Source organism: Cheilinus undulatus, linkage group 4 (genome assembly GCF_018320785.1).
Source record: "Cheilinus undulatus linkage group 4, ASM1832078v1, whole genome shotgun sequence".
Taxonomy (NCBI): domain Eukaryota; kingdom Metazoa; phylum Chordata; class Actinopteri; order Labriformes; family Labridae; genus Cheilinus; species Cheilinus undulatus.
In genome coordinates, this window is record NC_054868.1 from 35,494,570 (window position 1) to 35,779,037 (window position 284,468).

Here is a 284,468-nt window from a genome sequence, read left to right on the forward strand (position 1 = left end):
GACCAGGACATGTCATCTTGCTTTGTTGCTCATAATGTCAGGAAAATAAGCCATAGACAGGCCTGTGACAAATGAGGGTAAAGTGAACACTTTTCTAGTGACTCACTGTAAACCTTTGGCAAGGAAAAAGAGGAAATGATTTCATCAACAAGTAAATTCTTTTCTTTAACCTGTCTGAAAACAATGTGCAAAGTGATTATAAGCATCTAAAAGGAGAACTGTGTGATTAAGTATTGCACTTTCATAAAGTTTAGGAACTCACAAGAGACCGATCTGAACCAAAAACAATGCAGCAAATGCAACAAATCCTGATTATTGGTCCCCGCACCAAAAATTCTAGGGATGCACCAATACCACCTATTTTCAGACCAAGTACAAGTACTAACATGTGATTACACACCAATACTACCAATATAAAGACTGTAAGGTACAACTCATAGCTTTCAGGTGACGTCACACATTTGGAGAACTGCCTCCTGGCGTTTTATACTGCTGTACACTACAGAGGAGCTGACATCTTGGTTAGGGGTACGTGCGATTAGCCGCCTATGCAGTTAAAATTTGATTTGTTTGTAGTTTTTATTCATTCAAGGCCTACAATCCTGGTCAAATGCTGCATCTAAAATGTAACGCAGCTTCCCACCTCTAGTAGCCACTATAGCTGTCTATAATGACCGTCTGTTACAACAGTGCTCTTTAATCTGATATAAACAACCGCTAACTGATTTAGCACCAATGGCATCTCATACAAACAGCCTGGTTTAGGATTATTTTGATCTAAAAAATGAGGATTAAGTTTTCCAGAGGCTGGGTCAGGTAATACTCACACATAACCGAACTATCGTGTGACAATATTCAGCTCAGGAATGTGAATATTACCTTGCAAAGAGGATCGAAGGCCAGTGATACTAACACTGCTTACTTTAGCCACTTTCTGAGAACAAGCATTGCAACATTACACTATAACATTTATCGCTGACGTTGATTTAGGGAATACATTTATTCGGCTTTAGACTAGTCGGCTAGAAATGATTATGTTTTGTGTTTAATTGGATGGGAATTATACACCTAAGAACACCACTAATCTCGGTCATCTGCATGTTTAAGCCAGTTAGTTTTTCTTGAAACAAAGCTGTTGTTTAACTGGGTTTTTGCTAAGTGATGAGGCGATATAACCTGGCATGCCAGATGGATGTGTGAAACACATCCATCTGGAAAACCTCTCATACACAGTGTTTGGGAAAGAGCAGAGGCTTTGAAAAAAACTCAGAGGGTGACTGGATAAACATTCTGTCTGTCACATCTTTACAGGCCAATCAGAGCAACAAAACACGTGACGTAGCCGCTACCGAGGAGTAAACTCCATAATAGAAGAACTGCATAACGCGAACCATGGCAAATGCAGACATGTCAGTACATGACTTTTGTCGTTTTTGAAAATAAAACAACTCAATGCTGTTCTCTGTTCTTATTTTAATGAAGAAATGTCAGCAATTTCTGATAAAACTGGTGCTTTAGCAGCATCCACGATAATGTCTTCCACCATATCTGCACCGGCCTCTTGTTGCTGCTTCCATACGTCATGGTTATGTCACGCCCAAAAGTACTGCCTCTCATTGCTGACTGGTCCTGTCACTTTCTAACCGGGCCAAAAAGGGTTCAGACTGGAGCTTTGCAAGATGGATTCACCAGTGATAAACACAGAAACGGGCATATCCATCTGCTTTGCAAAGTTAGAGGAGAAAGGCCCCAGTTCTACTTCTGCAGAATGCTATCAGAGAAAGCAAACCCAGAAGGGAGAAAATAGCAGAGTAGCTGTCTCTGGCAGAAAGTAAATACACCCTAAAACTTTGGGAATAAAAACAGATTAAGCTTTTGTTTAGGGTAAGGGTTAAGGTGATGGTTAGGATACCAAAAGTTAAAAGTCAAAAACTTGACCTACAAAACATAAATAACATTTAATGAAGCTGAAGTAAACAGCCTGCTCACAGGGGAGTAAAGCTTGTTTTTCATGAAAACATTCTAGCACAGCTAATTTAGCTAACGTAGCTCTGTTAGCTGCGTAAGCTATGCAGATAATGTAGCTACACAGCTCATGTAGCTAAAGCTAAAGCTTCATTATCTACTTAAGTTTGTTAGCTTTAGCTATGTTTGCTCAAGCCCATGTTGCCAAAGCTAACTTAGCTACATTGGCTATGTAGTAACGTTAATTAGGTAGCTAGAGTAGCAAGCTACCATGTGTTTAACTACTTCTAAAACACGTCTATACATAATTTAACCCCAGATTAGACCTCTGACCTTTTTCTCTTTTATGTATGAGATGTCATTTAGTCACGTTAGCGATATGGTTGTTTCATGAATGTAACTGCCAGACTTTGTTTATGAATTAAGTTCATTTTAAAACAAAATCTAATGTACCAGAAAATGATGGCCGTTCTGACAGAACATGTACAGTCTGCAGCCAGATTTTGACTTTGCCTGGCTTTGACTCCTCTGGGTTTAGTGATTTTAATAAAGTCCTTAGTGATGTACAGGGCTCTGAAGAAACAAATCAAATTGATGAAATTAATATCTGTTTTTTTGTATTTGTCAGAGGATGTAAACATGCACTGTTTTAAAAAGATGGAGAATAAAATGCCAGTTTTGCCACAACACATAGTGTTCAGTGGTAGTTGCCACTGTTTTACGTTTTTCTTTTTGTCCTCCAGGCCTCAGTGTGGTCACCTTACTGAAAGCTATTAACTGTAGTTCTTAAAATTATGCTGAAAGTTGTTTCATTTTTACAAGACTTTCCTTATCCCTATTCTTGACAATTTGCGAATGCATAGTTTGCAGTTTGCTCTACTGTTGTCTTCTTTTATGTTCAGACATCCTCAAACTGCAGACATTACTTCCACTTGCCTACTAACTCAAATATTAAGAGGCTAACATCACAATGTCAAATTATATTGAGTACAGCATCAGCAATTTTTATCAGTACAAGTACTTAGGCTCGGTACCCAATACCCAATACTGGTGCAAGTATTAGTGCATCCCTAAAACATTCTGAATCATATCACTTCCCTATAAAGTATTTTCTTTAGACAGCATGTCTTGTAAACTCATGTTCCCAAAATGTTCAATCTCCATGCCTCCTGCTTGTAATGCAGGTTTCTGTGCTGTAAAACATTGTCCAAGCCAGGGTCTTCTTTCTGAGTGTTATATTCTTACACTTGACCAAGCCCCCTCAGAGCCACAGCAGACATTTAACAGCTTTTTTCAAAGGCTTAGTCATACATACTATCAACAATAAATGTTAATCGTTGGATCTTCACTCTTAGTTTTCTGCAGCACAGAGGAAGTATCATCACTGTCAGTATTGCTACTCATACTTCTTGAGTTTTTAAACCCTAGAAAAAAATTCTGAAATTGCACCAAATTAATACTGTAATTCTGAGCAGATACCTAAGATCTGCCCCTTTATCTTTGATGTCTGCAAATGTTAATGGTGACACATTTAAGTTGAGTGTCATTGCTTGTAAAAACCAGCAGAGGGAGCCAGAGAACGTTTTAAGAACAGAAAGGTGGCCTGAGAGCATCTCAGCCATACGATTACTGCTATAAGGAATGGCACTGTTTAGTTTGGTATAATATGAAAGACACATGATATATAAATACTGTGACATCTGTTTACACCTGGGAACCATGTTCCAACCTTCCTTTGTTCAGCACAAGCTGTTTAGATAAAGTTACTTTAAATTTAAAGAGATCAAACCCTGCCTGACATGGTCCCTCTTCCTGCATTAATGGCACATTGGAGAAAACGCTCACTGGAATGAGGACAGACACAAATGGCACCAGTTTTATGTAGAAATGCATTATGGGTCATACTCCAGCCTTACTGGTAGTATGAAACAGCTGATACTGCATCCTGTTCTGAGGCGGACAAATCTAAAGATACTATAACCATGGAAAAGTCCGAGTTTGTGTTGACATGAGGATACAGAGGATGGTAAAAGAGGCTAAATGCATCGCTGCCATGCTGTGGCTAGAAGACTGTAAAGGTCTGTGTGTTACTGTGAGCTCTGTCCTCGCTCTCTCTCCACTCTGCCTGGAGCTCGTGCAGCATGTTTCTTTTCTGGGTGGAAGCAGTAAGAGTTGAACGTCGCCCAGTGTGTATTAGTGCAGGGCAGGCTGGGTGAAAACCGTTTATATTCAAGCCTCGACTGGATGCATTCGCACAATAAAGCTCCAGCCTCGAGACTCTTAACCTTGTACTTCTGGTGGAAATTGTATATGTTTTAAAATGCGCGCCCGCCCACCAGCTACCGGTGCTGAAGGTAGTCTGGAGTAAATGTCAAGCATAATGGAGATGCAGACAGTTAAATACAGCGCTGTCACCTGGCTGCAGGCCCTTCAACAGAGAGATCTGTGCAGCAAAACCAACCATGTTCAGGTGAAAGCAAAAAGACGGGGACAGAGAGAGATCTGACAGTTTGTCTAGTTATTTAAGCCTGTAGGGCCCTTCATCTGATAGACAGTGCCATGATTAGTCCAAATACAAACCTCCTGATTGGGTTTTCAGTCTTAGCCAACATTACGGAGATACTGACTCTAATACTGAATGATTTGATGTTTGTCCTTATTGGAGTTTGCACACTGAGCCTCAGCGCTGTCCGTCATGGCAGCCTTCTGTTGTTTCTGTTGGTGCTGCAGACATATTCATCCACATACCCATCGTAGGGTGGGCTCAAAAACAGCTGGGGCTTTGTGATTGACCGGAACCAAGATGGTGTCTCTCCAAAAAGAGATGTTAGCAGAGACTATCTGCTTTGACATGGAGGATTTTGGAGAAGCCGGGTCTCTTCTTCAAAGCCTGAAAGAAAAAAGGAAACAAAGGGATTTAAGACTTACTTTATCTGAGGATACCACTGTGAGATAGTCCAGACACTCTTTCTTGATTTCCTCCATTATTAGAAACTATACAGTGACAGCAAGCTATGAAAAAACTGTAAAGCTGTGTGATCCCGACCAATCATCCTTTGCTGTCATCATGGCTCTGTCCAAAATTGTACACAAGTTCACTGGTCATAAGGGATGTTTATTAACGACGGTCAATCATAGCTACAACAGAAGCACAATGAAGAAGAAACCATTGCTGACTCATCTCTGTGTATCAAGAAGAGGAAAATAAAGAGTGGCTATCCCTCAAATACAACTAGGTACAAATGTGGTAACATGTCAAGACTGCAGACCGCAGATCTGGCCACTACTGTGAGATGTTGCCTCTGTCAGAATGAAAGTGATGTAATTTTCCAGTACAAAGTCTTTGTGTTTTAGATTTTTTTTTTTTTTTAGATGAACTTTTTTAGATGAAAAAAATCGCCATATTGCAAAACTTACAGACTATTTTGGGATTAAATGACGTATAGACCCATTTAAGAAGTAGTTACACTTGCTTTGTAGCTACCTTAGTTTTAGCTTAAGCAATGAGAGCAAATGTAACTGTTGCTAACGTAGCTTCAGCCAAAGTTAATGTGGCTAATGTGGCTTCAGTAGCTTCAGCTATGTTAGCTACATAGCTTTGTTACCTACATAGCTGCATAGCTAAGGCAAGGTAAGGAAACTTTTATTAGACCTGTAGGTAGATTTGATTTACAGTGAGTATGTCAGGCTCATTTCACACACAATCAACATCACAGGACAGGACAAAACATGATAAAGTTATTATTACAGTGCTCAAAACCATAAAAAGCATAACCCAAATGACAGAAGATTAAATTGGGTTACCCCCTTTTATGTGATGTTAATTGAGTGTGAAAGAAGGTGGACTTATTCACTGTAAACCAACTGCAAACCTACCTATGGGTAAAAATAAAGTTACCTTACCTAACCTATGTCAGCTATGTAGTTACGTAGATAGTGTAGCTACTTAGCCAACAAAGCTTGAGCTAATGTTGCTAGATTAGCTTTAGGTTAAGCTATGTTGCATCATTACCTGCATAGCTTACATATTTGACACCACTGTAGCCTTGTTAACTTTAGCTTCAGTTACGTTAGCTGTGCTAGTGTGTTTTCAAGGACAACAGGTTTTTTTTCCCATAAGCAGGCTTTCTACTCGGCTTTATTAAATGTTCTGTAATTAGATTTTTGAGGTCAGGTTTTTGACTTTTAACTTTTGTTATTCTAACCATTACCCTTACCCTGAAGTCAGAAGTTCAGAAGTTTAACTTGATTTTATTTTCAAAGTTTTAGTGTGTATTTCTGTCCTGGCAAAGGCGGTGTCTCACAGTAGTGGTCTGTAAGAGAGGGTGTCTTAGAGCTGCAGTCTGCAACCAACCTCTTGAGAAAATTAGCTCCTGAGTTAGCAATGCTAGGAATGATGTATGTACGCAGAAGAGAGAAAGACTTGATGTGGGGGATTGAATGATGCTACTCTGGTTAATGATGACAAAGAGATGAGGGCAAATGCCATCCTTGTGGTAGGCTTCAGAATCCACGCTGCGACATCAGGGCAGGGTGTCAAACTATCCAGCAGATGCCACAAAAATTCAGACATGGCCGTCTTGTCAAATCGTGGTTGCATTGTTGATTTTGTCACTCTGCATCTGCGTTTGTTGCTCCCAACGTTCATGTTCTGGCCCGTCTTTTGACAATAGGCTGCAACGATGAAGTTGGGTCAAAAATTTGGCAAAATTCATGTAGCCTGATACACACTGAAGAAAACATGTCAGGGCTGACCACGAAGTGAGTGGTTGGCATGACAGAAATGCAGATAATACTGAAATATGACATGCCAGTTCTACATGGACACAATAAAGTCTATACAAATATTTGGATGGTAAAGGCTGAATGACAGCAACATTAGATGTTATAGAATCCAGCCATTATATCACAGAGCCTGAGCAACACATATCCATCAACACTGACTACATGAACAAACTACAAGGTGTTACAGAAAAAAACAATACAAGAACACTCCTTGCAACCAAGGTGGAGGTTTTGGAGCAACAGCATGCATATTCTAGGTATGCCTGAGAAAGAAGAGGGCTTGGACCCCAGCGCTTACATGGAGGAATGTATCGTGAACATTTTGAATATTCCAACTCACTGGAATGGCTCACTGGAAAAGGAGCCAAAGACCTGGTTTCTGTCCCAAAATATGACTCTTCTCTATGACTCTATGACATGATTAAACACAAGAGGGGAGTTTTGGCTTCCTTTTCACAGCACATTTAAAGAGAGAAGGGATAAAAATAAAACATAGCTGTTTGAAAAAGTTACCTAACTGCTGTGAGCAATACCACCATCTTGAAGGTATCATCCAGGAAGCACACACAGTAAACTGACTCATAAAAACAAAACATAAATACATCCTGGGGTTTTTACAGCCTCCTGGTGAGTGTGTGGTCACCTAGCTGAATGACCCGAGCCTCTCACAGAGAGTTAGCTGCAGCGCATCCACAACCAGCCAACAGTGGGTCTTGTTGGATTTAGTCATGGTTTAAACTGTGTGCAGTTGGGTTAAAAATAGATGCTTCCTATCCTCCAAACAACTATTGGCTGAGCTGTTAGTCATGTGCAAACAGTGGTGGAAAAACTCCAAGAACATTATAGCTGCAAATAGAAACTAGATTCACAAGAGAGCAACAAACAGTAAGCAGATTTACATTAACAGATCTAAATCCTCTGGTAGCTATAACCCTGACAAAAATCAACACTGAATTGATGAAGTGGTTCTGTAGGTAATTGAGTAGTTGAGTGGTAAGAATCACGCATTAATGAAGATCTGTAAATGTTTTCATATCTTTTGAAAACCTGGATGTGCAAAACCAGATGTTGGTCTGCTGATTTAAAGATGGACATTCCCGCAAAATTTGTCATTTAAAGAGAAGCCATTGATTCAGGTGAGTTTCTTCCTCTCTGGACACAGAGTACCAAACGACACCACACAACCTGAGAGGTCTGGATGGTTCATCCTGTATTAGAAGATCTCTGATGTAGTTTGGGCCTAAACCATTCAGTGCTTTATAAGCTAACCAGTGTATCTTAAAGTCTATTCTCAGAGGACAGGGAGCCAGAGTAAAGACCTTAAAACAGGAGTGATAAGATCCACTCTCTTGGTCTTAATGAGGGACTGAGCAGCAGCGTTTTGAATCAGCTGTAGCTTTCTGATTGACTCCCTAGGCAGACAGCAAAGATATGATAACAGTAGTCAAAAATGCATGGACAAGTTTTTCAAGGTCCTGCTGGAACATCAGTCCTAGAGTTGTGTGTCATCTGTATAGTTATGGTAATTTATTATGTTGTTTCTATAATTGCAGCAAGTGAAAGCATCTAGATGTTAAACAGAAGAGGCCTAGGATTGAACCTTGGGGGACATTGGATACAATTTTTGCCTGCTCACATTTAAATTCACCTACTGACACAAAATATTCTGTCCTTTAAGTAGGATGCAAAACAATCTGCCAGAAGCATAGCTGTCCAATCCTAAAGAAAAGAGCTAGACTCACTGCAATCATTTGATTGGTTAAAGAATCTTTACTCCCCATATGGCAAAGGGACAGTCTCGTCTATTACTATTTTATTGCAAAATGGATATACAGGTTTACTTGGCAGAGAAGGTTCTTCTTTAAAGATGCGTCCTCAGTTAGTCAAGCAGCATGCTTTGACTTTCCAGGCTTCCATAGCTTGAAACCCTCATATGCATAGATACATTTATGATAATATGTAACGAGTACAATAAAATTTGTTCAAAAGCAATTAATCCAAATGAATCTGATCATGAATCGTCTGAATCTGAATCTGAATATGAGGGTGCAACAAGATGTATGCTATAAAGAGGTTGCTGGGGTGAAGGAGGTGAAGCTTTGCCAGCAGTAGCAGTGTGGTGCATCAGCATTAATGCAAGCAGGAATTAGAAAATAATATGACATATTTAAATGGATCGCTGTGTTGAGAGAAAGTGATGTGATTGGCTTTGGGAGCTGGGAGTGAATAATTGGGATCAGCTGGCCGTCAGCTGGGCGTCCCATATGAACAAACGCTGAGCTTCATAATTCAAACGCACAATGTTTTGGACCAAGCTGAACAGCTTGGTCCAAAACATGGTCCAAAACTCTCTCTCTCTTGGTCATAAACATGCTTTAATGCAAATGACAGCAGACGACTCCTGTTTGAAAGTCAGTGTTTTGTTTTTGGCATATAAAAGTCAAAACGTCATCAAATGACGGTGCTTAGCCAAATGATCCTGATCTTTGCAAGAGACTAAATTCCCATCACTACCAGCAAGGCTGGATGGACACCGACTATGAAAATGCAAGCAAGAGTTGGGTTTACTGTTAATCTGCTCTGCTGCATTTCTTAATCGAAAAGCCCTGCTTGCTACAGTATTATGTTTGTTAATATCCTGGCATGATGCGTGTCAATTTCTGAGGGGTTTCTATGTTTGGTGTGATGTTACATGTTTTCACCTGCAGCTTGTTCACCATCTCATCAAATAGTTTTCGAGCTTCAGGGCTGTTGGGGTCCTCAAAGTAGTCCTCGATACCAATTTGAACCACGATGGACTTTAAGTTGCGGCAAACACCTGCAAGTGTAAGAAGGGTGAGGTAGGTAGCATAAAAAAATGAGTGTTCTGAAAACAAAAATTTAAATTTTCAATAAAGACAATTGTGTTATTTTTCTGAATATTGCATTCTTTAAAAGCAGAAGCAATTACACACCCCCTAATATAACCTTAACCTAATTACATCACACTATAACCCTTAACTGTAACACAAATTATTATTTTTCCTTGTCATGCACCTTTAACTTTAATGCGACTGGTTTAGAGTATTGAATCATAGTGAGACAATTATTGTAAAATATGCATTGTTGCTTATTCACAGTACATCATGTTATAGCAGAAGCATGAATAAACTCACTGTTAAAGTGGAGCAGGGCTTTAGGAGTAACAGGTGTGGAGGTGAGCACCAGCATCTCCAGTCCCTTCAGTCCCTCTCTGCAAACCTCTGCTGCCACCTCCTGGTTGATCTCACTCACATGATCCAACTCCAACACCTGCAGACGCATGCAGTTCCTCGCTTGAGGGGTGAGGGGGGATCAGGGGGGTGAGTGAAAATTAGAAGGACAGGGAAGGACACTTTTGTGAGAGTCAAAATAATTACAAAGGAGGTCACTGTAGAACAGTAAGACTCATTTATATCTGTGTTGTCCCAGTTTCTGTTCTAATATAACAATTATTCCACCTGCTTCACCATTTTAGTTTGTGTTTGGATTTTGAAAACAGGTCAAATAATTCTTTAAAAACATGAATAATGACCATGTGATTAAAGTAAAAATCACTCATAACTTTAAAAAGGTTCCTTTACCTAGTGAGGCCAGCCCCTGAATACCACATCCAGCCCCACCCACTCCCAGAGCTCGGAGGTGCGGCCAACATCTTCCAATCGTCTGCAGGCATCTGTTACTGAAACGTGCAGGCTGTTGGCTAAAGGATACAAATATCAACAACATCACTCAGTAAACCACAATCCTGATTCCACAACAAATGTTATAGAGTCATAGACGTACATACAATATTTCTTTGTTTATTACCATGGATGTAGTGGCGCCACTTGTAGAGAGATGATGTCTCGACAACCTGCACCGAGGGCCCAGATCACCTCCTGGCCAACAGGATCCGTGGCACTCCTGAAACACAATATGATCATTTTTATATCAAGTTCAAATGACACTGCATACACCATAAATCTAGGTTTCTAATACCTAAGTAGGGCAGAGAGGGAAAAAGAAGAGAATCATTTGTTTTTATGTGTTCTGCTCTACCTGTAGGTCACAGCCTGCAGAGCCCGGCAGTAGCAGCTGGCCAACCAGAGAGAGCGATCAGTCAGCAGGTTAGGGCAGTGAGAAATCTTCAAGATCAGCAGGTTACTTCCTGTGGCCTTTAACAACGCCTCCAGACCTTCCTCCAGACAGCCACTTAGACAGAAAAGTGAGGAAAGATCAGCAGACACGGTCAGACCGAGGCAGAGCAGAGGAAGTAATTCTCCTTTCCTTTAGAAGTGCACCGTTACCTCAACTCAACTAAGCTTTATTCATAGAGCAGCTTTATGCAAACGTGAAGACCACTGGCCTCACAAAGATTAAAACAGCATCAAAAGAATCCCTATGAAAAGAAAAAAATTGAATACATTTGTAAGACTCTAAAATACATGACCAAAGTGGTTTATCTACAATACTGAGAAAAGCACTACACTTCCCACAATTCCAGAGTATCACAGCGACATTTCTGATTGGTGGAGCCTGCTGTGAACCCTCAATTTAGGCAATTAGGGTCACTAATGTGGTCTGTGGTGATGAAAGCTGGCACCACATACCTCACTTCCCTCCTGATCAGCAAGTAGAAAAATGTCGGTTGTTGGTTTTAACCTGTAGAGGGCAGTCACTATGCATATGTTGAATTTAAATACTGTGTGCTCAAATGTAAATATCTGGACCCTACCTGATCAAAAGCTCAACAAAATCCACAAATACATGACATATCAGCTGAAAAAAAGTGGTCAGAGGGTTTAGTTCATCTTTAAGTCGAGTCATACTGAAAAAAAGATGTCTTATGGTCTCTGTGTTAGAAAAAAACAAAGTGTTCTGGTGGTTCAGAAATGTAGGCTGGAGCAGCATGTCTGTACATTTGCAGCATAATTTAGCAGCCTTGAGCTTTGATGTACTGTTGCTTTACAAAAGAAATCCTTTTTTTAACTCTTAGTCTTCTTGTTGCAATGTAAAAGGAAAAGAACACTGTCATAAAGCGTGCTGATTATGATCAAACAGTGCTTAGTAGCTTAGTTTAATTACCTGCAAAGCATTGTGATTATAAAGCAAAATGACACTCTAAGTACAGTGAGTGCGGTAATGTTTTTGTGAATGTGTCTGCGTGTAAAGTGTGCAGCTGTCACTGTCTGTGCGTGCACGTCTCACCGTGTGCTTTTAAGGTAGTCCTCCTTTGATTCCTTCTTGCCTCGCTGTCTGGGTTTGAGGTTTTGTAGAATGAGTGAGTGCGTCTGAGTGCACCACTGAGACAATATGCTCAGGAACTAAAGGGAAACAAAAAATGTCAGTGAACTCTATAATAATACAGAGCAGATAGCAGAAGATGATATGCAAGATGTAAATGTTCAACCTTGGAAGAGATGCGAGCGTTCTCCAGCAACACTCTGGTCCACACAGCAGGGTGACGGGCCACAAACTTCCAGTCCCGGCAGACCTCAGCAGCTTTCAGCAGAGTTTTAGTGTCCAGGTATGTAAAGATACAGAAGAGGGCTGCTCGCATCTTCAAGATCTCTGGACTGATCACCTCGTTAGATTTGGACAGGCTCTTTTCATGACGGCACGGCTTGTTGTAAACTCCATCAGACCGACCTGTGAGAGGAAAGAAACAGCCTTTAACCCTCTTTAATGCCTCTGTTGAGCAGGAATTCCACATGAGTGATACTTTTTATTTCCTTCTCAATTAAGTTTTACTTAGAAAAGTTGTCACATCTTATTTTTGCCATCGCTTTATCTTTTTGTATTTTAGAAAAAAAAAAAAACATCCTCCATGTCTCTTTCTTCCTTTAGTCTGCTGCAATGGTCAACTAACTTGCATGCATTAAACAGAATTCAGCAGCTTCTCTTAACAAAAATATTAAAAAAAGAATATAAAGTACCCTCTTTAAAGTCCTAAAACTGGATGGGTGTTTCAGAGATCTTAAGATCTGCTCACTACTTTAAGCTTTCATCTCAACAGATTAGATCTGTTACTTTAAATTCATCATACTGCAATTATTCCAAGGTCCTCAGGCAGGAATTTGTGTCTATTCAAAGAGCATGGTGTAAGCTTAAAGAGAGATGCATGTGTGAATATTTATTAGACTGTATTTGGTATTTATCCAGTCCCTTTTCCATGAGTTTGTTCTGGTTTTTATTTTCTTTTTTCATGTAAATCTTTCTAACTGTTTAAATGAAAAAGTGGGGTGGTATCAGGTGAGACAAAATTGTGCATATGCATAGTTTATTTTGTGCTGACAAAACATTTTGTTATTCTGACTTAATTTTTATATTGGTGAGTGAATGTTGGGTGAATTGATTTGAGAAAATATAAAGATGCCAGGACTAAGATAGGCTAAAGACTGCTTACATTCAGAACCACTAACAATATTATTATTGAGCAAAAGACAATGAGAACTTCTAAATGAGAAATTATTTTTCATGTATTTCATTATAATTAAAACAATTACACAATACACGAGACAATAAATAGATACATAAAACAATCTTTAAAAAAGTGCAAAGTAGGCAAAATAGCATGGCTAATTATGTCTGTCAATTGTCCATGTCTATGTGTGAGGTCCTATAGAGGACGAGCAGAGACAAAGGCCTAGGGAGTTATTGTTCAGGACTGCAGGAGGGAAAAAGCAACATATGGTGGAGTTTTTATTGAACAGAGTTGCCAATTAGAAACAAGAAGTGAGCAATGGAGGTGGGAAGAGCAGCAGGCTTTTACATACAAGTTGTCAAATTTTATCATTCCTTTCATCCTGCCATATTTATTTGCTTTTTAAAGAACAAATTAAAGACAAAAAAGGGGTTAAGAGGTAAAGATAGAACAAGAGAGATTTAAACATTCTTAAATTTATTCTATTTGATTTCATTTCATCTGTTTCTTCTATCCATTTACGCCAGTTCCTTTTTCATTGATTGATATCTTTATTTCGATCATGTAAATGAAAACTTAAAAACAGTCAAAAAATAAAAATAAGTGAACATCAAGAAATCAAAACAACAGTAACTTGCATCTGCAAATTCTTAAGCATCTCAGTTTACATGAGCAAAAAGGAGTAGGAAGAAGTATAAACTTATCTAATCCTACCCCTTTAAACTTTAATATACTTTCTAATTGAAATCATAACACTGTCTCAAATTTACCAACAATTTTGAAACCTTTAATGTGAATAAACAATGTATTACTCATACAGAAAACATACTATAACTGTTTTTACATTTTTTATATCGCCTTTACAAATTAATGTACCATATCCAGCATTATTTTAATCCAAATAACAAGCAAGCACCTCGTGGTAATTATTTATCAACATACCTCTGGAGAATAATTTCTTTATGTCTCTTTTTAAACAGAATTATGCTCAAAATGTTTTTTATTTCTATACTCAGTCTGTTCCACAGTTTTACTCCACAAAAGGTGATACAGAAACTTTTCTTTGTTGTGCGAACACTGCAAACCTTTAAATTTGATTTCCCTCTTAAATTATAACCTCCCTCTCTTTCATGAAACATTCTCTGAATATTTTTGGTAACAGATAATTCCTTACTTTATATAACACTTGAGCTGTTTTATGCTCCAACAAGTCAAAAAATTTTTAGAGTTTTGGATTTAAAAAATAACTCATTGGTGTGTGCCCCATAATCAATATTGTGAATAATTCTCATTGCTCTTTTCTGCAGTATGTAAAGTGACTGAAGTGCAGCTTTGTATGTGTTTCCCCATTCCTCTGTACAGTATTCTAAATAAGGCAGAATCAGTGAGTTATACAGAATGTAGAGTGATTTTTGATCTAGAACATGCTTTGCTTTAGCCAGGTCTGAAATGCTGCTAGACAGTTTGGATTTGACATGTTTAATGTAAGGTTTCCAGCAAATTTTGTCATCTATTATCACTCTCAGGAATTTATTTTCATTTACTCTTTCAATGTTTACACCATCTATTTGTACCTGTATTTGGCTGTGTGTTTGACAGTTTTCAAATAACATGGTTTTGGTTTTTGTTCAGATTTAGTAATAATTTCTTTTTGTCAAATCATATTTTTATTTTACTTAATTCTGAAGTGATGACATCCAAAAGTTGCTGCAAATTCTCACCAGAAAGAAAAAACTGTGTCATCAGCAAATAATATACATGTAACTAAACTAGACACTTTACAAATATTATTAATATATAGGACAAATAGTTTTGGTCCCAACGCTGAACCCTGAGGGACACCACACACAATATCCAGACATTTTGCTGAACAGTCTCCCATCTTCTACTGCTGCCTGTTTCCTAAATAACTTTTCACCCAATTCAAAACTACCCGCCTGATCCCGTACTGTTCTAATTTGTAAATCAGTACATCGTGGTTAATGGTATCAAACGCTTTCTTTAGTTCAATGAATACTCCTGCTGCATATTGCTTTTTATCTACGGAGTCTATAATAGTTTCTATGAGTTCTTTTAAAGCGAGTGATGCTGAGTGGTTTGATCTGTATCCATATTGACTGTTGCTGAGTAAGTTGTGTTTTTCTCTGAAACTGTCTAATCTGTTGTTTAAAAGTTTTTCTAGAATTTTTGAGAATGGAGGAAGAAGAAAAATAGGCCTGTAATTTGTGAAGTGGTGACGATCCCCGGTTTTGTACAGCGGTGTTACTTTTGCTAGTTTTATTTATGTGGAAATTGCCCGATTTGGAATGATAGATTGAAAATGTGAGTGATTTCTCCTCTCAGTTTCTCAGATTTTAGTTGTGTCAATTGAACAGAAATGGAAAGAACTGAAGACATAAAACAACTGAAGGCATCTTCTTTGGTTATCATTTTGAGTGAGAGCCCCCTGGTGGCCAAATTTACATAGTATGCATTTAAAGCTCATGGGGGGGAATCTTGGATTGTGTTGATTTTGGCGCCCCCTGTGGACAAAGCGTATACCTCTTATCTCTTAGCTGAAATTGTTCTTTACATGTTCCTCAACCTCATCCTGCTGTCTTGTAAGAGTCAACATTTCATTCTATGAATATTTAAAAACAAGCCGTTTTGGTACCGTGCTACCGTGCTATTACTTGTGTTTTCTGACTCCTACTCCTACAAAACAATCAAACAACAAATCAGTATTATTTCAGACTGGCTGCTGGCTGGCTTTCATATCAGGTCCAAGTTTGCTGCATATTGGCTGCGTCTCTCAGCTCTTATAACCCTGTCTTTCTACTAAAGTTTTACTTCAATACACCTTCCTACAAGTGACTTGATTCAGACTAAGCCATACCATGCCGGGAAAAATTCAGAATAAAAACATTCTGTATAAATAAAGGAAGTTTCCCAGATGAAATGCTAAACCCTTTTTTTTCTTTTTTTTTTTTCAAAAGCTCAAACCGGAAATGTACTTGTGCTGCAATTAGCTTACTCTTATTCTACCAGAGTGGAGATGCAAAGCTTCACTAATAACTGAAGGTTAGGGAACAACTTTATTAAACAGACGTGCTTTGGCTTATGGCCTTCATTAGGGTCACCGAGAAACAGATTCTAAGTGGACGTGCATATCTGCTAAAACAAGGTTAATATGAGTCTCTACCAATTTCCAGTCTATTCTGGCTGAGAAGTGTCCACAGCGCACAGAAAAAATAGGCAAGCCCTCTATTCTCTAGATTCTCTGCTTGTGAGAGGTGTCTCTTTTGCGGCTTAAGCAGACTTAATTTTCAGTCTGTTTCATTACCACTGAAAAAAACACCTGTTTGGAGCTTTGGGCAGGGTTAACTTGATCTCACATGCCATTACATAATTTCTTTCCCTATGCCACTCTTCTTATTCTTAATATAGCAATCTGTTGGCTAATATTTTCCCTGCAATACAAGTTTGTCATATATTTCAGAGAGAGATTTGTCTTACATGATTCATCTCATGTTTGGCGTTGGGAAAAAGTCTGTTTGAAGCCATCTGGGCTATGAACCAGAACTTACCCTCTCACTCTCTCTTCCTCTTTTCTTTCTCTCTCTTTTTGACACACACCACCTACGCTCAACACCACCAAATGAACTAAAAAGAAAAGCTGTGTGTTACATGCTGAGAAAAAACTGCGTGCTTGTACATCCATACCATCTGATGCGAGCTGGCAGAGACTCTCTCCCAATAAGGACAATTACGTCAAAGCAGCAGCATGCCAGTAACATGTTGAGTGTTACGTGAGACAAATCTTTGAGTTAATGGGGCAGTCAGAGCAGTTTGTACACATTTGTCACACGGCTCTGGCCCAGTTTTACTCCCTAACTGACGGCTTCAGTCCACCTGTTTTATAGTAAAGAGCCGACAGCAGGTGGAGGAAGATGGAGGGCAGCATCAGTGTGAGTTTGAGGATCTTGGCAGAGTGGGGAGTGAGCAGAGAGATGTACAATCTGTGGTGGATCTGGAGGAATGTGGAGGCATGATTGACTGTCTGAGCTGGCTCTCTTGTAGATACAGAGCTCAGCATGAGACGAAGAAATGAGATGGTAGGAAGACAACTCTGAAATACAAATATGTCTACTGCAAACAGAAATATCACATACTAAGCTCAAGACCCACCAAAACCTCTTGAAGGGGAGATCTGGTCCAGATTTTTAAAAAAAAGTTGCATTCCTTTAATGTATTTATTTAAAACTGATACAATTTGCACCTGACATGGGACAAAAAATGTTAAAAAAACACTTTGGTATCTCTATTACCCATGATAGCATGTTAACTTATGCTGTTTTCTAAAAATCTCAAGATATGCACTCATCATTATGGGGAAATAAGTTTTCTTATACCGAGATAAGAAGATAAACAATCTGGAGAAAGCGTCCAAAATTGAACTATTGTCAAGGAAAAATTCAAGTTGTAACTAAAGCCTATGAAGAAACTATCACAGCTGGTGCAACACCTCACAATAGTGCATAAAATTAACCTTGCAAAGCAGGTGAATTCAGTCAGTCACTCAGTTTCCTTGTTTCTCACTGGTGAATCCATCTTGCAAAGCTCCCATCTGAACCGTTTGGGCCCGGTTAGAAACTGACAGGACCAATCAGCGTCGAGGGGCAGTACTTTAGGGCGCGGCAGAGTCGTGACGTATGCAAGCAGTGAGCAGAGGCTGGTGCAATTATGGCGGAAGAGATTAGTGTGGACGCTGCTAAAGTGCTAGTTTTATCAGAACTTGATGGCATTTCTTCGTTAAAAGAAGAACAAAGAACAGCAGTGAGTTGTTTTCTATTCAAAAACGACAAAAGTCGTGTACTGACATGTCTAGAGTCGCCATGGTTTGCATCATGCAGCTATCTATGTAGTTAATTCGGCGGGAGCAGCGCACCTCAGTTAGGGGCTATGACGTCATGTGTTTTGTTGATCTTATTGGCCTGTAAAGATGCGACAGACAGAACGTTCAACCAATCACCCTCCAAGTTTCTTTTTTTCAAAGGCTGTGCCCTTTCCCAAACGCCGTCTACGGGTTGACACACTATCTAACACGCCAGATGAATTTGTGAAACAATTCCATCTGGCAAGTCAGGTTAGCATTAAATCTGTTTTAAGCTACACCTCACATTCAAACTAGGCCCCATCTGAATGTAAGCTTAGCTGGTGCAACCCAAAGCAGAATTTCATTGTCCAGTGGAGGCCTAGTATAAGCCAATCAGATATATCGGTATCAGGAGTTTTCCAGTACTGTGAAACTTTTATGTCCCCTACAGTTATTTAAGAGAACGTAGACATAGCATGATGTATGGCCCCCACTCTTTACACACCCAGGCAAACCAGCAGTAGAAGCCAAATCTGGGAATGAACACCACAGTTAATTCAACTTCTGACTTAAAACACAGGTTTGTTGGCAGTGGCTGGTGAATGGGTGAGCACACTGCAGCAGCTGAGATTTAAAGCCTTGGACATACAGCATGACTGGATCAAATCAGGAAGCAGCACTTCACTGAAACAGCCAATCAGTCAATTTACCTCGGAAGTCAGACGTCGGAACTGGGAATGGTTTTGTGCTGTTTATGATTTTGCCATGTGTTCCAAGCACAAAAATAAAAACATTCTCAAGTTACTCTTGTTTCCTGAAAGTAGTGAAATATTCAGGCAAAAAACGAAAACGTTTCTAAATACTTCCAGAGAAATGGCAGCAGGCTTTTCAATCTAAAGGCTATTTGTGACAAAATGAGGAATTTTTTGTATGTTAAAAGAGCTCAGTTAGACTCTTGTCTCCCTTCAACTGGCTAGACAACACTAGACACTAGAACAGGGATCACCAACTATTTTACACAAGGGCCAGATTTATTCTTAGCAGACATTGTGGGGGTCAGATTTTCAACAAGATCTATTTACATGATTTCAGTTTCCTTTGAAATATACCTTATTTTTAGCCGTTAGCAGTGAACTCAGTCCCTCTTTCCTATTCTGCAACCAGCCACAAAGGGGCGATTTGGGTTATTTTAGCCACATATTTCAGGGCTGTTACATTATCACTTATATTGATAGCTACCATGCCATGTAAATCAGATAAACAGTGGTAAAAATCCATTGTTGTCAAGTGTACATATCATACTCAGTGCATAGAGAAATTTTCTGATGATAACTGCAGCATAGAGATCCATTTAGAGCTGTAAAGTACTAACTTTCTTTTTCTCACATTCATTCTTAAAGCTGTCCCCTACTTCCTGATTCCCATGGAGCCTTCGGGACCCTAACCCTGATTGCAAACACATCCAGCAGAGGAGGAGACAGCTGCATATTTTGCAAAAAACATACTGTACAAGGACTTATGAAACGGGGCCAGAACACTGCGCAACATGTTTTCTTTTAAATGATGCATATTCTGAAACTTCCATGGTGTAATCTTTACACAGTGCAGACAGAAACCAAAGACACACCAGGTTCAGGACCTATATACAAAATGAAACAAGGATAAATCATGAGACGGAGAGGAAATAGAAATATGAAAAATGTTAAACAGAATGAAATATATTCTGCTCTTTTGTTTATTAGAATTAGTGTGAAACTGCTGAGAGTGAAGTAATGTGGCCCCCCTTGTTTTAGTTTCTCTTATATTAGGCTTTAAAATCCCATTTCAAGAGTGTTGACTGACATTTTTAAAGCTGACAATGCTGCTCACTGGCCTTTAAACTCATGAAGTTCAAATCTATTTATACAAGCCAAGATTAAATCAGGCTTGTCCTGAAAGGCTTTAAAGCACACTACACTATTCTAAGTTCAGACACATCTTTTTTTCATGAGGGAAACCTCCCAAACACATCCGTGTCTGTGTTTGTGTTCCTGACTGAGTAAGTTTAGAGTTTCAGTCATTATTCATGAAGCGCTGGGATTGTTGTGTCTACATGCTGCTGCTACTCTCAGTGTTTACCATACATATACACTAAAAGATAGTTTATATGGCCCAGGAACATCAAAATTCACTCTGACCCAGATCCCACCAGTCCATACCCCAGTGGAATGAATTACAATGAATTCCTGGCTCTCATGAGTCTGAAAATGTAGTGAGAGTAGATGCATAAAGCTCACCTGTGCTTGGGCGATATCCTGCCCTGCCCTGCTGAGGATACGGAGCTGCAGACTGCTGCACCTCAGCCACGGCTCTCCTCTCCTGTTCCCACATCTCCACCTCGGACTCGGTGGTCCTGGAGCCCACGTCCGACACGTCTCCTTCCTCTCCCTCTGTGCTGTTCCTGTAAGGTCGCCGCTGCCAGTTCTGGATGGCCTGTTTACGAAGACCCCAATTCCTTGACCCACCGCCGCCGCACCCAGGAGAGCGCTCGTACCCGCCCTCACCCAGCCGGCACTGCATGTGGTAGTACTGAGCCTCAGGACACTCCTCCATGGGATGCATCTCCACGCTGTCACTGTCGTATCCTCCAGAGCCCTGCGACACTGACTTGATCCTCCCAGATGCTCTGTGAAAAAGAAAAGAAATCGGACGTAAAGATGACTGTTTGGGTTTGTTTGAAGAGAATCAAATAGTGCACAAATACATCTCATTAAAGTTCCTTTGAGCTTATGGCTTGGTTTTTCCTCTGATATGCATTGACAGCTGTGAGGCCTTCTTTAGAAATCATGTCCAATCAGTTTAATTTATGAGGACTCCAATCAAGATGTAGAAACATTTCAGGAAAGATCCGGAGAAATGGGAAAAACCTGAGCAAAATTTCAAGTGTTTGTGCACAGGTTTGGAATACTTATTTCAGGTTTTCATTTTTAATCAAGTTGCAATTCTTTTTGAAAATTTTGTCATGATGGGGTACTGAGTGTAGATTATTGAGAGAAGAAAAGTTTTTTCTTTGACTGTAGCTTCAGGCTGCAACAAAAAATTGAGCAAGGTCTGACTACTTTCTGAATGCAGTGGAACTATTCACAATGAAATCTTGCTGACATCAAAGCATTTTTGAGCCTCATTTTGTATCTAGACAAAGACAAAAAATCTGTTAGTAAGAACAAATTTGTCCTCCACAATTGGACTCCATGTATCTGATTAAGTATTGTCCTCAAGATGTATGATATAATGGCAGGTATGGGTTATTGTTCCAGCTTGTTGAATAATAGATAACTTCAGAGTTACAAGTAAAATGTTTTAAAAGTTCCTGGTAAGTCTGTACTCATGTACTTTATTTTAAAGATAAAGGCACATATGGAAGAAAATCAATGTCATACATAGTTGATATAAATGTGCTGTTGTTGTCAGGGCAGTCTTGTAAATGAGATTCTTGATCTCAATGTGGCGTTCCTGGATAAATACATTTTAATGAATAAATAAATAATATTACAACACTACAACAAAGAAAGATTTTTCATTGTCACTTTTTCCAATACTAGTATGGTTCCAACATGGCAAATCTAATTTGAAAACCTCAGAGAAGACAAAGCTACAGAGGGGCTGTTTCTGCTTGTATTTGGTCTTATTACATGCTAATATATGCTAACCAGCTCTTACAGCCCATTAATTGTCACTTAGCCTCATGATATTGATATTGATCTGCTGGTATTGATTAGCAATACCCATGCTCCTAATCCTCCAGAAACCTTTTTCTTTGCTCTGCTTATTTGTTTTAACGAAGGCTTCAGTGAAGTACGCATCTTTAGAGGTCCACTAAAGACAACCACAGTATGCCTATTTAGACTGACTTTAGCAGAAGCACTTTACAAACCAATATAACCACAAACATGAACTGTTTGTATGACCCACAACAAACTGCTGCATCTCAGAGGGTTTACAGCAGAACAAGGGCAGCTTTTGTACATCTGCTGTACTTAAAAATAACCCCCCATCCTGTACATGTAATGAGCAGATCCAAATATCAGCCTCTGGAAAAGTAGGCCATTTCTCTTTCCTGTTTTCCATTTCTTCCTAATCAGCTCTCCTTCTTCTTTCTCTCAGCGTAAAATGAAGAGTGGAAGCTTTAGCATTCATCATGTGAGGAACAGAAAGAGTCAGCGTTAGTGCTGTTTGTAGTATTTGTCATTGCTTAGCAGGTTATAGTATCCTTTATGTTAAACAGAAACAGGCCTGTGGTTTAGCAGTGTTGTGATATTGCTGTAAAGCAGCAGCCTGCTGTTTAATATAGTCAGCATTAAAATCTTAACAAGAGGTAATGATAGAAGTTGATCCAGAAGGGCGGATAATGATGAGCTGTTTTGTTGATTCAGGAGTTCCCTGATGTGCAGATTGCAGTTGTTTATCTGCTTATTTACATATTTCACACACAGGAATATCAACACAAGGCAAATACAGGAAAGATAAAAGCAGGTCTGTGGGTATGATATGAAGCTATAAAAGCTAGAATCAGAGCTTTCATATAAAGTGCAGATTGTAGTTTGATTAAAAAATAGAATTAAACTAATGGGACTTTGCTTTTCTTTGTCTCTTTTTTCATGCTGCTCATGTGATTGTATAAAGACACCTGCAGAGATGCTTTTCCACAGCTGTCTTTATACAATCACATGCTGCTCATGTGATTGTATAAAGACACCTGTGGAAAAGCTTCTCTGCAGCCGGCCCTGGTAGGTTTACAAAGGCTGAGAGTAAAGTGAATGCAGTTCAATACAGGAAAACCAATCTGATTCAGTCATCAAGAGAACTACGACTTGGGAGAAGATTTATTTTCCACCAAGATAATTACCAGAAGCACACAGAGAAGGCGACACAGAAATGGTTTAAAGATGACAAGGTGAATGATCTAGAGTGGCCGAGTCAAAGCCCAGACCTCAGTCCAATATAGAATCTGTGGCTGGACTTGAGAGGAGCTGATCATGCCTTAACCATCCTGCAGCCTGACAGAGCTTGAGCAGTGTTGCAAAGAAGAATGGAGTAAAATTGCACGGTCCAGATGTGCAGGCCTGATTGAGACCCTATCCACACAGACTCAGTGCTGTGATTGCAGCCAAAATATTTGGTGTGGCTCAGAAAGATCTGGGTGTTTCACGAGCTCAATTCCGAGCTTTGGAGTTCTCATCCCTGCTCGCAAGATGCCTCATCTTGTTTAACAGGAAGTCCAACCTGCCACCTCTGTGTAGTCAATGGGTCAATGATATTATGGTTCATCTAAAGCTGGAAAAGATTAGATATACAACTCAAGGCTTGGTTGATGAATTCTACAAAATATGGCAGTCATCCCTGGACTACTATGATAATGTGTACATTAAAAGAAATATTATTTAGTGCCTTCTGCTGCCTATTATGGACGTTTTGTGTAACTATTGCCTTATTTATTGCCCTGTTTTGTTTTACACCATTTTATTGTAACTATTTTTTATTTTTTCATGGGATTTTTTATAGTTTTATTTTAAGTATTTATTTTCCTCCTTTTGTTGGCAAGTCTTTGGAGAGGGGGAGGTTGCAATACCTTTTGATGTTCTGTTCAAAACAATGAAAACAACTGAATAATAGTAACTGCAGTCAAAGGTGCATCTACTAAATACTGACTTAGAAAGGGCGAGTATTTATGCAGTCACTTGTTTTACATTACATATTTTTAATTAATTGACATTACTTTGTAGAAATCTGGTTTCACTTTGACATTTAAGAAGTTTTTTATATTTTTTTGTCAAAAAGCAAAAAATTATGTTGGTTTTGATGATAATTGATGATTGATTTATAAAATCAATAAAAGTGTAAAACATTCAAAGGGGTGAATACTTTTTATAGGCTCTATAACAGTAGAGGTAATGCAGAGTGAGTGGACCCGATACTTTTATTGATTGATCACGGATGGTTTTGATCTTAAAAAATAAATAAATGAAGCATTTACTGCGGTGTTATGCCCAGATAAAGGCTGTACATGTTTATTTTCTTGGTGATATTTATGTGACAAAAAACTACCAGATAAGATATTGGTCATAAACTGCAGGTATCAGTAATTACAGGATTACCAGTACTGATGCTGATGTTTCATTTTAAATACTTCTTCTGGTGTAACTCTTGTCAGTGCCATATTTCCACAAAAGCAGGAAAAAAAAACCTTTAACCTACTTAAGATTATGACCTTAGCAACATGTTGTTGTAAGTGTTGATTACTGATGAAGATCTATCAATAACTACAGACAGACGGCTTCAACGGTCACCATGTGTGAGTTTGTGTCACAGCTTCAGTGATTCAACGGGGAAGGCCAGACAGGTTTGACGTGACGTCACAGTAGGAGACATATTCACACACCAACTGGAAGTGACGGTGGAGTTGGAGTCTGAGATGTGTGCCATGTGTCTGAAAATCTCCAGCAGAGAGCCAGAAATACTTCAGTCACACCGCAGGAGAGACGGAAAACCTGCAGCTCACTGCTGCTGATCAGAGTCTGACTCAAAACTGGGATCTTTTCCATGATATGTCACAGTTATCACTACTATAACACATATGAAGAGCGTAATGTGGATGTCTAAGTGTGGAGAAGGACATTCAAGTACTTTGTTTACGATAGAAAAACTACAAAACAGTAAAAAAATGGCTATCAAAAGACCTTGAAACACAAAGCTATGTGTACAGCGAGCTTATTTTGTCCTCCCTACAGTTTATAGAAATATTCATTCAATTGCTTAGCGTGAAAAAATTCAAGACATTGAGTCTGAAGCAACAAACCTTCACATTTAAGAATCTGAAATGAACATATTTTGGGTAATTTCCTCAAAACTTTTGAAGGATTACTAATCAAAACAGAAGTTAAAAACTGGCAGCATCCACAACCTCTGGTTTAGAGCTCTCCTCTGTGCTTGCTGTTAAAAAGCGCTGAATATTTACTCAATTTAAGGGAAAAATTACCAGGAAAACTAAAAAACATGACAAATGTCAATGACCTTCTGGCATTTGCAGAAGGTTTAAAGCTGGAAATTCCAACCATCATAAAACAAGTCAGATCATTTTCCCTGCCTCCAATGTTATTGTCAAAGCTGGCATCATAAGTCCCGCCTCCTCTTGATTTTGATTGGTCACGAAAGGATAAGTGAATTTGACAAGCGGGGTTCTATTCCAAAAGTTGAGCTTTCTTCAAGTGACAGTGCTGTGAATGCAACAAAAACAGCCGATGCTGTGGGGGTTCAGGATATCTAATGCTGAAAATGCTGGACTACAGGGGTTTTACCTTGAAATGAATACAATGGAGGAAATAGAGGCCGTAGACACAGAGCCATCACAGAGCCATTAGACATCAATATTGTTTGATTTCTAAAGTAATCTAGTTATTCTGTTTATTCTTTAAGGGCAACTAACCCCAGAGTTTCCTCTGAAGTGCATCAAGAAACACCACTGGAACTTTTGCTGGAGAAAGGCTACGGCTTGCACCAGTTGTTGAAAGTTCAAACATAGCATAATTTGAACATGTGTTCCTAATTATGATGGATTTTATGCTCTACTAATATTTAAGGTGTTGCACCAGCTGAGATAGTTTCAACTTGGGCTTAAGTTGTAATTCAAATTTTACATCAGCCTCCTACTAGGTGTAAAGTCCTCTAAAAATATGGCTGTCATGGTGATAGTTTGGAAAGGTGGGAAGGCTCGAAGGTTGACGAGGAACTGAGGATTTTACCTGCAAATTGGTGTCAGCAGTGTGTTTTCCCTCATCAACTGTACTTTCCTTTCTCATGAGCAGAGATAATCTCTGATGTCCACTGTTGAATGTCTTGTGTTATTGATGATCGCACCACTCAGTGTCAGTGTTGTAATTTCATACTGGCCCTTGCTGTTTTTCAAAGCCATGGCAGGATCCTGGAACGGCAGTTTTTAAGCATAGCTAATACATCATCGATGCACATTTGTCCTAAGATGCAGGAATTACCAACGATTCAATGCGCAGGATCTTATTTTTCTTTTAAAAAAGGGGTGGGGGGGTGCAATATCAGGGGGGAAAGTGGATCCTTGAATGTTAAGTACACTTTTAGATGTAAATATTATCCTGTTTCCACCATAAATGTTATCATAATTTCATGGCATCAAAGTAAAGCTGGATGGGTAAAATCAGCACCTTAGAATATGCTTATATTATATGGCTATTAGGGCTGTCAAGATTAATTTCATTACTCAAGAATTAACTATCCACAATAAGTGCACTAATATTTTATTCATCAAGATTAATCACAAACTTTATTTTTGCCTTAAACAAACTTCAGTTAAACTACTGCAATGTCTCTGTGCAGGCATATTGGTGTAAAATAAGTTCACCACTGCTCTTCAATGTCTCATTTCAGTTTAAAAAATGTACAGACAGCTCAGTGCACGAGTCAGGAGTCAGCTAAATCATGTGTTATCAAGCATTTACTTTCTACTGTTCAAGTGTTTCCTTTACAGTATATAACAAGATCCTTTTTCTGTAGTTAAGTCCATGTGATGATCTTCAATCTACCTAAAAGCTAGTACCAAACTGGAAGTTAGTTTAAGAGAGCAGAAAAATCTAAAATGACACAAAAGAGATTTAAATGCAAAACAGAGCAATTTTCAAATAGGATAGAAAGGGTGTGATTAATCTCAATCAAAAATTTCGATCTTTGGGGCGCAGGTGGCCTGTTGGTTTAAGGCACATCCCATGTATGCGGTCGGCCTGGGTTCAAATCCAGCCTGTGGCACCCAGCTCTCTCATCCCTCTTCATGATTTTATCTACTGTCCTCTGCTGTCAATGATTGTCTAAGTCAAGTGAAAATGTCATATCTATGACAAGATTTCAGTTAGTTTGAGCATAAAGTTCTACTAGTTAAGATCAACCTTACATCTCTGTGGTGCAACCAAACAATGGCCAAACTTAAGTTACAGCTCAAGTAGTTTCTGCGTAGGGTTTGGTGTGGACTTGATGCCATAACTTAAAACAGAACTTACACACAGCTGGTGCAACATGCTGCTGCTGTTTAAAGAAGAACGCTTCTCTCCTCATTCTGTAGACCAAGACCATGGCTTTCCAGTTTGAACTGTTTGAGGCAGGGACTGCTGAGATAGCTGATGCCGAGTGTGAGTCAGGTGGAATAGCATTTTTAGAGTTTGATGACTTAAGCTGCACTATCTGCCTCTAGCACAGCCATGAGAAAAATTCAGTTGTAGTAGCTGGGTTTCAACCAAGGGCAGTCACTATGCATTACATAGTCACTACACTGTGTCCCAAAAGTTCATGCACCACAGAAAATGTCAACTGAAATTGTGAATATTCAACAGAATGCATTTATTCAAAAGCCGGTGTATCCCCCCCGCATCTTAATTACTGCCCTCAGCCTGTCGGACATAGAATGCTCTTTTGAACGAAAGGCTCAATGTTGCCCCACTCCCGCACAGCCCTTGCATTGAGCTGCTTCATGGTGGTAGGGGGTGGGCTATGGAAGACCCGACTCTTCAGGATACCCCAGCAGTTTTCAATCGGGTTGAGGTCCGGGGAGTTGGGTGGCCATTCCTCTTTGCGCAGAAAGCCAGAAAGCTGCTCAGAACACCTCTGCTAAGTTGTACGAGCAGTACGTGCGGGGGCACCATCTTGCATGAGGACCACGCCTGTTGAACATCTTCCTAGCAGTGACAGGGCCCGATTTCTTCTTTCTGGTGAGTGTGGGAAGTAGCACTGGCTGGAGAATGTTCTTTACATAATACTCAGCATTGATGGTGGTGCCCTGGGGTACAACATGCAGTTCAGACAGTCCTGAAGATGACATCACCCCCCAGACCATGCAATGGGTGCTGAACTTGACTTGTTCAGAAGGTGGCACTTTCTTTCGATCATTAGTGTAGATGCGATCATTTTGGCTGTTGGGAGTTGGAAATAAGTAAAGTGGGCACTCATCAGAAAAAAACCCAGTTTTCCCAGTCTCTTGGAGTCATTTTGGCATACTTCTTTGCAAAAGCCAACTGCTTCTTCTTTTGCAGTTTGGTAAAGTGAGTAATCCTTTGTCTTTTGTATGCTCTGAGACCCAGTTTCTCTATCAGAAAACAATGGATGGTGCTTTTAGAGACTGCTTCCCCAAGTTTCTTCAGTCTTCGGCTGAGTCTGCGGCAGGATTGGTGTCTCTTTTCCTTGGCCTTTCGGATGACGTCCTTGGCCCTTGAACTCAGGACTGAGGGGCGACCTGCACGGGGCTTGTCTTCGAGGGAGTCAGAACTCTGGTGTCTCTGCCACCACTTCTTCACCCATTGTATGCTTCTGCCAAGGTCCTGAGCTACCTCCCTGCAAGTTTTCCCTGCTTTGCACAAGGCAATGGCTTGAGCATGGACCTGAGGCTCTGAATGAGCAGCCTTTCCAGATTTTTGTTTGGCCATCATGGCAGCAGTACCAAAGAGGTTCTCTCAGTGACATGCTCCTTGGTCAATTACGAAATTTATAGGCCTCTCACAACCAGGTGCACTAATCGAACAACCTCACAACACCTGGCTGACCAGGTGCACCCCATTTTGGAGAGAGAGAGACAAAATTGCTGCCCATTTTTGGGACACAGTGGTACAGCAAATCTAAATTCAAGTCAAAGAAAATCTATTGGGTATCAACCATAAACTTAACTGAGTTGTGTTTTTTTTTAAATGCTGCAACCAAAAGTCCACAGGCTAGAGACAGGGAGATCAGGAAGGATTCAGAAGGTTGTATTAAGTTTCAGAATAAGTGACAGAGTGTGTTTAACAACAAATGCTCTCAAACAGTAAGAAAGGAGAGGTGCAAAAAATTATTTGACTGCCAAGAATCCCAGACTATATGAAAAAGCTGCTTCTGTCCAAGTACAAACAGAAAAATCTTCCAAAAAGTAAAAGGATTCTTAATTAAAACTGAATCTATGTGGCAGTTATGAGCTCAGATGATCCTCTCTGCTCTTTTTAGAGGCTCCACCTGCATCGTAAACCCCTTTATGACACGTCAGGGCTCTGGATGTGTCTCTGAGGTGTAAAATCATTTGAACATGTGAAATAAGAGCGAGAGTGTTGTGTTAACTTACCCCGTGCTGGGAGACGACCGTCGCTCCGACACTTGGTACATGCCTCTGGTGCTCCCAGAGAGGCTGGAGTTTCTCTGTAGAGATACACAAAGAGATGGAAAAAAAGAAAAAGAAAGTTACTAAATCCCCCAAAGGTTCATTAGACATGCTTTTTGCTCAGATTTTAAATATTGTATGAGATTCAGAGTTCCCTGAGTATGCTCCTGACAACAGAAACAGACTGAACTGGCTTGAAGATCTATCAGACTTTAGGTGGTGGTTATAAAAGACATTTTGTAGATGAGAATAAAAGAATGTGCTCCACACTGAAGAGTGGAATTCACAGTACTTCGTTTAAGAGTGGCACTTAAGTTAGCTCTGCTGTAAAAATGAAAGGCTGCCTAGAAAATCCCCCCTGAATAAAAAGAAAACTCAAACAGTGAATCAAAAACTGATCTGTCATGAAAAGTTTCTCAATGTTGGTCACAAAAATAAAGTGATCATAAGAAAAACAAGACAAATAATCCTCAAATTAAAGCCTTTTTCAATATGGTTAAGGTTTACAGTTTGATCTCCTTAAAGATTGGAACATGTACAACATTACTGGTGACATCAAGCATGAATCAACTAGTGCTACCACCTGGCAGTCATACAGCCCTAGTTATTGCCCAAACAGAGGCACACACTAAGTGGACAAAAGTATTTGGCCACACCTGTTGATGAATTATATTCAGGTATTTCTACAGGTGTAGAAAATCAAGCACCTAGCCTTGCAGTCTCCATTTGCAAACATTTGTGATACATAATGGGTTGCTCTGAAGAGCTTAGTGACTTCAAGCGTAGTAATGTGATGAATCCCACCTTTGCATTAAAATGGTGTATTAAATTTCATTCCTGCTGAATATTCCACAATCAACTGTAAGCGATATTATTAGAAAGTGGAAGAGGTTAGAAATTACAGCAACTCTACCACAAAGCGGAAGGCCTTGAAAATCACAGAGCAGCGTAAAGGAAGGACAAATGGATGGATGGATGCTTTATTAATCCTGAGGGAAATTCAAGATACTAAGGAGCATAGTTTGATGAATGCAAGGAGAACGTTTCAGACCTGCCCTGCATTTTGGACAATGTTATGCTTGCAACTTTGTGGTAACAGTTTGGGGAAGGCCCTTTTCTATTTCAACATGACTGTGCTCCAGTGCACAAAGCAAGGACTATGAGGACATAGGTTGAGGAGTTTGGTGTGGAAGAACTTGACTGGCCAACACAGCCCTGACAGCCACATCAACCACCTTTGGGATGAACTGGGATTGAGATTGTGAGCCAGGCCTTCTTGTCCAACATCGAAGCCTGACCTCCATAAATACTCTACAGAATGAACGGGCTCAAATTCCTACAGAAACACCTTAAAAAGGAAACACTATCTGGAAAAGGGGGCCAACTCCATATTAAAGTACATGTTTTTGAATACAGTGTCATTACAGTCCCTGTTGGTGTGAAGGTCAGGCCGCCAAATACTTTTGTCCGTATAGTGCAATTAAAGCAATAGATGGATACTTCAACAAAATAACAACAAAAATAACACTAATAAAGATGAATGTGAAGTGAGAGCCTTGTTCTTTTATACTAGCATTATTCTTGTCATAAGGGGAGTATCTTTGGTATCTGTCATCTCAGTTAGTTTTTTCTAAATCCAGTGTCATATTGGCAAGAGATAAAAAGGAGAATTAAAAAAACAAAGACACTTGAACATACTGGATTTTTTTTGAAGGGCTTAACTCATCAAAGGCTATCAATGTTGACACAAAAGTACACAAAGCAAAAAAAAAAAAGAAAAAAAAAAGATCAGCACTTATAATGTGGTTTTAAAAATTTCAATGTACCATAATATTTAGCAGCAGTGTGTAGCAGGCCTCCATGCTGCTACTGCTAAATAATCTGCTACATTAAAAAGCGTAAGATTTTATTGTGAGTGCTGATCTTATCTTTTTTTTTTACCTCAAACCCAAACCTTAGCTAATGCATGGATAAAGCCTTTATAGCCCTCTTTATAAGTGGCACTTTGACATTGCTGTTTGTGTGTGTTTATAGATTAGTCCATGGCTCACAGTGTCTTATTGGGCCGTCTTAAAGCTGCTGGGGTTTCAGAGCATGCTGCTGGATGGTTTGCTGTCAGAGGTGTGACATCAGAGATACAAAAAAAATCCCAAGGGAGTACCACAAGGTCCGGTTCTGGGCCCGCTGTTATTTACAATCTTGTCCATTGCCTTAGACAGAATAATTCCAACTCTTATTTCATTTTTATGCTGACGATACGGTTATTTACAGCTTGACTGCTTGACCTTTAAGAGCATATTCAGTATGACGCTAAGCTGAAGGTTTCATCTTGATTTTACTATAGAGACTAGTCCTGGTGCTGTAAAATGAAACAGATTAAAATGCTTCATGGGTGATGACTTTAGCATTTACAAATTCTTTACTAATCGGAAATAGTGTGTAGTTCTTATATAGAGTTACCCTCAGATTTACCTATTAAGTGTGCTGCAACACTGTTTGGATTTAACATTGTTTCTATTCAGGTGAAAACTTTTAGCTCATAGAAAAGCTACAAGAGTAGTAAAAATCATCCTCCTGGTGATAACAACATCATTTCAATGACAAACGTCCTCAGTGGATGTTTTGATTTTTCTGTAACAACCCAGAAACCCTCATCTCACTCCCTACTACCTTAAATATGTGATTGTAGCTCTGAAAACAGGTGAGCATTTTTAACTGCGTTTGGTTGTGGGACAGGCAGCTCCTCTCTCTCTCTCTCTGAGTCCCAGAGTAACTCTTTCATACAGCACTCAAAGCTGCCTGTGCACTCAAGTATGCTGTGTGTAGTGTTTGTAAGAGTGTGTATGAATCTGTTTCTGTGCGTGTGAGTGAAGCAGTGCCAGGTGGGACTCTGTGTACACGACTGGCAACGTGCCATGAAGGGAGATATGCATAAACACAGACACTGTCACTCCTCAGTCTTTGTGTTCCTCTCTCCTCAAACTGCTTGTTTATGGGCCGGGTGCCACGAAAAATGGACCATGGAGGAAACTGCCATCACAATCCACGTCCTTTTATATGCGACCAGCCTGTGGGGAAAGCTGCACAGAGGAAAATCCTAAAATGGATGGAACGAGATGCATTCAAGAGCAGGTGTATGTGCAATATTATGACCTGAGTTTGGTCCTAAAGCTGAGTTTTTCTCTCGTTGTCTTCCTGTTAAACCCCCAAACTTAATGCATTACTATGTCAGAGTTAAAGCTGTTTTCACCTGCACTTCCTGTGTATAAATGCATTAGACTCAGTCTGGATTGAACCAGAGTGTGAGCAGGAAATAAGTCATCCATCCTCTCCCTCACTGTCAGTCCTAAAATACCTCTGTGGCTCTAAAACCTGTCTCCTAGGAAACGAGGGCGACCTCTCTGATGCGGTGACAGAGAGACGGAGAGGGAGGTCGAGAGGGCGTGCGCTTGGACGGGTGACATCTCTGGGCTTCCCTTGACTGTGTGAGAAGGTGCCAACCAGTCTGTGACTCCACACATGTACTTGTCAAGTAGATTATGCACAGTCCTGCACACAAACATGAAACTGACTGATGGATGGACCCGCAGAGAGGATGTCTAAATTTAGGCCGCAGGTCAATTTCAGGACAAACAGCCCTGCAATGGAGCTAAAACATGCATGCACACATATCAACATCTTACTGCAGCATTAAAGAGGTACTCTACCACTAAGGAAGGTGACTAAGGCCAGTATGTCAACCGCATCTCTGCACCCCGAGAAATTGATCTGAGGAGAAAATGAATGGTGAAAAATATCTAATATAATGGCCAAAAAAATGTAACAGCTCGTCCCCCTCACAGATCTGTTTCTTCTTTTTCAAAATCATGCTGGAGCAGAAGGAAGGACTGGTTTCCATGGTAGCACACAAATGTGTGACACCAAACAGGTCGGCATTTTTTTAAGAGTTGATAATTTGAATAAGTGACATTTTTAAGAGCAGCGAGGGTCTGATTTTACATTTCTATTCAGAGGTGTAATAAGGCAAATGCACAGTGTAAAATATGAGAGCTGCAGAGAGATAAAGAAGAAGAGCTTTTCGGTTACAGGGAGCATAAGGAAAATGTCTTCTTTTTTATGATAAAGGCAAAGATGACAGACTGTCCTTAGTCATACGTTTGTGATCCAGCACAGTGTTTCCTTTGCCACTTATGGAGGTAGCTGGCTAATTGTTTGATGTATTGCAATTGTCCGACTAAACTAGACTTTTAATATAAATGTGAAGAAGTTAGTCAGACTGAAGCAAGTCAAATGTCTTTAACTAGTACTAACACAGCTCTGTAATGTAGTAGGTGGGGATGTACAATGTTAGATTATGCCAATAACCAATATGCCAATATTCTAAAATATATTTGAGCTGGTTACCGACATTGATACAATGTGGTTCAGACCTAAAAGTTCAGTCCTTAAAACACACAATTTAAGTTTGAGGATAAATTAACAAATTTCAATCCTTTAAACACACTTTAAATTGTAAGGAATGATCATGAATAAAGAAAAAGACTCTAGCTGACAGAGATCTGCTGGGCCAGCCTAACTTATTTGTTTGAACGACCAAAATTTACAGCTGATACAGGCAGATTTTCACAGCCAAAATAGCTGTTGTAAACATTTAAGTATGCATACAGTCATGGAGAGGAGTTGGGCTGCAGACCACAGATCTCAGATGGACCCTCTTGGACATCAATACTGCGAGATGCCTCCTCAGAACGGAAGCAATGCAATTTACCAGTACGTTTACTTTATTCATAAATAAAGTCTGGCAGTTAAATTCATGGAGCTTCGCTGCAAACATTACAGACTAAACACTTCATAGATAAAACAGAAAAAGATCAGAGCTCTAATCCAGGATAAAATTATGTATCAACACATTTTAGAAGTAGTTAATCAAACAATGGCTCACTTAAAGAAGTAGTGAACACTTTTCAAAATTTTCTTCATCTGTACACTGAAGTACAAACCTGTCACGCCAGATGAATTTGTTTCACAAATCCACAACAATAATCTAATTCAATTTGTATGAAAAGTTTTAGGATCTATTTCTGTATTGACAGATGTGGCGTCTCACAGTAGTAATCTGTAAGATCTACAGTTTGCAGCCGGACTGTTCAACATGACTCTCAAACATACAGCTGGCTGTCTGCTAGCTATCTTGGTAGCACAGTCAACCAAAAAAGGTTTGATAATGGCTAAGCTGGCAAAGCCACCTACTGTAGTGGAGAATTATGTACTTCTATCAGTCAGTGTTTGTCGCCTTGATGAAAACTTTTCATCAAAGTTTGTTTCTCTAAAGATTTATCTTTATCTTGTTATCGTTAACAAATATTTTAGTCATATTTTAGTTACTTAAATAACCACCGGTATAATCATTCAATCACATTTTGTTTCAGGGATAAAGAAGTATTTCTGAAGGGTTTAATTAAAGTCAGAATAAAATCAATGAGAAGGTATTAGCAACTGATTTCTTGAACAGGGGCGGAAACAAATGAGCCAAATTTATCACACATCAAGCATATTAAATACAAATCAACACACTACTGCTCTCACAACTATAACAAACACAAAACTTGTCCATTTCATTTCAAATCAGCTAAATTTGTCAATTACAATCATCCACAATATCATCTAATCATGGGTTTATAAGTTCACATTCTTTTCTATATGAAGTACTGAGTAAATGACAGTTCATGATCTTCAGCCATGTAGAGAAGCAGACTTACTGTCTTTAGGTTCTTTGAGTCTATTAAGGGTTTGACCTGTGGTTCTTAAGAGGGTCCTGACTCAATACAATCAATGCTTATACACTATTCAATAGCAGTGAGCTGCTGTGTCAAGGCCAGAAAGGCCCTGTCAGAAAGCTGGAGGCTGCTCCTTAACAAGTCTCCCAGTGGAGTTATGGGTGGTAAAACAAAAGCTGAAATAATGAGGTGATAACGCTTTCAAACAAAAATCAATCTGAAAGTTTTATTTTCCACTCTCTGGATTTAACACGACTTGAGAGATTGATTTAGCACTCATAAGTTATTAAATAAAAGCAATATAGGTGATTTCCTGCTGTCCTGTAAACAGAAAATGCCTGAAGTTCAAGTTAGCAAAGTGAGGTTCAGTCTGAAAACAGAAGAGGCACAGATTTATGTCCGAGCAGAAACCAGTGACTGTGTCCTCACCTGGCGTCCGTTCCCCTTGGAGGCTTGGAGGCTGCAGCGGCCCAGGCTGCCGTTTGGTGTGGTGCCACAGCTGCTGATGATCTGCAGCTGTTTCTCGGCGCGGTCTGCTCGGTCCAGCAGCTCCTCGATGAACTGCTGCAGACGCACCTTGGCATTGGCTTCACGTGCTGCCGTCTCCTGGAGGAACTGGTCGATCTGGGCGACTTCCCTAAGAGTAGAGAATGGAAAGATAATATTAAATCTGCAGGAATACTACATTAATTTCATTGTATTAACTGTGCAATCACAATACAGCTTCTTCTTCTTCTTATAGTTTATGCAAATCTTTTCATCAGGAGGGAATACTACAGATCTGTTGCAAGTAACTCCTAGCATCGTGTGCAGACAATTCAAACTAATGTTTCACACTAGGACACAGTCCCAAATAAACTCCTCTCACTTTAACACCAGCCATCATGCCCTTTTTGCATGAAGACTGTGCACACCGATGCTTTGTAACAGAGAGAAATACACTAAACAAACAGAAAGAGTGAGAGAGCAGAGATGAAGGGTGAGAGAGCTGCTGGATGCTTGTGCCACCTCAGGCACAGCAGGGCAGAGTTACCATCATTTTAAAGGGAGGGGGGGTTACTCACAGCAGAAAAAAATAAACTAAACAGAGTCAGACAGTGTTAGCAGGTGCTTGCAGCATGCTACACAGAGTGTATTTCTAGTCTTGTCTGCAGAGGTTCCTAAATGTTCACACATTAGTTGAATTAATCATCAGTTTTAACAGTAAAAAGCAGAAGAAAGCCTATTACTGTGAATGTTAGCCATCTCTGCAGTCATAGAATGGCCTTGGCTTAGAGTTTGCTGAGCTAAACAAAGATAACAATGGCATTTAAACTGTTATTGTTCACCCTAATGTCAGCTGTAAGCATGAAAAACACAGAAAGCCAAAGATAAGACTTTGTCCTCAAACAGCCCTCCTGCTCATTATTTAACCAGTAATACTAGATTCTTTAACCACTTGGGGGCAGCAGAAACAGCTCATCCATTTCATGTTTAAGTAATGAACACATCTACATACCAGTTCAAACTGATCCTGTCAGCAAATGTTGCTTATTTATACCACCAGTATTGATGGAGCAAAATTATCATTCACATGAAGCTGTGTTCCTGACCACCTGGCTAATGGGTGTCCAATATTCACTCTTGTTTAGCTCTTATTTAACCCTGCATGGCAGTCTGCTGCAGCTCTGCTGTTTAAGGTCATGAGGAATACAGTTTTACAGATTTATCCCTGGAAATGTTTCAGAAACATGTGCTGCTTCAACCAAAAATTTGGCAACCAGAGCAGCAAGAGTGAAACCAAATGATGACGACTGCTAATCAGTGCTTACTAGGGGCTGAAACCATTCCTTGAATTATCCAAGTGATTTGATTTTTAAAAATCCTCGAGGCAAATTACCTGCCTCGAGGCTGCGCTTCAATCACTCATGTAGAGGAGATAATGCAGTGAAGTTTACAGGCACGCGTCCTGCATTTTTATGCATCTACTGGCTGTGACTCCGTGGCAAATATGGCACTGAACCTACGCAGATCTCCGAGTTTAAACGCTGCCTGCATGACTCGCTGGTGTAAGACAGCGCTCAATTTGTGTCGGCAGACTTCAGGGAATTTCATAAACTTCTCTGATTGACCTGACAGTTCCACAGAACACCGTCAGGCTTCACAATTCAAGTCCTGTTTTGGTGCTTTCCCTCTCTCCACCTCTCTCAGCGCGTTATACATTTAATTATAAATTATTTAAAATTCAGTGCACTGAATTCTTGATTGCAGCATATTTTTCAAAAAGTTTCAGCTTCCTTAATCATTTGATGAGACTTATATTGATAATAAATTTACAAACATGCTATTGCTACAGACAGTGACATGAGAGAGAGACTAAATAGGTTAAAGTTCATCATCATACAGTCAGGATTCAACAGGTCATAGAAGCAGCTTTGTCCCTTAAAAAGGGTTCTCCATGTCAGTGGATGGTCTTAAAAGGTCAGATTTTAATGGTGGATGAACTCACAAACAAAAATTGCAAAAATTAAAAGTGAACACCTTTTGAAGAATAGACCATATTCCTGTAATCTAAAGGATCACCTTTCAGACATGTTCAGACCCCCTGAAATATTAGATTTATGTATAAAGTAGAGGATTTTAAAATTATTAAGTGTCCCTTTACTTTAATGACAAATTGGAAAATAAAAACAAACTACAATAGAAAAAACTAGAAAAGCACTTCTTTTGAAAAAGCAAAAGTGACTGATTAAAAAATGCAATCTTTCTTATTAGAGTACCCGATTAATCATCAGAAGAATCGATAGAGTACTCAATTACAAAAAGAATCGATTACTGCAGCCCTAGTGCTTACTATAACCTCCTAATGCAACTTTGCATGTTGCTTTTGATGCTGCAATATAAAGACATTTCTTCATGGATTAGGCTGCTGTTTACTTTCATACATTATTTCATCATTCAAATATAACATGCAAATGTGGAACTGTGAAAAATAACTGCCTTGGTTCTTTGGAAACTGATGAGAGCAGTGAAACTGAACCAAAACAAGCTGCAGGCCATAATAACCACGAGCTGCAAGATGCTAAAAATGCTACAAGGAATTGTGGAGAAATGCATCCTATTAAATTATCATGAAAATTAACCATAATTGTCTTGGTTATCTGGGTCTGATATCTTCAGCAGCTTTAACAACAGTGTTTTCAATGTGACCAACAGCTTATGATCCACATACAGTGCATTCAGAAAGAAGTCAGACTCCCTTCACTTTTTTCAACTTTGTTATGTTGCAGCCTGATGCTTCAGTCAAAAAAATGCTATTTTCATTTATCTGCACTCAGTACTTTCATGACAAAGTGAAAAGGTACTTTTAGACATGTTTGCAAATGCATTAGAGATAAAACGAAATATCATATTCAGACCCTTTGCAAAAACACTCCTTTTTCTCCCAGTCTTTACTGGGATGTTTCTGCACCTTAAGTCCTTAGAAGTCCACTGGCTATTTTGCAATGTTGTTAATTTTCTTTTGACAAAATAAACCACTCAGAAAATGTAAACCATGCTTATGTTTGGTACAATCTTTTTTGGCTACCTCAACTTTATAAAATGAAAACTATATTTTTCTAAGTTTAATTTACTGTATTAGATACAGGGCCTCCAAAAACACAACACCCCACAAAAAATGAATTTTTAAAAATGCTTATTTATAACAGTATATTGTCATTTTTTAAAATTACAATATGCTGAAATTATGAAAAAATTTCAGTGCCAGTCCTGTACAGCATGGTCCACTGTCCCCTAAATGTAACATTATGTAATATGAAATTAAAATGATCATATTTCCTGTTTTACTTGGCCTATTGACATAAAAACAAAAACTGATAGAAAGCTTAAAGATCATGCTTTCCACGTGAACTGATTGCAATGCAAAATGTAGCTTCGTTTTCATGCTGTCATGTGACAAAAGTAGCGAATGATGAAATCATGCCAACGTTATCTTGGATCCCTAACAGTTAGTGGAGTCCATCTGTCGTAAAATAAGTTGATTGGACATGATTTAGAAAGGCAGACGCCTCTTTATAGTAGGCCTCACAGCTGACAATGCATATCAGGGAAAAAAAACACCCCAAAAACAAACAAACAAAAAAAACAAGCAGGTTTTCTTGTGTTTGGCACTGAGGAAGGATTCCTTCTAGCCACTCAGTTTGGCCAAACAATCAGCTCTTGGAAGAGTCCTTGTTCTGCCAGATTTTCATGCATTCAGTGCAGCAGAACTTCACTGTAGCCTTCCCCAGATCTGTGCCTTGCAACAATCCTGTCTCTGAGTTCTGCAGGTAGTTCCTTTGACCTCATGGCTTAGTTTTTGCTCTGAGACGCATTGCCATTTTCAGCATTCTATAGAGCAGTGACACTCAACGTGTGGCTCTTAAGCCACATGTGGCTCTTTTGTGATGATTTGTGGCTCTTTAATGTCTTAATTTGAAATATAATTCCCCCAGAAAACCTTAAAAAGGTCAACTTTAACCTCAGAAATGATCCATTGCCAGTTACATTAATCACCTTGTTTCCTACTGTTGTACAATTGGCTTAAACTGTCAACCTTTATTTTCTTGTTTGTATATTTCCATTGCCCTTTTTTGCATTTTTCCCCCTTTTTTGCCACTTTTAATCTATTTTAAAGCTTTTAAAGACCGAGTTTGCCACTTCTTTTGCCCCTTCTAACCAGTTTTTCCTGTTTTGTCATGCTTTTTGCTATTTTCAATTTTTTTTGCCTTTTTTTGCCATGTTTTGCCCTTTTTCAATATTTTAAGCTGCCCTTTTCTACTGCATGCTACCTTTCTGCCATTTTTGACCATTTTAGTCTCTTTTCAATCATTTTTTTCCCACATTTTTACCATTTTTGCCACTTGTAACTCTTTTTTAAATCAATTTTGCCACTTTGTCTCCCCATTTTTTCCAGTTTTCACCCATTTTTTGCCACTTCTTTGCCAGTTTTTGACCAATTTGCCACTATTAGTTTTTGCCCCTTTTATCTTGCTTTTTGCTTTTTTCAAAAATTTTTCCCCCTTTTTGCCATTTTCTGCCCCTTCTTGCACATTTAAGCTGCCTTTTGCCATTGAATGCCACTTTTTCCCATTTTGTCACTTTTGCCTATTTTAGTTACTCATTTTTTGCCACATTTCACTGTTTTTGAACCAATTTTGCCACCTGAAACTTTTTAAAATCAATTTTTGACACTTTTTCTCCCCATTTTTGCAAACTTTCACCCATTTTTGCCACTTCTTTGCCGCTTTTTGACCATTTCACCACTTCAATTCATTTTTATTGCCACTTTAACCCATTTTCGCCACTTTTTACCACATAGATTGTGGCTCTTGCAAAGGTATATATTTTTTTAATCAGTTTGGCTCTTTGGTTGAGCAGGGTTGACTAACACTGCTATAGAGGTATGTGCCTTTCAAAATCATGTCCAATCAGTTTATTTGACCACAGGTGGACTCCAGTCAAGGTGTAGAAACATCTCAGCAAAAATCAAAAGAAATGGATGGAACCTAAACTAAATGCAAGGTTTTTTTGCAAAAGGTCTGAAGGTTTAGGTCAATGTGATATTTAAGATTTTTATTTTTAATAAATTTGTGAAAAATTTTGAAAACTACATTTTCACTTTGTCTTGATGGTGTACTTGGTGTAGATTAATGGGAATAAAAATGATTTTTTTAGACTGAAACAAAGATGATTTATTATTCCTAATCTTGTCATCTTCTTTTAACTGAATGACTACTTCTCATTAAAACAAATTCTATCTGATTATCTTGCACCACTCAACCTAACAGTCCACAAGTATTTCAGCAGAACTTCCTTTCAGACCTTTTCTTGTAAATGTCTCCACATGGGACCTCTTATATTCCCATAGCGTGTTTGTCTTTCTGTGTCCTTCCCAAACAGCCTGAGCCTCAACTGTCCAAAGCAGCCAGGAGAGCTTAACAAGACAACGCAGACATCTGACCTTAACAGAGGAACCATTTAAGGGTTCAGACCGTCACTGCAGATGAGCGCATGAGCACATAAAATATGAGGGCCTCAGTTCAAAAACCTTCATGCTCATGAATTAAACCAAGCAGCTCAACCAGAATGGATACTCATATGTCCTACTAATGTCAAACATCCACTATGACTACTAACCTTATACAACACAGCGTCTGTTCAAAAACAGCATCAGCACACACAAAGGGTTTTCTTGAAACGGGGACATTCTGAGATAAGAATAGTTTGGAGTCTGGCACAGTTCACTTTTCTTATCCTCAGGCAAACATTACAAAAATGTGACTCCAGATTTAGTCTAAGTGTTTGACCTTCGGGGAGAAATTAAAAAGAAACACATGAACTATTAAATCTGTGAATAAACAAGCAGAGAATCTGCTAATGAATGCAAATTTAGTGACCACAACATTCTTCAACAACCAGCCCCAAGAAGTGTTTGGCTCTTGTTAATTGCTCTTAGTGTGAGATTTATTTTTATCTTCTTACTGAAAAAATACTTTTATAGCACACTGCTTTAACTGCAGGAGACACTTCACACTTCTAAAGTTTACAGGAAAAAAGGACATTGTGTTTCTTTGTGAGAGATAATGTGTTCAGCTCAAACCTTTACACAGTCTTACCCTGATTAGACAACAAAATGTCCTCTCTACCTTTAAAAAAAGAGATTTCAGCTCCCATAAATGCTTTTAAAATATTCTCTCAGAGACAAACTGAAAGATTGAACTATAAACTGTATATTAAGATGGACACAGCATCAACCATCTGGTAGTGAAGCCAAAAAAAAAAAAATAGTGCTCCCCCTTCTGACTGGCTGCAGTATATGTCATAACACCCCGACTTCCTCAATGGATAATGGGGCAAATACAAACAAATACATTTGTAAAACTGCAGTTTGCTGTGATAGTAAGCCATTACCATGCTGATTTTTTGTTCCAGTATAACGTTTTTAGAGTAGTTTTGTTTGATTAGTTATTCTATATTAAAAAGAGCAGATGTAATGTTATGAATGATGGCTCTGATCAGAAATGCAGCTCCTGTAGTGTTTTTAACTGGATGAACAGAGAGGATGAGACTCGCTTTGTCATATAGATCAAAAAGTGACACGGATGATTAAAGCTTGAATAACTTTTGAACCATAAATCATAGTCTCTTACTTTTCCTCCTCTTGAAGCTAGCTATTGTGCCATTCCAATGATGCTAACATTGCTTTTTAATCCCTTATGTAAGCTCCTCTAGTAAGCCTGGAACTTCTGTGACTTTCTGGGGTATTTAAAGATTCAATCCACACCGGGAACTCCATTATAGTGCGTTTTTAATCCATTGTTTTAATCCATTTCCAATCGTTTCTTCCACAAACTTTGAATGCTTACTGCCATACAGTATCCCAAAATGTTTTGTGACTGGCTGACAACCAATGGGTGGATGTCCCGTTGTGTCATACATTTTTAAACTGCACAGATAATGAAGGAGACTCAATCAGACTGACCATGAAAATGTGCTAAAAAGGAAGATTAGTATAAACGTTGACTCAGGATTGCAGAAATAAAAACCCCACTGCATGTGCCCGGAAAAAAACAGGAAGACTATCCTGGCTAAATAACTGCTCTTGTTACAATATCATACATTAGTAAACGTAATCTGCAGATTAAATCACTGAGTCATCCTACTGTACAAAATTCATCTCATTACTGTGCACAATTTATGAACGCCAGTGTAATTTATTTGAATTAACAGAGTGGAGATGAGCCTAATGTGATGTATGAAGGAGCAGCCTGAAGCTCAAGTTCTGCTCTCATTATTCAATATGCAAGAACAATGACTGTGCACTGTTTTAAGTTCAGCCTCCAGTAATAATAACATATAGCTCTGTCACAGCTGTGTTTTTAATAGACTGTGGTTTGTATGCATTGTGCATGAGGCAATCTGCATTTTGGCATCCACATCTGTAATTTGTCTTGGTTAATTATTCATCTGTATCTGATTTCTGTTGTTACTGGAGACAGATTCATCAATCCCATGAGGAGGAGTGTGTAGGAAGCAGCAGAAGGAAGACTTTCCTCTTTCTCTGTGTGTAAAGAAGCAACGCACTGATGCACAGGAGTGCCTAAGCTAACCGCTAGTCCTCATTGAGAAGGAAGGGAATTTGACTGAGAGACCTGGATGGATGTTAGAGGGTGGGCAGAAGAGAGAGAACGGGGGAAGGCTTTCTTTAATCCCAAGGGACATGCAAGGAGGAAGGGAAAGCCCAGAAATGAAAAAGAGAGAGCAAAACAGAAGCTGATAACAAAAAAACCCACAAGAGGAGAGAATAGGCACAAAGGCTGTGAGGAGAAAACACTGCAGAGGCTCGAGCAACAGACAGCAAACAGAAATCTGCAGTCATGTGGAAGCAGAAAGCACAGGAGGTTTGACAGTGGAGTGGAGGGGTATGGGATGTGGCTGCTTCCTGTTGTCAATCCTAATTTTAACACACACACACACACACACTTTGCTCTCTCAGCGTGACTCATTCTTCAACACCTCTGAAATGAGGCCTCAAGGTGACAAACACACCCGCATGTTTATACACACTCTAGGAGGGGGTGTCAGAAAGAAATGCAGAGTGAGTAGCTGATAAGCTTGGCAATAAGACTTAAAAAACAGGGAACAGCAAGCCTGGACCTCTGTTCATACATGATCTGCTTTTACCTGCCAACAGACATGACTTAAACTATACGCTGTCTAAGCTTGACCTCTGTCCAAAAAAATCAAATCAGTTTTTCACAAGTTGGAGTGGACATGTGGGCAAAGTTTGAGTCACAGTGGGTTGGTTGCATCCTTCACAGTTGATCAAAGTCACTACACTCTTCTAAACAACCCAAAAGTTTGCAAATTTAGACTCTATGATTAGTTGCTTAAACTTGTACAATCGTGGCAACAGGTCTGATTGAAACACCTGAATTTGATGAATAACAGGTGTTGCAGGATACTTTCATATAGAGGGTATCTTCTACAGGACTATTGTTGTGATTTTCCAACAGGTCAAATTTACCTGTCATTAATGTGCCTTGGTGCCATTCACTTGAGGTGTGAAAGCAAAGCGGACCAACTTGTGAACCAAAGGCGGTAAGTGGCATAAAGCGTAATGATATACGGATTTATATGTGATTTAATACATTCAAATACATGTCGGTACCTCGCTTGGCGTCTGTGTAGCCATAGCAACACGTCATAGTCAGTGCTGATTTATTCATCTTATGTAAAGAACGACATGCTCAACAGCTCACCCACTCGTTGGCTGCTCGTAACGCCCCAATGCAAAGGCAGAAACCCGGAGATGGCGTAAATTCTGTGTTTTTCCATTGTTTCTGTAGAAAAAAGACCAGCGGAAGGTGACAGATTTCCGGTTTCATCTTCTTCTATGCCTTCTTTTCTTCTTGGTCGCCGTTTGTTTGACGACAGCACCCCTAACAGGCAGAGGTTGTAGGTGTTCAGACTGGTCTGTTTGACCAAGAGTAGTGTGAATGTGAACCAAACCAAAAGAAAGGGCAACAATGTTGCAATTTCCATTCCAAAACAGACTGAGTCCCCTGGACTATCAGGTGTGAAAACGACCATAGTGGAATAAAAAAGTGGGAGAACCAAGGTTTTCTTATGGGGTAAAACTGGCCTGCATGGTGGTTCAAGATATAAATGCCTATTAACAAAATTTGGGTTTAGGCAAAGATTTTTTTATGACACCAGGTGCTATACGTCAAACTTTTAGGAAAATTCAAAGACTGACAGACTTTAAGATTGCATATAAATCAAGTAAGACACAATTAAAACACAGCCTTGGGTAAATTGTACCCATTGGCAGTTCTAGTGTTAAACCTCAATGGGACGTGCTGATAAATAAAACCATCATGAAATAAAAACCTGTGAATGTTTTTAGAAGTAAACATTTGCAGCAAGACCACATAAAGCAGATATTAAGGGGTACAGTTTAAAATATACTCACTGTTCTGCCTTTACATCTTAATCTATGCTACTTCACCATCATCACCATCACCTCTGGCATGTTCAGGAGTTTCCATCCTCCACCTGTTGTGCTTGCTCCACCATCACCACGTCTTTACCCAGGGGCATCCTCCTCTGTGTCTTATCTTCATATTGTTTTACACTTCCTATTGATGTGTGCTGTATTGAATTACATACAACAGATAAGCTCTGATGCAAACAATGTGCCGCACTTGATCCTTATGAACATGAAAACATCTGAGATACAATCAATAGCACTGATTAGAAAAAATAAGGTCAGAGTTTTCATTTTATTTTACCACACATTCCCCTCCTGCTCTTGCTGATAACGTGTCAATACGGGGCTTGTTTCTGCTTAATATGCATCTACTATCTGATGCTTTCTTGTCCCTTTAAGGTCTTAGAAATACAAAAAAGGCTGAATATCCTCTTTTACTACTAAATTTAGACCGTGATAGCTCACAAACATGGTATGAAAAGGGCTTTGAAGACCTCAATTTAAGTCCAACGCTTCATGCACTCAGTGAAATAATGAATAGCTAAGTGGACCATGTTAAATTCCCTTTCCTCTTAACAACCATAACAAATAGTGGAGAAGAAAGACATCCAGCTGCAGCACGCCTGGTTAATAAGGAATGATCTTCTGAAGGATTCTGCTTAAATGTTAATTACAATCTCTGGTCAGCCTCCTTTCACAGTTGTCATCATCTCTGTCTGTTAATTCAAAATTATGCCTCATTAATATTTAAAGAGCAGACATGACTGAGTGAGAGGCCTGAGCGAGGAAGACGGGGGTGTTGCATAAATGCCAGATTTCTCCACAGCTGCTTGTATGTCATTTCTGTTTTGACACCTGGATCAAACATTGATGTTTTTAAGGGGACTACAGTGTGTTATCACTATATTTGTAGGCATTACACACCAAGAGAAGAAAAGCATATAGAGAATATGGCTACCCGAGAGGAGATGTGACACAGACAAGGATGAAAAGATGAGAGAAAAAAGATGACGAAAGAGACGCGCTGTAGTCAGAGCCTCTCAGAAAAATAAACGTGACTGGTTTCCCCAAGAAAACACCTCACCAGGTAACTGCTCGGATCAATCAGGGGAGAGAAAACACTTTAGTTTGGCTTCTGGAAATAGAAACTTGAGTTAAAAATATCACACGTCAGAACTCCCCCGTGATTAAACCCCTATCTTTACAATTCCAGGTGTCATTTGGAGACAGATGGGCTGCACGGGCCATCAGCCAATCACAGAGACTGCACATACAGACAACTGCTAACACTCAAACCCAACATGCAGAACATTTAAAGCTGTAACCAAAGACTACACATATAAGTAGTGGACATAGCCTCCTTGCAGTGAAGCTGATTGATTCTCGGCTGCATTCTTTCTATTGACCAGCAGGGGGCAGGTGAACTGGTTCATGGACTTGAAATTAAGATGGACGCAACAGCCGCCTGTAAGTAAAGACAAAGTCACAATTTTTTCTAAAAAAGCGCCCATTAGAAGCGGTTATGGTGGATTCAGAAGTAATTCAGACCCCCTTTACCTTTGTTTCTTTTTTGTTATGTTTCAGCCTGATGCTGCAGTCGAAAAAAAAACCTTTTTATTCTCATTAATCTACACTCAGTACCCCATAGCACACAGCACAGTGGCCTCCCTAATACTTAAATGGAAGAAGTTTGGCACAACCAGGACTCTTCCAAGAGCTGATTGCCCAGCCAAACTGATCAATCAAGGGAGGAGGGCCTTAGAAGGAGAGGTGACCAAGAACCTGACGGTCATTCTGACTGCGCTCCAGAGATCCTGTGTGGAGATGGGACGAAGATCCAGAAGGACAACCATCACTGTATCCCTCCACTGATATGGGCCTCAGTGTGAAACCTATGAAAGCCTGCTTGGCTGTTCATGTGGAGTTTGATGCAAACTCAAAGCAGAGCTGCAGTTATCAGATAATTTCTACATACATTCAGTACGATCCCTACACTCTACAAAAAAGGAGTTTTATCCATAGTTTGCAATTATTTTGTTCAGCTAAATGCTGCCTAATTTTACAGACTGTACCTTTAAGTCATTCAACCTATGCAGTATCAGAAAAGTGAATCAAGGCTCAGGTCAGTAGAGTAAGCAGCCCACACCCTGAGACTTTATCCTCAATACATCGTCTGCAGGCCTTTCCTGTGTCTCTTCAGCTGTCCTACAAATAAAAGCAAAACAAAAAACAGTAATCATTTTGATTTCAGTGTAAAACTCAGAAATAACACCAAATCTTCACATCATAGAAGCCTACATGGTGAATTGATGGCCTTTAATCTTGAAAATAAATTTCCCATCTGTCCATTTCCATTGGCTGTTACATAATTTTCAGATACTCTCCAGCTCTACTGTAGACTTATGTAATGTATACATTCATTCCACCCTATACACACCATACACACCACAATGACTCATGCAGCTCGATGCTGTTTGACAGCTCACACAACGAGAGAGATAAATCATGACAGCTTTGTCTCAATATCGTGTTTCATCTGAGGAACCAAACACATCCTGACACTAAACCCCACTGCATCCTCTGAGCGTCGTACACTCCGATAATCAGAGTGGATCTGCACACAGCGGTTACTTCAACCTTTCATGTCAGCTTTAACAAAATGAGAAGAAGAGACACGTGTCCACTGGCAGCCTGGCTGCAGCCTCCTTCCTGTTTCCTTTTTGTGCTCAAAGCTTCTCATCCGGCCTCAAGGACGCACACGTCAGTCTCTTCCATTTTATGACAGACATGAGTGGGCTTCTTCTCATAAATCCTGCTCCGACTGAAGGCTAACGTCCACCGGATCATCCATATGCTTCAATATGGGATATCTCACATCAGTTTTCCAATAAGCCACTTCATATCGATGCAGGAAATCTGAATTCCCTCTAAACCGTCTTGTATTTTACATTATAGCTTTATCTCCCTGCAGAAATACTCACGTACAATGCTAATAGTACATGCCACCTGAAAAACAGGCAGAATTTAAGGATTCTTTTGGATGCATGTGCAGCAAGCATCTTACTATCTTAAACATCTGTTTCTGCAAGGTTCATCCAAACACTCTTCCACTGTCCTGTGCTTTGACATATTCATGCATGCACCACACATTATAATCAGACATACCCCTGATTACACCAATCATTATGCCAGCTGTCAAACTCATTTTCAAGTCCAGCCCCCCTCATTCTTAGATGTCCTCCAGATCACGTTTTTCCCCTGTGATTTCTTTTCATTAAAAAGCCTTCAGATGTCCTGCCATGCAAACACGACATGCTTTTTCAGACTCTGCCATTAATGAGGCAAGTAAGTCCAGCCCTGACAGCTTCACTTGCATTCAAAACAGCTGTTTGGTGAAAAAAAACGACCTGTTTTTGAAAGGAGACACAGTGACAGCAAATAGCAAGAATCTTCCATGTTCTGTGAGGCATTTAGTGCTGTCAGCTAGAGCTCTTTCTTTATCACTGCCGCTTATAGGAATAAATCCACTTTCAGGTTTACCGCAGTAACTGTGTGTGTGTGTGTGCTGAATATGATATGAAAACCTCACAGGACTTTCCTCTGTACTGCTCTGCTCCTTTTCACCTGCAAAATGTTAAACAACTGCAACACTGCAACATTTTGGCCTTCTCCTGTTTGTACAGTTACAGAAATAACATCCATTCTCACGTTTGACAACACAGCAATGCCAGAGGATGTTAAAGGGGACATAATTATTTTACCCTTTCAAGACAACTTTATATTGGTCTCCGCAAAACATGCCTGTGATGTTAGTTGCTAAAAAAACACTCCAGTATTGGAATTTTGTCTAAAAAACCCCTCTGTTTCAGTCCTGCTTAGAACAAGATGTTTCTGTGTCAGTGGCTTTAAATGTTACTGAGCAGCCTGACTCCACCCCTGACCACGCCCCTCCCAGGAAATGTATGTGGCTTAATGGCTTCTCCTGACAGGATCAGAAGAGGAGGGCGGAACTTTCTTCCGAGCAGGGAGGGCCAACAGAACATGGGGGCGGGGCTAACTCCCCACATGAGGTCATGAGGGGAATATTTCTTAGAACGGCTTGTTGTAGCACACATTTTCTGAAAGGTGGAGAAAGAGAGGTGGGGGGAGGAATGGATTTTTCCGGTTACTTTGGAGGGATTGTGGGAAGGCCAGGGGCACATATTTTCATTAGAAAAGCCTGAAAAAGTGATATGATATGAAATTCCCCCTGCATATCTGTTGACAGTTTCCACCCAGGCAGCGTTCACAACAAGCTAGTGTTAGCACCAACTGGGCCAGGGCGCACCTCTCACCTTACTTTGCCGACTACGTCTGCATTTTTATCTGTACACAACCACCATATGAGATCCTTCATGGATAAATACTAGGGGTGTAATGGGACAGAAAAATTTCGGTTCGGTACGTACTTCAGTTTTGAAGTCACCGTTTGGTGACGTTTTTGGTACAGTAGTTGAAGTAAATAAATAAAAGGTCATTTTAATTTTTAAATTAAATTGTATTAAAATAAATAGGCTGAATAAATTATATTTATATTATTAATAATGCTGTAACCTCCTTCCAAAAGTTCTTCAATGATTAAAAATATTAGTAAAGAAATACATTTTTGAGTTACTAGGTTATTTTCATTGATATATTGACATATTTATACCCATTCTTTAAACACCAAAATTTGAACGCATCATCATACTACCGTGCGTAAGCTTTTTAAATATGCTAATTAACATCTTTCCTGCCGATTTCAACACGGGTTTCAGCACTGGATTACTTTTTTAATCAATGGGACCTACTACAAAGTTTGGGAGAACTTTTAACAGCCCTTCTTGGTGGATAAAGAGGTTAGAGCCATGTGAAATCTGAGGATAACTCCACGTAGGATGCAGCTGCAGAGTCTGTTTCTCCCTCCTTTGAGGCTGACATATGAAGGTAAAATTAACAGAGCCAGAGCACCTGTGTTATAATAAAAAATGATCTTAAAGAATAAGACATTTATAACTGGCTGGTAAGACTTTGCTGTTCCTCCTCTTTACAGTGACGTTCTTGTTTGAGTGGTGCTTTTTAAAATGCTTTGATTGGTCTGCTGGATGACGTGCTTTTAACGACACAGTTGCAGAATAATGTCAGCGCTATTGTTGTTATCTTTGTCCAAAGTGCTCCTAAACAGGACACTTTTATCTGGGAATATAAGGCTGTTCCTGTCATTTGCTGTGGTTGTGTGGTTGTCAGGACAGTGTGACAGTGAGTTGTTTTCTGGTTTTCCTTCTGTGTATGAGCTTGGCTCCACATGTATTCATTCGGTACACGTCTGTACTGTACCAAGAGGCCCGTACCAAATCGGTTTCTGTACGAATACACATACCTTTACACCCCTAATAAATACCCCTCTCACCTCGTTACAGCTGAAGTAGCACGAGCGTTGTTGATGCATACTACTGAATTAAATCGAAATCTTATCGTGGCAAATTTTCGATATTGGAAAATAACATATCTTTTTCCAAAATATCAATATCATATGGTGATAAAACAAGTGATTTACACTCCTATTAAACGGGCTCAACTAGCCTCTGAGCTCAGTACAAGACTCCTCAAGAGTCTTGTCTCCCTTTAACTGGTTATAGACGACACAAGGAGGTCTACAGAACTGGTGAAACTTGAAACTTTCCTCTGTTCCCATCCATTCTTAATGGCTGTCCCCCACTTCCTGACCAGCAACAGAAAGTCAAGACACAAAGCTTTATTCAGTGATTTAAAAACCTACTTTTTGTTGTTACTCTGTGCTGTGCTTGGGCTTTATGTGCATCAGTTAGTGTCAAATGATTCTCCAAAGAGATGTTTCCTTTATTGCATGTCAATGAAAAAATCAATAACTAAATGCGTTAGTCTCCAGTTAAAAACAATAAAAAGCATACTTTTTGGTTGCAAGAATGCTCTAAAGTCAGATCTCTGCTCCAGTCTCTCCACTTAAACACCAAATCAGAACCTCCTTTTACTGATAAACAGCTTGATCAACCAGCAGACCTTCCGAGCTTTTCCTTGGTTCAGAGCTGGAGTACAGGGCTGAGAGGATTGCACAAGGTTTAATGATACTGTACATCTCACACAAACCTTTCCCAGGAGATGAGACACAATTAAGTATAAAAAGAATCGTCTGATAATCTGACGGCTTGTTGAAGCACAGAGCAGTGTAATGTCCTCCTGCAGGAGCGCTCGGCGAGGCCAGCCATCATTAAAACAGATCCCAATCTGTGCCGTATTAAATGTTACAGACAAGATCATAGTTAATTAGAAAGCACTTCAAAATAATCTACTGGAACAATAATAAGACAATTGGCCTATTAGTGAGTAATAATACCATTGCAACTAAATGAACCTTGCTGTATATCTTGGAGACATCCATAATGGCTGGAAATGTCTGAAAATATTCAAAGCATTTCCGTGACAGACTCAAAATGAGGTTGTTTCTCTAATGTGGGGGAATGTGCAGCACGCTAAAATGATGGAGATAACCGCCCCACCATTTCTCATTCCTCCTCCGGCTGCAGTTTGTGCTGATTACAGCTCCTCGCGTTTCTTCCAGCTGCCACTGAACCACTTAACAGCCACGCTCAAGGGACTCTGTTATTCATTCAGTTTAGATGCTACAGCGTAGAGTGATGTTTATCACAAGGCATATCTGTGACTGTCACTACCAACGTGATTTTTGTGTGTATTGTTGTTTGTGAATGAAACTAAGCTATACGCTGAGATTAGTCTGAAGACTTACTGTACCTCAGGCATGCTTTTCATAAATGTTTACAGTGTTTTTGTGTGCTGAATAAATTATTATGTTGTGTCATGATTTTATGCATATTGATGCTCGCAGCAAAAGCTGGTCGTAGGAGTTTCCTGTGGTTGCATAGCAACTCAAAGGGAGGTGACTCACATTTTTAGCATTGACAATGCATGTACAAACATGGTGCACATCTCCTCAAAGGAGTCTCACAGACTCCCCAACCTCCCTGTGAGCTTCAGCATTCTTCAAAAAATCAGCTGGGTGCATTAGGCAGACATCTTTAAGCCAATAATCTGCTCCGTGTCTGTTAACTACTGCTTAGTCATCAACCCTGCTGAACATTCACCGAGTGTGATGCTCTTTTTCCACCTCAGACCAGCTATGCAGTTCAGAGTCTGAATGAGCTTTCTGTTTGACTGCCAGCTTCTCCTCGGAGACACAGACGCAGAAAAACCGTGAAAGAGAAGCAGAAAGAGGGAGAGATGGAGCTGCTGGCACATCCAGGAGGCAAACAGGGGTTTAAGAGAATGACCTTCCCAGTCTGACGCCGCCAGGTTTGGAAAAACAAGCCAAGACACAGTGACCTTTAAGGGAGAAGGACTGGACTCAATAGAAGAAAAGAACATTTGTCTTCAGCCTCTTTGGTGAAATGAACACTCTTTGTACCACTCTGGCACAAGATTGAATAAGTAAGCTTCAATTACATGTGAAGAATCTCCATATAACTATGGAATAAGACATACACATCAGTTCAGTTGGACAGCTCACATTTTAAGTGGTTTATAATGTTTACTAGGGCTGGGAAATGAACCGCAAAACCGCAAATTAGATTAAATGGCAACATGGCCTGCAGCAATTTACAAATCGTAGAAGATGCAATATTTCTTAACTTGAAATGTGTCAAAATACAACTTTGACACATTTGTTTCACAGCAGCAAAGACTTTATGCACAATATGCAAACAATCAAGCATTTTTCTTTTGGAATGGTTTACAAAAATCCTCCTTTTCCTGTTTTATGTGTTTTTCTTAATCAAAACAAGTGACATAAAAACAATAATCCCCTTCAATAAAGCAATGGATACCAAATTTGCAATATGAGAAAAAGAACTGCAATTAGACATTTTTTAATTCTATCTTATACTGATGAAACTTATCATTAGTTCACGGAAGCCATATACCCATCCATGATCAGCTGATAGCCAGCGAATACCAATTTTTGCCTCCCAGTTCCCACAGCCAATCACAGCTCTTTCTCTCAACACAGTGGTCCATTCAAATATGACGTACTGCTCATATAATCCCTCCTTGCATCATACTAATGCAGCACGCTGCTGCTGGCAAGAATCACCTCCCCCATCCCAGCCGCCTCCTTTATAGCATAAAGCATAAGATGAGGAACCTAATAATCATCACGTATTAAATTGCAGATGCAATATTGGGGAAAGAAAATCGCAATTAGATTATTTTTGCCAAACGTTCAGCCCTGCTGTTTACACAGCGAAACCATGAGTGTGAATTCAACTTTCATAGTGTTAAGTTAAACACTTTTTCTGAGTGTAGAAAATTCTCACAGTTTCTGAGTTACTTTACACCTTGCAAAGTGCTAACATCTTAACTCTCTTACGGTGTCAAATTTTAACACTTAAAGCTTTTAAAAATGTTTTATTCTGATTATTGACACATTATGCACTTTCTCCGCTTAATCAGATTCACCATCGTGTTTTACAGCTGTGGCAAGGAAGGGTGTTCTCTGCTAATGATGGAGAAAGAAAGATAGCTAGGGACTATCCTTCAATCAGTTCTTGTACATCACCCTTTGCTTTACCTCGTTCTACACACATAAAGTCACTAACTCAGCAGATAACTTCACTCACGGTACAAAAAAGTGTCACATTAAAAACAACAACAATCCTCTAGATCATTTAATTCAAAACGGAGTCAAAATTACATTTGGGGCTTAAAGGATGTTTGTCAAGAAGACTGATTCAAGTCCAGTGAAAAATCAGAGAAGCTTGAGATGTCTGCCTGAACTAGCATTTGTAAAATGAACAAAAAAACAAAATAAATGGTGGCACACATGACCCCGGAACATACACATCTATTTGCACTGTATATTTTTTAGGAATACTACTAAGTGTATGGACTATGAAATAATCAGCAATTTAATGTCTGTTTTCCCCCTTCTAACCAAAATCATTGAAGGCCTGATTATCCTACGATACCTTAGAGACTATCTAAACAGAATTCCCTGTGTTGTGAAATTAGTTAAGAAAGACTTTTCCCTACCTGATCTGGTTGGAAGATGATCAAGGCTACCCCAATTTGAAATCATAAAAATTAAGAAATTCTGCTGAGTGTGACAGCTGAGCATGCACGCTGTCGACTGTGATATGGAATGATGAAATGATAGCCAATAAGGAGGCAAGTTGACTAAAGAAAGAAGCACATCCACAACCAAGCTACGATAATAAGCAATTAGCATTAAATTAGGCTTAGAAATGGAGGACCAACTTGTTGATTTTTGTGTTCATAAAACATGTCTTGTAAAGCAAACCATAACTAAACTGGCAAGGAGGGGAATTAGACTGAAATTGTAAGGGCAGAGACTCTGGTTGTTGGTGAACAGAATCTGTTAGTGTGTGGTGTGCTGTGGTTGGTCATCGTGTTCCACAGGTCCGGCCATGTACAGAAGCATATGCCTGTCTGGCACTTCGCTCCTGCACTACTGCTCTGGCCTCCTGATGGCCATCGTCCAGGTCTGCACCAGACCCATGCCCCAACTCTCCAGCTATCTTCCCAGCTGACCCCTCCAGGCCAGCCCTGTACCAGCCCACTGGGTCATGGGCACCCAGTATGCAATGAGTTGTATCAGGCCCAGGAAAACGTGCAAGGTGCCCGTAAAGCGCAATTGCCATTCCAGCATGAAGCAGCTGACCAATCCAATCCCTGGTCTTCTGTCAGCATCAGACACACAGTCTAGCCAATGATACCAAAAAATGCAGGGAAGTTGTCACAAAGGAGTCCAGTCGGCACCAACATCCAGGCCTCACAAGAGTAGAAAGGACTGGAAGGACCATGGGCCAAAAGACTCTGACTGTCATACACAAGCTCAGATAATAGGAATGCCACACTGCCTTGCTCAGCGAGCCCACTCCCCCCATGCGTCATGGGTTTGCGGTTTATCTCAGCCTTGCAGTTAAGGTAGTTAAACTGCTCTACAACTTCCATGTTCTTCAATGGCAGATTTGATGACAGCATCCAAGGACCCTCCACAAGGACACCTACGGTCTCCACATCATCAGCAACGTCCTGATCAGTGATATTTTCTGCCTACAGTTTATTTTGGGTTAAAGGGACACTGGGCTCGGAGCAGCACAAAACATGAAGGAGATCCAGCAACAAAACAGCAGCTTCCATGAGTATTTCAAGGCCAACTTTAACCTGCCTTAAGCAATCACATTTATACGAACATTATTTATTGGTTCCTTCACACAGAATCACCATAGAGCATATTCACACCCAGGCACATACAATGCAGTGATTTGTGTTTTAGTGATGAGATTAGAGGCCTAGAGCGCCTTTCTGTCTCCGGCCTGTTGACACCCAGTCCTGATAAAGAAATTGAGGGGAAGTGATAAAAAACCAGGGGGGATAGAGAGACGAGTCAGGATGTCCTGACAGATAAAAAACACAATACAGATACCAGATGACTTCAATATGAGCCTTGAATGACACAAACCACATAAACACTTGAGCTGGTGGTTGTGGAGGCCATGGAAACATCACCATCTTGTTTTTATAAAATCAAATATGATGTTAACAAACAAAAAGAATAATTTTTTTTTAGCCTTAGTCTGACTATGTGCATCATTATCCCCTCGCATGATCACTTATAATAAATAATGAGTTGTCTATCTCTCACATTGATAGGACTCTTTCATGCTAAGTCAGTTGCATGAATTTTTAAAGAGGGGAAAACATGCTGTAGAAAAAGGAGATGACTGCACTAACTTCATTTCCTTTCGTTATACATGTTTGTGAGGCTTCTGGCCAGCCAAATTATAAATAGCGCTGATGTTGAGACCACACCATAAATTCCTATGAGATTAAATTCAACAATAAAACTCTGCTTTACTCTCACTCTCTCTCTGCCATGCTGTGGGAGAACTGCAAATCATGTTCATCAGATTCAGAGCCAGCATAACTTGCATCTCCACGCTGTGATTTACATCCAACTACTCCCTCTATTTAAAGCAGCCATGCTTTTAACCGTCATATGAAGCAGCACGGTATTTTCATGGAGGGGATTGGTCTGAGAAAGACGGGGAGAGATGGATGGAGGAGGTTACCAGACATCCCTGCTGTACGCCCAGCTGTTCCTGTCTAACTCTCCACTCAGTCTGAGCAGCTAACTGACGCTACAGGGCACAGGTATACGGAGACAGCAGCGGGACAGATGCTGACCACATCTGGTGGGAGGAAACGCCTGAGAAATACTCCATCAGCATAGAGGCAGAGGTGAAGGAGAGGAGAGGAGTGTGTGTTAGAGATTGCATGCATGACAATAAGATTCATTTATAAGAGCTATCTGTACTGAGGTCAAGGGCAAACTGATTTGAATTCACACCACTGCTTTCATGCTCTGCCTGCTTCCATCACAGGCCTCAAGGAGTGACCACAAGCTTTGGAAAATGAGTTTGGTAAGTAGATCAAGCAACATCACTATTTTTGACCCTTTATGGGGCAAGGAACCATTCATGGTCACTTCCTTTGTGCTCCCCAGCTCTCTGTGATGCAGTGGAATTAGAATGATTTTTCTCAACCAATCAGTGACGATCAGTCAACACCAAGGAAAGTGACATCACACCATCCATCCAGTCAGGAGTGGCTTAGAGTGTCTCAAACGCCCTGTTTCCTCCAAAACTGGAAAAATGCAGTTTTATGTCTCTTTTGGTCCCAAACATACAGCCCTTAAATCATAACTAACCGTGGTAAGTTGATGATACTTACATATTGAAAAGGTGAATAGAGGTCAAATGTCATGATAGGTTCCGTCTGCGTACGAGCTCTTGCTTTTAGCTATTTTAGCATGAAAAATGAAGAAACCATATTTGGACAAAAGCCACTTAGGGGAGCAAAATGATGTCTATACAATAGGGGTGTGACAAGACACTTATCAGAGATGAGGCGAGACAAGATTTGGGCCCACGAGACACGAGACGAGATTTTACACTTTTTTTTTAATTTTGGAAAAAAATAGATGGGTGGATAATATGTCCTTTATACAACTGAAAGTCATAATTGCAACACATTCAGGTCTATTAAAAAATGTTTGAATTAAGTACTGAACAGGCAATTAATGCTTCCAAAGAGTATGTTTTGTCTAACTTTGACTTAAACTGTACATTTTAGTGCTCTTCAAGTCAAACCTTTCATTTTAACAGCCTACTTAATCTTTAATTTACTACACTATGCACTCATCACTACAATTACAAAAACTATTGTTAATATTATACTAACTTATATATAATAAAAGCATTTAGATTATTTTAAAAGTACTTTAAGCACTGTTTACAATAGACTGAAATATAAAGAGCTGCATCAGTAAAATCAAACTATTTTTCATCCTCTTTAAGGAGATCCATATTTAAAACACTCAAAATAAATCTTTAAATCAATAACACGTAATTTAAAGAAATAGGTTATTGTATCGTTTTGTGGTCTTTTTTTCTCATATGAGCTTTAACAGTGTTGGACACAACGCACGGATGAGCGTGTGTTAATGTGTGTGCGTTGGTGAGTGAGTGTGTGTCTCTGTATGCTGTCATACGACAAACAGGGCGCGTTTAACTGACGCTCTAACTTTGGTTTTTGGAACTAACAGTGGACTCTGTGGCGCTCAAACAGAGTTTGTTTTGCTTAGTTTACCACTGCAATATGCAGACCCGTTGCGCTACACATGTAAAGCTTCTGACTGATCATACTCACAGCCAACAGCCGATGGATGTTTGACTGACAGACCATGAGACGAGAGGGAGACATGACGAAGCCGTGACTCAAAGTTACAAAGTCACAAACAACGGCACTACGAGCGAGTCTGCGCGCATACATGAACTAAATAAACACTGTATTCTCCTCATGCACAGGCTTTCACCAGCAGCATTTCATCAATTCACACCGTTATGATGATGCATAGGTGGATCATGTGCGGACCAAGCAGCGCACGCAAGAGGGTGGTTGGAGTGGTCATCTTAATGGATACCAGATCAGCTCCGTTTACTCATTCGCTCTCTCACCAACAGTTTTATAGTGTCCAGGACATGTTTTTGATCTTTTATAACTTCCAGTTTGGTATTGTTTTCTGTAAGGAGAGCTGCTGCTCCAAGTGTCTGCGCAATATTGATCTTGCAAGATTGATTCTTCCACAACGAGAAATCTCATGGCGTTTGATCTGGCGAGATCTCGTGGCACAAGATCTCGTCACACCCCTATTATATAATAATACATAAGGCCAGCTCTAGAAACCATACTATAGATTTAGAGTACTCTATAGTGTAGCTGGATGTTGCTTAAGGTTTGTAAAAATTAAAGAGCAATCCAGTAGTAAATTTTACTAATTTATAGAAATTTTCAAGATGTTAAAAAATAAAAAAGGTGTGATTTTTTTGTCAGTTTTATAACCTTGTAATAGCTTTATTATACTTTTGTGGTTTTTATCAGTTTTTACTGGCAGCCTTATTACTGCTTGAACTGAGATATTTAGTATTTGTAATGTTTTTTTATTTTTTTTTGTTTTTTTTTTAACCTTTCCTGGTGGACTTTTTTTTAAGATTTATTTTTGGGCCTTCTCATGCCTTTACTTGATAGAGTAAGGACAGCAGATAGACTCGGAAACAGGGAAGAGAGTGGGGAGAGACATGCGGTAAAGGGCCACAGGCTGGATTCGAACCTGGGCCACCCGCTTACATGGGTACGCCTGAGACCACTCGACCATCTGCGCTCACCCTGGTGGACTTTTAAAGAAAACTAAGTGGCATAAATAGTGACATACATGTGATCTTATTCCGTTTTACAACAGTATAACAGATTCCTTTAACCTAAATGGCATAAATCAGGTCTTGCTTTAATTGTGAGCCTCATCACTGCTAATATGTAAGTAAAAACTCATTAGACTCTATATGTATTTATTTTCCACTATTGACATCTTAATCTGATTGCACTTTATGGATTTTCTTTCTTACTATTAACAGGCAAGGGACCATATTTGGTAATTTTCTTAACCTATGTCCACCATAATATTCTAGAGCTTAAATTGTGATATTTCAAGTATTTCAATGAGTGGTGTACAAAGGGTTAAAGGAGGCATACAGGTACTTCTGCGGTGAATTGGGTTGTTGTAATACCATCACAGCCAGCTTAAACTCTCATACACAAAACAAAGTCATTGCCACTGATAGCCCAACTTAACACCCGCTATAGAAGTGGGTAAAAAACGTCTAACAGTCATTTCAAACAGAAATCAGCTTCAGTTGAGTCCTGGTCTTCTGACTCTTATCCAGGCAGACATGCAGACTCACAAACTGAATATTAAAGCCCCCTCCAGAGAGAAGTCACTTTTTATTCACGTGCAGCACAGCAATCAGGTACACCTGTGCTAACTCCTGTCCAATTTTGCTGTCAGCAAATAACAGCAACATACAATGACTGTGTTCACTTTTCAGAGTGCCTATAACAGAGTGCAACTTCAACAGGACTTATCAAGAAAAGCTCACTTCTTCAGTATTTTTGATCATATATGTGGGTATCTGGAGCATCTACCAGCCAACAAAATGTAAAAAAAAAAAAAAAAGCCTACCCAGTCCTTTTCCCATGGTCTGCCTTTGCCTTAAAATATGATATCTGATGATCTGTTGAGCATCGACTCTCTTTTGACAGATAAATACAAACGTCATTTGAATAACAAGCCTTAGTATATTCACAGTTCAGCTGGCCTCACCCCCACAGTTTAAAACATGTAGATTGGTAAAACGGCAATACCTGCTCCCATTATCATGGTTTCAATCCCCATGTCAGAGAATTAAAAGAGAGGTAACACAAAATTAAAGGAAATCACTGCTGTGGTTAACAGTGTTGGACATCCAAACCCCAGCTGATATTAGAATACAGATCTCTGGATGAGGTCCTGCCTCTGTCAGCCTTGAGCCATGCATAATTACATTCACTCTGGTGGATTAGATTGATTATGTAAGTAACCAAATATGCTGATTGATTATGATCAAATATAAATTAATGTTAGTGTTTGTTTACCATCAGCTCTTGAACACGCACTACAGATTTATACAGTCAAATAGTTTGGAGTACAACACTAATCTTCCTGTTAAAACCCTTAACTCAGGGGTGTGAAATATTGCCTACTTAAGAAACTTAATGTCTAATTTATTTCCACTCAAGTTTCTTCCTTTTTTCCTTCCCTGAATAACTGCCAGATTTTTGCTGCTAATTTCTCAAGTGATATTACTGATATTTTTAAAATAAATAATTAACTGACACACAATCACCAAATATAACAAACTAATGAAAATCAGCTGAAAGCTCTTGCTGCTCAACTTAGTTTAATAAAAGCACACTGAATCGAAAGCGTTCGTACACAAGCTTAGATTTGGCGTGGGATTTGAGCATATCGTACGCTCACATCCAGATTAACAAATGCTGATCTGGAAAAGACTACACACCCAAATTTCTGGTGTACACATGTTTGATAAACTAGAATCAGCTCAGCACACCAGCAATATGTGTAATAAAAACAAATATCATCATACAGCATACTGATATAGAAAAGTGGCATTAAATACACCAGAAACAATCTAATTTAGGCTTTAATGGCCAAAAGTTTATTTTCCACTTACCATTACCTATACAGTATGTTTTAAGTCCATGTACAGTGTTGTGTGTGTTTAAGGTTTGTTGTATGACGGGTAACTATGTTATGTGTTTCAGATGTGTAATAATGACTTGGACATTAGTCCCTCTTACACATCAGCACCATGCACACTGCATGTGTTTTATTTGTAGTCTGGTCTAAGTCCTTTTACAAGTGAAGGAGTACACATGTAAATATGTAAAAATTTCCCTCACCGTTATTATTGCTAATTGTAGTTGTACTATATCTAAATATTGTTTGCAAATTTTATTCCTTACTTTTTTTATATTGCTAATTTTTTATATGTCTCTTGTTGAGCTGTTGTAATGACCAAATTTCCCCCAAGGGGAGATCAATTAAAGTTTATCTTATCTCATCTTATCTTTATGAACTACCAGGCCAAATTTCATTCATGAGAAACATCTATAAGTTTATAAATTTAAACTTCAAAATCATGAAAATAAGGCAGTAAAATCTGCTGTGTGGGCGTGTTGGTTGAATGAGCTCAAGCCACACCCACTCACTAGAAATACGATCCTTTAAAATAATTTTTAAAAATGCTTCTGAACAAAGCTGGCTCTGTCACAGCAGAAAGACATGAGTCGGGGATGCAGTTTACTGTTTTCTGGCACAAATCTCTCCATTATGATACTTGTAATGACACGTAGGCAGCTGTGCCTCATAGATTTGGGAGATTTACCTCACATAGATCTCAGTGTTTTCACATGTTTACAGCAACCTTATTCCAACATGTGTATTGTGTTAAGGGACAAAGTTTGGATTTAACTTTACAAGGACTTTGGTAAGAAAATTCAGCTGGGGTAGTTAGAAATCTGACATGTCTTCCATTTTTGACTGTTTGCTGTGCAAAAAGTGGGATCAATTTTTCTCAGGTTAGGTCTTAAAATGTCTTACAGTAACTTTGGCAGAGAGCTGTTGACAAAAGTGTAGTCTGTGTAACATTCCTGCCTCCTAAGGGAAGGATATTGTGGCTACTGTAGCAGGGCTAAATACTGCTAGTGGTGTGCTTATGGTGATTAACACTGGTCTTTATTATTATAGAGTATAGGCTTTACCATATCTTTGTTTAACACTGGTCTTTAATAAAATACGCCACAACAGAGAGTACTAGCGGTGGGAATTACAGGGTACCTCATGATACGATACGTGATACATGGTCCACGATACCGATATTATCACAATACAGCGATACTGCGATAATTGATATATTGCAAGAAAATTGTATAACGATACATCACAAAATATGTCTAACTACAGAATACAAAATCGTTGTAAAATGGTCAAGTGCAGGATTTCTCAATTTATTCACTTCAATTTAGTGTAAATTTCACAGAATTTGACACAGACTGAGCTAAATACTGAATATGAAGTGCATTAAGTCTATACATATGTGTGTAGTATATATATACATATATATCTATCTATATATATATATCTATCTATATATATATATATACATATATATATATAACGTAATACTTAATTTTAAGTTAATATGGAATTTAACAATGTAGAATTAAGCTATTTAAAAAATATGTAATCCTGCATCATCTCGCATTTTACCTATCTTTGTTCAATCTGAAGATGAGGATTTTACCCATTTGTTGCAAATAATTAAAATGCTGCCGTGATTTTTTTTTAAGGAAAGGGGAATATATTATTATAGAGTGAATGTGCTCAAATCTTTCAGATTTTGGTGTTATATCAGTTTTTATGTCATCACATAACGACCAAGTGTTTGTGGAGGAAGACTATTGGAGACGAGCTGATCGTCACATCCAGCTTTAAGGACTGATGGACTGTGTTTTGTGGAGGGCATGACGTTACGGGCCAGTGTTTCTTTATTTTATTACCGAAGTCGTCATTCTTATTGACACTACATGGGACAGGTCCTTGCAGATAAAACAACTGTGATGGTTGCACGAGTAGAGACCAGCGGTAGCTTCAACGGGCTTGTTTGTTGAAGTTAACCGTTAGCTGTAGCGCTAACGCGATGATGCCTAACTTGTAGATTCGTCGTGTTGTCTGAGTGTTTTACTCTGGCGTGGCTTATCTTACAAACGACGGTCTAACTCCTGTCTAAGTTTGTGCTGTCTTTAATGTTTTGGAAGCCAAAATAAGTCGACACATCCACCATGAATGCCGCAGAAGTCGCTCAGCTACAAGGAACCGGCTCACGCAGACCGGAAGTCTCGCGTGATCTCGTTGTCTCAAGAGAGAAGAGTCAAGAGTCAACTGCCAGCTGGCGATGCCTGTCGCCAACTAGCGGTCAGGGGGGGATATTACACCACAAACTACCGCACCAACAAAATAAATAATTAGCTAAATAAATATCGATACTGCATTTCAAAATATCGATAGAGTGACACGCCAGGAAGTATCGCGATATTTCAGTGTATCGATTTTTTGTCCCACCCTACAGAGTACGGACTAGACCTGCCCTCATGTGTAAAGTGTCTTGAAATAACTTCAGTTATGAGTTGGTGCTATACAAACAAAAATACATTGATCAATTAAATTTGATTTGTAAGTGTGTGTAGGAAACCAGAACAATTAAAATTGCTGTTGATTTTTGAAAGGGTCTGAAGATAAGGCAAGGGAAGTCTTCAAGGAACTGTATAAATGTTGATGACACAACATATCCATGGAAGACGGTCTCAACAATAAAACTTGTAGTTTTTGGCTGTACTGTTGTAAGAAATATTACAAAATCCTCATTAAACAGACAAAAATGATCTATCTATCCATATATGGAAATATCCATGGTGATAAGAGTTCTAGAGCACTGCATTGATCTTTACTGTGACCTCATATGGAACATTCTAAGAATCTTATAAAGCTGTCCTCTGGCCACAGTCAGCTCCTTTGAGCCTGGAGTTTCAACCAAGTTGGTCCACGTTCGAGTTTGTCTGGTTACATTTGAATCATTCAGCAATCATCTCAGTGAGCTTTTTCTGTGCATGATATACAGAAACAGTTTTATTATGGAGTTCAACGAAGGAATCTACCGGCCTGTACGTGTGTTGTTCGACACACCAATTTTCGAGCGTGCCATGCAAATCTGCTGGCATATTCAATCTTTCAAAATCAAGGTGGCGATTTTGACTGAACTGCTGCATCTTCAGCAGGAGAACAAGCTCCCCTCAAAGGTCTCTGTGGAGGATATGACCAACCTTTTGGTGGAGGAGAGCAAAAATACACTACGAGTCCAGATGTGGGAATTTGAAATGGAGGACTTCGATGAAGATGTGAAGCCTCTACTCAAGCTTGTATGGGAGGTCAATACAAGCATGCAAAGTAGAGATGTGGAGTTTCAGGCGAAACGACTGCTAGACTCCCCAAAGAACATCCCTCCCTCCTACAGGAATCCAAAGATCCTCAGCCAGGCACGTGAATACGCACAAATTCTGCTTGAGCAGCAGCAGAAAGCTACCATCTCCAAGCAGCTGAGCCCACAGGAGGTGGTGTTGGAGCTGGTCCCCAAAGTTGTACAAGCACTTTGGGTGCCTAAGCGGACAACATCTAGAGACATGCCCTCTGAGCAGCTCTCTGAGTTGGCTGTCAGTGTGACAAAAGCTGTCCTTGATGGTGTATTGTCATCACTGTCAACCTCAATCCACCAGGTCACCTTCCCCCGCACTGTGAGGGACCACTTGGTCCGCTCAATAGAGGGAAAGGTCAGGCAGAGTTATTCTCCAGATACTCTGAAGAGGATGATCTGCAACCTCGAAGCAGAGCTGCTAAAAAACATCACGAGTGCTGCAGTGAGGGATGTCTGTTTCCTGTTTGACCACCAGACTTGCTCAGATACCCCCACTGACAGATCCTCAGTCACCGCTGCTGCCCAGGAGACTCTGAATAGAAGGAAGGACCCGCAAAGCCACGCTCATGTATTTCCTGCTGTCAGTCAGGCTAGAACAGAGGAGCCTCTAACATGTCCAGGATCAAACCCTGCTTTGAGGCAGTCACTACTTCCCCATCATACCCTGCCAGCTGAGCCACCAGTCTTGGTTCCAGTCCTGGGGGGTGGGGTTGTGGAAAAGCAGCCCAGTCAGGAGCAAAGGCCCAATATAGCACAAGCTCCAGTGCTTTGTGGAGATTTTAATAGTGCTGTCTCTGTAGTCACTAAGTGTGAACCACAAGGGACTTTACCAGGCCAGGAACTGGTCTCTGCCGCTGTGACGCCGTCACCTCTTCTTCGCGTTACCCCACCAGCTGAACCAACTCTCATGGTTTCAGTCTTGGGGGGTGAAGTTGTGAACGAGCAGCTGAGCCAACAACCAGAATCTTTGTTTTTTTCTCCGCCACTTCCTGAGGATCATGATGACAAACCCTCTGGAATCGATCTGGCGATGGAGTTCAACGAAGGAATCTACCGGCCTGTACGTGTGTTGTTTGACACACCAATTTTTGAGCGTGCCATGCAAATCTGCTGGCATATTCAATCTTTCAAAATCAAGGTGGCGATTTTGACTGAATTGCTGCAGCTTCAGCGGAAGAACAAGCTCCCCTCAAAGGTCACTGTGGAGGATATGACCAACCTTTTGGTGGAGGAGAGCAAAAAAACACTACGAGTCCAGATGTGGGAATTTGAAATGGAGGACTTCGATGAAGACGTGAAGCCTCTCCTCAAGCTTGTATGGGAGGTCAATACAAGCATGCAAAGTAGAGATGTGGAGTTTCAGGCGAAACGACTGCTAGTTTCCCCAAAGAACATCCCTCCCTCCTACAGGAATCCAAAGATCCTCAGCCAGGCACGTGAATATGCACAAATTCTGCTTGAGCAGCAGCAGAAAGCTACCATCTCCAAGCAGCTGAGCCCACAGGAGGTGGTGTTGGAGCTGGTCCCCAAAGTTGTACAAGCACTTTGGGTGCCTAAGCGGACAACATCTAGAGACATGCCCTCTGAGCAGCTCTCTGAGTTGGCTGTCAGTGTGACAAAAGCTGTCCTTGATGGTGTATTGTCATCACTGTCAACCTCAATCCACCAGGTCACCTTCCCCCGCACTGTGAGGGACCACTTGGTCCGCTCAATAGAGGGAAAGTTCAGGCAGAGTTATTCTCCAGATACTCTGAAGAGGATGATCTGCAACCTCGAAGCAGAGCTGCTAAAAAACATCACGAGTGCTGCAGTGAGGGATGTCTGTTTCCTGTTTGACCACCAGACTTGCTCAGATACCCCCACTGACAGATCCTCAGTCACCGCTGCTGCCCAGGAGACTCTGTATAGAAGCAAGGACCCACAAAGCCAGGCTCATCTATGCCCTGCTGTCAGTCAGACTACCCCAGAGGAGCCTCTAACATGTCCAGGATCAAACCCTGCTTTGATGCCGTCACTACTTCTCCATCATACCCTGCCAGCTGTGCCACCAGTCTTGGTTCCAGTCCTGGGGGGTGGGGTCGTGAAAAAGCAGACTAGCCACGACTCAGGAGAAAATTTTCAGCCCTCTCCAGCTCCCCTTCAACCAGCTGATGGGGCTCTTTCCTTCAGCAAAACCTCTGAAGACCAGGCTTTACCAGGCCAAGAAACAGATCACGCTGCTGCGACGCAGTCGCCATTACCCACTGGTACTCTGCCAGCTGAACCTCAAACTATGGTTTCAGTCCTGGGGGGTGTGGTAGTTGACAAGCAGCCCAGTCAGGAGCAAAGACCCAATATAGCACAAGCTCCAGTGCTTTGTGAAGATTTTAATAGTGCTGTCTCTGTGGTCACTAAGTGTGAACCACAAGGGACTTTACCAGGCCAGGAACTGGTCTCTGCTGCTGTGACGCCGTCACCACTTCTTCGAGTTACCCCACCAGCTGAACCCACTCTCATGGTTTCAGTCCTGGGGGATGGAGTCGTGAAAGAGCAGCCAAGCCATGAAGCTGAACCTTTTCCAGTTTTTCTTCCACCACTCCCAGAGGATCATGAAGACAAACCCGCTGGTGTCACTCTAGCCATAAACGAAGAGCCTTTACCGGACCATGGACCAGACTCTGCTGCCGCGACGCAGTCGCAAGCACCTCTCAATGCCATGCCAGCTGAACCTCAAAACATGGCTCCAGTCCTGGAGGGTGATGCGACCACTCAGCAGCCCAGCAGAGCTCCAGCTGTACCGATCTCTGAAGTCCCAGTGCAAAAGAAGGCCAAGAAGACTAGAATCCAGAGACTCTTCAGGTGGTTCAGAAAAACCTTCAGCTGTTCCCAGCCTGTCCAAGACTGAAAATTCTTCAGTCTGATTTTACTGTAAATAAATTTTACTGTCAAAAATATATTTATGATGTCATTGCAATCAATTTCTATCAGCCTGTCTTCATAATCTATTTTGAATAAAATATGGTTTTATATGAACTGCAAATCATTGCATTCTGTTTTTATTTATGATTCACATAACGGTCCAACTTTTTTGGAATTTTAATAGGATACAATTTTCAGAGTTTCATTACAAAATGATGATATAATAAAAATTCATACAAGTAGAGGTGTGCAGGGCCAAGGATGTGCACCTGATTTTCAATGGAGTGTGGAAAGTTTTAGTCAGTGAAGTAATAAGACTCAAATTTATTGTGAGCAGTGACCACGCAAGACATAAAAAAAAAAAAAATACAAACCCCCTGAAAGTAAACGCACCAGGAGTTGCTAGGACATTTTAATTGTGCTTGACTGTGATTTTTCAAATGAGAGAGATCAAACCACTTGGATGAAGGGAGACAGACGAATCTGTTTGCCAAGGTGTTATGCAGACTTCCTAATGCCAACAACAGATAAAAATGTTTATACAAAGTTGAAATGAGCCATTGTGTGACTGCAGCAGGTTATAGTCTGGAGCATTTAAGACAAGACAGTGTGCAAGGTCATGATGGTAGGGATGGGAAATTAATCAAAATTTAGATTAAATAGCAACCCCCTTCTGCAATTTTTAAACCCCCAAAAAAGCAAATATTAAAAAAAATCAGTTTACTACATTTTTGAGGCAGGGATGTTACATTCTTCATACCATTCAGATTCAAGTGTCATTTTTTTCTAGAATAATTTGCAAAAAAAATCTACTTTTTTGCAGAGTAAAAACAATTACAATTAGACATTTCTTTAAAAAATTCTCAGCCTTTGTTTAAACTACCAAATACCATGTTTGTTTTAGTTTAGAATAATTTATTTTTTGATGATCAAAACACAAAAACTTAAAGAATAATTGCATATTAAATTGAAATTGTAATATTAGGGGAGATACAACACTATTAGATTAGTTTCCCAAAATCTGTCAGCCCAAGTTCACATTGTAAAGACTTTTACTTCATTTACAAATCTGCAAAAGCTCAAATTCAAGCAAGTTTATTGTCTAATTCTTGGTTTAGAATTTCCTCCAAAATTACTTTTAGCCTTACACACCTGACAAGTCAAGACAAATTTTTTACTTCAACATTAAAAAACATTAAAAAGTGTTTAATTTGTTGTATTAAGTCAAAATATCTATCAACACATGTAACAACATATTTTGGAGTGTATTGAAATGAGATGTCTATATCTAAATAAGTTGGAACATCTGACTGAAAGACACTGAATAGGTGAAATTTCATTTTTATGTCAGAAGTGTCCTCCTTTGGAGATCTTTGGCACCCCTCCTCCCCCAGGGGTCCCAGACCCCAGGCTGGGAACCAATGCCCCCAACCAAGCAACACTAGAGCACAACTGGCAATGGCAATGTCCTGCTGTGAGGTGCACGTGAAAAATGAACTTACAAATCGTCAAGAGTTCATGTGACAGCCACCTCTGTCTGATTAATGTCCAAAAACCCAAAAGTTCTCAATAAACTACCAGGAAGACAATAAAACAACTAATATTAACAATAATAAGCACCATCTTGTGATCCAGTGGCACTTTTCCAATTAGTAGCATAATTCCTGGTATCGGTCAATAAAGGACCTGAGTGAAAGATTTAGTAATCCAGCTCTACTGAGACATGTCTCTCAGTTTCCACAGGTAGCATGAAGGCACCATCAGCCCCGCAGCAGCTCTAGGCCCACACTGAGTCAGAAATAAATCACTTACTGTTGTTTCCGAGTCAGCTCCTCCTCCTTGTTCACCAGGTCCTGTTTCAGGTTGGCTAACATTTCCACAGAGACATCCACCTGCCGGGACAGCTCCGTGGCCTTGTCCTCCAGGTCCTGTTTCTCCTGGCTCAGCCGCTCGCTCTCCTGTTTGGCTCGCTCCAGCTCTGAGCTCTTCCTCTCCAGCTCAGCCTGAAGACGACCTACGCGGGCCGCTATTTTCTGCTCCACCTACAGGGCAAGAGGCACGTGAGCTGAAATAAGATCCAGCATTATGATCACAGTGTACAAAACGTAACTAGCTATGCAAATGAGGAAAGCCACTATGACAGGTGCTTATCATAGTCATTAAGACAGATTTTACCTGCAAATATTACCTCACCACGCTGTGTCTCACGGAAAATTAATAAGTGTTACTAAAAGTTAAGAAAGACATAATCATGACATATGATTGTGTGGGTTAAAAGCATGAGCATAACTTGGGCTTTCCTGCCTCTCCTCACCTAGAAAACCCAAAAGATTAAGACTAAAACAAGTCCAGTGTCACAGATGTTTAAATCTCTCCTTTCCTTGATTAATTTAAGTTTTTATAGTCATTATAGCACGAGTTTCCAAATTACAGTTTCTGTTGCTAAGCTCCTTACAGCAGCATGTTATTCCCAGTTTAACCACCCTTCATTTGTTACTGATAAAATGCAGGACTGACTCTATAGTAAAGCCGATCAGGTTCAGTTCATGTCTCTGACAAGCTCATTAATTTTTTCTGTGCTTCTACACCCAACATCACTCAAAACAGACTGAGGACACCAGGACAAGTCTGAGAGTTAAATATCTATAACAAAGACTAGGGTGTCAGGTATTTATCAGTGTTATAATCAACCTGCAGATGCCAAACCAGCCACAAGATGCAAAGAACAGAAAGTGAAGCTATTGGGGTTTATTTCTATAAATAAAATAGTCATAATCATGGGCGTAAAACCTGAAAAGCTGTTCAGACTAATGTTTTTATGTTTTGAAATATTGATTACATAAATCTGAAGGACTGCAGGAGATTTCCTAAAAATCTCCAACATTTGGTCAGATTTTGAACTGCAACAGGTTTTCTTTCCCTGGTATTTTGTTGCATTTCAACCTCAGTGGCACTTCTGAACTCTTATCACTGTGCAAAGACAGCAAAGTTGCCTAATAGTCACAGCAACGTCCATAGTAAAACACTAAGCCAAGGTGGAAGTGCGATACATTGCGTGCACCGGTGTAGTGATATTACATAACACTAATGGCTGTATGTTGGTATGACATGGCACATAGCAACTGGCAGCAGCCCGTAGCATTTCTTTTCAGTTCGGTCAGAGACTCACCACACTACTGTCTTTTTAAAGCTTGTATATCTAAGTTTGTTTGTTAAATATTTTATATTTAAGGTTAACAAGCACAGTTTATCAAAGTCAAAATCCATGTATATTTAAGCGAGCTGACCAAAAAGCTGACTAAAACACAAACCTACTTACCTATTTTAGAAGTGTTCTTACACTGTATGTGTTAAGACATAAATTGCTTACATATCTTATGCCTAAGCATCAGATGTCACATGGGTCATCAACTACATTTGTACAAGGGCCAGCTTTTACTTGTAAGAGACCGAAGGGGGCCGGACTTCCCTAAATCAAAGTTTAACTAAATACTTTGGTCCAATTAATATATAATTATTTTTTGTTGTTTTTTCCTTCAAAAATGTAAATAGTTTTTTGCAGTGAGATCAGTGACAATCCCCTAAACTGCAGTTACCACTAGGGGGCGATTGTGATATTTTGGCTATATAACAGTCAGGAAACCAGTCTATTGTGGTAGTTCTCTGGCAGGAAAAAAAATGAAACTGAAAGTACCTAAAATATAAAGCCTATTGGGATTTTTTTTTAAATAACATACCCTAAATACCACAACATATTTTTTCTTAGCACATTTTCTGATTTTAAAAATCTTCTGGAGGCTGGATGGGAAGCTGTGGTGGGCCTGATGTGGCCCCGGGCCACCGGTTGATGGTCACTGAGATATTGACTTTTGTTAAAACAGCAAAGGCTGTTTAAATGTATTAAACTCTTAAGCAGAATACATTACATTCTTTGAGGTTTTAATGTATTTTATATGAAAACATCATACATTTAATCAGAAAGAGCACTTTCTTGTTTTTTCTTTCAATTTTTCTTTTAAATTTATAAGGTGAACAAGTAAGTAAAAAGTATATGTCTGTGAGGGTTATCAGTTACTTATTCTAGTATGTAAAAGCCTTTTCTTACGTGCAGATGTACTAAAGATTTTGAAGCTTTGTCAGTACTAGAGACAACTTCAGTAGAGTTTACTTAAAAATTCTAGTAAATCTGTTGCCTTAAAAAAGCGAGTTAAGTAAATAAACTAAATATCAAACAAATAAAAGTAGTTAAATGAATAAGTCCAATCAACTCTGCACTTATTTTACTCATCTTAAATTAAAAACTTAATTAACTAATTGAGCACTCTGGCTTCATCCAGTATTTTCAACAGACTATGCTAATATCGTATTTAACGCTAGTGGAAACCCCTGATGTAGAAATATGAAATGAATGCAGAAGTGCAGAAAAAAAATGCAGTTCCTTGAGTGTCCACTTGAGGCTGGCTGCAAAGCCAAATGTGTACTATTAAGAGAGGGGATTATGTCTTTTTAATTCATCTCTTCTGATTACACCGAGGCAAATAGTTGAACATAATTATGGGTATGGCTGGCTAATGGACATTGTAGCTGTTTGCTAGCTGGCTAAAGGCTACCTCAGGACAGCTCTTTGTCTCTTTCTACGTTGACTGAGAGTTAGTGTAAGACATCACTTACAATATGGCAACCACTGCTTGGTTTCAACCTCTGCTTCAGTGAGTGACATCACTGAGACAACGTCCACATCATATACAGTCCATGACTTTACAAGGCTTTCAGTGGTTTTAAAGGTAATTACCTGAACTGATGTCTGCTAAATACATCAATAAAACATTTCTACTTTAAAAAGAAAATTTATACCTAAGGGGTTGGTGTTTCGTAGAATTTTACTGGAAGCAGCTACATTCAGTTTTTGAAGCAATTCAAATAACGTTTAAATCAAAATTTAGGTTTTGGTAAATATCAGTGCACTCCTTTTATCCTATTCATTCATATGTCTTAATACCAAATGACCTCTGGCTGGAATCTTCCTCAATGCTATGGAAAATATAGTTTGATACAAACAGTTTAGGATGCTAATGAAAGTCATTTTCAAAATCTTTCAATCTTTTATTTTTGTTTTCCCATCATTTTTAAGTTAACCCTTTCTTTATCATTAATGAAGCTGGCCTGTTGCTAATGGCTGTGTAACTTGTGCTCTCTTTAATTCATCTATAATTAAAATACCCCATGTACCTCTTCAGAAAGCTTCTCCAGCCGTTCATCGAGCTCCAGTCGCTCAAACGCCCGAGCCTTCAGTCTAGCCAGTCCCTCCTCATAGGCCGCCTCCACAGCACTGGCCGCTACATTAGCTGCCACCGCTACAGCCGTGCTGGGGTTTCCATGGGGACCAGGGTCTGTGGATGTCATGGCTTTCTTCATGAATATCTCCCCAAGAGGAAACTCCACATTGGGGATGTACCTGGCTGCAGTGTTGGAGTTAGCTGGGGTCAGACTCAGGTCGTCGGCACAGGGAAGCTCACGGCAGGGGAAACGCCGCTCCTTTAAAGCTGAAGGTCGCAGCGGCTCAAAGGGGTCGTTGTTGTTGGCTGGAGTGAGGAGGGCTCCTTCAGCCACTAGGGGCAGCAGAGCGGCAGCGTCACAAACACTGTTGGACTTTGACAGGACGTAGAGGGTCTCGTATGTGTGGTTGTACTCCAGGTGGGCACGCAATGACGACAGGCTTCGGAAGCGCTTGTGCTCCCCGCACCGAGGACAGCGGTATGGCAGGTCCAGAGAGGCCATTCCTCGCAGTAACTGCCGGGGGAGGGGCGGCGCTCACGCGGCACAACAGCGGTGCCAGTATGAGGGCACAAAGGTCGAGCACCTGACAGATTTTCTCATGGTGAAAGGGACGGGGCAACTACGGCAAGTCAGAGGGAGGAAGAAGAGAGATCTCATGTGCAACGGAGGGGCCAAGCTCAGTCACATGACCTGGCATGGTGTCAACATTCAACTGGTCCTTTCACCTCATCCCTCATGATTCTTAGGCCTGAGGTCCTAAAAACAGAGCAAGGAAATATGTGTCATAAGAAATAAGAGAAAAGAAAGGTTATCACATTAGAAGTAATTACTACCACAAGATGTAATACAGGGAACAGATAACCCACATACAGGTACATCTAAAAAAATAGAATATCATAAAAAAGTTCAATATTTTTGTAACTCATTTCAGAAAGTGAAACCCATATATTATATAGACTCATTACATATAAAGTGAAATATTTCAAGCCTTTATTTCTTGAAATGTTGATGATTATGGCTTACAGATAATGAAAACTCCAAATACAGTGTCTCAGAAAATTAAAATACTGTGAAAAGTTCAACATTGGAAAGTCATGGTGTCACACCCTAATCAGTTAATTAACTCAAAACACCTGCAAAGGTTTCCTGAGCCTTTAAATGGTCTCTCAGTCTGGGTCAGTAGGCAACACAATCATAGGGAAGACTGCAGGCTTGACAGATGTTCAGTGGACAGTCATTGATGAATGAAGAAAGAGACTCCTGCCAAAGTGGGTCCATTGATCCAGCTGTGAAAGGCCACTAATTTGTTTTTTGTATGTTCAATAATAGGTAAATTAGCGGCTGCAAAAATTAGCAGAAATTTTCATATCTGCCGATATGATAATACCCTTTATAAGCTAATGCGCATACCGGTATCATACCTTTAATATCATGCATCAAAATTCTATAACCTCAAAAATCTAATTTGTTCCCCTTGCGTCAGAATGGATGTTAGTGTGAAGTTTAAAAAAAATCCCTGAAAGTGCTCTGAAGATGTTTTATTTACATGCAAAGAACTAGAATGAGGCCAAAAAAGACTGACCTTTGACCTCCAATAACTAATCAGGAATCCCTGAGTCAAAGTGGACATTTGTTCAAAGTTGGAAGAAAATTTCTCAAAGTGCTCTTGAGATGTCATGCAGGCAAGGAATGAAAATGAGGCCCTATAACCTTAACCCTTGACTTAAAAAATTTTCAACACCATGTTTGAGTCAAGTTTCGAGTGTCTTTGAAATTTTGAGTTTACAAGCAAGGGATGAACTTCAGGCCCAATATCTTTGACCTCCAAATTCCAATCAGCATATCCTCCAGTAAGAGTTGATGTTTGCACTGTGAGAAGTTTGAAGAAAATGCCTAAAATGATTTGTCCTTCCACCCAAGCAACCTCCTCTATAGTATAAAGCTTGTCGCACCGTCATATTCAGTTACATGCTGCTGCTGATTCATTTCTTCTGATTTCATTGTGTTAAATATGCATTGCCAAAAATGTATCTATTTTATTGGAGCTTCTAGCAATGAGCTCCCTGGAAAGTGAAAGCATGCTGGTTGACAAACCCAGGGAGCCTCTTCCGAGTATTACCATATCCATGTTGCAACAAAATGGTTTAATGCATGATGAGTTTTCCTGACTGAACTGATTTATATTCAGTTGTTCCTGTGTGCAAGAGTGCTTGAAGTATTGCAGTGAGACTGTAAACATCTCCAGCATATCAGTGCATACCTCTGTATTTACTACGACACCGGTCTGGTCTTAGTAGGATTATTGATCTGTTAGTTTAGTGGTTGAGAAACATGAAACCTGTATTTTTCAGAGGGTTTAAAAGCAAACTCCTCCACATGTTCCCTTCAGAGGAAGACTGGGGGAAGTGTGGGGGAGAAGGAAATGGCTCCATTAGTGAGAGTGCTTGTTAACACCAATATCTTCCTCTAGTCTGAAATCTATGTGGTCGTATTTAAAATACTTTTCCACAGGATCAGTGATCTGTTATCATTGTCAGCCCCTTTCTATCCTGTCTTTGGTTCTGCAGATCCTCTTTCAATTTTGGAGCCTTATTAAAATACCAAAGTACTGTAGAAAATAAAGACAAGATTATCAAAGACAAAGTTAAATACAGACAAAGCATGCTGTTCACTGTCTTCACAGGCAGATTTGACAGTAACAGTGAGTCTAGCATGTATAGCACTAAAGTCTAGCAAAATTACTTCTAAAATGTCTGTAATTAATTTTTAATTTGATAATTTTCATGTGATACTTTGATGCAGAGATGAGTCAAGTTGCTGCAAGAACATTTCTCGACTGTGTTTATCTAATAACCAGCACTTGATGCCGCTGGAGAAATAAATATTCAGCAGGACAGCCTCCGCTGATTCCCCAGATTCAGGACGTCTAATTAAAGTCGATACTCTGATCGAGCACTTATCTGAAAAATAGTTTGAAAGATTTTCAGGTCAGTGCCACAAACTTGAAAATTGGAGAAAACCTTGTGTAATCTAAACTATAAAAAGACCAAAGATGGCTGCTGATATCACATTGTATAACTTTAAGAACGTCTTTTTATCTGCAAAGTTTCAGGCCATAACTAACAGGACTGAGACTGCTGGGTATTATGTGGTTTAGTTCCCAAGTGATAGCAGAAACAACAGGGAAATATTTGCTCACTCTGAAAAGGTTTAATGTGGACACAAATTACATTACTAAATCTGTTTTTTCCATATTTTTAGATCAAATTTATTTCATGCAGACAGCTGTCACTTGATAAACTGAAATTCTATAGCACAGCCATTTCCTATCATGTAACCCGGAAAACCTCAAACATAAATAGAGCCCTCATGTTTGATGTTAATTAGCCCAAAGATGGGATGAGTGGACTTTATAGACTACCTCTGACCAACCTGAGCTAAACACCAAAGCAAGACTGATGCTAGAACCAGATCAAACCTCCTCTCAGATTTCTCTGCAGCAGCCATTAATGAGAGAAGCAGCGGGCACAGACATGTGGCACTGTAATCCTGGATCACAGATGCAGGCCGGTCCTCACAGAGAGCTTCTTTACACTGGAAATCCCCACAAGTCACTGAGACTGTTATTAGACGTCTGGGAGGCTGGAACGGGGAGTGAACTGGCGAGCTGTGCCCACTTATTAAAGGAGGAGAATCTCACAGACGCAGTCACTACACTGCAGACAGCAGGCGCTCCCATCTGCTTAAAATTACTGCGCGAGGCAGGAAATGGAGGGAAGTGAGGCTGTTTGGTCTCCACATGTCACATCCTGCCAGTAAAGCTCAGCTGAGACATCCCAGGGGACTGGCTTTACTGTTGGATTGTTTGATTTGTAAATAATGGGCATGTGTGGAACACGTAAGATCACAGAAAGCCATGACCTTCTGCTTATTTCTACTAGGGCTTGGCAATTAATCACAAATTAGATTAAAACGCAATATGGCCTGCGGCAACTTACAAATCACAGAAGCTGCAATATTTCTTTAACTTAAAATTTGGCAAAACACCAGGTTAATAAAATCCTTTTTGCAGTAGCAGAGATTTTATGCATATTATGTGAACATTCATTTGTGCTTTTTTAGAATGTTTTACAAAAATCCTCCTTTTAATTTCTTTTTGTAGTTTCTCCCTTTCTCTCAAAACAGCAGTCCATCTGAATATGCCGTACTTCTCACTGGTTCCTGCTTGCATTTCAACTGATGCACCATGCTGCTTCACCTCCCCCACCCCAGCCACCTCCTTTACAGCTTAAAGCTCATTGCTCCCTCATATTCACATTCATGCTGCTACTATGGATTGTTCCTGAAATAATCTAATTGTTTTCAATACACATTGTCATAAATGTATCTATCCATATGGGGGTTTCCAGTTATGCACTCCAAGCAAAGTCAGCTTCACCAACCGAGGGAGCATGTTTGAGCCAAACCTTCTCTGTCAAGTAAAACTGCATATCCGTTTTGCAATAAAATGCTTAAATGTATGACAAGAGTGTTCCTGACTGAATTTAGCTTATATTATAGAATGATTTATTGCTTGAATTGTTGAAAAATACATAAGACAAGAAACGTAATAATAATGCCATATCAAATTGCAATCACAATATTGAGGAAAAACATTGCAATTAGATTATTTTTGCAAATCGTTCCACCCTAGTTTCTACCAATGCAGATGAGAGCAAATAAAACGTGCTACACTAAAAAAATTTTTTTGCACAAACCATTATGATTACAGCATGCAGATTGTTTGTCTGAGTGAGATAAGGGGAGATAAGTAATAGGTCAATCCAGTATGCAAAGATTCCAACTATATTAATGAAAAATGAGAACTGTAAATAAGCAACAGACAGCAGATTAGGCAACACCCTGTCCTGTTATAATATACACCACGCAGTAAAAGTCTTTTTTATTGAGTTGAACATTAAATTTAACAAAAAAAAAAACCTTTTTGGAAGACTGTCAATCTAATCCTTTACTGTGAAAATGTCACAATAACTTACACTACCCTCACCAAACCATCACTGCATCAGCACTGCTCAGCTGACAGACTGCGTGACCACTGATCAGAAGGACAAACCGTCCTATTGAAACAAAAATCCCTCTGTTCTCTTTTGTACTGATCAGAAGCACATCTGCGACAATCACAAGGCCAAATTTCATGTTTTGGGAATATTTTGGGACACAGACATGCACAGATTGGCTCAATAATAACGATTCCACTGAGCGGCCACCTGGTGCTGTGACAACGTAACACAGACTTCCACAGTTATAGAGTATTTGTATTAGATTCTCTTTTTTAAATGTATGCACTGAAAAGCACTTTTGATGTTTATTTGGTGTACCTACTTGTCTCTGGCTGAAGTCCGGATGGGAATGCATAGTCTGAGTACTATTACTGCTGCTGGCTACAATCTTGACTGACACGGCAGGCCATTAAAAATCCAAATTAGTTGTTTTCGTTTTGTTCTTCAGTAACCCTACAGAACAGACTTTTATCCAGCAATCAGTTCTAAAGGCTCTGTGCTGAGAAAAGCAAAAAAACTCATTTAAATGTCTATCAACCCCATGTTAGCTTTCCGATAGTCAAACAAGGTCTTAAAGTCAGTCCAACATGAAAAAACAAAGCTTCATCTTAACCATCAGTCTTTAAAATAAGGTCATAGTCAAAAAGTATTAGACTAAAAGGCTGTATCTTTTGCTGTTCAGAAGAGCAGTATGCATGCAGGGAGCCAGTTACGATTGTCTGTTTCTGTTATCAAGAAAGAACTTTCCTGAGTATCGAGACAGGGAGGAGTCACAGGTGAAAATCCTCAAATAGATAAAGGAAATAAATACATAAGAAGGTGATAATGAAGAGAAAAAGTACAGCGGTAGACAGGACTCAGAGCAGATGTGTGGGCATGAGAAAGCTGAGACAGTCAGACAAAGTGTGAGGGTGTTTAATAGTGAAAGAGTTTTATAAGTCTTAGAAGAAATCGAAGCACAGGCGAGCAAAGCAGCTGAGTAAGTTTGATATTCTTTGTCTCAGTATTAGAAGATATTGATCCTGATCATTCTAATTAGGAGGTGGTTAGCAACACTGGGTTACTTTTTTTTATTTAGTCTCCTGTATGTACAAGAAGAAACCCTTGTGAACTGTATGGATGAAAACACTCTGTTCCACTGACTCTGGGATTTTACCATGAGTATGCTGCTAAGATTTGTCATGCATCAGTAAAGGCAAGACAGAAAAGGTTATATGCTGCCAAATATGGCATGTTAAAAATACTAAATTCTCATTTTATTATAGACTACCAATGCATTTGATTTAAGGAAAATATTTAAAATCAGATCCTTCTCAAAAGGAATGACAGCAGACAAACACATTTACTCACTCCAGCTCACTCTATGTAAAAAGGCATCTTTGAATTGAAATATATCTCAGGTATGTAGACTTTGGGTAACACGGTGTACACAGCAGTATTTCAGTTGTTCAACTGGGAGCCATGTGGCCACCACAACAGCATTTCATTCACTGCAGACAGAGACGGAGGCTAGCAGCAGTAACATTTGTTTCACACCGCAGGCTTTGCAGATCCATGCTACGAGATTCTTTAATATTTTAAAAGTCACTCACAGCAACACTCAGCTATCCCAGAGGGTGATCCGTCTCTGCCTCGGCCTGTTCAAGGTGACTCTATTTTTCACTCTCTCTAAACTAAATGCAGGCTTGTGTTTAGAAGTCTTCAAAATTACTCCACCTGTGGTCAAAAATGAGGAGGTAAAGGCCACCTCCCCACACGCTGTGTTCATGAATATTTGATCATTTTGCAATTTGAGATTCATTCTTGATTTTAGAGATCAAAGCGGCTTATTCAGTATTCATTAACTGTAATATCCTCTGACACTCACTTGTGTTAGCGAGCCAAAGCAAATAGATTACCCGCAATATTCTGCAGAGGTGGAAGCATGATAAAAGATGGGGTGAATATGAAAGTCCAAAGATGTTAAAATTAGAGCTTAAACATTTCTCATTGGTATATGCTGTTGGTCTTTGTTCTTAAACATAGACTGGGATGCCTGTTCCCACAAAGCAAGTTATTTATTAAAAAAAAATATCCTGAAAAGTAGAAGGTCATTTTTTTTTTAATCACGAATTGAAGTAGCAAAACAATCCCATGCAATCAGGAAAGCAATAAACATGGACATCTCTCCACAACTACCCTGGCATGTGTTACAGGTGCAGCAAAAATCATAAAACAAGAGAAAGAATCAGGATGAAATCCTGGCTGAATGAAGCTACAGTTGTGTTTATGGTTGTGAGCGGTGAAAGTACGTATGATCTGGCTGCTTACGCTACCTAGAATCGTACATATCAGACATGTTTGATATTTACGATTCGGGTTCTGGGAGGCTATGACGCGATTTGGAGAAGTAAAACAATCATGTTGACACCACACACATGAGGATAGTTTAGACAAATACTTGTTTGCGATGAGGCTCCACTCAGGGATACGCCCCACGATCGTTGGTGGAGGCAAATCTGGCCTCAAATCAGGCTTAAAATCATGTAGTGTGTGGCCTGGCCTTCTGCTGCATTCAGAGCGGATGTGTGGACTTATTTTGGCTCCCAAAGCATTAAAGACAGTACTGACTCAGACATGAGTCAAGTCATTGCAAGATATGCCATGCCAGAGTGAAATACTCAGACAACACAATGAATCTAGGAGCTCACAGCTAGACATCATAGCGATAGCATTACAGCTAACAGCAAACAGCTAACGTGAAACAAGTGGACGCCTCTCAACTGACAGGAGTCAATATGTTGAAGCTACCAGTGGCCTCTACATACAACCAAAATTCCCAACAACACACTCCACCAGTCCTTAAAGCTGGGCATGAGGATCATCTTGTCTCTCATAGTCTCCCTCAGGGCTGAATGATTTGCAAAAATAATCTAATTTCGATTTTTTTCCCCCAATATTGCGATTTAATACGCAGTTATTTTTAGCTGCAAAACAAAATTGCAATAAACTGGTATTTTTTACAAATCACAGGTTAAAGAAATAGGCAGGCCATGTTGCAATTTAATCTAATTTGTGATTATTTACCCAGCCCTAGTCTCCCTCCACACACCTTGACATTAAGTAATGATATACAAACTGATACAACAAAAAACAAAAGGTTAGAGTACATTTACCCAATATTGATTTTTTTGTTTCCCTTGTCTTTCAAAAAATTCTGCAAGCAATTTAATTCATCACAGCAAATGAGGAAAATCCTCATCTTTGGACAGTTATATTGCTAGGATGATGCATGACTATATCCCTGAGCAATGTAAACAGGGTTGTATTTCTATATCTTAAGAATAGCTTAATTCTGTTCTATTATATTCAAAAGAGAGAGATTCTCAGTTTGCAAAGAGGATGGCAGAGCTAACTGCTAACTTTAGCCACACTCTAACATGCCAAATCCCCACTGACTTAATGACCCTGTGATGAATTTGACAGTTTTCTGAGCATACTTAATCACAATTTAAATGCGATGTAGTCAAATTGGGAAATAGCTGCCTTGGAACATCTTTAATTTAGACTTAACTTCCCAAAGTATTGTTGTGATTTGAAACACTACGTTGAGTATTCCATCAAAAAATGTCGAAACATGTTACCTTTTTGAAAACTGCATTTAGTTGATCCACATCCCAACGCTGAATACACCTGTTAAAGTGAACTTAACATATACACTGTCAAAATCAGCTAAATGCACAGCACTGTATACTACTGCTCTATGTAAGTACATATTGTTTAAATGATGAATATCTTTTTGATTATTAACCCTAATTATTTGTAAAATACTGATTCTTTGCATCCTTGTATCAGTGCAATATGTCACACAAATATTTTTACCCTCAACCCCTGTGTAAAATTCCCACTTCTATAACCTTATGTTTATGCTCATGACAAGACTGATAACAGCTTCCTAACTGGTCCTAACTTTATGATTAAGTGTCAGGGTTTTTGCATTAAATATTTCATGTCAATCATGTTTTTCCATCCAAAGGGGATTAAAGGGATTAAAATCCTTATTCCTGATCCAGTTCTTTGAGCCTTTAAGCCCAGTGTATACAAAAATGCATGACTTTTTTGTATAAATGGTCTATTTTTTTATGGAATAGTCTGACTGAAAAACATCAGGCTATGCAGACATCACCAGAGGTATAGATGCTCTATAATCCTCACAGCAAAAATGAACTATTTGTTTAAAATCCTTATATCACCCGTGTGTTGATACTGTGGTCTTGGCTGCAGCTACTTCAACAGATTTCTGCACCATGTGCATAAAACATCAGCTGGCCCTCAGGCTGCACTCATAGCACCACTGTTTTAAAGTTCACCTCTGAGGGATAAACCCCTGCTGATCAAACTTGTCTTAATTCATTCATTAATAATAAAAGTCCCAAGCTGAAACCAAATGTCACTCAGCAGGCTAGTTCTGGAGCTCTATCTGACTGGATTTATCCATCTGTGCTCTCTGATAAAGATCTGTTTAGCTCAGAGGTGTGAGGAGCAGAGTGAGTCAGGGTGTATCACAGCAGACCTGCCAGAACTCCAGCAAAGCTTCGACTCAGAGACCCTGCAGCACTGAACTCGACCTAGCAGTTAGCAGTACGCTCATGTTCATAATGCTGGAGGTGCCAGGACTGTATCAGAGGTGTGACATGAGCATCAGCCTACGCTTTAACAATGGAGCTGTTTTTACTGCTGATATTTCTCATGTAGCAAATCTTCTCTTCCCACTCCTAGGCTGTTATTTTCACAGCTGAGAATACCACAGTAAATAAAGGAAAAAAGATGACAAAACAATTCCCCTAGCATCAAGGTAAAGTGCTTTGGAGACTTAAAGCATTTGAAAGGAGAACCTATCTCAGTATGCTCTCTGGAAAGGCTGAATTAAGACTCCTTTAACTCTTTCAGAGGTTTAGTGAAAGCTCCTGATTCCTCCTAGGCTCCACATGTCAGAGTAGGTTAGTCCTTAGTAAGCCATGGGACCTTTATGACAGGACAATCTCATAACCTGAGGCTCCTTACCTGACAGTAGAGGGCAAACCTCAGCACTTATGGCAGGAATCATTCAGAACATTTTGATTTTTCCCATAGCAGGAGTCTTTTGAAGAACATAATGCCAAGAAAAGTATCTTATATGGTGTTACAACAAGGAAACGTTCCTTCTTTTGAATGACTTTACCAATCATTATTTTGATTGCCATTTTCAGGACTCAGGGATATAAGCATGATTATGATCCATTGATTTTAATCCTCTATGAAAATCTAAAATATCCCATGCTTCTGCTACTGATGTTAGACTAGACAAGCCAAAAGCATATAGCGCCCTCTGCCAGTAAAAAAAAAAAAAAAAAAAAAAAAAAAAAAAGAAACAGAACAAAAACATTTTAAAAACTGTTGCAATGTAGTTTTCAAACCAATTTAAATGCATAGTTACCTCCGCCAAGGAGGTTATGTGATCGGATGGGTTTGTTTGTTTGTTAGCAACATAACTCAAAAAGTTCTGGACGGATTTTTGATGAAATTTTCAGGAAATGTCAGAAATGGCATAAGGAAGAACTGATTAGATTTTGCGAGTTTTTTTCAGAGCTGCTGCCTTTTCTCAGATGTTTCCTATTAAAGCTTTCCCAGATGGATGTGTGAAACAAATCCATCCATCCAAAAATGGTGGCTTACTGTAGTGGTGCAAAATGCCTACATTTTGCTATGATGCATGAGGCATATCCACTCCTACAGCTGCCAGAGCGAGTGATTTGTGACGGATAGCTCAGGCTGAGTCCTGTCATTAGCATGTTTAGCGCCAGCATTACCTCACTCACCCTTGCCATTGTAACTAAGCACAGTTAGCAGGCAAAACAGTTGTTCTTTCCTCTCCAAGTTTGATGGCTGTATTGAAACAAAGTCAGTGTTCTATCTCTGTCAGCCTGTCTGGGGCTTTAACACAAAAGCCCCAGCTCTTCATCTTATAACGGCTTGAATAATCAGTTAAGGATGTGTTTAAACTTGTGACTGTAAGTCCAGGATGAGTCAAAGATCTAGGTTGAAACATTATATGAAGTCAGAGAAGCAGCTATAAACTAGCTGCATAAATTCGCTGGTACAGCAGCCAAAGCTAAGCCTAATCAATGATAAACACGCTATTTAAGCTTTTTACACCACTAGTCCTCGGCTGTTATTTTTCTGAAACACTTTTATTGCGAAAGCACTTATCAGGAAATGTGCTCAAGCTCCACTTAGGTGTGTGTGGGCAGAGTTCCCCATCATGCCCTTGGGCAGAGTGTTTAGAAGTGTTTTATACATACTTAGTTGTGTTTAGATGTTGAACTGTACAGTGAGCCCTGGTGGAGTTCTTTGCTCATGTTCCTGGTTGATTGTTGTTGTTTTTGATTTGAGAAACATTTGCACCATGAGCGAAGTTATCCACCAAGTTCAAGTTCCTGCCTGTGGCTTATAGAGTGTATTCTTCATCAGGATGCGTTGCCGTGCTATTAGGTAAATATGCTTTGCTCTTGCCAGAGGAGACCCACCTTGATTTTCAAGAGCTACAGCACCTCTGTCGCATCGCAAAACATTCAACACTTTAAAAGCATAGTTTAGCTATATATGTAGTGTGGACCAATATAAACACTTTTAAAGAGTTAATTTAACTCTATATAAACTTTCAATTTACCTGTGTATTTTACTTTATGATTGAGATGTGACTTTACCTGAACAACCTGGTTGAAAATCTATTCTTGTTTTTCTTGCCAACAAGGAAAGATCATATTTGACCATACAGCTCCACAGTAGCTACTCAGTACATAAAGTATACTTTAAATACTTTTTACTTTAATTTGAGTAGATTTATGGACCAGTGCTTTAACTTTTACTTAGGTACTTTTTAACCAGAGTAAGTGTACTTTTACTTGAGTACAATATCTGTGTACTTTTTCCAACTCCTGCCATTAGCTTGTAGTAGCATAGCATTTAGTAGCTAAAGAACCAGATTTTTTTGTCAGAACTGAATGGAAACTAAAGACAGTTAAAAGAAAGTTAATGTTGAACTTATATCACCTAGAGCAATGATCATCAACTGGTGGCCCGGGGGCCACATCAGGCCCCCCAAAGCTTCCTGTCTGGCCCCCAGAAGATCTTTAAATTCAGACAAGCAGGAAAAGAAAATGTGGTTGTAAGAGTATCTTTTTGCTATAAATGTCTGCAGCTGTTAAATCCACCCCAAAAACAATTAATAGACAAATAGTTTTAGAATGACTTCACATTTGATCTGTTTTTACACAAATTCACTTGTCAGCCATTATTAGTAGATACTAAAAAAATGTTTTAAAACTGGCAAAAATGGTCAGATAAAGTGGTGTAAAGGGGTTAGAGAGAGGCAAAAATGAGCGACAAGCATCCAAAGGGGTTGTGGAGTGGCACAAAGGGACAAAAACTTGCAGGAAAAGTGGTGAAAAGAGGTTAAATGTGGCAAAACATTACTATAAAAGGAAAAAAGGGGCAACAAGTATATCAAAAATGGCTTAAAAATTGCAAACTTAGTGAAAAAAGTAAAGAAAAGTTGCAAAAATAGACAAAATGTGGCAAAAATGGACATAAAGGGGCAAAAATGGATAAAGGAGGGAAATGACAGGAAAAGTGGTTTAAAGGAGTTAAAGAATGGCAAAAAATTAGGTTGAAGAGTCAAAAAAGTGCACAAAGTATCAAAATTGGGTTAAAAGTGGCAAAATGGTGCAAAAATAGCCAATGGCAAAGCAGTGAAAAGGCCATAAAGTAGGTTGAAGAGTGATAGAAAAAAAAGCAAAAAGTGGTAAAAATTGGTTAAAAATTGCACAAAAGGTTGCAGAAAGGCAGAATGAAGCAGTGAGGTAATGAAAAGTGTGAAACATGAGTTCATATTTTGATAAATCATAATTGTGAGGGCCCATTCTCTGGGATTTTCAGGAGCCCAGCCAATTCTGTGGACATGCCTGTCTCCTTGTGGTCTATGGCATTATATATAGGAATAGATGTCACTGGTAATGCCTAAAAATGTCCTGCGATTTGAAAGAAAATAAAAATACTAATAAAACAATATGTTAATCAGAACAAAATATTGATTTAATTTTTCTTTATTTGGAAGTCCGGCCCCCAGAGACTCTGTCAAGACTAAATCTGGCCCTTGTGCAAATGTACTTGATGACCCCTGACCTAGAGGGATTAAAAACAACTCCAAATGAATTAAAATGTTCACTATAAATGCTAATGCATTGAAAAAACCTTTTTGCTAACAAATTGAAGTTGCAACAGCCTCACTCTTTACTCTCTCCATATGAATAAAACTGCTCTAGTTATAACAGTTGTCTGATCCTACAACATAATATTCCCCCATGTTTCTGAACATTAAAAGAAAACTGTGCTACTTCACTTCTATCTGTTTCATTGACTCATATTATGCTAACTGTCATTTAGCCATAACCTCATTAACGCAAGGACAGAGGTAGACACTATATGAATGCTTTTTCATTCTTTAAGACAGCCTAAATCCACTGAAGCATTAACGGCCAGTTGAGACAGGACAAAAAAAGAGGGCCAAAGCTGCACAGCTATCACTGCAGCGACAGCGAATGAGCGTCATTATGGGAGCTGAGGTTCAGGACGAGGCTGAGACTGAATGAGATGGAATAAAACAGACAGACACTAAGGCTCGATCAGCACCGTCTACTATTGATCCAAACGTCTGTCCGCTAAAATAATTTATCCTCCAAGATAAACAATGCACACTGCTTCAATGGCAGCTAGTATGTCAGATTCAAAACCTATAAGGCAGGGAGATCTGTTTGTGTTTTGCTTATTTATTTCTCAGGAAGTGTAAGGGACATAAAATCAATACAGGCTTGTTAATAAAAGAATACAAAACACAAATTCATCCCACTGTTTTCTCTACAGGTAATAGGATCCATTAATAAGCCATGCCTGGTATAAAACTAGTTCCAGTAGCAGGAAGCCTTCTCTTATAGGCCTTAACATCTATCTATGGTTCGTCCAATCACAGCTGGATAAGACACTGCACTTCCTCTCTCTGGTCTTACCTCAGGACCAGTGTATATTCCTCAATGTTTCTGATGTATTTCAACCAGTCAGATTAATTTGGTGAAAAATAGTGCAGGTACAAACCAACAGTGTAACAGAACAAAGAGACAGAGCAAATCAATCATCTTTAAAGAACACTTCCTAAACCCACCAAAAATGCCTCTCCAACCCACTTTTGGGTCCTGGCCCACCAGTTGAGAACCACCGCTTTAAAGGACACCCATCTGTGCTTTTATCTGTGTATATTAGAATCCCTGTGCCTAGCCAAAACATAACTTGGGGACGTCCTATGGCTTCTTTAGAGGACGTCTGTGTGAAATGATGCAGAAAATGGCCTTGGTGATTTGTGCCTGCCTTTGGACCGTCTCAGAGGTCCTTTTATACTCATTAATCCTGAGCCCGTGTTAGAATGATATTCAAGTCACTTGTAGAGGAGCGAGAAAATCGGTGCAGATTAAATATCTCCTGTTTCAGCTGGGAAAATGAAAATGAAGCTCTTTCAAATGAGAAAAGGAGGCCTCAAATGTGGGGGTATTTAATACAATCTGACAATATGTCAGTCATAGTGCACATGTCCTTATTAAATTATTTGCCTGCCTTCGGTATGATAAAGATGAGTAGGTCAACATTGTCTGAGTTATCCTGGATTCAGTCTTTCTCTGTCACAGCTGTCAGAGGGGTTTTAGGAATCATGAGCCTGATCTTTGAGATCTAAGTCATGGCTGGATGAATACCATACAGACAGAAACAACAACAAGAGACGAGTCCAGCAGAGTTTGGGAACAAAACAGTCCTGTTATAACTGAGATGAATACTAATGCGGATTATAAATTAATGATTAACTTAAGGGAAAACAGTCAGATCACAAGAAAAAGAACATTTCACAAATGAAAACAGAGAAAACAGAAATAATAACAAAACTAAAACTGCTTTAAATTTGTAAGATTTAGAGAGCTTCTGTTTTGAAATATCCGACTGCTCGTCTTTCTTTTATAGCATTTGTGACTAATTAGAAAATTAATTTGCAGCAACTTTTTGATGCTTTACTTGTTGTCTAATAACATTTTGTGTATCAGAGACTCGTCTTATTTACAATTGTACTGTGGTTGATTAAACAGTAAAAACAATGAAATCTTAATCACAAAATGTTTTTACTATTGAAGAGACTAATTGGTTAATTAGTCAGTGAAGGTAATAATTGTCAATCACACCCTTATCCTACTTGAGATGTCAACAACTCATTAAAAGTGTCACATAGTTGATCTTCTGACTGTAGAAGTATTGATCCTACTATATGCCAATGCCTGATTTGGACAATTTATGTGCTACAAAATAGCTTTCTTAGAAAATGGTTTAGTTTTTTGTTCCTTTTTAAAAGTCTAACTATAAATTTGCTGTTCCAATCCTACCCGAAATGTGGGCCCTGCAGGTGAGAAGCATTTACTGACTTTTTTAAATCATATTTTAAATAATCAAAACATAGTTGATTACATGTATAAATTTATCTTTATCTAAGTCCCTGTAGAGTGAAATCCAAACGTTGTTCTTAACACTCTAGATATGTTGAAATAAGAATGAAAACACTGAGATCTACTGTACGACTGAATTATTGATTTAGACCATTAAAAAGCTGATCACCGTTTTCCTGGCTTAGTTTTATTTGAGCAGGTCAAATATAGGAGCTAGGGCTGGGCATTTAATCGAAAATTAGATCGTAATATGGCCTGCTGCAATTTTCAGATTGCAGAAGGTGCACTATTTTCTAACCTAAAATTTGTGTCAAAATACCAGTTTAAAACTTTTTTTGCGACAGAAGTGTTAAACATTACATAACATGCAATTATACAAGTGCTGTTTTTTTAGAGTAGCTTACAAAAAATCTGCTTTTTTCATTTTAGTACATTTTTCTTATTAAATATGAGAATGGTATAAAAATGATCTCTCTCTTATATTCATATCCAATTTGCAATAGTCAGAAGTCAAAATCATCACAATAGCCAATATAATGTTGTCTATACTATAAAATGATCAACTGGTTGTATTTGTTGGAAAAAACATGGGATAAGGAACATAAGAAATAACTGCAGATCAAATTGTATTATTGTGTAAAAAAAAAAAAATACAATTACATTTTATTCCGAAATCATTCAGCCTTAATAGGAGCTGGTGACATCCCCAGTCTTAATGGGGGCATTTCCCTGCCCCCTAATGCTACAATCATATAAAATCACAGAACAGTTCATCTCGTCTGTTGTTCGCTGTTGTCAGTGCCTTTATTGAAAGTTAACAGCCAGCTACATGTGTTTTTGTTCATCGTGAAGCAAATTTACCAGATCTATCAGCCCTGGTGGCCTACGTGTCATTGAAAGTATTATATCAGTGAGCATTGTACCAGAAAACAGTAAATTTAATCCCAAACTGTCTCTCTGCTCTGGCACAGAGCCAGGCAGCTGTGCTTTGATCAGAGGCGTTTTATTTATTTGAGAGGATTGTGTTTCTGGTGAGTGAGCGTGGCTTCAGCTTATTCAACAGACATGCCCACACAATCCTAGAGCAGATTCTACCACCTCATTTTTCATGATTTTGAAGCTAAGTTTGATAAACTCAGAGATGTTTTTCATGACTGAAATTTGGCCTGGTGGTATATAACACAGTGGTCTGTCATACAAAAAAACAAAACCCCCCTTTTTTTAACCACTTTATATGGACTTTTGGCTTGAATGCGAACAGCTATTTTATTTTCCCATAATGCTTTGTTAGGCTGTCAATGGCATTTCCGTCATCATGTCATGTTGTGTCAAACTGTGCATGCTCAAACATAAAGATCATTTCGGAGATGGCCTGATTAGCTCATAATGTAGGGAAAGAGCGATAGAGAGCCTATGATGTGGCCCTCTGTGTCACTGTTATTGTAATCTTTAGCAGTAAAAGTTACAATAGTTAGCAGGAAAAACAACTTCAAGTGTCACAGAGAAGCTGTTAATTACCATTCTATCTGTTGAGTCTTGATCTAAGTCCAGGGCTAAAATAATGTACCAGTTCTCCACAGCACAGTCAGTCCAGAAAGTTTACATCATTATCGGACTGGTGCTAAATATTGGCCAATATCCAACCCTCTGGTATCAGGAGGGAAAAATGGTACTGGAAAATATTCTCAGTTTAACCTTTTTTCAAGGTAATAAGTATTTTTTAATCAAAAATTAAATAAAAGGAAATTCATCTGCACTTTGACATCATAGTTTTACTTTTTTAAAAAGGGATTTGAATCGTATCCTGAACCCAAAACTGGGAGTTGAATTGTGGGTATCCTTACATCCCTATAGATAAGTGGTAATGCACAACATTATCAATATCAGTATCAGCAAATAACTTCAAAAATCAAATATTGGTTCTGGCGGATAGGAAAATTTTTCCTGCCCTCAATCAAAAAATGTACAACTGCACCATATAGGTGGTTGCCCAGACCACCACACATTTAAGGGGACCCACAGTGATCCCTACAAATTTTGAGTGAAGCCCCAAATGTAAAACTGCTACCAGACTTTCTACTTCCCCTCTTATCTCTCAGCTCTGGTTGACTCGGCCTCTCTTTACAGCAGATGGTTGCTGTTTCTTACTGTAAATACTGGCATATTCAGGGGCATAGCTATGGATTTTGGGTCCCCAGAAAGAATATTGCACAGGGCCCCCTTAGCCTGCTAGCCAGGCAATAAATGTAACATCATTTCACAAATATCTATGCATTTTAATGTATTTTTGAACCATAATTTCCCCATTTATGAGCAATATTTTTACTATGGTTAAATTAAATGTACTTGCATTATTTTGCAGCACTGGACTACACCATAAAGGACACACATATATATGACTTTTCATTGCAGGCCTCTCAATGGCCTCTCCCTAATTTGGGCCAGGGTAATCAGTACCCTTTTTCCCCCCTGTGCTATGCCCATGGGCATATCTGATAGAGACAAAAATCCAATAGCCTGTATCCATAAAAGGGATGTACAATATTATCACCATGAAAATAGTATTGGTAGGTACCTGCCTGAAAAGTTAATTTCTGTATTGGCAGATATGAAAATACATGCTGATAATTACAACCAGTATATGGGCTGCAAATGTAGGTCGTGTTGGCTAAATTAGCCATATGTACAAACATGTTGGTGAAGTTTTAGGCATGACAACTTTATTCATCCTCATTCCTTTATCTTTAAAGTGTGTAAAAATTTGCCAGCATCTGCCTTGAAACCGATCCGGACAACAGGAACGGCAACTAAAAGCCTGTGATCTTTATTGTGCCAGCATGTATACTAACATGCTGCTAAAATCCTGACAGGTAGATCTTCTATGCCTGATCTGGACTGCAGACAAACCAGAGAATAATCTGAATCATGACTTCCTGCCTCTTATTACTGGGAGACCATCTGTCAGCTGTGACATGCCGAAAATTGCAGGTGCACAATGACAATAATCTGTCCTGGACCAGTGAATTAATGGCTCAGTTATCTCATAACACGTAAATCTAATCACAATCTGTAATAAACCAATCACACGTGTTTATACCCTGCATCTGCTCTAGCAGACAATCCTCCTTTTATCAGCATTACTGCTCCAACTTTTTAGTCAATCCTTGTTTCTACAATCACAGCAGCATTTAGACTAAGGCCCACTGACTGAGTCAGATTTCTCATGCACAGAAGTCACATGACATTTTCCAAAACTCCAGCACTTGTGCTGACTGCCTCCAGAGCTGAGGCACACCAGGAGAGTTTCAGGCATCCCGTGGGAATACTCTCCTTGGAGAGTCAAAAAATTAGTCCGGATTTTCTTGTATTTTTCGTGATTACTAATGTGCTTGTTGATATTAAAAAATGTTAATGTTTGCATGTGAGCACAACTGCGAGAATACAGTACTTCATTGATTTTGTGCTACATTTATGAAATATAGCTGCGTGCATGCATGGAAAACCGATCACAGCTGCGTTTACTCCACATGCAGATACATCTTAATATTTCTAAACAGCAGGTACAATCCTCACACATCCAGGCCAAATAGCGCGTTCAAAGTCTCCAAAGCTGATTCAGACTGTAGATTGACAATCACATCGATCTAATGTCATCAACATTGGCACTTGGAGCGCAGAAATAATCAATGGTCCTCATATCTGCACCGCACACATGGATCAATCACACGCAGCGTATCATGTGGGTGTGGACGAGCGGCACCGCCAAATGTCATCCTGAAGAAATGAACGAAACTGCAAAGACTTCAATGCACAACCAGGCCTGGTCATGTGAATTCACACCGATAGTGATGGCAGGAAAGGGGCGACAGCCTGGCATGTACCCGCTTTTCCCCTGTTTTCTCAGCAGCGCTGGCTCATCGCAGGACTTGACGTTGCATAAATTTGTTGCACAGGAGCAGCAGCGGCGTCAGCGGAGCGGTAGGCTAATTGTAAACATACGCAGCACACGCAAACACGTACACAGCGACACAAATGTACTGTGAAAAGTGGGGTTAAAAACGAAAAGAAATGTGCGTCTCACTCACCTCGCAATCTTCTCCCATTTTTTTTTCTTCCGCTCCAACCAAGGAACCGCTCCAGCCTTCACTGACGTCACGCAGCCCCTCTCTGCAGCAGAGAGCAGCAGGCCTGCAGAGGACGAGCAGGGAGGAGAGAGGGAGAGAGGAGAGGAGGAGAGAGAATGCTTAAACAGATGCAAACACATGAATCATGAAGAAAGCGTCCCTCCCATCTTCTCATTAAGGATATGATACTGTACCTGTGAGCCTGTGGGTGTGAACAGACACGTGATACATCCATACAGCTCTGCATCAAGCTTTTTAATCAATTTAGTCCTGCTAGCTGCCTTATTAATCTATCATGTAGAGGCTGAAACATCATGTATTGCATGTGTCGTTGCTGCCACTATCTAGTATCCATCAATCATCTAATTAAAATGCTTCCTGGGGGACATACAAAGTGAGAAAAGGGGCTTGGTCCAGGGTGGCAAAGTGAAATCATGACGTTCATCTCCATTTGACAAAATGGAATCACTTCAAATACAGAACTGTAACTGTATAAGCAATAGTGTGCACCATAAAAAAGTACTGCTGTCAGTAGCCTATGCATTTGTACTTACACACTGCATCCATAGGGTGTAATATTGGTGTCCAAGAGAGTGAATTGAAATTGCATAACAGCATTTTTAATGCCAAGAGGAAGAGGCATAGTATTGAGCTCAGGTATGCCCACACACCACAGTTCCACCTAATCAGCTCCAGTGTTACACATTGCCTGCTCATTCCCCCATATGCATCACAACTTCCAACAGTAGATCAGAGGAGGCATGCCTCACTATGTAACAAAGTCCTGCAAAACTACTTTCAAATGGTAGTATGTAAATGTCTTCAGAGTAGCATCAGAGTCAGCAACCAAAGGTAGCTAGCATGATATAGCACTCATGGCAAAGGCTTAGCTGTGTAACATTTGTTATGTTTTCATTATTTCATTCATTTTCCGGTGACATGTGTGAAGATAACCCCTGACCTGTGCTGCTTGTTGTTAAACTTGATTGGTTGTCATGTTACCTCTGTGTCCACTCTTTGGACAGACATGGTTCTGGTTCTGGTTCCGTTCTGGAGTCTCAGAACCTTGGTGCTTTTTTCCAGCGCGTTCACACCAGTTTAAGCAGAACCAGAGTGGGAGGACGTAACTCCATGTTACTCAGGCAGTTTCTTAAGTTTATTAATTATTTTGTCTGGCCTTCGGGTGAACCCAGTCTTTGCCATCTCTTCTGCAAGTTGGTCGTACAACTTGCTCTACTCTCCAGCTTCACCTGGAATTCTGTCGATGCCCATCGCTACCAAACATCCTGTCTCTTCAGCAGACAACTTGCTCAACATTGACAGCTCCTCATCACAAGCTAGAATATGACATACACCGATGAAGTCACAGTTCACAAGAACAAACCAACTACTTTTTGATTCCAGCTGAGAACCAGCTTTTCAGATTCTGATCCAATGGGTTTTTTCGGTTTTAATGCGCCAGCCGGTTCAAAATAAGGTTCAGGAACCGGCCCTGCTGGTCTGAAAAGACTGTGACTGACTGATGACCTGGGGTTTGTGGCACAGGATGCAATGTACTGTTGATATATTAAAGAGACTTACAGTCAGGAGTCAGTACTAAGCTGCAAAAGTTAATTCTTCAAAAGACACAAAAAAGGCAGGCAGAGGAGATAGGGAGCAGGTTGGTTTGTAGGAGCTTGAAGACGAAAACTCAATGAGAAAACACAAAGGCCTAAAACGGACAAATATTGGTAAGAATCCCAAGTTTCACAAGGCAACGAATTGGAGTGAAGATTAGGCTTTTATGTCTGAGGAGATGAGCTTATTGAAGACAGGTGCGCCTCGTCTGCTGCAGCAGGAGAAGCCAGCCACGCCCCCTGCCACACACATGCTACGCTTAAGAGAGGGCAAGAGAAAAACAGAAAAGGGAGAGATAGAGAGAAAAAAAAAACAAAACAACAAAAAAACGAAACCAAACTGCGTGCAGATTGCTGCGCAGATAGAGTATATAGAATTTGAGTCTAAGTTAGCTCTGTTAGCTGTTAATAAGATTCCTCTATCACTATTTCTGTGTAGTCAAGCACTCATGTTCTCTACAGTTGGCAGGTAGCTTCAAGCTTGAAGAAGTTGTGTATGAATACCTAGTTACCTAGAATAAGTCTTGCTTTCTTCAGAGTGTGTTGTAAATAAATTGGTGCTTTTTATGGTCAATATAAAATGTAGCATAATTGTTCTTGGTTGTTTACCTTTTGTATGTATTGATTTTTTAGCCTATAAAGAATGGAACTAAAGCTCACAGCCATGTGATTTTTAATTCTATAGTTTTTTGTTAATCTTGTTTTCTGTTCCAACACCATTTTTGTGTGTCAAAAATCCTATCCCCATCAATCATTCCAGAGACATTTTTATTTTATGTTGTTTATTTCCTTTTCTAAGTTATAAAGTCAAGAGGGCCCTGTAGTGTTTACCTTTATAGTTGGTTGGTTTATGGGTCTCAGAGCAAAATGAAAGAAAGCTGCTATCTAAAATGTGTTTTGTGCAGGGCACTTCATAGGAAAACTTGGAGGCAATAAGACCCGGATAATCTCTATTGGCCCATATATCATTTTACAGTGAACATCTTTCATTATGGTCAGCCATTGGGCTCTAGAAAAACTGTGATGACATGTTTATTGTAGACTTACTTCATATCGTACTTCCTTTCCCTGGTAAGAATAGCACAGCAAATGTGTAATATCACAGGCAGGTTGTTTATCTCTGGTTGGGTCCTTGACTTTGCAAAGTTTGAGAACACTCTCCTTATGAGGGTGTTAGTTAAAGTTCATAATTCTTGAGACTAATCATACATTTTGTTGCTATGTGGTGACAGAAAAGAGAAGAAAACTGCTTGCAGTGATTCTTCTCCAGTTGAAGTGTCACGGGGTTACGGGAAAAAACTCAAAATGGAGGACCCAAATGCAGATAACGAGGATTTAATGAAACAAAAGAACTTACTAGAACAAAAACACTGGAATCAAAATCAAAGAAACAAAACAAAATCCATAGAAGCACGAGGAAGCACGAGGAAGCACGAGGAAGCACGAGGAAGCACGAGGAAGCACGAGGAAGCACGAGGAGTAACTAGCATGGGGAAGACATATGCAATGAACCAACACAGACACAGGGAGACACAGAGCTTATATACACAGGGAGTGATTAACAATGGCAGACAGGTGTGGACAATCAGACACAGGTGAAACTGGTGAAGGATAATCAAAGTGGAGGGAAACTCAGGCAGGAAGCAAAACTGGAATAACACACAAGGGAAGGCAACTACAAAATAAAACAGGAAACATGGAACCTAACACAAGAAGCACACAAGGACTGAAAACTGGACACAAGAAGCTAAACTACAGAAACACTGAAAACACAGGAGGATACAAAGAACCGAGGAGGGAAACTCAAACACAGGGAGTAAAACTAAAACATGAAACAAAACAAGAAGCACAGGGAAACTTAACATGAAACAGGGAATTAAACTAGACATGAAATACATGGAGTACTACACATGAAACACAGGGGAAAACCTAAACATGGAACACAGGGAATAACTTAATACAATAAAAAACTAGACACATGGAAAATAACAAAAGCCCAAAATACACAGAAACACAAAGACTATATAAAACACTAAAGGCTGAACAAAGGAAACACAAGGGCTACAGATAACATCTAAGAACTAAACCAAATACAAAGTCAAACTAGAAATCACAGAATACACAAAGGATAACCATAGGGAAACTCAGAAACATAATAAATCAAAACCTGGATCATGACATGAAGTTTGTTTCACAGCTATGGGATATTTTCTGTACTAGTGAGCATATGTTTAAAGCTAAGACAGCATTTGCCTTTATCCCTTTGTCAACCACATTAAAGATCATTTCTATCTCTATATATTTTCAACACTACATGTGCAGGTTTATGCTGTATTAAGGAATAGACATAGACTTATGTCTGATTAATCAACACCTAACTATAAAGTGCAAAGATTTTCAAGGTTGCAAAATTGTACATTCCATGTTAGGTTCCACTAAGTGAAACTTTAGCATGAATCAGTGATTATTGCCTTATTTGTAATTATCCCCAAGAAAACAGAGGTCCACTCAGAAAAAGCTTAACTTTTTACATGAAAAAAATCTCAGTTGACCAAAGCAAATTGGGGGTATGGAGTTATGAAGAAGCATAATGCTGTCCCCTATTATTAATGAGGTTTCATGCTTTTAATTGATCATAATAAATGGAAGCATTTAACACCTAAATTGCTGTCTATAGCAAATGCAACCATTTAAATCTGCAAATAACCTAAAAACTGTGACTATACCTTCCAGTTTCTAAAAATCAATTATCCTTTTGAAGAATCTTATACTGGGTAACTTAATTTACTAATTTCTATGCAGATGACACATGGATATCATACATGTTCCTTTGAGACCTGGTAACTCTAGAAGTACAGGGGAACCCTGAGACTGTTCCAGTGAAATTAACTGCTTGATGGCATAAACATTTGTTGCAATGAAAAACCAAAAATCTGATTAAACTATTGCTACTTACATACATCCAGACACAGGATGTCTACGCCGCCTTTTCGCCTCTCCTGCAAAATGTAACACAAAGACAAGAATTAGTGCAGCAAAGATGTGTAACATCTGAGCCAGCTGGGCAGAACTGTGCTCTGTGTGTGTGGGTGTGTGTGCGTGCACAAGTATGTGTGTATGTGGAGCTCCCTTTGTGTGAAACCACATTTAGACACCTGGCTGTGCTATTGTGGGTGTAGAGTGCAAGCATAGAGACACTGTTGCAGGATTGAAATCTGAAAAGGATTTGAGTTTTGAAACATATCAAAAAGTTGTCCAGTCATGCTTCATCCTTTATAAACCATCCCTGTCATAAAACCAACACTTTCAAACATTCCCCTGAAAAGGTATCCACTTAATCATCTCTCGATTAAGTGGTTTGGACAGACAGTATCAAACCACTCCAAAGTTTTGTTTCTTGGATTTAAATTGACTTGTAGATGATGAAGATGGTGATCACTTTTGAAGCATGACTAGGGCTGGCTCCAAAACACTTGCAGCCTTCGATCTTCAGGTGGAGCCCTTCTGGTCATTTCATAGTTGAACCCTAACCCTATTTAAAAAGGGACTAGTTGGCAGGCCTGGCCACAGAATTATCTGGGCCCCTGAGAAACCCAGAGAATTATGGGCCCTCCCCAGCTGTGATTTATTGGTGATAAAAATGCATGTGTGATGAATCAGTAGCATTGGTGCTAACGTCCTAAGTTACTTCATTCTGGAGGTGAGAAGTGTGAGAAGCTAATATTGGATTCTGATGTTGAAATTATTTGTTCATGCTCTTATTTAACCCTAATCACAATTTTAACTCATTTTTCCCACTTATTTTTGCTCCTTTTAACCTTTTTTGCCCATTTTTTCACTTTTTTTTGCCTTTTCACCCATATTTGCCTCTTTCTTGCTACTTGTCACCCATTCTTGTCTTTTTTTTGCCACTTTTAATACATTTTGACACTTTCTGCCCTTCAAATATTTTGCTGATTTTGCTAATTTCTGCCATTTCTTGTTGACACTCATTACACATTTTTGTTCTTCTTCAACTATTTTTGCAGATTTTCCTAATTTTTGATATTTCTTGTTGCCACTTATAATCCATTTTTGCTGCATTATTTTTGCCACATTGACCAGTTTATTCATTTTTCATCCATTTTTGCCACCTTTTATTTTTAGCCACCTTTAACCATGTAATCACTCTGTTTTAGGAAAAAGGGGTTTATATTTTGAAAAAGAGTGTATTGTACATTAGCATAAATGAATACAATTCATTTTCTAGTGCTTTTTGCTTTGATAAGAGTGGCCATCATTCACTTTTAAGAATAAAATATGGTTATCACAGCTGGAATTAAGGAAGGACCATGATTTTGCTGACTGCCATTGGCCCCCAGTTTAGCTTGGCCCCAGAAACCTCTCCCCTTTCTACCCCCTTGTGGACGGCCTTGCTAGTCTGTGAAATAAGAATTTTAGCAAACCCACACACTATGTCGGGTTCTACATCTTCTTTGGAGTACTTTTTTTTTTGCAAAAATTCTGACATGAAGCTAAAAACGTTAGCTAAATTTACCAGTGTACCTTATTGCAGGCAATTTCTTCATTTTGTCCTCTCCAGTAGAAGGTGGAGGAATAATCACATTGTCCTGTTAGAGGTGTAACAGATAACGTTTGCATAGTTTAATCTTCAAACCGCTGTAACAATAGGATTTGCATCTACTAGTAGCTATGCAACAAAGTCATGGCTAGATAGCGGGTACCGGAAGTCGAGCCCATATTGCAAAACAAAGTGTCAGTTGCTAGGAATACGGCAGATTTCTTGTCTCTCACCATACTTCTTTATATCTTTGACAAAGGCTTTCATGTCCTTGTCCCCCTAGCAGTTCTTTATATTGAATTGCCCTAAATGTTTTTCCATCAACTCTATTTAAATGACAAAACTGACGGTTAACATCGAATGTTTATAATTTGTCTAAAATTGCACGAGAAATTTTTATATTTTCCTTCGTCAGTTATGCTTTTATTTTGAAGGCACGTTTTTCAATTACCTGACAGTAAAACCGGAAATAGGAAACCACCGATTAAACATTTGAATGTGGAGACCTTACTTCATATCAGGCTGTCAAACTGTTGGAGCAAGACGCAAAGTTTACAAGGTACAAATTCTGTCGTCTTTGGCTATTTCCCCAAGATAAACGTGTAACCGTGCAACAATATGTTGTTGTATTTCTGAAACACAAGACTGTAAAATATAATTTCATGAACCAACAGATCAAGATCTTACGAGTGTTTGCCACAGCTTGTTTGGAGTTCTTTTGGTTAGCATGGCTGAATTCAACAGAACCCTAATATTTTTACTCATAATTTATTCATATTAGAAAGTGTTATTCAAGACATTATTCCAAAGATTAGGACTGAGTAAGGACCAAAATTATTCAGTGTTTTTAGTTAGTGTCGAAATACACCATAGCAATATAACTATTTTTTTCCAGTGAAGAAACAGCAAAAGCTATATCGGTTGAAAAGTCAAACCCGCAAGGGCCAAATTCCGAACACTGGGCCTTATCCACATTATATTCCTTTATATCTTTATATTATATTTTTCTTAAATGTGTTCTTAAAAAGTTTCTGAGAGGATCGTGGGATTCGTGACACGCTCTTAAACTGCTTAATTGTTCGCACCTGTGTGTACAAGTTAATTATTGACAGACGCTCCTAAGCTTATAATCAGTTGGGAGAACGCCCCTTTTATGCCCATATAAGGGCATAAAAGACCCGCGTGCAAAAACAGAGGTCACACAGGGGTGAGGTCAGAAGCAAGGGTTCAGGAACGTGCAAGTAAAAAATAACAACATAAAACTATTACAATAATTTGATAGTTCCAATGTCCTACTTCAAAAGAGGACGGTTTAATGATAGTTTAGCACCAGTATTGAATATTGACAATATTTGCTACAAACACATTAATTGGATATCAGGGGTGCAGGCATCCATTATTCTAAAACCCAACACTTAAAAATGATGGGATGTCATTTAAACACACTGAAGTGTCTGTGTGTGAGAATATAAGTTTTTTATTGATTTAAGAAGTGTCTAATGCTAAATGTGTGTTAGAGTTATATTCATTATTCAGTTAACATCAAACACTGTTGAAATTAGTACTTGGCTATATTGTTTTCATGCATATATGTAAAAGTGTTGAATCAATTTTTTTAAAAATGCTGTCAAATAGGATCAAAAAGGATATATTATTGATTTATCTTAATCTAGCAAATTTTAGTGAGTGTAAAATCAAACATTTTATCCTCCAGTATCATTGTTTGGATGATGTAAGAGCACTCTGGAGTGTTTTAGATTTTGTTCTTGGCTAAGAAGAAATCACAGATTTGAAAACATTGCTGAATGCCAGAATCTTCTTAAAAGTGTGTAAGAGGGTTTTAAGAACAAACTTCTTTAGAACGGTTGGTGATTGAGGCCGATTATACACAAAACTGACATTTTTATTAACAAATGCATAATGTTAACATTGACTGTACTTGAAAAATTATCTGAAAATAAACTACCCATTTTTGAAGAAATTGCTTCAAAATGCTCATTAAGTAAAATCAAATGACTATGGTGATGACCGCCCTTGAAGACTTAACATATCTTACTGATAGTGGCGCTTAGTGTAGATAATCTTTTGACTGGGTATTAGGCCTGACATGTTTTCTTTTGAATAAGAATCCACATAAACTATACTGATATAAACAATACTCTTTAACCCAATTTCTTGTTTGAATATATATTTATATATCATAAGAACTTGCTATGTTGTGCAGATGTCAGTTTCTCCTCTGAATGGCATCCACAGTTATTGGATGAGCCTATCTTATTAGATTGGAAGCATTTTATGCAAAGAACTCCATGTCTTCCTTTTTTTTGTTGTTAAAATCTAATTAAACTGAGGAGGAAATGATTTTAATGATTTTAATTTGGTAATGTTTAACTTTTCTAGGATGGAGCAGAGCAGATGCATCCAAACCTTTCACCCCAAAGAGCCCCTAAGTAAGGATCCAGTGACTGGGGATCCCCACTGTCCCTGAAGGTAGTTAAAGAATATCAGTGTTGCACACAGCTGCACACACTTGCTAACATTCTTTTCCCGGCACTGTAGTAGAACAACACAAAAGAACAAAAGAGCAAAAAAAAACAACAACATTATTTTATCATGTAATTTATTGTAAGAAAGACCAGTAGCAAAAGCAGGCCTGTAAGCCTTGACTTTTACTGTAACTTGGAAATTGTATTTACAATTTCTTCACCTAAACCATTTCTTAAACTACAGTAGTGTTTGTGTGCATGTGGTGTCTGATGAGCCAGTGGGAGGAAGTTGGAAAATCCCATTTAGGAGCTTAGGCACCACTTACTGGTCAAAGACGAGAAGTACACCATACACAGGCTGCCATTTGAAAATGAAACAATTCTCACATCACTGACAAAGAACATATTCATATCACTACATCTGTCCAATTAACTCCCAATAAACATTGTAAAGCACCAGTGTTCATCCCATTGTTCCCAGTCTATGTGATTTATTGACATGGTAAAAGCACTGAAAGGTTATCAACTACCCTCTCTCCTAGGGTCATAGGATTTATTGAAGATGAAGTGCTTTTTATTAGGACTAAGGACCTCAGCACAACTGTGTTTGATCAGGATATACACTATATATAACAAACTCCAAACTGCCATTAGTCATGTCATACTTGCATCAGAAATGAAAATCCTCTTGCGTCGTTGTAACCACATGACAGAATTACAGTTTTCAGAAAAAAGTGACGCAAGTACTGTAAATAAAACAATCTGTCACCAAGTAGTAACCATGTATTTTGTACATCCTGCAACAAAACACCAACATGAAACAAACCAATCAAATCCATTCTGTAGATCAGTGTAGATGTAGTCTTAAGTCTTTATTCCACCAGAATGTCTGTTATGCAAATAACCTGGCCTAAATTTGAAGCTGCAATTAAAAACGTCTTAGCCCTTTTGTCTTCTTATGTTTTTCTTCTTCTGAGATTTCATTTAGTCTGCTCACCTTCAGATCACTCTGAGAAAGTACACAGAACATTAAGATGTCAAATGGGCCATAATTCATCACACTTCTGACACTCTGAAATTATTCATGCCCAATGTCAACTTTTCCCTCACTAATTTTCTCTGTAAAACTTGTGTAAGATCAGAGTTCTTTATGGACTCCAGTGCTCATTTGAAAACTTTTTTTTTATGTGGTAAGCAGTATGATTGTCTTACAGCTGTTAGTGATGTTGCAGAGAAAATCTTAAATCATGGTTTGAAGGCTTTCAGTGTTAACGTGCATGCACAAGACATAGCTACACCAAATCAGATGTATATTACAAATTCACATGCAAACATTTGCTTATAACCAATGTTGTGCATCTTATGTTTTCTTTTAATTGATTGAGCAGGTCATTTGTCAGTCTGAGTTTAGCCACACTTGTGCAAAATACAGCCCTCAGATATACTGGAACACATCATCAGTCATGATACAATCTCGCTCAGGCGACCCCACCTGATAGCAACTGCCCAAGGGTCAGCCGTCTTAATCCAAAGTCATGTGATGGCTTTCTCTGCTGCTTTACTTACTGCTTGGTTGGGCTTCTTTTATGCTACACCTTAGTTCCCCACTGGTTCAGGACTTTGCTGAGCAAGTGTCCTACAAAGCCTCGACCACCAACTTCTGTAGGCTCATAGTGGGTCTTCCTGCCACGGTCTGGACACTCCTGCACCAGTTCTGGTATTATGCCAGCTTCTTTTCATTGGCCTCTTCAGTGTGCTACTCCCATGGTGCTGTAAGTTTCTGCAAGATCAGTTGTTTTGTCACATCAGAGGTGATGATTATGTCTGGCAAAATGTGCTGTGAGGACTTAAGCTGCTTGCCTCCATCGACCTCCAGCTGCCAGTAAGAGGCAACAAATAAGATACCTGTCCTTGCTTTTGATCTTCAGCAGGGTGATTCTCCAGCTCTGATGAAGACTACTGCCTTTTTTTTAAGAGTCTGTGTGTCTCCGTGTGCTGATGGAAGTTTTTATAACCCCAGCAACAGCCTTTAGAACCTGGCTGTCTCCAGTGATAACGACTGTCTCAAAGCCTTTTGAAAGCTGCTGATGAGATGCTCCAAGAGTCCTCCTCCAAAGCAGAGTGGGCAGTAAGATGTCTCATCCTTGCCCCAAGGTTTGCTGGGCTTAGTAGAACATCCCAGACAGCTTGGACAAGGAACTAGGCACAGTGCAAATCTGCCTGGTGTTTGACCAGGTAATCCTACTGTTTGACACTTTCCCATCTCATCCATGCTCTCTGCTGTCTTGGCCCCACAGTCATTCCTCCTCTGGCCTGCTCTTACCTCTTCCTGGACTAGCTGGGGCCTCTTTACAGCATAATAACACACAGTGATCCTTGTGAAAATATAATTTCATTTACAATGAGAGGACAAACACTCTACAGTCCTTGTAACATGCATATGCAGGGAATGCACAAGATGCATTTGTCTCTGAACACAAATTTCACAGTTTTTCTCTTAGAAAAGCTAAAATGATGAGAAAATGAGAAATATGGAAAGTAGAGATCATATTACTCCATGAATTTGAAAACCTACTCCAATAATATCAGTACAGAAGTGTTTTTTTTTTTCACAAAAAAACGCTCAATATCGATGTAGATGACGACGTAATAATAACAGTTGACAACTGTCTGCAGAACTCATCTAAGTCTCACTTTTCCTGCTGACTCAAGCATTTATTTCAGTACAGTGTTGTATGAAAAATAAATACTAGCACAATGTTTTTCATCACAATAGAAATTATTGATGCATACAGCGTTTCCAATTATTCTAGAGTGCAGGAGTACAGAATAATTTGGGCAGCTCAGCGCTTCAGAAAAATGTTAAAATGACAGCATGATACTTAAATCAATGCATGTACGAGGGGGATCTACTAGTGGATGTCTCTTTTGTACACAGATGGTGATTATGAACTTTAAAAAGGAAAAAGAAAATTTAGAAGGCAAATATATCAGGGTGACTGTAAATATACCTGGGTGGCCCACCCAAGTGTAGTCTACAGTATGTATTGGAAACACTGGACACATAAATGAAGACATGTTAGCTTATACTAATATTTACCTGTGGGGAAAATAGCCACCAAAGGGGGGGGGGGGTTAATTACATAATATTATGTTGGTTATATAATGAAATATTTTATTGCTTGTGTTTGTTTAAAAATACAACAAAATATATATTTTTAACATATTTAATATATTTTTTTAAAATAATTTCATACTAAACCCCAGTCAAAGTATGAGAAAAAAGTTGCGATGAGATTATTTTCCCTAATTTTTCAGCCCAAGTGTTAATTCCAATATGTAGAAGGAAAACACAGTTTTTAAACTATTAACAAAAAGTTCAGCTTTTTATGCATAAAGCTCGCATTATTATTATAAGATTTGATCTCTTATTTTTTCTTTCTGGTCTTTTTAAAAATGAGTCCATAAATGTACAAGACAATCTCATAAGAGAACACTGTTTATCCTTTCAAGGCTCCGGTCCTCTACCAGAGATCAGGGAGCTTCAGGGTTTCTGTGCAGTTTCTTAGCAGTTTCTACAACTGTGCTCTTCTCTTTCCTGGACAGAAATCTCAGATGTTGTTTCTGGAATCCGTTGAAGTCACTCTCCAAGTTTTGGGGGTTACATCCCTTAATACTCAAATCAACACTGGTACCACAGTTACCTTCACTCCCCACTACATCTTTAACTGTTCTTTCAACTGTTAGTATTTCTAAAGCTCAGGCTTCTCGTACTCCTTCCTGATGTTGCTATCTCTTGGGATTGCTACATCTGTCACCACTACCCTCTTCTGCTGTATGTCAACCAACACTGTCTGGTTGATTAGCTATCACCAGTTTGGATCTGGAAGCTGAAAAGGATCACTTGAGGTGGTTCAGGCATCTCCTCTTGCTGACTCCCTGTGAAGGTCTTCCAGGCACATCCAACTGGGAAGGGACCTAGAGCTCACAGGAGGAAATACACATCCCTTCTGGCCTTGGAACACCTCTGAATCCCCTGAGAGGAGCTGGAAAACATCTCTAGGGAGGGGGACATCTAGATTGACTTTCTTGGCCTACTATCTCTGTGAATTGGCTCCGTGTAAGCTGAGGAAAAGAAATGAATGGATGGGAAAAAAATGTTAATCAAGAATAATATAAATAGGGATGCAGCAATATCACATTTTTCTGGACCTAGTACAAGTACTTACTTTCAAGCACACCAAAACAGAGTGCAAAAATAAGTACTTGATAATACCGTAACTGTATTTTCATCAGATGTTCTTCATCCTTCCCATGGCAATTTATCAATGCTTAGTTTTCATTCTCCTCTACTTTTGTCATCCTCATTTTTGTTAAAATATCACCATACTGCGGAAATGGTTCCCACTTTGACTGCATAACTTTGATTCATAATGAGAGGCTAACATCATGCTTTAAAATGATACTGAGTACAGTGTCTGTAATGCTTCACAAGTTTGAGTATGAATACGAGTACTTGCGCTTGGTATCAGTATCTGTGTGTCCCTGAATTTAAGGTGATGCACTGTTAAAATAAAGCTAAAATGTACAGGAAAATTAAGTCAAAATGATTTATTAAATTATTTTATGATGTAATCAAAAGAAATAAAGAAGCCCACAGTTGGCGCTGTAGAAAAGCCCTGCTGATGTCCAGCTGTTCAGATCATGATCAAGGCTACTTTAGCTACATTGAGAGGGCCCTGCACAGTGTTTCATGAATATGCATTATAAGAGGTAATTGTTCTTTATTCAGTTAGTATTTAGATTAAGCAGGCAATAACATTTTTATTACATCCCTGTTGTCTGCCTCATCATTAAGCTTTCATACACTTCACAGTAACAGCTGACACCTTCTGGCTGTTTTTCTTTTTTCTTTAAAAAAAAAGGAAAAAAGAAAAATCACCCCTTTCATCAGTCCAAAAAAAAGTAAAAATCCAAACCTGTTACATCAATCTCTACCCCTCTACGCCCTCTACATGCCGCACTCATCCAGTCATGACAGGGAAAGACTGACACACAAAAGCTTAAAAACTCTCTGCTTCGGGACATTTTGATAGGATGAATATGATGCCGGGCCGTTTTCTCGCTCTCACGTCAAAAACAGTGGCAAATTTAGACCGAACACCTTTATCCAACCCTCCTTATTCATATTTATGAGAAGTGAGTGACAAACTCATTGTGTGGTAATTACAGTGTGGTGAACCTTCATTGTCTTTAGATTGGTAGAGACTGAGACATGCTGTGCTTTGGCTTGCTGCACTAATGCAAACCTCTTCCATGTAGATATTATTAGTCACTGTTTGCTTAGCAACCACAACACATGTCTGACATCCTTGTACAACAAAATGTTTTGCCCAGAGTTTATTTTGGCTGCGGGGATTTACAAAAAACTGGAGAAGAAGAAGGCATAGGCAGTGCTTGCTGGAAGTATTAATAGATGTGATGCTGGACGTTGCTTTGCATAAAGTAATGCTGCATTTTTTTGCGCTGTAATATGGTGTCAAAACTGAATACCAAATCTATACAAGAAGCAAAGTTAATGGTATGTGCATATTTAATTTATCATAGAGGAAGATCATACTAATATTTTTGGGAAATGCATACTCCTGCAAATGTATTTATCATGATAACCCTAACCCACTAAAATGAGCCTTTCCATCTGACCTCAAAATCAATTCAACTCAAGAGGTCATGTTGGGATTAATAACCTGCAACTAAACACATCAATAAGCCATGGCTGTATGAAGAAGCGACAGCAATAAGTCGAACCAAAGGAGAGAGAGAGGAAGCAGTTAAAACTTTGAACAGCAGGGGGCACCAGTAATATACAAGCATCAACAGAAAACAGTCAGTGAAAGAAATATGACTCTGCTTTTTATGCACCAGAGGAGGATCAAATTTAGAAATGTCTAAACTGTTTGAAGGACAGAGTGCATTTTCAGGAAGAATTTTACCATCCAATAAGCTTTTTTATTTGTATTCTTTAATAAAGTATATGGTGCTAAAAATACCTGTTGCAGTGATAAATGGAAAAAGGGTTTAACTGGCATGAGAAGTAACAAAGCTTTACACACTGCAAAATGACAACCAGCCTGCCCTTATTCCTCAAAGGAACACAACATGCAATCCTGTGGGAGCTCAGACAACATCAATATATCATCTCAAGTGCCAATTATACTCATACAGGGGACACAAGGCGAAGGAACTCCAGGCTAACAACTTGAAAATCATCAATACAGTAAAAGAACAACTCAACCATAAGTGTTCAGTTAGTTTTCAAGCCGTCCAGTGTTATACGGAAAAAAAATTTTTTTGAAGAGGCCCACAAGTTAGCATGCGATGTGAAAACCAGCTGAAGATGTACAGAGGTATTGTAAGCAAATGTTAGCATTGTTAGTGCTGGTTTGACTTACAGCCGGTGTTGGAAAAAATGATCTCTGTTTTGTAGAAATGTAAAACAATTAATGCAGCCATTATGGAATATCTACACTGAGATGTTAGTTGATGTCACATCTTTGAAATGATACAGTCTAGAGATGCACTGATTGTAGAAATCAGGGCCGATGCTGGTACTGATGTCCAGCAACAATTTAACTGATTGCCAACTCCAATGCTGATATTTTCTGTTTTTCATTTCTTTTATTGGACTTCCACGATACTAATGCTTTCTCTCATGTTGGACCTAAAAAAACAGATCAGAGTTTGTCTAATGGGTTGCATTATTGCCCTGTTGCCTGAATCAGCTGTTTAGTGTGCATTAAATTGATGGGATATAACTACTGACATCCATTCACAATTATCTGCTGACGGCTGTAAAAAGGTCCAATACAGGCCTACACAGATGTCCAATGCATCTGTGCATCCCTAATACTATTACAGTTATCTAAATGATTAAAACACCATCAAACCTTAAAAAAAAACAAAAATTTGTTGTATAAGATAGGAGCAGGAGAGGAATGAATCCATGAAAATTGCCAAAATGTTGCCAGTGTTACTGCATAATTTAGACAGTATGCAGGAGTGTGCTTGTACTTTTTGATAACTTAAAACAAGACATTACCCGATGTCTGGAATCCAGGAATTTAGTTTTCTGTTGCTATGGTATCAAAACAGGAAACAGTTAGTGTTTTGATTTTTAATATTATCATATAGAAGTTTCTAAATCTGGTTTCAAGACAACACAATTTGTTTTGAATGTTTTTGATGATGTGGTTGCAGACGGTAGCACCTTACACTTAATATAGAAACTGGAATTAGATGCTTTCATGTCTGACTTGGTGAATTTGTCAGTCATACTTTGATGCTCTGTAAAAAGAAATTAGCCATTCTGTTATTTACTTGCACTGTGATCTTATGTAGTACCAAAAACATACTTAGTTTTACATTTATAAACTTGTATACTTTTTTAAAGCTCCTGTGAGGAACGTTTGGTTTGTTTTGATTTGGTGCCCTCTGTGGATAAAGCAATACCTTTTATTTTTTATTCTTATTTATCCTTCATTTTATTTGTGGGTAACCACTGAGACAGAAGTCTCTTTTCCAGGGGTGACCTACAGCAATACAAGAAAAGACATGAACAAGTAAAATAGTTAAATATGGCATGCCCATTATCACACATTCATATTTGCAAACTCATGCCTCTTTCAATGTTTCCATCTAAATCAGTTGCAATTCCTGGCCTTAAGTAGCTCAGACACTAGCTCTGAAAAAAAATTAAATACAAGAGGGCAGCTTTACCCTCAGAATATTACAGAATTACATAATACACATAACAAGTATATATGCATTAGGGACAGACTGATCAACAGCCTGGCTGATTATTGATGCCAATATTAAGCATTATCCGTGTCAGCACTATATCTTGCCAGTGAACGTCAAAATAAATTGATATCAAATGTCCGTTATACAACACAGTCTGATTGACTAGATGTCACATTAGTTTAGCCAATCAGCACTCAAGCCTGGGTGCTACTGACATGGTGAGCTTATGGCATCACTTCCTGTTTTCCTGCTGCTCTGAGCTGTTCGTCATTCTGATTGAGCAGGGGCTAAAGTGTTTAATTTCCTTCAGTTTTTTTATCATGCAGTTTTACTTTAGTCAAATTAAGTACATTTTGTACATCATGATAAATGCATATTGTCCCCAAATATTGGTTATCTGAACTACTTCGATTGGTATCGTATCACCCCTGAACAACCAATACTGGCCGACCCCTGATATGCAGAGACTTTGTAGATTTTGCAGAATAGTGCTTGGTGTTGCAAAAGTTATGTGCAAAAATGCCCTTTATGAATGTAGATGCAATGCATAAAGGACAGATAATAATCCATATGATGAATGATAGCTAGATGTGCAAATCTGCAAAATTTTGACAATCTTAGAAAAGTTGGGTGAAGAGCTGCCTATGTCGAAATTAGATTAAAGTATGCATCAAAGCCGCACTGAAGGAATTTAAGGATTGTTGAAGTTAAAATATATGACTTTATAAATCATCTTATATAGTTCCATAATAGTTTCTGTCCTGGTTGGTGAGTTGCAGTGTCATCTGCTTTGTGGTTACTTGACAATTGTTCCACAAAATGGGTGCCGCAACACTGAAATGGTCTCACCTGTGAGCTCTTTGCTGATTTTGTCCTATACATGTGTAAGTAGTGTTTTTTTCCCCAGCAAAATATTCTGTCCTCTTTTCCCCAAATACATCGCTCATCAAGAATCTTTGCCATGGAAGATCTAGAAAAACGAGCTGTTGAAGCTGTGTGATGTTAAACACTTTATTTGACACCTACCCTGCTGCAGCAGTTCCAGGTATTAAAAATCACTATGAAGAAACAGTCTTGTTGCTGATGGGCTTGTTTGCTTTAGAGGCTCTTTAAAAGATGTTGTTATTAATTTCAGCCTTTTTTTTATAACCAACTAAAAAAACAAAGTATCTTTAAATACACTAATAATCTTACATTTAACCAAATAATATCACTTCAGAAGGACTGTACCCATATTCACACATGAAACTCAGTGCATTTACTGATTTCTTATTTGTTGCATGCAGTAGTTGTCCTTTATTAAATGTTCTTTGCAGCTAGTATCTGTTCTGTAGAGAATATGCATCATATTTATCTTGAATGAATAGATAAAATGATGGACAGAGGCTTTTGTGTTGCACTTATCTCAGTGCATGCATTCCCATTGTTGCACTGATTTCTGAATGGAAACACATTAATGTTCCGGTGTAGTAAAACACGGGGTCTTGTAGCTAAAAAGCACATGTGTCACAATGACAACGATTATCCACATCTCTGCATTCTTAGCTTGAGCCATGGATGTTGCCATAGTAACACGAGTATGTCTTATCAAGTACGGCCCTTGTGATTTTTTTTTTTTCTCCCTGCAACTTATTTAGGCTGTTCACTGTAGGTATGACAACAGGCTGTGGAGTTTGTTGCATTCATTTCCATGTTAATGGAGTTAACAGCCATTGTGTGTTAGCTTAACCTCTGATCCTGCCTTGTCAAACTGTTGTCAGCTAATATTAAATTAGGCTGCTAATAGTGGCTTTTTATGTAAATGATGGAAAAAATGCTTTAAAACTATAAATAGGCGTAATTCAGCTGAGAGCTAATAGGATGGTCTGTGTGATATCAAAACATTTCTGCAGTGGTTAAGTGATCAGACTGTGGAAAGCCATTTGTTAAAGGATAGGCGGATTGTAATCTTTGTCTTTTTGTGTCTGATGATTGCCCAGCATGCACAAAGCAGATTTAAGATCAATGAGAAGTTAAAACATTCCTAATTTCACATGTTTTTCACCAAATTATCCATCAGTATGAGTAAAAACAGTGACTTTAAGCCCCGTGTGACCAGTCTCTAATCTCTGCAGCATTTTGCTTGCATAGCAGAACCACAAAGTGCAGATTTTGTTTGAACTTGGTCGTCACTTTGTAGCACGAACTCGTCACACACTTGCGCTTCCTCTGTGGATAAAAATAATGAGGCCGTTTGATGTGAGACCACTACAGTCTGTAATGAGAGGAATAGACTGTTCAGGACACATGAAAGCTCTTCAGTCCATTTGGACCACGAGCGGCCATTATGGCGCAGGACCGAGACACCGTGGAGGTCTAGCTTGCTGACTTTATCAAGGGGGGGTATGGCATTTAATGATGGAGGCAACAGCTAACACTGTCACCCTTTTAACTTCTCATGGAAGGAAGGGAGAGAGGAAAATTCAGAGGTGTTAAACACAAGGGAGACCTGCAGCATTGGAGGGCACAGTGAATGGGCTATAAGAACAGAAACATGGTCACATTAAAAATGAGTGTGAAACATTCAGGTGCAGTGGGAGATCACAAATGAAGAGATTCTGCTACATAAATTTAAGTCCTTGATTGTACCGGCGCTGCGACTGTTTAAGTGATTGTTCAACTTCAATCATACTTCTGGATTTGTTCATAATGATAATTTCTTTGAGGGTTATTCTCTTTAGGGAAAAAAAATCCTGTTTAACAGCCTACAAAGTGATGAGTCCATAAATTATCTTTTTCTCTCTTGTCCAGAGGCAGGAAGCAGCATGTCTACCTCTCATCATATCAATCTCTGCCTCCTTCACAAGACGCCACTGTCAGTGGTGCCAGCAGAGACACAAACACAGAGAGAGAGGATGAGTAGGAGGAAGCTGATGGTGATGGAAGGATCAGCATCTCTTCATTTATCTGCAGGACGCTGGAGGAAGAGCCCCAGCTGAGAGAGGGGTTAATATTTCTCCAGTCAAACTTCTGGGGAGCATTCTGACTCGTCCCCTCAGTGGTAAGCAACCCAAGTGTCAAGGATCTAGTTAATGGTTAGACTCAGCATCCTGCCACCGGGCGCCATCTTGACTCCATGACAAAGGAAGGCCTGCCTCAGCCTCTGAGGATGCCACAGGCCCATCACACTCAAAGATGGCAGTTCCTGAGCGGTTAATAGTTAACGGACGTGTGGATGCATCAATCCTGAGGGGTGACATGCAGTGTAAATGCACAGACACACAGACGGTGGGAGCCCAATGCTGATGCTGTAAACATATCTTGTTAACAGGAAGCAGACCCTATGCCTGCCACAGCGCTGAGTGACAGGATCACAGATGACTAACAACAACACAGCAGACTCTTTTTTTTCTCCTTCTCCTGTGTGTCCTCACTAAGCATTTAGGCTGCTAATTTTTCAAAGCTGAATGAGGCTTCCTCACCTCTACTTATCTACAATATAGCATTAAAAGGCAAATTAGAGGAGTTGCTTTGCATTTATGCCATTCTTTAAAGGACAAATGTAGCAGTATTTATTTTAAAATCAAGGTATATTGGCACGTAGGTCTATGCAAACAAGAAATTTGTGATTTTCATGCTTACAGTAAACATAAAAACAGAAACAGTTTGATAAACAGTGTTTAAAATAATATGGAATAAAATATACACAAATAATATGCAGAATATTCGTAATAATTTAACATGCATAACGTACATACAGTGCTTAAAAGATTTATTACACCACCTGTCATATTTGTCTCAGAGACCATCCAGCACCATGAAGTGCTTTAATGCGGACTCTTTCATTTTCAGTGAGCTCTCCACGTTTTACCATTTTGAACAGGAATGAGGGATTTCAAACTGAATTCACCCAAATTTGAGCCGGCTCAGTGGGCTTCTCTGAGAAGTCAGAAATTAATCAAGCATAACATTCAACCACTAAAAGTCATTTTTCTGTTCAGGAATGCAAGTAAATAACTAATTTGACATATTAATCAAGAAATATTAATGGGCTTTACAATTTTTTCAGTTTTTTTGTAAATCAGTAAACTTGAAAATTAATGGATAACAACAATAATTAGATTTTAGCATTAAAATATCATTTGGGTTAAAGAGCTTCTACATATTGGTGTATTAACCATTGCAGAAAGATAAAAAATGATTTTGGTAATTACCAATGCTGTTAATTTAGGGCAGCTGTGGCATTAACCTTACTTTGGTTAGGGTTAGGGTGGTCTAATAAATTTGTTAAGCACTGTTTATATGCATAGAGCCTATAGATTTTGCAGGCTATGTGTTGCAAAAGTTACATGCAAAAATTCCCTTTATGAATGCAGATGTAACGCACAAAGGACAGATAATCCAGATTAAGAATGATAGGTTTGCAGATATCACTTGACGGTCTAATGAAATTTAGATATAGGTGAGCTGTTAATGTGCAAATTAGATCAAAAGCATGCATTAATGCCACAGTAAAGGAACAGTGAGTTGCAGTATCATCGTCTGATTTAAGCCCCTCACTTTCTTTCTTTCAAGGCATAAAAGCCTGTAACATCCTCCAAATCTATGAAAGCAATTAGAAACACTAAAGCCTAAATCACATTGTTAATTCACAGGGTGATTGCTTACAACACAAGACAAGAGACTGTGGTGCCTGCAGTGAGAGATTTGATTTTTAAATGTGTACTGCTGATCTGACTCATACATATGAAAGCCCCCATTTAAAGCACTAAGAATCCCAGGAGGGGGACAGAACCTGTCTCTTTAGGTTTCCAGCACTCGACAGGTTTGAGATCAGAGCCGGCTGCTGTGTGATACACGGCTGCTGCTCCTCAGGCTTGGGAAACATACTGTACTGTATACACCCCTGTGTGACCCCAGCATGGCTCCTATACAGTCAGACAGAGAGAGACGTCACTCTCTGTGCTCTCCTCCTGAGAAAGTGACGGTCCATCAGAAGCTAAAAGCTACTGGGGGTGGAGCGAGGAATAGGGAGGGGAGGGACCTTGACTAACTGGGGTGGGAGGGGCAGAACAAGCAGGCATAGATGGAAGAAGATTTAAATTCCTTTATTTTAAAAGGTGTACAGTTTCAGAAGTTCTGTAGGCAAAGTATCTAGAGACCAACATGCACTGTAAGATATGGCAGCCATCCTGAAAACCTGTTGTTTAGTTAGAATACATTTATGTTGAAAATATAAGCGCCATGAAAAGGGTCAGCAGGTTGTTTGTGGCTCTCAAAAAGACACATAGATCTTGCTGTTTTTGATAAAAAAATAAATTTGGAATACATACATGAAATCCAAAGAAATTCAGAATTTCTTTATGCAGTGATTCCTCGAGTAGGGCCCCTTTAGGGGTTCATAACAATGACACAGCAAGCCCAAATAAAGACAACCTAAATTGTTTTACACCGTGAGCAAAGCATAGCAATTTTTTTCTGATAGGACTATAGGTAAATGAAGGGCTAACAATGAATTAGATGTCACTACTAATAAAACAAAGACAAGAATAATATGTCTTGGGTCATGTCTCCCCCTTGGCTTCACCTATATAATGGTAGGCATTAAAGAGAGAGCCAGATTCCTGCCTTCTGCCACCTGCGTCTTCGCTTCTCTCTTTAGGCCATTTGCCCTGCTTTAAGTCTGTTTCTACAGCATCATAATAAAAGGAACAGATCAAATCTAGTACAAGAGACACTTGATAGTCTTTGGAATCTTTACAGTGAAAAAGAAAGTTGCCTGTATATATTGGCACTGGTGTCATTACATTGAGTTTGGAAATATCTTATCAATATGTCAGATTTTAGCACAAATTTAATATCATCATTCTTGCTAGGGATGGGATTTCACAGGAATTTTATTACTGGAGTTCTCACTTAATACAGAAAAATACATATTAGTTGGAAATTAATCATGAGTATAAAGAAAACATCAACACAGAGCACTGTAGTATGAACAAGACAGTCCTAACTTTATTTGGCCATCACTGTCAACTCCTCCACAGACTAAACTACACTTCTCTAAGACAAAATAGCTAACAGTAACCTATAACTCTATGGAGAAAACTGTCTACTAGTCTGAAGTTACAGTGTCATTACTGAAACGTTGTAAGCAGTCAATTCTGCTTCTTTTTACTCAATACACCTGTCCTGATGGTAGCGTTTACTCCAGTTCAACAAACATATGCTCTTTAAAGCCTTCTCCTACAAAAAAGATTGAAAGTAAGCATATTTCAAGTCCCACTTTTCATGATTAGTCTTCTCCGCTCTGGTGTCCTCACATATGACCAGTGCTAACAGGGCTAACTGTTCATTTGCCTTCTGAGTCATACACCCTTTGACAGTTATCAAAGCTGTTGTAAAGCAATAATTTTTGCTGCAACCTGACATGTTGTACTATGAAAGTCAGAATGGTATGGAGCTATTATTGTTGGAAAACTATTTGCAAATGTGTGCATATCTGTACACAAATCTGCAAATGCATAAATAGATTTGCAAATAGATTTGTGCACGGATCCACAAACGTGTGCACAGGTCTGCAAATGCATGCAATGATTTGCAAATAAGTAAAAAGATTTGCAAATTTGTACAAAGATCCTCAAATACGTGCACAATTCTGCAAATGTGTAGACCAATTTGCAGAATTGCATACATTTGCAGATGTGTGCACACATTTGTGGATTTGTGTACGCATTTGTAACTCTATCCATGCATTTGCAGGTTTGTGTACAGATCTGTGTATGCTTTTGCAAATAGCTTTGCACCAATAATAGCTTCATAGAACCGTGGCTGTTATGCCTCTGTGTGATGTTTATTATTTTCTTTATTCTTATCATTCCTGACAAAGTATATTCAGTCAGAAAAACCTTGAAAGGGGGTTACACATATAATGCTAAATCAGTTGATATATTGAAGCCGAAACAGGTTGTGTGCTGTCAATGAGAAATTATTTGAGGAATGACAGCCACATTGAGTATGGGAATACTCAGGCCCGTCCATAATCTCTACATGATATAGAATAAATGAGTTCTTAACGCCTCCTGTCAAACCTGAACCAAAAAGAGCAAGAAAAACATAAGAAATATGAATACATTAGAACAGAATGTACCAGGGTAAGACAGAAAAGTATAGAATAGAAAGAAAGGATAACAACATTCAACAGAGGGAGAGAGAATTTTAAAAAACAGCATTAAAGCACAAAAACAAAGACAAGGGAATCAAAAGCTCTCCTAGTTTTAAAATCAAACAGAAAACACACTTCTGATCTTAAACCTTTACAAGCAGCCACTGTCTGATTCTCTCTGTGTGATTTAGGTCACTTCTGTTCCTGTCCACAAAATAATGGGGCTCTGTGTTCTCTGTTATTCCTCACTAATGGCTCCAATTCACAACTATCACAATTTTAGCGGGCATTAAAACAACTGTTGCGATCAGAGAGAGGAAGAGTGAGAGGAGAGAGGGAGAGAGAGAGAGAGAGAGCGGGCTGCTAATGCTGAAGTAGCTACATTTTGCATACATTTCATGGAGCTTCAAAGAGCCTTGCTTGATTTGGCTGGTTAATTTAGATGCAGAATACATACTGTAGTTGGCGTTCGAGGTTGGTGTGCACATGCAAATCGTCGCCCTGCTTGACGGCGAGGGGTGCACTGTATGAGCCGAGCATGTTCAGCCCACTCGTTTTTTATACTACTAGTCTTTATGTCCCAGCACTGCCTCCTCTCCCAGGCTCTGATTCCATCTTGGCAATGACAGACACGCATATACACACACACACATAAACACACACTAATACACTTCCTCCTTCACTCACTTCTTTCTCTGAGTGAAACACACATGCGCACAGTTGTCTTCAGACTTCGACACATTCTCTTTGCTCCTCTCTGGGTGAGCCATCATTATCTAGAGAGAGTGCCAGTGTTTGGCCACATTGAGCCTCCTTCCCAGCATTCAACTGAACAGGCGAGATATAGGCTGCTGCTAGTGACACAGCTGTCATAGACTCGCCTCATTACTGCTGTTTCAAATGTCAAAGCACAATAGTAATCACTCATAGCTCCACTGGACATATGGTCGCACTCATATTTATTTTAAAGGAAGAGAGGTTAACTGTTGTGTGTATAGGGTGGTGCTTTATCGATTTAACATATTGTTTCCTCTGCCAGATTGCTGCATTTTAATGTGACAGCAGTTTCTCCGTGTTTGCAACAGGTAATAGCATGATAGACGTTTTCTTCATACAAGCACAAACTTTCTTCAGAGTCATTACTGTCAATCCAGGTTGCAGCTCACAGAGTTCATGATACACCTGAAACTTATTTCTGGAAGTGTTACGGTGCCATTTTTTTCCCTAACCCATACAGATTCTGATACTGAAATTTGAGTATTTTCCAAGTCAGAATCTAGTGTGATTCAAAAATATGTAAAATACTGGCCTAAAGTCTTTGGTTGAAACTGAACCAGGACACTTTACTTGAGTCCAGTATTTCCAAGCATTTGCAGTAAACACATCACAGATTCAGGGAGTGAACGGGAGAAATCTCACACTCCTGAACTATAATTGGCTCATTACCTTGTCAGAGGTGGGGTTTTCTAAACAAACTACTTGGGCTGAGTGGTTTGGAGCTGTACATTTCAATGTGGCACATTTCTTAGTCGCCTTAATTTTAACTTCCGACATGCATCTTTAAATAAAACATGAAGGAATCAACCAATGAAGACTTTTAGCTATACTTCCACTCTGTTGCAAAGCTTTTTTAAGATCTATTTTCAGACTTGTGTGACTTTATTGTAGAGACAGGACAATGGATAGAAGTGGAAACTGGAATAAAGGGTGGGGAATGGCCTCACTTCAAGATAACAGCATCTGTACAAGGAGTGCAGGGAAATATCCATGAGGCTCAGTCAGGCCCAGTTAGGCTTTCCCAGTCCCAAAAGATTAGGTTGCTTACTTCTATATTAAATAAATATTCTGAGTGTGCTAAGTGTGTTCACACAGAAAAATTTAAAAAATGTAGTTTACTAATGGTGTACTCAAAGCTAACATTAGCATCTGCTAGTTAGCTAATGTTCCACTAGCAATCATGGCACATTTTAATCAGGCATTAATGTGTTGGTGTGCATTTGTTTATTGTGTGATTTATTTTAATCTTTACCGTAGAACATTTTTCTGTATAAGATGTCTGGTCAGATTCTTGAAAAGCTGTAAATATTCATAAAAATGTGTCAGCTAATATTAGCTCTGGTATGTTGGGTTGCTGATGATGCTGTTTTAAAAGAGGTCATGTCGGTGCAAAATGCCAGTGCACGATTTGGGACAACACTACCCTGGTAAGATTACTGAAGTTTACCAACAGAAGCATGTGGTTTGTAAAAACACTGTTTGTCTTTGACCCTGGCAAGAGTCTAAATTGACCACAAATAAAAAGAAATCCTTCTCCTTTTTGATAAGCAGTACTTTCTCACTCAGCATTTGCACACTAAATAGTGGAAAAGCATGCATCTTATCAATTGAAAGCCTTGGTACCATGGCCATGCTTTCACTCTATTTTGATGCAATTAGGTAAAGCTCAAGCTGTCCTCAGGTTAATTGACGCCAATTAAGTAGTGAAAAATAATTGCTTTTTAGATCTAGGAGGGACATGTTGCAAACAGTTACTGTGTAAACCAGAGAATAGCAGACCCCAAAAAAGTGAGTTGTATCTAGGATGCAAGGTTATATCTGGCTTTTGATTTTTTTATTGATTCATTTAATTTTTGTTACGGTGTTATGGTGAACATTGTTATAGTGCACCAGATATTTTTCTCACACCATGCAGTCCTGGAGTCCAGTTAATTTATGATACGATACAATACACTATATTCGCCTTTTAGGGAAATTTGTCTTGGACTCCATGTGCTGCACACCAGACAATAACATAATAAATTAGAACTATATTAACAATAATCCACATATCAATAAAAGATGCAACCACATAACCCACATACATTAAACATACCCATGTTGCACAAAAGGGCCCAGTTGTCACTGTGCAACATCCCTCATGGCTGGATAGGACTAGATGTAATTTGATTTTGACCCATTTGCATTGTTGTGGCCAATCGTCACAAGTCAGACCCCAAGATGATTGTTGGAAATGCTTTAAATCAATAATGCATCTAAGACGACCCGTAACCACGACAACACTGGCAAGTCAGAATTTATTTTGCATCTTTGGTCTGGTTTGACATCTTGATCTGACATCAGTGATGTGTATCCTGATACTAACCAATGTTGAACCAGTGGGGCAAGTTAGCAAAATAAGCATAGCTAACAGACATTACACTAGTTAGCTAAGCTAACTGGGGTATTTTCTTGACATGTTATTAAATTTGTACATCAAGTTCCATATGAACAATAGTACATATTTTTTCCGTCGTTGATAAACAGAAAAGTCCTGATTATTTATTTATTTATTTTTTCTTCCAGAACACAAGATGGCTAGCATCACATAGAGTGCTTCAAAGATGTTTTCCTTGACCCGCCTTCCCAACGACATATGAACTTGGACAGACTCTGAAAGAAAGCAGGTAAAGTAATGATGACATACGCTGATTATTGTTGTTTGTCATCCAGGACAGGAGTTCTGTTATGCAGTCATGGTGCCATTTTAAAAGACAAAAAAGTCATGCTGTCATATCTGGCCTTAAGTTGGCATAAATTTTATTTTACTGTTCTGTTTCCTCTGAAAAATTATCCTGTTGCTTTACAAGTCTCTATTTATTCATGTTGCTACATTAAGATTACACCAGTTTTTCTTGATAAGTTAATTTCTTTAGAAAATGACTGAAATCTGAATGTTACCACAGGAAAGCCAGGACTGTTGGACCGTAAATACATTTAGATCTCAATTAAATCACTAAACTGTAAATGTTATCTTTGGATACTGGAGTAAATAAAATGTCCAGATGCATGCCCTCTTAAGGCTTCTTAAGCTTTTGGATCAGTGCATTTATCAGCATACCCGTCTTAGCCAGTATCAGAGGAAAAACTTCATCTATGAATGAATGATTTTTGATAATTGTAAACATTATTCCCAGATTTGCTAAACAACACAGCCTACCCTAAGTCTGACATATATCATTACTGATTGGGCTCATCATTCACTGTTACAGGAAGCTGTAGTAATCTCCCACCAGTTGATCAGGTTAATGATTAAACTTCGTCCTGTTGTTGCTAACAGCTGCTGTCACAGGCAGCCAAACTGTGCTGGACCACAGTCAGTGTTTGTGGCTTGTTATGCTCAGTTATGCAAGTTGCCTTGTAGTGTTGCAGTAGTTGTTCAAAGTCTCTGCTGTTTCCAAATGATAGAGGAAAATGGACCAAAGTATTATTAGTATGCTAGACCAATATGTCATCATCTGAGCTCTGTTCAGGTCTTCTGTCGACTCATACATCCACTTTGTCTTAAAAATAGGGATGCTGTAATACCTGGCAGCACCAATAAAATTGAGAGAAAATAGGCTATTTAAATCATTTTTACAAATATTTTTCCCTAGCATGCTTTATTTAATCAGCAGATGTATCTGCTTTTGGCTTCTAAAATTAGAAAAATATATATTTTTCTTTTTCTTCTTTTGTGTATTTCAATAGTATTTTTTTCATTAAAGTCTTTTAATCTTATGCTTGAAAAAGTTATAAATCATATTGTAGAACATGCATATTGTCTAGCATTATCCTAGCATGTGTTGAGTGTATTGTAACGTCCTCTCTTTAAAGAACAGAAAATTAGTTACGTTATGCGTTTGAAGGAGCATAAGAAAAGCAGTTTATCCTACACTGCCTGTCTTATTAGCATCTCAGAAATATGTTTCTCATATGAATGTTGGACACCCCAGTCTGGTAATATGACAGATAAAATTGATCAAAATAACAACTTTATTTCTCTGCACTTTTTACTGCAAGAAGCACAACCAATTTTTTTTTAACAGCACAAAAGAAATAGTCTCAAAATACATTTAAAATCTATATTTAGGAAAATACAAATAAGGCAATGAACCAAAAAAAACACAAAATTTACAAATATTCTAAGAAGCTAACAACAAAAAAGTGATTTAAATTACTTCAAACAGGTGGTTACAAAACAGATCACTATTAGGGAAATGGAGACTAATTTTCTAGCACTTTTAAAAATAGGAACCTTTTCCAAGAAGATCTGGCTGCAGACTTTTATAGGGACTCTATAGTGAACTGTGGCAATTGTAGACATGTCAGTACCTGACTTTTGTCGTTTTTGAAAAGAAAAAAACTCAATGCTGTTCTTGGTTCTTCCGTTAAAGAAGAAATTTCATCAAGTTCTGATAAAATTGGCACTTTAGCAGCATCCACGCTAATGTCTTCCGACATAATTGCACCCGTCTCTTGTTGCTGCTTGCATACAGGCAGGACTCTGCTGAGCTAAAAAGTACTGCCCCTTGTCGCTAATTGGTCCTGTCACTTTCTAATCGGGCCCAAACAGTTCAGACGGGAGCTTTGCAAGATGGATACACCAGTGAGAAACACAGAAACGGAAGCTTCCATCTGCTATGCAAGGTTAAGGGTGAGGGGGATACAATTGAAAATAACACACCACAAACTAAGGTAAATCCAACAACAGTTAGTACATCACTCCCAGCCCCAGAGTTAAGGTTGCCCCACCATAGAGATCTGCAGCCAGCTGCCTCTCACTGTTTCAACAGATCAAAAATATACTGCCTGTTGACTTTCTTATGCCTATTTCCTTTAAATTTGCACACTGGAGGTCAAGACTAACAGATCTAAAAAAACACCCGTAGACTGTTTGTGTTAAAAAGTTTCATCTTACTTTTATTTAACTAGGAGTATTTCCATCGAGGTTAAAAAAAAATCTCTATTACAAGTGCCACAATACAGTGCTGTAAAAAAAGCTCCTTTGAGATCTTCTCGCCTACTTCAGTTTATCAGACAGTTTCTATTAAAGTGATTTCTTCATTCAACAGGTATGGCAGTAATAAAAAAATATGCTTTCCAAAAAATGTAGTTAATTACAGCACACCATTATTTTCTAATTACTTTTTCACATAGGGCCAGGTTGGTTTGAATGTTTTTTCCCTTTAATAAGTGAATTAATCATTTAAAAACTGCAATTTGTTTTTACTCCTGTTACATTTATCTAATAGTACTTTTTTATGACCTGCAACATTTTAGTTTGATAAATATGCATAGATAAATATGGGGGGGCGGACAATAAGTTTCTCTAATAAACATTTAACAAACATCAGTGTATAACAAAATTACATTGATCGATAAAGCATCAGCATTCAGCGGTGCAACATGCATTCACGGGTCAAAAAATCCTTGACTGTAATTTGTCAATCTTCTGATCTATTATAACCCTTGAGTTTCAGCTGACCCTGTAGGTCAGACACAGATTATAGAGCAAAAATGTTAGAAGCTCTTTTACCAAGGATAGAGTGAGTCAGAGGAATTTCATAAGAGATACAGTGACAGAAATAATATAGTGTATAATAATTAGTGCTGTCAAACGATTAAAATTTTTACTCAGATTAATCACAGGGTTGCTGTGGATTAATCTAGATTAATCATGATTAAAAAACATTCATTTTTAATCTGTATTAATCATGTTTCATTTTGCAAGCTTGGCGACGCATTAGCCTGAGTGCTAGCAGATTCCCAGATGATTCGCATTAATGTGGTATTTTAAGCTGGAAGTGCTTCGGTGAAAGAAAAGTCCTTCCTGCATAATGTGCATAATACTTTGTCGGTCAACTGTTCCATCTTGGGGTTTTTTTGTTCTCTGATTTCCCATCGAGAGGGCCAGCGTGCTGTTTAGCGTCTTCCATATCAAGTTGGTTGGTCACTACCGGATCAACGGACCATTTGCGCATGCGCAGCGGCATGCTTGACGGTAACCCTACTTGGACAAACTGCCCAAAATGCGTTGGGGGATTTTGAGTAAATCTGCGCTGTAGATGGGTTAATTGCATTAAAATTTTTAATCAGATTGATCATGATGATGGATTAATCTGCATTAATGCGTTAATTTCGACAGCCCTAATAATGATATAAAAAAATAGGATTCAGAGTGTTGGTTGGGAGGAAACAGGATGGTTGTCCCTCACGCTGTGTGACATGATCTGATACATTTAGCAGCATCTATGCAGATGATTCTCTGTTTTCCTCATATATGTAATTTTCATTTCATCATGTTGTGAATCAAAGCTAGCATCCCTTTGTTTGATTTTATTTAAGATTTCTTTCCTGATAAGTTCATATTTACTGAAGTGCAGCAGGAAGTGTGTTTCTGTTTCTACCTGGTTCTGTGTGTAAAGCTGTCCTCTCTAGGTAGACAGGTGTGTCTGTGTCTACCTGTTTCTATGTTCAGACTATTATCATTAACCTGCATGCTGGAGCTGCCAGCAGACCAAGACCAGCAGATCTAAGACACCATCTGTAGACTGTAAGTGTGAAAAAGTTTTATTTTATCTTATTAAACCTTTATTTAACTAGGAGTTTTCCCACTGAGATACAAAAATCTTCTTTACAAGAGCCAAGATAGCAGCACAAGAATTCTCATAAAACAAACAACAGTGTGTAAAGAACAAGGATTACATCGATCAACAAAGTGTCAGCATTCAACATGCCCAACATGCATTCACTGGCTAAATGATCCTTTATTGTGGTTTTCAGTCTTCTGGACCGTTAAAACCCTTGAGTTTAAGTTGACCCTGTAGGTCAGACCAACATGACAGAGCAGAAGCGTTTAAAGCTCTTTTACTAAAGACAGAGCAATCAGAGCAATTTCATACAAGATGAATTAGAATGTAGAATAAAGCTACCCATAGTTTTGTAGTCAGTAGAGAGCATAAATAAAAAGGTAGCTCATTCCGTTCAGCCTAATTAAGAAAGAAGATGTACGGGTGCTGGTTTGGCTCAGTTGATAAAGCAGGTGCCCATAAACTCAGGCTGCAGTCCTCAACGCACTGGTTCCCAGTCTCACAGCATGTTCAGTGCATGCCTACCCTTACTCTCTCTATCCCCATGTTTCCTGTCCATCTTCAGCTGTCCTGGCGATTAAAGACAAAAAGAAAAAAAATCTCTAAAAAAAGAAAAGATGTATAAGTGTTCTGTCCCTCTTATGAATAAGGAAGACTGACGAAGTTTCACAAACAAGATAAAATGATGAGCGTGAAGACAGAGGCAAATCTCAGGGTGATGTGATACAGTTTAACATTTTCAGTGAGGATGATGAGCATGAATATCATGGAAAATACTGAACATAGTTTTTATTCTGCTTCATTTGGTTTTATTCTATGCAGTTTTTAAAATCTGTATTAGCAACCTGCCTTTTTAGATATCCTTTGGAACAATAGAAATAGTTTTGGCAGAGAACAGGCAATAGCATTTCTGTCTCATTTAAACTCCAAAGATTAAACTTTTGTTTATTTGATCTAAATGTACAGTGCTTAACAACTTTATTAGACCACCCTAACCCTAACCAAAGTAAGGTTTATGCCACAGCTGCCCTAAATTAACAGCATTGGTAATTACCAAAATCATTTTTTATGTTTGTGCAATGGTTAATACACCAATATGTAGAAGCTCTTTAACCCAAATGATATTTTTAATGCTAAAATATAATTATTATTGTTATCCATTAATTTTCAAATTTACTGATTTACAAAAAAATGGTAAAAATAGTAAAGCCCATTAATATTTCTTGATTAATATGTCAAATTATAGTTATTTACTTGCATTCCTGAACAGAAAAATAAGTTTTAGTGGTTGAATGTTATGCTTGATTAATTTCTGACTTCTCAGAGAAGCCCAGTGAGCCGGCTCAAATTTGGGTATAAAAAGTTGAATTCAGTTTGAAATTCCTCATTCCTGTTCAAATGGTAAAACGTGGAGAACTCACTGAAAATGAAAGAGTCCACATTAAAGCACTTCATGATGTTGGCTGGTCTCTGAGACAAATATGACAGATGGTCTAATAAATTTGTTAAGCACTGTATATGAAAAACTGACTGTGACACTACTAATATAGCATCATCATGAAGTTTACTGTCTTCTTGTTTACAAACACTTGCTCTTTTACACAGCAGTAGCAGCTGCAGAGGAGCAGTGTTATTTTTATCTTGATGAGTATAGGTCGATCATTCACTTTTCTTCTGTTTTTGGTTCTTTCCATCTCTATTGGAAAGTGTCTCTAGATGCTGAATGCTCACCCACTATTCAAACATAGACACAAAGAATACAAAACTGAACTAAAAGCTGCAGTTAGAGAAACATAAATAAAAAGGATGAAGGACGATAAGCTAAAATAAAAAGTCTGCACATAGCTAAAAGTCTTTTCAAAACAAGTTTTCCCTTTTAACACTGAACAATCTTTATTAAATATACTGAGTATAAACTTCAATCAAGTGGATCAAAGCAACAAAAAATATTCTTATGGTAAACCCTTTCACTTTCACCAGTTGCCATGATTAGCTAGCAGCATGTAAGTTAACAAGGACTGGGCAATTAGAATAACTCACAATATTTCCTACTGCAGTTTTCAGATTACAGAAGGTGCAATATTTCTTTAACCTGAAATAAGTGCAAAACTGCCAGTTTGATACAATTTTGCTGCAGAGATGTTATGCTGTACACCAGTGGTTCCCAACCATTTTTTCTTGGAGCCCGCCCCTACTCGTTTTGAAGTCAAGCTGAGACCCCCCAAGACCTGAACAAAAAAATATAGCGTCATATTGTTTCCAAAAATCAACATGCATTTAATTGTTTAATTGATAAAACCCCAAGGAAGCAGCTCTTCACGGGTTTTTCTTACCAAAAGATCATTGTATAAACTGTTTATTAATTGCTTTATCATGATTTTACTTAATATTTGCAATTCTAATCTTGACAACCAGACAAAGCCTTGCTCCCCCCTCACTCTTTGGCGTTCCCCTAGGGGGTCCCGGACCCCAGGCAGGGAACCACTGCTCTACACATCATGCAAACATTAAATGGTCAGTTTTTTCTAGGGTAGTTTGCCGGAAATCCTACTTTAATTGTTGTGTTTTTCTTATTAAAAATAAGAATAACATGAAAATAATCATTTTGTTCAATACAACAAATCATATCCACTTTGTAGTATGAGAAAAAAATAATTGCAACTAGATATGTTTTTCAAAATCATTCAGCCTTAAAGCTAACCATGACTGGCTGTTTGATTCAGACCACTGGCTGTATTTTTATATGGGCAATGTCCCTCTGTGTCTTTTTGTTGTACAAAAGCCACAATACTCTGAGATGATGGATTTACACCCCAGTGGGATGTTCAGTGCCTTGGACATTTTTTTGTATCCATCCCCTGACTTACATTCCAATAACATTTTGTCTGAATTACTTGGAGTGTCCTTTTGTCTTTATGGTGTAATGGTAGCCAGGAATACTGATTAACCAGTGACTGGACCTTCCAGATGCAGGAGTCTTTAAACTACAATCACTTGAGACACGTTCACTGCACTCATGTGATTCCCATTTCATTAGTTGTGAGGCTACTGGCACCAGTTAGCTGGATCTCTGTTGCGTTAGATCAGTCACTTTAAAGGGGGTGAATATTTATATTACAACTTCTTCTACGGTTCATATTTTTATTGAATTGACATTACTTTGTAGAAATCTATTTTAATTTTTACATCAATTTTTTTCCGTCCAAAAAATAAATTATATTGCCTATGATATATTTATAATATCAATAAAAGGGTAAAACATATAAAGGGTGAATACTTTTTATAGGCACTGTATTTACATTTCATTGCAAACCTGCCTGCAGCTAGTCAGCATTGGCTTCACTCCCAGGTAGCTGTTGCTCTGTCTATCTTTATACATTAACTATGATTCAGACCTGATGATTAAAAATGGATGAATATAAAGGGGTGAGGATCACAACCAGAGATGCAACACATTTATTGATGTAAAAATTTGATTTGTATTTTTCTATTTTGTGCCTTTATCTAGGTTTTTTTTTTCAAATGACAAACAGGAAAGGAGCTGTAGGTCACACTTGAACCTGGGCCAGCTTGGATCACCATGGTCTTCGTACAAGGGGCACAACCTTACTGCTCAGCCACCAACACCCTTTGAAAATTTAAATTCAGTATTGTTAGTAGTATTCAATAATCAATGTTATTTATTTTAACCAATGTTCTGCTGCAATAATGTTTTCCACTGTAGACTTAATTGGGATTTACACTGTGGGCTTTAATCTCAGAAGTCAAAGAGTTGTCTAACACACTATGAAATGTAAAAAAGAAAGATGGGCATAATGAACTAAAGCTTCATTTTACATCTTTTAGATCAGTCTAATCCATGAATGTATTTATTACACTACTAAGGAGAGCTACCTATGTGTAGGCTGCCACCCTAAAGCTGCCAGCACACTGCTATGACAGAGCAACAGGTTATAAAAAAATGATAACATGGCTTTAACCATGGCTAAAGCTGTTTGTATGAAGTGAAATGATTACTTCCATTGACTGTGTAGTTTCCCGAGGGTTACCACAGTAAACACAGAGATGCAGCAGCATTATAAGGGCTCACAGCTGGAAGGTTTCAAGGGCAGCTGTATATTTCCCTCCATAACTGAATGTCTTTGAGGTCATTGAGCTAGCTGGAAATGTGTTCACTAGTTTCCATTCACTTTAAGGTGCAGCCTATATTGTGAGTCTTTAGAAGTAGTTTCCATAGCGATGTTGTGCCCAGGAAAGACGTGGTAGACTGGACTCCTTGACACTGGAGTTGACCCGTAGTTTATGAAGGAGAGGGAAAAAAACTTCTCCTCTCAGTCTTGATCAGAAATACAAATGAAGAATTTGGGCGCCCTGAACAATGGATAGAATTAGGCACTTTAAAATGTTTGCATAACGAGCTCCTTCTCGCCACAGTGGTTCTCTTCTTTTTAATCACCTGCACTCTCCAGACCACCTACACCCTTCTTCACGATCAGATACACGACTGACGGGCTGATGTATGATCCTAGGAATTAATCTGCTAAGCCTGATTGCCATTACTGCCATGCGATTATGCACCTTGATTACTGAGCCCACCCCAAGGACCATGACGTGCCCGGGTGCACATTTTAAAGGTGCGCATAAAATTATGTGGTGATTACCCCACAATAGATCAATCCAGCAGCGAATGAGACTGTGTAGCCATATAGACCGTCTCAAGTAGGACTGTGATTATTAATAGGTACTTGAGGTGACCCGATACCTGGAGCTTGAACCGCTGAGACTGCCTCCGATCCTTCATGTAAGCAAATAAATTCATTTCTGAAAGTCATTATTGGATTATTGTTGTAGAGGTAGAACTGTTTGGAGTTCAAGCATGGATAAAAGGGATGCTGGGCTCTTCAGAGATGACTAGGGCTGCACTTGTCCCTCTTAAGACAGGCTTCAAACATTGAAAGGAGGCACAAATGTGTATGAGCTTACTTGTAAGGAGGGTGTCATGCTCCAGTTTGCAGACTGGATAATATAGATCACCTGGAGGTCAGTATGTGCTCATCGTATATGATGCAAAATACATACAGATTATCCAGAAAAACAAACTTTTGTGTGCCAATCAGAGCAAAGAGAAAGCTTGTACTCAAAAGTAATGAACATGCAAGTACATATCATTCTGCAGTGACACTTATCCTCAGAATTTGGGGCCACCTAATCCTTCACCGTCAATTTCAAGGATTTTTTTTATTTAATCCTGAGCCAAAGTATTCATTTGGGAAAGCAGATAAATAGTGGCATTGACTTACCCAGAAGCAATCCCACATCAAGCGATTAATTGGATGAGACAATGAGGAAGGGAAATCACATCTGTTCATGCTTTTACGTATGGAATATGTTAGTCACACAGAGACATAGCCTCGGATAAACCCCCCAAATGTAACAGTCCTGGTGTTAACGTATTTGCATTTAAAATCACCTGGCAAGGACTTAATGGACTTGATGTGCTACCATTCACAGCAGAGGTCCACATCCTGAGAAAGCATGGTTCTCAGTGGCGGTCATGTGCCCTTCCTGCACAATTACTTAATGGCTTCAGCAATTACGCATATCTACAGGAGTAGAAAAAACCATAAATGTCAGAGAGTGGAAAAGAACTGATTTATGCCTTTTAGTCTGCAACAAAGCATGTGTTATAGAGGAGTATGACACCATAAACGTATTCGATAAAGACAACACGGCTAAAATTGTACGCACATGCTGTAGATATATCAAGTGCCATTTACAGTATGCAAATGTGAATTTGAGCTTCCAAATGCACAAATGCAGAAATTCCATCACTGGCCACAGTTCAATAACTCTTCAGTCTTCAAGTGTGTGGATAATGGTCACTGTGACGGCACATCACTGCAATTCAAAGCCTCAACTATCCATCACTGGACACTGTTTGCCACTAAAACAACACAGATAGATATGGGAGTGCAGGGAGATGCTGTGTGCTGTTGTAAGTGATGAAGAGTGATGGACAGGAGAGGATGGGAACATACTATTCACAGTGTTCCATGTGGCAGCTTGCATTTTCACACGCTACAGTATGTTTGTCAGCTACAGGCAACGCAGGCACTTACGTACTGCCGTGGGCAAGCAGAGTGGTGTTCTGCCAGTCGACTGCGTCATGGCGACATACATGTACGACGTACCGTCACGGAGTCCCTGTTAAAACATGCCTGCATGGATTCTAGTGACAGATTGAAAGATCTCTGCATCCAGGGAGGCACAATGCAGTCTGATGTCCCATTTAACTACAGAGAAAATGGAGTTCATCTTCATTGTTCTGCATGTTCACAGTGCACTTTAAACCTGTTGATTGCATGTTATCCCCCCTTAAACATAACCTTTACTCTGGTTTAGGGGGGAAGAATAAATGCAGGAGCAACGTTTCTCCACTATGAAAATATCTACTCCATACATGTCACTGTTTTCTTTTTCCTTTTTTAATACATTTAGTTTTAGTTTCCAGTCTCTGAGTGCATCAAATGCATCTCCAAAGATTGCAATTTTAACACCTAGGCTGCAGTGCTGCCTATCCTTGAGAGAAAAAAGCCTGATAATAGATCATAATCAGGTTCAGCAATTGAGCAAAATTTATCCTTTTATTGAATAGAGGATGAATGACTGAACAAAGGAATGAATGAAACTGAGAGAATCAGATCATGCCACTGACATGGCAGGAAAATGTCCTGTTTAACATGTTTCCTGCAGAGATCAGCATGGCCCCCATGGTGCTTATCTCCACATATACACCCCAGGAAAAGAGATCATTGAAGTGGAGGGGATTCACGATTACACTGAGTAATAGTGTATTCACTTTAATGTGTTTGAGTCAAATGTGTGAGTCACAGGGCAGATCTGCGATGTCTTATATTAAAACTACCATATGGACTGTGAGAATGATAATTTAGGAAGGGATTAGCTCATCCGGTGCTCTTATGGAAGGTCTGAATGTGAAAGGAAACATTTGCATCAAAGCTAAATTGGCATTTTTTATGATTTTAATCCATACACAAGAAACAAACTGCTTCCAGAAAATGTTTATTTTGTTCATAAACTTTTCATAAAAATAACAACATCAATATTTATTTAAAGTATTGTAGAAACTGTGTATGTACAAAATCTTTACTTGAACAGTTAATATAACTTAAGGCGAGTTAAATTACTTTTTTTGCAGTACCCTGTTGGTGACAATCTCACCAATCTCTCAACATTGTTCTTTTTTTTTTCTTCTTTTGCTAAAGTGAACATTTCAGCATACAGTATCTCTAAGAAAAAAAAGATACCAGGATTAAAAACCTTTATCACCCAAGTCCACAGAAAGTCCACAGAAACTCGCAGCAATGTGTGCTACCTGATTACTCAAAAGCAATATTTATAGGATTTGCTAGTCATTTCTAGCTTGATTAAACATATTTCAGTACAGACTGTAAAATCTGGAAAAATCTGTACCACAACTAGTTTACAAAGTGGTCCCTTTAAAGTCTAGAACAGCAGTTCAATGAAATAACTCTCATCATACCAACAATGGGATGAAGTGCGAAAATGTCTCTCATATCAAATTGTAACATTGAAAATATTGTGTTACTCAACAGTAGCCCTCGAAAACCAAGACATTAATGATTAAGAATACATTTCACCTTGATAAAGGACGCTCAAATGTGATAAATGCAAAATATACAGTTATAGCTATAAAAATACAAAGAAGTACAGTAATACAAATATATTTATTTCCCATTTATGATATATCTTTCACAATTGTAATATTCCAAACAATTGTAACACAACACAAAGACTAATGACAGAAAAACAATGACAGCCAAATGATAAGAAATAAAACAAACACTAAATTTAATCAAAGATGGACGTCTTTGTGGACAGAGCCAAAAATATGTCAGCCTACATTCATGTCAATAACCCTCATGTGGAGTGGAGGAGGACCATGACAGTGGTTCCAGTAAAAGGAAAATAAAAACACTGACATAAACATGCATTTTAAGAAACATAGTCCAAACCATTGCTCTAAGAATGCTAAAAAGCAGAAAATAAGAATCTTAAATGGAGATATTAATAATCTGTTAAGTGCAATCCTCTCCAGGCTCAGAGGCTGGAGCTGTCCAGAAGAAGAGGTGCTGAACAGCAGTCATGCAATGCCGCAGCAGAGAGGTCTGGCTCTCCTCACAGGAACAGCAACAAGTCACCGCTCATCTGCTCTGCCTCATTTACAACTTAAAGTCAGAAGCATCTGCAGCAGACAATATGGCCGAAGCAGACCTCCCTCTCTCTATTTCTGCCCCTCTAAAACTGCAAAACCTCTCATGTCAGGCAGTGGCCAACTCAGACATCAACTTGTAGTCAGCTGGTTTATCTTCCAAGACGGAAAGATCCCACTAAAGTATGAGTGGACACCCAGCCTCGTCTTCAGATTCCCTCGGGAAGAGTGAAGGGCCACGCGCCTGTGCTCACCTGAGGCTTTATTTCCATTTTCTCCTTCTGTTTCAGGTGTACGCGTCCGTGTCGTTTCCGCTCGTCGCTGCGGGCGAACCGTTTGCCGCACACGTCGCACGAGAACGGCTTCTCCCCGGTGTGAGTCCTGGTGTGGGTGGTGAGGTGGTCGCTACGGCTGAAACTGCGCAAACAGATACGGCACTGGAAGGGTTTGTGGCCCGTGTGGATGCGGATGTGCCGGTTGAGCTCGTCCGAGCGGGAAAAGCGCCGGTCGCAGCTCTCCATGGGGCAGGCGAAGGGTTTCTCTTTGGCGGGGCCGTGGGAGGCCGCGGGGCTCTTTCTGGCTCTGGGGGGCTTGGGCGCACGGGTGGTGTAACTTTGGGCGAAAGAATCTGGCAACAAGGAAGAGTAGAGGATGGAGTCTATGGTGCTGGGAAGAGCTGGTGATGTGTATAAGGGGTCACACTGGTTGGAGGGCTGGGGGGGCTCGGGGAAGGGTTTCAGGTTGGAGGACAGGCCCATTGGAGGTGGGGGGAGGTAATTATTATACAGGGGGCTGGAGTAGCTCTGGGAGCAGGTGTCAGAGAAACACGGCTCCTGTTTGATGCCCCCCTCCACTTTAAACTCCATTTCTGGGTTGGGACAAATGGGGGGAAAGGTGTCCAAAAGTTCCTTTACATCCATCTGCTGGTCAGGGGGGAAGTCGTTTGACATCGGGAAGGTTTCAGTCTGGAAACTGGTCTCCAAACAGTCCGTCTTATTGGTAAATGTGCCCCACTCGTAGCAGCTGCTCTCAAACTCGTTCTTCACCACGACAGGGAAAGAAGCGGCCTCGGACTTTGGTTCATCCTTCTTCTGGTTAGAAGCCCGGGAGGAGCCGAAGCTGAGCTGGGAAGTGGACGGGTCTTGGGCCTGGCTGCCGGCCTGATCGTCAGGAAACCTCGGGCACGTTTGGTCTGGAGAGTAAACAGGAGGCGTGGGTCCGGAGCAGGTGTAGTTTTGCCTCTTAACGTCCCCAAAATTGCCATTGTTGCTGTCCATCGGCGCAGGTGACGGGTAAGTTCCCCGATTGTTGCCGCTCTGTTGCACTTCTGAAAGTGGCAGTGTGGAGATGCCCACGATCTCGGTGATCATATTGAGGAGTGTTTCAGTGCTGCACGGCGCTCCCTGAGATGCCTCCACATAGAAACTGCCGGAGTAGGCGAGCGAGGAGGGGGTGTAGGTGTCTTTCGGGCACTCGCAGGGGTTAAAAGCAAATTCCGAGTTGGAAGCTTCGGTTTTGAGGGTTGCAGGGGCTCCTTCTGTTGAATTAGACAGAGAGAAAACTTTGTCATGGCGGAGGTTTTACAGTCAGAATTGAATTAAAGGAGGAAGAAAATCTGCGTTACATAAACATTCGTGCGTATTTTGGCACAGGGATGCCTCGCTAAGACGCATCGAAAAACAACAGAAGGTAAAGAGTTTCCTCTTTCTTTTGTCGCTCATATTTGACACATTTAAATTCTCATGCTTGTACATTTCATCGGCTTTGCAAAGAGGCGAACTCACCGTGGCCAAACTGGGCAGGTACCCCCCGCTCTGCATCGACATACACCTCCTGGTTATCCTTCCGCGCGCTGTTTTCCATCCCCAAAGAAGAACTGTTACAATTATCAAACTGCGGGTAAAAAGAATCTTTCGCATTCAAATCCATATTGTTCAACATAGTGATGCACTTAGAAGTCCGTCCTTCCCAGGGAAAAAGGTAAAAGGGGGAAATATAAAACAAATGACTCAGATGACTGCTTTCTTTCCACCCCCCTTTTGATGGGTTTCAACAAATGATCCAAAGTGGTCTGTGTCAAAAGGTGTAAAGAAAAAAGAAAGCAGGTATTCCTTCTCGGCTCTGCTCCTCGGTAGGTGTTTGCTTGCTGTGGATTTCACATCAGCGACTTCCCCTCTAGCGCCTTTTATACACTTTGGCAGCTCCCTCGGCCCTCCTCCCCATTCATCAGCTCCAGTGAGAGGATTCCCCGCTGCGTGTAAACTTCATGCCCATATATGGACAGAGGATGTGACGGAGTCCCCCCTCCCTGCCTCTCTCTCCTCCCTTTCTAGAGAGATGGAGTCTGACGTTGCAACAAGTGGCGACCAGTGTTTGATAATAATGTCTATTTCATTTTCTTTTTTAATTAACAAACACATTCAAGTAAATCATGAAGCTAGAGCTTTCGGATAAGAATGAATTACCTCAATCCGCCATTATTTATCGATTAGCTTTGTCTGTCGTCTCATGATTTGACAGATAAAACATGACAGTTCTGTTTGATAGGAGGTGAGAAGGTATTTAGCCCCCAAAACAAGGCCATATCATGAGGGTCACATGACCAGTCATGTACCAAATATTCCCTGAAAATCTCTACACTGTTTTTAGTAATAATCTGTCAATTTAAAATCCTATATTTTTGATATTTAAAGCTTCCTAGAGGAGCTTTCTTTATTGTAAGGGTGTCCAAACTGTTGCCCCAGGGCCAAATGCCACTCATGGTACAAACCAACAAAATGAAATATGGCTCACATCAGAACATGAAGCTCATGTTTGACTGTATTGTACTTCTAGCTATGTAAGTATACCTAGTCCCTACACATATCTAGACCTGAATTAGATTGGTTTTACTGGTGTACTGGTTTGGCTTAGTTGGTGGAGCAGGTGCACATTGACAGAGGCTATAGCCCTTGATGCACTGGCTGTACGATCTATTCCTGGTCTCAGCACTGTTTTGATGCATGTCTTCCCCAACTCTCTCCCCATATGTCCTGTCTTTTTCCGGCTGTCATATCAAAACAAAGGAAAAGCCAGAAAAAACCTTATGAAAAAGAAAATGTTAATTTTACCACCTTTAATTTCCTCAAGGGAGGCGTGACACTAGCCCCACCATACTTATACTTACTATATTTGTCTTTTTGTTGCCCTCAATTGAAAAAAAAAAAGTGTGGACACCCCTGCTTTAGTGAGCAACTCTTAAAGCCAACTGTGGACAAAGCTGTATGAGTGAGGAGGCCTATCTAAATTTGTATTTATTGGCTGAACATATAAAATTGTTTCATTTTTGTCAGCTTAGAATAAGTGTATTTTCATACATAGGGAGGGTGCCTTCCACCATCTTGGATTTCTGCATCTTGCATGTTTCTACAGTACCACAGAGGGGCCAAATAATAGATGCCCATTTTTTTTTTATTCTTCTGGTTTCCACTGTTGTCACCAGAGGTGAGCATCACCATCTAGAATCTGTCTGTTGGATGTTGATTATATTCCCAATTTTGTTTACTCTCTACCTTCAAAGGGGCTTATCATAAAAACCTCACTTTTAGTATTTTTGCTCACATATTTGAGTATCCAGACCGTCTACCAACACACACAATGTGACATTAGCCAACCTAGCCCTTTGTTTATGATCATCTAAAAACTCAGTCTGACATTCATTATTATAAGACCTGCCCTGTAACTGGTATCCCACAGCTTCACTCATATAGGCCCACGCTATAACAGAGATGGACAGTCAGAGAGAGCTCATTTACATTTAAAGAGACACACAATAATACATGAGATGAGAAAGGCTGTTTAGAGCTGGTTTATTCAGGGTCAAAAACCTCCTCTGGTGCTTTATCCATTATATTTTGTATGTTACAGACATTTCATTTAGACCACTGAGGACTATATTGAAACATGGAGTATGATTTATCACCTTAAGGCGGGCCACACACTACATGATAATCATGCCAGTTGTTGGCTTTAATCCCCATTTCCACCCAAAGTCAGTAAAGGCCAGATTATCAGATGATTCTTAAGATTATCTTGCTAGAATATTTTGTGGTGTGTGGTGTAGTAAGAGAGAACTTTTCCCTCTCCGACCTGATTAAAGGAGCTCCAACTTGAGGTCATAAACAATGAACATGTTCAAAACCTATGACCAGAAATCCTGTTGTACTGTATGTGGTGAACATCGAGGACAGCCAAGCACACACGAGCAGAATCTTTGCTTGGAATGGGGCGATAGCCAATCAGGATGCAACAACAAAAAGCATCAATTGCAAAAAATTGTAAACAGGAATCTTAAAGTTAGATGGATTAAAGAAATGGACAACTTTTTGATTTGTGGCAACAAAAAGAGTTTTTAACAACATGTACTGTAAAAAATTCCTCAGATGAACTGTTAAGGTAGGGAGCTGGACCAAAATTGCAACTGCAATGGGCTTAGCAGGTAGCAAACAGCAATCCACATTAGTGGTTTCAGTAAAAAGTCATGTTTGACTGCTTAAGATTTGCTGTTTTAAGAGGCAAGACCATGCTGAGACTCTGGTAGTCAAACTCTCCAAAAATTTGGTTAAGATTTTGACAATCTGTGTGTGTGTGTGTGTGTGTGGCAGGCTTACCTACTTGGGTGGGTTGGGTTTTTTTAAACAAAAATATAGTCCTTCCTATTCAAACCATAAAGTTTCCCTTCAGGGATAAATAAAGTATGTTTTCTTCTTCTTAGTGACACCTACCCCATGGCAGCTTTTCAGATAGCTTAAGTAGCAGTGTAGAAGTCTTAATGTGGAGGGTTTTTTGCTTTTGTTGGTCATAAAGAAGCATTAGTGTTAATTTCAGTCTGTTTCATAACCAACTAAAAACTCATTACTGGAGCTTTAAGGTGGAAGCTTTAAGGCAAAGTTATCAAATATCCTTTTTTATACTTTATAAATTTTATCCATCTTGCAAATGAAGGAACATCAAAGGTCAATGACATTTTCTTTTCACAAAACTGTAAATATTGGATCTTTTACTGCCAATGCAAATATTTTAAAATGAAAAATTGTACCTTTATATGCATTCTAGTCAGAAAAGAGAAAGGTGCTGTCATGTTTTAAACAGGTCTGGAGGACTGTTGTTACTGAAGCAAATGTAAAAAGCTGGAAATGAAAACGAAACACTGACAGGGGCGTATAGGATTAAATGTATAAAAACGCCTGCAGGTATTTAGCCGGTATAAAATCACTGACACAATATAAGAACATTTTCCATTTTGTGTTCATGAGTTCCTCATGTCCAGTTCAAAATCAGACTAAAGCAAAATATGACTGATATGATTTAACCGCTGTACCACCAGCACACATTTGAATGGTATATATATTGCCTTAGAGGTAGCTGTTTGTTGTAGACCTGACAGCAGACAATGTTGATGTGTGATTCAAGGACATGCATTATATCCAACTGTTACATAAGCTAATGTAAATGAAGCAAATGTACTGAAGGGAGACTTTAAGAGCCCCATTGCAGAAAGCAGCACATTAAAGATCTATTAATTAAACGATTAAAGGCTAAACTGGGAGAGACAATTCAGACTAAACCATCTTAAAATATGAAGAAAGACTAATAACATGGAGCTACCTGCAGTCTAGCTGGACACATTGTAATGCCTACATGCCCTACATGTTTTCTAGCAGTTAAACTGAACAGCTCTTCCCTTTCAGTCCCCAGCATTAGATTTACTCAGACAAATTCACCGCCTGGATACTATGCTCGCTTACACCATCAGGGCGAAAAAAAAGCCGAGCCCGGTCTAAACGAACCCTTGGCCTTTAAAAGCATTGAAGGGAGTCGATAACACCCCTGAGGTGTTCAGTGGTTGAACCCAACTGTTCACATGACATTTCAACCCCCAAAGCATTTTTTTTCCTGTTTCGCATCTGTTGCTGGGTGCCCTCCGTGGTCACACTTCCTATTACAAAAAGTCGATACTCTTTCATAGGACGATGCAGCCTGCAGCAGACCTCTGGCACTGGCTGGAGGTTCAGGACCACGGATAGCGACGATGCTGTATTCAGCCGTGTAATCACACATGAACCAGCGACACACACATTTTACTTCTCCCTTTGCACTAAATGCTGGCTATGGTTCTGTATTCATGTCAAATGTAGTCTTTGCTTTATATCTACTGTAACTGAGAAAGGACAAAGCTAGAGAACTATATTTGTATTATGATGTATAATATGCATTGCCACTACACAATCACATTTGTTGTCTTGCTGTAAATCAATCTGTGTTAATCTCATGTTTAAAAAAGATTTATAAAATGAGACAAACATTTCATACAATAAATGATAAATGAATTCTTTTTCAAATACAGATATTTAGTAATAAAAAAGCGAAAGCTATTGGATTACATTAAAATTAAATGTGAAATGCATTTTTAACAGCAACAGTCTGACCAACTTTCATCAGCATTGTTCAGAGCTATAAACAGCACTATAACAACCTGCTGACAGATGGTGAGCTCAGTAGAGCTCTAAATATAACTGTCACCCTTTTTATGGAGTTGATACTTTACAATTAAAGTCAATTCTCCTAATAATTACATGAATTACTTTGGTCATTAAACACTCCTCACCAAAAAGATAGATCATATCACTTCCTTTTCAGCCCCCACTTTCCGGTCTTGCCCCCAAGTACATTACTGATATCCTCTCTCTCATTCAGTACCCATTCATATCCTGAGGTCCTCAGCTAAGGGTCTGCTAACTGTTCCACTATCCAGGCTGAGGACCAAGGTAAACTGGGCCCCCACTCTCTGGAACAATCTCTCTGAGGAGAGCAGACTGGCAAGTTTTCAACTGGCTTTAAAATCTCTCTTATAAACACATTTTTTCATTTATTTTTATAGCTGCAATTTCACTGGATCTGAGTGGTGGCGTATTTTATTGATTCAAAACTGTGTTCAGGTTTTAACTGAATCTGACAAGTTTTAATAATGGAATATTAATTATGAATTTATACAAAGCAAAGCATTTGCAGGGTGGTTACCTGAAACAATCATGCACTGTAAGAATGAACAGTACAAGGGACAAGGAGTTGTGTTAACTGTTGAAAATCAAAACCAGCTATTTCAGCCTTATCTTTTGTTTTTGTTTTAAGTTAACAGTCCTCAGTCATTCAAAATATATTTTGTCATTGCATGCCCTCCATCCCTTAATCTGGAGTTTTTTCCAGAATGCCTTCGGGCGTTAGACACTTCTGCACCATCAGTGAAGTTACCCACTTTGTTAGAGAAGTCCTGGCTGTGGGAACCGACTTCAGCATAGCAAGGCTGATGCCCTGAACTCTCTGAAGGAGCACTTTCTGGGGCGACATGCATGCCTGAGAATTTGTTACTTGTATTCAATTAAATTAGCTTACATTGGATGGCATGATTGGTCAAAATCAAAATATGCAAGAGACATAAGGGAAAACTGCAGCGGATGAGAAACACATGAATCGTATATTTTAAATTGAGTCAAATAATGCATTTCCACTACTTAAAAACTTTAATGTAATCATTCACAACATATATTTTCAACTTGTTCGGTTCTACAGTGGGACAAAGTGATTTGAATAACACAAATGAAACAACAAATTCATCGGTTAAAAATAAAACAAAACAAAAATCAAACCAGGTGGCTTCAGAACTAAAACTTTAGTCCTTAGATCATACTTAAAATTTTAAGAAATGAGAATGATTGTGATTTCAGGAACTTAACCTGGCATTATGGTACATTCAAAACATCCTGCAGATATGTGTGGCTTATGTTTTAACTTTGGTCCTGCGCTTGTCTTTTATTGTTTGTGTTTTATTGGTTGTTTTATTGTTTTAAATTTTTACTGTACAGCACTTTGGTCAGCATTTTGTTGTTTTTAAATGTGCCTTATGAATAAATTTGGATTGGATTGGATGTATCAGCTCTGAACAACCACCTGAAATTTCATATCTGATGCTACAGATTATTAACCTTTTAAGCTATCATCTGCTAATATCCATATATGTTGATGATATCATGAATACCTTATTTAAGTAGAATACAAGGTTGTTGAAATGTACAGAGCTTGAATGCTTTAGTGTCATCTGTTTTTAAACAATACTAGTTCTTCTAAATTTATAGGACTGAAAGTGCAGAAACTTACAAAAACTACGAATCTCTAGTTATATTCTAACCCAAGGCAAGAAAGAACAGTGATGGTCCATACAAATAAACAGGTAGAAAAATACTGATATTTTTCAGGTCCTTTTGGCATTAAAGCTACAGTATGTCTCTTAAACCAGAGGGCAGTGGAGGGTCCTCTGTTCATACTGAACAACTACATTGGCTGCATTTTGGTATGAAAACATTGCTAATGTATTTGTCCAATTTAGAAAACAATGACTAAATGACTGCTGCCTAGGACTTCTTTTTTTGTTGTTGTTGCTGTGGTATGAAATTAGGCATGTTCTTTGTCTGAATTTACCACAAGTTTTAAATGCTGCTGACATGAAAATTCTTACTGCTCCTTTACCCAAATATTCCAACACACTCCAAAGACAAATGTTACTGTTTTTCTGGACTACATTTACTTTATAGCTTAAATAAAACTGACCTGAATAGATGCATTCAGATTCTCACCATCTTGATGAACAGATGTCTCAAAGATCAAAATAAATCCACTTGAGTTAATTTTGATGCCTTTTAAAAGTAACAGTAGCAAACAATGCCACTTTTGTGCCTATATTTTTAAAAAAATTCAAAGTAAATATTCCCAGTGAGGGCTGCATCTTAATGCCGTTGTTTGGAAAATGCTGATAACAGGTGCCACTTTGTTTAAAGGGGACATATTATGCAAAAAACACTTTTTCAGGCTTTTCTCACAAAAATGTGTGCCCCTGGCCTGTCCACAATCCCCTAAAGTACCAGAAAAATCCATTCCCTTCCGTTCCTGTGTGCTGAAACAAGCCGTTCTCAGATTTTACCCTCGCCAGCTCACATGGGGGGGAGTAAGCACCCGCCCCCAGGTTTGGTTGGCCCTCCCTGCTTGGAAGAAAGCTCCACCCTCCTCTCCTTATCTTCCTCTCAGCTGCCAGCTGAGATGCTGGATAGCTCCGTGGGTTAGCCTGCTGACTTTGGTCTGGAAGACTGATGGTTCAAATCCCACTCAGGTCCTTAACTTTGGATAAAAGTGTCTGTAACATCAGGAGTGCCACATTCATTTCCTAAGAGGGGTGGAGTCAGACAGCTCATTAACATTTTAGGCCACAGACACAGAAACAGTTCGTTCTGATCAGGGCTGAAACAGAGGGTTTTGAGACATGCAAAAATCCAATACTGGAGTGTTTTTTCAGCAACAAACTTCACAGGCATGTTCTGGGGACCTCTGAGAAGAATATAAACTTGTCTTAAAAGGGTAAAATACATCCCCTTTAAAGAAGGGGCAAGAGTAGGTACAAACCAAACGTGCCTCACAGGAGCTTTAAGTAATTTACTTAACAACACCAATGATGCAAATGGTCTTTACTTTTCTACAAATTCTGTATGAAACAATGTAGTTTTTACATTTTTACATAATGTGAAAAATGTATAGATTGGTCATTCCAGATGTGCGTTTAAGATGCTGCCGTTTCCAGAAAATAACCTTTAAAGGCTTTAAAATGAGCTCTGATTAGACCAACTACAGCTAAGAGGTTAATGCAACAAAAAGAAAAAAATGAAACAGCTCCTGAAACATCTAACCCCAACAATCTTTTACCCTTTGTGAGCCCTCCACTGACAGCAGAAAGTAACAAGGTCACCAGTGCACATTGGGAAAAAGTGTTTGAAACGGCGGCCTTGTAAGTAAAATGGAGCAAGGCTAGAACAGAATCTTACAACCTTCACACTACAGACAGCATTCACCTGTAACTTTTACCAACTGTAATGAGAGGGCTTCTGTGAACTCAGACTGTTTGAATTGAAGCCGAGTGTGCTTTGTTACAGATAAGATTAAGTGAGGATAAAAAAGCTTGTGGGCAATATGGAATAAAATATATTGTGTCTACTGCAGCACAAATGCAAAGAGACTATTAGACATAATATACGGTCTGCTTATGCTAGACTACTCAAATGTGGTGTTATCTCCTTGAATACTTAGCACTGGAAAATGTATCAAAGGATCTGTGAGTCTCTGCCCTGTCATCTTTTTAAGGTAGTGTATGATAATAGCGTATAAGCTCTTTCATTGCAGCGGTGACATTCTCCCGAACAAATGGTTTTCACCTCAGATGTGCACTCTAATTCTAGGCACAGAGATGTTTAGCTTTGAGGAACTGCCTCCAAGTAATCCAGAGTCTATTAAAACCAATCTGATCACACAGAGTTCAGATCACGGGATGCTGTTATGATAACTGCAGTGTGGCTAACCTCTCTCCTCCAGAAAATGCCACAGCACAAGGACTAAGTAATGGATTTATGTAATGTTAGCACTTACTGACATTATAGCGCACGGCTAACTCTATAGCTGTGAAAGTTTGTTTTATTCCCTCGCATCTAAGCAACGTGAGACAAAATGCCCCTTCTTCTTTGTGAACAGTAAGGAAGAATATAGAGAAACGTAGAGCTGAATCTATGTGTTAACAAGGATATCAACTTCAAAAGAGGTTCAAAGTACCCGCTACAGAAAGAAGATGAAATACTACTTTAATGAAAGGATATCTTGGCACCTACTGAATGGATTATTTCAATAAAGTACCAGAGGAACATGCTTTAATATAGATCTGACCTAAAATAAGCCCAATATGTTTCACTGAATTTCTTTTAATTAACCCAGTGTATCTGTTTGTATGTCTATGTAAGGCAACGCTGAAACACAGAATTCAATACTGATACTTTTAATGATGGACAGAAACAAATACCAGCAGCTACAGGAAAGGAAAAAAGTTCTTCATAGGAGCCTTAATTACTTCAAATGGTTATGTACATACTGTATGTCAAGGATAGGCATATATATATATATGCACTTATGCAAATAAATCAAACCGTGTATTAAAATTAAATTAACAGTTTAAAGCTATGCTAGTAGAAGCCCCGTGAGGAAGTGCTTTGATCTATATGCTAACATTAGCATGCAAATGTGGATGCTAACATGCTTATGTTAAGCAGGTAGTGCTACTGCTTACCGTTCTATATAGCACCTCACTATGTTAGAAATATGCTATTTAGCGCTCATCACATGTACAATTAAAGCTGCTGAGCCAAGAGGGAAAACAAATATTTGATATAAATTTGATTTTCTTTCCAGTCATGTGAAAGTTAAATAAACCTACATTAATCGACCCATCAGGATAAAATCATATTTACAAACAATTTAAGAATGATGCTGAGAGATTTGATTTATACATCCAAAAGAGAATGAAGGGAAAGAAGTAGCCTATATTTGGGCCTGATGTTTTCTCCGTAGGTGTGAGAAGTGAATGCAGTGTATGTTAAACCCACCACAAGGGGGCTCTCAATCAAAAAACACAATATGGTACAAATAAGTAGTGAAATATTTAGGCAAAATAGAAAGATTTTTAAAAAGTCACAGAAACAGCAGCAGGCAGGAATTTAAAAAAAGCCTCCATCTAAACCCAGGACTAGCCGCTCATATATGGTCCTTTTCCAGTAGTCTGGTTTGGTTCAGTACAGTTTTGCCAGGGTTTAGCAAATAAAACTCTGATCTGATCATGTTTCCTCAGCTAATGTCTGTCTCACTTACCTCCAGCCCCTCTTGTTGTGATGGGAAATCTGTCCCTGTTAAGAGATCTGAGCGTTTGGATCAGCTCAGTATAGCTGGTTGTTTGGCCCCTGAATAGCTCTTTGGTACCAGTTTGGCTTTTTAAATGTGGATTAGATAAGGACAAAGTATGGAGGAACAGAAAATGTGCACTAGAGCTAGCTGGCTAACATTGCAGACCCATTTCATAGCACATGGTCATTCATATACGGGACATTGTTACTCACTCTCTTACCCTGCAAGGTTTATTTTGGTTAATAATACATCAATGTTTCAATTAAAATCATGTATATAACAAAATTAGAATTTTTATGTCAGGTTGCCTCTCAGCTCAGTAGAATAGTAGCATACAGAGGATGCCCCAGGTCATTCTTGGTGACGTCACTGGAACGTCACCACCCACGCCTACATCTAGTGGGAGATACAGTCACCAACAGATGCCCTGAAGAAGCTTCCTGGTTGGGAGTGAAACTGTTGGCCCTTCAAACTTAGTAAGTCCAGTTGTACTTGTTTAAGCCATCAAGAATTCTCAATGTATATAGAAATTTTCTGATGATAATTGCGCGTGCAGGTCCATTTAGAGCTGTGAAGTGCTAACTTTCCTCCATTCTTATTCATTCCTTACGGCTGACCTCCACAACCATTCTAGATCTCGAGATTGCAATCAACCTATAGACTCTGATAACTAAAACGACCCTCCATGCAGCGTATTTAAGCTAGCATTTTGGTTTCATTCATGAATTTCTAATAATCGGGATAAAAGTGCCCTTCCTTGTTCGCGCTGCAAGTTGGTCATAAAGGATTCTAGTATTACTTGTAGCACAAATGAGGAAGGGCACTTTTAACAGCTTTTCTCCTGCAAAATGAGAACTTAATGAATGAAACCAAAGCAATACTTTTACTGCTTAGTAAATACACCATATCAAGTGCTGTTTTTGATGAACTGCCCTCAGTTCAAAACTAGTAAGCTGTGGAGGGCGCACTGAGCTGTGGACCTGGTCTTGACCTGGAAATGCATAGTGGGGCTGCGACATACATTACGGGGATGAGCGTACTGATAATAGAGAGTACTTGTAGTCCATCACAAGCTGTAAGAAGTGAAAACATTTTAATATTCAAGATAAACTATATGTAGAACATGAGTGGTTGTTTTTAATTAGAAGGGACATTTCAGTGCCACATATCTTCATATTAAAACGTTCAGATTTTCTCATCCTCTGAGAACCATGAATGGTTACTTTAAATATTATAAATCATCCCCCAGTTGTTGTGTGTCAGAGACAATGCTTTTGTTCAGCAATGAAGCATCTTTTCTTATGTGAAACCAAATAGATCCCTGTAAAGGCTACAGAGCTATTTCACTCTCTGTTAATATGCTAATATTACTCCAGCTTACTGAATATGTGTGATAAATAATTTTTTCAGCACTGAAGTGAAAGCCTTGTGCCCCAGAGAAGGTTAAATAGCTCTCTTCACACAGTATATGTAACCCCCTGGCTGTGTTATTTTCAGGTTCTCTCTTGGACAGGCTGTGGGAGTTGTGCTTGCAGGTGGGAGCCTGATACAGTTGAAGAGGCAGTGAGGAGTGACTGCCCTCTGAGATGGCTGCCTGCAAGATGCAGGGTGGGCTGGGCGGTCATGTCTGTTATGTCTCTTTCATTTATTTATAATGCTTTTTTTTCTCTTGATTGTGCCTTTATGAAAACTCATATAAATATAGAAACATTACCCTACCAAATCACATTTTCTGAGCATGAAGCTACGCTCTAGCCTGAGGTAAATTTAGCTCAACTGTGCAGCAGTCAAACTATTGACAAAAACTAAAAGCAAATCAATGGATCATGTAACATCTTACCATACCCTTTTTGCTGTTTTTTTGGTTTTAGACTTCAGCAGTTCAAGTGTTTACATCTATATTTAACATCTAGTTAAATGCAGACTTGGCAAAAGCCCAGTAAGCGGTAATGTGGGTAATATCAATGTTATTGGTTTTGATTCTATATCATCATGCTTCTGTTGAGAGAAGCACACTTTGATTCTGGTTTAAGCCAAATCAGATAAGCGGAGCACTCTCGCCAATTACTGAAAATCATTTGCCCCTGAGCTCATCCATGGATTTACAACATGGAAGTCTTAATTTGGACCATTCACTTTTTCCCTCTCAGACCTTAAAGCTCCTGTGAAGACCTTTTGATTTTTGGTTTCGGTGCCCCCTGTGGACAAAGCAGTACCTTTTATCTTAATGTTTCTTCACAAAAAAGAAATCAGCCTGTTTTTAGTAAAATTTATCTTTGGTATGGATTTTTTAAAATGCTGCCACTGCAGTGTGATGGTAAATTAGTCTTCCACCTACCCTGCAGCAGCAGAGAGAGGCATATAGTAGGCTATAACTTTAATCAATCTTCTTGCTATTTGTCTTATTTGCCTTCATAGGTCATAAAGAGGCTTCAGCATTCATTTCAGTTTATTTCATTACCAGTAAAAAAATCCTCACTGGAGCTTTAACGATATTACACATGGCCTAACTCTTGCCTGAGGACCATAAATATTTGAAGTGTGAAATGATTCTTGTGTAACATCTACATGGCAGTGAACTATGATTTTTTTTTTTTTACTTCAAAATAAAATGTCTCACTTCATGTACAGTAGTTCTTCGAAGTCTCAATGCCTTGGCTTTCTGTCAACCAACTACGCAACCCACACTGTTTGAGAGTAAATAATAGAAGAAGCTGATCCATACCAGGAAATCCACTGAGATGCAGAGGCTGCCATTGCTGTTTGAAATACAAAAGCACTTAAAAGCAACCATGATGTGGAGAGGTTATACAGGAAATACTGTACTGGGTTTACAAGACAAAGCTAAAAACCTGACTTTTTAAAGGTAGATTATGGCTCATCTATACTGCAGTAATATGCATACATATCGTATATGAAGCACATTTTCATTCAGCCTTAAGTGCTGTGTTGTACTTTTGACGAATACCTTTTAAGTTAAGGGATGCAAAGCAGATTTTTTTGGAGCAATCCTACGAAAGCCAGGGTTGCACAAGAGCCAGAGAAATCCATCTGCCTCCCCCAAATCACATTCTGACATGTCTCACAGTGAAATCTCCCCCCCAGGCACTAGATGAGGGAACATCTTCAATCTAAACCTGGATACAATAGGGCCTGTAAGACACCGCAAAATGGATTGGGAGTGCTAAAACCACAGAAACCTCTGCCGGAAACACGACTTTCTATAAATACAGGATACTCGCTTCAGCTGCCAAGTTCGTTATTTTCTCTTTTTCTCTCTCTCTCCCTCTCTCTCTCTGTCATGTTGGGCTCTGCATAGTTATATATACTACATCATCATTCAAACACTGGGCAATTGAAAGGAAAATAGCACAACTAAGAAAAATGAAAGCAGCGGAAGCGTGGTTCTTCTTTTGAAGGAACAGCTCTCTCCTGCTCTTCCTCTGAGAGTGGGAGTGGGTTAGGGAAGCCCGGTACCAGGCCCCGATGCTGTTACTGCCGCTGCTTGCTGCTGTTGGTGTGGCAGGTTTCCCGTGCGATCCAAAAATACTTTAGCACTCGCCCACTTTGGTCCCCAGCCGCCTGTACTCTTTGGTTCTCCAACAGGGATGGGTGAGAATCATACTCGGCTCTCCAATCGTGATTGCGGAATGCCCCAGTGTTTCTTTAACCATGCCCCCAGACTCCTCCACACACACCGCACTCGCATGGCTCCCAACTTGCCCTCTTCTGTGCTGGATCCATGCTTGCAGCACTCTGACAGTCCAATTCTTGGGCCTGATCCAGCTACTGTACCTGCTGTTACCTAACAGCTGTAGAAATCCATGAAACAGAAGAGAGTGTGTTTTTTATTTTTCGTTTAATGATCCACAAATGTTTCATTCAACCTAAAAATGTCTGCATTCTCAGAAAACTGCCAGTATGTTAGGTAATGTGTGTCAAAATGCAAAAATGTGGGCTATTTATTTACCACATACAACAAAAATCTTCTCAGACTGAAGCTCGATAACATCCACAACACAAAATCATTATCATACAACATAGGACTAATTGCATGTACTGTTGACCAACACAAGTTAATACGTCTACATATTCTAGTCTGTGACTCATCTGCACCCACACTGATTTCTATTTGTTGCACTTTCTCCAATCCATTGACACTGCAGTGTGTATGAAGCGATATGAATGTTAATAATCAGAAATAACTGCTTCCATCACGGCTTTATCGATGCACATACACATGCAGTCATCACAGGGACGTGCAATGCAAACGCATTCAAACAAATGGCTAACAGCAGACATGTGAGGAAACAGATGAAGAATGTTAAGAGCTTGCAGCTAACAAAAGTAACTATGGAAACGGCCGGCTCTACATTGCACTAGCTTCCACAGCTCTCTCCAGAAATAAAAACTGTTGGGCTAAGAGCGAATCAGGTAAAGACAAAAGATCCCGGGTGAACCTATTTATAGTGGGCCTTACATAACATACATAGACCTATGTTGGCTGAGGCGAGTTTGGTGCTCAGCAGCAAGCTTCTGGGGGGCAAAGGCAGGGTACAGAGATCTGGCAGTACTGGATCCTGGAGGGTGTTTTACAGAAAGACATGAAGGATAAACAGCAATTAGGACAGAGTGTATGAGAACGCCAAGGGCGAGTGATTTAAATAGAGGGAGGATTGCTTGCTTTCTTGCTGTTCAGATTATGATGAGGTGGAACAAACGGCGTTACACTGTCCTGGGAGGGCAGTGATGTCAAGGCCGGAGTCCACCAGCAACATTACCATGCAGTGTGCTAATGAAAATTGACACATTAAACCGTTAAGAACAATAACGCCTGAGGAGTACTCATAAACATAGACGTCACATGAAGCCAAAGTTCTGAGTCAAACCCCAAAAAGCTGTGTACGGGAGGCTTAAAAGTTATGTCAGAGGAGCACACACTCACACACATATGGCCCCTGACAAAACATCTGACATCTCCAGTGAGATGATATGAACACACAAAGCCCACATAACGCACAAAACCTGTGTGAGAGCAGCTGTAATGCAGGAGCAGTGATCACAGAGAAATACAGCCTGCCACCATATCTTAAATCCAAATTGAGCCATTAGCATAATTATCCACTTATACTGCTTTAATTCTAAGTAGCACTCCATTGTAAGTAAAATGATAGCTAAGCTGTATTCAAAAAGCCTCTTTTCCACTCACAAATGCCTTATTAATTAGCTCCCTCTAGCATAAGTTCCCAGTAATTACATTCAGTACAGCAGTCATTGCTACAAGGGGGGTATTTCCAGCAACTATTAGACAACTTTATAATTACTCTGCAGATGTATAATGATTTCCATCACAAAAAAATATTCTTTCAAACACTAAGGGGCAGCCATTTGGACACGACATTCACTCCATGTTCAGCGCACTCCACAGCCAATTCATTGGCAGCAGGCAATCATAAAATATCCCCCATATAGAAGCTCTGATAAGGTTGGGATGATATGCAAATGAATAGTCCCTGACTCATCTGTTTATTATGCAGTCACATTAGTTAGCTCTGATGCTGTTTGGCTATTATCCCATCTCACTGTGAAAAAAGGGTCTTGGGTGAGGGGGATGGATTGCGCAGTGAGTGCTTTAGTCACACAGATTGTCTGCACTCTTCAAAGAAATAAATGCATTTTCAACTGGAGTTGCATTGAGGGGATGTGGAATCCATTTCCCTCTGAGAGACACAGCGAAAGGCAGAGGATATGGCTCATCTGTGTCCTGTTCCCCAGACGTTGGGATTTGCGTTAGCAGGTCAGAAGGTCATATGACAACCTTGTGTCTTCTACGGCACAGCCTGAAGGCAATTATTGCACATTGATGCATCACAGATACATAATTTTTGAGATTCAAACCTGCATTGATTCACTTAACTGATAGAAAAAAGTACAGCTGGAACTTTGCAAAAGATGCACACTGTCTCTATCCATGTTTATTCATGTTAATCTTTAGTACTCCATCTGCTTTATTCATGAGTATAAAATCAAAGGGATACACTGTTGCTTCAAATAAATGTGTTGAAACTACCAGCCTGTGGCTTCACAGCCTTTCCACTGTTCTGCTAACTGATAGAGGTACTATTTTTAGCCGTGCAACCTTAATGCACCATGCTAAGCCTTCGACTATACAACCACACATGTAGCACATTCAAAGGATTCATAAAAGTCTAAAGGTTGGATCGCACTGGTCCTGCACAGACTGAGAGCCTGTATCATTCCTCTCAGTACTCACAGTTTGTATTCTGTGTCATAGTATTAATAAGCACATTGCCTCTGTATGCCCCAGTGTGCAACTGTATGCCAGCATATGCCAAGGAGTAAAAAAGAATTTGCCATCGATGTAGACTATGCCTTTTGATTTTAGCTAATTAAGCACCAGAGCCCTCACAGTCGACTGCGCTCCATGGAAACCAATGCAAAACAGCTGCCTGACGTCAGCCAGAGGCCTTCAAATGTGCCAACCGACAAAGAAAGAGGACAGGGCTGCTGTATTTAAGGTCACACTGTGCAAAGCTGTGGCCAGCTTTGACTGACAGAGGTTTGCTGACATCTGTGCTGAACATGTGAGCTGTATTAACTCCAGACTGAGGCAGGTAACAATTTTGGCTATGTAGTAATAATGCCAGAAAATCAATCAATATCTTCTGTTAAACCTACTATTAGAGCTGTATTGAGATGCGGTTAAAGTACTCTGACTCTCCCCTGTAGCGTCTAACATTCATTCAATTTTTTAACTGTTAGGTCTTAAGCTTTTTCTTTTATTTGGATAAAATGCACTTGAGGGCTTTGTTTAGATTTTCTCAAAGGATAACAGAAGAAAACAGCCATGCTAAGATAGCATCTAGTCACAATAAGATACAATTTTCTCATCCGAGATTAAACTTGCATGAGAAGTGAGCATACAGTCAACAACTTCACATGCAGACAGATTTTCTTTGAACGTTGATGATCTGAGTTTTCTGTCAAATGCTGTAGTCTAGCCAAAGCGGTTTGACATATTAATAAGGGTTCCTACACACTTTTCAAAATCAAATGTTAGACTTTTCAAGACCTAAACTGGGAAAATGAATACCACTTTCATCATGGTAATGGTCAGAAATAAAAGGCATGATATTTCTTGGTACACCAGACCAGGGCTCAATTTTCTGAATTAATTTCTGTTCATGAAATGTCAAAATTTATGGGGCAAAAGGCCATTTTTTTGTCATAAACGCACAAATTTGAAGATTTCTGGTGCATTTAATGGCTCTATTCCATCTATATGTCATATGGTGATATTTATCACATTTTGCAGGTGTGCTGAGCTGAATCTAAACAGTTTAACTATTGAAAAGCAGAATAATGTTTTTTGTCAGGGAAGGCAACAAGGTAGCCCAGATATTAGAGAACTGGACGAGTATTTCACAACAGTACAGAGTTTATTAAATCACAGCGAGGAAGATGAAATCAGTGAGGGGTCTGGGGTCCTGGGGAAATTTAGAACATTCAACACTGAATTCCCTGAATTATGGAGAATATTTATGCAATAATTTGTGAAAGATTATTAAAATCGCACAAGGTTGACTAGAAATCAAAGATTGGATAAGAACATGTCTTAGTCAAAGTGCCTTCTAAAATTTAAGACCTCTCACTGGTAGAAATCGGCCTTTTAGAGACTTTTTATGGCCTTAAATTTAAAATGAGCAATTTAAGACCATTTAGGACTCTTCAGGGATCTGCAGGAAACCTGATTAATAATGCCAAAGCTTTATCAATTATCATTCAAAGAAAGGTTTTTAGTGGGTTTTAGAATCAGCTGAATTTTTCAGTAATCCATAATCACCAGTTGGAGGACAAATGTTGGAAGCATCAGGATTGAACATTCAAGAACTAATAAAGAACTTATAAAGAAACTCAAATGATTAAGGGCTGAGGCACAAAGTTATTTGTGTATCTTATGCCATGCAGAGACCAGGGCTTTATGGTGGATAAAGAACCAAAATAATCCAAAAAGTACAGTATAACAAAGAGATTTTGAACAGTTTATTGTTTTAACAAAATAAGTGACACAGTTGATGTATTAATCCCTGACAGAGAAATCAATGACATGATACAAAATGTGGCTGCTTTTAAAACAGTAATTTAAGGAATTATTACCAAGACTGTGTGTCACATTTAAGAGATCAAAAAACTTAAAAAAAAACTAGATTATCAATAATTGAAGAAATAAAAGGGAAGACAAATGATCACATAGAAATGGCACAGTAAAGTGTAATGGGTATTTTTCTTGTCAACTGAATGCAGAATTTTTAATTTATGCCCTTTTTTCCAGAAAGAAATTTAAAATCTGACAATACTTCTTTCTAATTAGAGTTAACAGAGTGTACAAGCACAAGAGTGGCTGAGTCGAAACAATCCTTTCTTTCTTCAAAATTAAAACAATGACAAAACCAAATGTAGCAGTAGTTGGGTGTGTGGAGTTGCGGGGAGTTCAGTGTTACCCAAAAGGCACCAGCTAAAACAGGGTGGCTGCACTTATCTGAAATTGCTCCCCAGTGAAAACTGTCACGTTAACTTAAGATTAAATAGGAAATTTGATATGAATGGCACATTTTTGTCTTGGAACCTGATGAATCTACAAGGACATTTTTTTTTTACCTGGCAGATGTATTTGGTCCCCTTCTCAGTCAGATTTTCAGCCAACATGGCTTTGGTTGGGCTAATCTTCACTATTTAATATTGTGATGAATTAATACTGTGATTTTGTTTCAGAGTCATTGAGGTGATTTCTTGTAAACAAAGATGGCTGCGGCAGCGTGTAACACTTTTAAATTGTTGTCACATCAGTCATTGTGTCATTGTGAAGTGGACTGTAGTTCATGTTATGTACAATGAGTAAATTCTGGAGCATGTCTTTAAATCAAATCTCTACGCATCATGTTGAACTAAAAGCCTCATAATTTTGCTGCTGAAACTTGTCAAAAGTTTTACTATTCTTTGAGCTGTTTTACAAATAAATTGTGTTGAGCTTCTTGGTTAGAGCACACTGGAATTAGATCTAAAAAAAAGAGAGGTTCCAAACTCATTCTTATTTTCAGAATGGTTTAATATTAACAGGCTGATACTTTCTTGCTCTTAATGATTTGAAGTTAAAAAAAAATATATAAACTTATATCCTCATCCAATCGCATTAAAGTTGAAATTAAGGGAAATCTGAGAACAAATGAGAAAAATCCACAGCATCAGTACTGTTCAGCCATCATTAATACAGTCAGGGCAGACCAGCCGGTGAAGGGGTGGCTTCCTTGGCCCCTGCCAGTGCCATCATTGTACTGTTCCCAGACATAGCCCGTTTCAATATACTGTCTATACACATTATTGATAATGTTAGTCCTGAGTTCCTCATAAAGAGCAGCTGCCTTCTCTTTGTATGGTCCTTCTGTGTTGCCGTAGTGGTGCAGGGCTCTGACTGCTAAATAGTTGATGTTAATCCATATTGGTCCCCTCCAATAGGGGGGATCATGTTCTGTGTTTCGCTCCATATACATCGGATCTGACTTAGAAAGTGAACGCAGGCCATAGGGTGTCCACAGTTTATTTGAATCTTTCATGGCACGGAATATGTGTTCTAGCTTGGGAGAGTCAGGTGTAAGGATGTGCAGTAAGAAAGGGAACAAGCTAACGTAACCCAAAGCATTAACAAACTGCACCTTAGGAACCCGATGGACGGAACGCACGAGTCGAGCAACAGGGAACTGATGGCGAGGTTGTCCAGGTGGAACGTACACCTTCTCTCGCTGCAGGGACACATTCGGGGTGTGGTTGCCAAAGTCACAGAAAGCTCGGAGATGTTCTGACCAGTGGAGCTCGTTCAATAGGTTGTTGTCACTGAGCACTTGGTGGGAGAGCTCGTAGTCTTGGTAGGGTTCGCTTAAGAGCCGAGCTATACTTGCCATGATGCCTGAAGACAGAGCCATCCAGCAGTGTAGATCCACATGACGCTCATCCCCTGATGGATGAGAGGCCCGGGGGTAGTCATCCAGCCCAGAAGTCAAGGTTTTAGGATTGAGGAAAAGATTGGTGTCCTTGTCCCGTCCACGCCAGCGGTAAGAGTTTGGTTTGGGTCCTGTCTGCGTGGTGTTGTACCATTCAAACCAAGTTTTCAATTTAGGGAAGAGTCTTCTGAGGAAAGGCAAGGTTGCTTGAGATGCTGCCTCATCTGGATTTGAAGAGAGCTGCTCAATAAGCTCCTGAAGAGACAAAAAAAGAGTAGGTGGGTTGGCATTCTCGTTACGCTGAACCACAAACTCAGCTGGGACTTTACTGCGAGCCTCGTCTCCCAGGATCTGCTCTCTGGGGATCCAGCCCTCCATATTCATCAGGTCTATCCAGTGAGCAATCACCTCCCTGGTCACATGGGGATCCCACTTACTGAGCAGCAGCTGGTGAAACCCCTCGTCCCAAAGGAAGCCTCTGGGAAAGAAGGAGCGGGATGGTACTGCAGTGAATAAAGCACCCTCAGGGTACAGGAGAGGATATTCATTGTAGATGGACTGAACTACCGACTGGCCGTAGAAGTAGCCCATTCCTCCCAGCATGTTGCTGAGTGATGCCTTGGCAAACTTAATTTGTGACTTGCTATAACCTTTGCTTTCAAGCCCAAAGGTCTTCTCAAACTTTGTGTCAAACTCAGTTTTCCTCTTCTCAAGTTCCTGTGTCATGGCAGAGCCCACAAGTTGGTTCGGACGGTGGTGGAAGCTCCCAGACTCAAACAGGACTTCGATCTGAAACGGTGTCTGGACAGTCACCTGATGGACTACAAAGTCGCTCTCTTTCCTCGTGTCTGCAGGTCTCTGTTGATTTTGGTGGTGGGGGGGCTTGTAGGTGTCTACAGCTATGTAATGCCTCTTCTCACCAGAAGGGGGGCTGTAGACAAACCTGCGGTTCAGACTGTGCTTGACAATGTCGGTCAGCTTCTCCAGGCCAGGAGAGACGGTTTGAAGATAGTTGTAACTGAAAAGAAAGGGAACGTCACAGTCAGAGTTCAACAACCTTAAAATAAAAGTAGTGAAAAAAGCTTTTAAAGTAGTCAGTCATCCACTGACACAAGTGATCTCAGCTGCACTAGCTATGTTTGAGAGGCCTAAGCACATTGTGTCATCGCCTGAAGGCATGATGCAAGCTTTGCTGTCTCATACTGTGAAGGTGACTCAGAGGTTAGGCCATTGGTCAAAATAAAATAAATTTTAAGCTCCCACTTTATAATCCATGTTCCTAAAATATATTCCAAACCATTCTTATCATTTCTATCTTTGCATACTGTACCTTTTTACTTTGATATGCTGGTCTTCTCTGGCCCTTGTGTACGTGTTAAATATTGGTGCTCCCTGTAAGAGTCCTGATCCACTTAATTAAAAAAATACTGTGATGATGAGGTGGATGAAGACTACCTGATTAAAATGACAGTTCAGTGGCCAGTGACCATAGCCCTTAGATTCAGGCCTGGTATTATAATTTCTTTTCAACACAAAATAAATGTCAAGAATTTTACTATAATCTAAAACAAAATGTCCCATAATCTTGAAATTAAGGGAATATAATTCTAGTGGCCTTGTCTATAGGGAATTCATGAAACAAAGGCTGAAATTTCTCCTTTTGCTGCCATCTAGCGGTAGGATTTTCTCCTACTAGTAATGTATGGTCACACTACAGTACAACATGACATGTGACTGAGTATCTTCCACTGTTCACTCATCTGATAGTAGGAATTAAGAGAGTTGCAACAGACTCCAATATCTGAAAGGATCATTCAGACAAGCCATTTCCTCAATAAGAATGGTGTGATTCCTCACACATTTTTAAAATATCGACATGACTGATGATTAATGCATGGGTGTATATAAATGAATGCAGTTTGAGTAGATGCTTAATTGCTTGAATAAGATAGCATCTTCTCAATATCCTACCAAGGTTTATGTGTTGGCCTGATTAAACTAAGCACTATACGGTGTAATCCCTCCAGTTTACTTCTGAATGATAACTGTATTTTCACGGCTGCAAACCTCACCATTCACCTCTGTACTCCTGCATTTCTTACCTGGCATATTTAGCACTGGATTCCCCAGTAACCGGCTTTCGGAAGGTAATCTTAAAGTTTCCAAGCTCTTCTGAGAAACCAGTAATAGATGCAAGGCGGTTTCTCTCCTCAACATGAGCTTCCAGTGAGCCCTGTGTGTCTGCTGCTGCGTAAAACATCAGGGAGAGGACTGGTGCCTGAGGGGCAGAGCTCTGGAAGGTAGTCACAAAACACACTTAGGCTTTTAATTCACCTTGACTGAAATTTCCTGGTTAATTTTGTTACCATGCAATACATATTTCACACAGATACCAGAATGAACATTCAGTGCTCACATGCTGTTTGGCGGTAATCCTCCAGGTCCAGTCTCCTCCATGATCCCCTCCCATCTTCTTGACAAACTCTGTGGTAAGTGTGAAATCATTGTCTCTGATTTCCTGGATGCCAAAGGTTATCCCATCATGCATCAGCCAGCCATAGCCTTGCAAACGATCCCCTTGCTCACAAGTGTGCCTGAGGTTTACATCCATATCAGAGAACTGACGCATCCACATCATGCCTGGGGAGAATAAACCATGACAGTAAGAACCTTTTTTTTGTACAGCATAAAAGATTAGAAAAGCACATAGTTGTTACCCCCAGAACTCAGTGGCTACATGCAGCATTTTACCAGTCATCTGAGTTATGAGCACAGCAGTACTTAATTATCTGTCTTAACTCAATACTTCAAAACATGGTGCAGTTTGTGCTTTCAGCTAATTAACTATATTGGTCATCCAAATTGGCTGACAGGGTAAACAGTGCTAGGAACTGAGGCCAAAATTACTTGAATTTGACAAGTGTCTGGGCTTTTTTCCCAACCTGTCCCTGATGTAGTGCAATTAAACAGTGAAGATTTGATTATAACAGCAGAGCAAATATTTTGTCAAAGCAAAGCAAAGGATTAAATATTGACAAAAAACCATCCTTCCCATAACAGGGTTTTTTTTTAAATTTGAGATTTCAGTGAGATTTTTACAATAAAAGACTATCAAACAAACACAAATCAGCCTGCATGGTCATTATTTGTAACTGACCCTTTGTTGGCTCTCAGATTAGTCTGTTGACCTGTCAAATGGAGAGCCCCCTCTAAAAGCCAGCATTGCTGGCTTACTTTTGCCCTGCCCAGCCATTTAATGCACTGCATGACATTATGACCTTAAATTTGTTACTGCAACATGATTAAAAGGTGTGATTACATTGTAATCCTGGAGTATTTGCAAATACCATTTCCTAAATGAAAGGTTAATTTTTAGAAATGCATTCTTTGGATTTGACTCTGTGTACAACCACACCTGTTATTGGACCTTGGCTAAGCTCCTCCCTAAAACAGCCTCTGTCTAATCCTACGTGAGCAACCGTAACCATGCACGGGAGGCTTGTCAGGCTTTTAGCTGAAGCTAGTATGCTGAAGCAGTGAGTGTACAGGACCTGCCAATCTGACAGCCAATATTCCAAGAGTTTGGAGTGGGGTGTTGAATTTTTTGCTTTTCAAAAGCCGAAAAACCAGGAAGAGAGATGTCGAATATGGATTAAACAGTTTAGAGGACTGTCTAAACAGTTCCAGTTTAAATAAAACATTATGAAAAGTGTGATCAGCTATTCCTAACATATAGAGTCAGTTGTACCATACACACTTAGCTACACATTAGCTCTCTTTAACCCATTAACCACTTCCATATAAAAGCCAAATAACATCCTCCACAGAAAACGCCAACGAACCATTACAACAAAAAGCTAACCAGCAGTCAGATAATGTACATACTGCGTTAAAACTCATCATTTCAAATGAAGCTGGAGTCTTAACATCCAAGCTGATGAACTCAACTGCAGCCACTGTTCACTGGTGATTAATTCTGGTCTTTATTATAAAAGTAGTTAAAGAGCATGCACATCCAAAGGGTTAAGCACTGGGTGCTGAACCAAGAAAAGTTAAAGACAAAACAGAAAATTCTAATCTGCACATCATGAGCTGCTCCGAAGCTTGTTTAATGGAGATTATCCCCACATATGTGACGTTTCGGGTCCTAACCCTTCATTATGTCTGATGAAGGGCACACATTTGTGGTGTTTCTGGCCCTAGCCGTGAAAATCTTCATTAAACAAGCTTAGGAGCAGCTTCTGGTGTGTGGACTTGATTTTTCTGTTTTGCCTTTATTATAAAAGGGATTCAATAGATGGTACTGTCTTGAACTGCCCTCTTTGTAAAGTGTCTTGAGATAACATCAGTTATAAATTGCCACTATACAAACAAAGAATGACTGATGGTAAAAATTTAAAATCCAACCATTGTGGTTTAATTTGGAGTGTGGAAGAGAGAGAAAAAGTCCACTGAAGAGATACTTTGGTGTTGTCTTCTAGTTCAGTGGTTTTAAACTGGTCAAGAGTCAGGACCCACCACCACCTCCTCATTGACCAATTGCGACCCAGATTTCTGACAACATTCAATCATAACCAAGTGTTTTTGATGAAAAATGCTGCAGTTTGGGCCCTAAATGGAAAAAAAACATGAATGAACAAAGAAAATGGACAAGGCAAACATTTTATTTTTCTCATTTTTCCTCAGACAGCATAGAAATTTGGTCATTTCTTTAGAACTTTCCTAGTAAAATTTTATATTGGGGGAAAGAATATAAATAAGTTGAAACCTTGAGAAAAAATCTATATCAGTGGAAAACCTAATAAAAATGTAAGGATGTACTGTCCACACACTTCAAGACTTTTTGCCACATTTTTTTCTTGGCACCCAATGGTGACCCACTGGAAAGAGCTTTGCGACCCACTTTTGGGTCCCAACCCACCGGTTGAGAACCACTGCTCTAGTTGATTTGTCTTCTTGCAGCTGAAGTTAGGTTCAGGGCTGCTGCTCTGTGTTTGTGTTGCTTAACTACCTGCAGTTTTCCAAGTAAACACACTACTCTGGCAACAAAAGTGCAAGAATGAAGCTTTCACAAGATACTTTTGATACTGTCAAACCCATTTTCTAGAAATTTGATGTTATTTCTTCTTTCAGACTACTCTCTGCTTAAACAGTGGTAAACTCCATATTCAATATGGCAGGTGCAAAAGTTTGACAGGCCTAGCAACAGTAACTAAGTGGGGGCAGGGCCTAGCGAAGGTTCAACTAAACTAATCAATCCCAAAGAATGCACTGATTGAGAAAATTAGGGCTGATGCCAACACTGATGTTACTTCTTTTCTTTTCTTTTTTTTTCTTTTTGGTGTAACATGCCAACTATTCCAACATTTTCTATCAGTGTTTGCCCAAAAGGTTACCATTTCAGCCAAATAAAAAGCTCTTCTTTGAATCAGTAGTTAGGTTAACTTCGTGGCAGCATTGACTTAATTGGACAAAATAGCTTTAGGCAATGCCAATGTTAAACATATGAATTGGTGCATCCCTGAACACTGCTGTCAGGCCAAAACCTTCTATCTTCAAAATTCCCACTTTTCAGGGAATGAAAAATGCTGCATTTTTCAATTAATTTTAACACTGAATCAGTGATATGATATTTTTGACACTCTATGTCTAAATTTGTATCTAATCTATATCTAAAATTTGTAAAAACCCACTGACAGATGTAAAGGGGGGCAATGCTGATTTATAGATTTAAATCAGGAAAAATGGAGAGGTGAGGTTTTGGCCAGATGCCAGTTATATGCTCAAAGGAGACAGGAAACATTTTTAACATGGATCATATTTGATGATCAGGTAATGATAAGTAGCTTTAACGTTACTTAATAGCCAACACACTAACGTTATATTAATGGCACTGTTCATCTAATGTACTGTTGGCTATTCTGTAACGTCAGCCCACTAGTGTTAACATCAACTTACATCTTACATTAAGGCTGACTAGGAAGGCAGATCAGAATTTGTATCTTGTCTATCTCTTTTTGCACTTTGTTGATGTGCCATGGGAGGACAGGTAGCATTAGCCAGCATCACTTGCATCAGACACTGGTCAAATTTAACAAGATTTTGAAGATTTCCAGTAATCTGCATGCAGCCTATTATTATATTTCATTGAGACCTTGTTCTCAAAGCAAATAAATATAAAATATTCGGTGAAATTGCAGGGTTGTTTCAATTCTGGTGGCATTAGCTTTGATCTAACCTAGTAAGAGTAACCAAGGAGGACAATGGGACTTAAAAAAGGGTCAATTGTATCAGCACCATACACATGTTGAGATTCTTTTGTTTTTGTTTGTTATAAAGTGACATCTTCTCATGTAGCTTCCAGACTGGAATAAAGCTTTTATTCTCTAGTAAAAAATGAGCCCATCTTACCTCACAAACAAAGCTTATTAATTCAGAAAAAGGAGGCATCATATCATATAATGTTAAGCAAATTTTTCAACCACATTTATGTGTGCATGTGCTGCACAATATCTAAATGAAGTTACCATGCTTTGTTCTATAGCTGTTTTGCCACAAATTCACTTAGCTGGACAAATATGTGTCCACCTACCTGTAACAACTGATCTGGGACTCCTGGTTTTCATCCCAAAATAAACCTGGGGCCTGTATGAGCCCCAGAACCGCTCAGGGGAAACTTTGGCACTGCTGCTATTTGCATCCAGGACAGGAGGTGAGGGATGCAGTGTCACCACCCGTTTGGCCAGGCTGGACCGCATGTAGAGGGCGTAAAAGAACCAGATCAGGCTGAATATGCAGAGGCCGATGGAGATGTTGATGAAGATTTTTCCGATATCAACTTTCTTCTTCCTCTCTTTGCGGTAAAATGCAGAAGGCTTCTCATCTTTCCTAGGAGGGGGGGCAGCTTCACCAGTCACCACCCTCTTCCTCTGCCTGCCCATCCTGCCCTTCTGAAGCTGGAGACACAAGTGGAAGGAACATATTTTAATTTTGTACTAATTTCATTATGAAAGTTGCAGAGTCAAGTGTTTTTCATGCACTTATGTAGCAATTCTTTAATAAATTAGAACCTTTTTGTGCAGGACTCTGATTAAAAAGAAATTATACTTAAATACAACAACACAGATCATTAATTTGTAGGTCATATGATAATAATCTAAACCAGTGTGTATTCTATTTTTCAATTTGGAAACTGTAAAGCTTTATAATCAGACTCCATTTTATGACTGTTGTTGACTCCTGTTTTTAATCACACACAATTCAAAACTCTGGCAAGATCCCAATTTATATACTGGTAAATGTTCAGTTTCTGTTTTTTGCTTGATCTACCCTCATTAGGAGTAGGGCCCAGTGATCAATTAAATTTTAAAGATATAAAGATATATTTTAAAATGAGATATAACAATGCCCTTCTATTCAGTTTAGGTTATGTTGATTTTGAACTGAAAGTCAGAAAAATAGTTGCTAAAATAGTTGCTCTCTAAAAAAAGTGATTACACTAAGTACAACAGTGATATGCCTAATGACCACAAGATAATCAGATTAAAATTTTTAGTCTGGAATGTACAATAACCATTCAATTTTATCTTTTTATTTAGGACAATTTATATTACCAGTAAAATCAAATGATACTGATACCTATTTATTTCAAGGTAGCAAAAATAGATGCCACCCAATATCGTGTAATCTACTGATTTTAACTATCAAAAACAGATGACAAATTTCTGCACAGTGCACACTGTCTGAATTGCACAATAAGTGAGCAACATGGGGGGAAAAGGGCTGAACCAGCAAAGAGGTAGTGTTTTCCCCCCTCTTTTCCAGTACCTGCTGATTTTCCCAATGCTGCCAACTTTTTGTACAATTTAGACAGTGTCCTCTCTCCCTCTCTTCAGTAATATAATATTCTGTACTGTGCAGAACTCTTAAGCATATTTGGGCAAAAAAAATGAGGCTGAAATAAGACATAGATGTGGCAAGTAAGCTGCCTCAGGGCACCATTGGGTGGGGAGGAGGACTGACACAAACCCGGTTGTGCTCTGGATGTCCTTGCATATTACCAGGGCATTGGAAAATAATCTGTTGAAAAAATGAAGTCAGCACCTTAAGGGTAAAGTTAGGGTGGATGTGGTGAGTAAGCATGACATAGGGTACTGTCTAGGCTGGTAAACAGGGTTGCTGAGAGCCACTGGTCGCGCTGTGGATGGGCCCAAAAACCACTGGTGGTCTATGGGCTTATTACAAGATGTGAAAAGGCCCAGACAAATGAGATGTCATTGAGTTTGACCTTGGTTGCTGAGCGAAACACACGTGCTACAACATGTGTGAAGCTTCACTCTGGCGACCCCACTAGTCCCAGATTGTGGCACATAGGCCGCTGTGATAAGCTTTAATTTCATGTTAGTTCTTGCAACCCTGTAAACAAACTGTAACTTTTTTTCCTTACATATTGCTCATGTGTAACTAGAGGTGTAAGAAAATATCAATACACTGATACATCGCAATATTTCGCGGCGCAATACTGTATCAATATTTTTTTAATAATAATTTACTTTGTTGGTGCGGTAGTTTGTGGTGTAATTTCACCTCCTGACCACTAATTGGTGGCAGGCACCGCCAGCTGGCAGCAAGCAGTTGACTCTTCCCTCTTCTCCTCTGCTTAGACAACAAGATCATGTGAGACTTCCGGTCTGAGCAAGCCAGTTGCTCACTCCTACACAGCAGTGCAGCTTTTGCTGCATTCATAGCGGATATGAGGACTTATTTTGGCTTCCAAAACAATAAAGACAGTACAAACTTACACAGGAGTCAAGTCATTTGTAAGAGATGCCACGCCAGAGTAAAGTACTCAGACAACACCACGGACCTGACAACATAGCGACAGCTTAGCAGCTAACAGCTGAAAGAAGCCTGCTGAACCTACCGCTGATTTTTACTCATGCAACCATAAATACAGTCAACACATTATTTTATTTTTAAGGACCTGCGCCGTGTAGTGAACGTTAGTAACGACGGCTTCCATAACACGATCAAAACACTGGCCCGTCACGTCATGTCCTCCTCACGACACAGTCCCTTAGCTGGACATGAGGATCAGCTTGTGTCCCATAGTCTCCCTCCACAAGCACCTTGTCGTTACGTAGACATACAAGCTGATATACTGTGAAATATAAAAGATTTGAGTACATTTACTCTGTATTGGTTTATTTTTCCAATTTTCTCATAAAAATCCTGAAAGCATTTTAATTCACTACAACAAACATGACAGAGGTGTCAATGAGCATCTCTGTCATGTACTGACTTATTTATTATTGTCTCTGTTTGCTGTTTGTGATTGTTTGTGATTGTATGTATGGTCTGGGTAGACTGCAAACACTGAATTGCCCTTTGGGATAAACAGAGTTGTCTGAATCTGAATCTGAAATGGGAAAAATCCTCATCTTCAGATTGCATGCAGCACCATATATTTCATAATACACTATAAATTAGGGGTGTAACGGTACAGAAAATTTTCGGTTTGGTACATACCTCGGTTTTGAATTCACGGTTCAGTACATTTTCGGTACCGTAATTGAGGTGAATATTTTTTTAATTAAATTGTATTAAAATAAATAGGCTGAATAAATTCCCTTTAAATGATTAATAAAACAGCACATCCTTCCAAAGTTTCTTTAATGATTGAAAATATTACTAGGTTTTTTAAATTGATATATTGACGTATTTATACCCATTCTTTAAACACTAAAATTTCCCAGCCAACTTGAACGCATCATCATATTACCATGCGTTAGCTTGTTAAATGCAAATTAGCGTCTATCCATGTATCCCAGCTTTTGCCACACACGATGTATAAAATGACTATATCGCAAATATCGGAGTATAAATTATGTCAAAGTTTTGAGCCGCCAGCATGCATTTCTTGTTGGAGTATCGCTTCTCCCTTTGTCCCTGAACGCATCTCTTACAGCAGAGAGCCCTCCCTCTCCCCTGCCCATCCAGAAAACTCCTGCACATGTGCGTTTTTGTATCAGCGGCGAGAGAAGCATGGGAGAGAAAGGTAAACAGAGCTGCGTGGCGAGTTAGCAGCTAGTTAGCTACCTTTTGAGACGGACAACGAGAAAGCGCTGGATCTGCAGCGTTAAGCAGTCATCAACTTGGAAAGGGAGGAGGTCTAACTCACGCGGTATTCATTAAAATACGCCACAAGATGACTCCAAGATAACGGAGGCAGTAACACAACACGCCGCTAAAGACATGAGCCTAGTGTTGTGGAAAAGCCAGGATTTAAAAAATCTCATAGACACTTAACCCAGAATACGAGATTTGCCCGGGCAAATCATTTTGCTGAAAACTCCCTGCCAGAGTCGTACATGTCAGAGAGAAGATGGCCCAGCAGCGGACAAATGTGATCCACATCTCCACAACAACAGACACTTATCTCAGCCTTACAGTTCAAAACACCAACGAGTTGTTAAAATGTTTCCGCCTCCAGACAAGCCCCCAATGATCACACAGGAGAGTTTCTTGAATAAGATCTAAAGACGCTCTCGTGTTATGAACTTGTCAGAAACTGATCCAGCATTCATCAGCACAGATAACGGACTAATATAATCACAGCTGTGTGCCTGAATGGAGGACTAGACTGCAGGGTTTTGGCCTCTGGCTGCATGCAGGATTGGTGAGTTTTGTGTGTGTTTGCTTCACCCTTAATGGGGAAAATAATCATTTTATAATCATCAATAGTAAACATAACACTGAAAACATTTCAGGACTTTCCATACACTGTAAAAGACCGAGTATTTCATGATTTATGTATTTTTGATTTATTAGTAAAAGATTGAGTAAAGTCCATTTCAAAATAAAATTGCTAAAATTGACTTTATATTGATTTTTACTTTCTGCATACAATTTTATTAAAAAAACAATAGAACAGTCTATTTTTATCACCAAACTAGTGTCATTTGGGGCTGAATTAAATACAGCTGCTGAGAGGCCATTTGAAAATATCGTGATATAGTAAAAATATATCGGGCTATCAATTTTAGGCCATATCGCCCAGCCCTAATATAGCCCTGCTCATGGTATCGCAATATATCGCAATATATTGATATCGGCACCCCTGTATCGGGATACGTATCGTATCGCCAGCTTCTTGCCAACACACACCCCTATGGATAACTGATTTTCTCAAACTCAAGGAAAACATCCTCTCAAACAAAGAAAAACTGCTCAGTTTTAATAATCACATTCACCCTGTATCTTTTAATTAGAAATTGAAATTCTTTTTTTTTTTTTTTGGTCTGCTTGCCAGCATTTTTATCTGACAATGATTCGGTGGCAGAGATGACAAAAAAAATAGTCAAACAGCAATACAGAAATAATCAATGTTCTTCTGATGGTCGTTTACTCGCATAGATTATGGCGAGACATTAGCACTACTTTCAGTCTGTTTCTTAAGCAGATAAAAACTTTCAGTGTGAGTGTTCATGTAAATAACCTGCCATAGTGCACTTTTAAAGACAAGCTTACAGCTCATGCTATAATCTGGTAAGGGAAATTCACTTCAATTTTGTTACATTTGTTGATAAAAAAAGAAACCTGATTGAGTAGTTCATTTTTCATTAGAAAAAGAAAATTAAAACTGTAAACCAAGTTTGGTGTGGAAAAATAGGAGATTTAATTTTTGACCATATTTCCCAGCCCTACCTCAACGTATACCTATGCTTCAATGCAATTTTTGACAGAGTCTTGGGTGTCTAGGACGTTTAGTTTATTGGTCTTACTATCAGGCTGGTTTTAATATTGTTTGAATTTTAACTAGAGGCATATCAAAGTTTCTGATTACGGTTTTGTGACAAGCATCTGTAATTGCCATAAAGAAAAAAGATAAAGATCTATGGATCTATATCGTGTGTTGTCATTTAGCTGAAGGATTTCGACGTATTATTATTGTATTTTTTTGTCCGGAACACCCAGCTTAATTCAGAGGGAGACCTAATAACAAGAACATGCAAACATGGACTATAGGCCTATCCAGCAGATGCAGCACGAAACTGAAAAAAAATCTAATTTGTCTGAAAAGGATCTCAACATAATAGTTTTCGTGGAGATCCTGTGCTGGTGCACTGACAGGAAATATTAAGAGTTTAAGCGAGTACTGTGCGAAGAAACGCACAAGTAAGTACAGCCTTTTCTTTAACCCAAGCTGCTAATATTACGGTTACTAGTAACAGAACAGAATTGTGTAAGTTACAGTAGCAAACGGCCCACATCAGAGCTCCCATGAGCCCCGAATGAGTCTCCTGTAACGTCCACGAAGTTTACGTGAGGCTAAAAAAAGCAGTCTGGTTGGACTGACATTATTTAGAGGGGTGCATGGCGGCAGAAATGGCGAAACTACCCCTACCATTTAAATAAATAAACCCCCAAAACACGCAATGTACTAGATTCAAGCAGCGAAGAGACACCTGTTATTACCAGGAAACCTTCAGTTGGTGACTCGCCTTTACGCCCCGGTAATGCAACGTTGCCTACAGGCTGCACGCTACTCGCTTGTGTTATCGTAGTGCTAACGTTGGTTTTAACGTAACCGACCAGTTGTCACCATGTAATATGGCTTAGTTAGGTCAGCGGGTAATAAAATGCGGGGTCAGAGTCGAATTTTAGCTCAAAGTTCATTCAGTAAATGGGAACCAACCTGTCAAAATAGAATAGTCTCAGCTGCTCATTATCCGTTGCTAGCTTAGTAGCCACTTCCTTGTTACGACTCGGTTTCAACTGACGTGCAGTCTGCTCCACGCGGAAGGTCTCTGACGTCATCAACTATCCTCCTGCTTGTCTAGCTAAAGAAATAAAAAATATATTAAAATACACTGTTGCGTTCAAAACAAAAAAGCCTTCCTTTTTGTGCATTTACATCTATGAAAGGTCTTCTCTTTTGATTAATAATGGACAAATATAAATACAGGTGCATCTAAATATAACAGAATATTATGAAATAGTTCATTTTTTTCCCTGCAATTTAATTCAAGAAGTCAAACTTCCATATATTCTGCATTGATCTCATACAAAGTGAAATAATTCAAGATTTAATTGTGTAAATGTTGATGATGATAGCTTACAGCTCACAAAAAAATCCATTGTCTCCATTATTCCACAAAACACCATATAAAAAAGATTTATAATACAGAAATATTGACCCTTTGGAAAATTATGGTTATGTATGAACTACTTGGTCGGAGCTCCTTTTGCACAAATTGCTGCATCTATGCGACATGGCATGGAGCCATTCAGTCTGTGGCATTGCTGGGGTGTTATGAAGCCCAGCTTCCTCAGATAGCGGCCTCCAGCTCGTCTGTTATCGTTGAATCTGTTGTCTCTCATCTTCCTCTTGACATTTCCCCAGAGATTCTCTTCAGGGTTCAGGTTAAGCCAGTTGGCTGGCTAATCAAGTCTAATCAATCTCCTGGTAGATGGCTGACAGCGCTGACTCTGGACTTGATAAAGCACAGTGGACCAATACCAGCAGATGACCTGGCACCTCAAACCATCCCTGACTGTGGAAGCTGCAAGTATCTGACTTCAAGCGCAGTGGATTCTGGGACTCTCGATAATCCCCCAGGCTCTGGAACCTTGATTTCCAAATGAAATTCAAAATTTACTCTCATTTGAAAACAGGACTTTAGACCACTGTGCAGCAGTCCAGATCTTTTTCTTCTTAGCCCAGGTGAGACTTATGTCTGTGGTTCATGATGGCTGGACAGTAGGAACACGACAATTGTAGCCTATGTGCGGTGGCTCTTGATCCACTGACTCCAAGGTCAATCCGCTCCCTGTGAAGCTCCCCTTTTTTTTGAATCTGCAATGTGTGACAACCTTTTGAAGGCTGCACATCCCTCTTGATTGGGGTACTTTTCTTACCGCACTTTCCATTCCAATCAACTTTCCATGAATATGCTTTGATATAGTCTCTGAAAACAGCCTACCCTTTCAGCAATGACCTGTGATTTACCCTCCTTATTCCATGATATACTAATTTTTTGAGATGCATCTTATTAATGTCATTTAACTTCAGCGTAAAAGAAGAAAACACCCAAGTATTTCATTTCAGAGGGAAATATGTAATTTTATTGAAATATATATGAACATCTGGTGTATGGGAGTGTGTCATGAACACTTTTCTAATCCAAAATTTGTCAATAGTACAAAGATGACTGTAGGAGTACAAAACATTAACATTATAGCCTCTATTTGACAAATGACAGCTGCATGCATGAATGCGTCCTGCGAATTACACCCATTTCCAAATATGAACCATTTAACATAATTTCCCTTGACCAGTTATTTACACTTGGCATTAGGCATAACTTGGCTGTGCTATGCAGACACATGGCAGGGTATTTGACAAGTACCATAGATGGAGTTTAAGATACAGAGCTTTTTGGGGGAAAGAAATTAAACTTTGGCTTCAAACTGCTGCTCAGTGACAGTTTTAAGCAAACATTTTTACACCTGCCCTTGTCAAAAGTCAGAAAAGATAGGAAAAGGGACAAGGGAAGGTACCAGTGAAAGACAAATTTAAAATAAAATGAATAGTTGATGATCAACAAGAGCAACTGATGTACAACTACTCAATCAATGTCCCTCAATGACACGAACCAACAAAAACATCTAGAACTTCATCATTTTGCTTCTTTAATGAAAGAAATATATTTTTGTAGCAACATATTTAAACTTTGGTCAACATGTAAAACTGTTACAGACAGTGGAAGTAAAGTCTGAATATGCCTGACATATTGCCTTTAAAGAAAAGCTGGGGCTGCCATTTCACAAACAATTCAAGTTCAGAGACGATTTCCAAGAACATTTGCATTTTACTGAAGGATTGTATACTCCTTAACAATACATTTTGACTCTGACAGCTGCATATTTTAACAAAGAGTGTTCAGTACTTAACTGTTTATTTCTTCTGTTTAATTTTCTTCTACCCCAGTTTATTTAGATTTTTTAATGAAGTATATTGCCTTTCATGCAATGTACCAAATAAACACCACAAAACAGTTCCAAAACACTTCTTTGCTTCGACTGTTGTGCTTTACAAAGTGAACATTTGGCCTAAGAGACCAAGAGCAAATGAAATAAAGAGAACAAAAAATGCTGCTCAGAAAGGATCAACAGAACCACTTAAACCAAAAGCTGCAAAGCATGTTGTCCTTGAAATAATTTCACATCATTTGTGGCATAAAAAATGTTTTTGTTGAGCTGAATTACAACGGGCCCACTGACTGTACAGTTTGCTCTTTCATTTAAGTGCTTACTTTTTTTTAATTCTTAACAAAGCACATGAAAAAACAGACAAAGCGACAAATGAAGCAAAAAAAAAAAAAAAAAAGACCAAGTCATCTCCCACAATTCTCTGCTTTTCTGCCTTTAATTCTGACTTGAATGTTTCTGTAGGAACAGGTGCGCAGACTGTGGGGAGCAGGGTGCATCAAACCCGAGAAATAAAGAATATTTTTACAAAAAAAAAAGAAGTCACAAACAGTGATTAACAAGATGAAGGGAACTGAACGCCCAAGCCACTCATCAGTCTACTTTCACCGAACGTCAACGCTGGTTTGTGTAATGATAACAATTTTGAGAGAGAGGAAAAAGGAAAACTTGAGACTTCCAGCACGCCCGATACCAGGGGGAAACATGCTGGAGCAGAAACAGGGTGCATGGGCCTGAAGAAACTCTTCTTCTTCCTCCTCCTCCTGCTGTTCCCCTTGTTTCTTTTGGATTAGCTTTTGATCACTCCTCCATCTCCTTCACTCACAAAACGCTTCCGCCCTCTGGTGGAGAAAAGAGAGTTGGCAAAACATGTTCGTTTAGTGTTTTTTGGCATGCATCTGAGATTATCTAAAGGTTGAGACAGGTAATGTTTTTCCAGTTTTACTAAGTTCATCAGAAATACTTCTATACAAAATATTAATCCTTATAACAAATAAAGATGTAGCGATCTAATTATAGCCTTTTATCTCTGTGCCATGCTGCTTTAATGTTCTTGAAAAAACGATTAATTTTAATATTAGTGAACTACTTTGTTTCACTTAAACATGAACATTATAACTCCCCACTTCAAAGTTTTCGATCAAAATTGCGGTTGGATTTATTAAGAATGACAAAAGGAAACCACTTCAGCCACTGCAAATTATCTAGATACCATTATTTGTGGTAACTAATGGATGACATACCTGGAGGGGCAGGCATCCCTCAGCTGCTTGGTGATGACAGATTCCTGGTAACAGAGGTCCACAAAGGTCTCCATGATGGAGTGAGCATGCGGCACATCCAGGTTGAGCTCAGGGAGCTCGTCATAGACACGCTGGAAGCCCTGCAAGAATAAAGGGAGGCTTTGAAGTCAAATATATGTTGTTACATCAGGTCACAGAGAAGAATCAGTAGTTAATAGGATTTTTTTTTAAAAAGTTAATGCATGTAGAAATGCACTGACCCTGTTCATCTGATCCACAGTGATGAGGCCTGTTTTCCAGAAGGATTTGAGTAGCTTTATCATCATGTGACTGGCAGTGTCTCCCTTTGACTCCAGCACCATCACTATAGCCTGAAAACAATAATCAGTGATAAGACATGTAAAATAAAGTGGTGTCATCCTCTAACATAAAAGTTAAAAGACACAGGATGTTATGATCAAAAATAAAAGTTTTCTAAATGTGAAAGAGGCTTTCTTTCACCACTTGGTGGCAGTGTTTACCATTTATTTTTGTCAGATGAGAGAGGAGAAGTTGCTTGGGAAGTAGTTTTAATTTTATGAACCCATTTCATCCCATGGGTATTGGTAGAAAAAGAAATTGTAAGACAAAATGTGTACAACTCCCACATTTTCTGCTCATAGAGTAAAAGGTTTCATTAAAACTCACTGTTTACTGAGCACACAAAAAAGGCCCTTGAAAACATAACAGATCAAGATTCTTGTCAGTCTGACATAATAAGCACAATACATACATATATTGTGCGTTTTCAAAAAGAAGAGACAGTTCCATGTTATGTAATGTCCTGCTCCATTTTGGATCGATAATTTGGACTGATTGCTGTTGAAAAATGAAACGCAAACTAGGTTTTGCCAGATACACACTGTCCTTGGCAAAGGAAAGAAATGACAGTCCTTTTTTAAAAGTAGTTTTCCTCTGTAGCTCTCTCTGAGTCCAGAGAGCTACAAAGAAAAACTAAAGAATTTTGCTTTTTAGATTTAAACTCTGATTATATCAAACAGTCATAATATGGACATAACATGGATAAATCTGGTAAAAAAAAAAAAAAAACTCTTAAAATATTAAACAAACTCTTCAAACGTGTACTTTTTGTTCATTTGTCTGTCTCTGGTGTGCATATCTGCTGGTCAATGTTTTTTATTGGCTGAAAAAAAGTTACTTTTTATTTTCTTGGTTAATGTGAAGAAATTTGATTTTATCAAAGAGTGCAGTTAAACCAAACAAACAGTGGCTGCTTTAACTATCATAATTAATTCTTCAATACCTCATAGACCAGCTCATGGTGGAAGTGTGGGACCTCCAGGTCTCGTAGACAGTGCTCTGCCTCAGACACGTCACCTGACACCAGGTACTCTTTTAGCAGGAGATTCATCTGAAACAAAGAGATACAACATCAGGACATGGTTTAAGTTTTTCTACGTTTAAACTAGGGCTGCACGATATGGTCCAAAAATAATATTTGAATTTTTTTAGCTACATGGCTATACATGATATCTACTGAAATTCTTCTGTAAAGAAATAAAAAAGTCAGCTCAAAGTAAAATCAACATGGGGAACAATGCCAAATGTCACTCAGGCAGTTTTATAAACAGCCAGTTGCACAATGCCAACATGAACAAAATGATAAAATTCAACCAGTTGCTTGTTGAGAAATACATTGAACAAAAATGTTCCACTGTGACATGATCAACATTTTTAACTGCAATTTATCTCACAATTTCTAGAGTTAATCGCAATTAATTAAACCTTTTTGTCATCTTTTAAATTCAACACTTTTTTATTTACAACTTTTTTTTTTTTTTTTGGATTTATGTACCGTCTTAAAATCAAGTGTATAGCATTAGTTCAGGAAGGCCACAGAGTTGAGTACTGCCATGTATTTGAGATCAGCTGATCTCATGAAAGCCCTCATCAGCTGACGGCCAGCTGATTCACTCGCCATTGGCTAACTGCACTCTTGCTGCCGTATCTAAATTGCTCTAGCCTGGCTATGCTTTGCTGCTTCCTCTACAAGCTCCTCTCTGCATCCCTCCACCCCAGCTCCTCCTTTATGCTGTATCTGACTTAATGTCATTCTGTGGTCATTGATGCCATCTCTGCTCTGGGTTTACAGCTGCTTCTCTCCCTGCCTAGGCTTTCCTTGTAGGCACAGGAAGAGCAGGAACATGTGCAGTTCCTGCATGATACTTTCCACACAGGCTTGTGGATTCCCACAACAGCCACACCACAAAATATTATTAAATTATTACATTTTTAACTACAAATCATGTGTGTTTCTTGACAAGGTGGTCGTGACTGAATTAAGGCTAATTGACTTCATGCTGGGAAACAGACCTGCTTTTATTCTGAAAGAAAATAAGGGACCTTGGCTAGATTAAAGACTATGGCATGAACTTAACCCCAGTAAAGGTGAACTAGTTATGGATTGGAAAGGAAATAAGGGAACAAAAAAGGAAATGTTTGATAAATCAAGATGCTGACAACTTTTGACATGTCCACTGAGCTGTCTGTACGTTCTTAAAGCTACATAAAGGAGCAGTGGTGGATTTATTTTATATCATTGTAGCTGCAGGGAGACACTGCAGTGGCTCAACCAATGTGTGCTGAAATGGAAAATAAAGCATGTGATTAAGGGCAATAAAAAACAATTGATGGGGCCATTTTTGGACCCTAACTTAAAACAGTTAATGTACGAAGTACATAAAATAAACAAAAAAACGAAATCAATTTCCATTCAGATTGAACATTTCAAATGGATTATCCCAGGGTCAATAAGCATTTTACTGTGAATTGTTCTTACTGTAAACAATCTTTACTGGGCATGATTAACGACTTTGAAATGTGACTGATTAAAGATGACATGTGTTTGCAAAAATGAATATGTGTGATTATTTTATCTGTTTCTTTCTGTTCTGTCTTTTATTGTATTGCTGCATGGCAACCCTGGAACAGAGACCATAGTCTCAATGGGTTCTCCCTGCAAAAATAAAGGATAAATAAATATATACATTTAGGTCTGACATCTATTTTCCCCAAATCAACATCATCATTAACCATACTGATATAAACATTATTGTCTTATGCTATATCTTGTTTTAAAATGTACTAATAAACTATGAAAAACTCAAAATATTGCCCAGCCCTAGTTCAAACCACATCAAACTCAGCTGGAATGAAGTTGAACCGGTAAGTGTTGTCACTGGAGGGGGTTGTTCCTCCTGCAGAGCCTCTGAAATGCAATAAATTTCCTTTGGAATTTTTTCCTGAGAGGAGACAGGATGGACAGTGTTGTTTCTTTGCAATAAAAAGAAAATTAAAAAAAAAAAAAAAAAACACACTGTGATGACTGTGGTTCATCTTATTGTTGCAATACTGTCCAGATCTAAAAATGGGAGATTCATTTGCAACCCGGCTTTACATAGGAGCACCGTTATTCATTCTGAAAGAGTCTGGATGATCATTTTTTTTTATCTTAAAACTGATTTGTTCTTAGAGGACTTGATCCAACACAAGGTCAAAAAAAGAGCCGAAGAACACAAGTACCAGTCTCTTAAATATCAGTCCACTACATATGAGGGGATTTACTGCAGCAGTAACCCCTAATTCTTGGAGGACAAAAACCCTTCATATAGTATGTCTGTATGAAAAAAAACATGAAATCTTTCATTTTGAAGCTGTTCTTGAATCCTTCAGTCTGATTTGTTAGTAATGCTTTGTTATTTCACACATTTGCTTAAATATGTATTTATGGAACAATTAGTCATGCCGTCAGAGATTTGAGAGGAGCAGGGCTGATGCAACAAGTGTAAAGCCTCAAAGCAAGACCAACACTTGTGAGTCAAATCTAGGTCTCATTCTCCGAGCTGAAAAATGTGTGGTTGCTGAGCATCGGAAAGCAGAAATATATAACACAAGGAGATGAAATGTGGACAGGCAGAAGGAGTGACAGGAGAATAAGTGGATGCTGCAAATGAGCGCACAACAACAAAGTGAAGCGCAGCAATGAAAGAAGCCTCCTGCAGCTCAGTGTACTTGTCCTGAGGCGGGCAGGAAATCACAACTGGACAGGAGAGCCCACAGGTTTGAGAGTTTTTGAGGCTTACAAAATGCTGCATGACAGAGGACACACTCACTGACCACTCTTACTGCTCCAAACATGCACAAAACCCCTCTGAATGTTGCATAACACATCATTTACAAGATGCACACACAGTGTCCACGCCTACATTAGCACTAAAAATTCCAGAAAATCCAGATCATAAAACAATAATTATGAACAAACAAAAAGGAAAAAGCATGTGGGGTGTACCGAGAGCAGTGTTTGTATTTCAGTTAAAGGCTAAGGTGTGTATCTGTGTTGGCCCCTCCTGTGCCGTTTTTTGCAGTTCTCTCCTCTCAGGGGAGTAAAGCAGTCTGCTGACACAGCAACATAGCAGAGGGCCAGCCCTGTGGCTCTCTACCCAGCATGCATTCCTGCCTTCTGTTCACGTTATATAAAGTCAGAAACGATGCTGCTCGTCAATATAATAGAGAGTAACTGAGGGGATGTTTAAAACATGGCGGCAACACGTTCAACTTTGCCGTATTTTCGTCTGTATCCAGGGCTCACCTCTTTGATGAGATGTTTGACGGGTCTCAGACCTCCACCTACACCCCACACGTTATCTAGACGCACCATCTCCCTCTTCATGCTTAGCAGCACAGCAGCTCGGTCCAAAGCAACTCTGAAAATAAAAATAAAACCCCAAAAATGACTGTTTTGTCTTGAAATGGGCACACTGTAGAAGTCTAGTTTGTTTCAAAAGTATTTGATTTTCATCTATCACACTGGCAATGTTCACACTGCAGGCTTTAATGCCAGTTTCTGATCTTTTGCTCGGATCAGATTTTTTATTTTGGCTGTTCACATTGTGGTCAAATTGCAAAAGATCAAATATGTATCTGATTTCGTACCACATATGAAACTGACCTGGACCTGATGAGAAAGTCAGATTCAATGTGACATAAGCTGTTAGCACTGTCGGAAAAAAAAAAATCTGATTTAAGTCACATTAGAGCAAAAAATCCATTTTGGGTCGCATTTAACTGCAGTATGAATGTAGGTATGATCTGTATACAACACAAACATGGTGTCAGTGACATCATCCACTGGCTGCTGAAGGTGATAAGAAGCCAAAAGCTAAAGCTTTATTTATTCAAATTGCACAAAACACAAACAAGGAAAACAACCCCCCTGTACAAAGTGAACCAATAAAGAAAGGAACTTATAATTAAAACAAACAAGAAAACCTACTCAAATCAGGCTATTTTTTTTTCTGCTTTAAAAATGGCTATTATGGAAGGAAATTGATCTTTGTTTTTATTTGACACCATTTTCCTGTGATAATCAACTTTTGGTTGTTTTCTCAACTTAATGTTATTTTAGACAACTATGCTGATTTTCCTGTGAGAAAAAGCCACTGAACCTGCCCTCTATTATCACATATCAGTGATGTGATTGTCTTTATCTTCTTATAAATACCTTGGATTTTTTATTATTAATTTGCTGTAGTTGAAGCCTCATATTAGGCAACCTGCATAAAATTAAAGATGCAGCTACGTTTTCCATGTTTGTGTCTCTAATTGATTACCGGGATGTCTAGTATTTTAATGCATTTACTATGATAACTTCAGTCAGGATTTCCCATTCTTTTTAATTGTTCTTAAGGCATGAGAAACAACAGTTGAACTTTAATTTTAACTTACTTTTTTTTTCACATGTCCACTTGAGTGGACAACATGTGTTTTTGTTTTCAACTAATAAGATACTATATTAATAATACAGTAATTACATAGCAATTTGTTATAAAATCATTTAAAAAATATAAAATGCATACAGAAAATTTGTATGTGGTGTCAACTATCACATAATCAAGCAAGGGCATATCCTTATTTATAAGGCTATACACAATCTGCGTCATACTTGTGATTTTATTCATGTGAATAGTGCTGAAAGCTACAGTCTTTAATGTAAGTCAAGACTTCCTTCAGCCATCTCTCTCGAAATTTTGGAACGGAGTTCCCGGTGTGCTGCTCCTGCAACCTGGAATCCACTGCAGGAGATGCTGAGTCTTTTAAATATCTTCTAAAGGTAAATAAAGGATGTTTGAAGGAGATTTATCAGGTTGTGGATGTATATGACTGATGACCTTCTGCCTTCTGACCTTTAACTTGGTTTCTCTGTGTTTGTAATGGGTTTGTTTTACATCTGTAACTTTGTTAAATGTGCTACTGCAAATGAGCTTCTTGATTTTAATGAGGTTTTCCTGGTTAAATAAATCAAAACATAAATTGATAAAACAAGTTTCTTTCTACAGACTTAAAGAAAAGAACTGTTATCTGCTTTTTATCACAGGAAAACTAAGTTTAAATAAAATTTACAGATGCATGTTCTCTATGGGCTTCTTAACATTTATTACAGAAGAATACAGTGCTGCAGGGGTGATGCATTTTTGTGAGTCAACCCTGGAGGTTGGAGAACAAAGAGGACTTCAAGATGGTGGAACCAGAAATGCCCATTCTTTCAGGGTTTTAGGACTTGTTAATTCAGCTCTCTGTGGAGAGAGACTCTCTTACAGAGCCAGCCCCATGTGAAACAGACAGAAAGAGACTTTTGCTCATCACTGCTCACCTTGCATGCTCACAGTCTACTTTGCCCTTGTAACAGTCCAGGAAAGACATGGGTAGGATGTGGTCTGCTATGGCTCTGGCTATAAACTGGCCCAACATCTGAAAAAAAAAAATAAGAAAAAAAAAGAAGCATCATGTTATTCATCTTTGCATCTCCACGTGTCTCAGATTTTTTTAACTCTAACATGTGCAGCACCTGGATCAGAAACGTATTCAGAGGAAGCCCACCAGATATTCAGTCAATCCAACTAAAATGAAGTCTTTAAAAATCTACTTTTCATTAAATACTGAGATCATTTTACATCATAAAGCTTTACATTTTTATTTCAAAGTTTCAAAAATGGTAGCACATCTCAAAATCCAGGTTATGGAGGACAAAACAATAACATTTTACTAGTTTATTTGGCTCACATGTGATCCATAACTTGAAATGAATTTTGAAATGAGCTACCTTTTTTGAAACTTCTGAATGACTTCTAAGCTTGGGCTTTGCACTCCACTGATGGTCTACATTGACGTGAAGCGCAGCTTTCCTCTCTAACTGAGTCTTTACAGTTTTATCTCTTCATGCACACTGTGACCATCATTTCCATTTGTACCTGAGGAGCATCCGGTGTGTCGAGAATGAGGTCTGGCAGCTCTTTGAGGGTCTTGTCGAAGGCTCGGGCCATGTCACTTTGTGACAGCACCTTGCCAGTCAGATCGGACAGCAGGCGGGAGGTCAGCTCTCTGTGGCTAGCCTTCCCCTCCAGAGAGAGAGAAACGGCCAAGGAGGAGAACTCGAACTTATGTGGACCCAGGTTCAGCTCCTTCAGCAACATCTGACCAGACAGGGAACAAGAAAGAAAATGATGCACAGTTAGGACTTACACAAGAGAAATAAAACACATTAAAGCTCTTTTTCACTTGGTTCATCCATTCATCAATTTATTCAAGAAAGGTTGGCATGCACTAAAAGATGTGAGAAGTAAATACTGTGCTTACCTGGACTTCTTTTGTGTCCCCATGTTCAAAGTATTCCTGTACAATTGGGTTGACCATTTTCTCCAGTTCCTTCTCATCTACCTCAGGAACAACAGTTGCATAGACTGTATCACCCTGTGCAAAAAAAGCACAAGAACAAACAAATAAATTCAATGTATTTACTGTCAACAGACATCTTCACTTAACCAAATCAAAAACTAAATGCAGTATCATTGATTTTAGGAAATCTCCTCCTAGTTCACTAACAACTCTTAGCAAAGCAGCTGATACTGAGACAGTGGAGAGCTACAAATATCTGGGTGTTTTTTTAAGCAATAAATTATTAAACCACCAAATGTTGGTAATACCTTCAATATAGGGTTATTTTTTTTTTCTTCTGAAAAATGAAAATTTTGCATGCTTCTGAGAGGATCACTCTCTTTTATGTATTTTTTTTTAACTGCTTTAATCTTCAGTATAGTTAAATGGGTTGGACACCTAAACTTGGCCAATAATAATCATCTTGGGAGTTTTTATAAAACTGCCAGCAAAATCTCGGGAAGTTGGCAGGCTGGGGTAACCGCCTGTCAGTGTCCTGAGGGGGGCTAATGCTGTTCTGGATTTTCCAAATAATCTGTCAAAAATTATTCATGAGTTCAAACTTCTGTCCTTGAGCTGTTGTTTTAGAGCTCTTGCTAGGGAAACTAATAAAAAGATTCCTCTTCTCCCCACTGAAATTTATTTAATAAATGACAGTTTATCCAGAGATTTCCCTTTTTGTTCATCTGCACACAATCACACTGTACTTTTCATTACTTGGTAGCAATTTCATTTTTGATATAAGCGATCTGAATAAGAACTGTGTCGCTAAAACAGTTGAAGAAAATGAGAACAACAAATCCATTTGTGAGTGCTGGATCCAAAAGTGAACATGCATAAAGGAGCAAGAAGGTCCACACACCAGGAAGCTCCCATTACAGGATGTTTTTTTTTTTTCGCTTGCTCTTGCTCAGACTTGATCATCTTGGCTTGAAACATGACTTGTTGTGAAACAGGAGCTTTCTGGTGTGCAGATCTTTTTGCTTCATCATTATACAGTTATCATCATCACCTAATTTTTACTAGAACGATACTCAAGTATAGGTTGTTTGCAATCACATGATCCTGAATTTCTGTTGGGGGTCAGGAAGCGGGGGACAGCCATTAGGAATGAATGGGAACAGAGTTAGAACTTTAAAGCTCTGAAGGACCTCTACAATACAATCATCATCAGAGATGTCTACACACATTGAGTACGATCCCTATAGTTTATAAAAAATAAGTGTTTTTACAATAGTTTAATTTATTTACCTGGCGGGGAGGTGATCAACATCACAAATTACTCAGTCCTGCAGACCTCCTAGTGTCTATCGTTCTCTAGCTAGATGAAGGGAGATGAGAGTCTTCAAGAGTCTTGTACTGAGCTAAGAAGTTAGCCGGGCCGCTTTAACATAAAAAAAAAAAAAAACTCATTTTGTCACACACATGCTTTTAATTGAAACCGTGATGATATATCAACCTAATGAACCTTGTGGGGTAAGATCGACTAAAGATGAGCCGGTCATGATCAAGTCTGTTCTACTACTGCCTGATCAACAGGAGACTACTAAATATTACCTATTGAGGTAGCATGGGGCGTTGCGTACGAACGCAGCGGCCCGGCGCTCCATCGCTAGCAGCAAAACAAAACCCTGCACTTACAACAGAACTGACAGCGTGCCCACAGAGTTTACATCTTTCCTGATGGAGATTATCCAGAGAACGGGGTGCTTGGAGACTGACAGGAGGACGTGGAGCAGCACAACTACAGCCAGTGGGGAGGAAGCAGAGACGGTATTGTGCCAGAAGCGAGGCAAACAAGCTGGGCTGCAGGCTAGGCTAAGAGCAGCCCCACACAAACCTGCCCTACCAAGCATCTTTCTCCCTGATGTCCGCTCCCTCGCCAGCAGGATGGATGACGTGAGGCTGCAGATTTCTAACCACTGCTTGGACCACTGTGTTTGCTGCTACAGAGGAGACTGCCAAACATAATTTCATTGCATTTTTATAATGCAATGACAATAAACGACCATCTAAACTACTTCTTAGTACAAACCACTGTAGCAGCACCCACTTGAGTGCCAGTTCCCTCTCCTCCATCTTTCTTTGTTATTTAATCCACATCTAAAAAGCCAAAGTGGGACCAAATGAAGAGCTGTTTGGGAGTCAAACAACCAGCACCACTACATTACCCATCACACCATGCTAGGCTGGAGGTTGGTTAGACGAACCCCAGCTAAGATCATAGCTAAACCGTGACAAAACTGTACTGAACCAAACTGGAGTGTTTAGTGGAAATGAACCATACCGGAGTGTTGTGTGACACCACTCCTCCAGGCTTTAAACAAAAGCTATTGTAATTCCTGCTGCTGCTGTTTCTTAGCGAGTTTTTAAAAAGTTTTTTCTGAATAATTCACTACATTAAGGACACAAAAGTAGCTTAAAAGATAATGTTTTTATTTCTGCATTCTGAATGCTTGGAATAATGCAAACAGTTAAAATTATGGCCTTTTTGGTAGCGTTTCTCTGTATAGAAACCTCTTTTTGCCTCCCAAGAGGAGTTCTTCACGGCTGCATGACATCCGCAAAGAACTTATACAGATCTGGTAACTTGCCAACCCTGGGTGATACTATCAAGGGTTCAGAACTTAAAAGTCGTAACACAGGTTTTATTGTGCTTTACCGTCTCTGTGATGTTTTTAAAATTGCTCTTACAGTTCTGAGATAAAAACACTTCTACTTCTTCCCCTTTTCCTTTAACGCTTGCTTCTGCAGCTGCAAAGAATGTTGTCAAAACCAGTCTGACTAACTCAAAGATGACGTTTGTTTGACCTAGAGAGCAATAGTAGGCGTTCATAAACCAACAATCATACAAACTCACAAACTGAGCAGATTTCTAGACCTACAGACTATTGAAAATATAGAGACTACTTTTGCTTTAGTGTTTTGTAGAATTTAGAGCATAAACAAATGTTTTTGGTTCAATGACGTCTTTTAGTAAGGCTTAGTTTTTGTAACAGGAAAAATTGGTACAAAGAAGAACTGAAGCCAACAGTGTAAAAGGCTGCTTCACTTTCCTGTTTTCTGCTCATGCTGCATGCACTGATTGTTGACTTTAAGGGGCGATGGACGACAACCAAAACAATCATTTACTGCTGAGGGAATACGAAGAATGGGCCAGTGTTCAACATCTCTGAGAAAGGGCCCTACTTCTTCCCTTACATTTACATGAAGGCCAAAATCACTTCAGCCTACAATTTGTGAAGGGGGAAGTGCAGCAAGTGCTGTGAAGCATGCATTGGTTTTCATTATACTGAAATGATCAAACATTTCGACACTTCCTGCAGGGACTCGTCGACCTGTACCATTTAGAAATCCTTTATCAGGATCATGATTCGAAGGTCATCTTCTGTTTTTTCCCTGCATCACTCTTGACCCAGTTCCCTGTTAACACACTGACATCTTTCCACAACATTCAAGGCCGAATCACAACCGGCCCTTCTCAGCCGTTATCGAGCCTCTGACTGACAGAAGCTCCGTTCCCACTCTGCAGTTCAGTCAGTGTGGCCAGAACTGGAGACAAACAAACTTTAGCATTGCACTGAGCGTTCGCTTGATAAGCGGGTTAAAGATTAGAAAAATACTGTTGATTATGATGGGACAGAGCCATCTGGATGAAACAAATCATGTGAGTAGGCGTGTTTTACAAGAGCTCTGCCAAATCATGTGGACTTTGACAGAACATGTCCAAATTAATTTATTATCCAGTATAAATGTCAAAACCATTCTTTGAATGTGTTCCATTTTTGAGATGGGAAAATTCATTGGGTTCTTCATTACATCACGTGTGCTTGTTATCTGAAAGATTATCTTGTCCAGAGAGAAGAGCAACAACATCAGCACGTTTGTTTGACAGTGGTTGTGCAGCACGCCACAGCTTTGACCAGTGGGCCTCTTCAGAACAAAAAGCTGCACCACACAACAGGACCATCTGACAACAACTGCAGTAAAATAACCTCTGCTGGTCAGGCTTTTTCATCTGTGGGAAAAAGGTCCAACTGTAAGCACACAGACTGCTGATACCCTGGTTATTTTGACATTACATGGACAGGCCCTTGCTCCAAACATTCCTTCTCCACCCCATCTTCTGATTAAAGGAAAAAAAGCAACAAAAAATCTCCCTAAAAAACAAAAAGTACTTACTTGATTTAATGCAAAGCAAAAAGGAAAAAAAGTTGTATCCCATCAACAAACTAATTGATAACTTTAAAGTCTGGTGTATGAGACGCACTTTTAAAAGTTTGCTGTGACCTATATACCCTGCAACCAATAAATCTGTATCAAGCGTTGAGACAGGCATTTTCATTCCCACAATGCAGCCACCAACAACCGTTGCACAAGACCTGATGTTACTGAAAATTTGCCCCATTTATTTTGCATTGCAAGTACTGAAGCTGCTTCACTGCTCACAATATGCTGTGATACATCTCAGTGCAGTGCCACTTTTTACCATCTTACCCCATCATTAGATCACAATTCTGCATGTTAAAAAGGGGGGCAAACTGATACATACATAAGCTTTGTGGAGCACTGCTTTAAGTGGATGCCTCAACTAAAGAAAACGACAGCTGGGGGGGAAGGGGGGTCACAACAAACACGCAGACTGAGAGTTCAACTACCGTTTTATGGCTAGCAAAGGAGCAAACTCTCATTCAATCTCAATAGCAAAGGCAGATGGTACTTATGGAGCCCAATAGTTTTACAAAAACTGCAGATTATGACAGTTTAAACTTACACAATAAAAGCCATTAAAGAAAACTAAAACAACACATATAGTCATAAGTAAAGTTTTGGGCATGTAGGTGGCTCAAGATTCATCAAGGGGTCCAAAGTGCCTCAACCCAGGGGTGAAGTGGGGCCACAGTCCAGTCAAGCTTGACAGAATCTCTTTTGTGCCTTTTCACCCCTGGCAATGTGCCCAGAGAGTACCATCAGTTTTTGGTCCCTTGGGACATCCACAGCAAGAGCAGGGGCTTGTGGCAACCCTACTACCCACCCGGACGGACGGTGACCCAGGCCATTTTTACTTGCCAATCACACCCCTTGCTCACCCCTAAAGGTGTGGACTGTTTTTTTTTTTGTTTTGTTTTGTTTTGTTTTACTTTACCATGCACCTGGTCATATGCAAGGACATCCAGGGCATGACCTGGGTAGTGTCAATCCTCCCTCTCAGGCGATGGTACCATGTCACTACTTGTGCTACGTGAGCTTATTGAGGTAGTGGGATTGCAGAAAGGACAGAATTACACAGTGGAATTATCCCCATTATATTGGACTTTAGTATGAAAGTGACAAGAACAACATAACGATGAAACCTACATTTCAAAGCTCTTTTTGTTTTGTTTTCATTTAATCAACTGTAGAGCCATTCCAATTATGCATGGTTATTACTCAGCGTTAGTGTGATACTGTATGCCTCTGCCCTGTTTGTTGTCAGACTGTGAGGCTTTTAAAGAGCTGTAAAGGTTTTTACGTTTGTTAGTGGTGTTATCAGGCTGTAGACTTACAGACTGTGGGCTTTAAACTAGACTGTGCATGGCAGTAGCGTCTACACAGTCAAAGGCAGAGTTGCAAGATTTCTTTTTTACAACCGTCAAAGGGAAAAAGAAGTTAAAGGGTATTAATATTTGGTATTGCAAAAGTATTCCAACACATCAGTTTTATCAGTAGGTAATGCAGTAATCTAATGGGTTAGTTTCAGAGTAACACTTCTTTTCCACTAGGTCTCAGTGCACTTCAAAGCTTAATAGACTGACTGACCACTAAACCAGATGATACATCAAAACATAAAACATGATTAGAATCTGATCAGTGATCAACTCATCTAACTCATGTATGGGTTTTGAACTTTGTATTGAAAAAATAAGGAGGAGAAATACATTATCTTGGCACGAAATTGTGACATCCCATCTATTAAGAACTTAGATCAAATACAGAAAAAAGAGATGATTAATTCAGTCAAATAACTGTTGGTAGCAGGAGTTGTTTCTATGATGTATCTTCAGACATTGATGCTGGAAGCAGCGTCCATTACAAGTGTAATATATTCTTATGATTGAGGAAAAGGACTACACATAAAACATCAAAGTACTGTCTGGCATTTTTTTTATTTAGCTTTTAAACATCTCATTTCCTGTTGTCTCTCCCTGCTTCTGAACTAAAACATTTTAAAAAGGAGATGCCAAAATCCACTCAGAAAAAGCAGAAACAAAAATGATCATATTTTGCATGAAATCTGAACTCGTTCAGATAAATATGCATTTTATCCTACCAAAACACTCCAAAATTCAAAGACGGGTATGTCCCACACGCACCTGAGCAGATTCATCATAGTTAGGATCCCGAACATCAGGCTCCTCATCTTCATAAACCATCCCAGCAGCCCCCCAAACTCCTTTACCACCTGCTCCACCTGCAGACAGACAGGAGGCAGAAAAAAAGCATAGATGAATGTTTCAATATTACCATTTATACTTTTGGCCTCACCACTGCTGAGAGTCTTATAGCTCACAGATTAGAGCCTCCCTATTCACCATCAGTACAAAAATGTCAGTTGGACCTTGTCAATGATGCCAGTGGTAGAAAAAAATTATATTACAGCTGGTAATTTGACTTGTTGGACTGACACCATCATCACTCAAGTCTTTGTGATGAGAAGGCTTTTGTCTGCCCATGGGGTCCTTGGATGGGGGAGGGACGGCGCTTTGGGGAAGGCTGGAGGTCTCAAATCTTTATAATCTTTATCCTACATTATTCCAACCAGTGATTCTACTACTGATTCTTTTTCAATTCCTTAAACCAAGGCTTAAATAATCGGATGTCAGATGTTTATTTACACTAAAACCAGTAGGCTCATCACTGTTTCCTGTCCATAAAGAGAAGGATGCTTGATTCTTAAGTGTTCCTTTACAAAGTTAAACTTTCTAAGGCTAAAGGAAATCCCTCTCTCCATTCACAGCATCTGCATCTGCTTATGTTAGAATAAAAAAACAAGCCTGTACCAGTTGTAGAAACAACAAAACAGCAGAGTTTAGTATGCACAACTTTGGCTGAAATGTACCTTTTTTTGGCAGGCCTCTGCCTTTGCCTGTCCTGGACTTGCGGTCGTTGGTGTTGACTTTGCCCTTCGGACTGTGTGGGCCCCCTTCTGCCAAATCTCCCGACTCAGAGAACGACTCGCTGGTGGAGTTGCGGGACGATGACTTGCGCATGCGTCGCTTTGCTTTGGCTTTGAGTCGCGCTTCGTGGAGTGCTTTCTCCTGAGGTGTCCAGTTACCGTTTACCTCCGCCTCATTTAGCAAGTCCTCGTCACCGCTGTAAGCACGGTTAGCCTCCGACAGCTTCTCCTCATAGGAAAACATCCCTGTGGGTAGAAACATTAGAGTAGTTGGTGATGCAGAATATTACTTTGAAACATGGGAAGGCCACTGAGAAGATTTTTGACAGTTAAGAAAACTGAAGGGTTAAAATCTTATCTTAAATATTTGCAGTAATACACTCAACTGCAGGAAGATATTGTCTTAAAGTGGACCAATATTTGTGGCATTAGGTTATTACATTATTAGGATTGCTTTCGGTTCTAAGATACATGGTGTGCAAAAAGGTTGATGTTGGGGCTGCCCTGACTTTAAATTGTTAATAACAAGCCTGTTCAGGATCATGTTTGATCATGGGCACTGGTTTGGCTCAGTTGGTAGAGCATGCACATAAACAATGAAACACCAAATTTATGCTGTTGTGGGATTTCTGCTTTTGCTGTGGGGCATTCTGAGTAGGCAGCAGGCTGTCCAGCACATCGTTCTTAACATGAGACGAATGAATCAGTACTGAAGACAAAGCAAGGCAAAATAAGAGTGAGAGACTACGACGTGTCCCCATGGTTACTGAGTGAGGTATGGACATGTATTTGAGTGTATTAAATGACACATCTGTAAATCGTTACGCTTTATGCCTCTTCCTGCCTCTGCTTCACAAGTTGGTCCATTTTGCTTTCACACCACAAACAAACTACACCAGGGTTCATTTGGAAACTAACCGAGACCTCCGATTTTAAGAGGACCAGAGTCCGCTGGTTTGATAGGCAGCAGAAGTCATATGAGCTTTCACACCCCTCCAAATGAAATGGACTATCCAGGAAAAAGGACAGGAGTTTGCTGGAAGTAGATCAAACAGCTCTGGTATGAATGCAACCCAACTGAACGAAACACTGGCAAAGGAGGGTTCCAACTTTACAACCCAGGCATGTGCTGGCTTTTTGACACCCATCAGTCTGCACAGTTGACTTATTGAGGCCATCACTAAAGGGTTAGGGATTTCTTCACTGAGCAGTGATCCTTTCTGTAGGGCATAAATCTCATATTTATTCAGAATGTTGTCATGTGAGGTCTCTCATATTTTATTAACTGGTTGATATTTTAAACATCTTCCAGTGTGTGCTGGGCTAAAATATGGGCACAGAGGGTGTGATTGATAAGGAAACATTTTAATTTTGCAAAGCTCAGATCTACAAATGCATTTATTTTTCCCAAGAATATTACCAAAGAAATCCAAAGGGGCACCGCTGAAGCTGATGACTGTTCAGGTGCAATAAATCCTGGTAACTGCAGGCACTGGTGTCGCAACTCTCTAAGCACGATAGCTCAGCTTTCTCAGTCACTACAGTACACTGATGATTTGTGATTCAGTCAACTATGTATATAATTGAAATGAAACAAGCAAAGTAAATCTAAAAGTTTGCTGAGAAACAAAATATTTAGCAAAAACTTCCTTGTGAAAGAGTAATATTTTGCACCCATATCATATTTTTTAATCTTAATGATCCAGATGAAGATTCATTTCAGAGTTTGTTGTGTCAACCAGTAAACAGGTTTAATAAAAACTGCAGTTGGACAGGTACAGCTTTGCTGTGATAACTGACGTCAGCATCAAGCTGAACAATGCTAGCTGCAAGCAAGACTTTGAGTAAAGACGTGGATATTTCTTGCATTTTACTGGTGGATTTTTTGTGTGACCAACAGCTCACAGCCTAAGTGAGACATTGCATTTCCATGGTCAACTTAATCAGATTCTGTTTGATAACCATTAGTCTGCATATTGCAGATCAATCTTTGCTACATGCAACAATTTGTTTATATGAACTTTATCCCATAAATGCAGTCAAGACTGCACGTGCTGCATGCACCTCCATATACCATGGCCATGCTTTGCATCAAGAGGAGAAAAGCAGTGCGTGCTTTTTTTAAACTCACCAGCTTTATCAACAGGCATATAGCAGGTCAAGCTACTTTAAAAAACAATTCTCTGAGAATATGAAGAATACTCTGTGTTAAGTAAAAGAATCGCTGTCTAGTTTCCTTCTTCAACAGACAACAAGTGGGACAAGAGCGCTGCTGCAGGCATGACAGGGAAGGAGGGAGCAGAGAGGAACACATGGTGCAGAAATGCTGACACCAGTTTTTTTTATTTCTCCGTCTTCTCGCGATCTGTCTGCAGCAGCAGCTTGAGTGGACCTGACTACATATGGCCCGGTTGGGTCCAGGACTGGTCACATGACAGGGCCAAGGGAAAAAGGCGAGAGAGAAAGCAGGGGGAGGAAGAGGAATGTCTGAGGGTGTAATGAATACTTTAAGTCCTATGCACGGGCCTCAAATTGCCATTTGAGGCGTTCTGGCCCTATAGATTACAGGACATGAGGACGAAAACACTCAGAGGGGAGGGGACTGGGTCCAAGCCACAGATCAAACTAACAAACAGGAGAAGTCTGTGTGCAGAAAAAGTAGCAATTCTACCTTGCTGGCAACTTAGTCTAAGAAGTACAGAAAAGCAAAGAAGAAATCCAGCAATCACAAATATTGGTCATCAAATATGTGACTTTTGTTTGCCAAGGAAGGTGGATTACAAGGTAAAAGAAAGCAAGACTAACTCCCTGATTTGACCTGTTGTAAAAAGTATAGCACCACACCCTTGGCCTTCAAAATCTGTAAACAGCGGACCATGTGTCATCTCCTCCTCTTTCTGCTCCTCCTCCTTCCCTCATGTAGGCCACAGGTCCTGCCAGCGCAGTAAATAAGGAACTAACCAATGGTAGCCTGCCAAATACGACACTGGCCAATTGGAGAGGAGCAGAAAAATGGGAAGGCAGAAAAAAGTCACTCCTGTTTGCCAAGTCAAGACTTGCAAAACAAGAAGAAGAAAACACTGAGATCAAGTACGACCTCAACTGCGAGAGGCTTTTTGTTTTAAAGGTCTAGTCTGCAGAAAGTGTGTCTGTGTGTCACTGTCACAATCCCGTAAAACTGCAGCAGCAGCGCACTCAGCACAAGCAGATCACAGTTTTTTAAAGTCCCCCCAAAGATAACCAGTTTTTAAAAACACACAGTGAGATACAGAGACATTGAGCCTACGTGCTGTGTGGGAGCTTTCCACAGTCAGAGCAGCACTGCTGAGGTGTTTAGTTTTAGGTGTCTGTACAGTAGCAGTGTTTATGAATGAGAGGGAGGTCAGTAGAGCACTCTGCTCACATTACTCCCAGGGGACAGACCTAGTTTTTACAACTGCTAAAGAAGAGCATCTGAGTTTATGCAGGGACATTTTTGGGGAAATGTGTCAAATTTAGCAACATAGATTTTCTTTTCCTCCTCCACTGTACTTCTGAGTTAAGAGCTTAACATTAAAAACTGCTTTTCTTTCCTCTTATCTCAAATATGTTTCAGACTAGTGCACAAGCTGCATTAATAACATGAAAAGAGTAGAAGCAGACATAAATATATTAATATAATACATCATTATTTATACTATTGATGTATAACTCATACTCTGCTACTTATGTTTGCATTACTCTATGATATGTCTTATATATTTATCCTTTCAAATGCAGGCAACACTCATTTTTTGTTTTCTCACATCACAGCGACAAACATCTTAAATCTTGAGATTCACTTGCAAAAATCTCGAATTTTTGTTGGGAGAGAAGGGGTAGTGATTATTTTAATGATCTAAATTGATATTATAAGGCTTTTTGGAGGAAAATAAATATTAAACATGTTATTCAAATGAGATACCTTTAAAAGTCTAATAATATTAAGAAAAAGCCTTAAAGAATTGGCTGCTATGCAGATGACACTGATTTGTTTTGGAGAATCTCTCAAAAAAACCTTGTGAAAAGCTCTTATTTCCAAAACATTGTAAAATAAAAGAAGTTCCCTTTAAGCCCAAAAACTTTGCAAAAACTTTACAACTTGCAGTAACTTATGCATTGTATTTAGTTTTAATGTAATTTGCATTAATTTTTAGAAGTTGCGGTAAAGAATTCACTTTGAAAAGTCGATGGACTGGCCAGATTCCTTGTCTTTCATCACGCAGATCCATATTGCAAAGCTCCAATCTATCAGGTCTGAGAGAGGACCAGACCAATTAGCAACTTTTGAGGAGAATGAGGCGATAGCTTTGATAGGGTTTAGTTGTCGTGAAAGCCTATAGCAATGGCTGCAGCCAGTGTAGCAATTAGCTCTGATGTAGCTATAGTACATCTGAAAAAAAAATATCTGCACTGTAAGCTTTTCATGACACAAAAGATGTTTTTTGCAGTTCTCCCGACCTGCTTCAGGATGAGTATGCTATCGTTATGGATGGGGTTTAGTTGCACTGTACTCTGGTGTATACAAGACTACTGGAGGTGCAGTTTTATCTACATCAGGCTGCATTTCTTCATCAAAACAAGAGCAAAGAAGCCCAAAGAATTGCACGGAAAACTTTTCAGAGCTGAAAAGAGATTTTCGGTCTTCTCCCAACCTGCTTCAGTATGACTTTGTGATGGTTATGGTGAGGTTTAGTTGCAGACTAGTGAATACATGTAGCTCCAGTGAGTTTATCAGAGTTTTATCCACCAACAAGCTCCAATGTTCGTAAACCCTGACAGCACCTGTCTGCTATGCTCACATTACTTACAAGAGATGTGAATGTCTACCATCCCATTTTGTCTTGTCGCTCTGATTTGTCTGTACTGAATGAGAAAGAATGTTTGACCAATCAACTTCCAATATTTTTTTGCTAAAGTCCTGCCCTTCTCATACACATTGTATGGGAGGTTTCCCAAATTAATGTGAAATATATCCTAACGATTTGTCGCTCTTGCTGACAATAATCGATAATCAACTTCCGTCGCCAAAAAATTTTATTGACGATGATTCATTTGTTGCATCCGCACACCTTTTTTACATGCAGCGTGTTGCTACTGTGTATGCAAAATGTTGTTTTCTCAAGCTGAGATGCTTTGGAGTGAGCCAAATGTCATTCATACTATCTGATGCAGTCGTAGACGTCGGCGTCCGATGAAACATCTGCACATCCTAAAAACTTTGAAAGTCTGGGAATATTTCATGCTCGATGGTTCAAAAAAAAAAAAAAAAAACATTGCTTGTAAAAAATGTAAAGCATACCTTGCATATCACAGGAACACATCGGCAATGCACATATATTTGAGTATTTCTACCTCTGATGTTAGCAGGTTACATAGGGAGTGATGCACATCATCTGTTTTACTACTGGTCAACACTAACGGTGGAGTGAACTCTAACCAATAAATAGGCTTTACATTTGTAAAAGTAAATCATTCAGCCTTACTTAAAGACTAATTATGTTAAAAGTCAAAACAAAACTACTGCTTGAAATAAAAGTTTAATAGTATTTCTTGAGTTTATTTTTAGTTCATACATGTTTGTAAGTACAAAGTTCTTTTTTTAAGCTGTTGAAAAAAAATGGAGCCGTCAAAGCCATCAAGGGATCCCACAGCGTGCCACCTGACTAGTTGACTAATCATTTCAGTGGTCGGTGACAAGTCGACTATAGAAATAGTTGTTAGTTGCATCCCTACTATCCAGCATGTCAGGTTAGCAAGGGATGAAATTAGTAATCAAATTGTACAAAGAGAAAGATGGATGGAATCAGAAACTGAGGAGAGATTAAGAGAGGGGAATATCAGGTGGGAAAGGAGCCACAAGCCAAATATTAAGATATGCCAAATGCTTGCTTGCAGACCTGGCCACAAGGATATCAGTGCTCAAACTTTATTACATTGCTTGTTTGCCAGAACTTTATATTTCACTTCCTTTATCTTAAATAGCAAAAAAAAAATGAGGAAAATGCACAAGAAGAGTTATTTCTCTCTTGACTCTACCACAGTACAACACAGACAAAAATGTAAAACATCCTTCATGGTCAAATGAGCATCTGAGCAACGACAGAGGGAACAAAAAACAGTTATGCTACACATGGCCCTGCAGTGATAATCTATCAAAAGAGAGAAGGGTGTGGATGTCTCCAAGGCTTAACTGTCATTTGACTCAATGAAAGGATGCAAAATTTGACTTAAAAACATGTTTGGGACACTAACAACAACAGAAGCAGGCCACACACATACTCCACAAATGCAGTACAGAGGTTTTTACATCTGAAACACAGTAATCATTCTTGTTTTATGAATACACAGAGGGATAAAGGGCTAAATATAATGGGAACTTGTGCACATTTGCTGACTGTGCATCTTTGTTGCAGCTGCAGTGCAACAACAGATAAAGTGGACAAGAGATAAGAGTGACTTAGATAAACAACGAAGAGACTTTGATAATCAGCCATCAGGTGCAGCTTCAAGCACTACTCTGCATTTATGTTTTGTCATTTTCAAACTAAAGAACACGATGCAAACAGATGGTGTGTGTGTGTGTACATGATTTGTACTCAACGGGCCGCAAACAAGTCATGCTTGCCATTTAAGGCAGTGGGGTTTTTTCTCCCATTATGCTTTTGATGTGTATATTTACCCAAGGACTGTACAGTGCTCTCACAGGTGGGGCTTTAAATCTGCACCTACAGGACATTCATCACAACACAGACCTGCTCTGTGTTACTGCATAGACACACCCCCACAGAACAGGGTTATCAGAGGAAAGACATTTTCTCACTTAAGTCTGGCTACATAGGATCATGTTTCAGGGCCAAATGAAACCATATTATTTAAAATGCATCATCTTTGAGTCATGTCATGATTGGGGTTGTTGTGATACCAGAATTTTAAACACGCCGTACGCAAATTCCACGGCCTCAATCAAACTGAAAACAAAAGATGACGAGTAAAGACATGCTGCTCATCTCCACCCTCCCAGGAGCTTAATGCTCATTTTGAAATGAAGACTAATTAAATAAAATTGCACTCCAGTCTTTTTAATTTCTAAACCACTGCTGTCATTTCATGGATGACTATATCATAACGAGGGAGAAAAGCGATTAAAATGGGCCTCCCTGAGTGGCATTACGAACAACTCACCAAGCATTCTGGAATCTGGAAGTGTTCACTGAAACAGCAATTTTTAACAGTTTTTTTCATCATTATATGTAATTTATTCATGAAACAAAAACATTGGTTTACTGTTTAGTCAATGCACCTTGTGGGGGCTGTTTTGTTTGCTTCAAATTTGGATATAAAGTCTCCCTAACATAAACTGCTGGTGCAGTCTTTGCACAGGGCACTATGCTTGACCATAACTTAGAGCAAGCTCGAAGGTGACAGGAGATTAGTTTGAAAATGAAGGCATCCTAACTCGATCATGGAAAGACATCAGCGTTACTTCCAGTCTGTTTCTTCAACAGATAAAAACTTTCAGAGCATGAGTGTTCATGCAAATATCCCTCCATAGTGCACTTTTAAAGACAAGTTTACAGCTCACGCTTTAACCTGTAAAAGGAAAATTGAGTTAAATTTTGTTGCATGTTGATCGCAAAAAAATAAAAGAAAACTGTTTGAGTAGTTAATTTTTCATTTGGAAACAAAAAGAGTTTGGTGTGAAAAAAAATTGAGATTCAGTTTTTTAACCATATCGCTCAGCCCTACCGTTGTGTAAATTGAGTCAAAAGGAACAGCTGGGTAGATTTTAATGCCAGGGCTTTGGCAGTGCACTGTGCTCGAGCATGTTAAGGAGTATCCACACTGGTCAAACTAACTGGACTTTGGGGCTCAAATGTGCTTGAGCACAGATCGTCTACTATGAGTGCACACAAAAAATTTAAATGAAGAACTGTACAGCTCAAATTTATTGCAGTTATGAAATGAGAGTGATCTTTTTAAACAAAAAAATTTAAATTTAAACCACATTTTTTTGTATGGACTGTTGGGTAGCTAAATGAATTTTGGCAATATACAAATATTCTAAAAGTTTAATTATAACTCATTATTTAACATGACCCATAAAAGAAAGAACTTCACTGCTCTTGTGAAAAAATGTTTGGGGGTGATTTTTTACCCCTGTGGATGAAGCAATACCTCTTAGCTTTTGCTCATTTTTGTTCCATACGTTTACTTGATAGGGATGACGATAGGATGTAACTGAAGTTTTTGAGATTGTGGAGGATCCACCAACCTTAATATCTGACATGTCAAAGCATTTTGGTTTCCCGGTGTCAAGAAAAGAGGAAAGTTAACAGTTAAACAAAAAACAATATGCAGACACTACCAGACTGCGGTGACACACTTGATGGGGAATATGAGTAACAAAAAGAGTCACTTGGTAAAACCTCCCCCTGAAAAGATTCAAACAGATGTTGGGAGCAGAATCCAGCCAGGACAAATGACTCCGCTCACAATCTCACTTCCTCACAACAGTGTGAGGACCCAACAGATCACAAGGTGTATTTGTGAAAATATTAGCTGCTGTTATTTTTTGTGGTGGACAATGAAGGTTTTAGAAGGTTAATAAAACTGCTGGAGCCAAAGTAAAAGTACATATTTTTAAGAATAATGCACACATATGGCACTTTTTCGCACATATTGTATTATTTAAATCAGAATTGTTGTTTATTTAAAGTAGATGTCACTTTTTCCCATGGTCTTCATTTATTGTTTTGTTTTTGAGACTGCAATAAACACTGTACCAGGGACTTGTTACAGAGTTATTATCATATGGTGAGATTATGATAATGTTACATCCCTATAGCCTGGTTATTTTTTAATAGCAAATCTCACTCTGGTTTGTTTTGACAGCAAAATGGATCACTTTGCTGCAAGAAGCAATTAGTGCATGTCTTTAACAAATGCCTCCTCGCAGCAGTGGCTTCAGTCGTCAAAAAAACAATTTAGATATATTTAATCAGGTCTAATTTGATGTTGTAGGGTCATGGTTAGGGCAGGTTAAAAACTCTTCATATGAGATCTGAAGCCTGGTTGACTTGCAGCCTAATCGCAGAGGTCTCTGCTAAAACTTGTGAGCAACACCGTTCAAGCTTTACATATTTCCCATACTGCTGTGTGAGAGTCCAGTGCCCAGACTGACCCGCATCATATGGAGGAGTTGTTTTCCCCCCATGGACAATGGACCCTTTGACAGTTAGGTACATGTGTGTGTGGTGTGGCACTGTGTGTGTGTGTGTGTGCACCTCATCAACAGAGTGCTGCCCGATCAAGCGTAGCTGACCTTTCTTGAGAAGAGGGGGTCTGCAGAGTTCATGCAGAAAAGCCCATCTGTGCACTGAGACAGGACCACAGCAGTGCACCACGTGGAGTCTCATTCACCTCTTTGTTAACATGGAAACACACACACATAGTCTACGACTGGTTACAGTACCCACAATACATTTATACTACTTATGTAACCTTTAAATACACGGCCAGTGTACTGATTATGTAAGGCGCTCCAATTGGCTCTTATATTAGGCTATACATGTCGACGTCATCGCCTGGCTGAGAGCGGAAAGCACGGAACTCCGTGTGCCATAAGCTCAAGTATTAAAGACTGCGCAATGCTTACAACCACTGTACGAGCACTGTATCCTTAAAGGGCATGTGTTTGATTGATTTATTCACGTGTGCAGCCCGGATTTTACTATTTCATTATAAAGAGCTGCCTCTTTTGATTTTCTAACTGGCAGACGTGATGTCCTTTGCGCATTTGGCAATTAAAATAAATCATTTAAGGTATGTGTGGTATCATCTGTGGCTCTACCACGTCAAAATAGCTTCAATATACCTAAAAATAAACATGCATAACAATAAACAGACAAACAACCCCGTGTTTACATACAGGAAAATGATTAGGGAACTGACATCACAACAGCCTGTCGTTCAAGGTGAAAAAAAAAATCAGGAACCACAGCAGCTCAGCTAACTTATATCATTTCAAAACTGACACTTGTGAGGAAATAAAGTCTCATTTGGGTGAAAAATACATCCAGCAGCTGCTTCAATGTGTTCAAACGACGTACCAAAGCGGAAGTGAGCATAGTGTCCTCCTCCAATCAGACACGTGAAAGGGTTAAATCTGAGCGCAGTCGAAAACAAACCCAGTGTCAAATCTTAAAAAAGATACTCGCAGTAAATTGGGTTATGCTGGTTTTGCATTGTATTAAATGAAAAGCTGATTTTGTGTGCGCGGTGATGGTAGTATCAAAGACAGACATGTGTGTGTACGTGTGTGTGAGAGAGAGAGAGAGAGAGATGAGAGAGAGACGTTTAATCGGAGCACATGGTGAAGCGTGGCTAGCACTCGCTGCAGCCCATCCCATGCAGGGACAATAGATCCGGGGGAGCACGCCACCAGGCCCCACGGATGTTCTGTGAGCGTTTGCACCTATGCATACTGCACAAACACGGCTGAATCTATCCACTCACCGTCGGCTTTGGGTGCAGAGGACCACGTATCCACTTCAGCCGCCATGGCGCTCACCAAACCCTCGGTTTAAAAATCCTCACGGTGCTCTCTCCTCCTCCTGTCGAGCAAACTGGCAGCTGCAACAAATCCTCCTCGAAAGTGCAAAAAAGGCGCCTGCAGAGCGAGGTAATTCAAGCAAAACAGTCTTTTGACAGACGATGGAGGAGAAAACTCAAAGTCCTGAGCTCTTTTGTCGTGCTGCAAGGTAAAGAAAGCACAAAATAATGGTCCAGTTGAGATACAAAGAGAGCAGAAAAAGCTTGAGTGAGGAAGTGAAATGCAAAGGTTGATAAACTCCTCTCAGCGTGTACGGCTGAGGAGAGTGCGGTAAGAAAGTAGAGGTACGAGGTGGAGAGAGAAAAGCAGGTTAACTACTCGGAGAGCATCTCTAACAAACAGCCTGTAAGATAAACAAAGTCTGTTTTTAACTTTGTAAGAGCGAGCACAGCGTGGTCACGTGGGGAAAACGAGCACGGGGAGTGGTCAAGAGGAGGGGTGGGTGCTGGTCCAATCCGACAAATCACAGCGCAGGAACATAAATTTAGTCTGCTGTCATCTATGGAGTGCGTTGTAAACAATATACATCCCCTAAATATAGAATACAGGAAAAAGTTATTTGATTTAATTTCAGTCTGTGTGTTACACTGAAGGTTATGGTCAAATAATTGTGTAGCATTTAATTTTTTATTTATTTAGTACAATTCGTACACTTTCTCTTGTCAGGTGCCATTCATACATACACTATATTGGCAAAAGTATTTGTCCACCTGACTACTACACAAACAGAGATTGTAATTACATTGTATTCAGGTACATGTGTTTTAATAGGGAGCTGGGCCCACTTCTGTGGCTATAACAGCTCGTCTTGGACAGCTTTCCACAAGATTAGTGAGGTTTTCTATAGGTTTTTGTCGCTAATTTATTCTGTAGAGCAGTGATCATCAACTGGCAGCCCAGGGGCCAGCCATCCCCCAGAAGAGAATCAAAATCAGAAAATGTGCAGAGAAAAATATGTTGTGGTATTTAGGGTATGTCATTTAAAAAATCCCTATCGGCTTAATGTTTGATCCATTTTAAAGAAATCCATCCAGCAGTCATAGTGAATATGAATATGAGCTGCTGTTTTCCACATCAACTTTCTACATCAGACACTTTGAAAGTTCAAATTTTACTGCCAGAGAACCACAACAATGGACCAGTTTCCTGCCAGTTTTTCCCATCAATCTCAGCAGAGCTTTTTATCATCAGTCCCAGAGCCAAAATATCACAATCGCTCCCTAGTGGCAGTTACAGTTTAGGCGATTGGGACTGATCAAACTGCCAAAGGCAAAAATTATTTACGTTTTTGAAGATAAAAATACGACAACAAATACAACAACAATAATATGATAATTCATAATCCCCTTTGGCATCTTGCAAAAACAAATGTTGCTGATGACCCCTGCTGTAGAGCATTTATGAGGTCAGGCACGAGAAGGCCTGTCTCGCAATCTCCGTTCCAGTTCATAAAGGTCCTAGATGGGGTTGAGATCAGGGCTCTGTGTTTTATTATTTTAGTTGGAAATGCAGCAAATCCCATGACTACGGTGCAGCACTGTCTATCTGCTCTGTTTGTTTTGGCTTTTCCATCAATATCACTTCTGATTTTCACTAATCATAAAACAAATGTTTGCAGTTTTAGCTGATAACACAAGGATTTGAGATGTGTGAATCCAGATGAACTTATTTGGTTGCTGTATCTTATTCTCTATCTTTCCATCTTATTTCCTATCAGCTCCACACTGCAAGGTTGTTTAGGAGATACTGTTGAGAAAACCTCAAAATTCACGTTGATAGAAATACTTTTGTTATCCAGCTTTACACCACCAGGTGGTGCTGAAAACATGCTCTTTATCTGGGTGACTAACACTCAGCAGCAGGTGTCTGTCCATGGTGCTTGTGAGAAATGGCACTTAAATGTTGGATCACTATGTTTTGAACTGTATTCTAAGGATTAGTCTGTATGTAGACTGCTCCATGTGGTCTCTGAGTTGGCAGACTAACACACGTCTATTTTTGTTCCCATTCTGTCAAATCTGAGCAGGTTTTCCATGCTGCCTGATTTCCAGCGTACAGGGGTAGAGAGAGTGCGAGAGTATTGTGCTCAAGACAAAGCAGATTTACTATGATGAATTTTTTTTCTAGGGGTAGAGCAAAAAAAGATATGTAATGTGTACAAATGTATGTAATGTGGAGTCATTCATCTGGTGATTTGCCATAATACTTAAAAAGAAAACATCCCAATGTTTTATGTACATCTTTGCACTATTTAGCTCAGGACTTGCTGTAAAGTTAACACAGTTCAGCAAAACTCACTTTGCAGCAAAGAGCAGTCTGCATAGCTAAAGAGAGGCTCACAGGCAGATGAGGCACACCAGTGTAGTCGGTCAGAAAGCCTTTGGATATGAGAGTTTTGTAGCTCCGTCTTGTTTGAAGCACAGCCAAATGACCCATGCAGCCTCCCTGTACCTGATGACCCTCTGAGCTTCACTGAGGAGAAGAAATCCTCTTCATCTGCTCACTGTTGCAGACTGACTTCAGCCTATCCTCTCCTGTATGAACAAGTCATTGCCATGGCCTTGACCTGTAAATGAACATAACACAGATGCTATTTTAATTATATATAATTTTTCATCCTGACCATATTACAGAAGCATGAGTGATAGTGCCTGACTTTATAATGGCTCTGTAGTTGCTGACTTATTTTAGTGAGTGAAAGAAACTCTGATATTGTTCAACATCCTGACCTTTTGCTCTGTAAGGTTGCAGTCTTAACCACTGCACCACTGCGCTATCTGTCAGAGCCTGTTTTTTTCAGGGTTAATGTCATTTGTTTTCCCTCAGGATGATTTAAAATCATATCTTGTCACAGAAATTGCTCAAGTAAAAGTACAGATTTAAAAAATACTCAAAAAAGCACAAATACACAAAAGTTACTCAAGTACACTCACAAGAGTGAACCTAATTCCTTGCTCTCCACCAATGGCAGTGTGTTTACTAAAAATAAGACAATAAAGGTCCTGAAAACATTTTTTTTAAATATGGGGATTCTCTGCGGAGCCCCTAAAGGGACAAAAAGTTCCCAGTGTGCACAAGATAGTTTTGCTTTTGATAGTCTGAAAGTACCACATGCTCATCAGAAACGATCTCATCGGCATATGATTTTCTGGTGAGCATGAGAAACTTCTGATTTTTTTATGTGTGTGTGGGTGTGTGTGTGTGTGTGTGTGTTTTAGCCCATGTCCCTGAAGGGGCTTTAAAAAAACCACTGAAATACAGGACCATAAGATTAAGTTTCATTTAATGAGTTTACAAGAAAGTTTTATGTGGCAAATATTCAAATATAACACCATAAATTTACCATGTGGACTGAACTATGACCTGCTTGTCCTGGCTTGGTGTGTTTGTGGCGATGTGCAGTCTTTGGTGTCAGCCAATAGCGTCTTGTCTGATGGCCACAAAGCACCATTTTTGTCTCTTCAGACTAAAGAACTTTCTTCCACTTGACTAAGGAGTCTCCAATATGCCTTTTGGTGAACTCTAGTTTTCCTCAGCGGTGTCTCTCTCTTTGCCTCTCTCCCATAAAGCTCTGACTGGTGAAGAACCCGAGCAACAGATGTTGTATGCAGAGTCTTTCCCATCTCAGTTGCTGAAGCTTGTAACTCCTTCATAGTCATAGGTGTCTTGGTGGCCTCTCTCACTAGTCTCATTCTTGCATGGTCACTCAGTTTGTGAGGATGGCCTGATCTAGGCAGATGTACACATGTGCTAACCTCGCAAAGCAGATGGATCCGCCTGTTTCCGTGTTTCTCACTGGCGAAACAAATCCATTTGGTGTGTCAGGTTACATGTGCAATATTCCTTCTATTTCTTGATTATGGATTTAACTGAACTCCAGGGGATGTTCAGTGCCTTGGATTTTTTTGTATCCATCCCCTGACTTATGCTTTTCAATAACCTTTCCTCTGAGTTGCTTGGAGTGTTCTTTTGACTTCATGGTGTAATGGTAGCCAGGAATATTGATTAACCAGTGACTGGACCTTCCAGACACAGGTGTCTTTCTACTACAATCCCTTGAGACACATTCACTGCACTCAGATTATCCCCATTTCACTAATTGTGAGACTACTAGCACCAGTTGGCTGGGCCTCTATTGAATTAGGTCAGTCACTTTAAAGGGGGGTAAATATTTATGAAATCACTTATTTTACCTTTCTTATTTTTTTTGATTGACTTTACCTTTTAGAAATATGTTTACACTTTGACATTAAAGATGTTATTTTTTTTTTTTTTGACAAAAAAGCCAAATTATATTGACCATGATTGATTCAATCAAAAAAAGGGTAAAACATCCAAGCAGGTGAATACTCTTTAAAGGTACTGTTTTCAGAAATATTTAGCTATATCTGTGCTTTTATCATTTTAAATAAAAAACTTTAATTTAACAGAATATTAAAGTAACAAATTGAGGAAAGGCAAATGAAAGAACATATTGCATGTGTGTGTGTTAATGCAGTAAGTTTAGGGTGTTTCATATCAATATGTGGAGAATCATCATTCAATTATTGCATTAATTATGTCTGGTTTTATGGGGCAGGACAGCAGCACTGCCCCAGAGAATATAATATTTATGAGCAACATTACTACACATGCTACTTCTCCTCCACTCCTAAATATGTGCAACAAATGCACATTTTTAGTCTGATCCCTGCAGGTAAGACAGAGAAAGGTTCAGTTTGCTGGCCTCCAGTGCTTTGTGTTTTTTGTCACCCTCATCCACACCGCTTCCCATGCATGGTCACAGTTTTGACAAAAGTTGAAGCTTTCAGAGTGTCTGATGATTCATCAGAGTCACAGGGACAGCTACTCGTGTGGGTGACTGTGGCTCAGTCCTGCTTAAACTGCTCTGTTTCAAAGCAGAATATTAATCTTCTCTTAAGCAGGAAACTACAAGTAAATGTGTATAATGTTGGAAATAAAGCACAGACGTGTAGCAGTTGTCATCATTTATTTTGACACAAAATCCACAAATACTGTCAAATAAAGTAGCGCAGATGTCTTTGTTCAACATAGTATAATACAAATGAGCATCAATAAAAAAAACAGAAGCAACCTAATAATACAAATCCACTTCTCTGGAAAAAAGCACCATGATATGAGCAAACAAAATAAAAATTCAAAAATGTAAAAGCATCTCATTGTTACAATTGTACATCAGATTTCTTTCTGCTATACGCCAACATACAAAATTGACTTCATATTCATGATGGCATAAAAATGTCTGGATATTATTATCATGTTAACAACAACAATCAACTTTGGCCTGATAATAAGCAACAATGATTTGACATCACAACAACACGGCTGACGGTAACTCTCACACATGCGTACGACACAGTAAGAGCTGCAGGTAGAAACGCACAAGGATACCCTAAAAGAACACCACACTTTGTAGTTATATCAATCTGAAATATTCCACAAAGAATCACATAGAGATACTTGTATAAAGCCTGCTGTCTCATAGCTGCAGGAGGAAAAGGAGAACATTTTGTTTCCCGGGAGACAAACAGTCTTCAGTGATCCTGAATCAACAGGGTTTCATGTTTTGTTCGATTCCTGGCTAACGAGTTCAGTAACACTAATGTCATGTGGGCTCTGTGTTGGTTTTCAATCCTTCAATTCTTGGCATTACAAAATAAATAAAGTCAGTACAAATATAGAGTAGATACTATCTTGATAAGCAGAAGTAAACAGTCCTTTTTACAGTCAAAACTCAGCGAGGTAACAGTCTTATATCAGGCATTGGCCTTCAGTGGCAATGAGGGTAGAGTTTGGGCATTTTGTCTGTACATACAGGCTGCTGACAAGGCAAAATAAAGTCAAACTAGCTCTATATACACTGAACTCAGATCAGTTGGCTTCACTGTGAAATCATGTTTGTAATTACATAGCCTCTGATTGTGCCACATTACAATTACATTTAATCTCCGGAGTTTAGCATCCGTCTTCCTATTTAAATAAATACCCAGCAATGCCAGAAAATCTTCATGAATAAAGATCCAGTCTTCTGCAGAATAAAAATGACTTTTTATGTTTAGGTTTTTACACATAATAATTCAAATATTTAGCAGATAACTTGAATGAATGATGTTTGTCATCACTGTATACTGTGAATACAATTCAGTCCAACTTCATTTAGGACCAGATTTAGCATACAGTGCTGAAATTATCACACAAATCCTTCAATTGTTATAAAACAGGGGTATCCAAACTATGTCCCAGGGGCCAAAAGCAACCCACAGTTCATGTTTTATTGTCCCACAGCAAATTATAGAAACAAAATTAAATATGGCCCGCATTAGTCTATGAAGCTTGACCATATCTTTTAACTCCAACACTACATGGTGCTGTGTTAATTCTGTCAAACATTTTTAAAAGAAGATTTTGTCATTTTTTCATAACTAAGTTAGAAATAAACGGGTAAATGATATACATATTGACAATTGTAATAATGATACCTCGATTCATAATGCCATAATCTATGAAAACAACAGCCAATAACAACTCTCCTGTGCCTCGCTACCTGGTCCAATTTCCAAAGCATATCATGCTAATCATTTTCAAGCACCAACATGACTATAAAACCTGGCCGCTTCATGCAGTTTGCTCTTGTTTTGAGTCTGAATGTGGAGATGAAATGTCAGTGTTTCCCCTCCCTAGTGCATGGAGCATCATTCTCATCTCTACGGGCTGACCAGAGACCCCTGAAACCTGATCAGCTGGCCCAAAATCCTTGACAATGATTAGCAATTTCTTTTGTCAGCTAGTGACATGTCTGTTATCAATTACTAACCACATGATTTACCAGAACGTCAGACTGGTTTTACAAATTTAAACACTACAGGTGAGGCAATCAAAGCGACCCAGTCAGCCTTATATTTTTCTGAGGCAGCCCTTATTGAAAAAAAGTTTGGACACCCCTGTTGTAAGACAACAGTTTGGCTGATTTTTACTTTAAAGTTCCTGTAAAGTAAAATCCAAAATTTGTGTCTAGGTATGTTGAAATAAGGTTGCTGTAAACATGCGAAAAGGCTGGGATCCAGTTTGACAGAATTTTGGATTCAGACCATTAAAAAGTATTCACCACTTTCACAGATTAGTTTAATTTGGGCAGGGCAAATATAGCAGCCTATGATGTCACTGGGCAATATGGGAATAGTCCCGCCCCCAACTTTACAAAGACATAAACTCATTGAGCAGTTTGTCTAAATGGTCTGCTGTTAGGTGATGTCACTACATTCATTTTAAGTTAACAGCCAGCTAAATGCTGTGTTTTCGTTCACTGTGAGGTAAATTTGTCAAATTTATAAGCCACAGGGGCCTATGGGTCATTAAAAGTATCATAACAGCAAGATTTATGACAGAAAACAGACTTCTGTCACTCTGCTTTAGCACAGAGCCAGGCTTTGTCTCTCTCAAAGCAGCAACAGTTCAATCCTCTGTCTGTTAGCATTGCCATGCTAAAGTTCAGTAAAGCATCTGCTGATAGACATGTTCTGTTCATGCCAAGTCTATAACAATAAAAGTCTCCAATGCTAGTCATCATCGAAGACGTTTATTTTTAAGAGCAACATCACGATATAGAGTGTTATCAGCAGCTATTTAACAACAAAGACGTCTCATAAACAGGAGAGAAACATAACTTTATGTAACTCAGGACAGGAATATTAGGAATTCTTGAAGAGTTTAGTACAGGATGAGGAAATGAAACAGACTTTTTAGTTCTTAACTGTCTGCCTGTCACGATAAAAAGAGAGTTGTAACATGGCAGCATAGCAGACAGAGGAGTTCTGCATTCATGTGTACCATTTTTTAAAATTTAGAGGATCATATTTCTTGTGAGTGGGCGGGCTTTGGCACATTTAACCTGCTCGCCCACACATAACTGCATAATTTTTCATGATTTTAAAGCTTAATATTATATACTTAGAGATATTTATCATGACTGAAATTTGACCTGCTGGTTCATAACACAGTGGCCTACCATACAACAAACCTAAAATAAAGATTTTTTTAAAATCATTTTACAGGGACTTTAAAAGAGAGAAAGCAATACATTTCATGTAACTTTAAAAAAGTGTAAAGACAAGGGTCATGGTATAAATAACTAATAATAAAATAATGACTTAACTCTCAATCTTTCTTGTGTTTTAAAATACACAATATGCAGCAGAGGAAATCTTTTATTTTAAATCTCCAGGGACAAAAATAGTTTTTGAGAAATCTGTAGATTAAAGCCTATCAGGTATCTAATTATTGAGACTAACAGATGCTACGTTGTTAATGTAATAGTAATTCATTAGAGGCACAAACATGGGCTGTTGACAGAACCAAATAATCCGAGTTTGCACTTGGGAGAACGTTGAGCCGAAGGCTTTTAAAATGCAGTTTTATGTACAATCAAGGGGCCTCAGCCCAGCACAGCTCACGGATCAGATATAAAGAGGTAAATGTCTTTTTTTTCACAACAGCTAATTTCCTACCAACCAGCATCAACTAGAGTAAGGAAAAATTGTGAATACTATTGCTAAATACTATTTTTGCAAAGATCACACCATCTATGTGCTGTGTATGTTTTATAAAGAGACTGCTAAGCACTGCTAGAAAATGCTTGACCATTTGATGTACAAATATACACAATTTACAGATAACTCACACACTGACACTCCCTCACATAGCAGCAGTAAAGTATAATATGCATACAGAAAATCTAAATTCATCTAGGCACCATATACTTTGATCCGCCCACATTAGCTTGAACTGATAAGAAAAGAGCTCTCCATCCTAAAGCCAAAAATAAACACTATTCCAAAAGGCTTTTTATGGATCTATGTTAGAGACATCTCACCTCCTAGATACACCTAGGGGGTCACAGCAAAAAAAAGAGTATCCTTCATGACAAAGCAAAACTGCTACACAAACCAGCTCCCTATTAAAGGTATCCTCAAAGACACAATTTTTCTGCCAATTAAAGGTCATATTAAGCTTAGCTGAGGCCACATTCTCTGCCCATATTACTCTACATGAGTGGAAAGCGTTCCTTTTCATGCATTCAACAGTGAAGTGAGCTTTACACAGCACAGAGGACTTAACAAAGTGGCCTGCTGAGACACTGGACTCATCTATAGCAAGACACATACTGTATGTACAAAAGAGTGGTTAGAGACATTCTCTCCTTGATGGTTTCTAAGCTTCAGCACATTTTGTACTCACCAGAGGGAATGGTACACATGTACTCTCTAATCCTAAAACCAGGATTGGCTACCCTGATCTAATCAAAGGATGTACAAAGCATCAATCAAGGGTATCAACCTCACAATCCCCCCACTGAGGCAGAGCAAAACACACTGAACTAGACAACAACGGACAAACTGATTAACACACAAAAACGGACCAATCAGCAGCACATATTTAAAGACGTCAATCTCTTACAAAAAAAATTCCAAGCCACAGCATCATCCTTGTGACTTCAACCCTCAACTTTTACACGTTTAACAAGCATTACTTAACTCAGACATTACAATGGGCACTTCACGTCAAAGTGTCTGCTCAAATCCCACACATGGCAGATTGTATTGCCCTGCTGCAGTTTCTGACACTTTTCCAGAGGTTTTCAGTTAAGCAACATGCTATAAAAAATCTCTGTAAACATATAACTACATATGTGTTTGTTGCAATGCATAACTGTTTACATTCATTTTCTAGATGAGTTCAGGCTTAAAGTTTCCGCCTTGTAAAAACTCAACAGTCTGTTCATGGAGGAATCAGATTTACATCGCCTTGCAAAAAATGGCAAGGAGCGACCAGGAACATGTTCAAACACGTTGAATCCAAAGTCAAACAGTCAGGTAATTAAACAGTATAATCATGTAACAGTCTGGAACAACAAACCATTGTAAAGCTTTGCCACCAACACTTTTTAAATCCATGTGTGCACCCTCTATAGGGGGCAACATAAGACACAATGTATAAAACACACTTCTTTTTAAAATCAGCTATAATAGTTGCCGTCTCTGATAGACAGAGTGATAAAGCTGGTGAAACTCACCGCACAAAACAAACAAACAAAAAAAGGTGATAGGCAAATTTGTGTCATTGAACCATGTGGTCAATAGCTGCTGACCTTTTTCAAAGTTAGAAAGTACATCAAGATCACATAATGTAATCAGACACAAATTTGAAGCTGCTCCTTTGAAAACGAAAGTAAGTCTCAAGTACTCCTAGAATATATGAGACCGATTTTTTAAGACTAGATGAGATATTAAACAGTCATTTTCATTCTTATAGCTGCTGATTAAACTGTGTAGAATGAATGACATGATGGTTAATGGGCAATGCCTCCAAACCCTCTGAAAACGCTGTTTTGTGACTCCAACGTTGGTCAGAATGTTTATTTTGAATGTCCAAACAAATCCTAATTTTCCCAAAAGAGTGAAGCTATGTGAATCATACAAATTGGTATATATATATATGTTGAAACAGAATTACTCTGTCTTCTTTTCATACAGTAAATAATCATTGAATGTATCTCTTTTTATAGGTCCTGACTCTAATGGTGAGGGAGGAACATTTCAAATGTAATGCTCTTTCTACAGTGTTGCATCATGCAGGAAAGAGATGAATAACAGAGGTATGTGTAGAGAGAAAGAGGTATGTTAGTATTTCAAAACAGAGCTTTTTGAGAAAATGGATTTACGATGGGGAAATGGAGGCAGAGAAGGATCAGGAAAAAGATACGCCGCTTCACAAACCAAAATCAAACAATACTGGGAATTCCAGATGTCAGCTTCTCTTGTATTTTCTGATTAGAGATTTATTAAACAGAAATCAAGAGAGTACATCACTTCCCATCTCTCTGCGTGTGACCATGACACTCAGACCTGCAAGACTTTTCTTCAGTGATTCAGCTTTTCACCTACTAGTCTTGATCTAAGAGGTTGCCATCAAGCATTAACATCTCACTGTTGCCACTTCTAGGTCTCACTTGCTGTTAGCTTACGACGTCTCCACACTGAAGAAGGCCTTGCCTATCTTCTTTGTTATGCTGGAGGATGAAGAGACGTGGCCGCAGTGCTCGGCGCAGTCGTCAAGGAGCGGCGACTGGACAGCAGCCTTCGCTTGGAGCGAGCAGTCCTTACTGTCATGCAACACGTCCGCCCTCTCCACCTCCTTCACAGCCTCTTTTCCGCCTTTACCAGAAAGCCCCTTTTGCACTCCGTCCTCCTCCTCTCTCTTCACGTGGCAGCGGCACACCTCAATGCCGGAGTCACCTGTCAGCCGACGATGGCGGAAATGGTCCTCCTCGTCATCATCTTCTTCCTCTTCCTCCTCTTCTTTGTCTTGTTTTTGCTCCTCTTTGCTGATGGAATGAGAGAAAGAAGCAACACTTGGAGACAGGGGCATCGGTTTAGGTGGAGACACAGTGGGCCTGGGGGTTGGACCACAAGGGGAGGTCTCGTCTTTGAATTTCTGAGCGGCAACAGCTCCGAGTGGATCTGACAGGGCGAGAGGATGGACTTGACCAGGGGGGAGGGAAGAGAGCAGGATGAGGGGGGAAAGTGGGAGACGAGTCGGATGAGGATGAGAGTGCAAAGAGAGAGAGAGTGGCGGAGCTGGAGGTGAAACTCGATCGCTGCCGTTAGAGGACCGTCTTTGGACAGGTACGACATCTGGAGTGACCACGGGTATCACGTCAGGTGGAACTTGTGGTGGAGGGGAAGGAGTAGGTGTGAAATTGGCCCCGATTCTTGACACAACAGCGCAGTCGGCCCCTGCATCACTGGGTGTGGACATGTGGCTGCTATCATACGTCTCATCCGTTACCTGGACGGAGAAGGAGGTGCTGGAGGGGGAGGTGAGGGAGCATGACTCGCAGGAGCAGCTGGTGTAGTTGTCAGAGCTCTGGGAGGAAGTCAGGGCACTGGGACCGGGGCCCAGGTAGGGAGGACAGGGGTGACGGTGGTGGTGGTGATGGAGGTAAGAGGAGCTAGGGCCCCCGATAGCGCCTCCCTGCAGGGCAAAGACGGAGCTGTAAGGTGGAGGAGGGGTGGTGGGCTGAGCTGCCACCTCCTCATAGGAGGGCAACTTAAAGGAAGCCAAAAAACCTGTGAGAAAGGAAGAATGATAAATCAGTTCAAAGGAAGGGTTTGGCTGAAGAAGACCAAAGTATTGAGAGAATGACCAACACATGGTCGATTTCACCCTACTGTTCATTTTAGATAAGTTAAACTGCAACCCCAATTCCCAAAAAGTTGGGGCGCTCTGTTAAATGTAAATAAAAACAGAATGCATACATTGCAAATCCTAAAGATTTATTCACAATAGAATATAAAAACATGTCAGATGTTGACACTGAGACATTTTACCATTTAATGAAAAGTACAAGCTCATTGTGAATTTGATGGCAGCAGCACATCTCAAAAAAGTAGGGATGGAACAACAAAACGCTGAAATTATATGGCACTAATGTAAACCAGCTGGAGGAGCATTTTGTTACTTATTAGGTTAATATGCAACAGGTCAGTAGCATGACTGCATATAAAAGGAGCATTTTAGAGTGGCAGGGTCTCTAAGAAGTAAAGATAGACCAATCAGTGAAAATTGGTCTAAAAATTGTTGAACAACTTCAGAAAAATGTTTCTCAATGTAAAATTGCAAAGATGATGTATCCCACCTTCAACAGTACATACTATCATCAAAAGATCCAGAGAATCTGAAGAAGTGTCTGTGTGCAAGGGGAAAGGCTGAAGGTCAGTGTTGGATGCTGGTGATCTCTGGGCCCTCAGGCGGCACTGCTTTAAGAAAACAGGCATTATTTTGAACCGCAAATCACTGCCTGGGCTCAGGAACACTTCCAGAAATCAATGTCTATCATCACAGTTCACCATGCCATCCACAAATGCAAGTAAGAGCTCTATCATACAAAGAAGAAGCCACATGTGACACAATCCAGAAACACTAACATCTCCTCAAGACCAACGCTCATTTAAAACGGACAGTGGCAAAATGGAAAACTGTTCTGTGGTCAGATGAATGAAAATTGGAAATTCTTTTTGGAGACCACGGACTCTACGTCCTTCTGACTTAAGAGGAGAGGAACTATCCCGCTTCATATTTCAGCAAGACAATGCTAAACCACTACTGCATCCATTACAGCAGTATGGCTCCACGGTAGAAAGCATTTGGTGAAAATCCAGCAAAGAAGACAAAGGACTGTTGAGCAGCTAGAATCCTACATCAGACAAGAATGGGACACCATTCCTCTCCCAAAACTCCAGCAACTGGTCTCCTCACTTCTAGAGGTGGGAGAAAAAAATTGATTCTTAGATGCATTGTGATGTGGAGGTGGAAGATTCTGAATCGATTTATAAATGTTGAATTATCGATAACCGATAAATAATTTAAATCCTTAATATTGTGGAATATCAGAAACAAGAAGGGGGAACTCTGACATGCAGAGTGTAACAGCATGATTTAGATTTCCAGTTGTTCATCTGAGAAAAAGGACATCTTTATATTTGTAATTTTAGATATGTCACAAGGACAGAATGCTGCTACCTTTGGTTCAGTGCAGTTGTAAATTTCCAGTTTACACACATCTTCCATTAGAGTATAGTGGACATTTAATTTATCTCTTTTTTTTTTCTAAACACAAATTTGATTCAAATAAATTTAATGTTGTGTTATGGTTTACACAATGAGAACAACAGAAATGTAAAAAAAAAACAAGTGTATTAAAATGCATCTACAATCAATTAAGAATCGAATCGTAGCCCTATAAATTGTAATAGAATTGAATCGTGAGGTGCCTAAAGATTCCCACCTCTACTCACTCCTAGATGTTTACAGACTGTTGTTAAAGAAGAGGGGATGCTACACATTGGTAAACATGGCCCTGTCCCTACTTTTTTGAGATATGCAGCTACCATCAAATTTAAAATGAGCCTAAATTTTTTTTATGAAATGGTAAAATGTCTCAGTTTAACAGCTGAAATGTTGTTTATGTCTATTGTGAATATAATATAGATTTATGAGATTTGAAACTCATTGCATTTATTTTTTTTTACATTTTACACAGGACCTTATGCTTGCTTACAGTCAAAAGGCAATTTTACTTTATGACTACCATATTCCACACGGTGTTTCAGTAGTTAAATGATAAATAGGCATATGTTTTGATTTAAGTGTATAATATTTGAAAACTAGCTTTAGCAGAGATAATTAGTAGATCAAAATAAAACCCCAACATGTGCAGGTTAACATTCTGTTTCTGGAGAAAAAATGTTGGAAGAATTAGTGCTGCCAAAATTTCCTTTTCATTTTGTTTAATTAATCAGAAGGGGAGAAAACTGCTTTTAAAAAATATACAGTGCTTAACAAATTTATTAGACCACCCTCACCCTAACCAAAGTAAGGTTTATGCCACAGCTGCCCTAAATTAACAACACTGGTAATTACCAAAATCATTTTTTATTTTTCTGCAATGGTTAATACACCAATATATAGAGGCTCTTTAACCCAAATGATATTTTTAATGCTAAAATATAATTATTATTGTTATCCATGAATTTTCAAATTTACTGATTTACAAAAAACTGAAAAAATAGTAAAGCACATTAATATTTTTTGATTAATATGTCAAATTATAGTTATTTACTTTCATTCCTGAACAGAAAAATGAGTTTTAGTGGTTGAATGTTATGCTTGATTCATTTCTGACTTCTCAGAGAAGCCCAGTGAGCCGGCTCAAATTTGGGTGAATTCAGTTGGAAATCCCTCATTCCTGTTCAAAATGGTCAAACGTGGAGAGCTCACTGAAAATGAAAGAGTCCGCATTAAAGCACTTCATGATGCTGGATGGTTTTTGAGACAAATATGAGAGGTGGTCTTATAAGTTAAATTTGTTAAGCACTGTATGCCGATTAATTGTATTCTAACATCCTCACACAAAATCTCTAGTAGTTTCTTAAATGTGATATGAGCAAAAGCCAGAACTTCCCTTTAGTCTTAATTTTCATTATCCTGTCCATGCCAAATGTGAGAACGATTAATAAGTGTCGATCATGGCTTCTATCTCTCCTTCTCCTGTACCTGTTCGCATCTACCAAGATAAGCTTTTCTATGTCACTGTTTCAAAGGTATGTAAAAAATCAGAAAGCACATTATTTCAGATTGTTTCATTACTGTTATACCTGGAATAAAATCCTTCTCAAAGTACCATAATATATCTAATTTATTGTGATTAATCAATTACAATGCCTGTAGTTAATTAGATCAATTTTAATAGATTGACAGCACTTGTTTCAATTTATAAAATACTTAATAACCTGTATTTAAGAGAACAAAACATTCTCTAACTCTCAACTCTATTATAGATTTACATAACTAAGAGAACAGACATACTGAGGTCCAGCATTGAAGAAGGGTAGTTGCAGGCTCCATTGTAAGCAATCAGATTGATCTCCCTCTGTCTCTGCTGCTGCTGGATCCTCAGCTTGGTCCGACGGTGGCGGTATGCACAGAAACAGCTGAAGAGGATCAGAACTGTCCACAGCAGCCAGAACCCTGTAGAAAACAGGAAATTAACCCAAAATGACCCTCAAGGTTCTTTTTAGAAAAACGAACGATAAAAATGTGCTCTTTCAGCTGAAAATACAAAGAGAAAAACACTGCTCTGAAAGATGTACAATTTGGATACTTTATCCCATATGATACAAATCATTTATGTTTCATATTAGTATTTTTGATTTCCAGAGCAAACAAAGGAAAAATGTCATGATGAAAACAATCTCAGTAATGCAGAGACACTTACTGGGAGATGTGAGGAACTGTAATGTACAATTAAGATTTACTCATACTGCTCCTGGCAAACTTCTGGAGCTTTACAGTGACCTTGAAGCAGTCTGCGTGGCTGGTCTTTAATCTGAATCTGAATCCAAGTATACATGAAATTAAAAAGTAGACAGCAGAAGACTTGCAGAGTTTTTTTCTGACAATTAATAGCAGCAGCCTGCCACCCCAACACAACCTCTGAACCCTCTTCATAAAGGCACAACCTACTTTATTTATGAAATGTACTGAATTTACGTGGACTTGATTCATCTCAGTAGAGCATGAGTGGGAGTTGGGCAGGCCACCACTCCATGCAGACAAATGAGAGTAGAAGTCAGTCAGTGGACTCACACCAGAGTTCATAATAGTAGGTACAGCAGCCTGTCTCTCCACAGCAGTGCCCTGTCTCACACAGGTAACCTGGATTGTTGTTCACCCCAGGACAGTACTTGGGACTGACAACAGGCCGGCTACCGGAACTGTTATGCTTCACCACCTGGTGGACAAAATACAACATTACACATCACCACTGCACATAAATACTGATGTAGAAATGTTAAAGTATTCAAAGTATTAGATTTAAAAGTCCATTTATTTCCTATTTTATAAGGATATTTTAGTCATTTTTCCATGGATTTTGCAGTTCACAAGAGGCAAGCAGGAAACATGAATAGAGAGGACTGTGCTTCATGTACAGGTGCATCTAAAAAACAGAATATCATAAAAAAAAGTTTATTTTGCCCGTGTCATTTAACTCAAGGAGTGAAACTTCCATGTATTCCAGATTCATCTCATACAAAGTTAAATATTTCAAGATTTCAAAAAACATTTATAATACAAAAATGCTGACCTGGAAAATGCACTCAATAATTGGTGGGAGCTCCTTTTTTTAAAATTACTGCATCTATGTGATGTGGCATGGATCCAATCAGTCCGTGGCACTACTGGGGTGTTAGGAAGCCAAGGTTGCTCTGAAGCAACCTTCAGCTCACCTGTATTGTTGAGCCTGATGTCTCTCATCTTCCTCTTGACATTTCTCAAGAGATTCCCTACAGGGCTCAGGTCAGATCAGTTGGCTGGCTAATCAAGCACAGTAATGCTGTGGTCAGCAAACCAGTTTCTGGTAGTTTTAGCGTCTCTAAAATCTCCAAGTAGTTGGCTGACAGCGTTGACTCTGGACTTGATAAAGCACAGTGGACCAACATCAGCAGATGACATGGCATCCCAAACCATCACTGACTGTGGAAACTGAAAAAATTTGACTTCAAGTACCTTGGATTATGTGCCTCTCAGATCTTCCTCTAGACTCAGGGGCCTTGATTTCCAAATGGTTGATTTCCAAATTTCCAAAATTGACTTCCATCTGAAAACAGGACTTTGGACTACTGAGCAATGGTCCTAATCTTATAATGCTTATAATGTCTGTGGTTCAGGATTGTCTCATCGCTAGGAACACAACAATTGTAGTCCATTTCCTGTACACTGTGTGTGGAAGCTCTTGAGCCACTATTTCCAGTCTCAGTCACTTGTCAAGTTCCCCTAAGTTCCTGAATCTGCTTTGTTTGACAATCCTCTGAAAGCTGAGCTCATCCCTATTGCTTGTGCACCTTTTCTAACCACACTTTTTTCTTGCAGTCAACTTTCCATGAACAAGCTCTGATACAGCACTCTGAGAACAGCCTGCCCTTTCAGCAGTGTCGTTCTGTGGCTTACCCTCCTTGTGGAGGGTGACGATGATATTCTCTGGACATTTTTTCGAGTCAGCAGTCTTCCCCATGATTGCAGGTGTGTGTATTTAACCAGAGCGAGGGAACAAAAGTTCAGGAAACTCTTGCATATTAGACTACTACACTAGAGTCTAATATTTTGAGATAGAAGATGTTTGATTTTTGTGAGCAGTAATCAAGATTAAAACAAAATAAAAACTCTTGAAATGTTTGACTTTGTATGAGATGAATCTAGAATATATGGAAAATGAACTTTTACATGATATTCAAATTTTCTGAGATGCACCTGTTATGTCTCTCAACAGGTTAAGATTTGTAGTCAAAGACTTCATGTGAGTTCTAATTTTTTCCACAAGTTAGGGGTAAAAAATAAAAAGGAATGTTGATTTTTGCACCCTGTAAAGTTGTTTTGTGAAGTGAGCATGTGCTTGCTGGTAGGAACAGGGTAAAATGTAGAAAAAAATCCTCACACCTTGTTAACTGTGCGCACTTCAGGCTCCTTTGGAGAAGCAGCCACCTACAAGAAGAAATGAAAGCACCTCTGTGAATTTTTACAGCTGCATCTTAATAATTAGCAAGTCAGTGCAAGGAGGTGTTGCTAGTGAAGAGCTAAATCAGGACATTTGATTAAAACTCTTCATAAAAGAGAAGAGTGTAGATGAGCAGCTCAGGCACAGACCACAATAATAAACTTACAAGAAAAGCTTTCTAAAGCTGTTATGTACATAGTTACCACACATGAGACTGAGATCTGCTAGCAAGTAATTATGGATTGCCATAGCAACCACTGTCGTTACGCTTGGAGGCTTTTTTTAACTGGTGTGGACAATGTTTTGTATTATCCTGTGGTATGAAATGTTTAATAGTAGTTGAAGGTCAAGCTCCCTACCGTGGCAGCTTCAGTCCCGTCCAGCCCCTGCAGGGACATGGTCATCTGGTGAAAGACACAGAGAGACAACGATTAAGATCAAGACACAAGTGCAAATACTAAGGAAGAAAGTATCTTAGCTTACAGGGGTACATACTTCACAAAAATAAGCTATACTGCCATGTCATTCTGGCAATCTAGCGTGCCAAATAAGGCCCACAAAGGCTTCTTTTTTTGGTCTGAAGAGTCTGGCTGCCCCACACTCCTGAGTCTTCAAGGAGACAGGAAGGTCAACGGCTTTTTAACAAAACCAATTTCTCCCCTGTGGGCCGTGATCGCAGACAGAAGGCACCAATTCCCAGACACATTTCAGTTCTCTCCTTTTCCCTGTCCTTGCTTCTTTGAGACACACATGCATGAAGGTAGACCTCTAAAACTGCAATCACTAAAACCTGTTAAAATATTCAATAACAATAATCCAAAAATAACAGTCATATACAGATATATAAAACAAGTAAGAGCTGGTATATAGAATGATCATGTTGTGGGTTTCACCCAAATATTATCTGCTGTGAAATAAATACAATCTGTGCATTCCCCCTGTTAAAAAAGTGGCTGTATCACGGTGCAGATTCAAATATTCAGTGTGTCACTTACGCCTCTGTAAATGTCATGCAGGCCCACTGTGAGTAAAAGGAAAAAAGCCTGTGTGTGTCAGCTGCTGGATGTGGGCCCACTGTCAAAAACAATGTGGACACACTGGGGGCTCGCTGCCTCACAGCCATGTAAATGAGATCTCTTTTGTTAACAACTGGCTTCTGAATATGTAGTCAGCATGGGGAACAATGTTGGCTCCAGACTGTAGTGTGAATGTGCTCATCCAAGAGCACACATAATGGGAGGAGGTTTAAAACTACTTTTTATTTAGAATGCTGAAAAGCAAACAACTGAGAAAGCAGCACTGACAGAGGCTGCATGATATTCAGGGAAAAATATATCAGCTGTGCATATTGGCAGAATATATGAATACATTTGTGCAGTTAAAAACAGAATCCATGTGCCCACCTCTGCCTAAGTTTTTCTTTTTTATCTGCATTTCTTCTTATTATTTTTTATCAGTTTTTATCATTATTGTTACTTTAAAAAGGGACCAACTTCTGTTTTGTACAATGCAGAGCTTGCAGTTTGTAGAAAGGATATACAATATTATCGGAATAATATCGGCATCAGCAGATCTGAAAATTTCAGCCTAATGGATGAAATTTACAACCAATATATCTACTGTAAATATCTGACCATATGAACAAATAAGTTTTGAGTTTAAGTCTAGACCAACTCATCTACACCCACTTGAAGTCTCTTCCTTTGTTAATTATCATTCCTGAAACTTTTAAAGTGTGTCTTTGCTCATCCTTAAACTTAATCTGTTACTAGAACTGAAATTTTAGTTCAGATGTACTTCTTTGAATATTGATACTGATATCCTCTTAAACCTTGGTTGTCAGGTAGGGGGTTGGGTGCATCACAAAGCCATTTTCATAGGCCCCGGATTTCTTCCTGGAGAAAAAATATGGTGGTAGAAAGTCTATGATATGCTTTTATTTTGAGGGATGTGTCTATGTCTTTGTTTTGTCACGTTTTGTTCCATGTCAGGTCCAAACTGCCTCACTTTTCATTGAAAACCCTCAGTGACAAATAAAAGTTTTCAGAAATTTGGGACACGGCTGGTCAAAAAGAGGATGGTGGTGGGTACTGACTCCATGCCAGAGCCACCAAAGTGAATTTGTAAAACTTGGCTTAAGGGTATTAACCAAAATCCAAAACCATGCATCCCCAGTTAAAGCTGTCAAAAAGGCAGATGAAGCTTGTTTTAACTGTTAAAAAATACTTTCTTTAACATATAATGTAAGTGTAATAAAAATAACTTTAAAATGATATTTGATGGTCTGTTATCTAGTTTTATAAATGTTCAAAGTGGTGTTCCACAAGGGTCCATGCTGGGCCTGATTTGATTTATATAAATAAGTTCTGTATGAATGTTACTGAAAAAGTTCGATTTTATGCAGACGATACAGTGATGATGCATCATCGTCCTCCTTAGAAAGTGCAACAAATAAACTACAGAAGGCCTTAACTGTTGTCCAGAGAAACCACTGTGACTTAAGACTCTTAATGCCAACAAGACCAAAATGATGCCCTTCTCAAGGTCTAAGTCACAAGTGCAAGTTAACCTTTAGATTTTTCCCTTAACTTATGATGCAATTGAATGTACACTTCAAACATATAAATACCTTGGCTTTTTGCGAGAAAAATATCTGTCTTTTAGTCAACATATTGATTGTCTTATAAGGAAACTTAGGGTGAAATTGGGTTTCTTCCACTGAAACAAAGGCTGTTTTTCTTTTGATGCATGGAAGGAGCTCATTCAAGCAACATGTTTGTCTGTAATTGATTACGGTGATGTTCTTTACATACATGCTAACCCATCCTCTCTGAAAATGCTGGACTCATTGTAGCATGCTGAATTGTGATTTGTCTCTTGTCGGGGTTTTTGCACCCATCGTGTTTTGTATGTGAAATTTGGCTGGTCTTCCTTGTACATTAAAAAGATGGAACAGTGGCACATTTTTTTTCATAAGGCCATTTTACATTAATAACCTTCTTATCTATGTTCTCTACTGACTCCAAAAACTGTCAGTAGCAGTAAACTTGCTCCGTCATCTTGGTCTGAGCTACAGGGTCATATTAAGCTTGAGCGTTGCATTGGTATAGGGGATCTTAAAGCTAGAATTAGGGAAAATTTGCAGTGTATGCACTTTTTTTTCCTACTGTAAGTTGCTGACCAGTTAATTGATGTAATTTGTTGCTATGTTCTGTTTTTTGGTCATATGTGTGAAACCTTTCTTAGTCAGGACTCCCTTATAAATGAGATTTGTGTATCTCAATGGGAATACTCCTGGTTAAATAAATAAATAAATTATTGAATGTCTTTATTTGAAAAATAATGTATTCATCACTTATGGCAGAATCAAAATTCGTCTTGTTTTATGTCTGTTTTGTATATAAGGATAAAGAAATGTCAAAATAAGACCAATGGGTAAATTGTTGTACAGGGAATACTTAGTGTTCTTTACAATATAAAGGTATGTGTATATTAGTCTCGATGTTGGCATTGGCTAAAATGGCTAAATGGGCATGATGGTGACAAGCAGAACTATTTTGGCCGAGTGCTGATACAACGCCTGCGTACATATATCAGAACACATTGATCAACATAATCCTCTAGAAAATATGACAAACGTCTGTTGATGTCTTATATTGAGCAGGCATACCAGCCTGATAAACCCTTCTCTGCAGGTACCAAAAAAGTATCAAAGTCTTCAGATCTGAGATGTCCTTTCTTATCAGAAACATCTGTAAAAAAAAACAAATGATGGTACCTCAGCGTTCAAGACGTCCCGTACTCTACTACTACCACTGATTATAAGTTACCCTGCAAATTGTATTTCTGTCTCTCATGTTTCCAACACTTCATGTTCTGCTATGAAAAAAAAGCCAAATCATGCTGCATGTCCAACCAGCCAATATATCTCTGTTGGTTTCTAAGTTTCTATATCGTCATGAAAGTCAGAGTCAAGTGGAGAGAGAGGGGAGTCGAGTTCCTGTGGTGAGCCCACCACACGGCACTGAGTACACACACGGCTGTGAAGAGATCATTCAGACTTCCCCAGAGACCACGGACAAACCACAAATGATTTCCCCTCCTGGGGTCTCACAACGTTCAATAGCAGCGCCACTCACACCCTCCCTACCTCATTACATGGCATGAAACCTGTGTGTGCCTGTCTGCAACCTAAAAATCCCCCTTAATTTATTATCTGGTATATGAAAAAACTGCCACACAGCAATACTTTTAAAGTTAAATGTAAATTATAAGTGTTCAAGAGACACATTGCAGGTGAACAATCTGTAATATTGTGTGATTAATTTTTATTAACAGATTGATTTTAAGAGGGATTAAGTTTTTTTTTTTTTAATTTAATGCCTTCCAAACAAGCTAAGACTGACAAAAACAAACACTGGATCCTTATAAAAGAACCAAAATATCCTTAAACATTTCTAGATGTGATCCAGTGTAGTTCTCCTCTGCTAATGTGAATACAGCAGTGCAACCACTAATACTTGTAGACAGTAGAACATTGAAACAAGGAAACATAATCTTCAGTATTGAGCTGGTAGTGTCCTGATTCAGCACTAGGCTGTTCTTCTGTTGGACAAGCTTCTGTACATTAGCTTTATTATGCTATAAGTGTCTGGCAGCGAAAGCTCTTGTAATCACTCCTGCATTAATCCCTGTTGAATCCTTAATACAGAAACACAGACTTTCTCAGCTACTTTGATTCAATTTGAATTAACATATCTAATTTCACTTTTGCAAAAAGGGGTCAACAAGTCTGAATCTGTGATAAGTGAAAAAAATACCATGTATTTCCAGATAATTTACCTTACATTTAGAGTATGTCACCTTACTGTAAATTTTTATATCAAATGTCAAAGTGATTATTTGATCATGCAATTAAAGTCTGCTCTTCATTAACTTATCACATGGTTTACAGTGACTACAATGTCCCAGCCTTTTCACTGACAACAAAAATCTCAGAAACCACACATGATTGAATTAACAGGTCACAAAACATTTGCTGCAGTGCTGCAAAAGTGCACCCATTGTTTCCAGGAATAGGTCAAAAGACGCCTAGAGTAACGATGAAAGAATTAAATGACAATAGTAAAGAGCAAGTTAAGGCCACTGTCAACAACAACAACACAGGCCAGGGAAGCATGTTGCTCCGCAGACTAAGTGAAGCTCAGCTGTTGGAAAGCAGTGTTTGTGTCAAAGCAAAGCTGTGCAGTCAGTGTATTACCTCCACAGCCTTCAGCCCTTTGCAGAATGTCAGCGTTTTCTCTGGATCCATGGCGAGAGGTGATTACCAAGCTAAACAGAGAAAAGACGAATGCAGGCGTGGGATGTTATTCTGCTAAGCCCCCATCACCGCTGTCCCACTCCACGGATACGGTGGCCTCCTCATCCGCCATTGCCTAGACGGACGGACAGACTGACGGACAGATGCCCCTCCCAGACTCCGCTGAACACACGCACACGCAGGGGGGGGAAGCCGGGCCAGAGTCTCGGTGTGTTTTAAGGATGGGACGAAGATGATCACAGTGCAGCCAGCTCTGTCGTTGAGTGTTGAGTGCTGTAGTGAGACATATATGTTTCAGTCTTTGTTTTCGCAGTGAGGGGTCGGTGCTGTGCATGATGTCATGCTTCCCCAGCCCACAAAGTGCTTGTATGGGAGTGCTGCGGCTTTGATTGGCCGAGGCTCCCAGCAACAGCCGCACATGGGCTGCCTGGGCGCTCATAGTAACTTTATTAAATACAACTGAGCGTGCAACCCGTGGCACAACCGCAGCATATGTCCGCGTTGGTTATTGTATTGAAACATAACATGCCTTTTAAACGAGGCCTTTTGTAGAGCACGAAGGTTGGCTTATATGCCCTGAGTGACGATGCGTAGCTACCAGCAAGACACACTGTCATAAAATAATATTACTGCAGATGCAACTCTAAAGTGGGTAGCAGCTTAAATGTTACACTACGTGATATGCACAGCGAACAAATACTTAACGTCAAATGTATCGTGTACTAATATTTCTGCAGTTCCCTGTGAAAAATTCAAAAGACGACACTCACCAAGCGGAAGTGATTTCTGAGGTAGTTTTGCGTTTTTTTTTTTCAAATAACGTTACGAAGCTAGTTGAAATAAATTCTAAAAATCCACTTCATATGTTTATTTTCATTCCTTACTGCCAAGAACAGTATCTTTATCATAAATGACCATAAAGTTTTGTTTTTTTATGACATGGTCGACCACTCCATTTTATCAGTGGACTTTTACACTTGACCTTGATGTATTGGCTTGTAATTCCTTCACCAGCTTTTTGACAGATATAACTCAGTCAGCTGTCATTGATAATGTAATATTACCCTATTACAGGACCACCGGGTTCTATCTTGGGAGATGTCTATTTCATTTTACTTTGACTAAAATTAAACCTGAAACAACAGAAAAATTTAAAATTCCTCTTTATGCCAACGATACGATCTTGTATACTTATGCTCCAAGCTCTCTCTCACCTGCAAAGATATTTACCGCTGCTGAGTTCGGACCTGCTGTGCCAACTCAATGTAAGCAGACGGTATTCCGGCTTTCCCTCATCAAACTCATCAAATACACAATCCAACAACTCCAAAACGCTCTCGTGGACACGTTGTGACCTGCACATTCACCATGCTATGAAATAATCATTGAACATTACAGACAGAGATGTTTTAAAGTTAAATGCAAAGCCGGAACTACACTCCAGACATGGCTGCTGCACCGTGTCACTCCGCCCAGTGGTTTACTCAAGAAATAGTTCAGAATATTTGCTTCATGTGTCTTAATGTTACATAAGTGTACTGTTTACTCCTCAGGAGTGGTGCAAGCACACCTTGGTAGCAGCTATGATGTCACGTTTTTTGTTGCTCTGATTGGCCCTTAAATATGTGACGGACAGAACGTTCATCCAATCACCCTCCGGGTTTTTTTCAAAGGCTCTGCCCTTTCCCAAACGCTGTCTATTAGTGGTTTTCCAGATAGATGTGTGAAACAAATCCATCTGGCATGTCAGGTTATTATTTGGCTAGATCAGGACTTGTCCTTTAAATCAAACATTTTAAATTTAATCAGAAAAATAAGGCCCCAGTAAGGGGCTCTTAACAGGAGTAAGTCTTACTTATCAACAGTTTGAAGCTGTGCTGTATATCACAGTACTCTTTGGTTTATCACTGGTGATAGATTTCATTATTGTGACTTGTATCACTCCAGTGGCTAGCCCTCTTTGGGTCAACTTAGGAACAAGCATAGTAGGCTACTCTGTTGACTTACAGAGTTCTCACTGGTAAACTCCCTCCTTTCCTGACTACTCTCCTGTCTATATTGTCAACCCATACAACTGGATCTCAGAACTGGATCACTTTAAAAACACCAAAGACTGAATGGGGGTTAGACTACTTTTAGTGTTGCTACACCCATTCTGATGAATAACTTCCAATAATGGCAAGGTTGCCCTCTCTGGTATCACACAACATTTTTAAAGATATTTTGTCTGAACTATTTTAAGAAAGAGATTGCAACCATTTCAAATGTGGTTTATTAATCTTGGTATGGGATTACATAAATGAGCGTGTGACTATGAATGTATTTATAATTGTTCATAGATATTTGTCTGTTCTTGCTGCAGGTAACCCCTGGAAAAAGAGACCTTTGTCTCAGTGGGTTCTCCCTGCTAAAATAAAGGATATATAAAGTACAAGGAATGCTGTTATCACTATGAAGTAATAATGTGGTGCTAGCAAGCCCTAACCATTAGCGAAGAAATGTTAGCTCAGCAGCTGCTGTTGTCCTAAAACCAACTACAAGGGTTTTACTTTAAAAAACAAATAATAAATATGCCCATGAGTACATGCGTTAAGTGAATAGGCTCTTCACTGGCAGAAAAGTGTCAGTTAGCAGGAAGCTTACTTAAGAATGAACCACTTGCTCTCTACTGTATGTGTGCAAATCACGGATAGCACTTACATAGTTAGCAATTACTTAAAAATGTACGTTAATTTTTACGTAGACATTGTTATTGAAATCATTTTTACGCTTGTTAAGTTTCAAATAAACTTTGTTGCAAGTAAAGGGTACAGCAGTTTTAAGAGAGTAAATTTTGCATGTGCATACTAGCTTTACTATGTCTGTCAGTTTATTAAAACACCTGTTAAACCACTTTTGCAAGAACGTGAAATGCTAAAAAGGCACATCAACAAACCATGCGTATGTGTTAAATGGCTTGGCTTTCAACCAACGCAATGAGTAGACTGCCTCAAAAAATATTCTTACAGTATCTCCTAAAAGCTATCAAATGTAAGCCAAAGCAGTGTTCAGCCAAGCTAGCTAGCTAAATGTTTTTTTTTTTTTTTTAGCAAAAAACAACTCATCCTTACACTGAAGCCACAAAATTGCCCTCAAGTATTCTTTGTCTTTCCCATAATCGTTGCGCTCTAGGCTACTTCTTTTTAATATATATAAATATATATAAACTGGGTCAGGAACTAAGAAATCTGCATTCGCACTGCACGATTCAAAGGACAGGACTTAACTGATTCTTGACACAGGTGGACTATATTCCGTAACATTTCCAATGCTAATTCTAAGCCACATATAGGCCTGTGTGTTCAAGATTTTTTAAATACTCAATGCAAAGCATTACAAAGTAAATGTTTTCATAAATCGTTTTTTTACTTTACTGTGAGAGAGAAAGTGTTTTAAGAACATGGACAAGTGTCAGTTTGAGGTGTATCTTGATGCACTTTACAGCCAGCATTCATGTATTTACAGATGCAGAATAAGAGCAATGACTTCATGTGTCAAATCCCCACAAGAGGGCAGCAGACCACAGGCTTTTGCTTCAGAGCTATTTTCCTGCTCCCACAGTCAGAAGTTGGATTGAAGACCTGTAGCAGAAAAATACTGTTGCTCATAAAACTTAGGCAAAAAGGATACACTCTAGAGTAACAGTTAAACCTGTTAAAAAGTACCTTTTTCAGAAAGTTTTGAAAACTTCACTCAGGCCTGTTTATTCATTCACGTGCTTAAGACACTTGTACTTACAGGAAATACAGGAAATTCCAGAGTAAGCATCCAATGCACTACTTTTCATTTTTAACACATCATAGCTTACCTATTCTTAAAGTCTTTCAGAAGTTATGTACAATAAACTTACTCAGTTTTTTTCTTTGGTAAATTGAAATTTTAATTATTAAACCACCTGGATTAGGGGCAGTACTATTAGAAAGGGCCAGTTTGCCCCTTTGAGGTATTGTGTTAATCCAGCAGAAGGTGCAAATTCCTTAGTTACCACGGTATGTTGGCACCTTTATGCTAAAAACATACCATAAGGGAATTAAAAAAGCAAGTAACAAATGAATTAAGATAGAAGTTTAAGTCAAACAAAAAAATCTAATAAAACTGGTGGATAAAATATACAATCCTCTTTTTTCCCTGATACTTCTTACTTAATTCTTCTGTCTGTACTATCATTCAGTTAAAATAAATAAGATAATACATCCCTAAACTGTTTCTTGCACATTAGTGGTGTCAAGACAATAGTGAACGTTAACTGGCTGTAATTTTCATGCTATATTTTGTCATCTTGGATGCTTACTCACAACGTGACAAAACACACTTCCTCTGTCTTAGCACATAAGAGTGTACAGTGTGTGCACGCCCATATTCAGACACACACAATGATATGAAATCTATACTGCAGTTTTATGTTTTGTTAAGTCAAAATGTATTTACTGGAATATTCAGTGTTTTTGTTCTATTCAAACACTTGAAAGTATGTCAGACATTTATGTCACATTTGTTTATGAACAGCTAAAAAGCAGGAGAAAAAAATGTGATGAAACAAGGATCACTTCTCACATGACATTAGTAAAGTACAGTATTTCTGCATATCATCTGTAGGGAACTCAAAATGAAACTTGTTCTTTGTTTTGTTTTCGTTTCCAGTGTCAAAGTTGACATGTGATTTGTGTAGCAATTACTCATGCTAATTACTTTATGTCTTTACCGTAGCTCAAGGAATTTGTCCATTCTTTAAATTGCTGACAGGCATTCAGTGTGTGCGGTGTGGCCTCACAGCACGTCTCTGCCTCTTTCTACTCTCACCTCAGAGTCATCAACTGATTTATTATGACACAGAATGGGAGCAGCTGCACATCCACACGTACATGATAAGCCCTCTACAAGCCTTTGTGTCTTTATTTAAGAATAGATGGCTGAGCTATCACAAAAATATTTTACATTCAATCAGAAGCTTTTTATTCAGCAGATTAATGAGACATGAAAGAGATACTGATAAGACATGGCTGACCATGAATTCTTCAGCAGGTATCATTAAAACCACTGTTTATAACTTGTCTTTAGCTCTTAGGATATATTTGCATAGGCTTATTCATTTCAAACCTTCATTGTTTATCCTTTTCCCACCACTCTTTACAGCTTAACTGAATTTTGTTACAATGTGCACAATGTATGCCAACATGGAGGATGAAACATTTGAGAGAATAGATTCAGCCCAATTCAAGAGTTCACACTGTAGACTTTGACAGAGTTGTCAAAATTTAAGCCCTTATAAGATAGTAAGGCCTGTTCCCCATGTCTACACACTCTATGTGCTGTAGTTTTGAAACCTGTATGAGTTCTCCTAAATCTTCATAATAATGCCATACTGGAAAGCGATAAAGAAAAACCAAAACCTGTGATAGTTCAAACTTCCCTTTTCTCTCTATAAAGGCCCCAAAAAAAGTGTACAGATAAACCCCCGAAGCTTACTGATTTGCCAATACTGGGAAATGCAAAGTGGTCCAGTGCTGCAAAAACACCATGCATCTGCTCGCACTTACCACGTTGTCAAGTCACATCCTGTGGACATGTGACATTTAGAAATGCCACTGTAAATGACAGCAGAGAGCATGATTGGTCCCTGAAGGGTAGTGAAAAAGTTCAGATACTCAGCATTATTACCAGCTGTTTTTCTAAAGCAGTGAGGAGAAGTGAGCGTATTGCCGATCTGCATTTTAAATAACAGGGTTGGGTCTTTTCGTCTGCAAGTGTCTTAGATATTATGTACATGTCAGATTCAGTATTGTTTTAATTCTCTCCAAATCAGTTCCCTGTGACTCTTTTTATACTGCCTTTTCTGAGGCCTTCTGAATGCTCTATTTTTGACACGGTGCTGCAAAATATACAACCATGGTGCCTTTACGTAAGATAAAATACAGCCACTTCTTAAGTATAAGACAATTCAGTTTAACTAGCAAAAATAAAGATTCAGCCCCCTCTGTTTATTAATGTTTAAAGTACTTTAAGGTATTTTACTATAATCTTCAGGGACCTTCATGAGCACAGTGTTTTTTTCTGTGAAAGTATATGTTTTCTTTGTCTGATCCCGTTATAAGTTTGAAATTGTCAAGAACAGTTCAGTTGGCTGGCCAGTCAAACACAGTAACACCATGGTCAGAAAACCAGTTTCTGGTAGTTTTGGCTTCAACATGGGTAGGTGCCAAGTCCTGCCAGGAAAAAAATATTTCCATAAAGCTTCTCAGCTGATAGAAGTGGGAAATGCTCTAAAATCTCCTGATTTGATGACATGGCACCCCAAACCATCACTGACCATGGAAACTGAAAACATTAGACTTCAAGCACCTTGAGTTCTGTGTCTCTCTGCCTTTCACAGTGGCATGCAAAACTGACTTTCATCTAACCAAGCAACAGTCCAGATCTTTTTCTCATTAGGCTAGGTGGGACGCTGATGACATCCGGGGTTCAGATTTGGCTGGACACTAGGAACATCACCCATAGGCCATTTCCTGTGCACGTCTGTGTGTGGTGGCTCTAGAGCCACTGACTCCAGCCTTAGTCCACTACTTTTGAAACCCCTTAAAGTTCTTGAATCTGCTTTTTTTGACAATCATCTGAAGGCTGAGCTCATCCTTGTTGCTTGTGCACCTTTCAGTCAACTTTCCATGAACATGCTTTGATATAACTTCTGAGAACAGCCTGCCCTTTCAGCAGCGCCCTTCTGTGGCTTACCCTCCTTGTAGAGGTTGTCACTGATTGTCTTCTGGACTATAGTCAGGTCAGCAGACTCCTGCATGATTGTTGTTGTGTGTACTGACTCAGACTGAGAGAATAAAGGCTCAGGAAACCTTTGCAAATTGGACTACTCAACAATATTCTAATATTTGAGATAGTAGATGTTTGATTTTTGATCAAACATCAAGATTGCAATAAAGAAAGTCTTGCAAGTTTAACTTTCTGAAGGGAATCACTGCACATGCCCTGGAAACATTTTTGTTTTTATGGAAAATACACAACATAGTGTTGCTGTTTTTGGACATTTTTATGTGGAAAATCTGCATTAGATACATATGACCACTATACAGGAAACAGGACGTGTTTCAGACAGGTAGTTTTTTGTTTACGTTGCCATAGAGATGTCACTGTCAGATAGGTTTAATTTGACCACACCCTAAGAGTCTGGAGCAGAATAGCAGACATGGTATATAAATGTATAAATGAATATTTTTTTCCCATAAAACTTACTCTAGTGCTCTTCACAGTTTCAAATACAAATGTTTTAAAGTAAAATGAATTACAAACCAAGTTTCTTAGGTGCTCTCAAACTTTTCTAAGCACCTATGAAACCAGTATTTGGACACCTTGTCATCGTTGTCCCATCGATCAAGTACCTGCCACCGACACTGGACATCCAACACAAGGCCTGTATATGCCCCCTAAGATCGTCAAGCAGCTGTCACTGGTTAAGGCAAACCCTGTCTCTGGATCAGTGTCTGTGGCCTCTTTGTTTGAAGTCTGATGACAGAGTGTTATCATCAGCATTGTAAATCAGCTGTCCCTGTGCTAATACACTACAGCTGTCAAACACAACGACGAGGAAACACAAAACTATTTCTCTGATGTTTGTCGAAGGATCACAGGACTAATCTGGCTGCAAACATTTGACTTTGTGTGGTACAGCCCAACACAAACCACATGCAAACAGAGGAAAAAAACAAAATGCAATGCTGCAGATGTCAATAGGCAGATAGCCAGGCCCCGCTGCTTATACACCGTTCTGCTTTTTCAATTTATGATGCATACTTATCTCATGTGATAAGATGTCATGAGATGCTCTGTGGGAACTGGATTTTTTGCTGATATGTGCCCGATCACTGTGTGGTATGTGGTTCCACAGAGACACCACCACTGTATCAATGTGAGTCACTATCTTTTGGAGAGAGAGAGAGCACCCTGACTCTGCAAAATAATGTGCTGGCAATTAAAAAAGTGCTGTTTGGGCACAGAGAAACAAACAAAAAATGCCTTGTTCCAACATTTTCCATTTCTGCATTTTTTGGGTCAATGAAAGTTTTGTTTCAGCATGAAACAAGTGGAAGCAAATAAAATATATAGCCCTGTGAAACTGAGCAAGGAGACAGACACTGGTTCTGAGAGGGAGAGAGAGAGAGCACACGTGACTGACAGGCTGTTTTGCACCCCTGCTCTCCTGTTCCTCTGTTTGACAGCGGATTAAACTGACAGGCCCCGCCTCCCCCTCCTTGCACACACTCGCAGACATCCACACACAAACACACTGTCTGGGACCACAGGCCAAAGAGAGGTTCATGACAAGTCCTAGCAAGTCATCCGTAGTTAACTTAATGAGGGTAGTGGAGACCTCGGCGCTCGCGCAAACACTCACCCACGTGCACACGCACACTGACATACACATGAGGCGCATGCTATCAAACATGATTATCTTGCTGTTGAGTGAAACAACCAAAACATCATATGAGAAGGCTTGCGTCAAGTTACCTCACGCCGCTGCCGCCTGGAATCCAGAGCTTCACATCAAAGCGCCACTAGCAGAGAACACAAACAAAAGATGTGGAATATTTTAATCCAGGGACTTCACTTTTGATAGTTTTGTGTACTTGCAGGTTAAAAGGGATTAGCTACTGAGCCTTGTGCTTCCTTCAGGAAACAAATGTCAATTTTTTTTTGCACGATAGATTACTGCTTCAAAAAAGCTCCAATGTCTGCTGCCATACAGCTCACTTAGGAAACAACTTTTGAGCATGAAGAAAGGGTTGCAGTTCTATTTGTGACTTCTTTCTGTGAAAAATGGGAGTTTCAATAGTCCCCTTGACTGTTTTCAGGTCCATGTCTGGTGCACTTTCATATGAGTTCAGACAGCAAGTTTAGACACAGGAAACAGTGGTTTAACCCTGATGGGTGCTGGAAAAGAGAATACAAGTAAGAAAAAACAAGTGAAGCCAGAATCACACTCTAAAGCAGTGGTTCCCAACTTTGGGCATTGGCCTTTCATTTTTACTCTTCAGCATTTACTTCAGTTAAAGCATTTGTTTATGTTGGGGATAATTCTTATTTTAAGCACTTAATTCTTTCAATAATATACAGTTGTGTGCACAGGTTTTAGGCATGTAGAGAGTGGAATCATTGTGTGCCCCAATATGCTACAACCTGTGGCTGGAGAGAGGGGAGAGCAGCCACAGTCAATCTCAACACATGTCCACATACATGTGTATCACTCAACAGCTAAGGTCAAGCTCAATGGCATGACTTCTGTCTGGGCCTTTTAAAATGCCAGGAGACCTCCTGTGGTTTTTGGGCCCTTGAGATATCCACAGCATGACCAGGGGCAACGACCTGCCCAGATGGTACCCTAGGCCAGTGGTTCTCAACCGTTTTTCATTCCAAACCATTTTTCATTTTCATTATGCAGACTGAATTTAAACTGCAGAGCCTGGAGTTGCTGAATATTTTAAAAATCTTTAGCAAAAACTCTCGAAACCAAGCTGTCTGTATGCCACTGTTTTTGATGACGTATTTATTATTACTGTGCCTATTGTTTATCGTGAACTGTGTGAGTTTGAGTGTGTTTGATATTTGAAACTGTATTGCTGCCATTCTTGGCCAGGTCTCCCTTGGAAAAGAGATCTTTGATCTCAATGGGACTAACCTGTTTAAATAAAGGTTAAATAGAACAAATAAATTAATAAATTGGACCCCCCCCACCCCAATTTTTGGCCCAGACATGCCTTAAAGTCCTGCATGTACTGTATATGTACTCTTTCTTATGCCAGGCCTTTTAATTAAATTTAAAATTGCTGGTTATAAGATCTTTTATGCTATTATATTCACACCCTTACTGATAAAATAACATATTAACATATTTTTAACTACATCCCAAGTAGAGGTAACCTTGCAAAGCAGATGGATTCCCCCATTTCCGTGTTTCTCACTTGCAAATTCATCTTGCAAAGCTCGAGGGACAGTACTTTCGGGTGCAGCGGAGTCATGACATAAGCAAGCAGCAACAAGAGGCCGGTGCAGTTATAGCAGAACACATTACTTACTTAATCTGCATAGTTTTCCTAGAATGCCTTTGGACTTTAGACACTTTTGCATCATGAGTGAAGTTATCCACTCAGCTAGAGAAGTCCCACCTGTTTGGATCAACTTCAACAAAGCATAGATGATGTACTGGTTTCAGTGGAAGAGCACTCGCTGGGTCAAAGCGCACCTCTCAGTTTTTATGACTTGTGACTTAAATTGTTCTTCGGTCATTCATTTCAACTACTAAAAGACTATCGTAACTGTGAGTTTTTTCAACTTTTCCAGTTTTGCAGAGCAGAAACATAGTCCCATGCTCATAGTTCTCTGAGAAAAAACTCTTGCTGGAAAATTCAAGTTTTTTGACAAAAAACATGTAGGCATCCATATTACTGTTCCTGCTTTTACACCATTAATGGTGACCTTAAAGGCCTTCTTTATAGTACTGCTTACATTTTTTTGTCTCATCCGAACACATGAGGAACCAAGAGGACCATAAAAGCTCAGAGAGGAACAGAAAGGCACTAGAAGGACAACAAGTTCACCAAAGTTGAGTTGCACCACTGACCTGACTGCTGCGAGCCCGTCTGCAGAGGAGCATAGGAAACTCCACACAAGCAGAAAAGTTGGTTCTGTCTGCCATATGTCTGTGTCCGCATCTGGGAGTCTTATTTAAGTTCAATGACACGTTTTCAACAAGGACTGGATTACTCAAACAGAAATAAAATGTCTGTTTCACTGCCCTGTCGACAAAGACAGTTTCTAAAAAAAAGATTCTGAAACATGCCACCTTGTGCTGAAATGCAAATGGCCTTTGAGGTGTGCACTTTTCTGTGTTGCACATGCTTTTTGTGGAACGTGAATGTGTGCTGCAAATTTCAGTTCAGTCAGTGTGTTTATATGTTGTTACAAAAGTTGAGCTATAGTTCTATTAGGCAGTTTAACTGAACTATCATTGTCCAAACATGCATGCACACAAGAACACTTTTGTTGTCCATGTTTTTTACTTTTACTGGCCCGTGTGTAGTCTTTAAAATGTATTAGCAGTGGTAATATCTTCGACACTCTCTGCTTTCACAGGCTTTTTTTAAAAACAGCGCAGAGATGAGGAGCAGGAGAAAAGTGCAGTGGGTCTCACTGCTCTTCCTCTCTCGCAGCAGGAGCAGGGAACCCACTTTTCTTCTTAGTGTGTTTTGCCGCCTACTTCCTCTTCTTCGTTGGTGGTTTAATGCAGTTAGCTAACACTTAACTGCCACCAAGTTTGGCGGGTATATATTGTCAGATTTCTTTTCTATTCTTTTTCTAAATGGTTCAGATGTATTCTTCGTGTGACAACGTGACCCCCAAACCGTGTGGAGAAGCACAAAACAGTTACACCCCTAACAGAAAGTGCTACGAAGTGTAGTGGCTCTGATTTCTTCTATCCTATGTACTAGATAATGGGGCTGGTAGACAGGATGGCATTCCTGGTATCTAAGCATGCAGATGAAAGTCAGAAACTTTCGGCTCTTGGTCCTTCCAGTCTTACTATACTCTTGTGACTGAGGCGCTGACTGGACTCCTTTATGACAACTTCTTTTTGGTGCATCTTTGGGTTTAGCTGGCAAGACTGTGTGTCTAATGCTGATCTGCTCAGCAGAGCAGGGATGGGAAGGGTCAGCTGCCTGATACAGGACCAGCAGCAGTGCTTTCAAGGGTACATGTTGCTTTCTCCCAGGAATGATCCAGCTCACCGCATTCTGAGTGCCCAGGATCTGGTGGACTGGTCCAGATGGCTGGGACCGCCAAATATGTCGTGGAGGGAGCGGCTGGGAGGATACCTAGAAAGATGGGGCATGGGCCTGGCCCAGGCCTGGAGGATGGCCATCAGGAGGTCAGAGCAGTACAGGACCAAGAGTGACGTGGTGAAGTGTTGAACCGGCATGTGCTCTCATACCTGGGACAATGAAAACATGTGATCTTAGTGCTCTGTACATTTCATGTATACTTTATGCTTTCTCGTGGCACAAATGCAATGCATGTAGTCCGTAAATGACAGATGCAAATGCATGCTAAGCTCTAAACACATTGACTTACGGGCCAAAGTCTGGTGTTGAAACTGTGGTGCATGCATAGAATACTTCATCCAGTTTGGGTCTTATTTAGGAGAGTGAGTCAGTCTCCAACCACATTACCTGGATGTGGTAGTCAGACTTTGAGAAATTCATTTTAGTCCAACTTCATTTGGACTAACACGTGAACATGGATTTAATAAGTCTAGTTTTAGTCAGACTAACACAAAAAAAAACTTTTTTTAGCTGCATGGAAGTGTACTGAGTGTGCCCACCACAAACTCTCTGAGTTTCCCTGCTCCCCCGCTCTGGTGCTCTCTATTTTCTCTCTTTTTTTCTGTCCTGAGACACAGTGACCCACTTCCAGTTCCTTCCTCTCTCCACAGCGGTGTGTATGTGTGCAAATGTTAAAACCGGTTTTGTTTCTGCAGCATTTTTGCACCAGAGTCCCCCCACCTTCTTTTTTTGCTCTTTTTTTCCGTTCTCCTACACAACACACCCACCCCCCACTCTCTCAGCATGACCCAGGGAAGCGTTCTGTTTGCAAGTGGGAGTGGATAGGGATCTTTGCCATGAGTCATTACCAGGGGTCCCCTGGCACTCGGCTGTACCCCTCCTCTGCATGCAAGGAATGCTAGCTAGATGCACTCAGGCCTTAATGAAAGGGGGCACTCATTCAGATGCAGACAGCAGAACTTTATGAAACTTTGATAGATGGCAGGGTGTTGACAAAGAAACACAATTTGAAAAATTAGGATTTTTTTTACCCCAGAGGACCAGAAACTTGATGGTTTATATGAGTCTCCCCCTCCTTTTTCTCTTTTTAGGTGTGCACAGCTGCACTTTTTGGGCTATGGAAACATTTGCAAGCACATGCAGAGCTCTGCAACAAACTGTCATTAAACATGCATGTGCATACTCCAATATGTGTTAAACCTAAACCTGCATCCAATCCATGCACCAGAAAAAGTAAAGGGTTCTTGTTTTGTTCCTTTCTTTTTGTCATCTTCTCCCCCTGTTTTCTTCGGCCCTTCTTGACTCCAGCCTCTCCTCCCTCTTGTTTTTCTCCCTCATTCACTCTACCTTCCCCCATGGCTGAGTCTAGCAGGGCCATGGGTTCAAAGACGTGCAAGCACCAGAATGTAGGTCAGCCATCGGTGCTGAGTTACCGATTAGAAACAGCTGTGCGTTTGTGGGCCATTCTTTCTGTCTGCTGAGGCCAGCAGCCATCGCAGAGCCATACTGAGCACAAACTTCACTGTTCAAACTCCCCTCCTGCTCTGAAAACTCCCGCAGTTTGCTCTACTTTCCTCCCTTTAAAGTGATGAATAAGGGGATTGCGTGAGGACTTAGGGTCAACTCTTATGAAACGTGCCCCTGGATTAAAATGCAAACTAAGCTTGTAGTTGATGATCTCTGTGCGTGGAGGAAAATAAGAATGCAAAGGCATGTTTTCCTTCTTGCTGCTCCTTCATAAAAACACCCTGGAGGCTCATTGCCCTTCTTCTTTCAAAGCCCTTTAAGACAGCCGGGCATATCTGTGGTTCTGCCTATTGTTTTCAGATGAAAACATTGCTGGACTGCAGAATGTGCTTCCCTCCTGCTGCTCTGGACAATAGCTGATGTGCAGCATGAATTAACCAGCGAGTCCTTAAGCTAAATAAAAAGCTTTTGGTGGTCCTGAAGGCAACACTAAAACTAGCATGTCTGGATTAGCCCTTTGCTCCCCTCCAGACCTGGCCCTAATTGCTTGTGTGGGGTTTTATATACATATGTATGCACACACAGCACCTGGGGGTAATTATCTGCCTTGACCCACTGGGACGCCACCTGTCAGGAGCTCCAGAGTGTGTGTTGAGAAGACAGATGTCTTATTTTTGAGAAAAATTACCAGTAATATCATCCCCACATTACACAAGTATGCACGGGACCCCTCCCTGAAACCAGGCACAGCTGAATTAGCATGTGAGGAAAGTGAAGCAGTGGAAGAGTACAGCAGGAAAGATGAATCTTGGGACCCTTTAACACCCCTCCCTCTGCTGCCAGCTCAGCACCGGATATGAGCCAAACCCTGTTCCTTACAGCTGTGGGCCTGAAACACCAGACGGGCAGCAGACAAACTCAGACACCCAAACACACACATCCACATATAGCACACAGTCACAATGCAAGTATGCGTGCAAGCATACAAAGAGCATAAACAAAGGCTGACATGCAGCCAGTCACAAAAACACATGTCAAAGTGTAGGTACGAGCCCGTTAGATGGCTGTAATTACAGCGCTGTTGTTGCTGACATTTGTTCCTGCCACGCCCTTTAACCACTTGTAAACTCCCTGATGAAAAGCTTAAGCTGGGCATTTAAGCAATGCAGGTATTCCCTCACACACAAGACTAATTATTAGTGGGGTGCATGTGTTTCCAAAGTTTATGGAGATTTACAGATGATAGAGACATGACATTAACAACACGACATCATATTACAGTATTTTTCCCTTTGTTCTCAGGCATAACAATCTATATTTAAGTTTTTAATGCTGTAGGAGTTGTTCACAAAGTTTCTTTGTTTGGATTCTTATTTTAACATCAGTGCTTTCTTTATGAGAATTTGATGAGACGTTCAAAACCGCTCTTACGTCCATATGCTTCCCAGACATAGCTAAGAGGTTATTAGCTTTCTTATACGTTAGCATAAAGTCTGAAAGCAGTACAGCACAACTTTTGTTATGTGGCAGCCTGATGCTACGTTCAATCTACACTCAGTACCCCATCATTGGCTGGGCCCTTGTGAAACCCTGTGAATGGGTCCTCCCCTAGCATGTTAGCATCCTGTTAGCATCCTGGCTAATAGTTTCCTCATTTTGGACCAGAAAGATGTAAAACAACTTTTGGGTTCTGATGTTGAAATTATTTATTAGTGCTACTTCACCACTTTCCCTCCTATTTTTGTCCCTTTTAACCAACTTTTGCTGCTTTTGCCCTTGCTTGCTGCTTTTTAACCTATTTTTGCTACTTCTTTTAGCCACTTTTAACCAGCTTTTGCTCCCTTTTACCCTCATTTGTCACTTTTTCACGACACAACATCTCAAAAACACTCTGATGGATTTTCAAATGTCTGATTAGATTTTGGAGGTTATAGATCAAAGGTCAAATTGTGCTTTAGGCTCATCCTTTGCTTTCCAGGCCACACTTGTGAACACACTATCCCACGAATGCTTGGAAGAATTTTTCTTTATACTTTGCACAATGTTCACCATGACCCAGTTACAGACTGATTAGATTATGGAGGTAAACGTTAAAATCACTGGGCTTCATGTTCATCCCTTGCCCACATCCTTCTACGAATCTCTGTAAACCACAGCTGTTTTCCACATTTCTCATGTGTAGTTTTGGTGTACTGATGCCTGTTTTTTTCTTTCTTTCTTTCTTTCTTTCTTTTTTTCTGCAAATTCATGCTTTAAAACTGACTCATATGAATTACTTAAATTGGTATATTATTACATTCTGATTATGTTTATTTTTCCAGTAATGGATGTAATGGAGCCAGAGGTGTATCTTTGAACTTTGAAGAAAAACGTCAAATCTTTCATGCCTCCTTTTAAGTCTGCGTGTGGAGATTCACAAAAGACAGATTTGGGGTGGAGTATCACTGCGGCTGAATGCACGGAAGCCGGCTAAACAAATCACAGAGGTTACAAGCATCGGCTGACCAGGGATTTGTAAATCCAGACATCCTGACAAGGATTCTCAGTGGGGTATCAGACTAGACCAGGGCAGGGCTTCAGTTCAGCTTCTTGTTTCATATAGCGAGGGCTTTGCTTTGCTAATATTCATGTATTATCAGAAGAGAATCACATCCACTGGTGGGTGGTCCGTCATCATCCCTCTCCACTGCCCACCCACAAGAGCTGATAGGCCTGGTTTGCATATTTATAGGGAGGATGTTTGTTGTTAGAGACCTGCTGTTTGAGTGTATGAATTAGCTGAAGTTCACCAGTTGCCATGGTCACAGATATGGTTGTTTTATTTGAGCCCATTCAAACGCACATACTTACATCCCTGCCCCCCTCTCAGAGTCTCAGTGGCTTTTTTTTAAGAGTGGGGGGGGGGGGGGTCCTGTTTCAGCCAGCACAACATTAAAGTTTGAAAGTGAACAAAAAATAAGAATGACCAATTTGTTTTGCTGCAGCTCAATGTCTGAACTCAGTAGCTCTGTGCACTCATGCTTTAATATTAGTTGACTCTCCTGGAGGACATATGCCACAGCAACATGGTATCATCATGTGAACAGACACAGCTATCATCAGTGCCAGGAAGGCAGATAACCTGATGAGCCTGGAGAGAGCGAGTGTCCCATGCCAGAAGTAAGAAAACAGTGCAAGGCCAAAACCCACTGACAACATATTAATATGGACAACACACCCCTGCCCTCTTTTGTGCAAAAATAATGCAAAAATACACCCACATTATGCACTGATGTATTGCACTGATGATGTTATTCAGAGCCAAGATGTGCAGATGGGAGCTGGTTGGTTGAATTGTGAAGCTGACACAATGCCTCAGCTGCTAACTGAAGGAAACATATAACTAATAAGAGATCGCAGATCCCTCAGGTCAGTACAGGCTACAGCAGAACAGATTCTTGTGTTGATGCTCACAGTTATAGAAAGATTAATGATTATATTGTTAGTTTTCTCTCCCCCTCTAGAATACTTGAAGGAGTCACAGTTATCAACAGAGTTGTCAAACATTACCTTACATCACTCTTGTTGAGATGGATCTGACTGCAGACTGCAGCTCTCAGACGCCCCCCTCTTGCAGATCCGCTGCTGCGAGGATGGTAGTGATGTAATTTGCTGGTGCAACAAATATCCCATTTAAGAGCAGTTTTTTAATTTATTTCAACTTTATTCATAAACAAAGCCTGGCAGATACAGTCATGAAATAACTACATTGCAAATATTACAGACAAAGCAACAATTCCTGAATAAAACAGAAAAAAGGTCAGAGGTCTGATCTGGGGCCCATGTTAGAAAAAGTTATGACAACAGTGCCCCCTCTTACCTATGTTAGCTTTAACTCAAGCTAACATAGGTACACTAGCTACATAGTTAATGCTACTACATGAGTCTGTGTAGCTACGTTGGCTTTAACTTTAGCCACATAAGTTTGGCCATTGTAGCTAATGCTAACGTAGCAACATCATTAATAGTATAGCTAACAAAGCTGAGTTAGCTTTAGCAAATGTAGCATAAGCTAATGTAGCATAAGCCAACATAGCTGCATTAGCTTTAGATTCAGCTATGTTAGTTACGTAGCCTTTTTTACATGAATAATTAACGGTCTATGAGACTTGCAAAACTGAAAAAGATATACAGTCTTCAGCTGTGGTACCTACAAAGCTTATGTAGCTAACACAGCTTCGTTAGCTTAAGCCTTAGCTTAGCTGCCTCAGAGTGTTTTTATTGAAGACTGTTTTTTTTCCTGTAAGCAGACTGTTAGCTTTATTAAACATTTAATGATTAGGTTTTGCTGGTCAGGTTTTTGACTTTTTGCTTTTGGTATCCTAACCCTTCCTTAACCCTTACACTTACCCCTACAGAAGTTTAACGCAAATCTATTTTGAAATGTTTCACGTTTATTTCGTACTAACAAAGGCAGCATCTCACTATGATGGTCTACAAGAGGGGGCGTCTGAGATCTGCAGTCTGCAGCCGGACTTTCTTGCTTGTTTTTGCATCAAATGACTAACTTTTGAGGGAGGTGGTTTGCTTTTATAGCCTTTTTAGATAGAAAAGTGGATGTCAGACTCCTCTTTACAGAAATCAGTAGTGAGTGTGGGGAATGACATCCTGGAAAGGAGCCACAACAGGCTGGACTTGAATCCATGCCCCCCTTTTGGAGGAATGTAACCTCAGTATATGGGTTGCTGCCTAATGGCCACTGTATCTGAAATGTTGTGCCACTTGTGTGCCTTGAGGCAAGTCTTGGTGTGCCGTGGAAATTTGTACAACCATATGTTTTTATACAAAAACTTAAGTCACTGTAACATGTTTTAAATAGGGTGTTTTGTATGGGTATGAATGTAGTGTGCCTTGAGATTTTGGCTTGATCTTAGGTGTGCCCTGGGCAAATAGAGGTTGACAAACCACTGCACTTGGCCATCTGTGCCCCTTCATTCTGAAAAATGAACACTTGGACAACTATCCATGCAGACACTGGGACTGACAAAACTTCATTTGACATTTATTTGGAGAAGGTGGGGCTAATGATCTGTAAGGCTTCTGCTGACATGTCACTATTATGAAATCCTTCATTACAGTGGATGGCAGGAGTGCCAGTGGCAACTTTAGAACCATTGCATTTCTATACTTGTATAGACCTTTCAAGCCCTCTAAACTTTCTGTGTACAAAATGTGCACTACACAGACTACTGCAGGGAATATTTGGTAAGGAGTATTTATTTAGCCAGAGCATCTATCAAGCTACATGCCCTTTTTTTCTGGCCAGGTGAGCTCTGGCAGGATGGAACAGAATGTGTGACGTCAGATGCAAAAAGATCCATACTGCAGACAGGCAGCAAGGACTGCTCAAAATATTTTGGCTTCACTCCCAGGTGTCTGTTCCTCTGTCCATGTGAATATACAGTCAATGGTGAAACCTATGATAGGCATAGTTTTCCGCCTTTCAGCCGCTTGCTGAGTGAACAGCTTTCATCTCTATGGGCAGAGTCACGGGGGCTACAGAAAGCAGGAAAGAGAAGGGGGCACAGATGGGAGAATGCATGGGTGCACTGACAGGGTTTTTTATGCACATTTAAATATCAGTAACACATTGCTATGAGGGTGACAAGAAAATTACTAACAGAGGACCAAATATGTCCAATCAGTTATGTGCAAATTGCAGGGGCAGATGGTGCAAGAAAGATGTTGAGTGGTAGTTTGCAAAATCAGGATATCAATGGATGGAGAGTGGGGAATAATAGTTGATAAGACACTGAGCACATGTAGTTTTTGTGTATCCTACCTAGTGTTGATTTACAGTTACTGGCTTGAAAATTGCTGTAAAAATTACAATGTATAGCTAATTTATAGGCTTATTTATCCTCTGTTAACCCTATTTTGTCTGTCCTTATATGCCCCTTAAAAGCTAATTGTGATCTGTGTCATGTGCTCATCACACATGCTGAGATAAGCATGGCTGTACCAGATATGACTCAAGCAAACGTGACATGCAGTGTGTTGCAAGCTGACAGGATGGAAAAATCAGAGAGAGAAAAAAATGATGGTCTTCTGAAATCACCAGACAAAGACTCTTTTTAAAAAGTCACTGTAAAGCATATATATTGAGCACAATTTTTATGCACAAAATGTCAGAGGGGGATATGAAAGTGTGTGCGTGGGTGGGTGGACTGCCCTGTACATCTGTGATATTGTGATTGAAGGAAAGCCCAAAGACAGAGGTTTTAGGCCCAGTAACATCAAAGCTTTTAAGTCAGGGCTGAGATGAGTCTGAGGCTTACTGAAGTTTTGTTATGTGACACAGACTGTCAGCTATACCATGACAGCGACTTGCTTTAAAATCATAACAACATGATGCAACAGAGTTCTGCAAAAGAACAGCCGCTCTTTGAGCTTGTTGGTGCAGACACATTTGATCTCTCACCAAAAAAAACCTTGAAAAACTATTCAAGGTGGGGACTTTCTCACAGCTTTTAATGCATGTCTGTTAGCTTTAAGATTAGCAAACATTTAGTCATGTGATTGTGTTTGGGTTTGCTTGGAGAGTAGGTGTATAGACTTAACCCTTGCTGTGTACACACCCCACCTCACCCTCCAGGAAGATTACCAGACAGTTCACTCTGGTATTTTTCTGCTACGTCACCACCTATGACACATAGGATGTTGTGGAAAATGTGGGAGGATTGGAAGATGATGGAGCATGTTATTTTAGTGACTAAGGCTATTCGTGTTGTCTACGCAAACTGAGTCGCTCATTGCATCAACCAGGAGATGATGGAAAATTATGGATTTAAAGAGTAAAATAACATGCCAGAGCACATTCTATCAAAGGATAGGGTTAGTCTTGTGAGCATGAGATGACCAACACAACTGTGCTAACGCTAGTACGATGTGACCTCTGCTCGGCATTGGCATGAATGTTGGATTTCTGATCTTAGCTTGTAATAGGCTTTGACTCTATCAGTTTAGGGTTTTAGCATCTATTTCAATGCAGACGAGACCTGCGCAGCTTGATTTGTATTTAAAAGAAGCTTCAAGTGCTTTAATGATAATCTGATCCTGGGTCTGTTGTTTGTCCTTTTAACAGTTACACCAGAGCATACAGTGGCATTAACAGGCCTAATCCTGATTATATGTGAAAGGAAAACAGTGGAGAGCAGACTTCAGTGAGTGACCTTTGGCCTGAAGGATGGAGCTGAGGGGGCTCGCACATGGGAGGAGGGTGGTCAGTAAACAATCAGTGTCAACAAGGTAAACAAGCCCCCAACTCTGCAGTCTTTCTTCCTTCATCTCCCATTAGCTCTCTTGATTAACAGCCATGGTAGTGTCACATTAGCATACTGCAGCTGTGATTCTCAACCAATCAGATAGTGCTGCTGTTCAATAGTATGGCTGAGGGTGCTCAGTATGAACTTCCAGTCTTATTTGCTTCAGGCACATAACCTTTGAATATACTCGTCAAAAACAGTGATTTTTTTATTTAGATGGTCCCGAGTAGATTTTGATGCAAGGAGAACATCAGTCAAGCAGTTAGCGAATTAATCAATCAATCTTTACACAGGAAGCAAACATAGCCCCCCTTTGCAGCTATGACAGCCTCCACTCTTCTTGGAAGGCTTTCCACAAGAAGAGTGGAGTGATTTTTTGGGGGGAATTCATGCCCATTCAATCTATAAATCATTTATGAGCTCAGGCACTGATGTTGGACCAGTTCATTCCAAAGATGCTCGATGAGGTTAGGGTCAGGGCCCTGTACGGGCCAGTCACGTTCTTCCACACTGAACTCATCAAACTATGTCTTTATAGTGCTAAGGGCACAGCCATGCAGGAAGATGAAGTTCCCTTCAGAATAGGGGCCTAGCCCAAACCCTGAAAAACAGCCCCATACCATAATCCCTCGTCCACCGACCTACACAGATGTTACAATGCAGTCAGGCAGGTAGTGTTACCCAGACTTGCCCATCACTCCACAGAGCATGTTTCTACTCCTTCACAGTCCAGTGTGGGTGTGCTTACATCACCCCATCCCACACTTGGCATTGGACTTGTTGATGTGAGGCTTGCATGCAGCTCAGCAATGGAAACTCATTCTATAATGCTCCCACCACACAGTTTTGTGTTTACATTAATGCCAGAGAAGTTCAGAACCCTTCAGCTATGGAATCAGCAGAGTGTTGGAGACTTTTATACCCCGCTCTGTGATTTTACATGATCTTCCACTTTGTGGCTGAGTTGCTGTTATTCCTAAATGCTTCAACTTTCTATTAGCATCAGCTGACTGTGGAATATCAAGCAGGTATGAAATTTCACAAACAGTCATATTACAAAAGTGGCATCCATCACAGCACCACTCTTGAAGTCACTGAGCTCTTCAGAACAACCCATTTAGTACCATCGATGTTTGCAAATGAAGACTGCATGGCTGGGTACTTTTTATAAACCTGGGGCAACAGGTCTAATTGAAACACTTGAATTTAATAATAAACAATAGTTTCAGCACTAATATTTGACTTGGAAGTCCAACAGCATGGAGCATAGAGGAAAGCTCAGGAAAATATAAGATCATGGTATCAGTGTGGCTACTTCTAGAGAAACCCATGCATTTTGGGAAAGATGAGGAAACGCTACTTATGTAGTTTAGGTTTTTTTTTACACAATATGTTCCTGCTTATTAGCTTGTTTGTTGATTGTTTGGTATGTGACATAACAGGCCAACAGAAGAGGGTCCAGTTGACAAGCTGAAAGGGAGAAATCACCACCTTACATATATCAACTCTCCATGGAGGCTTGGAGTTAAAGAGACCCAGGAGTTGGGGAGCAGGTGGCCTAGTGGTTAAAGGCGCTCCCCATGTACGCGGGCAGCCGGGGTTCGAAGCTTGAGGCCCTTTACCGCATGTCTCTCCCCCACTCTTGATCCTGTTTCCGACTCTATCCACTGTCGTCCTCTATCTAATAAAGGCACATTAAAATGACCAGTAACTTCAGAGTCTCCAGACTATTTATCCTTGAAGACTGTTACAGGACACCAGGCAGGGCAGACTGAGAAGCAAGTCTTATGGAAAAATGAACTTTCCTCCAGCAACATCTTGAAAGCATTTGAGAACATCATTTTGATTGGGAGATTATCACTCTGAGACAGCCTGCTGAGGCTCAGGAAGCACAGAACATATGTTGCTGATATTTTGTTTCAATGCCATGCCTTAGTAATGAAAACTGACCACAGCAGGGGAATTGCACATTACATAAAGTTGAGTCCATTTGATTGATGCTCTTTGAATATGGCTAACGTTTACTGAGAATATAGCCCTGTTTGTTACGATCTCTTATTCTTAAAAACAAACAATTATTTTTTATAGGTGCATGAATTAACCCTTGTTGTGTAAACACTTAGTTCTCAGTGCTAACATACTAAGGCCCATGCAGCACAGCCCTTATGGTGCTTTGTGTACAACGTGACTCCACATTTATTTTTATTATTGCTCAATAGTAAACAAAGGAAAAGGGGAAATGAGACATTTCTGGAGAGGAGTGAAGTAGCTTTAAATACAATAAAGATACTTGCCATTTCAGTTGACCCTGCTATATTTAGACACACTGTTCTTAAAAAAATGGTCTAACTCTCAAAATATATCCAATAAAAAAGTGGACAGCATTGCAGTGTGGCATGCTTGCTTTGGAATTAATTAAAAATACAACAGGCAATTCTGACCAGCAATATTAAACTCTTATTTATATCCTTGCTTATTATGCTGACCCAAATTTCCCCGACACATAATGCTCTCTTTGCTGATTTCATCATGGTGGTCCTCGCAGTGCCGCTGGTTACTGGTGGGGCTGACAGCACCAAGATGCTTCACTTAGACGGGGCAGTAGATGGAAGACAACAAAACAAGAGTGAATGTAGAGTAGCCATTTGGCTGACAGGCCCGAGGCAACAAGCGATGTAGGGTCTGAGCCACTGTGATCAGAGAGCATGCAGATGATACGTCTATAAATAGAAACATGCAGCGGGAGGGACAAAGGCTATTTCCCTTCATACGATGCATGGTTGAATATCTGCTGCGTAATAAGCACTTTAGGACATGACTGGTTAGAGCTGTGTTTGTTCTCATTTTGACCCAATGGCATTACATACACGAGGATGATGGGTATTTAAGTGTTTTATATTTTAATAACAAGACTGGATATTTGATCACATATCACAAGGCTGGTCTATTAGATGACAAGCAGTTTAATCCAGGATGTTTGTCAGTTGTAGGACGTATTTCATGCTACATGTATGCTACAAAATTAGCATTTATACCCTGCATCTGGACATTAGTTTAGGTAATAAAATGATGTACAGATGGCTTTTAATTCTGGGGTTTAGCAGAGAAACTGCAGATGTCTACATGCAAATGGTTCAGTTTTCCATTTAAACAAGATTCTAAATATGATACAGCCTGAAATTAAGTAGTTTAACATGCATTTTACAAAACCAGATGCAAACCTTTACACATTCTCAGTGAAAAAAAGGCCTGACTTTTCCTTCATGCTTGCTTAGTCAGCATGCACTAACCATACTAACCTTTGCTAAAGTCATCACTGTAACTGAGCTGATTGTCAAACCATGTCACTGCTGCAGCTGCAGAAGCAAAAATAAACAGCACAGGCTGATTTAAAGTAAAAGGAAACTCGCAGAATGCACACAATGATGAATGTTTGCTTGCATAAAAGATCACTGCAGGGTCAAGGTCAACTTTTTGACAGGATTTGCTCGATTGCATTGACATCTAGTTAGGTCAAACAAAGGCTCTCACACCAAAACCAACAGTGAGGGAAACAAGCATGCCACATGATTAGTTAAATTCCTCTACAATCTTAAATAAGCTTCACATGCACAGAGTTCGGTGTTGTGGTGTCACTGCATGTGTACAGGCCTTCGATGAGAAGTGGCACAACTTGCCTAGAATCACATCAGGAGGATTCATGGGGTGCAGCCCAAGCATGATCCACCAGGCATGACCTGAGAAAATTCTGCTTCTTACTGAAACACTTGCCCTGCACACGTGTCTCTTTAATATTCTCGCTATGACTGTACACCGGCTGCACCATCTCAAACAAGGATGTAGTGACACTAATTTGGTCTCTTGTTTACTGTGCAGCCTCATGTAACCGTGCAAAGCGTACATGCAGGCAGGACAACAAGAGATAGTCTCATCTGAAAAGCTATGAAGACACCTCATACATAAATCATTGTACTCTATTAAGCTGAAGGAGTGACAAACAAAAAAGCAAAAAAATATCTCCCCTATTTTGATGTAGTAAATTAAAATTTCATGGGAGGAGAAATCATTCATCATCTCACTGGGCTGCAGCTTTGCTTCATAAGAGGGTATTAAAAGGGCAAACAAAAGGGAGCTAACACAACATGGAAACCATGCAAGGTTTCTATTCTAGATCACAACAAAAACAGCCTCATGAGATGAAAAACAGTAATAAACTCCACTACTGTGAAATGAAGTTGTGCAAACTGAATGCAGGCTAAAAGAAATGGTGGATTTGGATGAACAAAATATGGAGATTTTTGCAGCTAAGTGTGGTTTCTTCATGACTCCAGCTGCGAGGACTTAGTAAAAATCACAATTATTGTATGAGTCATACCAAACAAAAAAATCTACAGCAGGGGTTCACAAACCTCCAAAATAACAGCGGCAGAGACTGGAGACCCCCACCATTCCTGGAGATGGTGAAAGTGTCCAATGTTGAACAGGACATCATGTTTAAATTTACATTTAAAATGGGAAATACACAACAGCAAAAATGCACAACAGTTCTTTGCCAGTTCTTTGACGAGCATCACAACTAACCGGCCTAATATTTTAACTTGACTTGAGACCAAATGGAACTCCTGAAATTTAAAATATATACAGTAAATTATCGCTTTTTGTGCTAAGTGTATTTTTCTGCCAAAAAAAAACTATACATTTTTACTTTTTCCATGCAATTTTACTGAGCAATAATCAGCCAGTTCATTGTTTTAGTATGCCTACAAGGACCTAACAATAATTTGCTTGATATAAAGATATTTTGGGGCTTACTGAAGGGGGTCAGGACTTATTTTTTGCCCCTTAATAACATTAAACATACATGCCTTTTGCCGTATGCCAAATATTTGATGCACACCTATATCAACCATACCCTGTGGGTTCTGTAGATCAGTGGTTTCCAAAGTGGGGGCTGGGACCCCAAGGGGGGTCATGAGACACTGCAGGGAGATCACAGGATGCTTTCCAAAAAACAAAAGGGAAAATTAAAAAGATTCAAAATAAGTCCAATTTAAGATAAAATTGTAGTTAAGTTAGATTTGTGCTTAAATCTAAGTAATGTGTACAAAAACCCTCTTAATAATTTACTGTAGTTCTCTGGATTTGGTATCTGAAAAGAGATGCTAATAATATGTTGTTCACTTGCTATGATCCCTTTTCAGCTAAGTGGGGAATGGCCAGAAAGTAGTCTTTGCCTGGCAATGCTGGACTGGGAGGAAATACTTGGCCCTGGCATTTTTTAATGCGAACTGACCCTTTACTCCAGGTTGAACATGGCATTATTACACTGTTCCTTTATCCCTTTAACAGCTCCCCCATATTATTCCAAAGTTTATGGTAAATGCTAGACTTTTCTAAACTTAGGTATGCTGTAGCCCAATTTGAAACCTGAAAATCTCCCACCGAAATCATCACACAACAGTGTGTGAGATGTAGATTATTCACTTCCATGTTCTTTCAGTCATAAAAGAGAATCTCCAATTTTCCAGAAGTGCCAATCTTTGGTTTTTGGAGACAGCAAATCTACTACAAATATTTGTGCAGTCACAAAATACAATCAAATGAGCCACTGTTTATGACGTTTTGATCAGGCATCTCCAAAGTCACCTATATTTTCTTTTCACTTTGTGATTCTGCAAATTCTTTTTTAAATGATCTGAATATCTCCAAAAACACTGATGAATTTTTAGAATATGTTGAGCAGAGTAGAAGAATGTTACACAGTATCCTTACCAGGACTACATTTAAAGTAAATTAAAACAAGGCCAAAAAAAAGAAAGAAATCAATCATATCAGCCCCAAAATTTGTCAGCCCACATGGAAAATGCCCTGTATGCCAGATTACCAGTCTAGCCCTGTTGCCTGGTGCCTCCATATTTCTTCAATAATTTCTGTGTGTATGAAAAACTTTGTGCAGAACAAGCAAAACTTTCGTGTGAGCATTGGTTGGTTCATGTCTCATAAGGGGCTCAGTAAAAATCACAATTCTCACCTTCCTGACACTACTGATATTCAGGTTTTTGGTTATTCTGTGCAGGTGATTTGAATGCTGCATATTGTGGTGCATGTTTTCTTTATTTCTACAACCAAATGTCAATTTGGGTAAATTTCACTCCAGACCTTAGGGTATAACAATTTTAACTAGCTTTTAAAAAATGGTGAAATAAAAACAGTAGTTATTCTGTTTTGAACACTATCCATGTATTTTCATTTGTGTTCAATGGCTGTTATAATCATGCACAGCTCTACACATTCTATTTTTTTCCTCTTGGCACATCACTCTTACAAATTTGTTTTCATGTACATATGACAGCAACAGATTTAACCATCAATTTGTGCCGTCTGAACTCTTGCAATCTATGATAAACTGTTCACTGCACAGGCCTCAAGAGGATCATGCATGACACTTGTCACTAGTAATGTACAACACAAACAATGTTTGTGGCTCTGTCCTCAGGGGCCTTGTGCTCATCATTCACTCTAAAAGTCACTCCCTTTTTTGTAATGTCTGCTGAAAGACTTCAATAATCTGAGGCACAAACATCTGCCTGCCATGCACACTGAACCACATGTATGATCTGCAGGAACTCCTGCAGAGATATTCATAACTCTTCATTTGCTCTTTTCAAAGTGACACTTTATAACCACAATTAAACTGCAGCAATGGTTCTGTCCGCTGAAATAAAGCACTCATATCGAGTCTGAAGCCAGAAGGAGCTGAAGTCAACTCAGATCACATGACATAGACCCTACGCAGGCCTTAGTCATGGATCTGGTGACATTAAAGTTGATTCACCATAAATAAAAATAGGCTTATAGCTGCCATTAGATTTTGACTCTAGCATGACTTTGACCTCATTTGGATTTTAACCTTTTAACTTCAAAATATGTCTTATTCACTCCCATGCTGAGTGGAAAAAAAGAATGATTTCAATATTTTACAGAGACCCTCCTGTTGCCTTAAATTAACAAAAAAAAAAAAAAAAAAATGCTAAAGGAACATAGTATAAATGACTTGAGCTGGCTAATTAAATTATTTTGATATTTCCGTGGAATGTAAGCGGTTAATCCTATTAAAAATATGGTATTATAATTTCCTGTTGATCAGCCAAATAAGTCAAGCCTAAAATGTTGCTTTTAAAGGTTTTACTGTTCTTAAACAGTTACATGTAAATATTACAAATTAAAATGTGAAAAAATTAGCTTTAATATTTCTGTTAAACCTTTAAATAAACACCTAAATATCTGGCAAAGGGTGTAAGATGAGCTGCAAGGACCAGAAACAAAAGGTTAGGACTTAGACTGAATGTATTTAGCCAAAACCTGACATTTGTTTATGACCTAGGGCAATTACTTTGTCCCAGTTTTGACTTAGGATGTGCGAACAAAACTCTCATGAAACCTCCTATGGCAATATCTCTACCTAAAATGTTTTTGAAGTAAAGTGGAAAATTTGTTGTCAGCTTTCATTTTTACTGTGGTTTCCTTTCTCACTTAGCAAATGACGCCATAACTCGTTTTATACTTTCAGAATTCATAAACTAAACCAGTCTCTGCGGCTTCAAACTAGACTTTCGTGATGACTTGGACAGGAAATGTACAGAAAACACATCTCTGTGGGTAACTGCACCACGTTAAACACTCTAATGGAAAAATGACAACCGTAGAAAACAGTGTTAAAGGCTGACCAGTCTTTAAACGCTGTTTACCTCACAACTCAAATCCAAAAGCACACTTCTAAGAACTTATCAACTTTGGCAGCCCAAACGACACCCCAAGTTCAACTCTGACCCACGCCCAGGATCAGCTCAGCCAATCAGATGCAACCTGTATTCGTGTCAAACCAATCAGCTACGGAGAGGGAGGCAAGCTCTGGCTGTTGCTAGGGCATGTACTTGACGACTTCTGCTGCTGCCCACCAATCACATCACCTCTGAACTGCCAAGTCCTCCTCGTAGGCTGAGACACGCGTCAAGGGCCTGCCCACCGCCTTTTCTGATTGGACACAGCTGCAATCACTCACTTGGCTGAGTTTTAGTTACGTGCTGTTGATACTGTAGTTTGGAGTCACCCAGACTCAGAACTGAATATAGCGGCACACATACATCGCCCTGGACAGTTTTTAACTCTCCATTCCTTTATCTCATGACTTGTACATTTGTGTAAATATATCACATCTATTTTTTATATCAGGACAACAGCAAGATGGAACTTAATTCTCTTTTGATTTTGCTGGAGGCTGCAGAGTACTTGGAAAGAAAAGACAGAGGTATTTTCGAGCTACACTGACAAGTTGACACGATTTGTGGACTAACGTTTATTTTGTGAATGGGTGGCTGCTAGCTTGTTTTTGTATCGTAATGTGAAGTTGTAACGTGTCCTGCCATAGTGCAGGTATGATGTCACTTTACAGACAATGGGACGTAGTGCAGCCGGTGGGAGAAAACTGGTCCTACATAGCTTAAATGCTCTATTTTTATATTATTTACGATATTTCACGCGTGCATACAGCTTGTTTTTATGTATTTTTAACATGGGGCACGTGTTAAACATGCTCAGAATGAAGTATAGTTATACATCAGCATTTCGGAAATGAGTAAACAAGGCTGTCATTGAAAATATGAGCAAATATCGTGATGAGAGACAACTAAGAATCAGCATTTATATCCTCAGTAATAGACTGTGAATGCTTTGCAGTGCATTATGAATGCACTGGGAGGTTTAAAGGGATGATCGATCACGTTTTTCCTCTTTTGATGACATGCTAGCCTCCCCAGCATTTCCATGTTTCACCCTGTCTTTTTATGTTTTATTGACAGTATTTCTACATAAATGTTATTTTATCTCTCTTTGCAGGGACAGAACACGGTTATGCGTCCGTTTTGCCATACGGTAACGACTTTTCCAGAAAGAAAACGAAAGCTTCGCCAATCTCCAGGAAAACTCAGAACAATAGGTAAATATAAAAACCATTGCTTCTCCTTATGATGGCAAAAAACAAAGGTAGATGTACATATAGAAGAGGAGGAGAGCTGTTCTCATGAACACTGCCACCTCTGGGCTGGGCTCTCCCTGTCTTTCTGTTTTGGTCTGTCCAATAAACACTGCCACGCGTACACTGTCAACTCTGCTGCTGCCCCCACTCCCTCTCTCTCTCTCTCTCTCTCTCTCTTACACACACACCTAAAAGCCTCCCCATGCTGAGAAAAAACACACCCGACATGTCCATAACCTTCCGTTTCTGCACCCTGTCTCACACGGCTGTTGTCACCAGCACAAGCCTGTTCAAACTCTGCATATTCATGTGGTTTGTACGTGTGTGATTGATGTTGCATGAAAGTAAATGCCCTTCACTGAGGGGTCCCCTCTCTTGTCGGGGATCCTCCACTCCCTCCCACTCTGACTTCATGCCGGTTTCACCATTTTTGTCCAACAGAGACTTCGTAGATCAAATTTCCTGACTGTCTTATCGATTCATGCTCAGTATCTGCTCATTAGACTTGAATTAAGGAGTGTTTCTCTCCAGTTCGACCCCATCTATATGCTGTCAGAGTCTGCAGCTTAGAGAGATAAAGCTGCAATTAAAACCATAAAGTGACTCACAATAAGGCTACAGTACACAAGCAAATCTGCAAACATATTTAAGTTTCAGTTTCGGTTTAGTCTTTGTTTAGCTGACTGGCTTGTTAAAGGCCGTTTAAATGCCAGCAGGTTATCATGTAACTTTCAGACTATAAAGCTGTTAGGTTAAAGGGCAGCAGACAGCGTTGTTTATGTAAACTATTTAAATGGAAAAAACGACTCTGATTTACTTTTACTTGTATTTATCTTAGAATAGTGAAGTGCCATATTGTATTTTCCTAAGCCTACAGTGCCATTTCTCATCCCTCAATTATGAAACTTTTAATTCAAAAACATGACAATTTCATCCAACTTAACTGATCCTTTTAGATCATTTTCTTGTTTTTCACAACATGTCGACCCCCGCGGTTTTGGTCTAAAAGAGCATTTGAATTGATTGTATCAGTGTGGGACACACCCTCACCAGGAATCCCTCATCTCTGACATCATGGGACCATACTGTTGGGCCTTTTACATGCTAGACAACAGGAATGCAAATATGCTGTTACCAGGTTTAATCAACTGTGTTTTTCTACCAAAATAACAGTTTTATCTACCAAGAGCGTTGTCCCTACATCAGGTTAGATTTTGACTTGTGCAAAGTAAAATCCCACAATATTGATACCTTTTCAATTCCTTGAAATAAAATACAGGCCCTATAGGCAGCAATTATTTGGCTATTTCTTGCTCAATTGCAAAACAACCATGTGTACCATCTTAACTGCACAAATAATCAAATGAATTATAATTATAAGAATTATGGCTAAAAATAATTTGTAAATATTGGCATATCTGATGTCTGCAAAACTCCAATATTGTGCATCCCTAGAAATAGGAATTCAAGGTGCAGGTTGTTCTTATTCACATCACTGTAAAAGTATACTGAAAGGGTAAGGAATGCATGTGATGAATAGTGATTTAAAAATAATACACTAATTATGGACCTTAATTGCATTTTGCTTCATTCATGAATACTGACAACCCTAATTATATTATACTTCACGAATAAGTTGTGCTCTCTCATTTCCTCATGGCAAAAACACGACCAAAGATTAGACGTAAGAAATGTTACTTTAGATTATATAAAGTTTATCATTTTACAACCCTTCTGCCTTGCTTGTATCAAGGTTGTTATAGTTAACTAAAACTAACTAAACAAAACTAAAATTCAAAAATCAGTTGAGTTAACTGAAACTAAAAAAAAGGAAGCTTTTCCAAAAAAGCAAAAACTAACTAAAACTGTGTAGTGCGCCTACAAAACTAACTAAAATAAAAAAAAAAGTGGAGACAAAATATTCTTAGTTTTAGTCTTTGACACAACCATACTGACTGGCATCGACACCCAAGTCTGGGGTGAGTAAAATTGCCTGATCTGACTGGTTAAGACTTCACACAGTGGTAGTTTTATGTCTGGAGTTGTGTTCAAACATCATCATTAAATAAATAAATTGATAAGTGAAGAGTAGCCTGTTTTAAAATGTTTTTAAAAATGTATGTCGCTCACTCAGCCTTGACATCTATCCATTAAAAACTAAAACTAAACTAAAACAAAGCATTTTTGCAAAATAAAAACTAAACTACAAACCAGCAGTCAACACTAATAACACCTAAACTGAAATCGAACACAAAGTGAAAACGAAATAGAAATAAAAACTAATGAAAAATCCAAAACTATTATAACCTTGGCTTGTATGCAATGACTTTGCATGCCATGCCCTCCTCATCTTGACTTCATTCCCAACAGCACTTGCACGTCAAGCTCTGATGAAAATAAGTAAAATTTCCTGTTGGCTAATAGTTTAGGGAAGCTCAGTTTCCCCCGTAGTAAGTCTGAGGGTTACGTCAGTACATGTGGACCAGCTGAATTATCTTACTGTTGATATTAGACTTCTTTCTAAAGTGTTGAGTTTAGTCAATTTTGAAGACCCAACTGAGTATACAGCCTCGTCCACATTCCTTTCATACACACTGACAGACTCACGCTCATTCACAAGAATCTTTGTGTGTCAGGTTGAGGGTGTGTGTGGAGATGTGGCAGGTGGGTGTGGTGGCTAAAACAGACACTTACACACCGTGACAAACACCAGCCCACCACCAGTCTTAAAGCACCACACCTGCTTTTCCCTCCTTTTTTTTCCTTGCAACTGCACTGTGGGCAAATTCCCCAATTCCCTTTATGCTCTCCCACAACTCTCACACAGTCGCTCTCTTTTTCTTTTTTTTTATGAAGCATCAACAGGATGCCGGGGGGAGGGAAGTAAAAACATGTTACATGTTTGAACTCAAACCGTATTTTTACTTCAACAGAGGCTGGCTGTTAGCTGAAAAAGCACAATGCTTTACTTTGTTGGACTAATAAACTGAATTTATAGCATTTGATAGCATGATCAAATCCACAAATTCACATGGATAACATGTTTTGCTATGGTGCAGTGTGCAGGGCGTGTGGGAGAGAAAAACACTCGGCAGTCTATTTTTGCATACAGAGAGGAGAAACCATGCTGGAGTTTATGTTTTAAACTTGAAGGCTGTTGTTAAATCAAAATGTCTCTAAAAGAAAGACGGAAATGTGAAGTTTAATGGGTGAGAGTTTTCTGCTCACCTCCCTTTTCAAGGTATAAAATTAAATGTAAAAATAGCTCAAATGAGAAGAAAAAAGCCTTCATCTGTATCCTTGAATTCCCTCCTGTGGATGTAGGGAAACACAGACACAGTGTGCTGTGAGGATAAGCTCTAGCAGTCAATTAAAAGGGTGATACGAGGCTAATGTGAAAGGCCTTTGATCATCAGGGCCAAGTTTATGACAGCTGATCAGACTGCTTTGCATGCCACACCGTGCTTTTACATAACAGGTAAAGGTGCGTCTGATAAACTGTTCTCATTACAGGTCTGAGAGCATTCCCCTCCTCCTCATGCTGCTGTTTGATTTCCTGGTTGTGCCCTGTGCTTTGTCTGACAGGTTTTCCACCCAATATGATAAGGTTTGGACAGCAACACTTCCTTTTAAATCAGCAGCAGTGTTACACACTGTGCTGTCTCTTGGTTAATTTTGTGCAGACACCACATTATCCCAGTTGCGCTGGATCCCTTTTTGGGTGCAGAAGCCTCGGCCTCCTCCTCCTCACAACAGCTGTGGGAACCACTGCTTCGCCAGCACAAGGGCTCTCCAACAGCAGAAAAAAAAATCTGAAAAGACTTGTTGTCAGTCTGGCCCTTTGTCGTTGCTGTTTTTGTTTTTATTGCCGTGGTATCCATGACGGTCTCATGAACAGAGGGTCTGTTTCAGTGCCCTCCATGCACACCAACGATAGGGGCTCTCCTCGTAATAGCCCACACGCTGAGGAATTCTATAGCAGCGACTGGGTCGCCAGACGTCTGAGTGTGTGTTTTTATCCCGCGTGCACGCTGCTTTGCAGCCAGTGGGCGACAACAACAACAGTAGCAGTGTGTGCATGCTGTTTGTATGTGTTAGAGCAGGGCAGCGGGATGTTGTGCAGTGTCACAGATCCTGCTCTCTCTCAGGGTCAGTTTTGCTCTCTGACAGATGTCACATGGAAAAAGATTTAAAAACGAGGCTCTATTTCTGTACTTGTTTCATGGATGTCTATTTCTGGAATGTGTTATCAAGTCTTATATGCTTCTTTTTATGCCCTCAGTTCCACTGAAAACCAGCGTAAATGTGCAGCAGAGACAGTAGGGCTGAACCAGCCGGGAAAATAATACATTTGTGAATTTTCCTTTATCTTTTAAGTTCTTCGTCTTACGTATTTCTCAACAAACACAAGCATTGTATCATTGCCTAGTGGTAAAGACCATGTCTGGGTGGGGGATCCTTTTTTACCATGTATACAACATAGTTGCATTATGTGCTTGCTGGCTCAACCAAACGCTTTTACAATAAACATTAGGGATTCTAATGATTGTGCAATTGAAGAAAAAAAATCTGTTTATTAAACAAAAAAAGTGCCTCCACCACATGAGGCATATTGCTGATTGAAATTCATTAAATGCTTCCCTTGGAAAATGGTATACTTCATGAAAACACATCTGACTCTGATGAGGGCAGTGGTGGTCACAACCAAATGCAGGAAACACCCTAGATTCTGGCATAAACACAACATTGTGCACCCCTAATTTAACTCACTTGGTATTTCAAAATCAATATGAATTGTTGTATTGAAGGGCATGATCATTTTTGATGTCATTAACATGTTGATGAAGAAAACCATATAAAAACAAGGAAAATAGCTTTTTGTAAACTATTTTTATTGCGATTTGATCTTAATAACCTTTAATTGCTCAGCTTTAAAATACAGCCTGTTTTTGAGTGTTACAACTCTATTTTACAGCAGCTCTAGTATCAAAGCCTTGTGAGGAAGAATCAAAGAAAAATCAAAGCCCATCTTTCTGTTTCCTCCCAAACTTCTTGCCGTCATCTTTTGATCTTAACATTTTCTAACAAATCCTCCCACCCTGGGATTATTCACCACGTTGCATTCTGCCTCTCATGCTGTGTTGGGATGATTTTGAGTGTTATCTGACAGTATGTTGCATCCTCTGACAATCGTCTTCTGTCTTTGTCTTTTCAGATCGTCACACAACGAGCTGGAGAAACACAGGTAAGGCGACAGCTGACATTCTGACATTACATGCACGCAGGAATTTGTCAGATATTGTCCAGAGGTCATATTCAAAGAGATTTAATTAATGAATTCCTCACGCCTGAAAAACAGATAACAAGCTGATTTCAAAAAGCGCACCCTCATGTTGATTAGATCTGTCTCCACTTCACGGTTTGAAACTCGTTACCTTGTATGGAGAGGGAATCCTGTCAGTAATGTGATAATCTTGCCCAGACTGATGCTGTGAGGAGAGGCGGGGTAAAAATCTGGCCCTCCCTTGTCATTCGTCCAAACTGAGAAGCCCACAGATGGCACACATACACAAACAAACTCACATGCATCAGAGCTAAGCTCAAAATATTGTCATTTATTCTCCTCCTTTTGGGATAGAGCTTTTGGTGATGTGGCACTCGCTTTTTAAAGGGGCAGATGTCTATTTTTGCTCTGTTTTGACTCCTGACAAAAGGGGATTCTTGTTAGGAAGCACAACCTCTCTTTGAGTCAAAAAAAAGTAGCAGCTTTAGGTAGTTTTTTTGGTGTTGCTTATGCACCAAGGTCACCTGAAGCTGAGTTTAAAAAAACAGTCAGCACAGAGGATTTTAGGAAACAGCTGATGTGACTGTGAGCATGTGAGCAGGGATGGCGTGTTTTTTCTTCTCAGGCTGCGTGTGCATGACACACACTGTCACCCACGTCGAGGGACTGGGGTTTGCCAGTCACATGTCTAGGAGGGAGTGAGTAATGGACGTGTGTGTAGCAGAAAGAGAGAGAGAAAGAGAGAGAGAGAGACAAGTGCGGGCATATTCCTCCTCTGACCTGAGACTCCGGGAACAGCCCCAGCGATTACACTGCAGGTGTTGAGACACTAAAGTTACCTCACGTCCCATTACGGGTGTGGTTCAGTGTGACGTCCAGTAAGGTTTTTACATAATCACCTTATGCACTTCTTGTGTAATCGCTATGACCACAAATTTCTCCAAAAGATGAGTCTTTTGACACAGAAGAGGAGAGTCATGACTGAAACGATGAATCACATGACTTCAATAACTGATTCTCTCATGTTCTAGCCATGATGTGAGGGCTTAAGTTATACTATCTGTCTAATTTTGGGTCAAATATCAATAACTGTAGTTAATATTAAATATTAATATTAATATATAATATTAAAATTTGCTCTGTGCAGATGTGCTCACTATTTTTTACCTGTAATATCCTGAAATAAGATGCACATTTAGACAGTCATGACTGTAATGGTGAAGGCAAACTTCTCTTACTTCTCTCGTAAACTTCTGCAAAACTCAAATCATTGAAAGTTTATTAGTCTTTTTTTCATATTTCAGGCCACATTTACTTTATAAGCCCATTTTAACATCATGAAATTATATGCAGGATTAAGCCTGAATTGCTTACTGGTCAAAATATTTGCCTATCTAGCATGCAAATTTGACTTACAGTCCCCATGAAGTGATGAAAACAATCTTTATTTTTGGTGTGTTGCATGACAGGCCATTGTGTTATGAATCACCAGGCCAGATTTCAATCATCAAAAACATCTCTAAGTTTTTAAATTAAGCTTCAAAATCATGAAAAAGGAGGCAGTAAAATCTGCTCTAGGATGGTGTGGGCGTGTCAGTTGAATGAGCTAAAGCCACACCCACTCAGGAGAAATATGATCCTCCCTCTGCTTCTGATTAGAGCGCAGCTGCCTGTAGACTGAAGTTGAGGATTAGATTTACTGTTTTCTGGCACAAATCTCTGCTATGATAGTTTTAATAACCTGTGGGCCACTGTGGCTGATAGATTTGGAAAGTTGACCTCACATTGAACAAAACCACAGCATGTAACTGACTGTTAAGTTCCAGTGAAGACAGTGACATCAGCTAATAATAGACTGTACCGAGATAAACAGCTCGTTGACTTTATATCATTGTAGTGTTGGGGGGATGAGGTAATTCCCCATCAAAACCGGTGATGTCATGGGCTCAGATATTTGCCCTGCTCAAATAAAACCAAGCAACGAAAGAAGTGAACATCTTCCTAACAGTCTAAATCCAAAATTCAGTCATGTGTAATTCTCTGGTTTTACATGTTTACAGCAACCTTATTCCAACATATCTAGTATGCTAAGACACAAAGATACATATAATTCAACATTTTTTATACAGATACACTTGTTATAATGGGACTTTTTACAGTTTCCTTACTTTTTATGGCATAGCGCTTTAACCCCAACTCTTACTTTTCCTGTTATGTTACAGTCAGAATGTTAGAGCTTGACCACATGAAATTATGTTGAGATTAGTGTTGAGATACTCTGACGTTACTTTTTGTTTATCCACGGCTGTTTATAGGGAAACATTTCTACCTTTTCATTAGTAATGACAGTCCTGCAGTGATGAAGTATGATTGTGTTGTCCCAGCACCCTGATTCAACCCGTCTGGACCTGCGGCTGCAAATTACATGCTCATTACTCCAATGTACAGGTGTTAAGGCCCGAAGCTGTGACTTCACGTTTTCACACAGTCATCTGCAGTTTGTGTTGTCTGTTTTAGTTGTGTAACTTGTGTATTAAGTGCAGAAATTAAGAAAGTTGCTGCTTTTGGCTTCACAAACTTGATGATTTTTGCACATTTTTATTTATCAGACGAAACAAGTTTTTTTTCCAAGTACTCTCACATATTCAAAGACACAACTATCACTGACAGGTTTAAACAACTTAGAGTGACTGATCTCTATTATTAGATTAGCTCCAACCCTGCTGCATGCCTTTAAACACAATGAATCTGCCATTGTCAGTCTTCTCACATGATCTCTGACTATCTGCTGCTGATTCATAAGAAAACCTGAAGTCTGCAGCAGCTGTCCAGTCTAACCAGTTTCCTCGAGTATGTGCGACCTGACCGGCGTTTCACTCCAGTGTCAGCCCTGTTTTGATCTCCAGCCGTCCCGGTATCGCTTTATAAAAGGCTCAACCTTCCTCACGCCCTGTAACGCCGCTGCAGGGAGGTGCTGCTGTCTGACTTGCTCTCTTTGTTTGGTCATGTGCTGGTGTGTTTGGTTCATGCTGGTGCAGCACAGAGCCATTCTTGTACTGAACATTCACGTGGTAGACAAGGTGACTGATTAATGTCTGCTTTCACCAGAAGGCATCTGCATTATTGTGAATGAGTCTAACTGTTGCTTATTGAAGCTTGTTGGGTCGACAACATGTCTCTATTTTTCTTCATACCTTATGCGATAGGATGTATGACTAAAAGGTATGATACAATAGGATGTTAAAGATACAACATGATATAATACAATACAAGAGCCAGCCTCTGCTGGTTTCAAAACAGAATATTGTAACATATTGATTTAAATTGTCCATATAGTTAAGGACCAGGTTCCTGGTCTAAACTTGGCCCAAATCTGCCCCCTCTTGCAGGCCTTTTGCATGCAAGGTGTCTTTCACGAAGCTGCTCGCTGCTTTGGCACTGGCTCAGGAGGCAGCCTGCATATATTTGTGTCCTGTTATCAGAGAGAGAGACGTCTGGGTGTTTGCCAGCAGCGTCCCACTTGCTCGTCTGTCCTGACACGACCCGCTTATCTGCTGCAGCCCGTGCAGGCCCTCTCCACGACTCTGCCACTTCGTCTGTTCGTCTTCGGCACAGCAAAGCAATCAGCTTTGACATGTGAAACCAAAATGCTACTGTGTAGTTGGTCTCCGCTGGCATCACTTCCTTCCCATTTCTGACTTCTCGAACATGCCTGTGACGACTTTGTTTCCTTTTTGAGAAAACTACAGATGTTTCGTTTTTCCACATATCACCTGTTTACAGGAAATCTGACTCTGGTCTGGTAAAGCCTGCAATCTGGTATGTTTGTGTCGCTTCCCTCAATTGAAAAAAGGATTTGCAGCTCTATTTTTAACCCCTGCAGACACAAATGCCACCCGTGTCTGCCGGGCTCTCGCTTTCGTTTCTCAACCAGACATGCTGAAAGTTTGCAGATTAATTTCTACAAACCGTATTGTCTTACCATAGCATGCCTACTCGTGCAGGGAATGTGTGCCACTGATTGAACCTCACTTTAAATCTACATGCATGTCATGGACACAGGAGCAGCCACTCACTCTGTCACGCTCTAATCTTCTCTCTAATTAAATTTACTCTGCCTGTGTCTTCTACTCCCAGCTGTGATGAATGACTTATTTGGCTTTGCGGACCTCTTTCCCCTCGAGTGAAGCTCCTGTATGTGTGTACGTGAGCGCATGTGTGTAATCTGGGCTGAGCTGTTTGAGTTATGGCAGTGTGCGCTGTTGGAGGGAGAGCCTTGAGCCCACAGTCGTGTTAACTTCACCTCCTTACCTTCCACTCCATGTCCTGCTCTTTCTCTCTCCAGAGACCACATCTGTTTTTTTCAGTTATTTTTTTCCTTTTTTCTTCCCATCTTGGCCTCTTTTTCCACCCCCTAAAAGTGTCTGAGTCAGCAGAAACCTGAGGCAGTAAGGAGGAGCTCACAGAGAGCCTTTATCACTCTTTACTGGTCCTCCTGCCAGGACTCTTCTGGGCCCGTCTGTCCGCTTTTCAGGTATATATCTTCTTTAGTTTGAATGGAGGACAGCCAGGGTTTGATGGGCCTGTTAATCCTGTTAATCTGCATTTTGATGTGGATTACAAAGTGCACAGACATTGTGTGAACACATGTGAAGTTAAGGTCATGCTAAGCCAACATCCTACATTTGAAAGTGGATTATTTTTTAGAGACCTAACTTTTATATTTTGTAGGCAAATAAAAAAAGTATTTTCCAGTTTTATGTTTAGCGTGGCATTCATCTGCTCACATGATTGAGTGTGGCTTTTGTGCTGAACTTCCTCAGAGGTCACACTGTGTGTTACATTCCTCATGCATGTGTGGTGACCTGGAGTCTGGCAGCTAATAACCAGCAGTAATGAGAGATCTCTGTGCATAGGCCGATCATTAAGGCATGTGCAGACCATGAAGGAATTTGACACAACTTGCATATTTTCAGTTAGAAATAAGAGAATGCTGACCCAAGTGTACTTTACGTGTCCCAAATGAAAAAAGTCTTCATTGTGTTCATTTAAAACACTTGTATGAATTTTTGTATAGGACTATAACTAAGTTTTTGTCCAAATATGCAGTCAAGGGTGCCATTTTTTCAAACTCTGCCAAAAGTGCAAGATATTAAATTCATGATCACATTACATAAAACCAAAGTTTTTTTAAAAAATCACTGAGCTTTTTTTCTCTTTTTTTTCTGCAATAATACTTGTGTGTTGCCCATAAACTGACAGTCACTAAACTTTATCACAGCGTATTTTTAAAGATTATTTCTCGGGGCTTTTTGCTTGTATATAGATGGGACAGGTGAAGAGAGACAGGAACAGTGCTTAGACCAGAAATCAATTCTGTAACCGGCACATCGAGAACTGTTAACTTCTGTAAATAGCCGCCTGCTCTATTGACTGAGCCACAGTGGCTCCTACTTTGCATTTTTTTTTTTTTTTTTGTAAGACTTATTTTTGGAGCTATAATGCTTTTATTCAAAGGAGACAGTTGAAAAGGTTTGAGAGCCACAGGCTTAGCTTGAACCTAGTCCGGTTCAAGGACAGCAGCTTCTGTATATGAGGTGTGCAAACTCAACCACTATCAGTATATATTGTGCTTTTTGTCTACCAGTGAAGTCTTAATACTGGAGACAGGTATATTTAAAAATCAAAAAGAAAATGTCTTCATTTTGCTCATTAAGTAGTTAAAATAACACAAAATCTTTAAGCCATGGCTTCACGAGCAATGCTAATTTTTTTGACTTAGGTTTTGACTAAAAATGTTCGTCGACTGTCTTTTTCCATGAAAAAGACGAGACCAAGGCATGCTTTGATGACAAAAACTCTGACAGAAGTAAGTTTAGTTTTCATCAAGGAGACTTAGTCAGACTGAAATGTTATTCCGTTTCCGGGTGAATCTGTAGCTCTTCTGCCTGTCAGCAGTAGAAAACAGGCAAAAAGAATAAGTGGCTTGACTAAAAGTTTTGACTATTGATGGAGAAAAAAACTGGACTGAAATGTTCTTAGTTTTCTAAGTCTAAAGGTAAAAAAAAAAAATTAAAATGAGACTTCAACTAAAATACATTTTAATATGAAGACTAAGACTTGATTTAAAATATCTGTCAAAACTAACTCTATTTCCAATAGATAATAATCGAAAAATAATCGAAACCAACATTTAGAGCCTCTAACTGATGAAAACCTGCTGTGTCAATTATTATTTATTATGCAAATATTTACAGAACAAACAGAGTCAGAGTTTGGGGGTGGAATAATCGTGCATTAATCATAATCGAGGTAAAAAGTTGAATTAATCGTGATTTTATTTTTCCCATAATCGCCCAGCCCTATTCCTAAGGATCCTTGCAAACTCTTAAAATACCTCAAATGTGCTTTTGAGAGTTTTTAAATCTTCGGTGACACCTTGGGTTATATACAGTACTGTGCATAACTTTTAGGCATGCTTGGGTCAAACATTGAGGTGGCAGTTAGGTGTGTAATGGTGATTAAGTCTGCCTGAGGGCGCCATTAGACACAGGGGGTTAACACAACCCTGGTCATGCTCTGGATGTCCTTGCATATTACCAGGGGTATGGGAAAATAACCTGTTGTAAAACTAACTAAGTCTACACCTTTGGGCAGAGTCAAGGGTGAATGTGAAGAATAGGCATGGCCAAGGGTACCTTCCAGGTGGGTAGTAGGGTTGCCCCTGGTCGTGCTGTGGATGTCCCAAGGCTCATAAACTCCCAGCAGTGTCTGGGCGTGTCACCAGGAGTGGAAAAGGGGCGGGACAAAAGAGATGCCGTCGAATTTGACCTTGGCTGCTTTGCCAATGTCCTTCCATCTCCTGTGCTGTCTTCTTGTTTGTCTTTTTTTTAATTGAAGAAAAACTGACCACTGATCAGTATGTATCAGCCCCAGCCCCAACATGTAAAGCTTGGTTTCAGTTCCCGTGACTTCTTGTACACAAACAAGAAAGAAATGTGGCATAAAAGTCCCATTGCTAGCAGAGTAATGCAGACACCAAGGACAAATATATAGTGCTTACACTGGCATTGGTCACTGCCGCATAGCCAGTGTAGATTCCATAGATAAACCATTTTTTGTGTGGTGTAAACAGATAGTAGTCCTCTCCTTATCATTTTATAAACCACAGGACAGGCCAGGTCTGTCCAGATTGTTCTACATTTACTGCTGTCAGTGGCCTTAGCCTCAGGACGGACTGGGTTGTAACTTCTCAGAGTCTGGTTGGGACATACAATAAGAAAGCTGCTCCAGCTGGAGGTCAGGAGCCGAGGTCACATGTGGAATTTCAGCACCCTGAGGTCACTGAGACTTAAGAAACTCAGCTGGGTCACGTCTGGCTGCTTTTACAGAAAGGCTTGTGCATATATACTGTCTCCAGACGATTGTGTGTCGATGCTCTGGCTTTTTGTCTGCTGACACAACAGATACTTTAGTGTGTGAATGTGACTAGCATGGACCTACAGTTCAGTGTTCCTGCTCCCTCTCAGGTGTCTCTGCTGCAGGCTGCACCACCTTTCTGTGTCAGTAAACTCACCGCAGAGCAGCTGATGCTCATAAAAACAGCAGTGAGGGATGCACTTTAACAAGGTACATGCATGGCTTTGGGTTTTAAGGGCAGGGGGGGAAAGACATGGACAAAATCATTTAAAAAACAGGAGGAGGAAAAGGAGAGCAAGGAGGAAGGGGAGGTGAGGGAAGCGTTCACAGTCTGGTCTCGGAGGCCCTGAGGAAGAGAAGCACGCTGAGACATTTTCGAGCATTGCCGAAAGGGGAAGGCAGTGTAGGATTTGGCTGCTGTGAGTGTGCATGTATATGTGTGAATGTGGAGCTGGCAGCCTGAAATTCAGGTCAGCAGAGTATGCACACATACGCTGGAATGTAGAGTTAAGTAAGAGAGGCAGTTTAGGGTGAGAGAGTGTGTCAAAGAACGAGCAGGCCGGGGAGAGGGCTCTGCAGCTGCATGCTTGCACGCCGCTGGAGAACAGAGAATTGAAAGCAGACGTTTGATTATACTTTGATAGTTGTTTAACATTATATAGGCCTGTATAAGATTTGCGAATGACTTATTTTCCAAATCATAATTTGTAAGCAAAATAAGTGTCCTTTTAAGTAGTTGGAATCAGTGTGACATACAATGCCTATGAAAGTAGTCACCCCTTTGGATGTTTTACCCTTTTATTGATTTTATAAATCAATCATGGTCAATATAATTTGGCTTTTTGGACCAAAAAAACATCAAAAACCTCTTTAATGTCAAAGTGAAAACAGATTTTCACAAAATAATGCCAATTAAACAAAATATGCTAAAGTATACTAAAGTGATTGCATAAATTTTCACTCCCCTTTAGTGACTGACCTAATTCGACAGATGTCAGCCAAGTGGTGCTAGTAATCCAACAATTACTGAAATGAGGATCACCTGAGTGCAGTGAATGTGTCTCAAGTGATTGTAGAAAGAAAACCTGAGTTTGGAAGGCCCAGTCACAAGTTAATCAGTATTCCTGGCTACCATTACACCATGAAGTCAAAAGAACACTCCAAGCAAAACAGAGAAAAGGTTGTTGAAAAGTACAAGTCAGGGGATGGATACAAAAAAAAAATCCAAGGCACTGAACATCCCCCAGAGTTCAGTTAAATCCATTGTCATCAAATGGAAGGAATATAGCACATGTGTAAATCCGCCTAGATCAGTCCATCCTCACAAACTGAGTGACCGTGCAAAAAGGAGGCCAGTGAGAGAGGCCATCAAGACACCTATGACTTCTTTGAAGGAGTTACAAGCTTCAGCAGCTGAGATGGGAGAGACTCTGAATACAACAACTGTTACCTTGGTTCTTCACCAGTCAAAGCTTTATGGGAGAGTGGCAAAGAGAAAGACACTGTTGAAGAAAACTTCTTAAAACTCGACTAGAGATGTCATATGGGAGACTCCATGGTCAGTGGAAGCACGGTGGTGGCAGCATCATGCTGTGGGGATGCTTCTCAGCAGCTTGCCCTTAAAGGCTGTAAAGATAGAGGGTAAAATGAATGTGGCAAAATATAGAAAAATCCTGGGGGACAATCTTATTTGGTTGGAGAACTATGGCTTAGAAGAAGCTTTATTTACCAGCAAGACAATGACTTGAAGCATACAGCAAAGCGTCACAGCAATGGTTTAAATTTGGCACTAATTTACTTCATCACCAAAGATCTATTTTTAGCTAGTCTTAGTCTCTTCTTCCTCTAACATTTTTAGTGACAAAATCAACAGTGTCTCATTTTTGTTCTTTACTTCACAACCCCTCTGATTTTTATCTCAAGGCCTCTTAGCCTGGTCCAGATCCTCAAATTGGACCCCACACGGCTTCACTTTAACCTCCCTCAAGAAGTAAACAACCAAGCTTCATGTCAGCAAACATGGAAGTTGGATTCATCCCTCACACCACCAGATTCCTGTGTGTTAATCATTGACAGGGATTCATTATAAAACCTCCCTGTGTCAGGGGAATGTGTTTATTGAGCTGGCTGAACTTGTCTCTGCTAGTCCGTCCAACATTTGCATATGTACTTTTCAGTGCTTGCATGCAGCGGAAGGTGATTAATGCCCAGGTCTGTCATTTGACATTGTGTTGAAGTGATTCAGAGATGCACACAGAGACATTACATTAGTCCGACCCCCACTCTCCTGTTTGCTCACACGCTCGGCTCTTTAACTTCTCTCTGACATCTGTTTTGTGTGTGAGCCGGCTGTGAGAAGGAAGAGATTTTGTAATGATCCGTGCTCTCACAGAGGGATTGTTTTACTACACGAAAAAAAAAATCAAATGAACCTAATTGTAAGGCATTCCTGCAGCAGTGGAGATTCCTGAGCATTTTGTGGAAATACTACTACAAGGAGTGAGCAACAAAGTGCCTAATTCTGCAGTTTCCTGTGTTTCAATCAGCAGTAAAGCATGCACGCTTATTCTTTGGTGTAATTCTATGAGTAGTGAAGAAACTGGGCACCTCCCTCTTGCTGTTGCGGTTGTTTTTGCTTCTTGCATGTGAGAGCAGAGTCATGTGAGAGTGAGCTTCATATTCCTGCCATCAGGAGAGCCTGTTTATGGGGGACTTGTATTTGTCTGTCTCGCCTTGCAGTTGTCAGGGCACACAGAAGACGGGTGTGGCTTCTCTGTGACAGAAAACAAATACAGATAAACCCCAGTGATTGACATTTTTTATCAGCCTGAATAAAGACATGCAGGTTTTCATCTGTCTCTCCTTGCTGTGGACAGCGGCGTGGCGAACCGTTCTGCCACTTTCACATGAGCTGCTTCTTGTTTTTCTACCCTCTTGTTTTTCACAGACAGGGCATCGGAGCTGTTAAATGTAAACATGTAGAGGGCAGGGCAGCGGGGTGACAGGGAGACTGATGGGGGGCTGCTGAAAGGCCCCATGTGTGTGTGTTTGCCGGCTGGCCCCTGGGAAGGGTCCTTCACCACCTCAGCAGTTCTTCCATCTGCCTCGTACTCCCTGGGAACCTGCCAGCCAGATGTGGAGCCACTTCACTGGCAACCCTCAAATTCCACCACCTCAACATGCTGACCCACACGCATGCAACGCAGCCCCAAACTTTCACTTCACACGACACAGCCTGATGTAAACAAGAGAGCCAGATGCTCTGAATTTAAGCTTTAGAAAATGTTTTTCTAAGTTCCTTAAAAGTTGAGATACACTTGGGCTTTAGATAAAGGAGTTTTTCTTAACTCAAGGATGAACAAATAGGTCAGAAATAATGTTTTTTTCACCACTCAAGTCATGTTTTTTTTTTTTATTTTGGCAATAATTTCTATTCAGATCTCACCAACACAGGAAGTTATGACCCTTTATATCACAACACATGGTTAAATCATTTCAAATTTAAGATGGGCTTTTATAAAATATTTAAATAAACTGGATGTCAGCTTAAAAAGTTATAAAATCCTGCACAGACATTCTGATTCAGCTCAGTTATTCCTATATAATAATAATAATGATGCACAGCATGTTTAGCTGGAGCTCAGCTGTAAATCAAATGAGTGTAATTTTAAAATTACTGATTAAAACAACAATGGCCCCACCTATTAGAATAAGATCCAAGCTGTATGAAGATGGCAGTATCCTTTAAGCCAATGAAAACACCCTTGACATGCTCTTTATTTATAAGATGTCACAAGACGAACCCTCATTTTGATGCACTACATTTAAGATGAACATTTTTGCCTGCTTAAAGCTCTTGTGAAGGGTTTTTAACTGCTCTTTTAGATAGCTAAAATTAACACTGATGCATTCACAAGACCAAGACAAGCAAAGCAAACCATCAGCAAGAATATTGATCATTTTTCAATATACTTTTAAATGCTGTTAAACATTTTTAGGTGGTAGGTTTAAAAAAGGCAGAAAAAGTTGTTTACATTTTGCACATAAAGGATTCACAGTTCATCACACATTTGATTTGCAAAAGTAATATTTCCTGGCAAATAATTTCAAACTGGTTTAAAAGCTGATTATAAATGCATTTAGTCGAAACAGTCAAAATTGAGCACCATAAATTAAAAATAGGATTGTGGGGCGCAGGAGGTCTTTCTCACATCTCTCTCCCAATCTCTCAGCTCTATTTCTGACTGTATCCACTGTTCTCCTCTATAAAATAAAGCCCCAAAAGCCCCAAAATATATATCAAAAAAAGAGACTGGGGTAAACATGGTGAAAGTCAGCACTAAATGCTCTCTAGATCAGAATAGTGCTAAAGCATGCAGGTTCTATGAGATGCTATCAGTGTTATCAGTATACCGTTGTTTACTTTTGTGTTAAAGAGCATCATAACAGCATGACAGTAACAACTAAGGCTACAGTGCCTACTAGTGGAGGGTGGTTGTGTAACAGAGCATTTGAAAGGACTGTGGACCCGAACCACTTTAATACATTAAGAATTAGGCTAACTGTCTAGTCATTCTTGTGCTGAAAACAGAGGGCCTGGGGCTTTTATCGTTCAAAAGCTAACCATGTGCGTCCTCAGTCCAAAGGCAACAAGGTTAAACTACTGTTGAAGTAAAGAGATTGAAGCTTTGTGCCTAGAAATAAAGCAATACAAACCACCTGCCTGAATTGAGAAATAAAGAGCAAATTATGCAGCGCCATGGGGATCAGAGATTTAAAATGGACCAGAGTAGCAGACCAGACCAGAGTAACAAGTCAGAAGTTTTGGTACCACGATTAAGAAATGTCTGCCTGTAAGTATGAGTGCTTAGTTGTTGTTTGTCAAGTACAAATGGTATAACTGGATGTTAAAATTACTTTGCTAATTTGGTTAGCCTGTAAGTCTTGTTTTCCATTATCTCTTAGCATCCAGCTACCGTACCACACGCCAGCCGCCACATGTACAGATTGAGATCCGTGAAGAGATGGGGTACCTCTTTGTCAACAGGGTGCACCAAAACTGGGCCAAACCAAAAGTTTCTCACAGGAGCTTTGAAGCAGAGCGGTCTGCGACTCCTCTACACCGATGTCTGTGGGCTGAAGTCAAAACACCTGAGGCTCTGTATTGCATTTTCTTTTCTTTAAGCACAACAGGGAACAAACCGAGTCAGCTCCTGCAGCCAGAGGAAACACTGCAGCGGTGTTTCTGATGACCTCTGACCTTAGCTTAGCAGCTTTGGCTCCTTGCCAGACAAGCCACTGGGTCCAGTTCTGCGCGTACGGGCCGAGGAATGCGCCGAGTGGCTGCAGCGAGCTCATTAAACAGCGCAGTGAGAGAGGGGTTGAGGGCCCGTTGTTTGCACTGGCTCGCCTTCTCAGGCCCTGCAGCTCTTTGTGTACTGATAGATCTCCAATCACAGAGCCAGGGGACACGGCTGTCACCGGGACAGTGTGTGCGAACCATTATGTGGACACTGTGAAAACTTTTCTATGGTGCCGCATACAAAAATACCCTCTGTTTGCTGCAGACACACCAACATGAGCTGCAGAACAAGACATGGAAGGCTTGTTCTCCTTCAAAGTGTGACCACATCTGTGAGAAAAGCCTGATGTGTACCCGGTAACCTTGGAGCATAAGTCAGCAGTTTCAAAAAACTTGCTCCAGTTTCAGCTGCTTTCTGAACTGGAGTTCTTTTTTTTCTCCCTGCGCTGCCTCGGCTTTGTTTTGGCAATGATGAAGAGGAAGGGGAGGGGGAAGGAAGGCCACAGATCAGACACAAATCATCCCGTGGTACTCTCCACGTGAGAAGTGTCAGGTGATCATGTCTCTGCAGATGTGTCTTACGAGCAAATCTAATTACAGATTTACTATTAAACCCTCAGCTACAGGGAAATCACAGGCTTATGTTTGTATAGCTTTAGCAGATTTGTTTCTAGAAAGTCTGAAACTTCTGCAGCTGTGACCCCATCATGACTTTTAGGAATTTCTTTAAATACAATTTGAACACATATCCCCTGAATTTTGTGCCCCCAAAACCTCGACTTTTTCCCTGAGTTTAAACTTCTTCACACAAACAAATCCCTTACTTGACACCACACCAAAACCCTCACAGTGACACCACTCATGATCAGGATATCAAAGACTTTTTTTCATCCCAGACAAATTGGAAAATTTAATGTGATTCAGGAACATGTGGTCTGGGCGGTGCAAAATGTCTGCTCTCCTTCACTGATACAACACTCATGTGGTGCCACACTTTGCATGGCTGTAGCAGGCAATCTGATAAACATTGCGTGACAAGGGCTTGGCTTAGAAATAACAAAACGTGAGTGAGGGAGGGTCTAGCACTGCTCTGGATCTGCTTTGTGCTCTTAAAAATAGTGAATAAGTAAGTGTGCCTTGTGGTGGGGAAACATGCTGCTAGATTGTGCAAGGCTGCAAGGCATTTATTTACTGAACGCTTTTCTAAGGGCAAATTTACAACAGCACCAGGAACCAAATACCATGCTGCACCGTTGTCCCTCCTCTCCAGTTCACCCTTCACTGCTAGTGTTTAAAATGATTGTGGAGAGGAACGGTTGCACTGATGGACTGAATGTCATGCCCACATTGTGTACCTGGGCTTGTACAGGCGCAGAATACCATGCCAAAGCCTCCTCTTCCTTCTGAGCTAGGGCCAAGAAAGTTTACCTTGCTTGAGCTCTCACGCTAGTTAAACAAACTGGACTTTGGGGGTCAAACATGCTCGGGCATAGTATGTACTGCCTTGTGCCAAAAATAATCAAATTTTGGCATTCATTGCCAAGAAATATCTGCCCTATATTGTTTGACATTTCATTAACAGTACTTGAAATCATGAAATTCAGCTCTGGTCCAGTGTATCAGGAATTCTTTCAAGCCTTTCCTTTCTGGCTGTTGCACAAAAAGTGGTGCAACAGTCAAAAAAGAAAATCTGATGTTCTAAAGTGTAGGACCCGGTATTAACATTACAGTATTGTGCAGGACTTTAAGGCATGTTTGGGCCAAAACTTGAGGATGACGTAAGGTGAAGATGTGGCGATGAGGGCACCATGAGGCAAGAAGGAGGATTGACACAACCAAGGCCATGCTCTGGATGTCCTTGTGTATCACCAAGGACATGGGAACATAATCTTTTAAAAATACAACAGCAGAGTAAGGGGTGGTTATGAAGAGTATGCATGGCCTAGGGCAGTGGTTCCAGGCACCACTAAGGGGGATGCCAAAGATCTCAGGGGGCACTCAGGCCCCTATCTAATCTGATGTTGTCAAAATTAGATATGTATGTATATTTTTAAAATCATGACAGGAAACATACACAAAAAAACATGTTAAGATTATAAAGTCATATATTTACAAGAAACCAATCTCAGAGTTTCTGGGATTAAAAAAAGTCAGATAAAAAATAAAAAAATTAGAGTGTAAGAAGTAATACAACCTACAACCATGCCTTTATAGAGTCAAAAGATTGAAGTTTTTAAATTCATAAATATACAGCATTATAAGGTCAAAAATTTATGAGAAACCCAAAAAAACCCACAGTGGTTGGCTAGCCTAAGTTTTAATGAAAAATCCTTAGTTTTTGTTCATATAAACACATGAATTTTAGGGTTAAATAAAAATGAATTAATTGATAAAATAAAACAATATTTTTTCTCATAATTTTATAACTTTATAAACTTAATTTTTTCTTGAAAATTAACACATCCTCTTTATTTCTTATTTTTTATATGCGAACTAAATAATTGATGGTTTATGCATAGATCTTTTGGCAAGAACCTTTGAAGTAAGAAGGGCTATGATGTTCGGATTTTGTCAATGACAATTAAAACCCAAGTGGGTCCTGGGGGTGCTGGGCTTTTCTTAGATACAAGTAGGGGGCCCTAAAGACAAAAAGGTTGGGAATAGCTGGCCTAGGGTAAGATCCAGGCAGGTAGTAGGGTTGCCACAAGCCACTGGTCATGTTGTGGGTGCCCCAAGAGCCCGGAAACCACCGGCATTCCCTGGGTGTATCACTAGGGGTGAAACGACCCAGAAAAAAGATATGCCATTGAGCCTGACCTTGACTGCTAAATGACACGCGTGTGTTGAAAGGTGTTGAGCTTGAATCAGCCCCCCTCCTCCTCCTTTACAGTCGTGAGGTGTGGCACACCGGGCCCTGTAATAGGTAATAATTAACATGACAAAAGTTTTGACATTAATAAATTACAGATCGTTTTAATTTGAGGTCAGAAAGAGCTACAAGAATCAGTGAATCTCCAAATCTAAAACTCACTTCCACCTCAGTCAGTCAGACTATTTCTCTTTAACAGCCATCAGAAATTACAAATTCAAAGTCATGACCCTGGGACCTTACAGAGTTCACACAGGCCTCTAATAAGATGAAGTTTTCTAAGTTAGCAGGGAAATAAAGAAAATGTAATGAAGCTATTTCATTACATGCATGGAGGTAAAATTGGTCACAAGATATTAATGTCATTGAGCCTGCCTTTTTTTTGGTAATTTTCCAGAGAATTTCCAGCTGCATTCTCACATCAGCCCAACAGGACTTCTCATGGAAAATTTTCTGAGATGATGGGAGGAAAAGTTCTGCTGCTTGTGTTCACACATGTAGCTCTACCTGAAGAGATTGCAAATGTGTGTATCGAGCTTTGGATGTGTGCAGATTGCCTGCTTTTGATTGAAGTTAAAGTGAAAAGAGCTGATTTTTCTGAGGGCTTTAGTGTCACACAGTGCACACATTCATGTTATCTTCATGCGATCAAATCTACAGTGAAGGTGCACATTTCTGTCCTCTTCATGCCAGGTATAATATGTGATGAGCACACAGGTGGGGCCTGACACCAGTAAGTCAGTTTAAAGTGTTCTTGTGGGGGAAGGGGTCGTCAGGGAGAGTATTCGGGGAACGCCTTGTTTTTGTTTTTCATTACAAGAGAGGAGGAGGAGGAGGGGGAGAACAGGGGGCAAGATGGTTGCCCATTGGCTCAAGTTACCCTTTTGGATGGTGTGTGTGGAGCGCTGCCTAGTGCAGCTGAGCACACTGCACTCAAAGAAGTCCTTTTTTCAACCCCAGAGAAAGTCATCCACTAACTCGGACCCCCATTCCCTTCCAAAAAAAATACCTCCTCGCCCCCCCTCTGCTGCAGACCCCAAGCTCCTTCCTGCCTACTTCCCCTGGCTGCACTCCAAGTGCTTCATGTGGCTCGGCTGGGGCAGGTTGGAGGTGGGCCCCCGCCCCTGTCCTCAGAAGACACTTGTTTTCCAGTGGGACAAGGGTGTGTTGGTGTTGGCAGGGTGGAGCAGAGGGGTGGAGGGGTTTCAGTGGATGGGGGGTGGGGGGGTGGAATTGCCCCCTGGGAGAGGAGGAAATAAAAGAAGGAGAGCACTTTCACACGCCCCTGTTTTTTTTTGGGAGCGTCTGTATGCACCTGTAGCGAGGTAGAGGTACTTTGAGGGCGCTTTTGCTGATCTTTTTTTTATGTTTCTAAAACATCTGTTCTTCGTTAAAAGCATACTCTCCAATCTTGAGAAATAAAGGATGTAGATATATATCTATATCAGGAGTTTGTATTTTTAAGTTTAGACTGGGACAGTCTTGGTACCCTGAGGGCCATCTGTGTCAGACCTCTACGACGAGGCTGGTAAGGGGTCTTACTGTATGTGAAAAACAGGCGACGCCCTTCCTGAAAGAGAACGAAATAGGGAAAGCCTGTGTGTATGTGCATAAAGAGTGTGTCCCCCCTGTGAGCCGACCCTCGAGAGCTTCATTTCTCTGATTAGGTTTATTGTGGTCGCAGCGATGGCCAATGGAGACCTCGCATTGTTGGAGTTTGTTTACCGTTCAGACAGAGTTAGCCAAAGGAACGGGAGAAAAAGGGGGGTAAGGCAAGCTCAGAACAAAGAAACAGTTCATGGATAAGCTTGACTAATGGACGATTGAAAAGTCTTTATGAACAAATCTGAATGGACCAAGGACAGACAGGGGTCATAATCTGCTGATAGAAAAATGTTGTGAAAAAATCCGTCCATTTATATAACTCACAATATCAATTCAAAGTCAGAGATTTACTTTGGCTTCAGTATCTCTGAATTAAACGTCAGAATTGTGCATCCAGGGAGCTGTTTACTCATGGATCCAGGGTTGTTGGCCTGCAGGGCTTTGGCAGGAACGAAGGGTTTTCCAGGGACACAGTGCGTCTTAAGTTCAAACTTCTCAAGGCCGTCATTTTGGTCAATAATGACCCGGCGACTGTGCTCTTCCTCAGCAGGGTTTCCATTCAGCTATGCAGGACAGACAATGGTGATGCACAACTAAGACAGTCCACAGTTATGATGTGGTCTGCATGTTTCACTGGAGAACAGTCCTCATACTGTAGTCCCATGTTTACAGCTATGGTACTATGAAGCACAGCCTAAAACACAGGTTCCCAACAGGTGGGTATATATAGGCTAAAATATTTGTTGAGGAACTCAAGATAATCACATATTAAATTTAAATCGCAATATTAGGGGGAAAAAAATTGAATTCGATTATTTTAAATAGATCTCTGTGACCCACTTTTGGGTCCTGACCCACCAGTTGAGAACCACTACACTTCAGCATTTCTGGCAAAAATGATAATAAGAGAAATTATCCTTGACTCAGGATTGCTTGCTGAACAAAAGCAGAGTTATCGTCATTCTTTCTATTTGATTTTTTGTTGTTAACATGTGTGGTGTCAAAAGAAAAGATATAAATGAATACCCGTGATAAACAATGTCATTGAAGATAGTCACTGTCAGTACAGGAACACTGTACAATAAATTGTCTCAAAAAATGCAATTCAAGAAACCTCTGTTAGATGTTGTTATTGACTAAATAACCAACAGCCAGTGATATGAACAACCTAAGCATGCTTAGCAAGATTTTCACCGTAATACTCTGCTAGCAGAATACTCATTATAACATTCTTAATATATATAAAAAAAAACAAAAAACAGAAGAAACAGCCATAAACAAGGGACTGATGCATATCTGCGTATACAAACAACACCCTGAAAATTAGAGGTGAGCAGGCAATGAAAAAGTCACGCAGGAGCACATAGCAGGCCTCATCTTGAAGGCCTAGAGCAGTGATCATCAGCTGGCGGCCCGAGGGCCACATCAGGCCCACCATAGCTTTTCATCCGACCCATAGATGCTTAATAAATGCAAAAAACTTGAGGACAAATAAAGATGTTGTGTTTAGGTTATCTTTGTTTTAATACCACAGTTTTAAAACAGCCCCAATAACAAATGAGATAGGAACAATTTTACCAGGAATGACTCAGTGTTTGGTATGTTTTAAATACATCCAACTATCAGCTGCTGTTTTTCTCATCTACTTTCCACATCAGGGTCTTTGAGAGTGCAATATCCATGCATAAGAACAAGCACCAAAAACACAGATTTTCCAACAATCAAGATGTATCAACCCTAGTGATGGGCAGCACAACAGTGGCAGAAAAATGTGGTAAAATATCTCAATCGCCCTCTTGTGGCTAAAGTGTGTAGGTGGTCTCAATGCTAAAGGCTAAAAACTGCATACAATTTAAGAAAAATTAGATATGTTTGACTATAATTTGTTAATTAGGCCAAAATGTTTAAGTTCATTTGAAAGTCTGTCAAGGAAAAAGCTGGCCCTTGCATAAATATAGTTGGTGACCCTTGGCCTAGAGGATCCTTCATTAACTGTCCATAGTTATGCCTACATAAAAAGCCCAGTAAGAGGTGTGTGCTATGCTTGAACACCACTGTGGTGTAATCAGGATGATATCTGGCCTTTTAGCAAGTTCTGAATTGCTTTGGATAAATATTTGCAGATGAAACAAACCAAATTTACTCATTAAGTGTCTGGAAATGAGCTGCACGGACTCATTTAGATCACGACATCTCATCTCAGTCATGTTGTTCTGGACTTAAAAGGTGAAGGAAGCGTATAAATGAAAGAGTATAATGAGATATTTCTGTCTGGAAATCAGACTTGCTAAGGTTGAAGTTTTGCAAAGTATGAGGACAAACCGGCACATTTCTAGTCTGTTTATGAATTTAGACATGCTGTTTTTAATTCATTTATCTGGACCAGGAAATTATTCTGGACTATCTGTCTGAATTTTTGGCAGATTGGCTTGTTGAACATCTGGTTAACCTTCAGTGGTTGGTGAGGTTCAACCACATGGGATCAAGACTATTTCAGAACAAGAAATAATAAGTAGTCTTTATGCATGGTTAGTATTGGCAAACATTTGGCTCAGTTGTTTTTTTTCTTTCAGAATGTAAATCCTCACATGCATTTTTAAGTCTCTGCAAGCCTTTAAGATGTGAAAGCAGTGAGATCCTTCAGCCGTCTAAACTCACAGAGTCTCACGGTCAAACCCAAAGTCACAGCTGAAACCAAACCTGCACAGCATCAATCTGATCTGTAGTATTTAGCTGCCTTCCTCACCACTTGAGCACGTTATCCTGCACACGAGAGTCAGAGTGCACGACTCAGAGTATTTGTTTCTGCCCTTCAGCATCTTGCTCACATAAGCTCTTGTCAGTCTGTTTGTGCATGTGAGTCCGCTCACTTTACTGCTGCTGCTGGATGTCTGCTGACTCGTACCCGGTGTTTGTGTGTTTGCAGACGTGCCAAACTACGGCTGTACCTGGAGCAGCTGAAGAAGCTGGTGCCTTTAGGTCCAGACAGCACGAGACACACCACACTGAGCCTGCTGAAGAGGGCCAAGATGCACATCAAGGTACAACAACAACAACAAAAGAACAGTATCCAAGCAACCATTTGTTAGATTTGAGAAAAATGCTGAATATGTACGGGTCTGCCTGCTATTTTTTTTTATTTATAGGATGCACATTTGTCATATTTTGTTGGTTTGACATTTCTGAAATTTAAAGCGATATTAAGACATCACTTTGGGCTCTGATTTGAAACAGAAAAAGAATTATAAATGCCTTTTCAGGCATTTTAATCCCCCAAATAGATTTAAAAATCAAAATAGGTTTTAGATATAGAGATTGAAGTAAAGAAGCTCAAGCTAAAAGTCTCCTCTCTTGTTTTCTTCTAGCTGTTTGTTCCCTCCTGTAAGTGTAAGATTGTTGTCTTATCTTTTTATCAGAGCATTTCAAAGCCTGCCTGAAAAAAATCTCCAACAACTGAGTGGAAAAAAAGAACAAATTACTAAACAAAGTGGGATACACAGGGCATTTGGTGGCTGATTGTTAGATACAGCAAATGAGATAACTGTTAGTTTTGTTTAACTTCTTCTTCATGGCTCATTTACTGCTGCAGTTTGCAAGTAAAGATACTAAAACCAAAGTATGCAGCAGCCAGTAGCAGAAAAAGACTAAAAAAACATTTACATGTGAGAAGTTGCAGAACATATTTCCATATTGAGGATGAGCACTTCATGTAGAAGTTGACTTTAGGACATGCTGTGCTGAACTTGCTGTTTACAGGCAGCAGCAGTGTGGTTTGTGGAAAGTCCAGACGTATGCGAGTTTTAACCCTTCATTTCCTGTTTATCGTGCATGTCCTCTACGCTCCAGCTAATTCTCGACAAGAATGACGAGTTTTCTTGTATCATTAGGGAACATGCGTGCAGTTACTTTGATTAAGCACCGAAAAGTTTCACACGCAAACTAGTGAAAAAATATGATCCTGTGTTGAGTTAAGAGTTTAAAGAATTTCTGTCTTTTTACTTTCTGCTCTACAGAGCTCACACCGTCATTGGGCCACTTCCTTATTGCATGTTGAGCATAATTTGTGTTTCATACTGCCTTTTTAGTTACTTCTGGAATTGATTTTATAAGTGATTCTGCATATATGAAGCTGTTAATATCGACATCATGCAATGAAGAGATAATTGCTTGTGTGGAAAATTTCTAAAACAGACATATTGAAATGTGCTTTTATGCTTTTAGACTCTTTGACTCTTATCTTACCTTTTTGCAAAGCAAAAACACTAGAATGTTTATCAGATGTGCAGCTTTTATGTTGCAAGACTCTTTTGTTTTGATGTTTTATCTTCTTTTCTTCCTGTTTTTAGCCCATATAAATTTGCTGCGCAACATCTAATCTTTTATTCTAATATGAATGTCAAACTCGTTTTAATGTGGTGTTATTGTATGCCTTCTTCACGTAATCCCCAGAAGGTCATAGAGTGCTCTATTCTACTCCCATTGCAAGCTAGAAAAATAAATAACTTTTCTCAAGTGACCTAAAGGGGGGAGCTGTTTACAAGCAGATGGATTTACTAGATTCCATGTCCATCGTGCAGCTCTAATCTGAAATGCTTGTGACCGGTATGAGAATGATATGACATGTTAAATATCCATATCAGGAGATATTTACATTTATGCAGATATTTATAGATGATATTTCCACCATACATATTGGCATTGCAAATCATTTATCTGTCTTAGTACATTTGTGCAAAATCTGGAGTGTTGCCCAGATGGACGTGAAATATATCCTGTTGCCATGGATATATGAAACACTCTGTCTGCCATGTCAGGTTACATTAAGTTTATACAGTATAAAAGTTTATTGTTAAGACAATTTACAGCCAAAAAAGGGCTAAAGATGAAGATATTTATTGCTGATAACATTAACACAGATTTCCTGTCTTATGTGTCCCTGTAGAAGCTGGAGGAGCAGGACAGGAAGAATTTAAATGTGAAGGAGCAGCTGCAGAGAGAGCACCGCTACCTCAAACGTCGTCTGGAGCAGCTCTCCGTGTCCGGATCAGTTGAACGCATCCGCACCGACAGCATGGGCTCCACTATCTCCACTGACTCTGAGCAAGGTACGCTGAATTTGAAATGTAAAGCTTGATTGTAACCTGTGGACAGTCCCGAGCATTGTTGTGGTCGGGGGTGATGATGTGACTGTGACAATAATGTAAATCAAATGTAGTTCGCTTCCACATTTAATGCAAAACAACAACGGCCACTGAGGCATGCTGACACTGAAGACGACACGTACATCCTGAAGCCTTATCAGTTCACAAACAAGAGCTCAACACATCACTATTAGTTCTTCCGTAACAATTTAAACATTCAGAGCTGTTTGCTTTCCTTTAATAGATACACTCTGAAGCCTCACAATGATCCAGGTGAAAAGCTGCATGATGATTAGGCCTGGTCCTGTGTGCAGGGGTCAAAGGTTAAAACCTCAGTTTGCTGATAAGGAAATCTCCCTTTCTTTTCTAGCTACTGATGCTGTGTGATTTCATGTCAGATCCTGCAGGCTGACAAGTGTTAACATGATAAAGAATACAATGTTTACTCTCTGAATCAGGGACACTACTAATGCCTGAGACTAACTTTGAATGCAGCTCTCTTGAAACTCTAGCCTCAATTCTTTATTAAGTTTGGTTGTTAGACAGTCAGAAAGTCAGCAGGTTTTGAAAACTAAGCTGACAGATATGGGATTTTTAAGGCTGATGCAGATTTAAGAGGGGGAAAGTTCACAGGTCTTTTAAGAGTGTAAGGGAATTTGCACCAATATGTCAAAGCAGATGTTCTCAAAAGGCTTTATTGAACAATAGAGTTAGCACAAAACCAGAATTTAAAACTGGGAAATTATTCGAAGTAAAAAAACAAAGCTGTTATGAGTTTTGATGTATCAACAACAAAAACAGAAGCCCTGTGCACCCAATATTGGACAGGTTTTTGTTTGTAAAACACAAAAAATGCAATCAATTGTCAATGTTAATTTAAATGTACAGTTTAGACAGTTTCCGCTCTCTCTCTCTCTCTCTCTCTCTCTCTCTCTCCCTCTCTCTCTCTCTGCAACTTTTGGTTCAAATGCTAGGTGAATTATGTGTAACTTTAAGTCCAGGACACTCACTCAGAACAGTTTGTTTTTGGCATGAGACTGTATCTTAATGCCCCCCATCAGAACCTACAGGTTGAACCTGGTGTAGTGATGGGGCTGAAAGCAAGAATGCCTGCAGAGCAGAGCTGGCAATGGCAGAGAAGAGGGAGCGACTGGGTATAGACCATTAGTTGGGAGGATTTTTGACTGGAAATCTAAAGTGTGTCTAGTGTGAAATTCTCAGCTTGAATTGTCTACGGAAACTAGCTAGCAGGACTTGCTCCATATTTTTTAATTTTCAATACCCGTAATCTTTAAAAATAATCAAAAATGGTGTGTTTTATAACGCACAGCAATGAAAAATATCAACGAATCAACCATTTTGACTCTAATATGCAACATTTCTGTACAATATCAAACACTTCTAGTGCACAATGCTGCTTTGCTGTGCAATGTTTGCAGCTGACAGTGCTGAGAGGATGTAAAATATGGAGTCAGAGCACACTCTAGTGGACCAAAACAAAATTTCCAGATCATCAAAGTCGTGGTTGTTTGCATTAACAGACTTGTACAAGCTGGCGACGCTGTTTTTGAGAGGACAGGACAGTGGATAGAGACAGAAATGTGGATCAGAGAGTGGAATGACGTGTAGTAAATGGCCGGTTGTTGACCTAGAGGCTGCTGCTTTGAGGGGCAGAAAAGATTCCTTATTTGTTTGTGTAGAAAAACATATACATGCCAAAACAGCTCTGTAAAAAAGTCTTCCAGTTCTAGCATTGAAAAAAGTTCAGCTGCTTGAATTTTGTGCCCACAATGCTATAAGCCAACAGCATTTTAAAGGCTGGTTGAGAACATGTAAAGAGGAAAGAAAGATAATGGATTAGACATTAGGAAATTTCCTCCAACTATTGATTTCTGAATTCCATTGAAGTTAAAAATGAGGATTTGTTGACTAAAAGTAAATATATATCATTAGCTGTCTTGAAAATTCCCTTTTTTATCTCAACCAAGTTGGTGTTTAAGTTTCACTTAAACACATAGCTATAAAAAGTAAACCAGAGAAAATATTTATATTTGTAGTGGTCTATTACATTTTCATGGAGCTGTATATCTGCAAATACTGGCTTAATAACAAATCAGTTATTCTGATTCCCTTAACTCAATGAATGAAGAAAGATTTATTAAGTGCTCTCTCAGAAGGAGGCAGATTTTGGCTGATCCTTCAATTAAACAATTCCTTATGTCTCACTCTACTCTTTGAATGAAGATTTTGGTGCCCTGTGGTTTGATCAGTTCCTCGTTAGCCTGAGCTCAAAGCTGCTATCTGTTGCTCCCCACTATCACAGACTCCTCTGCAATGCCAGGTTAGGACAGTGGCTAATGCAGGATGAGGTAAACACACATGCAGTTGTTTATCAATGGATGGGGATTAGCCGTGTGAGCACAAAGATGTGTCTGTTTGCTGGAGTTAATGGCAGTCTAAATCCTGGTTTAATCCACAGACACAGCAGCAGGCTGCCTAATAAATATTGCCTACGCTCTGATGGAAATAAACTCTTTTTTCTTCTGTTTTTTGATCTGTACCAAAATAACCTTTGTGTATTTTCCTTTGGTTTACAGAGGTGGACATCGAGGGCATGGAGTTCACTCCCGGCGAGGCGGACAGCGTAGACAGCATCAGCGATGGTGAGGAGGAGGACCACTACAGCCTCCAGAGCAGCTCCAGCGACACCAGCTACACAGCCACACATTCCCACAGACTGCAGCCGCACCACTGTTAAGACGCCATGCGGCCATCCATCTACCAACCAGCGTCCTCCCCCTCCCTCCCTCGACCATTCGCAAAACGCCAAGACCGCCTACTACTTACATGAGACCAGTCCACAGCGGCAGTACACCCCCAACCTCTTACTCTTTTCCCTGTCTCGTTTTTCAGGAAGCATATAGGGCTGAAATGCCACTCGAGCCTTCCTGATGTCCCCCCGACCACTGACCCTACCTCACCCTACTGTATCCTGCCTGAACCCGGCCCTCCTCACACGCCCTGCCCTCCCACTGCCCTCACAACCCAGACTAAGTATTGCTGCAGGCTCAGAGAGAGAGCAGAGCAGAATTTTTGGTTTTTAAAGACGTGGTGTGGTCGACAGCTTTGACTTGTTTATCAGGATTTGGTTTAATGTGCGTGAGAGAGAGAGTGCTAGTTTGCTTTCTAACATTCAGTGTTTCCCCTTTATAGATTTACACGATGTGATAGGGATGTAACCATACCATGCAATATGCTTAAGGCTCAGTACAAATGTTAATAAAAAATATGAACAATTGTAATTGATCTGACAAAAAAATATAGCAATACTTTTTTTAACCAGCAGAGGGTTCAATCTTCCTTCAGCATGTCTTGTTAATGTTTACTATTTATATATAGGTATTAAACCTCAGCATTAAAAAGTATTACTTAAAATTAATTTATAAGGAAAATAAGCAAGACGGTCTGGTTGCCGACTGTTTTTTTCTGATGGCCCTTAAAATAAAACTGGATAAAACTTCCATTTAGGGTTAGAGTAAGGGTTAAGGTAAAGGTTAGGATAGCAAAGTTAAAAGTCAAAAACCTGATCAGCAAAATCTAATAACTAAAATTTCATAAAGCCAAATAAACAGTCTGCTCACATGAAAAAAGCTTGTACTCCATAAAAACATTCCAACGCAGCCAGTGTAGCCTACGTAGCTCCATTAGCTTATGCTACATAGATAATGGAGCTACATGGCTAATAGTGCTCAAGCTAAGCTCACAAAGCAGCAATGTATATGCAGCTAAATTAGCTTTTACTATGCTTGCTAAAGCTCACATTTCTAAAAGTACCGAAGCTTTAGATAACATGGCTACGTAGCTAACATAGATACAGCTCATGTTGCTAAAGCTAATTTAGCTATGTAGTAATCTTTATTACATGATTTGGTGCTAAAACGTCCAATAATAGTCTTGAATTTAAATGATAATTTACCAGCTTTACAACTTCCTTTTTTCTCAATATTTAGCTGTAAATGGCTGCAGCTAGCTTAGCTTGTTTATAGGACTAAAATAAAGGGGGAAATGGCTATCTTGGCTTAAATAACAACCAGATTGGCACTTATAGACATGTAATGTCATGTTTGCTGAGCTAAAAAGACAAATAAACAAACAAACAAACTAGTTGGTTTAAGGGATGTTTGCATTGACTCCACTGCTTCTGGTCAGGGAATAGTCAGAACAGTTATACACACACCCACATATATATATATATATATATATATATATATATATATATATCATTATGAGGCAGATTTACTGTTAGAAAGGCTCTAGGCGAGCGGTTTCCCTCTGTTGTTAGTCTTTATGCTAAGCTAAGCTAGCTTCTGTTTCCTCTAGCTTTATATTTAGCAATCAGATTCAAGACTGATAGAAATATTTTAATCTAATTCCCCAAAACACGTTTGTTTGTTTTTGTCTTTAAATCCCACGTTTTATATTTGTGTCACCAGTCTGTATGGCTGATTTTTTGCCAAGTCTGAGCTGAAAAAGTGACAGAGCTGTAGCAGAGTGTATGTGGAGCATGTATATAGATGTACAGATACTGTTCAAACCCTCATGTCTCCCTCTGGTTGGGTCACCTAACCACTACTCCACACTACTGACCACTACACTATACCCACTTATGGTGTGGATGGACTACTATAACAAAAGAAAATCAAAGGAGTTGCCTCAGAATTAACACTCTGTTCCTCAAAGATTGATGAAAATCTTGCGTTTTTCTCCTCAGTAGCGAATTGATGTAGCAATAAAAAAAGAGAGGCGGGTGCTTCCTCTAAGGATTCTGGTGGACCATGAGGTGTCTCGGGAGACATTTAGCCTGTAGATGGCGACTGGGTGCTTAAAGAGAGTGGACCTGCTGAAAAAGGGGAATGCTCCTTTTTTCTTTTCACTAACAGCTCCTCCTCTTTGCTCCATTCACCCAATATTCACATTTCTCTACAGCTCTCTTACTCTTTCAGCGTTCATTAATGTGTGTTTTTTTTATCCTGATTGACAAGTCAAAGCTGCAAATGTGGGGAAAATATTAAAAAAACAAGCCAGCTCTAATGATTTGTTCATTTTAGCTAAATTAGCAAACTAATACTTTCAGATTAACTCTTTTATTCTGACTTTTGCTTTCTCCTGCAACTCAATTAGCTTTTTTCCTTTCATCTAACTTATGCACAATAGTCACTATTGACGGAGGAGGCGCTTCTGTCGCTCTCTGACCTTTAAATAATCTTTAGGACTTGGTTTGTGGCAGTCTTTAGAGCTTGGCGTCCCAACACTTAAAAACTAAGGCCAGTCCAAGACGGCCGGTCTGACCAAAAAAATAAAAAACGAAGAAAAACTATGAAAAACTTGCATTCAGAAAAAAAAGCTATGTGTCACTTAAAGTGATATTAGCCAGTGTAGTCTATATTTCTTGTATTAAATTTTGTATTATATTTTCCTAAATGTTCTCTTGTAATGAAAAGACAAAAAAAGAGCGATTATCTATCTATATATAAACATATAAATATATAAATATAATTATAAGAGACAGACAGACAGATGTGAGGCCAGGCTTGTTGAAGGGAGAGTGGGGGCAGGGGAGCTTATACACTGGCCCCTCTCCCATGGGTGACTCTCCTGCTGTCATTCTGTGCCTTGGTGAGCCTTCGACCTCCTTCCTCCTCCTTCTCCTCCTCCTCCTCCTCCCTACTCAGGTCACACTCCTCTCCTCTCCTCCTGGCAACCTCATCCTCCCTCCTCGCGTCTTCTGGTAAGCCAAAACACTTTCAGAAGAGTGGAGATCATTTTTCATGACAAAAGAAGAAGCCCATTCAGTCTCTACTGAACATCCCCCCTCATCTTCGCCCTCTTGATGCCTGCTCGTCTGCCAACGCCGCCTCTGTCACAGATTAAAAAAAACACACTGGTAAACTCCCATGGCAGCTTCCAGTCACCCTGAATGGTCACCAACAGGGCTGAAAATCTTCTGGGCTTGAAGCGTGTTTATCTTTTTTTTTTTTTTTTTTGTCATTTTACTTTTGTTTGTTGAATTTGTGTTTGTTCAACGGGAGTCACAGGGACAGGAGCGATAAAAATAATCCAATCAATGGCAGCTTAAGGTGTTATCCTCCACGCTCCCCGTGGTCCGTCCCGGTTAAAAATAGTGTTACCCATCGATCAGGGGACCTCTTAAGACACAGCAATATAACCATTGTGTGCTTTCCGAGGGAGAGGGTGGGGGGCGGGCAGGGGTTTTAATACAAGCAGGTGTTTTTTTTGCTTTCGACTCTGTGGTGCATTATTTTGGTGACCAACTCTATATTATTTTGTTTTGATGAATTTTACCTCCTATCTGCACTCTCTCCAAACACTGCAGGAGGGCAAAACAAATTGAGATTTTTTTAATTCTTTTTGTCAAGTTTACATTCATGTCAAAAAAAATTTGTACATGACTGTTTGTAGCGAAAATGTCCTTTCTTAGTTTGTTGGTCAAATGAACAACTTTGGTAAAACCACATGGTTGGCATCGAGTTTTTCTCTTGCACAGAACCTCCCGGTCGAAAAAATGCGACAGACTGAATGGGATGAGCTGAGGGCCAGATATGAGATTATAATTTTTCAGTGGCATCATTGAAAATGATCATAGCACACATGCACTCAGAAGGAGTGACTCATGAGGGAGCTGGGAAACATTTAGATTGGCTACTGGATGGACCGTGTTTATGGAAATTCTTTTCATGATGTGCCTTGGAAAAAGTTATTTTCTTTAAAGATTGTACCGATTAATGACGACTGTTCTATCAGTCACAGATGCTTTTATTTGTAAAATCCCTTAGAGAGGCAGCTCAAGATGCTACTGCCTCCTCCGTCTTTGCAGAAAAAAAAGGTAAACATTCATGTCAGGAGGCTGAAAGAGCTCTTCATTGAGCTGTGATCAAAGCGTAGTTTAATAGTCAGATTTAAAAAAGGGGTTGACTTCACAGCAAGTGCAGACAAGGTTTGATATTTGCTTTCATGTTGCCGTTGCACAGAGATTTACTTCAGTGCTGGGTTTTTTCAGAGCACAAAAGCACGATGCGACGTTTGAGGGAGTCAGCAGGCAGAGAATGAGGGGGAAAAAGTGAGTAAAAATCAGGGTGAAATGAGAGGATCCCATCCTCTGCCTTCTGAGTAGTGGTGCTTATAAATCCAACACAAGGACTTCCATGATGTACTATTCCTGCCAAATAAAGTCACTTTTAAACCTTCCATTTTGAATGATTAGGTCTTTTATGTAATTCCAGATGAATAGCTTTAACCTTTCGTAGGCTTTAGGTCAGAATTCCGCTTTTCAGACCCCAGCCGTGACGTTTTTTTCTCCTTACTTTACATCTTTGTGTATCTTTGACACTCTAAAGTCAGATTTGGGTGTTTTCTTGAGGCTGCAGAGGAGGGCAAGCTTGCCAGGCTTTAGTATTTGAGGAGGACGGTGGGGGGATTTGTTTAGGCGGACATACTGTGCAGAGTAGGGAGAGTTCTGTGCCAGAGACCTGTGAATATTTTCCTTTTTAGCGGATGTGTAATATGCATTCAGAAGATGTTATATAAGTTCCTTTTTTGTTTTGTTTTGTGCGTGTGAGCGTGTGTACACGAGTACCTGGTGCTGGCTACATTTAAGCAAACACTTGAAGGTATTGTGTATTCTCTCATTGTAATATAATTAAAATGTTTTATACATAAAGATGCAAATGTGTCATTATTGCCTTTAACATCCTAAGACCTTACATGTACCTATGGAGACATTACTTTAACAACACAGTAATTACCTGTTAATACATTTTTAGATAGTGTACAGAAGTTTCATGGAAGTTGAAGTTATTTGCTTGAAGTGTCTGGGAAATTTCAGAAATGGTAGTGGGAATTTCTTTGACATTTTAGGAATTTTCAGGGAATGTGTTTGAAAGTTTGGGGATTTTTTGGGGGATAATTATTTGTTAATTTTTGTGAATTTGACCAGAAATTTGGGTGGGAATTTCCTTTGAAATTTGGAGAAATATCCATGGATTTTCAGGGGATGTGTTTGGGAGTTTGGGGAAATTTGTTTTAAAATTTCCCATAATTTTTCATTGATTTTGAGTAGGAATTTAACTGTAAATTTTGGGGAATTTGACTAGACATTTTTGAGAAATTGTCTTGAATTTTTGGGGGGACTGTCATGGAATTTTCAGGGAATCTGTTTGCTTTTAATTTGAGGAAACAGTTGTTTTTTTTTTTTCAGGAATTTTCATGAACTTTCGGTGAATATGTTATTCAAATCTCTAGGATTTAAAGAAAGGTTTACTGAAAGGTTTGGGGAATATGAGGATATTTTTTCAGGGATTAAAAAAAATGTTAAATAGTTTTCAGATAACTTTTGGTACATCTTGGATTTTTTGGGGAATTTGGTGCTGATTTTTCATGTGTTGTAAATCTCTTATAATTTTAAAGAAAAGATTTAAGACATCCAAAACTTCTAAAGGACGTTTATTTCATACTGGGCTCTAAAAGGTTCTTGTGGTCAAAACGCAATGCGTTGTTTCGGCCCTCCAGAGATGTGATGTGCTGTTTGTCTTGCAGCAGCCGACTTTAGCATTTTAAAAACATTCTTTGTGAAAATTACTTCCAGCAAGTAAAGAAATATTTTTGTGCATCTTACAGTAAGATAAGCCTATTATCGTCATACATCATTTTCTGGTGAAAACAATTTCCTGATGAAAGACAGGAATTAGGTTTAATAATTACCAGGTTCTACTGATCCTAAATAAGGGGGAGAGAACAAAAATACATTCAAAGCAAAAGGTTGGGTCTGAGGTGGTCGGTGATAATACACTCTAT

The 284,468-nt window shown here is 39.5% G+C and overlaps 6 protein-coding genes and 1 long non-coding RNA gene across 14 annotated transcripts; 2 read left to right on the forward strand and 5 right to left on the reverse strand.

Annotated features, from left to right (window-relative positions):
- Positions 1–1,480: 1,480 nt before the first annotated feature.
- On the reverse strand, positions 1,481–95,000 carry fbxo41 (F-box protein 41). 5 transcript variants are annotated; one of them, XM_041785789.1, is made up of 15 exons: positions 94,959–95,000; positions 91,947–92,049; positions 72,201–73,004; positions 68,784–69,013; positions 35,412–35,619; positions 29,170–29,243; positions 20,306–20,694; positions 12,161–12,399; positions 11,959–12,074; positions 10,810–10,962; positions 10,579–10,674; positions 10,353–10,471; positions 9,906–10,064; positions 9,453–9,568; positions 1,481–4,855 (listed from the first exon to the last, which is right to left on the reverse strand). In XM_041785789.1, the coding sequence occupies exons 3-15, from the start codon at positions 72,747–72,749 to the stop codon at positions 4,793–4,795; spliced, it is 2,511 nt and encodes an 836-aa protein (XP_041641723.1). In that variant the 5' UTR covers positions 72,750–73,004; positions 91,947–92,049; positions 94,959–95,000; the 3' UTR covers positions 1,481–4,792. The 5 variants fall into 5 exon arrangements, with proteins under 5 accessions (XP_041641723.1, XP_041641722.1, XP_041641719.1 ...); XM_041785788.1 differs by lacking the exon at positions 94,959–95,000 and adding an exon at positions 94,649–94,784; XM_041785785.1 differs by lacking the exon at positions 94,959–95,000 and adding an exon at positions 93,567–93,717.
- Positions 95,001–98,660: 3,660 nt separating this feature from the next.
- On the forward strand, positions 98,661–145,549 carry LOC121508054. Of its 2 annotated transcripts, none has more exons than XR_005991781.1 (5): positions 98,661–98,721; positions 100,563–100,652; positions 111,239–111,488; positions 118,932–119,032; positions 144,531–145,549. It is a non-coding gene; the product is annotated as an uncharacterized LOC121508054 (long non-coding RNA). The 2 variants fall into 2 exon arrangements; XR_005991780.1 differs by lacking the exon at positions 144,531–145,549 and adding an exon at positions 137,239–137,556.
- Positions 130,178–133,370, reverse strand: LOC121508053 (early growth response protein 1-B). Its single transcript, XM_041784543.1, has 2 exons — positions 133,016–133,370; positions 130,178–132,768 (listed from the first exon to the last, which is right to left on the reverse strand). Exons 1-2 carry the CDS (start codon positions 133,170–133,172, stop codon positions 131,441–131,443), a joined length of 1,485 nt encoding a protein of 494 aa, XP_041640477.1. The 5' UTR covers positions 133,173–133,370; the 3' UTR covers positions 130,178–131,440.
- A 5,579-nt stretch (positions 145,550–151,128) lies between the features above and the next one.
- mogs (mannosyl-oligosaccharide glucosidase) lies at positions 151,129–165,831 on the reverse strand. Its single transcript, XM_041786145.1, has 5 exons — positions 165,747–165,831; positions 159,642–160,005; positions 155,466–155,689; positions 155,152–155,342; positions 151,129–154,067 (listed from the first exon to the last, which is right to left on the reverse strand). Exons 2-5 carry the CDS (start codon positions 159,988–159,990, stop codon positions 152,297–152,299), a joined length of 2,535 nt encoding a protein of 844 aa, XP_041642079.1. The 5' UTR covers positions 159,991–160,005; positions 165,747–165,831; the 3' UTR covers positions 151,129–152,296.
- A 1,317-nt stretch (positions 165,832–167,148) lies between these two features.
- On the reverse strand, positions 167,149–195,224 carry pdcd4a (programmed cell death 4a). 2 transcript variants are annotated; one of them, XM_041785697.1, is made up of 11 exons: positions 194,747–195,224; positions 184,154–184,456; positions 183,408–183,505; positions 176,977–177,090; positions 176,592–176,813; positions 175,994–176,091; positions 173,933–174,047; positions 170,588–170,695; positions 169,545–169,655; positions 169,285–169,424; positions 167,149–168,882 (listed from the first exon to the last, which is right to left on the reverse strand). In XM_041785697.1, exons 1-11 carry the CDS (start codon positions 194,790–194,792, stop codon positions 168,831–168,833), a joined length of 1,407 nt encoding a protein of 468 aa, XP_041641631.1. In that variant the 5' UTR covers positions 194,793–195,224; the 3' UTR covers positions 167,149–168,830. The 2 variants fall into 2 exon arrangements, with proteins under 2 accessions (XP_041641631.1, XP_041641632.1); XM_041785698.1 differs by lacking the exon at positions 194,747–195,224 and adding an exon at positions 186,342–186,467.
- Positions 195,225–199,866: 4,642 nt separating this feature from the next.
- On the reverse strand, positions 199,867–219,640 carry LOC121508847 (atherin-like). Of its 2 annotated transcripts, XM_041785955.1 has the most exons (7): positions 219,508–219,640; positions 218,234–218,566; positions 213,333–213,377; positions 212,916–212,960; positions 211,068–211,212; positions 210,288–210,449; positions 199,867–206,989 (listed from the first exon to the last, which is right to left on the reverse strand). In XM_041785955.1, the coding sequence occupies exons 2-7, from the start codon at positions 218,282–218,284 to the stop codon at positions 205,881–205,883; spliced, it is 1,557 nt and encodes a 518-aa protein (XP_041641889.1). In that variant the 5' UTR covers positions 218,285–218,566; positions 219,508–219,640; the 3' UTR covers positions 199,867–205,880. The 2 variants fall into 2 exon arrangements, with proteins under 2 accessions (XP_041641889.1, XP_041641890.1); XM_041785956.1 differs by lacking the exon at positions 219,508–219,640 and having other exon boundaries at positions 218,234–218,598.
- Positions 219,641–247,044: 27,404 nt separating this feature from the next.
- Positions 247,045–282,058, forward strand: mxd4 (MAX dimerization protein 4). Its single transcript, XM_041785072.1, has 6 exons — positions 247,045–247,251; positions 247,839–247,938; positions 253,193–253,222; positions 273,383–273,497; positions 275,399–275,561; positions 278,195–282,058. The coding sequence occupies exons 1-6, from the start codon at positions 247,188–247,190 to the stop codon at positions 278,353–278,355; spliced, it is 633 nt and encodes a 210-aa protein (XP_041641006.1). The 5' UTR covers positions 247,045–247,187; the 3' UTR covers positions 278,356–282,058.
- Positions 282,059–284,468: the final 2,410 nt, after the last annotated feature.

Excerpts from the sequence above, each read along its gene's own strand:
- LOC121508053 (XM_041784543.1), bottom strand. The coding sequence starts at position 133,172 with ATGTTGAACAATATGGATTTGAATGCGAAAGATTCTTTTTACCCGCAG. Across the intron at positions 132,769-133,015 it reads ACCTGCCCAGTTTGGCCACG|AAGGAGCCCCTGCAACCCTC; the intron begins GTGAGTTCGCCT and ends CTAATTCAACAG.
- mxd4 (XM_041785072.1), top strand. The coding sequence starts at position 247,188 with ATGGAACTTAATTCTCTTTTGATTTTGCTGGAGGCTGCAGAGTACTTG. Across the intron at positions 247,939-253,192 it reads AGGAAAACTCAGAACAATAG|ATCGTCACACAACGAGCTGG; the intron begins GTAAATATAAAA and ends TTGTCTTTTCAG. Across the intron at positions 253,223-273,382 it reads AACGAGCTGGAGAAACACAG|ACGTGCCAAACTACGGCTGT; the intron begins GTAAGGCGACAG and ends GTGTGTTTGCAG.
- mogs (XM_041786145.1), bottom strand. The coding sequence starts at position 159,990 with ATGGGCAGGCAGAGGAAGAGGGTGGTGACTGGTGAAGCTGCCCCCCCT. Across the intron at positions 155,690-159,641 it reads TCCCAGATCAGTTGTTACAG|GCATGATGTGGATGCGTCAG; the intron begins GTAGGTGGACAC and ends TATTCTCCCCAG. Across the intron at positions 155,343-155,465 it reads GGATTACCGCCAAACAGCAT|AGCTCTGCCCCTCAGGCACC; the intron begins GTGAGCACTGAA and ends ACTACCTTCCAG.
- pdcd4a (XM_041785697.1), bottom strand. The coding sequence starts at position 194,792 with ATGGCGGCTGAAGTGGATACGTGGTCCTCTGCACCCAAAGCCGACG. Across the intron at positions 184,457-194,746 it reads CTCTGCACCCAAAGCCGACG|GGATGTTTTCCTATGAGGAG; the intron begins GTGAGTGGATAG and ends TTCTACCCACAG. Across the intron at positions 176,814-176,976 it reads GGGACACAAAAGAAGTCCAG|ATGTTGCTGAAGGAGCTGAA; the intron begins GTAAGCACAGTA and ends CTGTCTGGTCAG.
- fbxo41 (XM_041785789.1), bottom strand. The coding sequence starts at position 72,749 with ATGGCCTCTCTGGACCTGCCATACCGCTGTCCTCGGTGCGGGGAGCAC. Across the intron at positions 35,620-68,783 it reads GAGCTGACTCGGAAACAACA|GGAAGTCGCCCAGATCGACC; the intron begins GTAAGTGATTTA and ends CTCTACTCTTAG. Across the intron at positions 10,065-10,352 it reads TCAGGGGCTGGCCTCACTAG|CGAGGAACTGCATGCGTCTG; the intron begins GTAAAGGAACCT and ends TCACCCCTCAAG.
- LOC121508847 (XM_041785955.1), bottom strand. The coding sequence starts at position 218,284 with ATGGATCCAGAGAAAACGCTGACATTCTGCAAAGGGCTGAAGGCTGTG. Across the intron at positions 212,961-213,332 it reads ACGGGACTGAAGCTGCCACG|GTGGCTGCTTCTCCAAAGGA; the intron begins GTAGGGAGCTTG and ends TTCTTCTTGTAG. Across the intron at positions 206,990-210,287 it reads TTCTTCAATGCTGGACCTCA|GTTTTTTGGCTTCCTTTAAG; the intron begins GTATGTCTGTTC and ends CCTTTCTCACAG.